Source organism: Meriones unguiculatus, chromosome 12 (assembly GCF_030254825.1).
Source record: "Meriones unguiculatus strain TT.TT164.6M chromosome 12, Bangor_MerUng_6.1, whole genome shotgun sequence".
NCBI lineage: Eukaryota > Metazoa > Chordata > Mammalia > Rodentia > Muridae > Meriones > Meriones unguiculatus.
The window spans coordinates 64,572,767-64,861,124 of record NC_083360.1 but is presented as its reverse complement, the minus strand read 5'-3'; the positions used below and the strand labels follow the sequence as shown (position 1 = coordinate 64,861,124).

The window sequence follows — 288,358 nt, the reverse complement described above, 5'->3', positions numbered from 1 at the left end:
TGCTATCTTCTTGCTGGAACCAGTGGCCAATGACCCCTGGAGCAAGAAAGAGCCACAAAACTAGCCACGTAATACTCATAGATTCAAAGGACATAAACTATCCAGAATAGTCAAATTCATAGAAATGAGCAGATTAGTGGTTATTCAAGCTTAGGAATAGGAGCAAATGGAAAAATGAATGCTGGTAGGTAGAGTTTCTTTCTGAAGTGATAAAAATGCTCTAAAATTATGGCATGGTTACATTCATATACCTTCCTAACACATTAAAATTTCTTTTTATTTATTTATTTTTTTACATTAAAATTTCTAAATAGTGCTCTTTGAAGAAGAAAATTAACAATATGTAAATTCTATCTCTGTGAAATACTTTGCTGTAATGATAGTTTCACCTAATGATTCAATTACATTTTAATTTTATACTTAATTTTATTATTTATTTAGTTTTCCAACAAGCACTAAGAGCCTGCTTTTCATAGGAAATATGCTACTTCCTGAGTGTATAACGATCAAAAGGAATGAGCAGCCCTTAAGAATTAATAGACCAAAGGGACTAATAGAAACGTTAGCATACAGTTTGAATAATATATGATGTGTCATAAACCAGGATAATGATGCATAGAGAGTTAAAATCTTCCACACACTGAAAAGTGTGTGACATAATCTGACATAATTCCTTTTGCCTTGCCTTTCTTGCCATTGGAGATGGCCAAGTTAAGAGACTACAGGAAAGGAAAAGCAGCAGAGGTTTAGTTTACCTGTAATGTAACTGTGGCCTGCATCACCATGGATGGATGGCCACAAGGATCTCAAGCAAACTTTCATTTTTCAGCCAGATAAGTGTGCTGGTGCATTCTGCCTGTGGGAGCATAGCTCTTCAAGCATGATCTCTCTCTCTCTCTCTTTCTCTCTCTCTTTCTCTCTCTCTCTCTCGATCTCTCTCTTTCTCTCCAGGTTCTTATGTGGCTCATGTTTGCCTCCATCTCCCTATGTATCTGAGAATGTCCAGAGAATGTCCATGAACTCTTGCTGCTCCTGTTTTCACTTCCCAAGTACTGGGTTTAGAGCTGTTTCATCACGTCCAGAGGTCCAGAGACTGCAGCCTATGGGGAAGGCTGGCCCAGAATGCCTCAGTTGTGTATATTTTTAAAGGAACACTGACAGTAAGAAAATCTGCCAGCAAAAATGACTCTGAAGTGGTTGGCAACCTTAACGATAGTCATTTCCCCATTTATTTAACCTTAAAAACATTTCCAATGATTTAAGCTATTTCCTGTGCTTCATGGTATGGCTTCCCACAGCCGAAAAACTTTACATCATCACATGAGAATGCACAGTGGGGAATGGTCAGACTAATGAAGAACGGTTTCATCCCAGCACGCTTGTACCAGTAGCTATTTGTCTCCCTTCTCTTTTTATTTCGCGTGCTTGAAGCCCAAGTCGTAGATGGCCGTGGTCCAGGCAGGTGGACTCTGAAAAGAACAGCAAATACAGGTGTCTTCACGACCTCCCTTGGTATACGTTTTCCCCTACTCTTCTCACTATATGTTGGTTGTATTCCAGCAACACCAGAGGGTGTATTTGGGTTGAAAACACTGGGAAGACTGAGGGTGTGGAACTGCGTCGTCATTCATAAAGGGTGTTGCTAATTTTTGTGGTCTGTACGCCTGGTCCGTGAGGGTCTTACTGGAACTACAGTACTGAATTCATCTTGTCTAAGGGTATATCTCCTTGGCTCATTTTGCCTTTAACCTCCCCATCTTCAATTCTTATGTCATGGAGAGCACCAGCTAACTTTTCCTCGCCACCGCCCAGATCAAGGATTCTCTTAAGAAGAAAATAGAACTGTCACTCTTTTCTAAAATCCACATCCAAAGACAAACTACTTGGCCCAGGGGGAGCGCAAAGAGCATCGCCTCCTGCAGAAAAAGGCATATTAAAGTCATTTCGGGCAGGACAAGGAAAGAAGGCTTCCCGCTCCACTGCAGAGGCACCTGTAAGCCAGCTGCCTTGTGCTGAGTCGCTGCAGCTCACGTGGTCTCGCAGAGTGCCGCAGACAGTTCCAATCCCTCCGCCCTCCAGGGAAAACAGAAAGAGCTGTGCTGCCAAGGCTCCATCCCCAAACGCTAATCTTCATTACAGAATCGCGGGTACCATCTGTGTTGTAGGGACACTTGGGGGCTTTTTAATTTTGCTTGTTGTTTTAACATGCTTTGCGGATGTGTTCCTGTTCAAACACAAAAATCACTGAATAAAAGTTTTAAGAACCATGCTAAGAACTATCTACCCTTTGGGCGAAGCTGCAGATTCTACAGATGGGGGTAGATTATAAATTGTATATCAGGTCTAAAATTTTATCTAATAAATTGCTTCGCCATTTGGTATATAACAATATAAGATCTCTATCAGTAATTATTAAAAACAACTCCATTCAGCTTTGGGCTAGAGCAAGATTAAGCCCTTTTCCCAGTTTTGTTTCCAGTTAGAAACAAGGCCCTCCAACTTTGTGGACACTCACTTGTGCCATTCTTACCTTTAATTTATTTGCTGTATAAGCTCGTAGCTTCAGTTTTATTCTCCCTACTCAAAGGAAGGTCAAGTCTCGGGTAACTGGTCACCTCTTCCCTCTCTTGGATAAACCACAGAACCCCTGAGCAGTCACTAAGGCATAATGGTTGTATATTAACACAGTAAACATATTTCCAACTCTTCATGCTGCTAACCCAGACCGAAGGATGGCTTTGGAGTCCAAATTATATTACCACTTAAGACAGTCTAAGCTAAAGCAAGTGCAGAGGCAATAAAAAAAAAAAAAAAGCACTTTGGGGGGAAAAAAGTCACCTCTCGTAACAAAGCAACGAATTCTTTAGTATTTCCATTGTGAACTGGACAGATCTAAGAGAGGACATCCATGAAGTTGTTTAATTTAGACATCCTTCTTTCAAACCAGAAACATGGACAAGAGCATCGTGACCCACTTGGCAAAGTGGGTCTGTCAGCTTCACCTATCCTGCACTTGCTGGTAAAGATCAACTCTATGTTTAAAGTCTCACATTTAAACAAGTGTGCCTCGGTTTAACACGTGGGGTTCACATTTTTCATATACATGATGAGCGACCAAGTGTTAGGAGACGGTGGACTCTGAGAGCTTTGTCCTCACCATGGTCACTGCAGGCATCCGATGAAGGGACTGGGAGCTGCTGTCGTGGAAGTGGAAGAAATGCCTTAGAGGACATAACAAACAAAGGCCTCGGTGACGCTCTGTACATGCGTTGAGTGAATAATCAGGGGACTAGATGCCAATGGCGTCGTGAGGCATCTAAGCAAGCCTCAGGGGACCCACCTGTGCTCTCCAGTCCTTGGCCTCTGACCTTAGCTTGCTGAGTGAATGATAAAAAAAATGATATAATCCAGGACAAATAGGATTGATCTCAAGTTTAAAAAAGACTCTCTGAGTCTCAAAGAAAAACAATTGAAATGAAAAAGAAAAAAAAAAAAAACGCAGAACAGTCTGGCAGAGGCAAGTTTATGAATGGCAGAGATTGGTGGGTGACTGTTGACTCCAAAGACAAGAAGGATGAATTAGTCTGAGGGATGTGGGAGAGATGCCACCCAGCCTAAAGACAAGAGAGGGGTCACTTAGTTTCCTGGCAGCTTTCAAGGTCTCCAGTTGGCCAGGCTACTGCTCTACCTCAGGTGCTTGCATACACATGAGCTCGTTCATGGGGATGTCTGTTGCTGACTTCAGAAATAGCCCTGCATGAGGCAACATGTTTTTCACTTCAGAATAAGCAAGGATATGACTGACAGTCTAAAGCTCACCCATAATTTTAAAAAGTCAGCGATTGTCTCTAAGAGGTACCAGTCTTAGCATAGGGAGTGGACTCAGGAGCCCTCTCTGTTGTGAGGCCCTTGATTAACACTTGATAGACAAAAATGAAGACCAAGGCAGCACCCAGATATTTTGTAACTATTTGTATAAAGACAGGCAAAGCTAAACTAAATTCTTTATTGTGTATTCGCTATTACATTCATTTTTCTTCACATTTTAAGAAATCAAAATGTTATGAGATTCTGGATGGATATTGGGTCCTAGATACTGTGCCACGTGTACCTAATGGATAAGTCAGCAAGAGAATGATAAAAAGTATTCACCATGTGATGCTTCAGCTGAAATTCTATGGCAGTATTTCAGCTATATACATGGCCACACCTCTGGGTACCAGCTGAATATCAACCCTGCAACACACCTCAATGTGTATTGTCAGACGAAGGACTTGATATACACAACTAAAATTATGTGTGTTATTATATGAAGAAAACACAGCAATTATTAACACTTTCTATTGGTACAGGTGAATGCATACAATAGAGCTAGGAGAGTCAGTCCTCAAATGTGGTGTAACAGTTATCCCAGGAGGAGAGACAAACAGTTGGGGCTATAATGGTCAAAGGAGACTTTTATTTTATTTGATTGAATTAATTGCTTTGGGGGAACTTTATTCCATGTGTTCCTTATGCAAAAAGAATAATAAACATTTAATTAAAGGCTATGCGTACCATCTGGTCTAGGGAACGCTGATCATAAACCCAGAAGGTCTGCTTTAGAGGAGTTTAGTTTATAGCTAAGCAGCTCAGCACAGTGTGCCTAAGCCAGATCTGCACAGGCTTGTGTCCCAGCTCTCTCGCTGTCAAGTGACTCAGTCCCTCCTTTTCCTCAGCTATAAAACAGAAGAAATAATTATAACCTATATTAGCAGGCTATTGTAAGAATTAAATAAACTAATACATGCTAAACTTAGAACATGCCTGCTCCATGCTGTACAAGCTGTTTAGTGCACATTATGAGGATTATCATTAATTATATTTATTCATCTATATTAAAGTCACCTAAATGCACTCTGCCCAAAGTTTGGCTGTGAGTCTCAGCATCTGCTTTGATCCTCTGTTGGGTGGAGCCTTTCAAAGGACCCTCTATAGTAGGCTCTCATCCTGTTTCCTCTCTTCCACCACTTCTGGTGTCTATCCTGTTTGTCATTCTGAATGAGATTTAAGCATCTTCCCTAGGGTCCTACTTGTTATTTAGCTTCTTCAGCTTTGTAGAGTTTAGTATGATTATCCTATAGTACATGTCTAATTTTTGCTCATAAGTGAGTATATACCATGCCTCTCTTTCTGGTTCTGGGTTAACCTCACTCAGAACGATCTTTTCTAGTTCCCACCATTTGCCTGCAAATTTCATGATTTCCTTGTTTTTAATAGCTGAGTAGTATCTCATTGTGTAAATGGACCACAATTTCTGTATCCATTGTTTGTTTGAGGGACATCTAGGTTGTTTCCAGACTCTGGTTATTTTGAATAAAGCTGCTATGAACTTCACCCAGCAGGGGATCAAAGCAGATGTAGAGATCCACAGCCAAGCTGTGGGCAGAGTGCAGGGAATATTATAGAAGAAGGGGAGACGAGAAGGACACGGAGAGGACAGAAGCTCCACAAGGAGACCAACAAAGCCGAAAATATCTGGGATGGGGAGGGTCTTCAAAGACTGATGCCACCAACCAGGGACCATGCATGGAGAGGACCTAGACCCCCTGCTCATGTGTAGCCCATAGGCCGCTCAGTTTCCATGTGTTCCCCAAGGAAGGGGAGCAGGGGCTGCCTCTGACATGAACTCTCTGTTGCCTGGTTGCCTGCTTTTTGATCACTTCACTCTGGCAGTGTGGCTTTACCAGGCCACAGAAAAAGCAGATGCAGGCAGTTCTAATGAGACTTGATAAGCTAAGGTCTGAGGGCAGGAGGCAGGGTGAGGACTCCCCCTTTCAGTGGGCTAAGGGAAGGGGATGGGGGAGAGAAGGAGGGAGGGTGAGACTGGGAGGAGATGAGGAAGGAGACTACAATTGGGATATAAAATGAACGAACTATTAATAATAATAATAAGTGGGATGTGATGATAGATGCAAACATTACCATAGCAAAACTGCCAGCTGGAGCTCATGAGCCATGAAACAGGGTGGCCAATAAAGCAAAAGACCAATGAAACCAATTTTAGACTTCTGACCTCTAGGACTATAAGATAATAAATATGTTGTTTTAAGCAGCAAAGTTTGGTTAATTTGTAAAAGCAGCAAAAGGAAATCAATATGGGCATTTCACACATATAATGGAATACTATGCAAGCATTTAAAATAATAAAGACCAATGTAAATATCAATGTTTTTAAGTGTAAAAAAACAAAAAACAAAAAAACAACCAATCACCTAAATGTTCACTTCAGTAAGTAGTATAGACAATAGTAAGTCCCTATTGTCTATGCACAGACCCACAGGGCATTTTTACAAACCAGCATGGTGGCAAGGAAGAGGAAGAGGAATGGAGTGTGGAGTTACTGAAGCAATCAGTCAGGCTAACATGAAGGATGTGCTCTCCTGAACCAAGATACAGCCATATTGGTGCTGGGCATCCTTTATAGAAAATGGACGTGTCATTTTGTCCAAAGCAGAACATGCCAAGAGCTGGCTATGTGAACTTCCAATGTGCCAACTTCTGGCTTCTTCCTCACAGATCTTGTAGGTAAAGAATAGACTCACAAAGTATTAAAACTCTTGCCCGATTTCATATAGTATATGGCTAAGCTAAACATATGATCTAAGTTTCATGGCTCATCATCTTTCTGAATATGCCAAGAGGGATAGAAGGGATCAGATGATATGTCCCACTGTAGAGTTAGGGATAAGGAAGAGAAAAGCTCTGAGGCCATGACATAAGACTGTAAGAGTGTAAGCAGTTCAAAGATTCCCAAGAATGAACACCTTCTTCCTGTGTTGTGGGAAGGGGCACAGGGCACAGCCCTCAAGTACAGGCCAAATTATGGCTGAGCAGCTGTGTGACTGCTGACACATTATTTAGCCTCCAGATGTTGCTCCAACTCATTCCTGAGACCATAGGTTTACAGAGAATGTGATCATGTGCTCAGATAAGCTGAGTCGTCCCCAGTCTCTAGTGGATTATTTGATTTAGGTTAAAAAAGAAGTTAGCGAGTTTATGTAAATTGACCAAATTACAGGAGTTAAGATGCTGACATAAAATCAGTTTTTTTAAAAAGTGAATCTTCCACCCCTACTCCAATTCTTCATTCAACAGAAGTATTAGCCTGGATTGACTGGAGAGGCTGTGGGTGGGATGGGGTGTTTAAAACAGTTCAAAGCACTGTGCTCATCTTCCAAATTACGTATATCTCTAAGCTCTTGGGAGAACTGATTAAATACTGATGCTTAATAGCATCACGGCCCAGCCAGGGTCCAAGTTCCTGTCATCTTCTCAGTACTGTCGTGCTGGTTAGCAATCACACCAGTTAACCCATACCACACCGCAGCGAGCCGAAGTCTCCATCATAAAGCTCCATGCCACAAAACCACTGCTAGTGCAGAGCAGAGTGTGGCTGGATTACTACACACACACACACACACACACACACAGGACAAATATCACAGATAAAATAAAAAGAAGGTTAACTTTGGCAAACATGGTCATATTTTAATGCACACTCAAAAGGAATAACCTTTTCCAATCTGGTGAGTTTTGTAGATATATATATATTTCTTAGGGAGAGGCATAGCCCTGTAGCAATCCTACTGACACTGACTCCAAAAGCTGCAGGAATAGTAGCAGGTGACATGGAGACAGCGAAGGAAAAGCAGTCACAGTGGAAGGAACCGGCGCCTGGAAATTTAGGAGCATCAAGAACACTGAATTGAGGATGGTCAACACAGGCCCATTGGGATAGTGTCTTTGGAACAGAGGCTACATTCTCTTAAAACTTTATTAATTTTCTTTTGCTACTGTAACAAAAACCTCACAAATCTAATAGTATAAAAATACAAATTAATCAATTTGTATTTACTTATAGATTTACTTACAGATCTTGAGGTTAAAACTCTACAGGTTGCTTGACAGGGGCAAAGTCTCAGTGTTGACAAGCTGTGGCTCTGGAGCCTCCAGCAAAGAACTGTCCTTTGCCTCTTCCAGCTTCCAGAGGCTGTAGAAAATCCCCTTCTCAGGAAGGTGCACTCCGCTGTCTGCTGCTGTCATCACATCTCCCCAGCCCCCTGTTTTCATTTGTACAGGATTTCTGTCATTATATTGGGTCCTAAGGGAGGATCACACTAGATCCTCCCTTAGACCATTATTGTGAGCCTGTCAATCTATGGAACCCATCGTTATGGAAGATGTCACACATACTTTAAATAAGCTGTCTGTCAAGCCTGGACTTCATTGCAGTTGCAAAGCCATATACAGGAAGCCAGATTTCATTTCCCTGCCACAAACAAATAACTAGAAAACCAGGGAGGAAAGTAAACAGCTTTCATCCACTGGCCAAGAGGCACATCTGAATGCTGACTGCCGAAAGAGGGAAATAAGAGACATGTCCTTACAGTCCCTTGTTCTCTGCCTAAATGCTGTGCTGATACATTGTGCTTAGGGAGACAGAAATCAACATACACTCACTCCTGATAAGGAAGTGATGACACCAAAGTGAGGGTTCAACCCATGTTTGAAACCTGCATAACGGTCTCCCTGAGTCATGCTAAGAGGTGTTCACTACTGGAGAGAGTGACCACTATCCAGCCAGAGTCGTGATCACTTCCAGAATTTAGTAGACACTTCACAAAGGATAGCCAACTATCACTCAAGTAAGGGTATTGAAGCATCATCTGAGTAAATGCTTCTGAAGGTCCCAGAAAGATAAATATGGACAACTGAGCTGAATTCAGGACATGAGGCAAGAGACCAATGCTTTTTAAAGAATGACAGTAGAATCTAGAGTTGTTGAAATATTAGTGTCTAGCATGTGACAAAAATTTCTTAGAAATACCACATAGGAAAGTCCAGCCCATAGTCAAGATAAAAATCTTAACAGAAACTCTACCAATTGGTTTCCCATAGTAAGGGGAGCAAGGACTATTTCTGACAGGAACTCAATGGCAGGCTCTTTGACTCCCCCCGCCCCAAGGGAGGAGCAGTTATGCTAGGCCACAGAGGAGGACTTTGCAGCCAGTCCTGAAGATACCTGATAAAACAGGGTCAGATGAAAGGGGAGGAGGTCCTCCTTGGAAAGGGGCAGGGAGGAGATGAGAGAGGGACAGTGGGATTGGGAGGAAATGAGGGAGTGAGATACAGCTGGGATACAGAGTTAATAAAATGTAACTAATAATAAAAATTAAATTTTTTAAATGAAAAAAAGAAAGTCTAGCAAATAATAAAGATGATGAAATTATAATTGAAGACACTGAAGTGGTTACTATACTACATCCATTTCTCTAACAAAGTGTACACAGTAAGCTTAAAAATGAAAACAGAAACCAAAAGGTGCATCTACAAAATAACAATTAAAAGATCCTTCCATGATGGGAAAAAATAGACAACCAAAAGAAATAAAATCATGAAATTGAAGTTATAGTAATAGAAATTATCCAAATGAGGCAGGAATGTGGAAAATGATTTAAAATCAATATATGTTGTTGTCAATTACTTTTGCTGCAAAAAATTAATATTCCAACATTTTAAACTATAAAGTGAAAAGTTTAAAAGGAAAGTCATGTATTTAGGAAAAAAGACTGAAAACTAAATCAATAAAATCAAGCTAAGAAGCTTTTCAGCCAATGGTAGCCATGCAAAAATAATCATGAACAATTCAAGGTTAATCTGAAAGAAGGGAAAAAATATGGAAGAGGAAGGCAGGGTTGTTTAGATAGATTATAAACAAGCAAGAAGACAGTTGACATGGGTTTAAGCAATCAGATCAACAATCATCTCCTTAATTGTCATTGTTAAAAGACAATAAGATGGATATTTCTATAATAAAAGAGAAAAACAAGGTCAACTGCATGTTTTGAAGAAAAAGATAAATCTTAAAGATAAATGGGTTACAAGTAAAATTATGGGAAAAATCTGTCAGAGAAATGTTCATGGTAGCAAAAAACTGTCTTATTGTTCTTTTTGTTTTTGTTTTTATGTGTGAGGCCATATTAAAAATAATAAATAATAAACCCAAAGTCAAATGTTCTAATGAATGTGCATGGACACCTTTCCCAGTTAAGAACCCAAAGGGTCAGTATCTGGCTGAGGGTACACAAGAGAGACAGACAAACATTTGCATTATATTGAGTATGTCTGTTAGATCCTTCTTTCAGTGCTGTGACAAAATGCCTGGCATAAACAGTTTGGAGGAAGATTTCTTTTAGGTCACAGTTTCAGAAGCTTCATTTCATCATGGTGGCAAGAGTTTGATGGAACCGGGTTATTCAAGTGATAGCAACAGGAAGTAGAATGGAACGAGGAAGGAAGCTGGGGGCTAGAAATAGCAATGATCTTCCCTGCACAACACATATCCTCTGTTCTACTTCTAACTCTGCCCTGCCTCCTAATATTTCCAAAGCTTCCCAAATGTTACCATCAACTGGTGACCAATCACTCAATCATGAGACTATGGGGGCATTTCATATTCAAATAAAGCAATGTGGAATTAAAGTGAAGTGGGGGCAGTTTGCTGACGTTCTAAGCCAGAGGCCCTCATCCTCCTTAACACTGCCACCCTAAGTACAGTTCCTCATGTTGTGGTGACCCACCCCACCATAAAATTACTTTTGTCGCTGCTTTGTAAGTGCAATTCTGCTGTTGTTATGAATTGTGATGCAAATAGATGTGCTTTCCAGTGGTCTTTTTTTTTTCAGTATTTTATGGAATTTATTAATTTGATTTATATAAATATTATACTTTGAGTAATAACATTAGAACAAAGTAACACTATTAAAAACAAATCACTTCATTTAAACACAATATGGTTGTTTACATTAAATACACCTTTTATTCACGAAATATCATTGTGATTAGAGTAAAATCAATAACTTTTTTTCATTTTTAACTTTCAATTCAGCTTGAATTTGCTTATTTCAACAGCAGAGAAAACCTATTAGTATGGACTTTTTTAAATTAATTACACTTTATTCACTTTGTATCCTCCCATAAACCTCTCCCTCCTCCCCTCCTCCCCTCCTAATCCCTCCCTCTCTTCCCCTTCCTCATGCATGCCCCTCCCCAAGTCCACCGACAGGGGAGGTCCCCCTCTCCTTCCCTCGATCCTAGTTCATCAGATCTCCTCAGGAGTGGCTGCACCGCCATCCTCTGCGGCCTGGCAAGGCTACTCCCAGCTCAGGGGGATGTGATCAAAGAGCAGGCCAATCAGATTATGCCAGAGGCAGTCCCTCCTCCCACTACCATGCAACCCACTCGGACACTGAACTGCCATGGGTTACATCCAGTGGTCTTAAGAGATCCCTGTGAAAGGGACATTGACTCCCCTAAGAGGTTGCAACCCACAGGTTGAGAACCACTGTCCTAAGCAGAGATAGATGACTGTGAAATTGCGTTCTCCCTGAAACAGTTTGGCTTCCTATCTGTTCGGGAAACTCATGCCATTTTAGACCTCCTCCTCAGTGACAGAGAGCTTGTCCAAAAACAGTATTAATGAAGAAGTAGGAAGAGCAGGCCAGGGACATTCTAAACAATGATTTCATGCTCTGGGTTTATCTTGGGTTTCCCCACATTTCCAAGGTAACCATTTATTATAAAGACTTAGCATCTTTGGGGTTAAGCTAGAGGGCCAAGTCTTACAAAATTAGTAGAATTTTATGTTAGGATGCTTTTTGGGGTCCAAATATGCAGCATAGAGCCCAAGCTGAGAGCTGATCACATGTCCAGCCCCTCTGCTTCCATTCTCTCTGTGAATGCCCTGGGCTGCAAGGACAGTGGAAAAATAGAGTTTTTACTGGATCATATCGTCTATTTTACTACGGGGCCTGGATGATCTAAAGAGAAAAGGAGGAAAAACTTTTTGAGTAATAAGGTAATTCTTACCATACTAACAAGGATCATGACCAGGAATTTGGTATGGAATTTTTTTTTTTTTTTGAATGTGGGCCAACAAGAAAGTAACATTCACAAGGGCACCTAAGCCTTCAGAAAGAGAGTGAAAAGAACTTTAGCAGAAATGTAGATGATGTGCACCCCAGCTCCCTCCCCTTCTCCACTGAGGCACAAAGACATCTGCACAAAGACTGGCAGGACAAAATTATTACCAGCACTTGGGAATAAGATGCCTTGGAAAGAAACTGGCTGCCCTCACACATAGGATTACACATGAGTACACATTACACATGAATTCATCTTGGAACAGAAAGTCAATTAGGAGTGCTAATTATGAATCACAGGCTGGCATAGCACAATGACTCAGACTCCAGTGAGCCTAGCAAGAGCAACTCAATTTCACGACAAAAATACAGGAATCTACCTACCAACTTTTAGCATAAATATTTTCAAAATTATAAGCCAAGTGAAATACCCAAAGCAAGATACTGTTTCCTTCTAGCCGAGCTTCTGTTGTAGATGTCTTAGACACAACCATCCTCAATTTGTTACCTACAAGGTGATGCTTTTATTAATTATCAGTGCTTCATGTTTTGATCAGTCTAAAGCAAGATATTTGAAAGGGATGTTTTAGAAGGTTAAAAAGGCAATGAAAAATTTCATGAATGAAAAAAACTTGAAAGTGACACACAGAAAAAGATGACAGATGTCCATAGACTGCTGGGATGTAGGCATTCATCAAGAAGATCAATTTTGAAGGACAAAGAGCAATCACACAATAGGAAAGTCTCTGAGTCTATGCCAAGGACAGCAAGAGACACAGCCATTGTTGATATAGAATACATATCCTTAATATGAGAACTCTACTGGCCCAATGTTAATTCAAGAGAGGGCCCTGGGGACATTTTAGAACTGTATGGGAGAATTTCAAAAGTGGCCAAGAAAACAAATAGCAGCAAGAAGGAAAATTGCATGGCCAGGTTTAAGGTTAAAGCCCCAATCATGAAAGACCTGAGAATAGAAAGACCTAGAGCAGGAGTCAAGGTCCTCTCCATGAATGGTCCTCCATTGGTGCATCAGTTTCTGCAGGACCCCCTGGGCTCAGATCTTTTAGTTTTGTTGGTCTCCTTGTGGGGCTCCTGTCCCCACCATGTCCCTGTAATCCCACCCCTCTCTTCCTCCATAAGACTCCCTGTGCTCTGCCTGAAATTTGGCTCTGAGTCTCAACATCTGTTTCGATTCCCTGTTGGGTGAATCCTTTCAGTAGATCTTTTATAGTAGACTCCCAATCTGTTTCCTCTCTTCCACCTAAATCTTAAAGGGCCAAGAAATCCAAGCAAATAGAGATCTCAGGTCCACCCAGGAGCTGAAACCTGGGGTTCCTCCCTAAATGACATTCAGAGTCCTCACATCATTCTAACTACAGCATAGCTCAAAATCCTAGAATTCCTTCCAGTCTCCTATGGACTTCCAGAGCATTTCTCAGAGATGGAATAAACCTGTCAGAAGACAATCAGGTAGCATGCAGGTCTGTTAGCAGCCAACCTCCCTGTATTGAAAAGATCCCTGGCATTTCTCAGGTCCCAGGGAGGAAGGGCTCCATGGTGCCTGATCTTCCAGCAGACCCTGTGTTTGCAGTTGTATTTACTCCTTGTTTTCCCCTCTCATGGAGGTAGACATGGAAATCTTCAACTACAACAGCTGATACTTGAAGCTTCTGAAAAGACAACTTAAAATACGTGAAAGTCAAGGTAAGGGAGTAAGGGGTGTCTCGGAGATATCAAAGTGCAGAGAATGGGAAAGAGATAAATTATTTTTCTAGAATGGTTCTGATACTCCTCAGGACTTGTAATTACTTGCTTGCTTGCTTGTTTTTACAGTTATGAAATATAGAAATTAGAAATCTAGCCACAACCTGCAGCTTTAGTATCCCCTGCCTTTTCTGTTCACTTTAGTATCCCCTGCATTTTCTCTTCAAGATGCGTGGAAAGATTATTTCCATTCTTAAGACATGGATACACTACTTGTGCCTGCCGGACACTACACTGATGACTCAGATGCACGGGTCTGTTTCAAGACAACCTGTAATCCCTACTGCATTCGTAACCTGTGGCCAAGAACTTCATCTGTCTCTTAACTATTGCTCAACATAGCATGTTTCTGCTCCAATAAATCTGCAAAGTGGTGACTGGTTTTCCCAGTAAGTTGGTTTCTGAGGCAACTCAAATCTATACTAAATGTAACCGGATGCCTCACCCTTTATGGAAAGGCTAACAACAACATCAAAATGTCTATGACACAAGTAATATTCGCTGGCTCACTTCTTCTTCAAGGTTGGATGTGAGCAGGCTCAGTGATATCAAACTGCTTTTAAAAATGTGATTATTTTTGTCACTAAATAGCTATTTAACAACAATCTCCTTTTATTTCTTTAAGCCTACAATTCTATAGCATATTTCAGCTGCACTCAAGACCTATTGGCAATTCCTTTCTTTATGGAATGACTTTCTAATTGGCTTAAACGTAGAACAATTGTGTCACAGAAGAAAAATGCCCATCAGCATTAAGCTCAGCACTCTGCACTATTAACATTTTCAAAGAAGGAAGACGGTCTAGGGAAGACCTAGGACTCTAAAGCCCTGGTCTAGGATTAAATGTGTGCTAATCTATCATTGTATCATACTATAAAAGTGCTCCACTGCCGCCTCAGCCTTCACACTGCACAGCATCAGTTCATATATATTTCCCATTTGGGGTTTTGGGCAATGTTCCACTGAGATCTCGTCCAGGAAAACTCCCTTAGGGCTTCCAGGGTCATAAGTCCTGCAGGTTTATGATGGTTTGATTTTAACTTCTGACTACATTGGGCAAGATTTTACATACCTGATGATAGCAGGCCTCACAGTAAGCCAAGGAGTTCTGCAATCCAATTGGTGGTAAGTCCTGCTGATTCCCTAAAGCCTAGCAAGGAAGTTGAGGAGGAGGATAAAACACACAAAAAAATAGAATTGTTGCTAGGCACACAGAGTCTGGCCTTCCAAAGTGTTAGGAGATTGAGTTGAGAATATGTGTGCTTGTGAATTTTTATATAAAAAATGTGTCCTGAATTCTATGGTTTTGCTGCATCTGACAACGATGTCCCTACAATCACTTGGAAATCCTGAGGGACTCAAGAGTCTTGAAATCCAAAGTCATTAAGACAGAACCACAGACCCAGCTTTTGAGGAAATGCTGACATCTTCCACCACCTGCTTCCTGATCACTCTTTCTCCTCTAAGTCTTCCCAATACATCTAATAAGGTAGCAATCCTTTCATATTTCAAGATTTGTTTTCCAATAAAAAATATCCTTCTAAAAAGTTTAGTATTCTGTTTCATAGTATTTATTTGTTTTCCTTCCATGACAAGCAAGAAAAAGCATAATTTTTACTCATGTTCATTTTTCTTCTTTTAATCCCTTTTTTGTATTGTTATATTTGAATCAAAACACCTTGTTTAGAAAATGTGTTCCTATCATGAGGAAATGGGTGTAGTGGCTTGCTTGTTTTGTCAACTGGGAAGAGAGAACTTAAATTGAGGGACTACTTTCATCAGATTACCTATAGGCAAGTCAAGTCTACAGACATTTTCTAAATTAATGATTAATGTGGGATAGCCCAACCCACTATTGGCAGTGCTGGCTCTGGGCAAGTAGTTCCGTTTGGTACAAGAAAACAAGCTGAGCAAATCAAGGGAAGCAAGCCAAATCCATGCTCCACCATGGTCAGTTCCTGCTTCCAGGCTCTGCCTTGAGCTCCTACCCTAGCCTTCCGGGATAATAGATAGTGATCAGGACCTGTAAGTCAAATAAACCCTTTCCTTCCTCAGTTGCTTTTGGTCAGGACACTTACCAAAACTATAGAAATCAGACTAATAAAATGGGGTAATAACTAAGAAAATGCATGACGTGATATTTAGCACTCAAGGAGGCAAATGACAAGGATCTTGCTCTCCAGGTATCTATGATCTAACATATAGCATTATGTAATAGTGTACTGGGTCCTACAACACTTTGATATCCTGAAAAGAAGACTACGTGGTCTCTCCCAAAAGGATACATGTGATTCATACAATATTGACATTTGTTCAACAGCAGATTTTGAGATTGGTTGTTGCCACACAAAAGCTTAACTTGTGATAGTTGGTTGGGAATCACCCGGAGATTTTAATTCCAACCAAGAGAGCTTCTCACCAGAGAAACGCAGATGGCACCAGGAAACGTTCACAAAACAACATAAAGGAAGCTAGTCACCTCAAGTCAGAGCCAAGATGTTTGGCCTTAATTGTTTGGCATCTTGTCATCATAGGCTCAGCCTTTGGGGAGATGGTGGGGAAGTTAATTGACATTTCAAAATTATGCTTTTGCTTAAATGGTGATTGCAAAACTAAATTCAAGAATTTCATTCGAGCAGCACAGCTGGTTTACACAGTTTGCAGATTTTACTTTTTTTTTTGCTTTTTTTTTTTCTTTCTCCACCCTTCTTGCTTTTCATATAAACATGGAGGGCAAAAATGGGTAAAATACAAGAAAATAAAAACACATAAAGTTGACAAGCTAAATGAGCAACCAAGAATATGCTATATTTTTAGAATCCACATACACATACAGGTTCCATTTTACATTTTCTTGTGATTAAAAACAATTTCTGTGGTATTCTTCTTTCAGTTATTGGCCACAATATCAACGCCAAGGGGTAATTAGCATTATCTCATAAGAGGGAGTTGCAAAGTGATGGTACCCCAGTAAGCAGATCGACAGTCCCAGGCCCTTGTTGTGCAATCCGGTTACCTAAGAGTACCTAATGACTTTAATGCATTACCAGTCACTTTGAGGCTATAGGAAAAAGGGAAGTGGGCAGAGAAAAGAAGAGAAAAAGAAAAAGAAATTAAGATTCTCCAAAAGGTTTATTTGGCCCTGTCTCTCAACAATACTGGCCTACTGAAATTATGGAGAACCAGGGTCAGATCTCTGAGTAATACGGAATGTGAGGCAGAACAATGGAGGCAAATGCATAAGTACATGTCACGCATGCACACACATGAACACAGGTGCACACGCAGTACACACATACTTAAACTACACTCTGCCACACTCACTGTGAAGCCCTGCCAGGAAATCACCAGCATGCAGGGCAGCCCAGCAGACTCAATATAGACTGATGCTGTGTTAAATTTGGGCTTTTTAAAGCAGCTTTGAGGGCTCTGACTCTGTGGTTTTGGCTGAAAAACTTTCCTGAGCTTCGGCAGCTGAACTGTTGGAGTCCAAGCCCTGTTCCAGTGCCAAGCATGTGTCCACACACCATTCCCTTGCAGTGAAGACTCAGCTCTGTCAACATCCTTGTGACTAGAGAAAGGCCCTCCTCCTCCCATCCCACATGTGAGGACTGTCCCCTGGTAATGAAGTCATAGTGGGCTGAATGCACAGGCTTGAAATGAGCTGCTTCACCAGTCCTCAGGAAGAACAGGGAAGCTGATGAGCATCCCACGGCACCTGACCTCCTGGCCCAGAAAACACAACCAGCTTTCAGGGTTGTATGGCTTTTCCATTCAGGTGTTCCCAAGCTCTGCTATTAGATCATTATAATTTACAGGACCTCTCTGCATAAGGTGGATGGGTTAAAAGATCAGACGGTTTCATCAATGTGGCCTTTCTGTCAATGCAGGCTTGCCAGACAACGAGGGACTTTGTTGTATGAAACCTAGTCCTCATTAGACGTCTCTCTGCTTTGGAAAACCAGTCCCTGCTGAATAGGCCTTTTTTTCCCATCATGTACATGACGTGTTATCTACAAGGTTATCAACATATCCATATTTTGAAATAATGGGCTCTCTCTGCATTTAAGAAATGAAGACTGGGGTAAAGTTGGATTTCAAATATCTCATGCTTGAGAGTCCCCTTTTCAGCTTCTCCCAGCAACTCAACAAAATACATATAAACACACACACATACAAAGGAAAATTTATAACACTAGCAAAAGTGTAAATAAATAACTTATTTTTAAAATGAGAGCACTCAATAAAGGAAAGAAAGAAAGAAAGAAAGAAAGAAAGGAAGGAAGGAAGGAAGGAAGGAAGGAAGGAAGGAAGGAAGGAAGGAAGAAAGAAAGAGAAAGAAAGAGTGAATGAAGGCACTCAAGCACTTGCCATGTATATCTTAGTGAACTTCTACCTAATTAGAATGGGACACTCTGAAACCACAGGACTTTGCTTACAGATTTACACTTTCACTCATTTGAATGGCTTCCTTAAACTAACTACGTGATAATTTTGTGTGTTCATTTGAAATAAAGTGACTTTATTTTTTTTAATTTATATAGGATCAATTTCCTTTATCTGCAAAATTAGGGAAATAAGACTGAACACAGAGTCCCTGATTCTTTTGTTCCAAATCATGAGTAGAGTTAGCAATCCACAGCAATCCCAAAATGGGTAGTGGGCAGATTGGTCTCCCTCTAGCCTCCCTGCAAGTGATGTAGTTCAAGAACTGCTGCCATCTTTTGTACTATTTCCCTCTGTGCCTCCTCTTTTCTCTATATGCAGTCAAAGACAGGAAGTCCCAAACAGGAAATACAAAATACAGACTGCCAAAATAAATCACAATATGCAGAGCTGCCCTTGAAGGATCAGCACATACTAGGTTTGTGACCTCCTAGCATTTCCAATGGTACCAAAATGTCAAAGGTGTGGATGATGTCTAACAAGCTTAAAATTTTTCAGCCTAGAGTTAAAGAGTAAATCTAGATTCTATGCATAGTAATGCACTGTTCAGATTCTCATTTAAAGAGTTAGTTTGTGGTAGTTTCTTTTAAAATATATTTCTATTGATTTGTGTACCCAATGGTCCCTTTTATATCAACTTATCACAAGCTAGGGTAATTTGATGATGAATGAACCTCAACTAACAAAATGCCAGCTTGGCCTGTGGACAAGACTAGGGTGTATTTTCTTGATTAATTATTGACATGTGAGGTCCCAGCTCACTGTGGGTGGTACCAGCCCTGAGTTGGTGGTCCCAGGTGCTATAAGAAGGTAAAATGAGCAAGCCATGACATGCAAGCCAGCAACCAGTGATCCTCTGCGGTCTCTCCATCAGTTCCTGCCCTCAGCGATGGACTGCAATATGGAACTTAAAGCTGAAATAAATCCTTTCTCCCCAAGTTGCCTTTGCTTTGATGTTTTATCACAGAACTAGAAAACCTAACTAACACATGGGCAAATAAATAAATAAATAAATAAATAAATAAATAAATAAATAAATGGTTTTGAAAAGTACTGTGTAAGTCTATAAAATTAAATGTTTGAGGGTGGGTATCATCATCGGAACAATGAAAATGTCCAAGTGGGAGGTGGTAGGGGGAATCCTAATACCAAAATACTTATAGAATGAACCAGATGGAAATTTTAGAAGGCTATGTCTCATCCTCACTGGCAGGAGAGACTGACTTAATAAAGAAATCTGAGGGGAAATACATGAGTAGCTATGACAGAACCTGCTAAAGTATGAAACACTGGAAAGCAGAATTTTAATCTACAGTACAAACAAGATTGACACTGACAAAGATTAAATTCTTTAATGGCATGTCACATGCTAGGTAGTCAATAGTGAGCTCTAAAAAGAATGCTGGAAGAGCCAGGTTTGGTGCAAAAGCCCATAAGATCAGCTATTTAGGAGGCTCAGGCAGGATGGTCTCATATTTATGTCCTGTGTGGACTTCAGAGTGAATGCAAGATGAGCCTGAGCAACTTCATGAGATATTGTCTCAAAATACAACTGTTTCGAAGGGAGAAAAGAGGATAAAGTTTAGGGTGGAGGGCTTTCCATCATCCACCCAAGACCCTAGGTCAGTCCCCAGTGCTGTAACACTGGAAGACTAGACATCATGTCTAGTCATAATTCATTACCTAAAATAGGCAACCATTGAGAAGGTATCTTAACAAGTACAGAATGTGGGAGAAATTGAATTGAAGAAAGTACAAAAATATTAGTGCCATGTTTTCCATGAAGAATCAGTTTATTCCTTAAAGTCAAATGTGTTATGAGTGAGATGTGATGACTTCAATCTCTGAATATTTCTTCCCCTTAAAGTTCTAGGGATCTTATATAAACTACTACTTTTGGAGGTAAACAATTACAAGTTAGCCATGATGGCTCACATCTGTAAACCAACACGCAGGAGGCTGAGGCAGGAAGAGTGACAAGAGATTAAGGTAAAGCAGAGCCACATAGTGAATCCAAAGCCACTTTGGGATACAGAGTGAGACTGTGCCAAAAAACAAAAACAAATATACAATGACATAACAATTCTATTGTTTGCTCCACTATTGTTCTCCTATATTAAGTCAAGTAAAATTAAATATAATCCTTTTACCTAAATATAAACCCATCATTTTTCCATTTTAATAAATGGAATACCCTTTTCCTTTCTTTTGTCTTTGATTACACACAAATATATGTCTAGAATAAGTCTCACCACTATTAACACAGATGAGTTATTCAGTCTTCCCTAAGTGTGAAAAAAATAACTGACGTATTTTATTTAAAAAAGAAAAAAAGTGAGTCCAGCCTGGTCTACAAAGTGAGTATAGGACAGCCAAGGCTACAAAAAAAAAATCCTTTCCAGAAAAATTATTATTATTATTATTATTATTATTATTATTATTATTATTGAGAAAAGGTTTTGGTTATGGTTTCCATACCTGTTTCCCTTGCCTTGTTGCTCTGGGTTTATGGGGACATGCCACCTGGGAAGTAAAGAGTCAAATGGAAAGGAACCAACATCCCTGTGTCAGCTTTGAGAGTATTCTCACGGTTGCTCAGTTTCCTCTCACTAGAACTTGCATTCCAGCCTTTCCCAATAGTGGCTGCTAAGGACAAGTCAACATATAGGCCTTTGGAAGATATCCCAGGTCCAAACAGGTTACTGTAACAGGTTACTGCTAAAATGATGGTATTTGGCATGATACATTGTTCGCTTCTGTTGTTATTTGTATTTATTGTTGTTGTTGCTGCTTTTTACTATAAAAAATCGCTGTTACAATATTTTTATAAAAGTGCCAGTTATAAGTGGGCATATATCTCATTAGAAGAGGTCTCATGGAATGGCTACCCTTGTTTCTATCATTCGGCCATGTGATGACACAGCAACAAGGTATAATTCTGAAGTAGAGCCTGCATGAGAAACTAAACCTGGCACATTGATCTTTTCCTTCCCAGCCATCATCACTGTGAAAAATAAACTTCTCTTCTTCATAAATTACATAGATACTTGAACTTCATTATACCTAAGCACAAGCCATATCTGTTAATTAACTCAGTAGAGTCACATTGATCTGGTGGTTTTTTTCTTTTTGCATTCCTTATTTGAGGCACACAGCTCCCAATGAGACTGACTATTGCCTACTCTCACTAAACATAGCAGGAAGCAGTTCTCCTTTGGTAGCTTCATGGTTCTGTCAAAGTCTTCTGCAGGCTATATCAGCCCATGGGCAATCCCCAGAATGGCATGTAGCCATGGGTTAGCTGATTACTAGACAACAACAATGGGACAACACCCGTGTCTTCCCTTGCTTCCAGCCTTGACCATCCATCAGGAAAATGCCACATCTCTGGTATGATATCGTCTCCTGTACCATCCCAATTCTTAGGGATATATTCCAGCCTACAGATACTAAGAGAAAGGAAGCCACTTTGTCTTAAAGACATGAGGGAAGTTACCAACCAAGGCTTCTAAGGTATGCCTTTTCTTTCACCAAATTTCCTTAAGGGCACACAGAATAATCTTGTTAGTGTGTTTAGGTTTGAGAGTCTGCAAACATCTAGGTTAGTTTTCCCATTGTTGTGACATTTAATACAAAAGAAGGAACAGTTATTTGGCTTGTGTTTCATACACTTCATCCCACGGGCACCCATATCCATTACTTTGGACCTAAGTTAAGGCAGATACATCACGATAGAGTGTATAGCATATGTGGTTCACCTCATATGAAACATGACAACATGAAAGCAGGGAGAGAATGAACAGGTCAAGGACACATGTACTTTCGCAGGTACACTCCAGTGACATAGTTCTTCCAACTAGACCCCACTTCTCAGTTTCCATCAGCTCACAACAATGTTATCACATGGCTCCATTACAGATTCCATCCGTTAATTAAGATACAGACTTCACAGGCTTTTCACTCCCCAGAAATTTATCAGCTAGCAACAAAACTCCCTAACCATGAGCCCTTGGGAAACACTGAAGTTAAGCCATTACCCAGAGCCAGGAAAGTCTGTTTGTTGAATGAAAATGAGGAAAAAGAATACGAAAAAAGGCACGCTCACATACACAATGACTAAAGGGAGGTTGAAGGAAAGCCACTGACTGACAACTCAAAAGTACTGTTTTACCACATCAACACCGAATTTAAAAGCTGAAAACTCATCTTAGAAGAGCTTGTGCCTGTGATTTAGAGACAATTGGGTTCTTTTTTCTTGTTGTTTGTTTGTTTTTTGCTTTGTTTTGTTTGTTTTGGAAAGGTCCTGGTTTGGGGTTGGTCTGATGCTTGTATTTTGATGCTAATTACTGGCCCTCAAGATCTGGTTTATCCTTGTTGGGTAAAACTGCCTAAGACATTATTTCTGATTGGTTGTTAAAAAGCCTAAAACATGGGCAGGGCAGAGTGGGGTAGGCAGGCTAAGGTTCAGGAGAATCACAGGAAACAGAGACAGACTGGAAGAGAAGAGGAAGGGGGAATACCACAATGGGTTAGCATGATGAAGGAAACATGTGGGCCAGGAGGAAGGACTCTGAGGATGGTGTGGATGGTGAAAACATCAAGACAAGGAATATAAGCAAGTATTTATAAGATTATATGTGGAAGGTAGTCCAGATAGGAATGGTTAAGGCAGACAGCATGGGATTCAGGCTATTGAGATAACATAGGTGAAAATATCTACACCTAGCCCAAGGTAAATAAGGCAATTATAACATCTAACAGGTGTCTGTGTCTTATTAATTATAATAGTGGGTTAAATAATATCCTTGTAATAATTATAGGGTTAATAATAAATGATATTTAGCACAATGCCATTTTATTTTCAACAACAGATCCTCAGCAGATGATGAAGAACTTGAGAGTGAGTTATTTGCTGGAAGACTGCTCTCAGTTTACCTCCAAAATAGAGCAATATCTTCTCCAACATGCCAAGTCTTTGGCAGAAAACAAGAATGCTGAGGAAGGGTCTGAAATATTGGAGAAGGGAGTAAGCAGGATGTCCAAGCGGCCAACTAGAGGATTTATGACCAGTGGGATTTTATAACCAGACAGATTCTCATTTAGACAGAAGCTGAAGGGGGTCAAAAAGCAGGAGAAACTTAGAGAAAAGAAAGAAAGAAAACATGTGAATAAAGAGGTAGAAACTTTAAAAGCCAGTTACAGATCTGAACCTGAGAAAGTCTTTCTGACCCACAGGAGTTGACACAGCAGGAAGTCAAACAACTTCTAGGTCTGTCTAGAGACCTACAAAATACAAAATGGCTGGTCCAATGTGCACACAAATCTGAAAGCACTTTTCTTTACTGTACATTAGCCACAGGGCCATTTAAAGAGGGCATCTTTTACACAAATGAAATGTAAATTGTTCACAGAAAGCTTATGCCCCAGATGGTGCAGCTTCTGGCTTAAATGCTGGGGGCCTTCTCTGTGTTCCTATACCACAGAATATCACAATTCCCAAACAAGTGCTGATGTTAGTTCAACTCAAAAAGGAGACACTTTTTTTTTTTTTACCAATCTCACAAAGTAAACAAAGCCTTAAAGTAAGCAGAAATTACAAACACCATCAGAGAGGGATATGCCGCTAGTCAATTTCACATGCATTAAACAAACAAAATCTTTGCTCACTGATGCTTGGCAATTTATTAGGCTACATGTTTGCTCCATGTCATTCCAAAAGAATCTAATATATGTGCAATACACAGTGTGTATAGTTGTGACATAAGCATTGGCAAGAGTCCAAACTACAGATCTCACTGTTATTCACAAGAAGGTCAAGTTGCCAAAGTGTATCATTCTCAAGAACTGAAAGAATTGCTGTGAGTGGTGGCAATGGTGAAATGTATCTTTCTGTTGATATTAAGCCTTGTCTGAACATCAGTATCAAAGTGTCTCAGTTAAGTGTTAAGAATCACGAGTTAGTTCCAAAGCCTTTGAAAAAGTTATTACATTGGCAGCTCCTTTATTTTATCTCTGATCATTTTCCTCTCCCAACTCAGAGCTGGACATCTAGACACTCCTCCTCTTCACCCCCTGTCTTCAGCTTGTCAGTAGCTTTCAGCATGTGGATCTTATTCTGTCACTTAGACTCAGCGTCCATCTAAAGAAGTTGAAAAAGTCATCAAATGCTAACTTGCTGAGATGTGTTTGACCTTGAATAGGAGCCTACATGTTTTATCTAATAAATTATCATCTCTTTACCTACAGGTCCGACTACTCACCATCTCTACCAAAAGAAGCCAAGGGACACATTGGTGAAGCTGATAGCTTTAGTCAAGTGATATTAACACTATCCATCTTTTTTTTTCTTCTACTGAAAGTAGATTTTTCCTCATTCAAATATATTCTGATATTTGTAAATTATGGTTTCCTTTCTCTTCATTTCTCCCAGTCCCCCCCACCTCCCTTCCCATCTCCCTTACCTTTCTGTCTCTCTAAAAACAAGCAGTCATCTAAAGGATAATATAATGTAATATAATTTAAAAAGAAAAAATTAAAATAGGAAAAAATACAAATAGAAGAAGAGAAGCCCAAGAAACAGATATAGACACAGAGATGCACATGTTTCCATACCCAGGAATCACAAAAAATAAAAAACTGGAAGCCATAATATATCCCCAAAATGTGTAGGGTTAAAAAAATAAGTAAATAAAATAAAAGTAAAAAGTAAAAATTCCTTAAAAAGAAAAAGTTCTGGTATGACAAAAGAAACCTCCAATGTTGTGGTTGAGCTCATGGTCTGCTGGCCATCTATTGCTGGACATGGGCCTATGCTTAGGAGTAGTTTGTTTCCCCAGTGACATTCCCTAGGGCAGTTGTTCTCAACCTTCCTAAAGCAGAGTGCTTTTAATACACTTCCTCATGTTGTGGTGGTCCTCAACCATGGAATCATTCTTGTTGCTACTTCATAACTGTAATTTTGCTACTGTTAAGAACTGTACCCAACCCCTGTGGGATTGTGACCACCGGTTGAAAACCTCTGCCCTAGGAGAAAACCAAGTTTTCATTTGCAAGTATTTCTCAACTGAAACTATCTTCTGGGTTAGGGCTGACTGAATGTGTCCCCTTCTTTCAGGTCAAGAGCCCCATCTGGTACAGATCTGTGCGGGCCCTGTGTGTGCTGCCTTGGTCTCTGTGAGGTCATATGTGCCTCAGTCCTGTTGTGTTTAGAAGGGTTTGGTTCATTAGTGTCCTCCATCTCCTCCGGCTCTCACATGCTTTCTTCCTCTTCTTCTGCAGTGTTCCCTGAGTTCTGAGGGGCAAGGTTTGATGGAGACATCCCTTTTAGGGAAGAATGTTTCAAAGTTTCTTACTCTCTGCATATTTCCTGGCTATGAATCTCTGTATGTGTTCTCATCTGCTGCAGGAAGGAGCTTCTCCGATGACAGCTGAGCAAGATTCTGATGGATGAGTATAGCAGAATATTATTAGAAGTTAGGAGTTATTGTACTGCTCTGCTCCTTTTGTATAACAGTAGTATTTAGTTTTCCAGTAGGTCCCCTGGCTATGTAATCCACATACACAGTGTCTGATGTCCGTTACATCTCAGGGAGTGGGCCTTAAATCAAGCCAGATATCGGCTGTTTTTCTCACCAGCTTTGTACCACAGTTGATCTAGAGTATCTTCCTAGCAGGACACCATTGTAGTCAAAAGGTTTTGTAGCTGGGTTGGTGTTTACATTTCTCCTTTGGTAGTACAAAGAGCGCCTTCCTGTACCAAAGGTGCTAGCACGTGTGAGTGAAGGCGCTATGTAGGCACCACGAGTAGAGGTGTTGTCTTCAGAAATAGTACGTTGCTATCACTTTGTAGAGAACAATCTATCCTCAGCAACAGTCTAGGTCGTTTTGGAATTCCCATGAGACATACCCTTTTGGCCAGCAACTCGATTCTGAGAACTGAAGCTTCATTTGAAGATGAAAGATATCTAGTTGGGGCTCTCTCCCCTCTTCCCATTATTTAGGAATTTTATTTAGATTGACTTCACATATGTATATATTATAGGAAGCTTCTACTGTGTTTGGTTTCCATACAACCCCTCAAATGGTTCTTAACTTTAGCTGTCCCTCATCCCATATTCACTTCTTCATCCCTCTCTTGCCTCTCTCCCCCACTGTATCCTCCCACTTCAGTTCCTACCCCATCCATCCATCCATAACTGTCTATTCCATTTCCCCTTCCTAAGGAGATCTGCCCTCCTCCCAGACCATTACTCTGTATGTATCCTCTGTTGTTCTGTGGATTGTAGATTGCTCATCTTTGGCATAACAGCTAACATTTACATACAAGTGAATACATACCATATTTGTCTTTCTGAGTTCAGGTTACCTCACTCAGGATGCTTTGTTTTGTTTTTTTTCTAGTTTCATCTATTTGTATGTGAATTTCATGATTTCACTTTTTTTTTAAACAATGGAGAAATATTCTATTGTGTAAATATACCAAACCTTTGTCTATTCATCCATAGATAGACAACTTGTTTCAGATTTCTGACTATTATTAACAGAACAGTGATGAATGTGACTGAGCAAGCATCTGTGTGGTAGGACCCACCTTCTTTGGGTGGGTCCCAAGAATGGTATAGCTGGATCTTGAGATAGGTCAATTCCCAACTTTCTAAGGAACCACCACACTCATTGCCACAGTGGCTGCACAGTTTTGCACACTTACCAACAAGGGATGGGTGTTCCTCTTACTCCACATCCTCACTAGCATGAGTTGTCACTTGTTTATTTTATTGATCTTAGCCATTCTGACAGTTGTAAGATAAAACCTCAAAGTAGTTTTGATTTGCAGTTCCCTGATGACTGGAGATGCTGAACATTTCTTCACCTGAGAAGTGCTTCTCAGCCATTTGATTTCCTCTTTTGAGAACACTCTGTTTAGGTCTGTCATTTAACCCCATTGTTCAATGGGGTTATTTATTTTCTTGACATACAGTTTTTGAGTTCTTTGTGATTTTGTATATTAGTACTTTATTGGATGGGTAACGGTGACACCTTTTCCCATTCTGTAGGCTGCCTCTTTGTCTGAATTATACTGTCCTTTGCCTTACAGAAGCTTCTCAGTTTCATGTGGTCCCATTTATTAATTGTTGATCTTAGTGCCCATGCTAATGGTGTTCTGTTCAGAAAGGCATCTCCTGTGCTAATGAGCTCAAGGCTACTTCCCACTTTCTTTTATATTAGATTTATTGTATGTGGCCTTATGTTCAGGTCCCTCACCCATTTGGAGTTGAGTTTTATACAGTGCTGTAAGTATGGATCTATTTTGGACTCAACTACATACAGCCATCCAGTTTGACAAGCACCATTTGTTGAGGATGCTGTCTTTTCCCCCCAGCAACACTGTCTTAAAGAAAAGCCTTCCTAGTTTTCAAAAGGAGAAAAAAAGGTTTGCTGTGCTGGGTGGCAAAATTCTCTGTCCTGGGACATATTCATTGTCTGGTAGGTCTTTAGGACAGAGACTTGTTTTAGGACCCACCTACAGTGTGGCCATTAATTTTTCAAGTGAAAAACAGTGACTTGTAAAGAAAGAATTGCCAGGAAGCTCTAGAATTTAGCATAGCAAGTAGGGGGTGGTAAGTTAGACAAAAGGGGGAAGCTAGAGGGAACAGACTTTGTTACTTACATAGGAGGCCCTTGGAGGGAAAGTTATTCCTCCCGGTAAAGCATAGTTCATTTTTATTCTTTCTTATTTACTATCAGAATTGGCTCCGTTTTTGTCCCACCGTTTAGTCTGAGTACTTAGATCCCTCTAAGATTGATACTGCAACCTAATTCTCATGGTGACAATATTAAGAAATGACTAGCTGTAAGGGAGCAGCCATTGTTCATAGATGGGTCCCTTATAAAGAGTGTTGTTCAGCCATTTAGTCTCTTCTGGGAGGGAACAGTCCCTCTCTTCTAAACAATGCAGGCGGCAGTCTGGGCTAACCTTGAAAGGACAAATGGAGCCTTTGTCTGGCATGGATTTGCTAACTCCTTCGTCACAGATATCCCAGGTTCCAAAACTGTGAGAAACAAACTGCCATTACCCATTCGTTGCCAAGCTGTGGTCTTGTGGAATGGCAGCAAGAATAGACTAAGTCAAGCCTTATCTCTAAAAGGAAAGATCTTTTATAGACATGGCCATTGCTGCTTTACAGTTCATATTATACTGCATTCTCAAGATCAAGAATTACCTTCTTGGAGGCATACAATGATCTTAGAGAGTTTTAGAAAATGCGGTGCCCAAACTAAGCACAAATAAAAGAATATAAGAATGTGGTTTATATTGCTCCTTGATAGTAATATGAGAAACGTTCTCTTTTTAAGCTCTAAAGTGGATATGGCCTATAAAGTTATCTCAGCATTTATTAAAGATCAGTGCCTGGGTACTGTGATCTTGTAAATGTATTGATTTTTGAGTTAGACATGTGCTACAATTAAAGCATGTTCCCTGTTTCCATTTGAAAATAACTCATATCCCATGTTACTGGATTCTGTATTTCTTAATCAACCCAAAATTGCTCACTGGCTTTACACTCTGAAAGAATGAGAGTACGTTTCTTGGTACACAGCCGTCCAAACTCCTGAACACATTTTCTAATCAAATCCTCATGTTCTCCTCATAGATTTTTCTTTATATCTGGGTGGGGACAATCTCCCCAAAGTTCAAGTCTGAGGTCATAGGCCTCCGTTTAAACCACGGGGACTGGGGGTCTGGCAAAAGAAGGGAGGGAAACGAAGTGAGCCACAGGCACTTAGAGAGTTGGGGCTGCCTTCTTGCCCCCACAAATTTTGTATTACATCTGGTACTACAGGGAGCTTTAGAATGAATAAAGTTAGTCCTCCATACATACATCAGCTGCTGAGAATTTGCCATGATTCTTGGTTGAGAATGAAAACATGGATCCACAAGTCTGTATAACTAATAGTAAAATTGGTTTTCCCAGGGGCTGGCAAAAGGAACTCTGTAATTGGGAACATTTCAAGGGTGTATAAGATGAGCATTCAATGCTGGAAAGCATTAAACAGAGGGTTTTACAGTACGTGAAACTCAGCACGGGCTTGCTTTATGCTCCTTCTTTGGGAAAGAAACTGTTACATCATTCTCCCTGGGGACAAATCACCCATTTGGGCAAAAAGAACCACATCATGAATAAAGGGCAAGGCCAGCTTCATCAACACAGATGTCTTTTTTGAACAAATGGAGAGGGAAAAAAAAAACTTTTTACAATAGAAGTAAGCTTTGAGATCCAATCCCTCAAAGGGTCATTTCTTAACGTGTTTCTTGCAGTCTGAACAGTGCTGAATCTTTTCATTGTGGAAGGACCATCACCAAATGCATTCTTGATTCTCAAGATGTGGGACACTGGAATAAAACACATGAGCCGAGTTCCCGTCCCAGATTCGAGGCAGGTGATACTGTTGGAGCATTTGAAAGCAGGTGTGAGCCAACCTCCCAACAGGAACAGTCCCCATCAGAGACCTCAGCATCACACCCGGAACTAATCGGGCTCCTTTTTGGCAAATTCAGTAACCAGGACAAAGATTAAACAGGCCTTGGAGTCTGCACAACCTCCATGTCTGACTGTGATCAACCTCAGTCCAGGAAGTAGAGATTCTGAGAAGGTACCCTGGACAGACCACTGCCTACCAGGCCCCACACCTGCACCAGGACACACTTCAACTTTCAAAGGCCCCAAATGAAATGCACGATGGGATAATCTTTCAAGTTATAATCTCCTGTTTGCTGTAGTTTTAAAGACAAGTTAGCACACAAACACAAAATAACACTTTCAAAGCCCCACACTTGGAGAAAGTTATAAACTTTAAAATGTTTTATTAGGAAAGTAGATCATTTTAAAGTTACTGAGGTTCTTCTCTCATTTATACTATTCTTGACGTTTTCTTTTAATTTATGTGAATGAAATGGATGTGTTTGTGAAGATTATATGCACTTGTGTCTTAAAGCAGCATTGTCTCTCTTCCTAACACATGCTAGTCTTCCAATTCATATGGTCCCCTCAATCATCCACAGAAGCTCCCAGTCTAATGGGTGAGAGGGACTAATAAACAGATAATTACAATGAAGTGCTCTAATTACATATTGGCAAAGGGAGATGTGGGCCCCTGTGCAAATACAGAAGGGAGCCAGAGAGGAAGAACCAAGGGCTGTGTGCTTTGTTTGCCAGAATGCCCTGCTAGTCCAAGTTTCTCTGTGTGCCTGCAATGTCCTGGGTTTTGAAGCACCTGAAGGGATTTGCAGGGGTGGAATCTTAGTTGAAGGAAAAAGCTACTAAAGGTGAGGAAACAGGCTTAAGTGGGAGCCGGCTAGTTCTCAACAGGTCGCCATGCAAAAGAGGTCTTGCTGATTCTGGGGTAATGGCTTTGAGTGCAAGAGTGGGATGGATGAGTGGAAACTGAGGAAGCAGTTAAAGAAGATTAGCATGAAGGTGGAGCTGCATCTTGTGAAATAGAAGGTGGATCTGAAGTGGGAGTGAGGCAGAGAAGGACTACGTTCAGAGATACTGAAGAGGTAGTACTGAGTGACACTGGATGGTGGGAAAAGAGTCTAGGGTGAATCCAGGGCCTAGGCCTTGGCTTGTCTAGGACAGTTTAAAATCCATGGCCCTCAGTGGCCCAGGGGAAGGTGTAGCACTCGTTTGTTTAATTCATTCATTCATTTATCCATTCCCCTAATGCATGTTAAGGAATCCAGGCCCTGTCTGAGGCAGTTGGAGATAGCAGTGAGCAGAGAAGCATCTATGTTCACCTTTCTTGGACTTAATTCCTATGAAGAACCACAAGTCCACTAACATATTACATGATGGCATGATAGCCAGAGCCATCAAAAGAACCCCAACATACATTACAGGCAATTGAATAAATTTTCCATAGGGTGAATGGTCATAAATGCTAGCAGGAATGGGGTAAGGGATGGAGAGCAAAGCAAGAGTTCTCAGTAATAAAGAGCATCAGATAAGAAGACATTTGTGCAGAGATAGGCAGAAAGTAAGGAGGGAAGTAGAAGTGTGCCAGAAAGCAGGAGCAAGGTGATGTCCCACACAGGGGTGACCACCATCCAGACGCAGCCTGTTTCCCGATGTGTCTCCTGAAAGGCCTAATGGAGGCAGTGCCCCACACTTCCCCACTCCCGGCAAAACACTACAGTTCCCTCTGAAAGAAATTTCTTTTGTTTGTTTTTTAACCTAAAATAGAGTCTTCGCTCATACAATACATTCCAAGCACATTTCTCTTCCACTCCTCTGTGGGCACCCTGACCTACTGCCATCTGTGAAATGCCCCACTCAAGAATCCCTGCCTGCTCAAATAAACCCCCGAAATGCTGTGTGCACAAGTTTATCCGTCAACATCCCTTCACAAAATACCTTCACATTGTTAGATAGCAAAGCTCTCAGTTGCTTCAGGGGGCAGGATTGCTACCACCAAGGAGCTAAGGACAGGATAATCAAAGAGCCCTTCCCACAAGAACCACTGGCTTGAGAAAGGTGTGATTAGGACAATACTAGCACCCTCCTCCAGGGTGCAGGTAATAGCCTGCAAACAGGACCAGTGTTTAAAAGCAAAGAGAATGTATGGATACTGCCCAGCAAGGAGTCTTATTGCCTGCCGCACACCACCAGCAAGCTCACCTGTGATCAGGAAGCAAAGGACTCCTGTGTGTAAGAGGTGGCTCTATGAAAGAAGAAATTCTAGCGTGTTGGGAGAAGGACAGCATGGGAACTCTGGGGGTCTCTTAGTCATAGCGGGTGGGGAGAGACATTTAAAGGTGAAAGCAAGTAAGAAAGACAGCCACAGGCATACCCCCAGACAACTGGAGCAGGGGGAGGCAGCGGTACTCCCTGGGGTGACTGAAAACTGACCAGAGGACTCAGAGTACACCAGGGGAGGAAAGACTCACAAAACCTGCCTCTAGGTCAAACTAGATGAGGCTAGAAACCCTAGTGGAAGAGAGTAAGGCATAGCAGTGGATGATATATTCTTTCAGGAAATTCATTGAGAGCATTCATTCATTCATAGCACACACCTATAATCCCAGCACTCTGGCAGAGGCAGAGGCAGGAGGATCTCTGTAAGTTTGAGGCCAAGTCTGGTCTACAAAGTGAGTCTAGGACAGCCCAGGCTACACAGCAAAACCTCTCAAGAACAAACAAACCAACACAAAAAGCCATCTGCTAGGCTCCTGTCTACCTCTGAGAGGCAGATGCAGAGATCCACAAGCAAACATTAGACAGAGCTCAGGGCGTCACATAAAAGAGTTTGAATGACTGAGGGAGTCGGAGGGGTCAAGGCCTCCAAAGAAAACCCACAGAGTCAACTAGCCTGGTCCCATGGAGGCTCACAGAGACTGAACCACAAGCAAAGAACATACATGGACTGGTCCTAGGCCCCCTGCACACATGTAGCAGGCACAGAGCTTGGTCTCCTTGTGGATGTACCAGCAGCTGGAGCAGGACCCTCTCTGACTCTGAGGCCTACCATTGAATCCACTCCCCTACCTGGGCTGCCTTGTCTGGCCTCAGTGGGAGAGGATATGCCTAGTCCTGTAGGGACTTAAATGTGGCAGGGTGGGTTGATTGTATGGGGGCCATGGGGGACCTCCCCATGCTCTGAGGAGAAGGAGAGGGGAGACTGGGGGAGGGGTGTGTGAGCATGTGACTGAGAGGAGTGGAGAGGAGCTGTGATCAGGATGTAAAGTGAACAAATAAAATAAAAATTTTAAATACCACTCTAAGCAGTCTGATTGTCTATTATCATTCAACAAACTTCCTGGCACATAGCGGCTAAGAGAAACCTTCATTTTATGTTACATTAGCTGGAATTTGTGGGCTCAGTGTTTTCAGGGTGTCTTAGGTGGCTGTAGTCAGATGGTAAGCTGAGATAATACAAATGTTAGGTGGGCTGCTAATTCCAACAACATGACCAGATGCCAACTGAATGATTTTGTTTCCTAACATCTATCCTTTCCTAAGAAAGTGTTAGGACTATTTGTAAAAGTCTGGAATCTGTTTCATTAGCGATGATGGGAGAAGCTTTGGGATGGGCATGGTGGGTCAGGGCAGGAGATAGACAAGGACCTGAGATGGCCTAAAGAGTTCCAAAGTAAAGGGCACACGTTTTTACAGAGGGGGGCCCTAGGCTCCACTGTCCCCCATGTCACTTTCTTTGTTCTGTTCAAGTGCTGTGGACTGGATCAGCAACCCTGTCCTGTCTAGCTTCATTTTCCCCCTCTCCCAAGGGAAGCTAACAGTGCTTATGTCGTAGGGTATTTGTGAAAGCTAGTGTCAATGTGCTTTGTGCTTGTTAAGAATTTGAAGGTAGCACAAGGTTTCTTACCCAATGCTGAGCCCAGATACAGCCCAACAAATGAGATAACCCAGTATTAAGAAACTTAAGTCCTTGGATCTCTGATGTAGCTGAAGTCAAACATTCCTTGCACTAATTTAAGCTCAAACTGGAAAATGTTTTCTGATGAACAAACTTGTTCCGTTGATACTTGTCTTTACCTGTGTTAAGTGTCTTTGTAGGGTGTCCCTGACATAAAACCATGGCCGAGGCTTAAGCTGATAACTTGTTGGCTTTTATTACAGTGGTTAAGACACCGTTCCATTCTGGCTCTGGGGAAAGCTGAGCTCAGAACACAACATGCTTTAAGTGGGCGTGTGCCGGAAATGCTCACTGCTCGTCCTTCGTACACAGCACCCCTCCCATAAACTGTCACATCTCCTGGTGACAGCTAAACATGTGCTTTAGATGTGTGCTAAAATTCAGGCATACCAGGCAGGCTCGGATTTCATCTTGCTGAATCACCTTCTGCGTGGGTCCTGGAGAGGAGGGCAATAACCCCGGCTCAGATTAAGTTGCTATCAGGGAGAATTACAGGAGAAGAGTCTGGCTGGGGAAATGGTCTCAGGATTTAAGGGCACTGCAGCATTCTTACTGCCTGAGTGCTTTAAAAAAAATTTAGAAGAGGGCATTTTTCTGCCTTAAAAGATTTTGTGAGGCTTTAAAACCCAACTTTACAAGCTAGCTGAAAATGGACCAGCAGGAACAATTTATACTTCCATCAATATTGACGCTTGAACAAGCTTTCTGCTCAAGGGGCAGTGAAACATCCAGAGCTAATTTGAGTCCCCAAGAAGATTTTAGTTTTTCTCCTTTTTATTTTTATTTTACAATTTATTCATTATATATTCTGAATGGAGCCCCCCTCCCTCAACTCCTCCCAGTTCCACTCTTCTTCCCTCTTCCCACCTATCCCATTCCCCTAGTCTACAGAAAAGGGGAGTTCTCCTCCTTTGTCATCTGCCCATAGTTCCTCAAGTCTCATCAGGATTACCTGGATCCTCTTTTTCTGTGGCCTGGCAAGGCTGCAACATCAGGGTCAAGTGATTGAAAAGCAGGCAACCAAGTTCATGACAGAGCCCCTGCCCCTCTTATTTGGGAATCCACATGGAGACTGAGCTGCCAAGTGGCTACATATGAGCCAGGGTTCTAAGTCTTCTCCATGCATAGTACTTGGTTGGTACATCAGCCTTTGCAGGAAGATCTTGGCTCAGATTGTTTAGCTTTGTTAGTCTCCTCTTGGGGCTCCAGTACCCTCTGTGTCCTTCTGTCCCCCCTTCTTCCAAAAGTCTTCCTTCACTCTATCCACAATTTGGCTGTGAGTGTCATCATTTGCTTCAATATCTTGTTGGGCAGAGCCTTTCAGAGGACCTTCTATAGTAGGTTCCCATCCTGTTTCCACTCTTCCACTGCTTCTGGTGTCTATGCTGTTTGCCATTCTGAATGAGATTTAATCATCCTCCCTAGGGTCCTCCTTGTTGTTTAGCTTCTTTAGGTCTGTAGATTTTGGTATATTAGTCATACAATATAGGAGAAAATTTTAAATTCATGATGCCTCCATGTTGGAGTGGGGACAGAGCCAAACAATCTGCTTTTGACGCACTTTGGAAGATGATATTTCTACCACAAATAAACAACTGATGGGAATAACAGGCCATGGAGAGGTGTAAAGAGAACCTGACTAGGAAATTTGTCATTAACACAAATCAATGGCTACATTTGGAGTGATCAAGTTCCTCACCATCTTCCCTGGTCAAATGTGAAGCTTGGTGAGGAGTAAGAAGAGGGTTGAGCACAGCTCTGATCCCTTTAGCATACAAGGCCAACCCATATCTCACTCGGATGGTCTATCTCCTACCTCTAAGGAAAATTATGTTTTTATGAGAATCAGCAAAAATCTTTTACCAGTTTTAGATTTGAGGCCAAGGAATAAAATCATTATCAAACTTAAGTGGAAATAGACATGGAAGAAATCAGGGATTCTAGGGTTAGATATATATAGCTATGTTTCCAAAGTCAATTTTATCTAACAACAGAATATTTCTTAAGTGATATCCCAAGGAAAATATCCAAATAACACAGCTAAGCATTAGCTAAAGAAAGTTTAGGTGCCATTAGTGAAACAGTGAAGATGCTACTACATTCCAATGTGCCATGAGTTCCAAATGCCACATTTGAGGAGGATAGCAGTGATAGTTTGGGACATCAACAAAGCACAGAGAGCAGAGCAGGAGGAACATGGAAACATGGAACACAGATAATATTCAAAAGCAGGGACGCTTAAGTGAAAGAGAGGGAGCAAGAGGAAAGGAATATGGTGCCTTTTCATTTAAACAGTTCTGTGATTTTTTTTAACTCGTTTCCAGGATTGTGCCAGGGCTAGGTATAAGGTGCATGAGCCACTCAGGTATGAATGGGTCCCTCAGTGGCAGGGAGTCCCCTGCCCCACAGTGAAGCTGCAAGGCCCTTCAGCGGTGGCACAGTAGAGAGATGGTCCCACGAAAAAGATGGATGGTGAGGGATGAAGGTATGATGGTTACATAAGAGTTCAGCTAAGCGAGTGGACCCTCTCTGGTTCTTGCTCAATTATTTTATACGCCCTTGAACTCTTATCTTCTGAGTTTCAGTTGCTTCATTAGGATATGGAGGTGACAGTATCTGTTTGATAACATCTTGATAAGACACAAACACTAATGGCTAGAGAGTAATGAATAGTTCTGCTTAACTAGGAGCACCTGCTCCTATCTTTCATCAGTGTTAGGGGCTTTATTGCCTTGGTTGTCAAACAAAAACTCTCCAAACCATCTTGCATCAGGAAATTTTGGCTACAATACTTCAGTTTTAACCACAGCATATGGCCAGGTTGTCACTTTGGTATATCTATCTGTTGGGAGCCAGTCTGAAGAAAAGCATCAGGAAAAGAACAGTAAGTTGGGAAGAGAGGAAGAGAACTTGATCTTGGTCCTATGTACCCAGAGCCAGAAACACAGGCCAGGGATTAGCAGGGAGATTACTGTGTTTTGGCTTTTATATGAATACTGTTTTTATTTGGCTTTCATAGAATAAAATATCCATCAGATGCATGGCAGACTCCCTGAGAGCTGACACTGATGTTGACATTACTCCGTGACAGACAAGTGAGGAATGTGGTGTCTGTTAAGTGTGTTTATAGGCATGCCAGCTACATCCTGGACATGCATGTGGCAACACCCTTCTCACCCAAGCACACTTACCTCTGGCTAATGCTTGTATCTATGCCCAAGAAGATATAACTCACACACACTGTCATTAATAAAAGCCCTTTTTTGCCTACATGTCTTCCAACTTGATCATCTCCAAGTTCCTTCTGAAATAAACACAAAAGTACAACTTTTCCCCCAAGAAAAGGGCACTGACATGGGGACGAAAGAGGCAGCCAGACTCATCTCAGCTATTTTAGTACCTCAGTTCAGCTTTAGATCAAGCCAGGACCAGGACCCAAGCCTTCATAAATTCTCACCAAACACACACATATGTGTATTTCACATTCATAGTCACACACACACACACACACACACACACACACACACCACTTTTTAAAGGAGCTTTCTTGAATGCAATTAAATACCATAAAAACTCATATTAGTTCCACAATTCAATAATTTATGCTAAATGTATAGAAATATATTTGAAATCATCACCACATGAGGTCGGAGCCTCCTCTCTGCCTGTCTGTTGCAGTCTGTTCTTTATTCCCATACCATCACAGACGTGAGTGCGCACTCGGCTTTTATAGATTTACTTCCAAGGGCATGTTATCTAAATGATAAAATAAAATATATGCTTTAATGTATCAATATAAAAAATATATAAAATAATTTTAAAGAAGACAACAGTCCTTTGGCCAGAAAAAATAATAAATTTAATAAATTTAATGAATTTAATACATTTAAAAAAAAAAACCTGATGCCACCTGCAGATTATTTATAGGGTACCTTCATTAAGCTGAGGAAATTTTTTTTTCTGTTTTAGTTTACTGGGAGATTGTTTCCATCACAAATACTATATTTTGTAAGATGAGTTTTATGTATTCATTAATATGGCCATGTGTTTTTGTTTTTATTTATATTACCATATTAGCTTAGCCTTCATCACACTGACTAAATTTTAGATAGTAAATTAACCTTATTACTGGGGAAAATCCTACTTTGAGAGAGTGCACAATTCTTTTCTTCTACTGTTATGCTAAAAGCATCCAGAGTCTGAGCCTAGGTTAATTGGTTTGAAGTATTCTTGTGGTACCTTTATTTGTTTTAGGTACTATTGGCTTCATGGGTGTTCGCGTGCTATTTCCATGCTGTGGAAGACTGTGTTAGCTTTTCTTACTTTGACCAAACACCTGAGAGAACAACTGGAAAGGAAGGATTTCTGTGGCTTGGCATCTCCACACCTGGGTGGAGTGCCACCAGCTGGAAACCAAGCCTTCAACACAGGAGCTTGTGGGAGATATTTCATAATTTGAGCCCAGCTGGGTGTGTTCTGAAAACTCAGCTCGTCCGTGAGGGAATACTTACCAGCATTCAAACGCTTTACTTACTACTGTTCAATGCATATTTTCTATTTCTTCTTCAGATAGTTTCATTCTGTGACTCTCCCTGTGTCAAGTAATTTGTCAAACTGATTAGTATTAACCTGTTTATAGCATCTTCATAATCCTCTTCCTGCATGGAGGACTGTTAGCTATGTTTCTCTTACATTTCTGATTGTGATAGCTATGTCTTCTGATTTCTATTTTGTTTAATCAGAGAACATGTTTCTCATCTTCAACACTTAGATACAATCATTGTATTATCAAAGATGGTCTCATATTATAGCGCGCTTAGCAGCATCCTTGGGCTCTACCGTCATAAGCTTCAGTAAATTATAAACCATGTAGGCTCATTTGGCTTAGAGTTCATTCTTCCCGTATTATAACACGGTGAAGGTAACATATGGCAAAAGAGACAGGAGAAGGAGGCCAGCCCCTTATGTCAATTATCTATACGCATAGATAGTTTTAATAATTGATGTGATGACCTTCCAAGACCTAACCAGCTTCAGAGTCTCCACTTCGTGGTGCTGCTACACTGGATATTACGTTTTCAACACATGGATCTCAGAGTGAACATTCAAACCATTGCACGACCTCTCAAAGAACTGGCTTCTGTTTTCATTTATTTTATCTATTTTTCGTTTTTAATTCTATGAGTATCAGTTCTAATTTGTATTATGATTTCCTACCCTTTGCTTTCTTTAGGTCAGATGCCCCCACCCTGATACTTTCTTAAAATGTAAACTAGACTATGACAGGGTGATTCTAACGTGAGTTGTATTTTAGACATTTGGATTCTGGATTTTCTTTCCTTTCATGTGTTATATCAGGTGTGGTGCTGGGACTGAATTTAGCTTTGCACAAGAAGATGCTCTACAACCACGTTACGCCCACAGCACTGACATTTGGAATTGAGAAAAACTGCAATCATGTCAGAAGATAATTTTACAGAAAGTGATAATAAAGAGCATAGGTCTCCAGTAACCTTGCCACCATAAGCACAAAGGAAGATACGGGATTCCAATATAGAGCAGAATGACCCCAAAGATTGCTCTCAGCATTCCTTATTGTCTACATAATTCTTTCCGCAGAGTTGAAGCCTGCTGAGCATTCCCCACCCACCTCAGCACATCCATTACTGTTGTCATCCTTGTTCAGCTCCTATATAAGCAGTCATATTCATGAGACTGTACTGGTATAACTTCTGAAATTCCTACAAGGTAAAACCTCATAGAAACTCTGATGCTTACATAGATTCTCTGAGTCTTACAATCTTCCTGCCCTCTCTTCCAAGGCTCTCTTCCCTTGAGCCTTAGTTTCCAGAGCTGTGTTTTAGATTTATTCATTGGGACTGGGCTCTACAACTCTCCATTTTGATTGAGTGTGGTTTTCTTTAATGCTCTGCATCTCTTACAAAGAGAAGTTTCCCTGAGGAGGTTTGAGGACTCCACCTATCTGCAGGTATAAGGGCAACTATTTGTAATGTAATTAGGGACTGTGCTGGTTTAGCATATTAGTGGTTGTAGGTTCTTCTCCAAAACCCCTGACTTTACTGAGCCTGGGTAGCTGGCTGGGTTTTTTGTACTAAACATGACTTCTCTCTTGTTGATTAGTTTTTAGATGAATTAGAGATCTGTTAGTTACTTCTTGGTATGTGTTCCACTACTGCACTCTTACTATTATTGTTACTGTGCCATGTCCTTGTTCTGATTCATAGGTTCAAACCTTGGTAGGACTTGCTTTCAGTCAATTCCGTCTCAAAAACATCTAGGCCCTGCATCTAAAATGTATAATGTCTTTAGCAACAGGACCTTACCTTCTGCCTCCAAGAGGCAACCAAGGGCAATAGTAGTAGCTTGTAATGTCAAGGAAGTCTCCTGGACAACTGTGATCACCTTTACATGGCGATTTATGCCAGAGATCAAGTTCAGGTCAGCAGGCCCGCACAGACAATTTTATACATGGAACCACCTTACCTATTCCTTTAATTTCTTTAACTTGTGTCTTTAACTGCTCAGGCTTATTGCTGTGATGAAACACTATGACCAAAGTAAGTTGAGGAGAAGAGAAAGGAGTTGATTCAGCTGACTCTTCCACATCACAGTTCATCATCAAAAGATGTCAGGACAGGAACTCAAACAGGATAGGAGCCTGGAGGCAGGAGCTGACGCAGAGGACACGGAGGGGTGCTGAGTGCTGGCTTGCTTAGACTGCTTTTTTATAGCACCCAGGACCACCACCCACAAAAGGCTTGTCACCCTCACATCAATCACCAATTAAGAAAATGCCCCCTAGAAAGACAAATATGATCAGTGCCTCGTTTAGCCATCATCAGAGAAGCTTCCTCCTACAGCAGATGGAAACAAATATAGAAACCCATACCCAGACATTATGCAGAGAAGTGAGAGACTTTGGACGACTCAGTGCTAAATGAGATATCTTTACATGGATATTAAAAATATACTGTGCAATTATTATTTATATAAAGAAAAAATAGAGTAGCGATGAGAAAATATAAAACTGTGCTTCAACTGCAGTACCAGACACAAAGAGGGACCGTGAAAGGTCTACTTCATGAGGAAACATGAAAATCTAAATGTGAATTTGCAGGACAGCATAATTTAAGTACATTAAAGCAATTTTTCACAAAACTAGGCTGCTTCCTCTGAGCCTTTAAAAACATAATGCCTTTGTTTCTTTACTCACTAGTGTGCAAAAACAGGCTATAGGACAGGGTAGGGACCATGGTTTCCCAACTCTGAGCTAAAAGATTACATGTATAATTTTGTAAAACAAAAGTGGGTCCTTGTTTTCTCATTCCTCATGAAAGGAGGCAAACTCATCAAATATCAACAGCAGAAATTTGCCAAAGTTAGGGAAAATTCTATTAGAGTCGGATATTTTCAGATTCATGATAGAGCAGTAGTCAAAAATATTCAGTTAAGTTATAGAACACAGGTTCTCAGAAAAATGGTCTCACTGTCAGTATGTTCCCAGGATTTATCCATAATTGTAAAGTCAAAATACAGTGATACTGAATGGACCTAGGCCATTTCTGCCTTTGCTCCATGCTGGAGTAGAGCAGGAAAGAGCATCTTCACAATCAGGTGTATTCAAAGTACTAAGCCCATAAGGAAATTTATATAGATTTCACTTCATCCAAACTGTAAATGCTCCAGTTCACCTCGTGACAATCTTTAAGGTTGAAAGGGCAAATCATAGGCTGAAAGAAAGTCTCTGCAGTAAGTACAACTACAGCAAGATCTCACAAGCTGGAAGCAAATGCAACCAACACTTGCTAATATGAGACAGGGCCTCATGTAGCCAGGATCAGAACTGAGCTCCTGATCCGTGTGTTTCTGCCTCCCACATGCTGAGATTTCACATGTGCTTCACCATAGCTGTAATCGACCAACCTTTCCCCAATAAACTCAACACTTAAAATCCGTTCCCAAAGGAGACAAATGAACGTCTATTTCATATATGAAGGGTACTCATCATCATTAGTCATCAGAGAAAAAAAATTAACTCCTCAAAATATCTCGTCATTAGTGACAACATCAAATATTGATGAGATCTGAAGCAACTTAGAGTTTGATATGCCACTGCCTGGGAGTAGAAAATGGCACAAGTGCACTGGAAAATGACTTGGCGATACCTCGGAAGCCAAGCATGCATGAGCTCACACATTCCAAGCAGACCATGTGAACAAACAAAGCAGGACTGTTGCGACAGCTTACTCAATAACCTGCTGATCTTGCAAACTTGGGGGCCTACATTTGATATCCCCAAACAACACAGAGAAGCCATGTGTGTCTGGGTTCACCTGTAATCCTGCACTGAGGAGGCAGAGACAGGTGGATCCTTCTCACTCACCGTCAGGCAGCCGGTCCTAACCAGATCACTCCCAGCTAATGAGTGGAATGACACCCAATGTCCTCTGGCCTCCAGATGTGCGTGTATGTGTGTAAGTGCACACATTTATGTATATATACACATATATGTGTGTGTGTGTGTGTGTATACAGTATACATATATCAGAGAAGATAATATTCTGTTTTATTCCATCAGCATAAAAGTTAGGAGAAATTGTATAAAAGGTAAAACTGATCAATGTTTACTTTGAGTTTAAAAGTCTTTTTTTTTTTTTTAAAGCAAAAGAAAGGCCAGGGAGATAGGCTGTTTTCTCACCTGAATATGTGTGTCTTGGCGTGCACTCCCCCAAATAAATGAATGCATTGTAAGTTGGTAATGTAAAGAAAAAAAATCATCACAATGTAGCCTCACCAGTTTCTTTCCCCTCAAGAGCCTAAAGAAGCACAGAGAATGTTTTGTAACTTCATGTACACAGACACCCTGGAACTGCACTGCTAATTCTCCTCTCAGGACCCCTCTTGCAAGCGGTTGAGTTGCCCTCCTGCGGTAGAAGGGCTGAGTAACACACCAGGAGATAACTGTATTAACTATAATTGCATTACATTTCATGTGACTGTCTTGATGTTCTCTTCCTCCCTTAATAAGAAGTTCTAATGGTTTGCTCTTGGGCACGCTCTAGCTGCGAGTCTGCCAGTTTGGATCTTGCTGGTTTCAGGCCTTCACATTGGGGTTCTCTGCCACCTTCAGTGTAAAATAGCTTCGTGGATAAGGCCTGGCATGGAGGAAGGGGCCATATTAGGAAGATAATTCTAACTCACGCTAAGGCAAGGAGATTTTATCCCATCTAAACTGATAGGCCTGTGACATATTTTAGGCAAATAAGAAAACTATCAAACATCTCTGTGTGGAAGACTAGGGGCATGCAGTCAGGGTGAAGTCTCTGAAAGGACATAGCCTGAATTAAAATGTGGGTGCCAGCGTTGAGAGAAGATGAAATTCACAGGCATGCAAGCAACGGCATCCAAATATTCTCAGACAAAAGACTGACCTTGAGAGTGGATGAGATGTGGGAAATGATGTAGAACAGTGTCATAACCACCCCAGATTTCTGCTCAGGCTTCTGGGTATGTGGTGGTGTAAGGAGGAAGTCCAGAAGTGGGGAGGGCAATGGTGAATTCAACTGTGGGGCATTGCAGGCTGGAGGTGTTCAGAAGGTGTCTGCCAGGCAGGTGGGAATACAGAGTTGGTGCATAGCCCTGAATCTCAGCTTGCCTCGGTGTTTCAGCCCATGCTAAGCATGAGATTGTGCTAGGTGAAGCCCAGCCTCTTCTCCCTGATGGCTGATGCTTTCCTTCTGATCGTTATGCTTGAGGAAGACTGAACACACAGCCAGTCCTCTCCTCTTGGTGGTTTTTAGGAAGAGGAACCTATTCACCCTTAAGGCTAATAGGCCTGATGGTTTAAACCACATTCTTTTCATCACAAATATAAAACTGTATTCATTTGACACTTATTAAGCTTTTGTCTTACATCAGCTTCTGACCTAGAACCAGATATGCATTGATGCGTAAACAAACTCATAGTGAAAACACATAACAGAGCTGTAACATGATGCAATCACTGGGGTCACAAGGGAGTAGCTGAACTTCAGTGAGATTTGGAGGGTCAGACTGAATTTTAAAAAAGTAACAAATGCAAGGGAAGAGGTAGTTTTAAGCTAGACAGTGAAGAAGGCCTAAGAGTCAGCTAGGCAAAGCAAGACATAGCCAACAGGAGAGGTCTAATGAAAAGACAATGTAAAGACTGAAGGCTGTGGTGTGAGGGAGCCTGGTGTGTTGATAGTACATGGTTGCGGACTATTTGGTGTGTTTGATGTAATGTGCGAGGACAGAAGTGTATGAGTTAAGTCTGGAGGGAGAGGCAGTGGTTTGTTTATAGAGAGAGTGCTAAGCCTTGCATGAAGTTTAATGTTCCACAGGCAAGAAAAGCCAGTCTCTCATTTGTATGTTTCTACTAGAAGTGCATTAACCACTTGGAAATGGAGAGGCAGCGGTCCCAGCAGCATCCTGGGTATTCAGGAAAGGACTCTGCTGGATAGTGATAATATTTGCACTGGGTATAAATAAGGCTGTGTCATCAGGGACTGAGATTTCAGGGATAGCTGAGCCAACTGTAGCTGACATTGGGCTCAAGTTCCAGCCCCAACAGCCAGGGGTCCCAACACAGGACAGTTCCATGGCTAAAGATGAAAGTTGATAGGGTTTGAGCCCTGCATACTGGCCTAGCTACAGTTCTTGCTTGAAATAGATAATTTACTCTCCTGGGTGGAACACGTTAGTTCTACGGGATGTGGACATGACCAAGCTCTTGGGAAAATAGTCACCATGGCTGGAGCTACAGGGACTACCAGTACTCAAACATAGATAAAAACTTTGGGCTCAGAGGGACACAGATGAAAGAGAGAGGTATTAAGGCAGTAATGGACATAACACCCCTAGCACGGACACAACACACACACACACACACACACACACATACACACACACACACACGCCATGGTATGAATTCCTGTAAGGATACACTGAGCTTTGGGTTCATTTATGGACTCTGTTTTTATGACAGTTGACTTTGATTTTTCAGTACTTGACAAAGAAAGGAACCCAGACACGATTCTGAAACTTCTCATAAAAACTACCAGATTTCACAGCATCTAGGAAGCCACCTACGGCAAGAATTCTTATTTTACATACCACTAAAACAATAAAGTACCACTGTTCCTAAGAGTCAGGCAACTATAAGACATTTGACTTGGCATCAGTCATGCTGGCCAATGTTTCCTGCGCTCCCTGCATGCTGGGAACTTACTCAGGTGCACTTGCTAACCACTTTGTAGTTTCCTACAGTCATGTGACTAATTCAGAATAATGAATCATGAATGAAAATGACCAACCAACTACTTAAAAGTTTGCACCATCTAGGCACCTCCTTCCAGTTCACGCAGCCATTATATGGGCTGGTGGCAGCAGTAGAAACAGTATAGGAGACAGAGAACTAGCATGGCAGGACCCCTCAAGCCCTGTATCGGCTCTGATGAGCCTTCTTTGTGCTCTTGCAAGTGGCTGAGATTCTAGAACAAGCCGTGAATACTCATGCAAACTTGGAAACAGTAGGATCGACTCACATCTATCAGTCTCATTTCTCCATTTCTGCACCCTTCTCTTAAAAAGAAGATGGTGCTTAGCTGCTGTTGATATCTAGAGTGTTTGGGACTACCTTAATTTTATAGACCTTATTCCATTCCATCCCTAAGTATATTCAAGGACGCACCATGCTTAATCTTCATTGTTGACTTGACCATATTTGAAATCATCATGAAAATAAATCTCCTGGTAGGAGGCAGGATAGAGAGACAAGGGAAACTTGGGCATCCTAGTAATGGAGAGGAGACCCTCATCCAGGAATGCAGTTGAAGCCTCTTGCCAGCAGAGAAGCAGAAGTTCCAGCGTAATTAACAGCTGCATTAGACTTTCTTCTCCCTCAGCTGTAAGCCTGTGATTTTTTTTTTTAGGAGTGTCAGAGAAGCCCAACTCCAGGCTCACAGGTGTGTACTTATTCACTTCTTCTCCTCCTCCTCCTCCTCCTCCTCCTCCTCCTCCTCCTCCTCCTCCTCCTCCTTCTTTTTCTTCTCTTCTTTTTGAGACAAGATTCTCTGTGTTTCCTTCGCTGTCCTGGACTCACTTTGTAGACCAGGCTGGTCTTGAATTCACATCCATCTGCCCACCTCTGCCTCTCCGAGTGCTGGGATTACAGGTGTGTGCCACTGTGCCAGCTTATTCAGTTCGTGAATGCCTCACTTCCTTCAGCCTTGTGCTCAGGACTATATTAAGCTATCTTTGATAAAATCTCTAATTCTGCTTCATTATACTGGCTAGAATTGAACTTCTCTTCAACATTAAAGTTAAAAGTCCCAGTTTGTCTTCACTGAAAGTCATGAAAGACGAGGGGTGCTCTTCACCTCATGAGGGTTACAGTGTAAGCTGTCTCTCTCTCCTCACTGTTGACATGTTTGTCCATTAGGATGTTTCCAGGAAGGTTTCCAGGAAGGGAAGACATGACTCTGGGTGCCGCAGTCACATGGGTAGAATCTGGGACTGGATAAAAAGAAGTTGATCTGAGCACGGGCATTTATATCCCTTTGCTTCCAGATGATGGACAGGAAGTAATCAGTTGCCGCCTGCCCCTGTCACCTACCTCCTTGGCCATGATGGGGTGTGCCCGTGAACTGTGAGCTATAATAAATCCTTCTTCTCTTAATCTGCTTTTGTCAGCAACAACTTGCTAATATTGGAGTCCACGGGTTTTAACTTCCTATTTGGATTTCAAATGTTATGGTTGGGATGAGTGCCGGTACAAAGGCAGACAGTGGAAAGCTCACATGTGTTTGCAGCCACTGGGAAAAGAGATGATACCATGAAAACAGGAAAAAAGGATGAAGATGTTTTTCATAAAGACAGGAGGTGCACAAGACTGGACGAAGGTTGGGAAAGTTCATAGAAAGCTCACAGAAAGGCCCAGAAGTTTTCCTTGAATGAAATTTAAAGGGCAGTGCTTCTAAACCTGGAGATTTTTAACACAAACAAAACCCCTAGTACCCACATTCTGGATTTTAACCACTAAAGAAAATTCTCCACTAAAGAAAATCAGGGTTCTTATGAGAACTGGCTGATGCCAGCGGTGGAGCTGGCAAAGTGCAGGGTGAGCCAGGAACAATTTGCTGGCCCAGAAGGTAGACATTTGCTAACAGAATGTGGGGACCTGCTAGAGAAAGCAGTGGGTGTTAACTGTCAGCAGCTCAATCTGAGACACGTGGGCCTGAAAAGTAAGTTTGGATCCTAGAGACTACAGCCCTTAGAATTCAACAAGAAGCCATCAGTCTAAATCTGTATATGGACATCACACAAGTGACAAAAAAATATAACTAATGGATATAGAAGTAAGCCAGGCAAATGTAAAAATATGGACTAAGGAAAAAGTCACCTTGACACTGACTATAGTAATAACTGTTCTAGGCAGAGCCTCCAATCAATGCAAAACTAAGAGGCAAGGTTTGATGACAAACAGGATTTCTAGAAGTATCTTTCATAAGATACTTCTAGACTATCTAAACTTCTTTCATAAGAAGAAGAGACACAGTTAGCTGCTATGCTGGACTCTAATCTGTACCAGGAAAGCACTTAAAGCACATTAGTGTGACAATTGGCAAGATCTGAATTGGCCTGTGGACTGGAACAGAATAATAACTGTATGAATACTAATGTTTTAGCTTTGATAACACTGTAACCATTATATGATAGCATGCCTTTATTTCATGAAATACATTCTGAAGGAATTGGGCATAAGGAGGCCTTACAGCAAGTATAAAGAAGCAGCTCTTCACTGGGAAAAGTCAGAGGAATGTTAACATCTCAGGAGTCTCAGTTAAAAGCACATGGAGATTCTTAAATATATTTGAAACTTTAATATAAGTTTAAAGGTATTTCAAAATATTTTTTTTTTAAATGAGAAATGGAAATTTCTCAGGGGATATCTACTTGAAAAAAAATCCATGTTATCCCATACAAGAGGAAGGCTTCAGGTTAGGAGCTTTTGTTTTTCTACTTATACTAAGTATGGGGCCAGGGTCTCTTTCCCAAAGTATATACCCTGTAAATTAATGTTTTCTAGTATAATTCCATAATAATGCCTATGGCCAGTAGTAGCTGGTTATCTGTGTATGCCCACATATGCATTTAGATATAGAATGCTTGCAATAGCCTAGGATGATCTCTGAGCGTCTCCTTACATCATACCACCAAAGAAAGCCCAACCCCTGTCTCCAGTAAAGACTGATTATTTAGCTGAGCAGATCCCCTCTCCAGCTATCCCAATTGCTAAGACAACACCAGTTTCACAAGGCTTCAGCTGGGTCATTCTATACTGTAGCTTTTAACCATGTTTGTCTCATGTTTGGTCAGTATCTAATAGAAAAAGAAACCTAGCGTAATAGAATCCACACACTCTAGTGGGAAAATGCACTGAACTGGGCATCATATATGCCCCAAATAGCTGTGTAAGGTTAGGCACCCACTTATGTCATTCTCATTCATAAAATCAGGAATTTGAGCAAAATCTGAGAATGTTGATAATGGTTCATTTTACCTTCAAAATTCATTGTTATTAAAGATAGCATCCTTCTTACCTCAGAAAAGTTGTATAGCCATGGAAGTGTACTATTTTCTGCTAACTAAAATCATTAGATATTTCACTTGATTCCCAAAGTTGACCTTGGTTTGAGTTCATAGCATTGACACTGCTTTAGCCAAGAGAAGGATTATAGCTGAGAGGCAGCATTCCCACACCCAAATTCTATTTTATAGCAACGCCTGCCAGCTTTGCTATGTTTAGCTTAAACTATTTCTGGAGGTGTAACAGTTAATCACCTCTTCCAGTGAAAAATTTAAGGAGAAGAAAATGCTAGAACAAAACAAAAAAACAACGAAATTTAAAAGGCCTGTAAACACTTCTTGGTGCCCCTGAATCCTCCTGGATGCTTCTCCTCTTCTGCTTTCCCCTGGATCTCTCTGCTGTCACTGCAGCAGCCATCTTATAAGATGTCTCTGTGTCTGGAGGCTCAGGAGCCCATCACTCTCAGTCCTGGCATGGCTTCAATAGCTCCAAGTTGTCAAGTTGTTGGGAGAGCTGTGCCCAGGTTTGCATGAAAAACAGCATTTGAGGATATACATCTTAGAATATTTTCCAGGCTCTGTGTTTCCCTTTGGGCTATTCATCTATGCTAGTCTTTGGCTCTTTTCACCTATATCCAAATGTCTAAAACATCATCTCTTCTCTCCATGATTGTTAAGAGAAAACTCTGTTTATTTTTTTATAGATTTTACTTTGATATCATTGTTACTTTCTCAGAGAAAAAAAAATCTAAGTAAGAAAATTATGCTGGCTTCCCTCATGAGGCCAGAGAAGGGCCTACAATGGGAATCTCATATCCTAGAGGAATGCAAGGAATCCCAAAGATGGGTACAGGTTTTTAAGAATGCTTTATATAACAGAAAACAAGGACAGTGAAAATGGGCTACGTCCATTGGTTTAAGCAATGGACCTGAGTCCTAGAAGACTCCTAAGGACTTGAGGTTTCTGTAAAAGCAGTCTAATCCTTCTAATTGTTAGATGTGAGAAATACTCTCTAATTCTAATGTGTTACGGCATTACATAGTTTTTAAATTGGACGAGTAACAATATGAAAATGAGAAACATACAAACTGAGATTATAATGAAAACCTGAAGCATTGTTTCATATTTGCTTTTTTAAAATTTTCTCATCTCTTCTGAATTTGGTGAGGTGTGTGTGTGTGTGTGTGTGTGTGTGTGTATGACTACAGCATTGATCTTTTCCTGATGATCTATTTATCTCACTGTTTCTCTTTACCTTGGAGATTGGATCTCAAAGCTTACAATACAGATACATCTTTAAGACTTTTGAGAAGACTCTTCATATGTGATTTTATATTGTTTATGCTGTAACGTACAGGGAGGCACCTGATGCCTGGTTATACTGCCAAGAGCACATGTTTTTTTTGACATTATTTTTTCATACAATATACTGTGATCATGTTTTCCCCTCTTCCCAGATACTCCCTCCTCCACACTCTCCCAAATCCTGCCATTTCCTTCTCTCTCTTTCTTTAGAAAACAAACAGGCAAACAAAAGAAGAAAGGACAAGAAACTATCACACACACATACACAAAAATTACATAAAATTAGAGAACATAATATGAAAGAAAAAGATCGATAAAATTGACAAACACAACAATAAGAGACAGAAAGTCTACCAAAGCATCATTGAGTTTGTTTTTCATTGGCCAGCTACTGCTGGTCATGGGTCCTACCCTTAAGTAAGACTCCATTGGAGAAAACCCATTTTTCTTTGCAAGTTTATGTCAATTGCAGATAGCTTCTTGGTTAGGGTAGGAACTTAGGTTTGGCTTCCCCTCTCAGCATGTGGACCTTGTGTGGCTTGGATCTTTGCAGGCCTTGTGCATGCTTCCACAGTCCCTGTGATTCATATGTGTGTCAGTCGTGTTCTGTGTGGAGGACATTCTTTCCTTGGAGTCCTCCATTCCCTCTGACTCTTACAATCTTTTCTGCCTCCTCTTTCACATAGCTCCCTGAGCCCTGAGGGGAGGAGTTCAATGAAGACAATAACATTTAGGACTGAGTGTTTCAAAGTCTCTCATTCTCTGCATATTGTGAGTCTCTGTATTTGTCCCCATCTACTGCAAGAAGAAACTTCTCTGATGATGGATGAGTAAGACATTAATATTTGGATATAGCAGAATGTTAACAAAAGTCATTTTATTGCTATGTTCCTTTAGCAGAATGGAAGTATTTGGTTTTCCTAGTCCCATGGCCTATATAATCAGTCTCAGGTCCTTGGTCACCCCAGCAGTGCCAGACATGGGAGGAACACAAATTTGACTACCTAGAAAAGTATAGTAAGTCTGCTTTTATACCTTGCTGAATATATATTCTTTACAATCACAGTCTCTGTAAAATTGTGCAAAATAAACCACAAACCTTAGATAAGAAATAGAGTTACAAGTACAAAGTAAAAAAAAAAAAAATTGTGACTTATGTATATTCAAAAACATCTTATATGTGATAAATGGCAAAGATATAAACAAAAACTACAACAAATGTGACATTCAGCCTTGAAAAGGGCCCAGGAGAGCCAGCACTTGCACCTTACTGGGAGGCTATTGAAACAGGGTCAGCTGAGACAAAGTGGAAAAGTTTAACACCAGACATCGATGGGATTAGCTTGCACAACCAATGGCAAGGGGCAGTAGAGAGACATTAGAGGGGTGTGTGTGTGTGTGTGTGTGTGTGTGTGTGTGTGTGTGAGCACTTTCTATACCCTACATAGAGTTGGCTCACTGGGGTACTGGGGTTTGCTCTGTACACAATCATACATGAGCGTGTATACCGGTATGTTTTGAAGGTGTTCCTCTCTATAGCCATTGCACTGAAAGCATGTGCCTTTCAAGACAAATACTTTTTCAATTTAATCTCAATTGACCAATTTGGTACTTTGCTCCATCTGTCCATTTTCCTCTGTTTTCTATTGTTGTATTATTTGTTTGCATACATGTATGTGTGCATGTGCATTTAGAGGGCAGATGTCAAGTGTCTTTTCCTGTCACTCTCTATCATACGTTTGGAAATAGGTCTCTCTCACTGGTCTGGAACTCACTGCATAGGCCAGCAACTCTCAGAGTCCTCCTGCCTTTTTCTCCCTAAAGCTGGGATTATAAGTACACACCTTCACACCTGGTTTCCTTTGTGGATAAAAGGGTTCTGAACTCAGGTTGTCAGGCAAGCACCATCTATCCAGGCCTTGTCCATGTTTCATGATCACCCTAGTTTAATATTACTCAATTTTGTTGTTCTTGCCAAAGGATAAGCTGTTGCTTTCACTGAAGTTTTCTGTTTTGTTTTATTGTTGTTGTTCTGTGGTTTGTTTATTGTGTGGTTTGTTTATTGTTCATGTTCCATTGTTCCCTTCTTTCTACTTCATTTGCATTTAATTTGTTCATATATATATTTCATATATATATGTTAGGTAGAAAGCAAAGGAAAAAGTAACAACTATAAAGATACACAGCATAGAACAATGATATCCTTCATTTCAGAAGAGGCAGAGTGGAGATCCTGACCTTTGACCTCAGCTATTAATAATGAAGAGGAACACCAAAGCCATGTTGATGTCCAAGATACAAGCTCCCATGGGAAACCTATAAGTCTATGATCAATGTTGCCACTGGCTGTTATGAGTGAGCAAGAAAACTTCTTTTGCAGTGGTATTGATGACTGCAGACTCATAATTGAAAATGAGAGACATGGAAGGCTTGTGACAACCTCCTTGCACTGCCCCTCCCTCCAAAAAGAAAGTACAGAAATGAAACCATTGAAGAGAGTCCTTAAAAACTTTGATAAAGATATTGAAGTGAAGCTCTTCATCGTTGGTGGCTTCTGACAAGGGCTTGGGAAAGGACTCAGTTTTCTTCAAGGGTTGGCCACTGAGAGTTTGACCATGCTCCAGTGAGTATATGGTTAACACAAATAAGACTTGTTTTTTGTTTTGAGTTTTTGTTGTTGTTTTGTTTTTTGTTTGTTAGGTTTTTTTTGGGGGGGGCAAATGAGTGGAAGGGTAGATCTGGGATCAAAGGGAAGGGAGTATAATTAGGGTGCATTCTTTGGAATTCACAAATAATTAATAAAAATACTATGTTGGAAGAAAAAAGAGATGAGAAAGAAGGTCAGGGTGAAAAAATAACAGTAAAAAATAACAGCAAAAACTCTGCCAGAGTTGGCAAAAGGTACACAAGCACAGACCCAAGAAACTGAGTGAGTTTCAAACACAGTGACCCCACACAATCCCATGCCAGCACAGGATTGTAGTCAGAGCTCCAGAAGGTAAAGGCAAAGAAAACGCCTCGAAACCAGGGCAAGAAAAACTCCACTGATCCACTGTACAAAATTAGTTCAATGACAATAGATTTCCAGTCAAAACTGTGGAAACCAGACAGAAGTGATCTGTGCTTTCCTACTGCTGAAAGAAAGTAGTTGTCTGCCACTAGTACTGTCTCCAGAAAGAAAATATCTCCCAGGGATGAAGAAAAAAGTACAGACGCTGTTGATTGAAGGAAAAATAAGAGACTGCCACTAGCAGGCCTACATTAAAAGAACGGCCTGAAGGATTTCTCTAAACAGAAAGGAACAGTAAAAGAATTGTTGAGATGAGAAAGGACAATTGAAAGAATGGGTATGGATAAAGGATGGATTGCTTTCCTGCTTTCCTCTTCAGTTTTCCAAGTCATGTTTGATAGTTGAAGCAGAATTATAATATTCTCTGATGTGGTTCTCAATGATTGTTTAAATTCTACTATTTGTTTATGTCAACTAAATTTGGAGAAGGTAAATGGCTGTGGCATGAGACAATGTGTTATTGATGACTAAAAACAGCAAGCATGGTTAAATGTATAATGCTCTTCAGCCACAGGTGAGCTGCTAAGTAGAACCAAGATAGAACAACAGGGTTAGACTTTGGCTTCTTGGGGCATTTTTTTTCCATTTCAAAGAAGTAAATGTGTAGGAATGAAAATAGAAGGATCTATGTTGTGGTAGTTTAAATGAAAATGGCCTCCATAGGCCCATAGGGAATGGTACTGTTGGGAGGTGTGGCCTTCTGGAGGAAGGGTGTCTCTAGGAGTAGCCTTTAGGGCTTCAGAAACTCAAGCCAGTCCCAGTCTCTCTCTCTCTCTCTCTCTCTCTCTCTCTCTCTCTCTCTCTCTCTCTCCCTCTCTCTTTCTCATATTTTCCCCTCTCTCTCCTGTCTGCTCATGTAGATGTAGAACTCTCAGCTCCTTCTCCAGCACCATGTCTGTCTGTTAGCCACCATGCTTCCCACCATGACAATAATGGACTAAACATCTAATCTGACAAGTCCCAAATAAATGTTTTCCTTCATAAGAGTTGCTATTATCATGGTGTCCCTTCGCAGCAGCAGAAACCCTTAGACACATGTAGAGAGAGAAAGAGATCTAAAGGCAAGGATAATAGTATAATAAGGGAGCAAAAGAAAGGCATTGCATGTTGTTTTCTTTGATAGGAAGAATCTGTACCCAGAAGGGAAACTGTGGAGAAGCTGAAGGAGAACAGTGGAAACAGAGGAGGCCCAGAATGAGCAATGGGGGTAAGAATATGTTTGAAAATGTCATAATAAAACTCATTCCTTTTCTTGTATATTAAAAAAAATCAATTAAAAAATTAAAGGCATAAATACAGACTGTGCAGCTTTTTATAAGAACATTGAGCACTTAAAGCCATAAGGAATCTGTTCCAGACCTGTACCTCAAAAGATGCCTAAGAATGAGAGATGGTCTCTCTCTCTCTCTCTCTCTCTCTCTCTCTCTCTCTCTCTGTCTGTCTGTCTGTCTCTCTCTCTTCCCATGTTCTGGTAGCCATAGAAATGAGCCATATGTAACGCATGGTTTCTGCTTCAATAACTGTGGAAGAACATTTGGCCATCTACATATTTTATGTCCTTAGTCTTTAACTGAAAATGTCCCTGGTCTTGCACTTGGCTGGAAGCCAGAAATGCCAGAATGCCAGAAGTGTTTAGGCACTCCAATCCCCAGCCTGGATCCTCCGTGATTTTAAGGTTACACTTTTGGCGGTTACGGAGTGGTGGCACAGTAGCTTTAAAGGCCCCTAATGGAAAGCTGCTGCCTCCTGGCCTATCTCTAAGTGGAGATCTATCATTGCCTCCTCCTGAAGGGTTAATCCAGTCTGGCTAGACAAATACCTAACCAAGGAACCAGGTCACCATCCCCAGCCCCACACCCTGTCAAGACAGGTTCACCTTACGCCATACTAAAGATAAGAGGAATAATTAACTGTTTAATGAGACAACATACTTTTCCTCGCATACTTCCAATCCCTAACACAGTCCCCTTGACTGTGGAGAAGTTTGCCTGGGATCAAAACTCACAAATGTTTAACTTTTCCTTTTCATTTTTCTTCTGTCTTCTTCAGTTGCTGGCCAGAGTCTAAGTTTGTTTTTCCATCACTTTGGCCTTTCTTACTCTTATTCTTCCCCCACCATGTGAATGCTTGTCCACCTTGTGGGTGACCAAGCTGGTTTGACTCAAATAGCCTTCTCTCTTTTCTACCTCCCTTCTCTAGGCAACTGCTGAGGTCTACAACTTGTCTGCTTCGGAGTTTTTCTTTTAAACTATAATAAAATTGACCTTGAACTTCAGTAAAATGTATTACTATGAGTGTATTTACTCAAAAACTAAAAAGTCTTACGAACATAGAATTTACTATGGAAACAACTGATTAGATGATATGAATCATTTCTTCCAATTACATAAAAGTCATTACAAGGGCAATGCCATGTTTGTGAAAAGTCTCATACAAAGTCACAGTGGGGACTGGTTTTGGTGAGAGCTTTTCCCTCATTAGCCTCTGCTGTTCTGGCAGATCTGGGGATTTCCTGGATTGCAGCCTGCCTCACTAGGCTTTTTCACAGGAAGGAGGACCTCTTGCTTGAAAGCTTCCTCCATCTTATTTGGGACATGTCTTCTCAGAATATTTGGCTTGGACATTCTCCTTGCCCTTAAGGATAAGCTTCCTGTGTCTGAGATTCAGGGAACCCCAGGGAGTCTCCACTCATTAGGACAAGGACCTGCCTTAGGCCCAGTCTAAAGTCTGAACCTTCAAGAGCTGGCCCAGCTTGACAGCAGCACAGCACAGCACAGCACAGACCCTGTACCTGTCTTCTTCCGTCCTTCCAAGGCTAGGCCCAGATAAAATCTACAATGTGTGAGTCATGTAAACACCTAGAAAGTTCCTTCTGCTAATAGAAGTTCTACACAGAATTTCTTATAGAAGCTTGGATGTTGAAGTCCTGCAGACCTCAGAGAAACCTTAATGACCACAATCAAACCATCTGAATCTAGTTATTTTTAAAGCAGTTTAGCATGCTGGGGTGCTGAGAAAAAGCTATGGACCCAAAGAATCCCATCCTAACACAGGCTAACATGGCTAAAGCATGTTAATGAGTTCTCATTCGGGACCAGAAAAGGCTGTGGACTAATTTCTAATTATCATAGAAATGAGAGTGGTTTTTTTTTTTTTTCTTTCTGTTGATTGTCGCAATCAGAGGTCCTATATAGAAATTCTCCACAGCCTACCAGTAACGGTAAATCACCCAGAACATACTCAGGAGAAACACAAGTTGCTGTATGTTATGTAGATTTCGCCCAAATCCTCTTTCTTTAGTTTTTATTTACATGAATGAACACTGAGGCTGAGCGTGTAAACTAACTCCACCTTTCTGTTTGTGAACACACACATGTTTTCTGCACTTGGGCCAATCTAGAATATATTGCCTCTTGCAACAATTTCATTGATTATGATATGGAAAAGGGGTGGGACTGAGGAGCTTAAAATAAAACAAAGCAAAACAGCAACGCCCAAACCACAGATAACTTAATCTGTACAAACATCATGGGGACATACTTGGTTGCACACAAGGGGCTGCCCAGCTCTTCATATTCCTTAAGGCACACCTCTTTCTGGAGCCTGACAACATAGAAACTGTGATGCAGGAAAGTTGATTTGGGGTGTACAGTGGGAGGCTGGGCTGTAGCCCATCATGTAGCAAAGCTTTGAATGCAATAATTAAAAGATAAAATGGTCCTGATCTCATGCCCACTGAAAGGGCCTGTCACTCATGCATCAGTTCTTACCTGCCCCACCTGCTTAGATAATCAACTATTTGAATCCTGCAGCTCAAAAGTGGATTAGGCTGCTGGAAGGCTTGCGGGCATTCCTGACAACCTTTGTAGAGGCAGCATGTAGGGTCGGGCTTCAGTGGCACAAGGAGGGCCAAGTTCTTCCTGGTCCACTTACCCACTGCTTCATTCCTAAAGTCATTCATTCATTCACCAGTCCAGGACCACGGCACCTCCAGAAGAACGAGCAATGTGTTGTTTCTCCATATAGCTCACAGTCTGGCCAGAAAGTCAAGCATATAAATAGCAAAGCATAGCATAGCCTGGTAATGACCATAAAGGGAACTTCGGCTTTTCCTGTTCTGTATTTCCTGCGTTTCCTACACCTCCATAACCCTCAGATAGGAAGTGAAAGGTCAGCTTTCCTTACACCCTCAATAATATGAGGAGAACCTCAACTGGCCCAGCTCTGGCCCATCCCAGGTGTGCTGACTTTCAGTGCCACAAAGAGGCCACCAACGTGCCCCTCGTGTCCTTAATACTCTGCTTTGCCCACCCAGAGGCTGCCTTGGAGACCTGCTGAAGACCTTCTACTGTTGCTCTGCGGGAGTGTAAGGAAAAGCCTCCTTCCTTTCATGTGATGTCTTCATTAGGCTCCAAGACAGGGATACCTCCCTACTTGTCTTTCAGCTTTCTGTCTTGAAGAATTTAGGTCCCGGTTCTCTGGGGTTTGTTTGGAATACATCTGACTGTTGCTACTTAGTTTTGTGTTAAGAATTACTCTCCCCCAGATCCAGTCCCTCAGCCTGGTTCCCAGCAGGATGCTTCTGCCTCTTCTGAGTGCTCAGTGAGGAGGCAGGCATTATTTTAGATCTTCTGACACCATTTGTGCTGGAATCCAGGAACTGGAGTGTGTGTTTCCTTTTTGGAGACCTGTAAAATACAATACCCACCTGACAATCTACACTTTTTGCCCTGTCATTCTCTTATGACAAGAATATTTCTTGACACCCAGAGCTCCCCGGAAGCATTGGGTTAGTCTCTTTCTCATGCAGATACTGGACTATGCAGCTGTCTTCAGACATTCCGTCCTTCAGAGTCCAGAGCAGGAGTGAGCAGAAAGCAGGATCCACACAGTTCCCTATGGCTGCAATGCTCCCCACTACGAAAGTGTGCTGAAACTCAAGCACTCCTTGAAACCTCTCAGAGCAAATGTTTCTCGTGCGCTCTGTTTTCATACCGGAACTAGTAACTATTTTAAATTGCACAAGGGAGATGAGGAAGGGAAGACAATAACTGAGCTATTTATTTAGCACATATGTAAGTAAAACTTTATAGCACATGTGTAATTTAATTATGTTTCTCCTCGCCATCCAAAACATGTTAAACCAACAGTTAATGCCAGGAAGTCAGATATGCCATTGATGGGAGATGGGTGATTTGGTTTACCATCTGGGGGAAACTGCAGGGTTTGTAAAATGAAGCATTCCTCAAAACATTATCAGTTGTATCTTCTCAGAATTCTTACAGGAACTCTCACAGAACCTTACAGGTTTTTTACTGGCAACACTTGAGTTCTGTCACAAAATTATAGGACAGAAGTAAAAATTAACCCTTAAGTGGTTGCGCATAGTATTATATGCATAACTTATGAATGTTATTTTGGGTATGATTTATACATATTATTTTAAATGGAAAAGGATTACAAAAGTCACTGACACATAATCCCCTAACAAATAGCACCCAGGTTTCCAGTGTCTGTGTCATATAGGCTTGAACTGACAGGTCACTATAGTAGCATTGGAACAGAGTAGCATGGATGACATATAAGCTTTCAGAAGCATGTACTCTGAACCTAAAAGGGGCACCCCAGGCAACAGGGCATGACAGAGCTAACTAAGCAAAGCTGCATCCTTGCTAAAGCAACCCACACACCTCCAAGGTCATCAGAAAAGTGCAGCTGAGGCGCAGGTAATACCGGGGGTGGGGGTGGGGATGAAGGTGTTTGTGTGGGGAAAGTTCCCAAGGCATTGAAGTGCAGACTTTATTCTCTAAACAATGGGGTGGATGAGTTTGAAAGGGAGAACCATAAAAACCGTGCCGTCGAAAGATTACTGAGGGACAGTGGAACAAAGGGACTGGGAAAGAAGGAAAAGGCAGGCCTGGGATGAGGAGGATCTTGGAGAAACAGTGTGTCAGGAGGTGGGGCAAAGCAGGAAAGCCTTGAGCAGCAGAGGTGACTCGGCTGAAGGTAGAAAGACTGGAGTTTTCAGGGTGAATCCCTCTGCAAATATCCTCTCCAAGCTGCTGGGTATAATTCTTAGAAGAGGTTCATGTCTGTAAATGGCAAGAGGCTTTGGATGTTGCCTTGTGTTCCTTTTTTTTTTTTTTTTTTTTTCCTGGGATTCACCTGAGAAAGCCTCACATCAGATTCAGACCTGTGGGCGCTGCTTGTTGGCATTACAGGTTTGGGACAGAGTTTTCTTTGCCATAGTTAGGGCGGGGGATGTTGTTAACTTGTCTGAAAGTGACTCCTGCCACCCTGGAGTTTTGTTGGATTCTTCAGAAGAACACGAAAGTGTTGTTTCTTTTCCTTAGGTTACACAAATAGATTTTTAAAGTGGCTTATCTCTGCTGACATAATAAAACTGTCATTCCAGTAGAAACAGTCAGGGGTGAGGCCAGCCCGTCCCTCTCCCTGGAATTTGTGCAGCGCCTTGTAGATCACACAAACCTAACAACGCTGTCAGTTATGGCACGCTGCAGAAAACCCCACTATGTAGATGTCCACTGTTTTGTAAGATCGAAGTTGACAATAGCTGCTTGTTGCTAGTTAGCTTTGGGGTACAAACGGCGCTGAGGCTGATGACTGTTTTACCTTTGTTTAGGCTACACCCTCAAAATAGAAGGAGTGGCCCACCCTGGTGGCACACACCTATAACTCCAGCCCTAGGGAGATGGAGGTAGGGGAAGGAGAAGTTCAAGGTCATCCACCTATGTCAGATAGTGAGTTCCTGGACAGCCCTCACTATGCAAAATTGTCTCAGAAAACAAAAATCAGAAAGAAAGAAGGGGAGGAGTGAGAAGAGAGAAAGTAGAAAGAGATTGGAAATAAAATAAAGCAAAAAAAGAAAGAAAAGAAATGGGACTCTTGATTTAACAACCCCCTTTCTCCCATGTCCTTAGAACATCCATCCATCAATCACTTCAATCGCCCTTTAAACCTCCCAAATACAACCTGTGTGCCACCTCCAACTGCCACTCTGAGCCCACCAGCCGCACCACTCACAGGACTCAGAAGTAGCCTCCTGACTGGCACTGCTTCCCCACCCTTCCAGGCAGTTACTTCTTAAAAAATAAGTCAGATATGGCCACTCCCCTGCTCAATACCGTGCCTTATTTTTTTTTTTCATAAAATTTTTTTTCCTCACATTATGTGGTCATACGCTTCTTAATTTGTGTGTCTCACGACCTGGAATGCAAAGCCCATGAAGGCAAGGATTGTATGTGCTCCCTTTAACTGTTAGTCTCAGCGCCTAGAACAACATCAGGTACATACTAAGTCAGCAAATACTAATTAGAGAATGGATACACTATCTCCATTTCCTAACCCAGACCTACTGACACAACACACCTACCCTCACAGCATTCCTGATTAACCTGTAATTTCTCACCCAATGAGGAAATGGAGCTTGTACTGAGTTAGTCCATTTTTAGAACGTCACCTCATCCTCCTTACACCACTTGAGCTGCTCTCAGGAACTCAGTGTCTGTACCTAAGGAGGGGGATTTGGTTTAGGCCATTTAGCAGTAAATTTTAGAAGGCAAGTACAGGCGAGCCTGTCTTCACTCTGTCTGACCTCCATATAGTGCATGGTACACTAACCTGAAAAAAACCTGGTGTCAAATAAACAATGCAGGATTCTAGATGGCTGGTTAAGAAACTCCAAATTGCTCCTTTCATGGAAAACAAAAAGTAAAGGATCTTTAATGCTACAGACACCAAATTATCTCTAAAGGACGCTCTAGCCAATGACCACGGTGCCCTCTGCTGGCCATGGTACCTAACGAAGCCAGGGAGGGGAAAAAGACGCCACCATTTCTTCTCACTGCTAGCGAAACTGCTATAATGTATTTCTATTTGTATTAGCTGGAATTCTCAAGGGGAACAGAACTGACAGGAGGAGTATACACACAGAATTTACTACATCAGCTTACTCTACAATAGCAACAACAGCTGCCTCCTACCTGAGAGGCCGAGATCCCCGTAGTCACTGTCCTTGAGGCTGATGCCTCAGGAACTGGAGTAGTCCCACAATGGCCGTCTCTAGCAGGCTGACAATGTGAGGGAGCTGCTGGGTCCAGGAGGCTGTGTGCCTCCACATTTCAACCTGGCACCGAGCATCTAGCAAGTTCCTGGAGAGCTGCTTGAACGTGTCAACAAGGAAGCCTGGAAACACTGTTCCTGATGCCACAAAAGGAAGCAGTGGCAGCAGCAGGGAAGGAACGAAGGACAAGAGCAAAAGATCGGTCATTGTCCTACAGTGCTGGACCTTGTATCTGGGCTGCCACCAGGAGCTGTTGGCCACACTCAGCGTGGTCTTCCCACGTCACTTACGGCAAACAGAATAGTTCTTCAGGTGAGGCTCCCAGCTCAGGTGGTTCTAATCTGTGCCAAGTCAACATTAACTATCGCACAATTCCTCCAAAGAAGCTTGGCCACAGCTGCAACAGCGGTGAATATCCAGCCTGTTTCCGAGGGGTTAGTGTGAGGAAGAGAAGTGTGGAAATACACAGAACAGCATAAATGATGTAATCTAGAACACAAGATGGACACTGACTCACATGTCCAGGGCTGAGGTGATGTCCGAGCTGACATTTGAAAGGCAACACAGTGTGGTCATGAGAAGGGAACAGTGAGCACCTGTGAGTCACATTCCAAGAGGTGAAGCCAGAGATGAAGAGGTATAGGGAGAAAGAGGTATAGGGCTAAAGCAGACTTGAAATTTGGGACAATTATTTTAGGTTGCCTACTCAAGAGCCAATCTCCAAATTGTTTTTTCCTAATTATTTCTCTTCCTCTCAGTGGCTGAAAGCACCAAATATTCATTTTTCAAATGACTTTATGGCTACAGACAGTTATGTGACTCAGTCCTGACCAGTGGTTTACATGTAAAGGGATTTGCCAAAATGGCTGAGATAAGGTTTCTCCCAGGAGGCAGACAAAAACGAGGCGCCCATGAAGAGAGCGTACCACCTTCAATCTGTTTGTTTAACTTGTGTGAAGATGTAACCTTGATTGTCGCGGTGACTGTGAATGAACACATCACCAATGCTGTGGGGACGGAAGCCCTGGGTGACACTACAAGGCTGTTGAACTACGAAAGTCCACCCATCTTTGGATTTCTTGTTATGGAAGAAAATACAAACCTTGTGGCCTACACATTACTCTTCACTAGGTATTCTGTTATTTATAGCCATTCCTTCAGCCCCGTGTGTGTGTGTGTGTGTGTGTGTGTGTGTGTGTGTGTGTGTATACTGGCACATTCTTATTCTAGGGAGTACTGGTTAATTTCTGTTGGCTTGACATAAACCTATACTATCTTGGAAAATGAACCACCTTTGAGGAACAACCTCCATCAGATTGGTCTGTGGAGCATTTCTCCATTGCTCATGGATGAGGAAGGACTATATAAGAGAGGTAGCTGAGCAGCCAGAGGGAGCAAGCCAGTAAGAGCATTCCTGTGGGCTCTGCTTTACCTTCTGACTTTACATTCTTGCTTTGAGCTCCTGCCCTGACCTCCTTCAGTGATGGACTTTTAGCTAGAAATATTAGATGAAATAAACCCTTTCCTTCCAATTTCCTTTTGATCAGTGTTTTGTCACACCAACTTAGAAGCAAACTAGTGTAAATGATATGAGGAGCCAGTGGACAGTTTTTAGGAAAGTAAACACACACTCACACATCCATGCAATTAAAAAATGCTCGGTTTCAAGGGCTGGAGTGATGGTTCAGTGGTTCTTCCTAGAGGACCCAGGGTCAGTTCCCAGCATCCACATGGCAGCTCACAACTGTCTGTAATTCCAGTTCCAGGGGATCCGACACCCTGACATAGACATTCATGCAGGAAAAACACCAATGCACACAAAATAAATATAAATGAATATTTTTAAATGCTCAGTTTCAAATAAACAGAGAATGACTTGTTTAAAGATTTATTTATTTATTTATTTATTATGTATTCAGTGTTCTGTCTGCATGTATGCCTGCATGCGAGAAGAGGGCACCAGAAATCACTATAAATGGTTGTGGTTGCTGGGACCTGAACTCAGGACCTTTGGAAGAGCAGCCAGTGCTCTTGACCTTTGAGCCATCTCTCCAGCCCGAGAATGATTTGAAAGACACACAAACAATTAGGAATATTTTCAGTGGTGCAAATGGAGATAGGGAAAAAGGCAGAAATTTGGGTTTACCTTCTTAACTACTATGAACAAAATGAATGGACATATATATATATATACATCTTGATAAAAATTAGAAAGCAAAATACACATGCATCTTCACTCACAGGGGAAGCTACGATATGAAATGAAGCTATGAAATGAAGTGAGAGATCAGAATGGAATCTCAAACGGGGTTGGTTAATGAGGTAAGTCGATGGGTCATTTTCTGATAGGCAGATTCTAGGAACCAGATAAAGGATGGCTTGGAAATTAGGGATTCAGATTGGGAGACAGTGGGTATGATGGGGTGCCAAGATGTGATGTCCAGCAGACAACTGGATGTCTATTGGAACTCAGATAGATCTTCACTTAAGGTACAGCAGGGAACTGAAACTAAGAAGGACATTTTTACGAAGCACATCTATAGACAGAAAGACAAAAGAGGGAGAGAGCAGAGCATTCTGATGAGCATCCCTCAAAGGCAGATGGGAAGAAAAGCCAGAGTTGGCACATCAAGGGAACAGAATAATTGACAGTGGCAAAGTGAAGCTTCCAGAAGGAAAGAAAAAGGCTTATACTATCAGAAGAGTTAAATAAACAGTAAGAAAAGGACACTGCAGTTACCTTTGTCATTGTCATTCTAGGGGGTGCTGAGTGCCCACACTAACGACAGAAGTCAGAATTAAGCCGAAGGGATGAAATAAATATGACTTAACTTTTCTGGCATGAAGATGCCCATGAAAGGAAGGAGAAAAACAGACAATTAGGGAATGCATGGAACCCACAGGTGGGTGTTTTTTCAAAATTTGTACAGTATAATCTTATATACATATTGAAGAGAAAGACTTGGACGTAAGAGAAGAAGTCAGGTGATGGGACTTCTTGATGGGACCAGGTCTCTGAGGGTTCTCTGGGAACCTTGCAGACAAATTCAAATCACAGTTCCTTCTAACGCAATGTAAATCCAAATCTCTAAAGGGAAATTTAATCCCAGTCAATATCAGAGTACTTCATTTCTAGTGGGTTATATGAAATGTCTACCACAGCAACAAAATATCTGAAGGACCCTTCAGCTGTCAGCTACAGAGCTGCAACAGAAACCCTCAACCTTTAGGAAAGACTGGAAGCCTTTTAGCCTGGGAAGTCAGCTGATACTGTTTTATCACACAGACAACTTGGCATCCAGTGGAATACTGCCCGGTCCCCTTACTGGGTGGAATTCTCTTCTTCTGTCCACCATCATCTTCCCCTTCATACCCATAAAATCATTCTTTTCTACAGATGGTGGCCAAGTTGTATCATTTTTCACCCAAATATGCTCACATGACTAAAGGTGGAAGTTACATGTGCCTGTGTTTCTCCATAGGTAAATGTTCACAGACAATGTCTTCAGTAAAAATGTAGGGGCATGGCATGCTTTCTCATGATTGTTCCAGCTAGAAAGCCTTCAGAACATGACATTAGCACTTAAGATCCATTTTGCTTTTATATTAGCTGACAATAACTCAGTGCTCTACACTCTCATGGCCTGAGATTTGGGCCATCATTTGGACTGGTTTTTCCATATCCATGGTCTCCTCTGATGATAGACCTAAAATGCATTTGTCTTTTTACACTCTCATCTAGCAGTGAGAATCTCTGCAAATCAGATGCTCTTTCTGAAGATCTGCTTCACTTTTCAAGAAAAAAGTGACTCAACCCTGGAAGTCAATGGTCTTCAGATGTGTGGGCTGTGGCCAATACCGAACGTGAGGCCTAGGTGTCTTCCTGATGATACTTCCTGTGCTGCTTGTGGTGTTGACCTACTCTACAAGATGAAGTCTTTTAGAGAAGTCTTTTAGGTGGTTTGTGTTAAGCCATGTTGAAAGAGGTTTGGTACTCTCTCGGAATAACCAGGGAGGAAGACCTGGGAGTATGGCAGAGTATGCCAGACCTGGGAAATCCCCACAGTGAAAATAATTGCATCAGGAAATCGGGGCACAGTGAAGCTGAACACAATGGTTAACAACTAGCTGCAATTAGGTCAGACACACTGAGACTAAAGTGTACGTTTCTCCACAGCGCACCTCTGCAGAAGGCACACAGACTAGATGATAGTGCCTTCTTGGCCCATGAGATATGCCTTCCCACCAACTGGCATCCCACATCGCTTTAATGAATGTTTAACCATCATTAAATAAATAAATCCTTGCTCCACATCCTCCCGAGGCCCATTGACACGTGTCTGCCCATGTGAGAAACAGCTTGTCCCCACAAAACCATGCCTGAAAGCTGAAGCATCTGGCCCAGTGACTTCAGTCTCAGCTTCATGTTTGAAAGCACAGCTTGATTTTGCTGTTCACTGGCATAGCTCATGGGATCAATACCCCCACGGGCCTTTCCTCAGAGCTCAGCCTCAGAGCCTCTGGAGAAGAAGAGGCTAGATCTGTGAGAAGCTCCCAGAAACCTCCAAGGGTAATGGAGGGAGGGGACATTCCACAAAACAACCTAAGCATGAACGTATTGTCAAAAAGACTTGACATTTTCTAAAAATCTATATATTTTTTTCCTATGGGGTTGGTAATAGTCAGAGTGTGTATGTTCTACAAACTATAATGAAATAATTTAGCATTCTTAATTTAGAAAAAAATAAAACCATGCCCCTAGCACTTAGTCTATGGCCTTAGGACTCCTTCATGCTCAAACGTACCAGGGCTATTTTGAAGAAGTGTTTAGAAACATTAGTTCATAATAATTTTAGAAGGTATTTTGATCATTGTTGAAAAGGCTAATTAATAACTATTTTGAAAATGGAAAAATGGAAAGACGTATCAAGCTGGGAGGATAGGGTAGAGGGTGGGCGGGGAGAGGAATAGCTACTCACTAGGGATGTTTTACAAAGCCACTATACACGGGTTAAAAACCTACCACCTGGGGATAATACTCTTCCAAGAAGACACAGGTTACCAAGTGAGGAGTCCGGTGCCAGGTGTGGGATACCTCTTAAGTTTGTTGTGGGCAACCCCAAAACAAAACAGGCTATTGTCAGTTCTACTGTCTGCTCCCCAGAGCTTGACAGGAAGACCCCGTTGCTGAAGACACCACACAGTTTGGTCACAGGAAATGGAGAAATCCAGTTGGTATTGGCCAGGAAGTTTCCCTACTTATGGATAGCTTTCGTAGTACTAGAAGGCGCTGTGTAGGTTGCTGGGGGTTGGGGAAGTGGAGAAGCAGCAACAGCCTTGCCCAGCTGAGAACCATGTAAGCTACAATAATGACCGGCATGAAAAGATACAGGTGCGGTAACGGCAGAAAGGCAATAGGTGTAACCACTTTTTCATTGGATTTAAGGCCCTTTCTACAGGTGGACACTCATTTCTGGTGATAAAAATCTGGCTGAGAACCCATGATTAGGGAGTTCGTGAGCCCCAGAGGTAAACCTTCTACTATTATTTTGCTAAAAGGAAATAGTATTAAAATGTTCTCTAAATGTGTATTGTTAGAACTACAGATCAGTGCAATGATCAGCTCTTATCAGAAAAGTTGTGTGTGTGTGTGTGTGTGTGTGTGTGTGTGTGTCTGTGTCTGTGTGTGTGTGCAGTAGATGATGGTTAACAAAGAAACTCAAAACTCGTTGAATTTTTGAGACTTTCTCATTGACTGCTTCTTGTGGCTGTGATAAAACACTGGCCAAAAACAACTCTGGGGAGGAAAGGGTTTACTGCATCTTAGAGGTTATCGTTTATCACTGAGGGAAGCCAAGACAGAATCCCAATCTCAGTCTCCTCACTGAAAGAGAGCTCAAGACATGAATCTGGATGCAGGAACCAAAGCAGAGACCACGAGAGAATGCTGCTCACGGCTTTGTTTTCCACGGATTGCCCATTTTGCTTTCTTATACAACCCATGACCACAAGGGGCCTTGTCCACAGTTGGCTGGACCCTCCCACTCCAATCAGCAGTGAGGAAAATGCCCTGTAGACGTGCCCATAGGACAGTCTGATGGAGGCAATTCCTCAGTTAAGGCTTCCTCTTCCCAGGTCACCCTAATCCCTGTCAAGTTGATAAAAACTAGCCAGCACTATGAAGCTGGAGCTCACTGTTTGTCTAGGCTGGCTGGCCAGTGGATCCTCCTCCTGTCTCCAACTCCCTGCTATTGGGGTTTTGTGCACCAGTGCCTCTGAGGTTTGTATGAATGCTGGGGATCTACACTAAGATCTCTGTGCTTGTGCAATAAGAACTTTAGCCTATCCATGCATGTAACTTTTTCAGTGTCATAACATATCAGACATGGAATGAAGAATAAGTGACTGTGCTTGAATTATTCTGTGGTTTTTCATTTCCAAATAACCAAAGACTCAAATTGTCCCCTTCCAATGTCATATACACTGAAAATAGGTACAAAAAGAAGATTTTGGAAAATGAATGTGGTTTTCCAATAAAGTTAAGTTCCTGTTTTAGAGATGGGTCATGAAGGAAAACCCCGAAGCGTGGGTTAGAAGACCTACCAACTCTGGTCCTGGAACCTGTGACCCTTGGTTTTACATTGTGGGATGAGATCATGTTATTCTGTGTCTTTCACATTTTAAAATACTTCATATATGCTAAACCACTTAACCCTTAGAGCCTCATTTAATAGTTCAAGAACCTGAGGCGCAGAGGAAGTTTGCCCCTATAACAGTGTAAGTAGAGGTGAGGCGGGAACATTTGTATATTCTGAACTTGAATTGTTTGTTCCTCATCAGGGAAATATGCGTCAATTGATGTGCTGTCTCCTGTTTATCAAGAAGAGTATAGGTTTTGGAGTCAGAAAAAAACGTGCTGGGATTGAGAGCCTAAATTTATTCATAGTGAGATTGACATCTTTCTCTTGAGTCTGTTGCACGGGTTAAATGAGACAGTAAAGTAGCTATGAAAACTCTTGGGAAAGAGTCCACTCTCATGTATACATAAGCGCTCTCCACAGGTGCAGTCATCACTGAGAGCTATGCCAGCCCCTGGGACTAGACTGTGAACATAAGCATAGAACACAATAGCCAAAGTTACCACCTGAATAGCGATTAGACATACACAGATGTGGTCCTCTTGACTGGCCTCTCATTCATGGGCCAGACATGTCTCTCTTACTGGGACTTAAAAGTCTCTAAAAATTAATAACATGGTTAAAATGAAAGTGCTGTTTTAATCAGAGTAGGAAGTCTGGTTTCGATTTGGCATTGAAAGGCAGTAATTCCCCGCATCTCCACGACACTATACAAAATGAAATGAATGGAAACAAAGCAGATTGGCAGGGAAAACAACTTTGATCAAGGCCTTGAAGAGGAATATAACCCTCAGGATCGAGAGAACATCTCTGGTCTTTCCAAAGTACACAGCGTGGATGCAGCAGGTGCGCAGGAAGGAAGTGCGTGGAGACTCTGGGAGAGAGGGTGCAGAGGATGCTGTGAGAGAGCGGGCTTCTTCTGGATAAGTGCCTTTCCCCTGTGGCTCCAGATAAACGGCTCTAAACAGAACAAGCATCACTAAGGCTGGTGCAAGGAGGACAGAGTTGGACTGGGCGGAATCTGTCTGGCGTGGTGGGGAGGGTGTAAGGAAATGACTTCAAACTCCTCTCGGACCATCCGCTGGGTTGCGCAGACGCAAATGCCTTGTCGTTGGCTAAGGCTGCTTACCTCACTTCCGCCCAGCGTGAGGAATTCACAAGTGGAGATACAGGAACCAGGAGCTGCTGTTTCGCTTTCATTTCCACGTGAAGAGCTCTCAGGGGACACCAGTAGGAGAACACCTGGCTGATTTGCCTTTGGATTGGCTGCTCCCCTGTACCAATGATCTGTTTTCTGGAGTCACCGTCTCAGAATAATCCGCCTATATGCAAGGCCTCGCATTGTGCTGCTGCCTTTTCGAGTAACAGGCTACAAAAACTAGAAATGAGCCTGAAAAGCATAGGCTTGACACAGAACTTGATCCAGACTAACCCCAGCCCCAATTAGGTGAAAGTAAGGCTATCATTCATGTGATCACTGAGGGGCAAAGAATTCATAATTAGCAACTTTTTCCATGGGGCTGGGGTTAGGGGCTGTTAGAAGGTGAATAACTAGGCATGGGACTCAGCAGCGACAGTTATAAAGACTGTGGCACTGCCTAAGTGGAGGAATAGGTTTGAACCCAGTAAAAACAAAATTGTGACTATAGGTCAGCACACAATAAGCTGTGAAACCAGGGAGCCTCCAGGAAAGCCTTTATGAGCCTCGGAAGCTGCCAAGAAGACAAAGCTGTAAAATAAATCGACTTCTCATACAATAAAACACGGGAGATCAGGACGGAGCTGTCTCCATGGACAAGCCTCGGAAGTCTGCAGTCTTGGGCTCTTCTGAATCAAGCTATCCAGTAGGGGCAAAGCCTTTCCCAAGTTCTCTGAGAGAACCCACCCCCCCACCTTGGTCGAAGACACTGTCCAGCAGGTAAGCCCTCCCTGCCCCCACGGTGATGAAGGGCTGTGCGTTGTCAGCCAGAGCAGAGAGATGCAGAGAGCGCTCTGGGAGAAAGATTTCGCCCTGGCTTCATACCAGCAGAAACTGGGGGAAGATGGGTGACAGGGGCCTCAAATGCACCGAACTGAGGCTGAGTGTAAGACATAGCCGGTTTGAACTGGAAAACAGGTGAATACGGGGAGAGCAGTCTTGTGACTTACATTCAAGAGCCCGGAGACTGCCCTCCATACTGCAGGGCGAGCCTGCCGTGGACAGTGGAAGAAGATGCACAGAGTCCACAGGGAAAACACGATTCCTGGAGGGGAACACAGCAGCACATTTCTCCAGATGGGGGTGTGGTTGTGACAGCACCATTTATTTGCTTAACTAAAATGTCTCAGAATTTGCACTTTAAAGCATTACTCTCTGGTCTGAGGTCTCTGGAAGATGGAGGCAGCAGGAAGGACCAACCCTACATGCACATAAACTCCTTGTGTATGAATTACACCTCAATCAAATGCGTTTCAAATGATTCATGAGAATGCCTCCCATGTGTTTGAATACTCTGTCCCAAGGCAGTGAAACGGCTTTGAAAAGAACAGGAGACAGGACCCTGGAGAAGATGCATCACTGGGATTGGGCTTTGGGGTGTCAAAAGTCCATGACCCTTCCCAGTTAGGTCTGTCCCCTACTTGCTGATCAGGATGTAAGCTCTCTGCTGCTACTCCAGCACTGTGCCTGCCTGCCGGCCGCCATGTTCCCCACCATGATGGTCCCGGATGCAGCCTCCAGAACTGTAAGTTACAATGGACTTTCTTCTCTACGTTACCTTGGCCATATTGCTCTGTCACAGAAGTAGGAAAGTAACCGAGACGTGTGATGAATGTAACTTTTATGATTGTCCCCAGAGACGGAAGCTACTAGTCGAGGTTAGCTGCTTTTCATCTGAGGGCCAGCGAACAAAGGGCACAGGGCACGCGGCAGTCCAAAGGCAGTCAGCATGCAGTCACTGTGAATGGCTGGATAATTACACCAACCGCTCCAGAAGGCCGGTTCTCTATTCGAAGAGCAGAGACTTGGCTTTCTTTCTGAAGATTATGTTTCGGCGTAACACTGAGACCTACTAAGAACAACCGATTGAAGGAATAATATCTTGCGCGCTACACCGAAGAGAAGGGAGAGCTGAAGCTCTTGCTGCTACAGCAAACCAACATTATTCCAGGTATTTCTCAAGCTTTTTAATGGATTAATGCACATGCGTGTTTTGGCCACCAGAGGGCAATGTAGGTCCCATGAAACTACTCGGGGAAAATCAGATGAGTGTGGGAGGAAAGGTAAAGGCCAAACGACCATCAGGGGGCGCTGCAGTTCTGGTGCCAGGGTCTAACGTGTCAGTCTGCCCCAGGTTTCATCAAATTCATGAGCTACCTTCCTCATGCCCTTGCTGGTTCCTACACAAATTCAGGTTTCTGATGCTCCTACAGGAGACGCCGCTGTCACGTCTGGTGTCAAGAACAGAGCTGTATACACTGCAAGGCTTCTCTCTGTCCCCCCACGGGAAACACTGGCAAGGCAGGGTGACAGGAAACTAATTCCTTCTTTCCCCCTCGGTTGCCAACTTTTCTTCTCTCACCAACCAATTTCCCAGGATAAACTAGGTTCACCTAGGTGTAGCCTCGTAGACCACCGGTATATGAGTGTCGAACGGGACAGTGTATGTGTATAACATGCAGATCCTGGCCTGCCTGTAGTTGACAGTATGAAGTCCCTGTTGTCAGGATGCAAGAAGATTAATAGGGCTTACGATCTTTGTTCCCTGGTAGCCTGCACCCTTGAGACTCTAATATGAACTGTGCGATGCATCTGTCCAAATGAAACAGCTAAGAGTCCGGACAGGAGCTCTCCGTTGGAAGTACGCCCCCTAATGCACCCATTCTTTTCTCTGGTTCCTTCACAAGACCTGGAGTGACCAGGAAAGCATCCACAGAGGACTGCAAGATGGGAATCCAGATAGGCAGACGCTCAGTGGTATCATTTTGGGTGAGGGTGGAAATACATGTGTAAAAGTCTGTAGTATCATTTTGGGTAAGGGTGGAAGTACATGTGTAAAATAATGCTGAATCCATCTATAGACATACTGTTTGTGAGAAGGCAAAGCAAGATGCTAAGAAAGTGCCTACGAATAGCAGTCTGCTAATTTATATAGTTGTAGACACCCTCATGCTTCCCAACCTTTCCTGAAGCTGGGAGTCTCTTGGGAAACTGCTACAATGTTTGTCTTAGTTATGTTTTCTGTTGCTGTGATGTAACCCAACCAAAACCAACCTGGAGAGGAGAGAGTTTATTCAATCTTAGAGCCTGTTGTTCACCATGCCGGGAAATCAGGGCAGGAACTCAAGGCAGGGGCTGATGCCGAAGTCATGGGGGACTGCTGTTTACTGACTTGCTCAGCTTGCTTTCTTGTGTACCTCAAAACCACCTGTTAGGAGAGTCAATGCCTACCGTGGGCTGGGCCTTCTTCCCACATCTATCAATAATTAAGAAAATGCCTCACAAACTGGCCCACAGGTCTGTCTTACAGAGGCACTTTTTTTCAGTTGATGTTTCCTCTTCCCAAAGAACTCTAGCCTGCATCTAGATGACATAAAAACTGGGCAGGACAACGACTGAGTGACTCAGGCTCCCCTGGGCAAACCGAGGCAGCTGCCAGAGTGGGGCTAAGTGTGGTTCCCATATCTGCAAAACACACCTGCACTTCTCACAGCCTTCTGAAAGCTTTAGTTGATGTGTAGGGCCCAAAGGGGAAAAAATGTAATTGGAAAATAACAAAATAATGTGTTTTGTTTTCTCATCATATGAACCAGTTCACTTGACATTGACTCACAGTGAGATTACTATTTGATGCAGTCTTGCTATTAGTTCCCCTTTGGGTTACAAATATAGTAAATGGGTACTTTCTTAAGAATGCATCTCTTAAGTCTAGAGGGATGCTTTGTTGGCTAAAACATGGCTGGGAATGCACCTGGCTCTTTCTACTTCTGTTGTGTGTAGGCCTTGCAATGTCCCCTGTTGACCTCTGGCTTCTGATAGCTCTTTGCTTCTGGTGGACATTTTCATGACTTCATGTATGAAAAATTGTCAAGAGCTTATAAGATGCAGCGAAGTTAATTAATGACATGCAAAATTACACTTTTTGATTATATGTTTTGATCAATTTATAATCAGTGAAATCCCAAATGAAAAACCTGGGTTATTTTGTTCTGTGATTCGAATTATTTACTTTCTCTTCTTCTGTGTGTGGTAACTAGTATTTTTATGTTATTAGCGTCACCACAAATTATTTTCAAAGGTTCACTGCAAAAAGAATTGATACTTCTCTGGCAGTAGTTGGGCATATGATGTGCTTCACACTAATCTGCTGTAAAATTAGGACGGTACTTAACCTCTTTGCATCCCTGTTGTCTCCAGGCCCCGCCTCTTATTGAGGAGAGGATAGCAGTGGATAGTTACTTAGCAGTGGATAGTTTGGTGGGGGCGAGGGGAGGGGGAAGAATCCTTCTTATTTGAAGATGTGGCCACTGGTAGTTTCCCATGTTCTGGTGCACGGTCCCACACCCAAGGAACCATGGGTAACACTGGACTTAAAGACTTGAAGTTGGCTGAAGGGTCTGTTGTGGGGACATTGGAGGAGTTGAAGGAGGAAACAGGAGGCAGATATAAAATTTCACTATATAGATGTATAAAATTAAAAATAGAGAAAAATTAAAAACAAAAACTGAAAAAGTCTGGCCAACGTATTTTATTTGCTTTTTTAAACACGGTGTTTCTCCATTTGTTAAATCACAAAGCTTCAAGGAGCTGCTTCTACTTAGTCTCCCCAAGTTCTTTCGCTTCCTGGAATTACTGATGTCCATGCCTAAACTAGCTCACCTCTTGTTTCTGGAATGTCCCCTGTATGTCATAAGCTGGGGAGGAGGCTGGGAGCAGGTCTGGTTTGGGCTGCATCCAAAAGGCAACAGGGATGGAAAGAGCCTTAGTCCATCCACTCACCGCCAGACCAAAGAACCGAGAAAAAGGAAGAGGCAGAACCCTGTGTTTCATCTTCAGCAATATTTATTGGAAACAGCAAAGCTTCCCATGGTGAGTCTGTACACGAAGCAGGAAGAGTTGCCTTTCACCCCACGTGATCCACTACGACAGTGGCACACCGGAAGCAGCGCGTTAAACCTCTGGAGAAGTCTGTACAGCTAGATAAATAGAACTCTGGGGGCCTACCGGGCCTTCCGTGACTGAAGGAGAACAAAACAAAACAAAAGCCCCGACACTGATCAGCTCACACAGCACTGTGCACAGGAAATGAAGATGGGATGGAAGGGAGAGGTGTGAAAGTAAGGGCTGGAGTGGGAAAGGGTTTTGCATACGCAGCCACATACCTTAAACCACTAAGCACAAAAATCATCTTTATTTGGTCCTCATTGAGGGCAGAATATGCACAAATGATGTTCAAGGAACACAAACAAGGTAAAAGTGGGAAGGAGTGATGTCACTATGTCCTGTTCTATGAAGAAGTGGGAGTGCGTACTAGTGTTTCTCTCCTATGTGCTTGTGGCAAAGGGAATCAGGAAAGGGAATCAGATTCCTGGGTAAATAAACAGAGAAGGGAAGACAGCTGTCTCCACTTCCTGTACCCTTCAGAAATGGGCTACGTATATACACAGCTTCTGTACAGCGAGGAATCTGAGCCTGGAGACCAGATTTCTTCCCAACTCATCTTGGGGAATTTTCTCTCTTCAGGCAACATACGGATTGCTCACCATCTCACTTAGAAATAAATGTTGACTCCCCCACCCCCGTGCTTTAACAACAGGGAGGGAAGAAAACCGGCCGTGTCTCAGAAGTAGGAGATAGACAGATAGAAGTAGGAGAACAAAGGTGCTTTGGGCAAGTAATACTTCTGCTCATGGCATCAAGAGACTAAGTTGCTTAGACCAGCAGACACTTTGCTGGTGGGGGGTGCTCTCACCAACAGTCCTGGGACTCGCAGATTTAGGAAGGGAAAGTGCAACAGAAAGGACTTTCTCCTCTGTGAATGGAGAACTGGAGGGCTTGAGATGCCCCTGGGTGAGAGACAATATCTTCAGTGAGGAGAGGTTTTCTGTGATGTGGCTCACAGATAGATTACCAGGAACCACAGCCTCCTGAGAACGGTGTAAAGAGCAGTTCTGCGACCACTGGCTAGTCTCAGATGGTGTTTAAAGCATGTGCCAGGCCCACGGGCCTTGGAAGATACCATCTATCACCGTGCCTCCGGTAGGAGCACACAGGTCAACCCAGGGCAGGTGTGGGCTTGATGACTGATCCACTGCGGCCTGCATTCATGATGTGTAGGAAGCAGCATTACCAAAGCAGTGGTTAAACGTAACTATCCGGGTCAGAAGGAGGTGAGCCAGCCAGCATAAGATCTTAATGGGGCAGAGCAACCAGAATTTCTACATAGTTGATGGGGAAGAAGCCGGACTGGCCATGAAGCATCCCCTCATACCAGTTCTCATCAATCTGATTAGTGAGTGTGATGATATCTCCCTCTTTAAAACCCAGTTCCCCTTCATTTTCAGGTTCAAAGTCATACAGGGCTCGGCAGCAGGGCTGATCCATTTGCACACCTGAGAATCAGAGGCAGAGAGAACATAAGAAGTCAAAAAGTATCTAACCATTGACACTGCCTGCTCCACCCACTGGGCTTTCTGCTCATCTTCCTCTGCCTCCAGCATCCACTAGGAGGGCACCTTCGTCTCCCAGCAGTTTTCCTATGTTCCCTTAGAGAACTACGGGACTTTGAACATTCCTGCTTGCTATTTCCAGTAGGAAGAATGGTTACATGTATTTCGGTAATTGTAACAGAGTCCATCAGGCTTATCCTCCTGACAATGCTGGGAGATGGGAAAGCAATGGCTTAAAAGTTTATATTAAGGTTAATTATAGACATGGCCAAATCCATTCATGTTAGTATTTTTACATGTCAAACACATTCAAAATAGTATAATTAGTTAGATAGACAAAACACTTTAAAACCTCAGAATTATAGGTCAGTTATCATTCTTCAAAATTAATAATTCCAGATTCTTGAAAACTGCTGTAGCATGGAGAAAACAAAACAATGCAAAGCACCAGGCCCAAGATTTTTATTCTGTGTGTACTGGCTCAGAGCCTTCTATTTGCTTCTTCATCCAAAATTAGAGTTAACAGTATAATTTGCTTTAAAAGATTGTGCCTATTCAATGATAAAAGTTTTAAAAAGTCATAATCTCTACTTGATAAATTGGTGTGTAATATACACAGTGAGTACTGTGTAAGAACCACAGCATAGGAATAATGCAATGTACATTGCATAACTTAATAAAGAATAGACTGTTTTTTAAAGATCTGTTTTAAATGAGCAGACATATTAATACAGCATGCACATAAATATGAACGTATAAAAGTGCCAACGGGCCCCACGCTAAGTAGATTTCTAAAAGAAAACAGTATAATTCATCTTTCAATTTAGAGAAGCCACCAAACTAAAAATAGAATAGATGTCTTGTTTCTGGGCGAGGAGAAGTACACTCATTTTCATAATGAGTCCTAACTTCAGGGCCTTTGCTGCTAGGGCCCACACTGGGCAACAATCAGCACTCTGACCTGTGGACAGAGACTCAGTCTTCCTTTTCTTCTTCATTCCATTACAGCATCTTATAAAACGTTTTCTCCTGCTATAAACCAATCATGGGAGATACAGGAGAAATGGGACAAAGCTGCATACCCTTAAAATCCACATTCAGTGTCAGATGAATTCCCACTATTTTTAAAATATTTATTTATTTATCTATTTATTTATTTATTATGTCTACAGTGCTCTGCCTGCGGGCCAGCAGAGGGTACCAGATCTCATTATAGATGGTTGTGAGCCACCATGTGGTTGCTGGGAATTGAACTCAGGACCTCTGGAAGAGCAACCAGTGCTCTTAATCTTCGAGCCATCTCTCCAGCCTAGATTCCCACTTATTAAACCAAGACACTTTCACAGTTGGAAATGCCTGAGGAGAAAACTTGGGTCTTTTTGAGAATGATCATGGCAATGGAGAGGCTGAGTTAGTAGGTGCACACTAATATTCCTCAGGGGAAAATTAGATTTTATCTTGTGGACCATGGTTCACAAAATGATGAACAGGTCTACAGTAGAGAGTAAACAGAAACCCCAGCAGGTGTTGAGGTTTGAAATATCTCCGTCTGTAGATAGAATCAAATACCTGCCTCCTGGAGCCGCTGGCTGTGGGTGATAGGGGATGTGTGTGTGCACACAGTGCCCAGGGGCACTCAGGACCACTGACAGAAAGACTGACAGGAGGGAAAAGGCAGATGAAATGATGGTGTGATTTACAGCCACCAGGGGAGGCGAAGAACAGCTTCGTGTTTGTAGGGTAGTGGTAGCACATGTCCGTATAAACCCAGAACTCAGGAGGCAGAGGCAGGCGGATCGCTGTGAATTTGTGGCCAGCCTGATCTACAGAGTGAGTTATAGGACAGCCAAGGATACATAGAGAAACTGTCTCAACAAAACAAAACAAACAAAAGCAACTAAATAGGAAGTTCTTGTGCGCTGGATAGTAAGAGAAAACATGAAGCAGAAAACATTTCAAAGAGAAGGAAAAGAACATGGGACAGTAGGGCAAGCACAAAGTGCCCGTAAACAGAACTCCTGCCTGACAAGGCCTCCCATGAGGAAAATGCTGTGCCATTTTTGTGCAGGGGAAGGGGAATTCTCTGAAAGTTTTTCAACATTAACTACAGGCGTTCCCAAGGTCCAGGGGATGGGATCTGCAGCCTTCAGCTCCTTACCTGGAGGTTTGGGTGTGCCTGTGTGGGAGAGACCACCATTGGGCTGAGTACTGTCTCCAGTGGCAAACTCTAGGCTCATTCGTGGTTTGGGCTGATACTCCCTTCTTGGCTGAGATGAAGCTTGTCTTATTCTGTATTACAAAGAAAAATAAAAAAAGGTGATGGAGAATTATATAGCTATTTAAAACGTGAAGAGAAAAGCAGCAAAATCCAGGAACTGCTTGGCTCACTTAGAAATCTACCATGACCTAAGTAGAAAATGTCCTATGTAATCTTGGTCTCCTGTGTTCCTGTGCATGACCTGTGTTCCTGGGGAAGTTTCTCTTTCATCCTGTCCTCACTGTCTTCATTGAGGAAGGTCTCTCTATCTCCGACTCCAATATTCTGAGTGACTGATGCTAATATGTACCACTTTAGGGGTCAGGAACATAAAGGTATGTAAGACACAGTTGTTGCCCCAAAGCAGTTTGTACAGGGAAGAGCAGACATCACTGACCACAGATTTCTACAAAGAGCTCAAAGTACATGGGACAAAGGGTAGAGGTGTGGAGAGTTTACTTCTCCATAAAGAAACTGAGAAATGGTTTAAGGAAAGAGATCATCACAGGTCTATGAAAGAACGTGTGAACCAAAAGCTAGTCCATGCAAACAGGCCCATAATGTTGCTGTAGTGTTCTGATACATTGGCTTTCAAGCTTTTCTAGTACAGAAGCGTCATTGTTAGGCACACTTCCACAAGTGAGCATTGAAAATTTATACAAAAAAAGCACCAAACAAAGAAGGGGGATTCAAAGGTTAAGGAAAGAGCAGCTGTGGGCAAAAGAGTGCAGCATATGACTGGAGGCTTCACTGAACACCCTGCCGCTAACTGCCCAAGAGAGTTTATTCTGGACATTGTCATAAAAATGAAGGCTGCTACGTAATTCTTTAGGATTAAAAACAACAACAAAAAAAAAAAAAAAAAAAAACACCCTCCTTTATCTAGCTAAATAAAGTGAGAATAACAAGGTACCTGATTAATAATAAGGTAACCTGGCTAAATAAAGCAAAATTAATAAGGCCCTGCCTTATAATGGTTCACTTCAATATTCTTTTGATATTATAATGACGTGAAACAGATTCCTATGATACAGAAACCACACTCCAAATTTTGTGATTTTCTTATGTTAGCAACATGTAGTGTAATGTACTCTCACAGGCCTGGGGACCACAAATCCTACTTAGACATGTGATCACAGCACAGACCACTCAATGCTAAGCTATGTTGTTCTGTAGGCGAGGGGTAGTAACCCACCCTTTATGAGGATATAATTCAGTCTAATGTTGGTCAGGGCACATCTGTGTTATAGTTCAGGGTCACAGCACATACACATTCAAGCTATATCTCAAAGAGCTCTGCTCACATAGAACATTCCTGCAGCTCACCGTGAGGCAGATTTGAGAAGACCAAGCAGGCACATGGAAGCAGTCATCGTTGAGAGTGGACAGACACGAATGAAAAGACACAGGCTTCCAAACAGGTTGTGCTTGACCGTATGCATCACTTCAATCGCTGTGTGAGACCCTTGGTCCTTCCTTTACCCCCCGCCCCCAGAGCCTCACAGTACTGCTGATGTGTTAGGTCCACGGGGCTCTTTTAAAGTGATAGTGTGCAGAGCAGCCACACAGAATACTGCTCGGCACATCACAGCCACAGTCATCAACAGAATTCTGCTGTACCGTCTAAGGCGGCAAACATACAATTTCTACGTCAGCATCTCATCAACACAGGAGCAGATTCAGGATAAAGTAAAACAAGGCCCAGTGCAAAATAAGTTCAAGCAGTCACACATCATGTTATAGCAGGCGGGGAAGGCAGGGAAGCGTAACTTACCTCTCCTCCAGCCTGACAGTGACTTGCTGCAGGATCTGCACTGCCTGCTTGTGGTACTCCAGCTGGGCTTGCACAAGCGCAGAGAGCTGGCTCACCTGCTCGATCTGTGGAAGGATGGGGAGACCACGCCTCAGTTATCAGGGCACTGTCCTGGAACTGGACACAGCGTGCAGCCCTGCTGTTGGGGATGCCAACGACTGTGCTGCCCATCACGATAACACACAGTGTTCTACAGGGTCTAAGCTGATGAAGGCGAGGAGAGCATCTTTATGCTCACAACTCTGCATGAGCACCATAAGGAGAGGCAACAGTTGTTAGCATCCTTGGAAAGGGTCTTACTGGTTTCATTAAACAGTCAAGCTTAATGCTAAACTGTCTGGTTAGGATGCAGATTCTTCCACTGAAGTCCTATTGGAGAAAGATACAGTGACTACAGGGCTCTGCTTCCTGCCTGCAGCAGCCAACATGAAATCTAAGCATCATTTTATGTGCTAATAATGAAAAAGAGGAAAATTGATTTCTCACTTCAGGTACCATGGGATAGAATAAATCTTTTGACCTCTTAGCCTGATCCAAGTGGGATTTAAAGTGCTGTGACCTAGCTGAGTTGTGGCCTTCAAGTCAGGAAGGGCAATAAACACTTTCCTATGAGCTTGAGGATGTGGGTGGAGGGCGCAGGGTGCAAGGACACAACAGTGATTCAGAATCCCTACAGTTTTGCACTTGAGTGCTTAGAAGGACAGAAGTTATCTGTAGACAAACCCACACTGTGGTTGGATGAAGAGCACTCCACATGTTTAACATGCCTCCTCGGCCACTCAGGAGGAAAGCCGATTAAATAATGTGACAGCTAACTTTGGATGACAACATGGCTACTGTAAAGGATATTCAAAAAGCCAGCAAAGCCTGACCCTTGGGCCTGTTTGAGGAGGTGTGTCCAGACTAGATTTGCATTTGAATCAGAGAACATATCTAACATGGTACACACTGCCCAGTCCATTGACAGTCCAAATAAAGCAAATGAGAAAAGAAAGAGTCCTTCTCCTCTGTCCTGGGGCTGCACATTAAGATCCTCTTGCCTTTACACACCAGGACATTCAGGTCCTCTTGCCTTTCTTTATACACCTGAGCTGGACATTCAGATCCTCTTGCCTTTACACACTGGAACTTCCAGTGCTCTATCCTTGAGACTTGTGGTTCTCAGCCTCTGATTGGTTCTCTAGCCTCTGGTCACAGCACGACATAGCCCATTACCACCATCCATTCTTGGGCTTTTAGAATCAGCCTGAGCCATGTTTCCAGCTTTCCTGGCTCTCCAGCTTTCAGGAGGTATAAGAGAGACTTAAGAGCCTCGGTCATCTCCCTCATAAGCAATCCCCCCTTTCTACCTTGATCTCCAGCTATGCACACTGCATCTACAACCATGTAGTTTTGTTTCCCTGAAGATTTCTGACTAATACAAATGATGGGTACATAAAATCCTACAAGCATCTCAGCTGAATCTATGGGTTCGAAGGTAGAGATGAAACAGGACAGGAAATCTAGCTTTTCAGATCACTACATGTGTGAAATAAGGAAAAATGGACTGCTCATATGGCTTTAGAGCTGAAAGAAGTCAACATAATTTAATGTCCAAAGGCATGAGTAAAATTTATTACTTGGAGATACAGGGACAACTTCTAAACCACCTAAACCAGATCCTGAATGTAGTAGCACCAATGCTATAATCATCTATTCTAATTTATATATATTTTTATTCAATGAAAATATCAACCTCACTTCCACATATTGACCATCTTTTTAATTTTGGATACTCAATTCTGAATGTACTTTAGTTGTCATTCTTAAGTGCAGGTCAGTATGCTCTATATTTAAATCGTTTGCAAGATACTGGGCTTATAGATGGGTTATCACAGGCATTCTCTATCTCTGCACTATTGACAATACTTTAAAATGCATTACTAAAAAGTTCAGGTTATATCAAACTAGAAGGATAAAGAAAGAATTTACCATTTCTATGTCTACTTTATGACAAAATATTTGAAAGAAGTGGCCATCTATGTGTTCTCATCACATAGTGTAACCAGACAGTAGCATGTTACATGACATGTCTTTAAACACATCGGTGCCATGACTTGATGGTACAATTACATGAAAACCCAAAGAAGAGTAGCTTACATCCATCTCCAAGAGATTGAACATGCTCGACTCAGCGATTTCTTTAGATTCATCAAATTTCTCCAGAGCTTGACGAAGCTCTTCATCTGGAATCTTGCCTTGTCGTTTCTTCTTATAATCAAAGTCTAGGCGTCGGCCTTCCAACTTTTTCAGGTGATGCTGAAAAATCCAAGATCAGGAATATGCTTTGAAAGAACATATTATGGAAAAGGCCTGCTTGTACATCATTTCTCTTACGTTCCTTTAAGCCTCCATAATGAGACTGGCTGTGTTTGAAATTGCATGTCACCAGAGAAATAAAGACACATGCATCAGCGAGGCAAACGCTTCTAATCGCTCACTGTGGAGGGACACCTTTACAAATAATTCAGAGTGAGAAATAAACCACGGAAAGACTGGTGTCCTTTTGATTAAAACGTCCAGGCCAAAGCCAAGTTAAATTATGCCTCTCCCTCCAAATGATAAGAAGGGAATGGGCTGAGGATCCCCACACCTTCCTCCTCAAGGAAAGGCTACACACAAGAGTCTACAAGTCATCTTCCTCAAGAGAGTAGAATTTCGGGAGAAAAGGCCCTTTCTGTAAAGTATAGAAGAAATAAAATTTATTGACTAATTTAGTTTACCAGAACCATCTAAGAATTAAGAAAAAAGAATATAGATTCCTCATTGCCTGAATCAGAATATCCAGGGTTGAGCCTAGGAATTTCTGTCTCAACACTTGTCCATTTGACAGAGGTGGCTTTTAGGGTCCAGATGATTTAGCTTTAAGCCTTCTCCATGGACAGGTGACACAACTCAGTCACAAATCCAAACTGCAAGAGACCTTGGAAGAGATTTCATCCAAGGCCTCTGCCCCTGTCTCTAGCTTCATTTCACACCCTTCCTCCCCACCCACCCCTACCCCCCAAGCTGGGCATATTTTCTGCGTGGAGTAAAGTTCAAACCTCTCTGGGGATGAGGTTAAGGAGTTTTAGAGGGTTTTGTTTTATTATTGTTTTTTCCCCTAAAGATCAATACTAGTTTACTTTCTTAAAAGCTCTAGTAATCATGACTAACAGGCAAGAGAAAAGAATGATTTTCCTTTATTCTTTACTGTGTATGGACAAGAGAGGAAGAAGATAAAAATAGTCAGTAGTAGAGGACCCGGAAATCAACAGATGGGTGATGCTCCACAGCCTTCCCCTCTCCTTGTGTCTCCTACCCCCGACTCAGGCTCTTACCCAAACTAAGTGTGCTTTCTTTTGATGGGGATGTGCTTAAGAAACTTGTGACCTCACAGCCAGTCAGAGGCGAGGCCAGCTGAATTTATCAGAGATAGCTCAGCTGTTCTCTTTGTTCTTGAAAGTGGGGATTGTTTCTTCTCAATCCCCTAAACAATCATGGAAGTACAAAAATGTGTGTAAGAGCGATACCGTAACTATGTATTTAAGCTAACAAAAAGTATAGCTAATAGTTCGGGATCACATCAGCCTAGGCCATCATTCATTTTAAGAAATGTACAAATTCCTGGATAAAGAAAATCCCTTCTGGATAGGTCTCACACCACCTTTAATCCCAGCACTAGAGAGGCAAAGGCAGGCATATCTCTGCAAGTTCAAGGCCAGCCTTGTCTGTAAAGCAAAATCCATGACAGCCTGGGCTACCCAGAGAAACCTTCTACCCCTCCTCAAATTAAGGGACATCCTTCTGATGAAAATATGGTGCAAAGACTGTTTAACAATGATGTTAAACAGAAGAATCAACGCAATGCTCAGGGGTGGCAGGGTGCAGCGGTGATGGTGGTCTGGAAGGCCTTCTTGTGTGCAGCCCTGTGTGAGTACTGTGCTGTGCCAGGACCACCCAGAGGGTGAGTCTGCACAAGTCTAAGAAGGCAGATCGCACAGACCTGAATCTCCCTCAGGTCTTTGTCGTGGAGATTCTGAAGGGGGTCGATGAAGTTCTGCTTCACTTCCATGTCCAAAGAGTCCTTCACCTCCGAGAGCTCCCTCATGGCTTCTCCCACCTCACCGAGAGCAGGACCTGAGAGGGGCAAAATGAAGACCTCACCCCCTGAAGAACAAAGGCGGTGGTTGTGCAACAGCAGCCTTCAAGATGACAATGTGGGGCTTGGCAGCCCATAGTGCTCTCAAGACAAGAGTAGCTTTTTACTTTACCGCGGGCCATCCTGAGAACCAGGTTCCACAGCCCTCCACAAGGAGGACTATTTCTCCTTACCAGGAATTTTACTCTGGACAGTATTTTGCAAGACTCCCTGTCCTCTGTAAGAAGTACTAATTCTCATTTAGTATGAGGCCATTTGCAACTCGGTGCTTTTAGCAGAGGCAGATACCAAAAATGGAGAATGAGGGTCTAGAAAGTTCCCATATCAATAGGGGTGAAGGCAGAAGGTAAGTAGGGTCCTGAGAACCAGAGGAAAGGGGAAATGGAATAAATTATATTTTGCCTGAGGCAGTAGAATCAGGGACCACTAACAAATGAGTAGTGGATTAATCAGAGAAAGCCCAGGTGGCAGGGTGGCAAATCATGCTGATTGTGACTGCTCACTCTGCCTTAATAAACAGCTCAATGCCAGATATGCCCAGAAAAGTGCCAGGGCATCTGGGCATCGCTGCCAAAACTGTTGTCAAGGCTGGGGTCCTAATTACAGAAAAGGGACAAAAGCCCTTAGACAAACCACTTTAAATACTAGCAACACTAAAATCACATTTCAGCCCCAATGTATAACACCTACAACTGAGAATTAGAATAGAAGATAGCAGACAGCTGACTAACAAGCTCTAGATTTTTTTTTTTTTTGAACCAGCATTGTCACCTCCATGGATAAGTAAGGCAAAGGCTATTTACCAAAGTTGCAATCATCACCCAGCTCCCTGCCAAACTTGAGCATGGCCTCTGCCAACAGTGCTTCCGCCTGGGGGTAGCCTGGCCCCTTCTCTTGGCCTCGGATTTTCGACATGGTGTTGATCATGCTGAGCTTAGCCCTGGAAGCTAGAGACATAGAAAGAACAGCCTTTAGAAGAAAGAACAGCACTGATGGGAACAGGGCAGGCTGGAGGACAAACCTCCAACCAGCCTACACACCCACTCTCCTCCTTCACTGTCCCACAGTCCTTGCGGACAATACCTGGGCAACTGACCGAATGTATATGGACTCTAGACTTTCTCGTAGAATTACCCAGCAGGGCACACGGGTCTTGATGAGGAGGTTTTCCACCTCCTCCCACAGTACTCCTTTCGGTGACTCTGGGGGTCTGGCTGGCTATAGGCAGCCTTCTAGAAATACCTGGACTATGTGCTGATCTCCAAGTTTTATTCCTGTTTCATATCTCAACCCTAGGAGTCTGTGGATTAAAATAAGGAATGATAGTGAACCCGTGGATCTGGGCTTTGTTTCGTTTACAAGTTAAATAAAACTATTTTCAAAGTCATTTTTCAACTAAGAATAAAGTACTATATTCATTAAAATACCTAAATATGTCTCTTAGACATTTCAACTGGAGGTTGATTTTGTTTCTCACACTTTATCTCAATTCTTCTTCATTTATATATATATATATATGAAGGTGTCTAAGAAGTAGTCCTCATTTTAGCAGAGGAAGTCATTTCAGTAGCATTTTACAAAGACTATAATTTGGCTGATTCTAGGTGTCCCAGATTCATTATCAGGGTTGATTACACATTAACCTAGGACTGAGTCCATTACGCTAGGTGAGTGAGATTTTCCTTGAGGAAATCTCCGCTGAAAGTAAAAGTACTTCTAACATGTGGGGACTAATAGTTGATCTAAACACACAGTTCAAATAGGCTTTTATTTAAACTTTGGGCCTCCGAGGCCTAGCGTGGAAGTGAGACAAGCTATCCCTACTCACAAAGTTTATGATGAACAAAAGGCAGAGTCTGTTATAGGAGCAATTAGGGTGGAGTGTCTATATCAAATGCCAGGATGGGAGACTACAGTGAGCCACAGAAACAAGGCCGACAGGGTCGGGTACTGCAAAGGAAACCGCCCTTAGGAAAGCATCACTGAGCTTTGAACCACATAGCACGCAGCAGCAAGTGGCACTAATATCACACACAAAGTTGCTGGTAATCACATGAGTGCACACACACACACACACACACACACAACCCCCACAAAATTCGCCTTTTAATCACTTCAAGTTATTATAGAAAATCATATCATACATGCTAGATTTGAGGGAGTTGACGTGCTCCATAACCACCTATTCATTGGAGTAGACCTGCACAGCCTTTCCTGCAGGCAGCCACAGCTGAGATCGAGGAGAGGGTTCCTGCCACACAGTGCTCACACTGAATAAGGGTTTAGACCGTTGCAACTGGTGAGCACTACGTCAACGATGGGACAAGATACTGGACAGCAGGACAGGGAGCAGCCGCAGCAACAGCGTATGCAAAAGGAAAACATGTGGACACCAGAAAACAAGTACAGGATGACCAGAAGAAAAGAAGAGAAGCAGACACCACAGAACCACAGTAATAACACCCTAAGAGGCGGTCACACCCCTGCAATCCTGCCTTGCCCATGATGAATGCCTTTTATGAACATTGGTTATTGATTTATGATTATGCTTTGGTTTTATTAAGATCTACTTTCTGAGGCAGCTCTGGAATGAGCCAGAAACCTAGGACAAGGAAAACTTCCAGGAATCAATGCGAATAAGGAACCTGAAATGGTCAACTCTTGTAACCAGGCAAGACTTCCAATGAAAGGATGGGGACAACAACCTGCCCACAAAACCTTCCACCCAAAATATGTCCTGCCCACAAGATGTACAGGGATAAAGATGGAGCAGAAATTAAGGGAATGCCAACCAATGACTGGCCCAAACTGAGACCCATGCCATGAGGGAAAGTCAACCACTGACACTACTAATGATATTCTGCTATGTTTGCAGACAGGACACTAGCACAACTGTCCTATGGAAGGCTTCATCCAACAGCTGATGTCAACAGATGCAGGGACCTACAACCAAACAGGCGAAGTTCAGGGAATCTCGAGGAACAGGAGGAGGGAAGATGGAAGGAGACAGAGAGGTCAGGACACCAAAAGAAAATCTACAAAATCAACTAACCTGGACTGAGAGGGGCTCACAGTAGTTGACCCACCATCCAAAGAGCATGCATAGCATGGACTTAGGCCCTCTACAACATATGTTACAGATGTGTAGCTTGGTTTTCATATGGGTCCCCTAACAACTAAAGCAGGGGCTGTCTCTGACTCTGTTGCCTGCCTTTGGATTCCTTTCTCCTAACTGGGATGCCGTGTCTAGCCCCAATAGAAGAAGATATACCTAGTCCCATGACAACTTGATATACCATGGCTGGTAGATGTCCATGGGAAGCCTCCCCTTTTATGAGAAGAAAGAGGGGGAAGAAGAAGGGACCAGGAGAAGAGGAGGAAGGAGAAGCTGTGATCAGGATGTAAAGTAAATGAATTAATTGAGGAAAAAAGACCTCCTTTTCATAAGTGATGTTAAGCAACCTGATATACTGTGGCTGACTTTCAAATTCTTTTTGAGTATTGTTAAGTTATATTGAGCCTTAATGTTTTACTCATTACTTAAGAACATATTCTACATCTTCAGGAAAAGAAATGAAGTCATAAGTCATTTCTTCAAACAATCAAAACATTTATACATCCACATGTTTGAAGAGACTGTCTTTTATATTCACTTGTGAGCACATTACATTTTTAATAACCTTGGATTGATAAAACGCCTGTTTCCTTGAAAGATATCGATTGCTAAACTACCAACCTCAAATGTTAGCATAATTGCTTCAAAATGATTTTCTGAAACAGTTATTTTTAAAAACTGACATTGAGCTTAGGAAAGACAAATAGAAGACACTCAAAGTCCTATAATGTTATCTTTGTTAGATTGTTGCACCAAATTGTGTGGAGTCTAGAGTCCTAACTCCTTTTTTTCCCTAAACAGACTTGACTCCTCTCCCTCAAACTATTTCCTGTCCCAACTCTCCTACCATCTTCTTCCTAGTTCACTTGCTTAGTGAGTAAACAGACTCCAAGTATCATTCTCTCCCCTGAACTACGAAAGCAAGCAAGACCTGCCGAGTGGTCTGTGTGACCCCCAGCAAAGGCCAGCATGAAGCAGTGGGTACAGGAAGTGTTAACACCTCCGTGGCAGGCATGACACAATGGGCAGCCATCAGGGAAAAGACAAAGCATGGCAACTGTTTGCCAAGACAGGCTGCCCACCGGCTCTGGTTCCTATGAAGGAGAGATTTTTAAGGTGTAAAGAGAATGGAAACTAGAGTCTTGTTTTTCTCTAGATAGAAGAAAAAAAGATGAGGGAGTCCAGTAGATTTATTTCAAGAAAATAGCAGCTGACCATGCTGAAGGTAAGATTCCATAACAGTCACCACCAGCTGTTATGGTTTGAATACGGGTTGTGTCCATCAAATGTTAAGAGTCTCATCCCAAAAATGTTACTATTAACTCACTTGCTCTCCTTATCTAGCTGGTTATGGCCATTTGTTCCAGTACACCATCTAAACATGATGTGCTGCCTTCTCTGCTGTCTTCAGAGGCCAGTCTAATCAAGCCCATGTGTTCATGGACTCTGGCCTAAACAAATCTCTGTATGCTTTACAGGTGGCCAGTGTCTCCTATATCATGCAAAGATCTCTAATATACCAGCCCATGAGCTCCATTTTTTTTTTTTACCAAAGAATCTGGCAAGCAGGTTTGTAGCTTCTGAATGGAGGTGTGTGTGTGTGTGTGTGTGTGTGTGTGTGTGTGTATGTGTCTGTGTCGTGTGTCTCTCTCTGTATGTGTGTGTGTAGAAATTCTTCTCTGGAGAAAACAAAGAGGAAGACAACTACAGAGGTATCTAATCATACTACATGCATTTGATGCTTCAAACACAGGTTGACTTTTGAAGAGGGCCGCTAGAGATGACTCCTATCATTGACACCCCCATAGCCTTGAACTGTATACCGAAACAGCAGAGATGGTCACTATCACCACTTTCTGAGTAAAGACCTTTAAAGGAGCAATAGAACTAAGAAACAAAATGACAAAGCAAAACCAAAGTAATTGCAGCAAACAAAATTCAGGGAGTGAAAAATAATTTATCATTAATACTTTCAGTTGTCTAACATATTTTATTGGTAAAATACAAAGAAAGGAACTCTTGGAGATATTCTAATCTGAAATTAAATATAGAAACTTAAAAGTGACAAAATCATAGAGGTTCATGTCCCCCTAGTAGAAAAAGAAAAACAAAGATGAGAATAAGGAAATAAAATAGAGAATAATTGTTAACATAGAGGATGAAGCCGCTGAATACGTTGAATATTATAAAAATGAAAGACAGATAAAAATTATTTTCTAAGTTCAAGAGAATTTTCCAGACCAAATGTTTACATGTCTCCATAATAAAATGTTCACTGAAAACCAAGCACAAGGACTAAGGACCACACAAGGGCCACCAGAGGAAACTAGAGGACCCCAAATTCAGACAAAAAGATGAGTTACTCACCACATAAGAAAAGAGACATTTATTGGAAAAAAGGAGCAATTAATTGAAATTTATTACAGAAAAAAATAACCTATAAGGGTATGTTCAATTATCAATGACATAAAAAGGTCTAATAGTGACATTTCCAAATGACATCGTCAAGGTTTCAGTTCTTCTTTTCTTCTTGTTCTGCTGAAGGAAAGTAGAAATCAAGAAAATGTATAGGAAAGAAATCTAGAAAATAGGAATACAATGCAAACAAACAAAACATGAGAGCAAAGAGGTCTCAAGAAGGCCTTGGGTCCTGGCCATCAGGAACCACTACAGCTGAATCCAGGCAGCACAGGCTAATGCAGATGTGGGCACTGTACCCTTTGCTACCCACTGGGATCTAACAAACTATGACATAGAGATACCAGGGAAACCTTAGGGACAGTCAGAAAAGGGCAGGTGAGGGACAGGCAGTTTTCATCTTCCGAAATGGGAGTCAGCAAAAGGGGAAAGGAAACATGCTCGATGCAGGACAATTGATGCATGACTGGGTGCAAAAACCAAAGAAACAGCCAACAGCCTTTAAAATGCTGCTTTCCAGAAGCAGAAATAGGGGAAAGGGTTTTAAGCCTGGGTAAGATGGAGTTTTATTTATACAGCACTTTGTGTATAACTTTAAATAACATAAATTACTTCCCTTATGGCAAAGGAAATTAATTAAAAATACTTCCCAAACACCCCCTTTAGGAGAAGAGGTCAGACATTATTTAGCAGATGTGGTAGATAAACAGAGATCTGACAAGCTAGCCACGTCTAACCTTAAGGACCTTCCAACCAAAAAGTGTGACTAAAACATATGTTCGCTCCATGCATTATCCTTGCAGGGCCCCCAGGGCCCAGTTTTTATGGCTCTGTTGTTCTCTTTGTGGAGCCCCTGTCCCCTCCAGGTCTTTCTAGCTCCCCCTTCTTTCATAAGATTCCCTGCACTCTGCCCAAAGTTTGGCTATGAGTCTCAGCCTCTGCTTTGAAACTGGCTGATCACCTCCCCCTGTGTGTGTTGGGGGGAGACTGTGCAGCCTTCCCAGGCCACAGAAGAAGACAATGCAACCAGTCCTGATGAGACCTGACAGATTAGGGTCAAATAGAATAGGAGGAGGACCTCACCTATCACTGGACTCTAGGAGGGGCAGAGGGGGAGAAGAGGGAGGGAGGGGGGCACTGGGAGGAGACACTGGGAGGAGACCACAGCTGGGATACAAACTGAATAAATTGTAATAAATGATAATTAAAAAAAAAAGAAAAAGAAAAACGTGTTCGCTAGCTTGAAAGGCAATCGGCCAGGGAGAGAAAAGTTAATAAGGTTTGACAAAATGGGATCAGAAATCATCAAAGGAAAAGACCTTTGTGAGGATCCATGTCAGGTGATTATCTGGAAAGCCATTTATTGGGTTAACTCCTAGAGCAGAACATAAAATCAGGATGACCACAAATGGTTGACTCAACCCCCAAAACGGCTTCCGCTGCTGTGTCTCCAGGTCAGAGAACAGCTTTTGTATCTCAAGATCTCTCTACCTTTTAAAGAATACAAATGGGGGCAGCCAAGTCTGGATGGTTACCAGCTCCCAGGGTGAGCTCCACACAGTCCATGGCATCCCTGCCGGGCTGTCTAATCTGGGCACAGCTGAAGGGAAACCAAGGCTCTGTACTGGACAATTCATCAGCTAGGCAGCCTCTGCCTGCAGGTCTCTGATCCAAACAAGTGTCCCTGTGAGTCACTGCTCAGCCACCCTAAAGCTGCCTGCCCACAGAGGCAGAAACCAGCCTGGAGTGTTCAACAGTCATAACGTCTATACTCTTAAATCTAATTTTTATTTCTTAATCCAAACGAGCAAACAGGAAGTCAAATCATTATCAGGTCTTGCCTTCCTTGATGCGAAGTAGTCTATTTGTTTTGAGCTCTTGCAGCCGTAGGTGGAAGGCCAGGCTATACATCTGTCTAGCCGCGTATCCCTGCATAATCTTACTCAGAAGGTTTTCATCCATATTCACCGATAGCAAAAATAAACACAGACCACAAGCCTGTACGAGACAACGGAGCTCCCTCCCCTCCTCTCCTCTCTGTCCAGGCCCTTTCTGATGAGAGTGGGCTGGGGCGCTCTAAGGACACACCTTGATCTTGCAGGGAACTGTATTTCATAGAGTCCCCTCCCTGAACATTTCCATGTTTCAAGTGAAGAGTGGACCAAAGCAAGGCTTCGCAAAATTTGGGAGGTGAAGTCAAAGTGGCCCCAGGACACCAGGAAAGCAGTCGCTGGTTGGAGAGTGAGAGGCAGGGGCAAAGGTGTCTTCTTCCCACTGTGGGGTGGACCATTTCGCGGAAAAGGTTTATAAGTTTCTTGGACGGCTCCATTTAGCAGAGGCTTCTCTTTCGAAGTGCACTCTAGCGCCCCCTTGAAATGGAGCACGAGGTTGACAGACCCACCAGTGCTTGGTATTAAGGCCAGCCGACTGGAGACCAGGGGCACTGTAGGTGGCCTTTCCCTCATGTACATTAAGGTGTACAGCTGCTAAGACTTCCGAACCGTGGCAGGGTAAAGTCCCACCTCCTTTGCTACTTCATCTATAAAGCAGTCACTTCACACTTCCCCTAGGAAGCAGCATTTTTGAGCCATGCCATGAAAATTGATAAATGACAAAAACTGGACAGTCTTTATGAATCAGAAAACAGATTCCCATTTCCCCCACCAAATATGACAGCCCCAAGGGTAAGCTATGAGACCTAGATAAACAGAACCAAAACCACAAATTTAACTTAATTTACAGTCATAGCTCAGTTAGACACTCATGGCAGCGGTTCTCAACCTGTGGATTGTGACCTCTTTGACAAATCTCTGTCTCCTAAAATATTTATATTACCATTTATAACAGTAGCAAAATTACAGTTATGAAGTAGCAACAAAAGTAATTTTATGGTTGGGAGTCACCATAACATAAGGAACTGTATTAAAATGTCACCAGCTGACTACACAGAAATCTAGGGCAGCCTGGGCACAGAGCAACACCTTACCACACACACAGATACACACACACACACACACACACACACACACACACAAAATCAGCAAATGATTATAGAGGTCACATAAGAAAGAATTATGTCTCTCTTGTACAGTAAATTTTGGAATTTCACTGCAGGGTTAGTTATTTACAAAAATAAAATGCTTTAGAGGACTTCCCCTGTAATGAAAAATAATACAAAGATTTGTTAAGCTCCTGCTCCATGACTGCCACTGTGCTCAGCGAGAGCTGCTTTCCACGAGCTTGTCACCAACTCAGACAGCTCCTCACTCACAGATAGGAGCCAGCAAGTGGACCACACTGTTGGATACTTACACCACGTAGAAGAGCACAATTCCCCCTAAAACAGCAAGGCTGGCAGGTTCATGAAACAGCTGGTACCTGAAATGGTTATCTAGAAAATGAACTTAAGTGACAGAAAATCCATTCTGAGGATCTGCAGAAATGAACAATGTCATGAAACAGACATGCTGGCCCTCAGGGTGGGCAGCCAGAACTCTCAGGTGCTGCTCTGGGGGAGAGATGAATTTGGATACTAATATGGCATTATTAGCTCTGTCTGAACTAGCTGCTCTTAAACGTCACCTCTTCGTATGTTTCCACGAGGACAACATAAATGTACACAGATGTGCTAGTCACTCTTTCTGAAGAGCCGCCGCAAAAAAATAAATTTGGAGGCTTTCTCAAAAAATTGAAAATGGAACCACTGTACAACCCAGCTGTTTAACTCCTGCTCATCCACCCAAACAACGCCACATCCTACTTCAGAGATATGCGTATGCCATGCTTTTCACTGCTCCCTTCACTACAGCTAGGAAACACAAACAATCTAGTGGATCATCTACAGATGAATGAATAATGAAAACCTAGTACAGATACAAAATAGAGCGCTATTTAGCTCTAAGGGAAAATTAAATCACAAAACTTTCAGGAAAATGAATATACTTATGTATAATATAAATTGAGGCCACCCAATCTCAGGTAGGAAAAAGCATGCTGCCTCCCATATGTGGATCCTAGCCTAGAACATATACATGTATATAACTATAGACATGTATGTGTGGGTATAGCAGAACATTTAGAAAGGTGATCAGGAAAAGATAAATAAAAAGACAAAATGCCTACAAGTGAGTTCACATTTCTGTCTCTGTCTGCCGAACACTCCCTCAATGGACAACACATTTTTAATACAAATGTAGTCAGGGAATTCCTGTGATATCATGAGGGGCTGGTCCCTACTAGGAGAGTCACTTTTAAATTGTTGTTCATTAGAATATTCCTGTGGAATGTAGTTCGTTATAAGCACTACTAAATTTAAAGCATTTTATCCTTATAAAATACCCAATAATTTATAGAATTTGAAGATTGTTAGATGTATGTTTGAAATACCACAATTTTGAAAATTCTGAAAATACTTTGGAATATATTTTATAAAATGAATAAACAAAAATTAAAATAGAGATGGTCCCTGTTCCTATTATTTGAGAACCTTCTTGGACGCTGAGCTGCCATGGGTTACTTCCGTGCAGGGGTTCTAAGTTATCTCCACGCATGGTCCTTGGTTGGAGTATCAGTCTCAGAAAAGACCCCTGTACCCAGATTTTTTGGTTCTGTTGCTCTCCTTGTGGAGCTCCTGTCCCCTCCAGGTCTTTCATCTCCCCCTTCTTTCATAAGATTCCCTGCACTCTGCCCAAAGTTTAGCTCTGAGTCTCAGCATATGTTTTGATACCCTGCAGGGTACAGTCTCTGAGAGACCCTCTGCGGTAGGCTCCTGTCGTGTTCCCTGTTTTCTCCCTCTTCTGTGAACTCATGGGCTGGCTCTATGATCACTTCCACCTGAAGGGGGAGCAGCCTTACCAGTCCACAGAGGAAGGCCAAGAAGCCAGTCCTGATGAGACCTGATAGACTAGGGTCAGATGGCCCTACCCTATCATTAGATTGGGGGAGGGGCATAGGAGAAGAAGAGGGAGGGAGGGTGGGATTGGGAAGAGATGGGGAAGGGACTACAGCTGGAATACAAAGTGAATTAAACTGTAATTAATAAAATAAAATAAAAATTAAAAAAATTTAAAATAGAAATAAAATAAGTAATAACAAGATGTTTAAAAGTTATAGCCAGGTTTCTATTTGTTCTTAAGGTTAACTTCCTTTCTTCTACTGTGATACCAAGAGTAAATATATTGACAAGACATCCATCACAGCAAGGACAAACAGCCCTTGCCTTTGCCCCATGTTTATGAGCGTAAGAGACATGCTGGAGCACAGCAGGTGGTCACATCATTTCCTGAGAGACATCCTCACAGTCTGATTGTTAGGAGAAACAGGATAGACTTAGCCATCTATTAGGCAAGAAGAAGGGGTGGGACACATTTTCTAGAAGTTTCCATAGCTTGTAGGGACTTGTTTATTCTGCAGCTGTACCTTAGGAAAGCCAAGCATAGTTGCTAAAAGAGGAGAGATCTTTAGCAAGGTGATACTGAAAGCCTGTGGGGGTATCTATCAATGCTACTTTCTCGTCTACAGAGCCAAAAAGATCTTTAAAGTATCTTTTAAAAGCTGAATATCAAAAAGACATTTCATTCTATGGCTATCATTTCAGAAGTATCTACTGGACATAGTTCACATATAGCAACTCTTAATCCTTGCAATAGCCCATCAGACAGTTTTCTTTCTCCATTTTTCAGATAAGCAGAAAAACATGGTGGGTTCTTGAAGACGTCACCTCTAAAGAAATGACAGCAATCCACCAGAAACGTTTCTACAAACCTAAAGAGGCAAAAGTGCTACTTAATTCATGCTGAGGATACAGAACCCAAACAAACACAAGAATGCTACGGATCACTATTCCTCATGGAATCCAATATAAGAATTATCAACAAAATCCTTGAAGGCCCAACCCAGAAGCTATCCAAAGGATTGTATACCAGGACCAACTAGAATCTACTCCTAGAACACAAACATTTTCTATATACAGTGGAATATTATCCAACCTTAGAAAGGCAGAGAATCTTACTATAGCATGAACAAGTCTGAATTTTGAATTACTGAATTTTGAATTACTATTATTAAAGGTTTATTCCTCTTCATTGTACTGTGGATGAGCATTTTATATGCACTGCATCTATGCAGGACATGTGTGCCTGGTGCCCTTGGCTGCCAGAAGAGAGTGCAGGATGCTCTGAGAGCCGGACTCGGACTCATGTCTTTTGCAACAGCAGTATGTACTCCTAGCCACTGAACCATCTCTTCAGCCACCCCACACTTTTGAATTATTTTAATTAAATTTGTAAAGTCCAGTGCAAAGATTACAAAGGAAACATAAGTATAAATCCCCAAATCGTACAACTACATCTAAGTTTCATATTTGCAATCCAATATAAGTAATAAATCATATGTTTGTCCATGTTTCATAATAGTAACATGCAACAAGTATATGGCAGAATCACAGCACACCCATGACTCTGAATATCTGCCTTCTGATGCTCCTGGAACTGTGAACATGGTACCCCCCCCCAAAAAAAAAAAACACTTGGTTTGCACACTAATGATGACTGAACAGCCACATAGATGCAGACAGCAACCAACACTTAGTTAAAGCTCCTGGGATATAGACAGTTTCTTTAGTGGTTAAATATTCTGAAGAACTGAGGAAAGGGAAGATGAAGGTCTTGCTGGATTGTATAAGCAGGCACCTCAAGTACTGGAACACGCTACTTTCAACCCCCCAAAAAACTGTATTTATGTAACACAGCTCTCTGAGGTGACAGTGTTCTTCTAGACCCTGAGTGGGATGCAGCGGGGTGGTATTTTAAGACATTGTGCCATGGTACACTCAGCGGCTGTAAGAACTCGTGACATGGACAGCAAATATTTCCCACCTCAGGATGGGATGCTGCAAGGAGCCAATAAAGATCTCACAGCATGCCCTGGGAAAGCAAGTAAGTGCGCCCTAAGAGTATAAAATAGTTTGTGCAATTTGAAAAGCACGCAGCCACACTTTACAGACATCGGAAGCTTCTGCTTATGTGGGTTTCAGAGGGTTGAGGGAGTGGCATTTGGTGCTATGACACTGGTTGGGGAGAGAGGTCTGGGACTGAACTTTCCTGCAGACCCTGTCTCAGGAGAGGTGGGGTTTTGCACTGGACATGATCTCAGGAAGAACTGCAAGGCCCAGGGAGGGAAGGTGAGCGACAAGTCCTGAATGCCCAAGAAGTGACAGGCATGCTGACAAGTGTCTTTCCCAACTGTGCTTCCAAACACACTCCAGTCTTTGCATAGGATGGGCTTTCTTTTATCCTGCCCGTGTTAAGGAAACTTCACTGTAAGCTGAAAATAGTAACCAATCCACCTTTGCTGTATTGTACTATAAGACAACTGGGAGCTGAAATCAAGAGGAGCAAATGGTCCCACAAGCCACAGGAGTGCTGGTTGGGAAACACCATACAGGCCACGCTTACTACATCAAGGCTTCTGTAAGTAACAGGCCCTCTGCTCTGGGTCTCAGGAGGCTGCACGTCAGCTGTCACGGTAGGCATATACCATCTGGAAGTGGAGTGGTCACTATGCTCTTCCCAGTTCTCCTGGGCTGTTGAGACTTCCTTATGTCAAAGACAGTGGGCCCTAGCTTCTTTTTTATTTACTTAAAATATAATTGCATCATTTCCATCTTCCCTCTTACCCTTCTCGTGTTCCCCTACCCTGATGCCTATGCAGAATTCTACAAACACCTCTTTCATTCTAAGAGACTGGAACATTTGCTGGACCTCATAGCCGATGTTAATAATACATCTTGAGGTCACTTAAGATGGCTATCTGACTGTGTATCCAAGCTTTAAGAGGACAGTGCAACAACCTACTTGCCTTGGATTTTCTATGTGATCAACTTCTACAGCCTTTCCATGCCCTTGACCCAGAGCAATGCGTGTGAATCATACAGTACAAATGTTGAAAGCAACTTCCTAAAAATCTATCATAAAGGTTGAAAGCAACCATTTATGGACATTAGTTGATTAAAAAAATGATGTATCTTATCTGGGTCAGTTGAGGTCAGTTTGAGTTAGCAGAAAGCCTGAGTAGATAATTAGGAACTTATTAACTTTCAATATTTTCCCCAAAGACTCTGTAAAATTAGTAAAGTCCCCTAGTCTTTTTGATAAGTATAATATACTTTCTGTCCCTCTCCAGACATGGTTTCTTCTGACAAAACCCTTTCCCTCTGAAACTCAGTGTCTCCTCATAATTGTACAAGGGAATCTTATCCTTTATAGGTTTTGATCACTTCTCAACGTCAAGATTTGGAAAAATAAAGTCTGTCTCACTCTTTAAATGAAGGCTAGAAGCTGCATAGTCCTTCACACACATATACAGACATATAGAAGATAAGGATGTGCCCCAAAAGGTACATGATGACGACAGATCAGGTATTCTTGACCACCAGGAAATAAGTGTGTTATCAACCACGTATTTGGTTAAACTGAATGACAAGTTATATATAATTAATACTCAGTTCCACTACCAACAAATACCTTATCATCAGCATATATATATATATATATATATATATATATTCACATTTAGAAGGAGATGACTAAAAAGAACAACCCAAGGGAAGAAATAAAATTTCTATATAAAATTATTCCAGGGACTAATGAAGCACTTAAAAATTGATGCAACACACTTTTGCTTCCACAGGTAATATTCCATACCTAAGAAACAAAATTATTAAAAAAAAAAAAAAAAAACTCTGAGCAGAAATCCAGCACCCCCATTTATCAGCTCGGATTTCAAGCATGCTGCATAAACAGCTTACCCATCAGGGAAAGCTCCTCTGTAGAGCAGCAAGTGCCTGCTGTGCATAATAACTCTCATGGATGAACTGCCTTCTCCTCTGAGTAGCCTGGAAATTTATATTGTATTATAACGTTTCGGTCAGAACAATGGCTCAGTGAGAACGGAAAAAGTCTCTGGTACGAAAAACATGGCAAGCCTTAAAAGCCCTTATAGTCTGTCCACTTCCTAGATGGAAACCTCCACTGTCTCATTAGGAAGTGAATTTTCAGGAGATTAAGATAATTAAAGCTATCTCAATGGAAATCTGTTTGTTCATTTCTGTATTGAAAGAAAAAAACCTGTAATACACAAACTAAGGAGCTAAATATCAAATCTTTATTAACTTTTTGTTTTCTCCACACATATTCTAGACCTGGTGCTGACATGAAAAGAAATTGCGCTCGATACATGCTGTGTGCACGTGTGGAGCTGATAACCCGAGGAAAATGAAGACTTCTTCCTCCTGCCCTCTGCGTAGCAGCTGTGGTACATTAGCCAACAGTGCTGGGCAACTGTGGCTGCCACTGCCGAGAGGCGCAACTGACTACCTCTAACTGAGGTAGAGCCCAGGCGATGGAGCAAAAGTGGGAAGGGCGTGGGACCTTGAAAGAGCTGTCAGCTGGACATGATGGAGAGGAATGGGTAGGTTAGCCAGGCAGGGAGGCCTTAGGAGCCAGCTTAATCCTGAAAACATGAAAAACAATTTAACGTTTTATGTAATGTAATACGATCAAATTTGCCGTTTTAAAAATACCACTCTGGAAGATGAAGACAGACCTTCACAGGGCCGGCTCTTGAATTCCTGAAAATCAAACAAAATCTCCCTCACAGCTTGTTAGGTAAGAACTGACATTAAAGAACACAAAAGCTTTGAGATTCTCTAACTATAAGGCGTGCAGCCAGCGCCCAGGCTGGTACTCTAGCAGAGGGTACTCTTTAGATACCTTCCAAGTGTCACATCCCATGGCTTCCATTATCCTATCTACACGAATCTGCTCGTTGGCCCCCGTCACGATCCTCACCTAACTCAAGCCAGATCTTGCTTATTCAGAACCAACATTCAGCATCCAGACTTGTGAATCCAGCTTTAGCTCCCCTGTGGCAGAAGAGGGCAGAGATGTGGACAAGTTTGGTGATTCTCTCGTTCTGCTCTGCCCAAGCACTTCCCAAGGACAACAAACTGTCTCTGAGTAACCAGCATGTTAACTAGTGACCTTCTAACAACTCCATGTGACCCCTGTTCCCAGGACAAGGAATTCAGAGAGAAAATGAACCACGTCATAAGTCACTATATATGAAGTATTTAAATTATATATAATTATTATAGAAAATTTTGTTTGGTTCCAAGTTCTTTGATGTGATATTTATTTGGATTTTTCTGTGACCTACCCATAAATAACTGCTTTTCTGGAGCAAAAGATGAATTTTTCTGATGATGGCCCTAAGTTTTTTCCTAGGTGGCATCTGTCCATTCAGTTCTCAGAGTTATAAAATAATTACAACAACAAGTAATCAACACAGTTAACACTCTATTATTATGTGTTATTTCTAAAACTGCCTATTTCTTCCAATTATCTCTTTTGATCTATCACCAAGACAGCAGTAAATCTCAGTCCCACAATCTGTTTCTTTTCTGAATTCCCAAGGTACACACACTGAAAGCAAAGGACCTCCTACACCCAAATGAAGTTAAGCATCCTTCCCAGAGGCAACATCATGCATAAACAGCCATGAGCTTGGAAGGCAATCAGACCTAGGTTCTGATTCTGGCTTTATCTCTTACGGATGTAACTTGGGGTGGTGGTTTGACTAAGAAGGACCCCTACAGGCTCATATATTTATATGCTCAATTACCAGGAGGTGGAACTGTTTGAGAAGGATGAGAAGGATTAGGAGGTGTGGTCTTATTGCAGGAAGTGTATCTCTGGGCTTTGAGGCTTCAAAAGCCCAAGCCATACCTAGTCTCAGTCTCTTTCAGTCAGTCACCCCACCCCCTATCCCCCACGCCCTGTCTCTCACTGCCTGCTGTCTTTACATCAGGACATAAAGCCCTTAGCTACTGCTCCAGTGCCATGCCTGTCTGCTTCATTCCATGATTACCATGAACTAACTCTCTAAAACTGTAAGCAAGCCTCTAATTATATGCTGTGAGTTGCCTTGGTCATGGTGTCTCTTCATATAAATAAACAGTGGCAAAGACACCTGGTCTTTTCTTAAACACCCTGGCCTAGTCTTTGCTGTATTTTTCTGGAAGGAATGAGATTACCTAGCAATATCACTTTCTGGAGCTACCATTTCAATTTACCACAACACTGACTGGCTTCAACAGTGAGATTTGGTTTTCTGTCACAACAGGATGCCAAAAATCTGAAATCAAACTGTTGAGAAGGTTGGTTCCATGTGGAAGCTCTGTGGGAGACTCTTCCCCCTTCTGCATGCTGCGGGCCATGCTCCTACTTTTCCTATGCCCCCTTCTCTTCTGATAAGGAGACTAGCACAGGGTTCAGGGCCCACTCTTAAATCCAGAGTGAATTCATGTAAAAAAAAAAATCCCTCCAAAACCAATATTTCCAAGTAATCTCACAGTATAAGGTCTGGGTAAATCTAAATTTGTGTGGAAAAAATATTCACCTCAACATACCTACCTGTGACATAGAATAATTTCATTAAAATTAGGAAAAAATGGTTAGTGATGGGTCTCTACTGAGGATCAGCACTATAGTGTGCATGTGCTTGCCTGTGTGTGTGAGAGAGACAGAGAGAGAGGGAGGGGTGGTCTATGTACAAGGTGTGTGACACCTACCTAAAGTTGTCCTCTGCCCACCACATACATCCTGTGGCACACCTGTGTCCACATTCTTATACTCACAAAGAACATTTATTTCATGACAATGGAAGCTAAAAGAAATATGTGAATTTCTTAACACACATGACCTACCAAAGTTAAATCAAGATGAGATCAATAACTTCAACAGATGCCTAGTAGTATAACAAACAACGAAGAAGCAATAATGATAAAAAATCTCCAACTATATAAAAGGTCCAGGCCTAGATGGATACAATGGTCTAGTTAACAAGGAAAAGTACCACAGTGCTTCTTCAATTACCCCATAAAACAAAAAAAGACGCAACACTATCTACTGTTATTTATTTTTATAAGCCAGTAAAAAGTCAGTATTTTCCTGATACTACAACGAGATAAACACACACACACACACACACACACACACACACCATGGAGGTGGTATAATACTTGAAAACTTAATCACTGAATTCAAGAACTCACAAAAGTATCATTACTATGATCAATTCAAAATGTAAAAAAAAATCAATAAATGAAATAACATAAAAACAGACTTAAGGACAGAAATCACACGATCATTTCAATAGATACAGAAAATGCTTTTGACAAGATCCAATATTATTTCATGATAAAAATTATAAAGAAACCAGAAACAGAAAAAACATATCTATACGTAATAAAGATAATATATGACAAAACTATAGCCAAAATTATACTGAATAGAAAAAAATCTCAAAACATTTCCACTAAAATCAGGAACAAGAAAAGTCTGTCCACTCTCTCTACACTCACTCAATATGGTACTGGAAACCTTAGCCAGAGCAATAAGAAAAGAGAAGCAAATTAAAATAGACCATACAGGAAAGGCAGAAATAAAATATCTTTATTTGTAGATGATGTTAGCCTATACAATACCCTATAGACCCCACTAGAAAAGTCTTAGGACTGACCAGCAATTTTAGCCAAGTATCAGGGTATAAAATTAACATTCAAAAATCAGTAGCCTTGTCAGATACCAATATCAAACATGCTGAGGAAGTAATCAAGGAGATCATCTGCTTGACAAATGCCCCCCCCAAAAAAATAAAATGAGTCTAACCGAAGAAGAAGACCTCTTAAATATTAAAATACTGGAAAGAAACTGAAGGAGACACTTCACTATGCAAAGATATCCCCCACACATAGACTAGAAGAATCCACATTAGAATAGGGCTCTCTTTCCAGATACAATCTACATATTTGAAAAAATCCCCATCAAAATTCTAATGCCATTCCTCACAGAAACAGAAAACAAAACAACAACAATAAATTAGAATTCACTCAGAAGCACAGACATCCAAAGTAATCCTGAGCAAAAACCAGTAAGGCTGGAGGTATCACTATACCTTGTATCAAGTTATAATATAGATCCATGGGTAAAAAACAAGAGGGTGCTGGCATAAATTCCCTCAATAGAATACACAGAACATTTAGCAATGAACCCAAAGTATTATTACTACTTGTTTTTTGTTTGTTTTGTTTTGGTTTTTACAAAGACACCAAAAATACTCATTGGAGAAAAGCCAGCCTCTGTAACAAATGAAGAAACTGGCTACCTATACATAGAAAAACCATCTAGATCCTTTCACCTCTCACAAAAAATCAACTCCAAGTAGATGGAAGACTGTAAGGTAATATTGAAAAACCCCTAAAAAGGCTAGATCATCATACTGAGATAAGAAAGGTCTCTGAATAGCACCTAAGTGCTCAGGAAATAAAGCCATCAACTGATAAACAGTACCTTATAAATTAACAATTTCTGTACAACAGAGGAAACTGTTAATACAGTGAAGACATGGCCTACAGAATGGTACACAATCTTTGATAGTTATCTATACATTTTAACAGAGGATTAATATCCAGACTTCAAAGAATTCAGAAAACTAATAAGAAAACAAACCCTCCAATTGAAAATAAAAATCAAACAACAAACAACACACAGAAGCCCAGCTGTGGAAATGAATGAAGAACTCTCAGAAGAAATTACCAATAAGAAATAAATATTTTAAAAGTGTTCAAGGTCTACAGAAAAAAGTGTTAGTCATCAGAAAAATGCAAAACAAAACTCCTTTGAAATTCCTTCTCACTCCAGTCAGAACAACCATCATCATGTTGAAACAAATAACAAAAAAATCCTGAGCAGAATGTGGAGAAGGGAACTGGAGCCCGTCTTCATTGACAGTAGGAGTGTAAACCAGTGCAGGTACTATGGACACAAGGGTGGAGATTTCTCAAACACTCAAAAATGAAACTTCCATACAACTCGTCAGTACCCCACTCCTGAGCATGAATCCAAAGGGCTCTGTACGCTGCCAGACACACCTGCCATCATGTTCACTGCTGCTCCAGTCACAACAGCAAGGAAACAGAATGAACCTAGACATGCTTCAAATGAAAATGTTGTGCACAGTGAAACTTTCTTCAGCTGTGAAACAAGGAAATTGTGTAATTTATAGGAAAATGGTAACTATAGAACAAATTAAGCATGCCAACCCAGATTCGGAAAGTCAAACAATGCCTGTTCTGTCTCATCTGTGGATCTTAGCTTTGAACTTCATCTGTGTGTTTATGTGGGAATTCATTTCTGTACAGGGCAGGAAGCTGGTAATATGAAATTAAAGGAGCAAATTATAAAGGTATAAAACACCTAAGGAGGGATGGGGTTAGAGTGATGGGTGATAGTAGGGGGTCAGAGGGTAGAAACTAAAGATGGACAGAAAGAAAGAAAGAAAGAAAGAAAGAAAGAAAGAAAGAAAGAAAGAAAGAAAGAAAGAAAGAAAGAAAGAAAGAAAGAACAGAAAAGAAAAAAGAAAAAAAGCCATAAGGAGACTTGCTCCTACTATATTTGCTAATTAAAAACGTAATTTAAAAAAGAAAACAAAAATTTGCAGAAGTAGCACCCTTTACCAGTAAGTAGATAAAGCTGTTCCCAGAAGTCATAGGTTATTAAAGAATAATTCCAGTGCCAGAGGTCAGATATTTCTCTACGAGTTGTTGGTCCTTGGGGCTCCTGAAGCACCCCTCAATAATACAGGCAATTGCCACTTCTGTTGGTTGTCTGCCAGAACTACATGGTAAGAGCATTTTTGTTGAGGATACCACACACTCTGATAGGAGGACAGAGAGAAATCAAACTGAACTGATCTGAAAGCTTCCTCCCTGCTAGCTAGCCCTCAGATTACCAGAAGGTGTTCTTCAGGTGCTCAAGAGAAAAAAGTCAACTGTCTTAGTTGGTTGTGTAGCCTGCATTTTACAGTGGCAATAGCCAAGCAGGGTCTGTTCCTTGGTGTAACAGAGGCACAGCTCTTATGGGCACACCCAACCCCTTCCTGATTACATCTGAGGTTTACTCCATGGTAGAGAACTCACACCTACTTCCAATTTACTCCAAAGATCTCATGGCTAGGAAGGTCTCAGGCCGTAGTACCTAAGGCAGTTACTTTGCTCAATAGACATGCTGTCCCTCATGCTTCTTTGAGAGAATCAGATATTCTTGAGTGCTCAGCACTACAGGAGACATCTACCCACAGCTTCCAAGGCTTAGGGACCACTGTGGTGGAGAGAGGAGAAAGTATGTGTATAAGACTTGGAGGAAGAAAGGAGTGTTGTGGAAGGTCTTGTTCTGGGCATGACATATCTCCGTCACTCAACACACAGCAGGCGCAGTTAGCTGAACAAGGCTAGGTCTGTCCACATTACATCACAGATGGGGAAGAATTCATCAGGCTCCACCTCCCCCTGGGGATTCAGAGGCAGTTAATGGCTACTGGAAAGAGGGCAGCATCTTCCATGGTGTAGGCCCCTCACAAATTGTCCATACTGCTGCAAATAACCTTCACCCAAGTGTGAAAGCAGCCCCAATGACATTCACTGGGTCACAGACACAAAAAGACTTAGAAGTAGAAGAGAAGGCTAGTTGGAAAGTGGAAGAGGGAAAGGAGAGAGAAACTGGACGAATGTAATCAAAATATAAAATATGATTTGTGAAAAAATAAAATCAGCTATGCCTAAAGATGAGAGGGTATGTTACTGGTACAGTATGGAAGCTGTAGTAGGACTTATCAAATACTTTATTTCTCCTCTGACTCCTGATACTAGGCCCCACAAGAGTTAGTTACCAGTATAATTCGCACATGAATACGTAGGAATGGGGTAATTTAAGGGTCTTTGCAAAGATACTAGCAATATTTCTACTTCTTTAAAACCACTGCTGTGGTACAGAGGGGTGAGGTTAGCTGTCCTCTCTCAAGACTTGACCTACTACAGTTGTCTGAATAAATGACTATCTACTAGACCTCTGTATCTCTGTGGAATGTAAACACTAGGGAGAAAGTAGGCAATGATATGAAACGTGGCTCTTGCTATTCATTACATGACTTACATATCAGTTTGAAAGCTTACCTGGTGTACCATCAGTTAACCTCATTTTTGCACTGTATGATATTTTCTTCTATATAATTCCACTCTCAGATTATCTCATCTCTAATACAGTAAAATAGAAGAGAACATAGTTTTCTTTTTTTTTTTTACTCTTTGTCATTACTTTATTTTTTCTTTTTCATTTAAATCCAGATCTGCATTCTTTTTTATTAAATTTTTATATTAATTACACTTTATTTACTTTGTATCCCAGCTCTAGCCCCCTCCCATATTCCCTCCCAATTCCACCCTCCCTCCCGCATCTCCTCCCTGCCCCTCTCTAAGTCCACTGTTAGGAGAGGTCCTCCTCCCCTTCCATCTGACCTTAGCTTATCAGGTCTTTTCAGGACTGGCTGCAACGTCCTCCTCTGTGGCCTAGCAAGGTTGCTCCTCCCTCAGGGGTGGAGAGGTCAAAGAGCCAGCCACTGAGTTCATGTCAGAGACAGTCCCTGTTCCCCTTACTAGGGAACCTACAGGACAGGAGCCTACCACAGAGGGCCTCTGAAAGACTCTACCTAGCACTGTATCAAAGCAGATGTTAGACTCATAACCAAACCTTGAGCAGAGTACAGGGAATCCTATGAAAGAAGGGGGAGATAGTAAGATCTAGAGAGGACAGGAGCTCCACAAGGACCAAACATATCTTGGCACAGGGATCTTTTCTGAGACTGATTCTCCAACCGAGAATATACTTTTCATATCACCGATTCACCTTTGAAACAGCACCTGGGCTGCCATAGTAAATAAAGATACAGAGAGAGCGGCAGCTGGCAGCAGCACTCAGGGGAGAGCCCGCTCGCCTCAGCACCACTGCTCTTCTCTACTTCATCCTGTCACCCTCTTTCTTTTTGCCCTTTGTCATTTAGGCCCTACATCTGAACCTACTGGGACTGAAATAGTGGCTTGAATCTCAAGGATTCCCAGGGACCTAGCATCTTAAGTGAAACTCCCAAATAAACTAGACTCAGGGGCCTCCAGCTTTCCAAATACTCATATTTCACCTGAGTAGCACAGTTAGCCTTGCTTCAAGATGTAGCTGGAATCAGGAACTGAAGCCCATACAATGCAAGAAGGCCCAAGATGGAGGCTGGTCTGCTCAGCTCCGCCTAGATGGATAACAGAGACAGCAGCCACCATTCCTGGTTCTCTCTTCTGGGAACACCCTGTTACCTCTACTACAACTCCTGTCTGAGATCTAGTGAAAGAGCTTAGCAGGAACAAATGCTGGCCTGTGATGTGCCTAGAGAAGAGTAAGAAGGGACAACTCTCTATGCTCTATGGGCAAAATCACTTGTATTTCATAAAAATTATATGCCTTTCTCTTTTTCTTATCTTTTAGAAATTTTCACACTAATTTCAAAATCATCTCAATGTTCTTTCTTACCATATCTTGAAAGTTAAAGATCAGCTGAAAATAACTTTTTAGCTACCCTGACATGATATGTCACGTAAGCTGTACACACTCATGGTTAAGTACATCACAGTTGGATAAAATACCACACACATATCTTGCAGGCATTTCGAAGTGAACTTTAAATTGGCCCCTCCCTCACAGGGAGGGAGAAACCCACAGAATCAGTGACAAGCTGACCTGAGGGGAACCCCGACTGTACAAGACAACACTTACCTGGATTGGGCTGAAGGTATTCAATTGTCTTAGTCATTATTTCTATCACAGCCCTGCTGGTGACATCCACTTTCTGAAACATAAATAAATAATTGAATGAATAAATAAATAAATAAGTAAATATGATAAATGGCACAATCATTTACTTTAAAGCCTTAGGGTTTTCCCGAGCCTACATAGGACCCCAGAGGGTCAACCAAGCAGTGACACTCTGAGGAACAGCCAGCAGGAAAGATGACTTTGTATTCAGCACTGTCTATTGGAAAGCCTGTACATCCAATTTCCCAAACTTTGTTTCAAAGTGTACTTCATTACATTTCAGCAAAATTAATACAGAGTTTGTCAGTAACAGTTTTGCCCCCAAGCTTCTTCTAGATGCCATGAATGGGCCAAACTTGGTGGCAGGTTTCTCTTCCATAAAGAATAATGCAGAGACACCCAAGTGGCTCAGCACAAAAAGGTTATCACTAGCCTGGAGGCCTGAGTTTAATTCCTGCAATCCATGTAAAGGTGGAAGGAGAGAACCTACTCCACAAAGCTCTCCTCTGACCTCTCTCCTTATGCTATGGCATAATCCTCCCACATATATATGTATATCAGGCTCATAAGGGTTGGCAGTGTTAATAAGTAAAATATCAACAATGATTTTAAAAGACTATGTGTTCAGTTCTGCTTATACTGTCTATGTACATTCTGACATCCTCTTCAGGATATGAAAGTCCAAGGTAAACACATGTAGTTCGTCCTGAACACTTGGCTAATTATAAATAGCAAGTAAAAACAGTAAAGCTCCTGTCTATGAACGTTGCAAAAGGCTAGCAGTTCCTCCTGCAGCCCACCTGGCCCTAGCCATAAAGCCAGGTTAGGAAACAGAAGTCAGAGCCATTTACTTTTCTCCACGGAAATCTTTTCTTATCAGACTGTGCAGGGCTTCGGTTCATACCACACAGCTGACTGCCTAACAGGTATAAGTCAGTCCCCCTGCCACTGATAATGTTGTTTCTTCACTTTTCACAGCACCTCAAGAGTTCCCAACCAACCAGTACAACTGACTGCTTTGTATAGAGTAAGCCTCCATGTCTTCCATAAAATACCTATTGAAATATCTCATCTTGTTTGGTTTCTCAACAGTTTGAAATTCCTTATCCACCAAAGTTGTAATACAGTGAGCAGTGAGCAGTTGTGACTATGAGGATTGTTGTATGCACTATTGTCCTTGTGACATTATAATGTTATAAAATAACTTTTACAAGTACCCTCTTTAGGATACATTAGCCCGCCCATGAACCCTGCACCACTGACCTTTTGACTGATTTGAGATTTAAAATGCTCAAGGCTTGGATGATTAATTCTAAAGGAGCAGAAGCTCCCTGGAGTGGCATACTGCAAAAGGAGGTCCTTGGCTGTGTTATCAAAATGCCAGAGAACCTTAGAACTCAAGACAAAAAATGCTTGCTTGATACCAGTGGGTGAAGTTCAATGTTGTGTACAAAATAAACATGCTGCAAGTGCAGAGGACTTGAGATAACAAACACACATCTCCTATTGATGATAAGGCAGACAGGGATTGCATAATTAGACACCAAATGTAGCCAGGTGTCCTCTGTGGCCATGATGGGAAGGTCAAGGTTTCTAAGAAGGAAAGAAAGAATCAGAAGACTTGAGACTTGTACTACTTGAAACTATGGCATCACCTGCTGCTAGAAGGCTGGCTTTTTTCTAAGTTTCCCCATCTTTTTCTCAATAATCCAATAGATTTAAGCATCTTTACATGAAGGAGAAAACATACAGGAAGATTCAGAAGCTCGTTCCAGACTGTACTGTTTTCTTTGAAAGTGAAAGGCCCCCACAGGAAGACAGGTAGTGATATTTATTTCCAGTTCCAGAAGATACAACACCAGATCCAGAAGACACTTCATACCATCCCCAAGTGGGCTTAGAGACCTGACAGTAGCTACCCAATAGGGTCATGAGCAAAAAACTGCCACCATATCCTCTAGTTAGTTATGAAAGTCCTCAACATTTACGGAAATTTCATCCATATTCAATATCTGGACCTGACCCTACAGAAGTGCCACTGCCATGCTGACTTGCTGGGTCAGTTATCCTCAACCCTTCTGCCTTCTCAACAGAGGCCTCTGCAATGATGCTTGCTGCACCCTGTCCATAGATGGGTTAGCAAGAAAGATACGGGAAGCAGTTCATGGGAATCAAGCCAGGAGTCCCAGCTCTCCAGAGACCTTAGAGATGACAATATACCCTTGTATTCTGTTTGGTCCCCAGAGTAGAATTCAACCTTAAAATGGAGTGGGGACCAAAAAAAAAATCTCAATGTTCCCTGTGGTTTGACCAAAGTCTCCTAGAAGTTGACAGCACTTAGACTTTCTGCACGCTGTGCTCATTGATGCAGACACCTCTAGTACTTCTGCTAAAAGTACAAGAAAAGCTCCTTCGAACTATTTGATCAGACTATAATAGAACCCTCACTTAAAATTCAAGTCCTTTAATTTTGTAAACTTTCTTATAAAAATGTGCATAGAACATTACGCACCAAAATTAACCAGATCTAGAATTTCTACAACTCACTGAACTCCTATAGAGTTAGAAAAGACATTTAGATCTGACGCTGTAAGTGCTTCACCGTAAACTTTACATTTTTGATATTGAATATATTTTAGGCACTTGCCACTCTTGAAAAGAATTTCATACAATATGGTTATTTCTGTGGTTTCTTTTTAGGGCATCGGCACAACAGTGACTAACCTTTTGCAAAATCTTTCAGAGGCCTTGCCTGATAGAGTTAATGGACACAAGGGCAAGAAATCAGTAATACAGTAATCCAAGCCTTGGCCTAAAATGCTCAAGCTCCCATAACTAGTGACGTGATTATGAAAGAAAAGTCCTTCCCCAAAGCCATAGATGGAGGTTCCAAGAAAGAGAACCAGAAGTGAGATATCTAATGACCACTCGCCATTTTAAAAACACCCCCCCAGAAGAAGGGTAATTTCTAACTTCTACTTCTTATCTTCAGGATTCTAGTTAAGTGGACTGTATCAGACATAGACAAATCAACAGCTCAAGTGGTGACAGTCCTTAATAAGCCTTGTTAGGTCTCTGCTAGGAAGGCCATGCATATACCAAAATAGGCAATATCCAGCCATATATTCTCACACATTCTGTGTTACATCTGGTAACACAGGCATAAAGATTCATCATTTATTAAAACTAACAAGAGCTTGATCCCATGTAGGAACAGTACAATTTAACTTGGAGCTGATGATGTTGTGGTGGCTTGACTAGGAATGGTCCCCATAGACTCATGTGCTTGAATGCATGGCCCATAAGGAGTGGCACTATTGGGGAGTGTGGCCTTGTTGGAGAAAGTGTTTCACCTTGGAAGTGGGCTTTGAGGTCTCTTATGCTCAAGCTATGCCCAGTGTGGTCCACAGTCTCCTTCTGCTGCCTACAGATCAAGATGTAGAACTCTCAGCTCCTTCTCCAGCACCACGTCTGCATACTGTCATGCTCTCTGCCATGATGATAATGGACTAACCCTCTGAAACTATAAAACAGCCCCAATTAAATGTTTTCCTTTGTTAGAGTTGCCTTGGGTCATGGCTTCTCTTCACAGCAATAAAACCCTGACTAAAAACACATATATAGTTGGTTTTGCAGTGTTCAAATCTCCTAATCTGAAAATGACTCTTGGTGTATTCTTAATTACAATATCTTCTATTTCTGAGATCTCCTAGGACTCTATTAACATTAGTTTTGCTTGGGATTAGAAAAGTACAGTATTTTGCTTCGGATATGAAGAGAACCATGTTCTGGTAATGAAGACAAGCAAGTGGATCCACTCAGTATGAGATGACTGAAGCATGAGCTCTGATATGATTGATGGATTAATTCACTGATGAGTTCAGAACTGACTATTGAGAGCTGTTTAAAACAATGGAAGGTGGGGCCTGCTTTGAAAAAAAAAGTCGCTAAGGGCATACTTTTGAAGGTTGTATTTGTCTCTGGCTTCTTCCTTTCTCATCTCTGCCTCCCAAACTGTCAAGCACTAACCAGCTGCCTTGGCCACATTCTACTGTTGTCGTGATGTTCTGGATTTCCTGAAGCCAAAAGCATGAACCCAGATAACCATGGACTGAACCTTCAGAGAGACAGTGAATACAGATAATTAAATTGTTTCTTTCAATGATTTTTTTTTTTTTTGCTTGTTTACTTTTTTCCGTTTGTTTCTAGCACAGGAACTTCTGGGAAGGTTATTGAAAGGAAGTGAACTGTGAATTTATACAACATAGGCAAGTATTTAGGGACTGTAAACCCACATCTAAAATATAACTTTCTTTTTAAGGTAGAATCATAGGCACATTTTCTTCACAGATTCTAGTCTCTTTACTTCCATCTTCTTAGATTTTACCTTCTCTTAATACTCTAGATTCTTTCAAGACTTATTATAAAGTCTTAATATGTATAACTCTGAGTTGAGAGAAACAAATAAAGAAATGACTCTTGGGACCAAGAGATCGCACAGTGGCTAGTGTGTGCCAGAAAATCCTGAAGGCCTTAGTTTGGTTCTCCACAACCTAGCCACAGAACAAGCCAGATGCATTAGCACAAGCATCTTGATTCCAGTGTTCCCTACTGGCAGATGGGAGCTGGAGACAGGAGATGCGGGTTCACAGACCAGCTAGATTGGCACTCACAGCTGTAAAGAAGAGACACTGTCTCAAACAGTGTGGAAGGTGAGGCCAGACACTGGAGCTTGTGCCTTGAGCTTCGTGCGCATGCTGTGGCATTGAAATGCCTGTTCCTATACTCCCTACGCAGAGAAAACAGCATTCCCAAGATGAATAAGGGATTGCCAAACTAGGGCCAATGGTCAAAACTACGGCAACAAGCCACAAGGAGGTATGAGCTTCAAAGACATCCTTCTGTGAGGCCTGAGAGTTAACAGCCTTTCTCCAAAACGCCGTGCTTTAACGTGGACATCATATGTGGACTGACAAATTGTATTTCAAAAAAATGAGGATGGAATTAGGCTCTGATTACTGATCCATTTATTCTAATTTTGCTAAGCTCCTTAGACACCCCTTTACTGTGTATAAGTTTGGAAATACACCCTAAATATACCTGCACACCTTAAAGGATTAAAAAATAAGTTAAGATTTCTATTTAGTTGTACATAATAACCATAAAAATTTCAATTTCAATGTTTTCTAAGTGTTGCTTTGTTTATTTTAATGTAGCTATGCTAATTGACATGGGCATAGTCAATAGACTCTTTTTGTACTTCAACAACCCTAGAGAGGAATTACAACACAGATGGCCCAAAAGTTTAAAGAATTTTTAAAACCTTACGGCCCCAAAAGTTTAAAAGATTTACCAAAAGAATGAGCTGATCCCTGAGCTAATAAGGTGTGAGCTTTATTGAGCATGAAGTACTTAATCTATGAATCAGGTTGTTATTTCCAGTCTTGAGACATCAGATAGCAAAACTCTAAAAGACACTGAATTGGCATAATGGGATTACTGTCTCATATACAACTCAATACTACCATTCTCCCATAAAAACAAACCAGTGTTTTCTGAACTTGAAAAAAATAATCTGTCTGTTGCTGTCGTTGTGGAACTCCTGTCCTCTCCAGGTCTTACTATCTCCCACTTCTTTCATAAGATTCCATGTACTCTGCCCAAAGTTTGGCTATGAGTCTCAGCATCTGCCTCAATACCCTGCAGGGTAGAGTCCTTCAGAGGCCCTCCTTGGTAGGCTCCTGTCCTGTTCCCTCCTTCAATGTCCACCCTCTTTGCCTTTCTAAATGGGGATTGAGCATCTTAGCCATAGTACTCCTTCCTGATTAGCTTCCTTAGGTGTACAGATTTTATTATGTTTATCGTATATTATATGGACAGCGACAGATCCTAAAAGTCTGGGCACAGGGGTCTTTTCTGAAACTGATACTACAGCCAAGGACCACTCATGGAGTAGGCCTGGAACCCCTGCACAGAGGTAGCCTATGGCAGTTCAGTATCCAAGTGGCCTCCATAGTAATGGGGATAGGAACTGCCTCTGACATGAACTGATTGGCCTGCTCTTTGATCACTTTCCCCTGAAGGGTGAGCAGCCTTACCAGGCCACAGAAGAAGACAATGCAGCCTGATTGTCTTGATGAGACCTGATAGACTAGGATTAGAGGGAAGGGGAGGAGGACCTCCCTTTTCAGTGGACTGGGAGAGGGACATGGGTGGGGAAGAGGGAGGGAGGCAGAGGGGGGATACAAAGTGAATAAACTATAATTAATAAAAATAAAAATAATTAAAAAATCTGAAAACTATGGAATCTTTTACAGAACAATGGAAGTATGAAGGACATTATTTCATATTGTCAGACATCAGAAGCAGAAAACCTTATATGCTGCACAGGTAGTCTGAGGGTTTGGCAAACAATAATAATGTCATGAATTAAATGCCCACTTGGATATGGAATAATTCACAGTGGTTATGTCAAAGAAGTTAAAAAGCCATACAAAACACCAACATCTCTTCAAATTTTATTTTTATTATTTTATTTTTTATAATTTATTCCTTTTATATCCTGATTATAGCCCCCTCCCTCAACTTCTCCAGGTCCCGCTCTTCCTCCCTCTTCCCCCCATCCCCTTCAGCTGGTCCACTGAAAGGGGACTTCTCCTCCCCTGCCATCTGTCCCTAGCTTATTAAGTCTCATCAGGACTACCTGGACCCTCTTCCTCTGTGGCCTAGCAAGGTGGCCACACCAGGGGGAAGTGATCAAAAAGCAGGCAACCAAGTTCATGACAGAGGCAACACCTGCTCCCCTTACTCGGGAAGCCACATGGAGACTGAACACCCTATCAGCTACATCTGAGCAAGGGGTCTAGATCCTCTCTGTGCATGGTCCTTGGTAGGTGCATCAGTCTCTGCAGGATCCACTGGGCTCAGATTATTTAACTTTGTTAGTCTCCTTGTGGAGCTCTTATCTCTCTGTGTCCTACTACTCCCCCTTCTTCCATAAGACACCCTGAGCTCTGCCCAAAGTTTGGCTGTGAGTCTCAGCATCTGCTTTGATCCCCTGTTGGGTGGAGCCTTTCAAAGTACCCTCTATAGTAGGTTCCCATCCTGTTTCCTCTCTTCCACAGCTTCTGGTGTCTCTCCTGTTTGCCATTCTGAATGAGAGTTAAGCATCCTCCCTAGTATCCTCCTTGTTGTTTAGCTTCTTTAGGTTCAAGTTTTTAATTTTAATATTACTGGACTGTCAAAGCAGATGCTGAGCCTGATGGGCAACTGTTGGGCAGAGTGAATGGAATTTTATGTAAGAACTGGGAAATAGTAAGAGCTGGAGAGGACAGGGTCTCCACAAAGAGAGCAACAGAACAAGAAAATTTGAACACAGGGAACTTCCCAGAGACTCATACTCCAACCAAGGATTATTCATGGAGATAACCCAGAACCCCTGCACAGATGTAGTCCAGGACAGTTCAGAGTCCAAGTGGGTTACATAGTAATGGGAAGAGGGACTGCCTCTGACATAATCTGATTGGCCTGCTCTTTGATCACCTCCCCTTCGGGGGGAGCAGCCTGACCAGGCCATAGCAGAGGACAATGCAGCCACTTTTGATGTGAACTGATGGACTAAGATCAGAAAGGAGAGGAGAACCTCCCCTATCAGTGGACTTGGGGAGTGGCATGCATGCAGAGGGAAGAGGGAGGGTGGGATTGGGAGGGGAGGAGGGAGGGGCTTATGGGGGGATGCAGAATGAATAAAGTGTAATTGATGAAAATTAAAAAAAAAGGAAAAAAAAGATAATTTAAGAACCTTAAATGACTTTCAAAAGTGGAGGAAAACATGGAGTTAGTCAATTTACATGGAGCACGTCTTGCCCCTGGGGGCAATGGTCTCCTGAACCTACTCAGACCTTGGACACCACCACTGCTAGTTCTAGAACTGATGCAGGATGTTCCAACGAGGGGGCTAAGGCTTCTCATAATATTTCCTATAAGCCCACACCTGTTTGTTTATATCCCCCATTTTTATTCATTATTAGCCAGATAGAGCCAAGTAATTGTGGTAATGATACTTGCTTTTTTGCCCAATGTTGGAATGCTAGTGAATTTAGGTATGCCCTGGTTACTCGCATGCCTCACTGGGTGCCTGTGCCCATTGATGCCCCTCACGCTATGACTCTCTTCAGACAGAAAAGGGATCTTGGAATTACAGCCGCCATTGTTACTGCCATCTCATTGGCGGCTGTTGGAGCTACCACCGTGGCATTAGCCATGAGTCATACTGTGCAGACTGCTCAGACCCTGAATAATCTTTTAGCCAATGTAGCTCATGCCTTAGATGTACAAAAAGAAATTAATGCTCAACTAAAAGGAGGCTTGATGATGTTCAATCAGAGGATTGACCTCATGCAGGAGCAAATTGATACCCTATGGAAAATCGCTCAACTTGGCTGTCAATGGAAGTATGCTGGACTTTGAGTCACTAGCATACAATATGAGAATTTTTCCTGTGCTGCAAATCTGTCTAAACAATTGTCTAGCTATATTTTAGGTAATTGGACTAAAGAATTCGATACTACGATGGAGCAGCTGAGAGTGGCCATTGTCACAGTAAATTCTACCAGAGTGGACGCAGGACTAGCCACAGGATTATCATCATGGATTGCTGCAGCCATGAATCATCTGAAGGAATGGGCGGGCATGGGAGCATTAGCAGGCCTTCTGGTGTTGGTCTCCTTGGTTTGCCTGTGGTATATATGCAAGATTAGCGTCTCACAACAGCGTAATGTAGCCATGACCATTCAGGCCTTTACAGCCATTGAACCAGGACAGTCTCCCCAAGCATGGGAGCTAAAATGTTACGCTCAGGAAGCAAGGCTAAGCACTGCACTCAGGGTCAGCTGCTTTCGACCCAGAGAAGAGCATGTCTGATTGCATGCGGGTTGATGCCCCAGGTCCTGCCTCTGAGAAATAGGCATTGGACGGGTCTGATGCTCTTTGGGTGGATGACACCTAAATGAACATCTGTACAAAGTCCCAATTTATTTCTAATATCAGAGATCAGACCTCTACTCTTGCTTGATGTGTCTAAAACAAAAACAGGGAACTGTAGAGAGCTGTGTAATGCCGTGCCTTAAAGATGGAGCTGGTTTCCGCCTTCCACCTTCCCGATGGTGAGTGCTCTCTGTCACAAACAACTCCATATTTGGCTAAGGCTGAGGATCTGGCTTGCTTCCGTGTATGTGGACCTATCTGCATTGCCCACATGGCATGCTGGGGTTGGCTACCCAGAGGCTATTTAAGCTGTGGGCTGGCTTTCCCCAGGGTCAGATGATTGTTCAAGGTTCCTGAATAAACTGCATTGAAAAAAAAATAATAAGAATGTGCGCACACAAACTTCAAGTGCTGAAAGAGAACAGCTAACTAAATAGGACACAGGGACATGATAAAAGCAGCATCCTGGGGAAGCCTGTCTGGCAGAGAGACACAGGTTGATCCAACAGTGGTATTTTTAATTGCTCCCTGCTGACTCTGGGAGAGTGAACAGCCATCTCCAAACTGCCTGCTTTAAAGCAGAAATCATGTATTCAGAAAGGTTGACTGACAAATTGCATTTTGAAGATGAAGAACGGTTTAGGCTCTGATTACTGTAATATATTAATTTTAATGTTGCTCGTCTTCTTTTGCATTCCCCTGTTCCAAGTACAGCTTGGAAACACACTCTACGCATGTAACTGAGAGGAAGCCTTTCTCCATGGAAGTTCCAACAGAGCAGAAGGATATTTAAAGCTCAGGTTGTTTGTGACTGAAGCCCTTTATCTAGCTTACACCAGCAAGAGAGTGTCTTAGGCCAGTGACCTATGTATCCTTCAATACTGCTCTAAGAAAGAGACACCCTCAGTATCATGGTGGACCGGAAGCCTACTCAGAGAAGGCATTCTGAGCAAACTGGCTGCAATGTTCCTCTCTTCTCTCCCATGTGAGACATATCACTGGAATCCAATAGTGGTGTCTCTTAAACAGGGACATAATTAGTAGAGAATTACTGCCACAAAACTCGAGCAATGAGCAGCATGCCTCACAGGAAGGCCGGGGGCTGCGGATTTAACCTTTAACAGGTCTGTGGCATTTTCAAAGGGACAACTTTGCTAAACAGAAGTTCTCTCTTAAAGTGAGCCAGGTGGTTTCTACTCACGAATCCTAGAGCTCCCACTAGAGATGGGACGAGATAAATGGGGTTAATGACCACGGACACCACACCGTACTCTGAGACAATCCATGCCCTCTTACACTCAATTGGAATGGCAACTTTTTTTTTCTCAACATCTTGCCTTTCCACCTTAGGAATTCTATTTTTATTTAAAGAGCTTATTTCCATGTTTCTAGCCCCAGAGCCTTCTGTGACTTAAACAAAGAACTTCCCAAGATGCTTTTCAGGTAGCAGAAAGGTGCCATCCCCCTTGACTGAAAGCTCTGCATGTTACTCATATGCAGCAAAAGAGAAGATTTGAAGATTCAGCTCGGTAGTTTCTCTTCTAAAGGTTTCCACTGCTCTAAGAACCCAGTGTTTAGCCCTCTCTGGTGTCTTCCAAAGAAATCCTCTCAGGGCACTTAGCACTATGTCTTATTTGGTATCTATTTATATTCCTGTTTTTACCCAACCTAAATTGAAATCTCTTTGAGGGCCTGGGCCTCACGTACAATGTCTGACACATGGATGTATTTACATATTTCCAAGTGAATTAATGAATACGGCTATATACCAACTCATCAAAACTGTCCCCCAATCAGTATAACTGTAACAACTGATGGAAATTTAAGAAGGAACCAGAAGTTCCCCAGATTCCAGAATCTTCTATTAACAGTAAGAATAGCAAAAACCTGCAGCTTTATATAAAAAATAAAATAAAATAAAAATTGCCCAGAATCTGGATCACAGAAAGGAGTTTAGGCTATATTCAATGAAATTGATAAGCAATGGAAATATTTACAGTTAAAATGAAAACAATTCTATGGAAGGCACTTAAAAGAAAGAGAATTATCATCAAGGGGAAGGGTCCTGTGGTGACAACTCAGCCAAAGGCCTCAAGCCATCAGCTAGGGGAGTGGAGGCTGTGAAAGCCAGACAGGCTGGGACGGCACAGCCTCTCAGGGGCAGACCAGATAGGCCGAGCCTAGGGAGAACTTCCAGCAACAGCCACCTCTCTCCCCGGAGGGCTGCTTGCTGCAGACATTTAATGTATTTCATATTGTTGTCTAATTGCACCTCTGAGGGTACAGCTAAATAAAGCTTTCTCCACCTCAAACATCTGAAAAGCAGAAAACCACTGGCGAAAAGGTAACACAGTGGCTTGGAGACACTGAGTTGAAATAGTTTTTATGAGTACCTGGCTTATTAACAGGAACATGGAGGGCTTGAGGTTCTGAAACCACAGCAAGCACTCTTCAGTGACTGTGGAAACAGTCTCCCTCCTAACACACTCAATAAAACAAAAGACGTTCGCAATACATTCAAATGGAACAATTCCCACACTGTACTGAAATCTAAATATCTGAATGTACTTAGAGAAAAACCCAAATGCAGGAACACAGGGAGGTTCTTCAGTCAGAAGTTTGCTTTATTACAAGGGTATCTAGAATTGAAATATATACTCCAGAGACTTTTGATGAAGTAAGGAACATAAATCTTGTCTTCTGACCAGAGGGAAGTCTTTTGATATTTGCCTAAAGTAAAATCTTGGCAAGATACTCTCATTTTAATTAGTTTGTAAGACTGGTGCGATTTCACAGAAAAATAAAAGTCTCCAAAGATCTAATTAGTTGCTCAGTGACGAAACTCCATTCTCCACATTTCCTTGTAGTTGCTTTTTCATGTCATTTAAGACACAAAGAGCTGGCTTGTCTCAGCCTGACAGTCAGGTACCTTATTTATCAGCTTTAGTCTGGGTAGATTCGGGATGCAGGACTAACTCCCTGACACCTGTCCACCTCAACTACTTGCCTCCACAGTGATGTGGCTCTTAGGCATGCAGCACACGACATATGCTATCAAGAGCAGTGAAAGAACAGGTAAGTCCAGGAGGACTGAGCAAGTAGCCACAGGTTGATGCAAATGAATAGATCCCTAAGTTCTCCCGAGGAAGTGAAGCTTTTGTCCTGAGGATGTGTGTTTGTCTGGAGAAATGGACTTGACAAGGAATGGGCAGGCTCCTCTTTCTACCACCATGAAAGCTGGTGTTTACCAGCTTCGATTAAAGATCAAGAGGTATTTACAACCCTCTGGAGATGGGGAATAAAGACAAACTTTGACTTCAATTGGGGAAAGTAGCTGCCAGGTATTGAGTATGTGAGGTTCCATTTCAGGGCTTCTGGACAAGACTCAGAACTCTATTGTAGAATATCAGCAATGGCAGCCATTAGTCAAGCCAAGGTAAGGAACTGAGGTAGAACAATGGACAGGCCCAAACTGTCCAGTAGCACTTCACAACAGCTGGGCATTTGGGCCTCATCTTTTAAGGAGCTCCACTCTTCTCCCTGTTTGCTGCTATGGTCTTTCCATTACTAGAATCAGACTAGGTTCCCCACTCTTGTTCACGCTCCCTGGTTTCACCGGAAAGTCGGTAAAGCCTTTGCTGGCTACCCTGTATGAATGTGCTTCCTCTATGCCTGGAGCCTCTAGTACCAAGCTTGTTAGCCTTATAAGGGCACATTATATACCTCCTTTGTCCTCCCCTTTAGACTGTGAATATTACACACCTTATCTATAATGCTATACCACAGATACCCGAAGCAAGTAATTTTTAGTTTATCCATGAACTCTTTAGGAGGAAACCTGAAAAGATAGGAAGCACCAAAAGGCATCCTGTTTACTCATCAGAAATGTAGTAAAGCAGCCCACAGGAAATGAGATAGACCAGTAAAAATATTGGGCCCAGAAAAATCTTCTGAGAGTCACAACTTGAATATAAAGAAAAATATTTTGTTATAATAGTGCGCAGAGGCAAAATGCTTTAACAATGCTTAAATGAAATGTGTTTTTGTGTGTCACAGGCTTACAACACTCTGACTTGCTTCTGACAGGGACCATCCTAATAGGAAAGTCCACTGTGATCAGAGAGATACTCCAAATATCCCACAAGGTTTGAGAAATCATTCTCCATTTTCTCCTTTTTTGTTTCCTCCTCACTCAAATTCAGCCCCAGCCCTATATCACCCTGGTTAGGAAAAGTGACGACAAAACCTATCAGAAAAAGGGCCCTGTACCATTTTTCTTCACAGTGGTTCTATCCTCTGGATGGACACGGTGCCTTCCGTTTTCTCTTTCAAAATACGCAGCGAAAGCAGCGTGGTTTTTTTTGAGAAACAGAATGGCTGGAGACTCTAGAACAGCACAGCCTCACATTCCCCTCTTAGAGGGGACAAGCCCATACTAACAGGAAGCCAAGAAGTGCAGACTCACCCTTTCCATCTCTTTGAAGTCATCATCCAGCTTGGTGCCTTCAGCTCCTCCAACCTTCTCACTCACTTTCTGTAGATGATAAGCACAAGAGACAATCATTAGAAATAGTTTCTTTCCTTTACAAAAACATGTCAAAAGTTTCCAACACCTTTAGAACCATTCCCTGATATGGTAGGCGGTTCCATTCTCATAGCAGCTCAGTGTAGATTAGAGTGCCTAAGAAACTTCCCAGAGGCCATGCAGCTGGTGGGTGCTGAAGCAGAAATTCAAACCCGCGTCTTCTGATTTCAACCCCAGTGCTCTTTCTATTACACAAATCACATTACAGCTACCTAATTGCTAGCATTTTCCTTTGTACATCCTGAGGAACAGCAGCATCACTCAGTAATGATTTCCCTCTCATAATGGATCTAAAATACTCCTAGGTAGAAAATTGCTACTTGTTCAACCTGTTTCTCAATGGGCTATTGAACAGATAATCACAAGCATCCATTTAACTATTAAAGAAGAAATGAGCCCAGATGACTCCAGATAAAAGGACTTGCTTTCCACAATCCCTCTTCATATCCTCACAGGCAGGCGATAAGCTATATAGAATTATGTTGTGGGGATTTCCTTGCTACTCAATCATTACCAAACATATTTATCAGTTAGCATATGCAAATTATCAGATTTCACATGCAAAATTCACATTAATAAAATAGATATTCTAGTCTTTTCTGAAATAATGATTCAAATTAAGGATAATAATTAAAATGTATGATTAAGATCGCAGGAAAAAAATCACCAATTTCATCAAACAGGGATATTGATTTTTTTTTTCAAACATCCTAGTTGTAAAGATGGATTGATGTTTTCCTCTAAGACATCACTGAATTATACAAATGCCACACGTACAGATAATGAAGTATGAATTTTTACTTCCTTAAAGAGTTGCTTGGCTTAGAGTGTTTACAAAGGATCCCACTGTGCTCTTTTTGTAGCTATCTTGACAACAATGTCAGCGAGCTTGGCTCATGTTTCTTATAGTGAGAATTCTGGAATTTTGATTTCTTTTAAAAAAAAAAAACGTAAGAATTTGCTTTCATTTTAATCCCAGGTGCAGGGATGTGGGGCTGCTTCGGACTGTCCGCAGTAGCTGACTATGATTTGCCTCGTGCTCTAGCAGAAGTATGGTTTTGCCAGCTGTAGAGAATTTCTGCAACTGTGTGACATTTGGAATGCCTGGAACTTTTCAGAGGGTACATAGATGAATGGGGCCCGAAAGGTGGGGTTGTTCAGGAAGGTTGGCTGCAGTTTGGTACTAGCTGAGGTCAAAGAAAAAAAGAAAAAGAAAAAAAAATCAGATTCAGGGATTTTCCTATTTCTTCTCTCCTTTCTAGTCTTGTTCCTCTCTTGTCTAACCTTAGGAGGTTAAATGGGGAGTGGGGCAGAAATAAAGGGTGAGAAAAAGAACCCACAAGTAGCAAAGCAAAGACTGGCTACAGTTTCTTGCAGGGACTTCTGGAGACGTAGTTCCAAATCCTGGCCCTGAAAGTGCTGGCAATTTCTTCTTGGTCCCTGAGCTGTATTTCTTACCCTTTCTTTCTCTCTTTCTGCCAAGAGGAAAATATTCAGAAGAGGTGACCTTATTACACGTGCTATGCTACTGTTTACTGCACCCACCGGCAGTGACATATGCAACACAGTGCTGACTAGAACATGACACAGATAAGGTCCATGGAGGTGTCATAAAAATCACGTAGTACAATAAGAACCTACACCTGAACCTGCAATTTATGCGGAGAACTCCACCTCCCAGCAAAGTGCACATCTGCCCCCGGCAGTCTTGTTTCTCACAACAGTTTATTTACCTTTCAACACTTCAAAAGGCCAGAATTTTCATCAATACAACTGTAGTCAGATTGAAAGGTTAATGAAAATAATATCGATAAATTTGCATCACTGCCTTTGCTCGGTGACAGTAATTTAGCTCACATTTCAGCCCTGCTCAAAATATAGAGCTGACCACTAAATTTGGGCAAGCAAACTCTAGTCTACTTTAAGACCAAAACAACAGGGAAATGTTTGCTGGGCAACTATAAATTTCCATCTCCATTCTATACAACTCCAGGGTTAGAACAACCCGCCATATCCAACATGTCATTTTTGTCAGGGATCATCATATATGACCCATGTGACCAATAACTGAGCTCACAGATCCTCATTTGTTTACAAAATGGACACCAAAAGCTCGTAGCCAAGAAAAAAAACAAAAACTCTCTCGTGTTTCAGAGAATTCTGAAACCTCAGAGATACTCTGACTTTGACTATCTCAAAAAAGAAAGAAAGAAAGAAAGAAAAACATGATCTTCATCCAAATCACAAGAATTTACATCAAGCTTTCAATAACATATTGTGCAACTAAGAATTGTTTTAATTTCCCTTTTTTCTGTATCCATCAATCACTAAGTACCACAGTGGTCAACTCTAGATATCAAGTGAGATTTTAGGAGTGTGCTAGTGATGAGTAACTCATACTGAAGCCAACTCACTCGTTCCCCCATCAGCTATTTTGTTTACAAAGCATGACCAAAAATGGGTGGAGAAAAAAGGGGAACATAACTAGACTAGACTAGCTCAGGAAAAATTATTACTCTTTTTTTCCCCCAAACCTGCTACATTTAAGCGTCTATAAATGGTTCACCATGTGCAGTGAATGAAATTAGCACTTCCATACTGATGCTGGCCTAAATGGATGGCTGATACACAACTTTATTTTTTACTTTTACATTTTATTTCCTCTTCTCTCATACATGACATCCTGACAGCAGTTTCCCCTCTCTGTACTGCTCAGCTCCTGCTTCCCTCTCCCCCAGATCCACTCTGCCTCCTTTCTCCCTCAAAAAAAGATCAGGCCACCCAGAGATATCAACCAAACACAGCATTACAGGTTACAGTAAGACCAGGCACATACCCTCATATCAAGGCCGGACAAGGCAACCCAGTAGGAGAAAATGGGTCCCAAGTGTAGGCAAAAGAGTCAGGTACAGCCCCATTCTACCTGGTCCCACAAGAACACCATGCCACAGAACCATATATGGAGAGGACCCAGGTCAGAGCCATTCAGGTTCCATGATTGTCATTTAAGTCTCTGTGAGCCCCTATGTGCCCTGCTTAGCTGATTCTGTAGGCTGTGTTCTGGGGGTGGGTGTCCTTGACCCTTCTGGCTCCTAAAATCCTTCCTCCCCATCTTCCACAATGCTCCCTGAGTTCTGCCTGACATTTGACTGTGGGTCTCCGCATCTTCTCCCATCACTTGCTGCCTGAAGTCTCTCTGATAGCAACTGGGCTAGGCACCAACCTATGAGCATCTACAACTTTCTAATCAATTAATATTCCTGAGAGGAAAAAGCTACTCAAAATAACTTCCATGTATTCTCTGTGATATTTTTCCAGGTCACTGTGTGTGTGTGTGTGTGTGTGTGTGTGTGTGTGTGTGTGAGAGAGAGAGAGAGAGAGAGAGAGAGAGAGAAAGAGAGAGAGAGAGAGACAGCACAGAAGTAAATAATAGGCTACTTAATTAATAGTTAACTCATTCTGTAGGATTATGGCAAATATCTCCTTTCATTTGAATAAGTGCTATTCAAATGTAATGTTTCATGAAAAAGGCTCAAAGCGAGGGAAATGTGACTCTTGAGCCCACATGGCCAATGATGAAGGCCTCTGATTTGCTTATTATGGGGTAACTACTTATTTTGTGCTATCACTTTTCACTGAAGTGGATCTTAAAACTGAGATAACACAATAGTAATATATTTAGTGTTTCTGATGCTATTTAACATTCTGGTTATTTGAAAACTTGCTCAATTATTTAAACAAAATTTAAGAAAAAGTTATTAATTCAAACAGATGAGTATAAGATCACCAATATTTCTATTTTTAACACCTACAAACATAAAACAACACCCAAATACAACTCCCCAAACCATCTAAAAATCAAAACATTAAGGGTTCATGATGGTCAATGCCACCCCTTTAGTGTAGCAGGAAGCTTGTACTTCTGTCTCTGCCTCTACACTTCCCTTATACACTGTGTTCCAGACAAACTAATAATCTTATAAATTAAAAAAAGTCTAGACCAATTATCTTAACCTCCTCTCTCTTGATTGTATTCCCTAAGAAGACCTCGGTGAAGATTTGCTAAAGTGAACTGCAATGTGAATTCTGCAGTGAACGTGAGAGAGATGAGTAAGACTGATCACTCTTGATTAGTAACAACAATTAGTTCTATATCACATTCTTAGTTATGAGTCTACAGAGTTTCAGGCTATTCTCTATCAGCTAAATAAACATGATGTAAAGGGGAATCAGCTACAAGAGACACCTTCAATAAATAACTGTTGTCCCTTGCCCAAACGATGATGACCTGCTTTGCAGCAATGACTCATCAGCCCTCCAGCCACCTGTCACCTCCAGGCTTCATCCTCTCTATGCAGCTGTGATCCTGGCCAACACTACATCTCATTTACCAAAGACATAACCAAGAAAAATCACATCAGTCTATATACTCTTATTTAGGTTCTAACTTCTGTCTAATTCTGGTTTTGCTCAGCTTTATCTCCCACTGTCTACCATACAAAGCCAAGTTTCTTTGTCATATACCATGCTGTGCTTATTTCCTGTGCTTTATAATTGTACCTATTCCCCTTTCTGCCCTTCAAATCCTATATATTGTTTAAAATGTCCTCTTACACAGCTATCTTCTCTATCATTGGTGACTGTTCAATCTAGCAGTATATTTTCAGACTTCTTTGATATAAGTACAGTTTTTATTTCCTCAGAGTAGGGGACAATATGAGAGCCATGCCCAAGCTTTATGAATACAAGGCTGAATGTTTTTATATAAATATCCCTAGGCCTAGGCCTAAAAGTTTCTAGTCTCCAAACAATCTAATCTTCTGCAGCTCAGACCTTAAGGTTTCAGCTTCCAGCCTCTGCCTGCTAACCTAGGCCTCGACTGTTTTCAGCCTCTGAGACTTACTGTGGAATAAGCTCATTCTTTCTAGTTCTTTCTGAATTCTGGCTGGCTGGCTCGTTTGGCTCCTTTCAACTCCTCTCTAAGTTGACTGATCCAAACTGGCTTCTCTCAGCTTCTCACCGAATTGCTCTCCTTGGAAAAATTACCTCTGAACTCCACCAACTGAACTGTACAGTCTCAGCTGCGCTCAAATGAACTGCACTGAACTGCCCTGTACGCTCAAACTCTATTGTACTGTCTCCATGAATTCCCCTGATCTCTCCCTGCACTGTTCTTACAGAACTTCTTTTTCCTGTCTGTTCTCATGAAAGGTGAGCATATCCTGTTTCTGAAGCATTCTGTCAAATCTTACTCTGATTAGCCACTTTGTGTGATCTTCATTTTGATGGCATTATTTGGGATTAGAGGTGTGTATTGAAGGCATGTCTGTATCCCAGTTGGGATTAAAGTTGTATACTAAGTGTTTCTCTATTCCAGCTGGATCACACAGACCTAGGGTTTTGGATGTGATCCCTTGCCAGAGTAGCCATGTTGCCAGATTAAAATTCCTTTACATGTTGGGACTCTGAATGAGACTCATCATCCCTAAGAATAACTAGATCTATTTCACTGGCAAAATTGTAAAGGACTTTAGCCCATTGAACTGTAATATAGAAAATGTAGAACTCCTAGTGTGTGTGTTTTACTTAAAAATGTCTGACACAGTAATTAACAGAGTGAACAGAGGCAAGAGAAAGAAAACACAAGCAAGAATTACTTAAGGGAAGACATTTACATGTAAGTTAGCATTGGCTCTGAAACTCTGTGAGTTAGAGATACCTTCTAAATATATTTTGTTTCTATAAGGAATAGATTCTGAAAATTAGAAAATGCAAACAACTAATATGCATGGTATTTTTATTGAATACTGACTGTATGTTTTATATTTTAATCAAAATATAATTACATTATTTCTCCCTTTTTTCCTTCCTTTCAGCCATTTGAGAAAATTATTTTCAAAGTATCTGAGACATAAATTTCAGTCCTTGCAAAGTGACCTCTCAGCTGCAAAAATGGCAAATGTATAACATTTCTGCCCCTAAATTTCTTTACCTGAGAGGGAGGACCAACATCACTTGGCACTAGCCTACTTTAAAATTAAACCAGAGTTTATGTGGAAGAGAATACTGAAAGTTAAGAAAAATAATGATTTAAAGAATGAATCTTCTTTAGCAGGCTGAACCAAACCCTGACCTAAGAACACATGCTGGAGAAGCCGCTCTCTCCTGCAGTTACGGTTGTTTAAGGGTTATGATGAGTTAACAAAAACCTCACACACACAAGAGGTGGAACTTTCAGCTCTTATTTGCATTTTAATAAAATGTAAATATCATTAAAATATGTCACCAAACAAATAACACTATTTAAGGCACAAGCTCTTCACAAAGAAGCTGTTGTAGCTATCACATAGCATGCCGTCCTGTTTCACTTTCCGTACAGTGTCATTCCAGAGGCTGGAAGCAGGTCCTCTAAGCCCCCTGAACGTCTTTAAGGACACTCGCTCCAATTAGTACAAACTCTGAATACAACAGCATGTCAGAAAGGTCAACCTGCAGCAGCACTTTCCTCACTCCAGGCTTCCTATATGCAGATCTGAGCTGTTCCAGACTGTGGTGGGAAACAGGGGAGATTCCGTTTATGGAATGGGAGTCTCACACCAGCTTTCCACAGTCCTTAAACTGGAATGCTATGATGTTTCAAAAAAAAAAAAAAAAAAAAGTCAGTGTCTAAGTGGGTTCCATAGTAATGTGAAGAGGGACTGTCTCTGACATAATCTGATTGGCCTGCTCTTGGATCACTGCCCCTTGAGGGGGGAGCAGCCTTACCAGGCCACAGAAGATGACAATGCAGCCACTCCTGATGAGATCTGATAGACTAAGATCAGAAGGAAGGAGAGGGGGATCGTCCCCTATCAGTGAACTTGGGGAGGGGCATGCATGAAGAAGGGGGAGGGAGGATGGGATTGGGAGGGGAGGAGGGAGGGGCTTATGGGGGGATACAAAGTGAATAAAGTGTAACTAATAAAAGTTAAAAAAGCCATGCAGACATTTAAATTCTTCTTATTTATAAGTAAAAGTATTTTTATGTATCTTCTAGCTTAAGCAAATTCTGTTTCTGAGTACAAAGTAGAAGAACACTGCAACACTTTCATAAACGAACAGAATTTTTGTTTGTCTGAAGAAATTCAACAGGATAAAGACTGGTTTTCTTTGAATCTCTACAGCTAAAACCTTTGAGAGAAGTGTGGATGAGGCTAAGTATTTGGTCTCTTCCCCCCACCCCCCGTACCCATTCTCACTTCTTCCCTGTCAAATTCTATGCAGAAAACATAAGCATCAATCCATATCTGTGGTTCTCAGCCTTCCTAATGCTTTGACCCCTTAGTAGAATTCCTCAGATTGTGGTACCATAAAATTATAAAATTATTTTCATTGCTATTCATAACTGTAATTTTGCTACCCTTATGAATCATAATGTAAATATTTGCATTTTCCTATGGTCTTAGTTTACCCATGAGGGGGTTGTTCAACTGGGAAAGGGATCATGATCTACAGGTTGAGAGCAACTGAGTATGATGTTCTCTTTCTACCATGGTCACTGGGGTGAAGAGTAATAACCTTCTAATCCCCCCAAGTGGAAATTCTTCATCGATGATAGAGCTAATTACTCATATATGAACCCTTTTATGGAATCCAGTGAACTTACTTCTTGTGCTTTATGTAGAGTGAGCTTCTCACAGGAAGGTGCATAAATATTACTTCTGAAGATTTGTTTGCATGTAGCCTTTTTTTTTTTTTTTTTACATTCCCACGAGCAATGGAGGAGAGTTCCCCTTTCTCCATATCCTCTCCAGCATGTGTTGTCACTTAAGTTTTTGATCTTAGCCATTTTGATGGGTGTGAGGTGAAATCTCACGGTCTTTTTGATTTGCATTTCCCTGAAGACTAAGGACATTGAACATTTCTTTGAGTGTTTCTCTGCCATTTGACGTTCCACTATAGAGAATTCTCTGTTTAGATCTGTGTACCCCATTTGATCATTGGATTACTTGGTGGTAATATAAACTTTGTACAACCACTTTGTAAATCAATCTGGTGCTTTCTTAGAAAATTAGGAATAGTGCTACCTCAAGATCCAGCTATACCACTCCTAGGCATATATCCAAAAGATGCTCAAGTATACAACAAGGGCATTTGCTCTAATCATGTTTGCAGCAGTTCTATTCGTAATGGCCAGAATCTGGAAACAACCCAGATATCCCTCAATGGAGGAATGGATACAGAAATTGTGGTACTTTTACACAATGGAATACTATTCAGCTATTAAACCCAAGGAAACTATGAAATTTGCAGGCAAATGGTGGGAACTAGAAAAGATTATCCTGGGTGAGGTATCCCAGAAATAGAAAGACACACATGGAATATACTCACTCACTCATAAGTGGTTATTACACATATAATATAGGATAAACATACTAAACTCTAGAGTCCTAAAGAAGCTAAACAACAAGGAGAGCCCTAGGGTAGATGTTCAATCCTCATTCAGAAGGACAAACATGATAGACATCAGAAGCAGGAGAAGACAGGAAGCAGGACAGGACCCAACCACATATAGCTTCTCAAAGACTCTACTGATTGAGGAGGGCCTCCCCTCTCAGTGGTCTAGGGGAGGAGCCTAGGAGGAGAAGAGGGAGGGAGGGTGGGACTGGGAGGAAATGAGGGAGGGGGACACAGCCAGGATACAAATTGAATAAATTGTAATAAATGATAATAATAATAATAAATTCTCTTACAAAAAAAGAAAACTGTCAAGGAGGTATAATATGAGAATATTTTTAAGAGCACTTTTTCAGCCTCCCTACAAACTTCATAATGAAGTTCTTCATTAGATAAAGAGTAACTCAAGAAGACAGTTTTCCAGAGAAAGTGTCTCCTATTCTGCCGGCAGAAGTGTTTTAGTCTTTTCTATCATCTACCACAGCACAGTTCTACCAAAAATAGTCTCATAAGACTTTCAGCAAAATTAGGTACTGTAGGGCTTGTTTCAACTCTGTTGAAACCTGCATCACAAATTCATTTGAGAAAAAAAAATATAGAACTCACAAAGTGAAAAGGCACACTGATGTTTTACATCTGCCTAACAAATGAAATGACATAGAACACAATGCCTGACCCACAAGGCAAGAAGGGTGTCCATCTGAGCTTTCATTTGTTAAGGGACAGTAGCCTTTCTGTGAATTAGTTTTTAAAATAAAAAATTCCCAGAAACTTTCTCTTCATCTATAAAATGCGGCCAGAGTATGTGGGCTTGGAAAAGACAGGATTCTATCACAACTTACAAGTAAAGCTACGATGTCCATCTCTGAGCTAATGAGCTGGGTTATACATAGCGCCTAGCTATTCAATCAGTCACTAAGGATGGGCTGCTAGGAACCTACAATTACAGGTGTTCAGTAAAGGAAATTATCCTTAACAACATGGGCAGGTTTCATCCAACCACATGAAAAGCTTTTAGAACAAAGTCAGTTACTATAGCAAAGAAAATCTTCCTCAAGACTGTTGTCATAGCATCTCCCAGAGTCCCTGTCTGCCCACACCTCAGACAGCACCCATGATCATATGAGCAAAGTGACTGAACTAGAACTCCCTCCCCACCACCTCTGTATATCCACCTGGATCTGTTTCTGTAAAGAAAGGCAGGGGACATGGTTCTCTATACTGCAGTGCTTTTTACAGTACAGCTGAGGTAGACCAAGGATGAGAAAGGGAGGAAAGGAAATAATACTATATGAGGGGTCTGAAGGGGAAATGATGTGTTGCCTTTCTTTCAACAAGGCATCACCAATACATCTCTAGCCAGCATGGAGCTAATAGAGCAGGCTGGCTTTGGACGCTTATAATTCTCCTGCCTCTGCTTCCCAAGTGCTAGAATAAAAGTCAGGTTACATCCCAGACTCCATTGCTTCTTTCAGATTAAGGTTATTTTTGGTACAAATAACATAAATAGATAGATAGACAGACAGACAGATACACACACACACACACACACACACACACACATTGCCTTTAGATTAAACCTACCAAATAGAAAAACTCAGGTCGAATTAATACCCTCAAAGTGCCAGGAACTTTGCTAGCTCAGAAGTCCAGGTCCTCTGACCTCCTTCTCAAAAAACTTCTTTCTGGTAAAGAGTCTATCTGCTTTGCTAAAGCCATATGCAAATTTTATGTGAAATTATGTAAAAAAAAATTTAACTTGTCTTCCAGATTCACTTGTATTGAAATTTTACTTGTAAACATTTTCGTGGTTACCAACAAGAACTGACTGATGATACTTCCACGATGGTGACCTTCAATAGCAAATACCTGAGTCCATCTGTGTACATGCTACCTGAATGGCAAGTCACTGGTTCATCTGTGCCTCCCTAAGTGCAGCTATAGCCTGGCTTCAGTAGTTGTTAGACTGTTTATTTTTTAACACAATGGTTTATTCAAATGTGCCTTTGGTGCTCCTGAAAGGCACTGATGATCTTGCTCACTGGGTTCTCAGAGTCTAGGAAAGAAAGCCTGGGTATGAAGCTAGTTTGCAAAGTATCAAAAGATTGCAAGGCAGTCATGTTAAAAATAATGATAATAATAATAATAATGACGAGCCCAAATTCAGTCTGCTGTTTCTTCCTTCATCTTCTTGTTTCTATTTAGCTCATCCTGATATCATTGCCTCACAACGAACCACTGAATTTGCTTTCTCTTTCCCCTTAAATCCTGTCTACTTGTGACAAAGCTTGAGGACCAGAGGTTGTTACAGAAAACAGGGTAATTTTAACCAGTGGCTGCACTGGTCACATGCTCTAACAGTAAGACCTTAATAAGAGGATTGAGGGTGTCCAAGAAGGTGGAGCCAACAAGGGGACCAGCGGAAGGGGCCTGGATGAAAACGAGGTACAACAGCACATACGTTTGAAAGTGCCATAAAAAAACTCATTATTCTGCATCCTAACATGGTAAATACAACGTGCAACACCACAGGCGTAAGTGTATGGGGGAAAAAAAAGAGGCATGAGGATGGAATAAAATCCAAGAAATCAGGGGAAAAGCTGGACTTAGCCCACTTAAAGTGACTTAAAGTAGTGATTCGTTAGAGCAGTTAGCACCTTGTCTTTTTTATATGCATCTCAAGACACCTTTTCTCCTCCTTAATCATCTCTACCACTAACGGCTCCCATGCATTCATTTGAGAATGTTCACTGATATCCTTAAGTGTCAGGTACTGAAGATGCTGAAAAGAAGGCATGTGAAAACAGATGGCGGAAGTGTGCTTCTTCTAAGGCGCTGGACCGGTAGAAGACGAGAGAAAAAAAAAGGGGGGGACGCCATGAAAGTGAAGCTGGAGAGGCTGCTGGAGCCAGGTCCAGCAAGCTCTTGTGATCTGAATCAAGGCCTTCCTCTTGTGAGTACTGAGAGAGTATAACAGTTTTGTTATTAGTCAAAATAAAATAGCATACTCTAAGCCTAACTCTAAGCCTAACTCCCAGCCAAAGACATCACCTCAAAGCAAGCAAAGTCACCCCCGTTAAATACTGGTGAGAACTTAGCCTACAGCAGGGGAAAACACAAGTGAAAGTATAGTGCTGACAGTAGCACTCCAGACAGTCTTAAGGCAAAGCTACTGGGCCACATCAGAGCCCCGCATCCCAGAAACAGTCTACATCAGGGAGAGGGCTCACTGCTGCTCTCCTCTGAAGGCTGCACAAGGCGTTTTGCTGTGATTGGTGAGACCACAGTCGTGACTGTCACAAGGCTGGCATGCAGAAAAGAACATACGGCTTCTCCCTGGAAGCAGTCCTACATGCCTCAAGCCCTGAGATTGTTAATAAAAACATCCTGTTCTCCCAGGAAGCTTGGGGAAAACACGCTCTAAAAGTATTCTGTTGCTTTTTCTTCTTCCATGTTATCTTTGTCAGTTCTGGTTCCTCTCTTTTCAGAGCACATAAAGCCCCTGAGTGGTGGGATTTCAATTTCTGGAAACTGAAGAAAATTTCCAGATAAATTGTTTTAAAGTTTCCTTCAAATTGTGCTCTTTTAAAAAAAATAGATGGCCACCCACTCTTAATGATATTTTCTAACTCAAATATCATGTTCAATCTGTCATCAAATTCAAGAAAATCTTTAGTGCAGCAAAAGGTTTTAGGTGCCCAGCCACTGAAGGAAAGACAGTTCCACTCAGGAACAAACAGAAAGAGGAGGAAGGTCTCCTTTGATGACTGCTGTGGGTACCATCTTTTCCTATCTATGTCCAGAAATGCTCCAGCATATTATTCTTACAGCATATTGATTTTATTCAAGAGCAGATGAGCACAGCTTTTCTGCATGACCAGTATCAGGTTTCCAAAAGAAAATGAAGGGACAAGAGTAGTTTCTCACAGAAATCCAGCGTGTTATTTCAGGCTTAGAAATGTATACCTCGCTATCAACAACATTAACAGTCAGCCACACTTGCTGCAGATGTCTCTAAGTAAAAGAATAAAATGTTCAAGTATTCCCTCTTCCTTGCTGTCCTGTGATGTCGGTGGTGGTTCTTATTCTGGCGTTCTCCAGTGCAAAGCCTGAGACATGGATGGAGTGCGTCAGTTTCCTGGGTGGCTGTACTGGCAAGCAGAGTGAGGAGCAGAAGGAGAGGAGCAGAGGTAGGGCGAAGGCACAGAGGGTGTGTTCTTGAGCTGGTTACCTTCTTAGGCAGTGACACCCATCCTACGAGGTTCCTGTGGGGAGCCAAGTAGAGAAGTGCTCCACACAGCTCCTTGAATGCGCTCAAAGCTACGCAGCCATCTGCCTGGTTGATGTTCTCTTTGGTTGAAGGTCACCTTGAGGTGTTCTAACTCTCAAGAATTAAGAATGAACCCATGAAGTGCATAGGAGAAGCTGGCACACCTGGAATGCTGGGGCTTCCTGGGAGACCCTGGCTGAGGGTATGTGCAATCAAACACCCACAATTTGTTTGTTTGCTTTTTTCTGTTGGTTTGTTTTTTTAATGTAAAACAAAACACTTACTTATAGAAGCAGAAAACTATTGATAGACCACAAATAATAGTGGTCTATATTTGGGACCTCTCTTCAGAAATTTTTACAAATATTTGAAATACAGCAAACCAAGAAAGGATGTAAGAAAAATGCAAAGATAAAAACAACACAAAAAACACACTTGCACACTTTGGAATTTTACCCCAGTCTTCAGCCACACCACTCCATGCACCTGGTTGCTCTGAACCCCTGAAACCCAGTAAGCTTTCTTCCCCTATGGATCTGACGATTTCAGTTACCTTAAATTACATAGACCCACACAGTATTTGGGTTTGGGCAGCGGAATCATTCCACTTGGAATAATGTCCTCAACATCATCCACATTTTGACATATGTCAGAACTCCCACATCTTTAATGCAGCTACTACTTCACTGTGTACACAGAATACATGCAAGCACATTCACATGTGCTTTACCCAATCATCTCTCATTGAATTCCTTTTCCAAAACGATCCTGTACAACAACAGATCATCTGGAGGTATCCCCATCCCTGATCTCAAGCTGTACTACAGAGCAATAGTAATAAAAACTGCATGGTATTGGCACAGAAACAGAATAGTGGATCAATGGAACCAAATAGAAGACCCAGAAATAAACCCACACACCTATGGAAACTTGATTTTTGATAAAGGAGCCAAAACCATTCAATGGAAAAAAAGACATCATCTTCAACACATGGTGCTGGTCCAACTGTTTGTTTTTGTTTTTTGATTTTCGAGACAGGGTTTCTATGTGTAGTCTTGGCTGTTCTGGACTCTCTTTGTAGACCAGGCTGGCCTATAACTCAGAGATCCACCTGCCTCTGCCTCCCTGAGTGCTGGGCTTACAGGTGTGTACCACTGCACCACGTGACCCACAGTTTTTAAGTAAAGAGAAAAAAGAAATATTTTAAGACAAAAGATCAGGTATATTGTGTGTCACGTGTTATGCTTTGGTTTTTGGACAACCGTTTTAACAACACAACCATTTTCTTGTGGCATTTTAAAAACAGCCATGAATTAAACTTGGCCCATACCCATAGTCTTCTGATCCCCATATTGCCAATGGAAAACTTACTTTTGTTTGTTAACCAACCCAAATGGTATCATACAGTAAGTATCTTCAGTAACCTGTACACATCAAACTTATACATGTTAATTTGCACACGTCATTCATTTTACCTGCTACACAGCAAAATGTGCTTCTCTGTCTCCTTACCAGAGTATAGGAGGTTGCCTCTATATTTTCCATGATGATAACGTCTCTGCAATAAACATCCCTCTGTGTAACAGTTCCATCTGAGTGACTTTCCTCTAGAATATTTGACCTGAAATAAAATTCCCATCACAGGTATGTCCATATAAGGTGGCTAATTTCAGTTGTCAACATGTAGAATCATATGGGGAGGGAATCTCCATGACGGACGCTCTAAATTAGGTGGGCCTACAGAACTGCTGATAAGGGATTCTCTTCTTAACTTTTAATTAATTGGCCAATTAATTAGTCTGCCTATCTGCTTATTAGTTTGGAGGATGTATGCCACAGTGGCTCATGTGTGGAGATCAGAGGACAAATTGTAGTTTCTGCCATCTACCCCATGAAATTCAGGACAAATGCCTTTGACTTGCTGGAATATCCTCCTGCCCCAGGGATTTCCTTTATTGGGCTAACTGAAGTGGGGAGACCCACCCTAAATATGAGTGTTCCATTTTATGGCTAAGTCTTGGCATAAGTAGAGGGAGAGCAGGTGCTAAGCTTGAGTGTTTATTGCTAGGATGGAGTATGTACTGCTTGTTTATTGGCTATGGATGTGTTGTGATTGCTGTCTCAAGCTCTTGCTACTGTAACTTCCTCCCAGTGATAGGGTGCAACCTAGAAAAACAGGTGAACCAGAAAAAGTTCCTTCCCTACATTGTTTTGTCATAGTATTTAATCACAGCAACCAAGAAAAAAATTAAGACAGTATATACTATTCAACCTACCTAGTTTTGCCACACAACCATGCAAAGTAGTCCTAGCATTTACAGATTCACCTGAATGTTAGAAAAAAAAATTTCTGATTCCCCATACTTTCTCCAATCTTAGTTCTATCAGAAATCCAACTATTTAGAAGCACAATAATCATGATTGTATCTTATATCATCACACTGAATTCCTCATAAATACCAAGGTCTGGAATACAATTTTGGAAGGGTGGGTATCACTTCGAGAACTGGATATAAGAAAGATGGTATCTGATTCACAGTTCACCAGGCCTGATAGAACTGTTTCCACAGAGTTAAGAAAGATACTGAATAGGGTATTCAACCCTTACACACAACTTTAATCTCGGCCCTCAGGAGCCAATCAGTCATACCCTCAGACTGTGCAGTGTATGTTTCTCACCCATAAGAAGGTGGAGACTGAACCCAGCCACAGACCAGCAGCCAAGTGTGGCTACTGGAATGGTAAAGACTACAGTGCTGTCAGAACTGATTGCTGCCTCCCTCCAGCAACAGGTAAGCCAGACTAGAATACAGCCCTTGACCCTCAGCCAATCAAGCAACATAAGGCAGCAAAGCAGCCCCATATTATCAGTATATTAGTATAAAGCAAGTTCATGGGAGTGCCTGACTATTATAAAGGGCTAGATGGGGCATATAAGGAATATAAGTCACTGTACCCATTATATCCCTTTTCGTGAAAACGTAATGAAAGTAATGAAATTTTTCCACACTGTATGAACCTTGCTAACATTTCAGTTGTAGCATCCTTCTAGCTGCATAAAACCAGCTGGTACTTAGGTGGAGTACCCAGTGGTGGGCTTTCTGAAATACTGCTTACCCTCCATAGGAAAGTTTCTTTATGAAATGCTAAACCTTCAATGTCTTATAGATTTTTATTTTTTAAAGGATGAAATCCAGAAAAGGTACTAACTAAAGAGCTTAAAGGAAGACATATGGCATGAGTAGGAAATGGTACTTCTAGGAGTCACAAGTTTGCTGGGTGCAAATTCCAGGATTATGGATATGTTGCCACCCTTTTAGTGTGTTGGCCAGGAAGGTTTCCAAGTTTCCCCAAATCATAAAGGTTATTGTCACTGCTGCTGTCTTCATGTCAGAACTAAATAGTAAAATCATCTTGATGAAGATACTGGATGCTTCAGCTATAAGGCATGGAGAAATCAGACTAGGGCAAAACTAGAAGCTTTCTTGCTGCTGGTTAATTTCTTAAGGCCAGAGGTGACATGTAGGCCACTAAGCGAGAACTGTTTCCAAGAGTCCTACTCATCTATGGATGCTGTACACTGTAGTATCAACACTCTAGGCAAAATGTGTCTACTAGGCCAATAATGGCACAACTATTATAGGTCCAACCAACTGATTTCTGATTAGATTTAAGCCTCATTCCACAGAAAGAAACCCACATGTGGTACTATAAGACAAAGCAAAAGATAACAGCTGGAAAGGTCAAAGTTCCCAGTAGCAATGCTAGTATCATAGTTTTGTTCAGTTAATGTCCTATCAACTTGCCTTCTAAATGTTTATTTAGGCTATGTCCATAGATCACTGTTGCTGTCAGCCTCAATTGGTCATGAAGGAAAACATTCTTTTTGTAATGGATATTGTACTTGAGGGACTTATATCCCATTATGCTCTTGAGAATAAGTTACTTCTGCTGTAGAATAGTGGCCCAATACACAGACATAGATGAAGAAAACTAATCAGACATCTGCATTATTCCCTCTAAGCCTCAGAGAACATTCCGGGGGCAGGGAGTATAATAACCAGAGAAATGAATGGAATGCTATATAGACATTTCCCTGAATTCAAACACTCCATCTTTAAGGGAGGCTCATTACACCTCAGGAACTAAACAACTTAAAAGTCTCAGGAAGTTCCTGAAACTAACAGGATTCATAAGTCCATCCCCAACATTATAGAGACTCACTCTGGTCACAATCCTGGCAAGTTGTTAAGGAAGATCCAGGAATGCAGCCTGTGTGCTTTGTCACTCATGCTGGGGTTGGATTTCCTATGATGTGAGTCATGTGTTTCCTTAAGCAATACCTCACTACTGTAAGTAACTCCAATATACTCGGGAACAATAATTATTTTTTTTTGTAATTGGTACTTTATCTGGGATAAATTGACTTTGTTCACATCTCTCTAGGAAACACAACAGTAGCAAATGGAGATGAAAAATTTTCAAGCCATAGTGACTCATCAGTAAAAAGAGAAACTTTGCTATCCCAGGGATAGAGTTTTAACTTCTTCTGACCAAATACTGGCTGAGCACCAAGCTACTCTAACCCAGAGGTGCTCCCTAGAGGGATTAAGTAAAATCATATTTCTTTTAGTATGAAAGACCCTAGTGTATCTTCACTGGATCTGCCAAGAAAGGCTGGAGAGAAAAATCTCTGAGCCACTAGAGCTTTGCCAACTGAATTCCCCAAACTGTGAAGTGCATGTGCAGGTGAACACACACACATGCACACATACACACACACACACACACACACACACACACACACACACACACTTTCCTAGGTAAGCTTAAGCACCAATTTGACTAAAAAAATAAAAATTGGTGTAGGCAGACCTGGAGACGATTCCTAATAAATAAGACTAGAGAAAAGACAGAACAAAATAACATCACATGCTACATACTGTTTGGAAAATAGAGTTCATCTAGCCAAGTAGCTATATATACGTACAAATGATCAAACAAAAAACATCAATAAACTTCCAGATGAGAAAATCAGTATCTAGAGATGTATCTATATGCTAGGGTTTTCTTTAAAGAGACTTCTTGTTTTTCTTAATAATAGTTTTATGTTTTCCATTAAGAATTTCATACATAAACATTACATTGCCCTTACTCCTGCCCTGCCCTTCCCCTGCTCTGATTTCTCCTACCCACCCCAATCAATGATCTCTTCCTTTATCATTATTATTACATATATAAACAAGCATACAAGTGTGGGTGTAAAGGGTTTTTTTCCCAGCCCAAACTTATATGTACCTTGCATAAAAAAACCAACAGATATGATCAAAACAAAATCAAACAATGAATAATCATTAGACAGCAAGCACTTCCCTCGAAGGGCCCAAACGGTAGATAAAGACTTAAAAGGCTGCCAATAAAAATAAATTCAAGGAAATAATGAATGATGACAATGTTTTATTAATAAGAGGCCATGAATAAAACATTGCAAAACTTGTAGAAACCAAATGGAAATTCTTAAATTAAAAAGGTACAATAACAAAAACAAAACAGAACAAAAAAACCTCACAAGAGGACTAAGTGATGATTCACAGTAGCAGAAATGAGATCTGGCATAGCTTATGATAGATTGATGATTAAGTAATCCAAATAAAATAGAAGAAAAAAAAAACTAAAAAAACATGAGCCTTAGAAACATGAAATTATTAAATATATGAATATGTTTATTCTGCAAATCCAAGAGCTAAGAAAAAAGAAAGGAGCACAAAGAATAGGAGAAGAAATAAAGGTGACAACTTTCAACTTGGCAAAAACATTTCCAGATATTTGATATACACAAGTCTGAGAGTGTCAAGAACCACACCAAACATGTAAAAAAGGTGAAAACAAAGATCATTATTTATTTATTTATCTATTTATTTATTTATTACAATTTATTCACTTTGTATCCCAGAAGTAGCCTCCTTCCTCATCCCCTCCTAATCCCAACCTCTCTCCCTCTTCTTATCCCATGACCCTCCCTCAGTCCACTGATAAGGTAGGGCCTCCTCCTCTTCCATCTGATCCTAGCCTATCAGGTGTCATCAAGAATGGCTGCATTGTCTTCCTCTGTGGCTTGACAAGGCTGCTCCCCCCTCAGGGGGAGTTGATCAAAGAGCCAGCCACTAAGTTCATGTCAGAGCTTGTTCCTGTTCCCTTTACTAGGGTACCCACTTGGAGACTGAGCTCCCATGGGCTACATCTGTGCAGGGGTTCTAGGTTATCTCCATGCATGGTCCTTGGTTGGAGTATCAGTCTCAGAAAAGAGCCCTGTGCCTAGTTTTTGTTGTTGTTGTTGTTGTGTTGTTTTGTTTTGATTTTGTTCTGTTGCTCTCCTTGTGGAACTTCTGTCCCCTCCAGGTTTATCTCCCCCTTCTTTCACAAGATTCCCTGCACTCTGCCCAAAGTTTGGCTATGAGTCTCAGCATCTGCTTTGATACTCTGCTGGGTAGAGACTTTTAGAGGCCCTCTGTGGTTAGGCTCCTCTCTTGTTCCTTGTTTTCTCCCTTTTCCAATGTCTATACCATTTGTCTTTTTGAATGAGGATTAAGCATCTTACCCAGGGTCCTCCCTCTTGCTTAGCTTCTTTAGGTATACAGAGTTTAGTATGTTTATTCTATATTATATGTCTGATATCCACTTATAATTGAGTATATACTGTGTGTGTATTGCTGTTTCTGGCATACCCCACTCAGAATGATCTTTTCTAGTTCCCACCATTTGCCTGCAAATTTCATGATTTCCTTGTTTCTAATGGCTGAGTAGTATTCCATTGTGTAAATGTACCACAGTTTCTGTATCCATTCCTCAGTTCAGGAACATCTAGGTTGTTTCCAGTTTCTGGCTATTATGAATAAAGCTGCTACGAACGTGGTTGAGCATATATCCTTGTTGTATAGTTGAGTTTATTTTGGATATATGCCTAGGAGTGGTATAGCTGGATCTTGAAGTAGGACTACTCCTTGTCTGAGAAAGCGCCAGATTGATTTCCAAAAGATCAGTTCTTGAAATCAATAATGTAATATGTATTCACTTTTGCAATGAAAACACAGAAAGATTAGCAGCTGGATTCTCATCAAAACTTGTGGAAGCCAAAAGGCAGCAGAGTACCATGTTCAAGGTGCTAAGTCAGGAAGACGTGCATTTTTATGTGGGGAGAGACTAAAATCCAGAAAAAAAAATATCTGAGAATTGCTTTTGTGAGTAAAAGGAATCTGGAAACAAATGCAGAGTGAACGGGGGAAGTGACAGCTAGATTAGGATGGGCAAGATAAACAAACAAACAAACAGGTCGTAATTATGTCATATGTCCAAAGATTTGTGCCAGAAGCCTGCTATTTATTAAGAGGCCAATACTGACACCACCTGTTTACAATGTTTGGAACTTTATGAGGAATTCAGATCCCTTTCCTCTCCGCAGGACACTGAGGTACACTCCTCAACTCCTCTACCAGATCTGCCAGTGAGTCACTTTGTACCTAAAGCTGATTTATAGAAATCATTTATTCATCAAAATTTCTCACTAAATTATTAATAACAATTTACACACACATGCTTTGTAGGTAATGTTAAAGACAAAGGCAATGCCCCCAGAGAAGTCACTCATTCAAACGTTTTTCTGAATATGCAGGAGAAAAAGTGTTGTCGTTTTGTTTAGTTACTGTTGTTGTTTTAAGTAGTGAACATAAAAAAATGCTAAAAAAAAAAGATTAAATCTTCAAATTCTGAGCTTCAAATTCCTTCTACTGAAAAAATACAGCTTCCTCACTGATGGCTCTGTATATTTGTTCTTACCAACTTTATAAACTCAACAAAAGATAAGGATCTCTGTAACTACAAAATAGAAATTAGAAAAGGACTCTTTATCAAAATAAGATGCCTATAAGATGGAGTGAAACCTCAAGCCATGTCTCTTAAAGATGCATAATCTTGTCATTTAAACTCAGAATAAATAATCCAATGTGGAAAGGAATCGTCACCTTCACAAGGCACTGCACTTTAAATATGAACAACCACAAGGGCATTGGAACATCCAGATGTACAGTTAAAGTTATGACGCTTCTTCTTCATATTTATGAGCTGCCTTGACCTTGGCAGATCACAAAAACATTGATTAGAATTAGGCCTGGAAAGAGTTTCTAGGAAAAATCTAGAAATAGTTGATTTATACACATGGGGATTTACGTTTCAGAAGTTACAGTTTCATTTATTTTAGCCAAGTTAGAAAGAAGTAATATTTGGGGCTGTGGAGAGATGATAAAGTGAAAATTTTTGACTGTGGGAAGGAGGCATTTCATTTTCATGACTCTAGTGACGAGACTGATTGTATTGTTCCCGGTATATTCAATGAACTTAAAAGTCATCCTCAAGGTACGTATGTGTGCTTACTAAATCAAACAGCTAGAATGAAGATTCTTTAAGATAAGAACAGTATATCTCATCCTTCTGACACCCCCATTTAATTCTTAGTATAAAGCTGACCCATCAAAGCTAGTGGAAGGGAAGCTAGAAGGATGGAAGGAATGATATGCAGGGTCATGGACGGAAAAGATGCTGCTTACTTTCCACAACAGTGTTTCTCAAAGCAGAGCAGCCTAAGCCTGTCGCAGAAACTAATTAAAACCTCACTATTCTAGGTGAGACTGTTTGGAAATGGGGCTTTTGGAAATGGGGCTTACTTTCACACAGTACATCATCCCAGCCCAGGCCTCGGTAGCATGTCAGATCAATAAACAGCATCTACTCTTTATTTCCATCCTCCTCCTGCTGGCGACGCGAAGGGATGCCTCTAAACCACAGGAGGAAGCTCCAACACTCTGTGAGTGGGCAACAGCATGATCCAGTCCTGCAGAAGCACGGCTCTAGACTTTTGCCTCTGCTTTCTGCTGAAAGTGTTTACTGCTTCTCCATATGGCAAATGCTAAAGTCTTATCATGGCCATCTGGAATTGCAAAGTATTCAGCAATGAAAATATCAGTAGAGACTTAAGAGTGCCCTGCTTAGAAGACTTGAGTTCCCGTAGAAATTCAGTTGTCTTTTGCAAGAGCCATGTCGAAGCAGTAGCAGGAAAATACAGGAAGGGTGAACTTAATGCACAGCTCCACACCTGCGCTCTCCACCAGGCGCGGAAGCTCATTAAATATGTAGGATTCAGAGGTTTTAGACAGAACCTTAAAATCGAGATGATCCAAGGCATAACATCATTCAGAATAAAGGAATGGATCAAATATTAGTTGCTGCTTCTCCGGGCAGCACTACTAAAGGTACAAACCCATTTACAGCTCATTATTGCTTACTAAGTTTGCTTCACATGCACTCATTGATGTCACCATCTCAGAAATAGGTGGTTATCCAGCAATCACTGCAAGCTTCCCTCAGTGCTGATATCTCCATTCTATATCCTGGCAGTTTCCAGAAGAGATGGGGCACGCTCTTCTGAATTCTTAGCAAACAGACTTCTACTAATTGGCACAGGCTGGAAATGAGACAGTGGAGGCTCACAGAGATCTGGAGAGGAGACCTTGGAAGGAAGGGGAGCAATGTGTACTCAGAACTGGGTAGGGCTGCATGTGAGTAGGAATTGGACTCTTCTCAGACTGCACTAGAGAAACTTGGATGGAGATTAATGGGGCACTGACTTCAGCTAAAATAAGAACTTTGTAACTACACCCAAAACTGTCCAAGCAAAAAATATATTCTCTGGAGAGGAGACGTAGATTTGAAGGGTTTTGTGTAGAAACTTGGAGACTTAGTCACATGAACTGTATGGTTCCTTCTCTTGCACTTATAATCCTGCCTCCACCTTTTTTTTTTTCTGCCTTCACCTTTTAAGTGTTGGAACTTGGCTTATTCCTCTGAGGAGCCAAAGTATTTTGTGCACACAACACATCTAACAATCCTTCATTCTACTGTCAATGCTTTGTACTTCAATCTACCTCATGAGTCAGTAAGCCACTTGAAAACAAGACACAATCTCATTCCTCTTTGTCTGTCAGAGCCCTTTCATAGTACCTAGAACATACTGGAAGCTCAATGAATATTTGTTAAAATAATGAATGCCAGTTCAGCTGTTCAAAAAATAAAAAAGAAACACTTCCATAATACACATGTATATGTGTGTGTACACATATATATAGTTTGTTACAGTTTATAAAGTATCTCCTGAAAGAACTGCATTAGAGCCTGGTCTTTAGTTCATGGATCCAACCATTGCAAATTTACTCATGGATGACTCTGAATGATTAATCAGTTAATTAATCTATTGGTAGGCTCTGAATTTGGTGCTATTATTGGAGAATAATGGAAACTTCTAGAGGTGGACCCTAGTTGAAAGAAGTAGGCCACAGAGGGTTGTGCCTTTGAGGGGAACATCTTGCCCTTGGGGACTCTCTTTGCTCTCCAGATACCATGAGGTGAGTAGTTCTGCACCCAGGGCCTCACTCTCTGCTGAGAAGTATCACCTATTTGTGTTTGTACAGATCACACATCTGTGGTTTCATGAACATGCCACATGAGAAACAAGTTCTTACAGCTGGAATTAGGAAGCTGGCAAAACATCCTCACTGAAGGCTTTAATAATGGTGTCATGTCTGATAACTCAGTGCTGAATGCGCAGCCAAACCTGGTGAAAGATCACAGAGGATGGCTTTCTGAAGCGACAGTTTGAACTAAAATAAATGTTGCCTTCTAACTGTGCATATGAGATGAATGACAACCCATCCTTTTTCAACTTTGTCAGTATACCTGCTAAAGAAAAATGTCCATCTTCTTTGCCTTTCTGGATAGGAATTGAGCATTTTAGCAAGGGTCCTCTCTCTTGATTAGTTTCTTTAGGTGCACAGATTTTATTAGGTTTATCCTATATTATATGTCTAAATGAGTGAGTATATACCGTGTGCATCTTTCTGCTTCTGGGATAGCTCACCCGGGATGATCTTTTTCAGATCCCACCATTTACCTGCAAATTTCATGATTTCATTGTTTTTTATTGCTGAGTAATATTCCATTGTGTAGATATACCACAATTTGTGCATCCATTCCTCCACTGAGGGGCATCTGGGCTGTTTCCAGCTTCTGGCTATTACAAATAAGGCTGCTACAAACATGGTTCAGCAAATGTCCTTATTGTGTACTTGAGACTCTTTGGGGTATATGCCTGGGAGTGGTATAGCTGTATCTTGAGGAAGCGCTCTTCCTAGTTGTCTGAGAAAGTGCCAGATTGCTTTCCAGAGTGGTTGTACAAGTTTACATTTCCACCAGCAGTGGAGGAGGGTTCCCCTTTCTCCACAACCTCTCCAGAATGTGTTGTCTCTTGAGTTTTTTACCTTAGCCATTCTGATGGGTGTAAGGTGAAATCTTAGGGTAGTTTTGATTTGCATTTCCCTGATGGCTTAATGAGTTTGAGCATTTCTTTAAGTGTTTCTCTGCCATTTGATATTCCTCTATTGAGAATTCTGTGTTTAGCTCTGTACTCCATTTTTTAATTGGATTACTTGATTTTTTGCTGTTTAAGTTCTTTATTTCTTTATATATACTGGATATTAGTCCTCTGTCAGATATAGGGTTGGTGAAGATCCTTTCTCAATCTCTAGGCAGTCGTTTTAAAGAGGGAACAAGTCAGGAGCCTGACACAGAGGACCTCTGAAAGGCTCTGCCCTGCAGACTATCAATGCAGATGCTGAGACTTATAGGCAACCTTTGGGCAGAGTGCAGGAAATCTTAGGAAAGAAGTGGGAAACAGTAAGGTCTGGAGAGGACAGGAACTCCACAAGGAGAGCAACAGAAACAAAAAAATCCGAGCACAGGGGTCTTTCCTGAGACTGATACTCCAACCAAGGACTATGCATGGAGATAACCTAAGACCCCTACACAGATGTAGCCCATGGCATTTCAGTATCCAAGTGGGTTCCATTGTAATAGGAACAGGGACTGTCTCTGACATGAACTGATTGGCCTGGTCTTTAATTACCTCCCCCTAAGGGGGAAGCAGCATTACCAGGCCACAGAGGAAGACAATGCAGCTACTCCTGATGAGACCTAATTGACTAGGATTAGAAGGAAGGAAAAGAAGACCTCCCCTATCAGTGGACTTGGGGAGGGGCATACATGCATAGGGTGGAGGAAGGGAGGGATTGGGATGGGAGGAGGGAGGGAACCACAAGGGGGATACAAAGTGAATAAAGTGTAATTAATAAGAATTAAAAAGAAAAAAGAAAAATGTCAAAATTTCCAAAATGGCACAGCTTCTCAGAGAGTGCTCCCTCCTCCCATCCCAATCCCTCCCTTCCTCCACCCTATGCATGCCCACAGATGACATTATCTGTTTTTCTATTCAACAGTTAGTTCATCTGGGCCATGGCTGAATGCACTGCAGTTTCTCCTTGTGAAACTCAAGGGAATAGAATAGCTCCTTCCAGGCTCCACATGTCCTTCTTGGGCCTCAGATAAACATTTCATTACACACCACCTGATCTTTCCTTTTTGTTTTTCTTTCCTTCGTTCTTTCTTTTTTTAAATTTTCATGAAAATACTTGGGAAAACATTTTATCCGAATTGGAAACAAAGAATTACAAAGAATTTCCAGTCTGATAGGTGAGTTAGTAGTGGAGTACATAACCAGTATACGGAAGGCCTTGGGTTTGGTTATCAGCACATATGCACAAGTATGTCACACACATACACACAAACACATACATAAATGCACATACATATACACATACACACATAACGGCAAGAAACAAACTCGTAAACAAAACTCCACAAAGGCAACAAAACCATCATGTATACATAAGGAAAAATAGCAGCCATAGCACAAGGGCATAAACATGAAAGAAAATATGACAGTACTTTGAATGGAATTCTTTTCATCTAAAACATGAAACCCCTAAAATTCAGGTTTTGCTTTTAGTTCCAGTAAGAACTAAGATCTGTGAGGACAAAGAACCTCAGATGCACTTCAAATTTCTTGAAAACTAAAGCTTGTAATCGGGTTGGATTTGCATAGCCTAATTTCTGAAATGGGGCCACGTAGTCTTTAAATAGCACACCGTAAGCATGTCTGAAGCATCCCTCCTTCACAGAGCAAGTGCAAAGCAAACTGAAAACTACCATCTCCACCACCCAGGGGTCAGCGGACTGCACAGCTGCCAGAGCCCTAAGCACACCTCATGGTGGAAACACAACCAGTTCAGGAGTCAACAAGCTCAGGCACATGTGTCTGGTTCCCATGTATTGACTGGACTTGGAAAATTAAGTCTCCTGGTTCAATCCTCCAAGTTGCTGTGCTTTAAGAGCCCAAGCTACAATATGCTCAAGCTGGAGTTATTCTACTTAGGGAGCTCCTGAATTATTTAAAGTTTAGTTTCTCAAAGAAGGAATCACTTGGCATGTTAAACCAAGAAGAGTTTAACACCATAAATACAAAGCACAAAACATGATAACTAGTTAGGATGTGGAAGTAGCCTGGAAGCCAACCTGAAACACAAGTGAAACATAGACAGAGGCAAAGGATCAGAGATAGCCTGGCTAGTGCTAACAGGTTGGTACAGAAGCCAGGGGGACCACAGGAGTCATAGAAGGAAAATCCAAGTCAATGAGAATGGCTCCAGCCTGGACAGCCTGCTCCCTTCCATGCCAGGGCAGTATTGGCACTCAGACCAGTCCTAACAGAGATTCAGAGAGAAAAGAGTTCACACAAACTTTGCCCACTCTGCTAAGAACATCATACACAAACTCTGAATGCTTCCAAGAAGTTAAGTACGAAAATGTGTCCTTCTTAGCACTTATGTCTGGATAGACTATGACAAGTGAGTACGAACAGCAGATGTATATGAGGTGATACACGCATAGGAAGTCACCTTAAGACCTGTTAGCTTGAAGACAGAATTTTGATTATCAGTACCAAGGACAATGCTGTTGATAAGTGTCATTCTGTGTTGCTGAAACCTAGGTATATGTCACAAGTTAGCTGGAGACCCAAGTGAGGCACTAGAAATTCATTTAGACTGTGTTCATGAGTACACCAAGGTCACAAGTTTACAAGGAGCCAAAAGTCTTGGTGAAGACGACAGAGCATCAGGATGCACATTTCTGCCAGATTCAAAGGTACATATTCCACCTGAGGTATCAGGCTATTCTTCTAAGTTTGTGGATCGTCAGTGTGTGCCACGCAGTGGTTTTTCAAGATTGCAGATAATAGGTAAATTGCTTAACACAGAGTAACACCTAAAACCTCCCTACACATATAAAGAATACCTGAGTACATGGTACCACACAGATAAATCTGGAGGAAGGAAAAAAAACCAACCATACAAGTCCTCCCTGTAAGGACACAGGCATGCGGGCCCAGACACCTGGAAACCATGACCTACTTGGTGGCCAAGGCACATCCTTTACCGCTGTCACTCCAGAATAAAGACAGGAAACTCTCATATGTTCCAGTTCTAAGTTTTTGATGAAATAGTACTTGAAATATCACTTTGATATTGCTCAGTATGCTCTGGTCAGTTTTTAGCTCTAGATCTCCAGAAACTTTTTATTAAATTATTTTCAAAAGAATCTTGGTAAACTACCTACCGTGTGTTAATCTGTTAATCTAACTGCAGGGTAATACTCATTTTAAAAATCAAATTAAAGAGTATAACATAAAAGTTTGAGCAACAATCTCCCAATTAATTGATCTCAGAAGAATTGCAAGTTCCCTTATAAAAAGTGTTTCATAGCTGAGTGGTGGTGCATGCCTTTAATCCCAGCACTTGGGAGGCTGAGGCAGGTGGATCTCTGATTTCTAGGCCACCCTGGTTTACAGAGCAAGTTCCAGGACAGCCAGGGCTACACAGAGAAACCCTGCCTTGGAAAAAACAAAAGCCAAACCAAGTCAAAATAAACCAAAAACAACAACAAAAAAATACTTCACCTAGGTGATTGTTAAAATTGTGTTTTTCTTTTCTTTTTTTTTCTCCTCTGTGCAATAGAAATCCCTCAGATAACTGTTCATTTTCATCACATGAAAGGTAACACAATGGAATATTATTCAGCAATGAAAAATAAGGAAATCAAGAAATTTGCAGGTAAATGGTGGGACTTGGAAAGGATCATCCTGAGTGAGCTATCCCAGAAGCAGAAAGACACACACAGTATATACTCACTCATATAGACATGTAATATATGATAAACCTACTAAAATCTGTACATCTAAAGAAACTAATCAAGAGACAGGACCCTGACTAAAATGCTCAAACCCCATCCAGAAAGGCAAAGAGGAAGGACATCAGAAGAAGAAAACAAGAAACAAGCTAGACACCTGCCACGGAGGGCCTCTGAAAGGCTTTGCCCTACAAACTCTCAAAGCAGATGCTGAGACTTATGGACAACTATTGGGCAGTGTGCATGGAATCTTAAGTAAGAAGTGGGAAATAGTAAGATCTGGAGAGGACAGGAACCCCACAAGGAGAGCAACAGAACCAGAAATTTGAACACAGGGGTCTTCCCAGAGACTCATACTCCAACCAAGTACCATACATGGAGATAACCTAGAACCCCTGCACAGATGTAACCCATGGCAGTTTAGTGTCTACGTGGGTTACATAGTAATGGGAAGAGGGACTGCCTCTGACATAATCTGATTGGCCTGTTCTTTGATCACCTCCCCCTGAGGGGGGAGCAGCCTTACCAGGCCACAGTAGAGGACAATGCAGCCACTCCTGGTGAGATCTGATAGACTAAGATCAGAAGGAAGGAGAGGAGGACCTCCCCTATCAGTGGACTTGGGGAGAGGCATGCGTGAGGAAGGGGGTGGTGGGAGGGTGGGATCGGGAGGGGAGGAGGGAGGGGCTTATGGGGAGATACAAAGTGAATAAAGTGTAATTAATAAAAATTAAAAAAAAATAAAAAAGAAAGGTAAGAAATCCTGGAGGCAGCAGCCTGTAACTTCCACATCTCCTTTGTCTTGAGTCTCCTTAAAGCTGTGGGGTCCCTACCAACTGCTGACATGGGCATACCTTGAAGGCTTCATGGGAGGCTGCTGGGCTGCCATCACTCACAGTCCTACAGAGAACACAAAGCAGTGAGATTTGTTCAGTCAGAGCAGGATCCAGGATTGAGAAAAATGACCAAGCGAGAAGCCCAGCTGAGAGTGAGGTACTAGAGGCAGAGTGTGTGGAAGGGAAGCACCTCTAAGTTTAGTTGAACTGGGACTTCGACAGCATCGCCTTCCAGCTTTAAGGAACTCAGAAACTACAGGTTGCATCGTGTCTACAGTTCTGTGTGTGCATCATATACCAGAAGATTCATTTTCATATACTTTAAAAAGGAGCTTGGATATTAGGGTAGCACTAATTTTAGAACTGTGATAACAGAATTTTAATGTGTGTATCCACACATACACAAAAATAGTCTTAGAGATAAGAGAGCATGGCAGCAAGGATAGCCTTCAAGATAAACACACCCAGGCTGGAGGTGGAAATGGGGACACATAAGCATTTGCTAGGTTTCTCCACCTGTTTTCCCATCTTTCAACTCCTCTAGGATCAATTTATTGTTGTTGGATTTGGGTGTTTGTTTGTTTGTGTTCTGCAGTGCAGTGCAATTTCATTTCAAAATACACACATAAGTTCTTTAATTTTTCACTTTGTAGACTTAGGGCCATAATTAGAAAAGCTTTCACTAAACCAATGTTATTTAACTTTTTCCACAGTTTTCTAGTGCCTTATGATTTCAAATAAATGTTGTGTATAAAGTATTATTGGATTCTGACTGAATCCAAAATATCCATACATACAAAGATAGAGAGAGAGAATAATTTATGAAACAATTTTCTAAAAACAACTAAAATCACTCCAAGTCTTTATATCAGAAATTACAGAGTCAAAGATAAGATGGGTAGCATACCATCAGGAAACATTTATATAGCCTGAGGCTTAGAAGATTCACTAACCAAACTGAAGAATTCTTTAAGACTATTGGCCTGGTCCCTTCAAAAAATCAGTGACAACCTGTATGGCCATGTGTACTCCCAGCATTTGTGAATCTGAGACAGGGTGAAATCACAAGTTCCAGGTTAACTTGGGCTACAGAAGAAAAACATATAACCTGATATGATAATCAACCTGAACCAATCCTAATTTTATCTTTTTAAAATGTTACTGCATATGAGATCTTTCCTTCTACTATTTCATCTGACTGCTGTCTGCATCTAAGTTATTTCTGAATGTTTATATACCTGTGTGTTAAAAATAAATGTGCTTATCATGGATTGTCACTGGAGTCTATAAAATTCTACAGATACAATCACAGCACGTAATAGCAGTGATTTATCATCTACTAGCTAGTTTCTATATGGCTACCTTTCCTGCTGGAGTGTTTTGATAACAAAGTACCTCAAAAAAAAGAGTTAAGGAATAACACAGAGAGTTTGGCATTATTGACCTCATGGGAACACTTCAGTGTTATGATCTTGTTTATGAGATTGAAAGAGATTAAGGAAGCATTGATTTATTGATAAGAGGGATTATAAGGAATGAACACTGAACTTGGGAGAACAATGGCAATTATGCTCTCTCCTTTGTGTGATATTTAGATTGACTGTAGAGCTTCATGCATGCTAGGAAAGTCCTCTACCACTGAAATTTATTCCAGTTCTCTGTAGAACAGTCTAATGAAACCTGACATAAACCAAGTCATTACAGAGTAGGGAACCTCGATCAAGAAAAATGCCTCCATTATACTGAGTTGTAGGCAAGCCTGTGGAGAATTTTCTTTATTAGTAATTGACAGATAAAGGACCAGCCCATTGTGGGTGGTGCCATCCCTGGGATGGTAGTTCTGGATTCTATAAGAAAGGAGGCTAAGGAGTTGGAGAGATGGCTCAGTGGTTAAGCGTGCTGTCTGCTCTTCCAGAGGACCTGAGTTCAATTCCCAGCAACCACATGGTGACTCGGAACCATCTGTACTGGCAACCATCTTATGCCCTCTCTGCAGCTGTACATGCAGAGAGAGCACTCATATACATAAAATAAATGGAAGGAAGGAAGGAAGGAAGGAAGGAAGGAAGGAAGGAAGGAAGGAAGGAAGGAAAAGGAAAAGGAAAAGGAAAAAGAAAGGAAGGAAGGAAAGGAAAGAAGTAGAAAGGAGTCTGAGCAAGCCACAAAGAGCAATCCAATAAGCAGCGCTGCTCCATGAACTCTGCATGAGCTCTTGCCTCCTGGTTCCTGCCCTGTTTGAGTTCCTATCCTGACTTTCTTCAACAATTAAGAGTCATGCGGAAGTATAAGCCAAACAAACCCTTTTCTCCCCAGGGTTTTGTTTTGGTTTTGTTTGTTTTGTTTTGGCTTGGTTTGGTTTGTTTTGTTTTTTTTGGTCATGGTGTTTCATCATAATCACAGCAATAGTAACCTTAACAAAGACAAGTCTCCATTAGAAGTTATGGAGATAATTGTACATATATACCTAAGTAATCATTACAGATCTGTAGCAAATACATCTTCAGGTATCACACTAATATTTGTTGTGAAAAATAATGAAGGAACAGTGCAAGGATTATCACTCACAGAACTATTATCTTGGCTTCCATATTGCTTTTATATATATATAGTTATACATAAGTCCTTCAAGCTGCACATTTGAAAGCAAATTACAACTTTGCAATACTTTATGCCCAAACATTTAAACAAATATCTCCCAAGAATAAGTGCACTGCCTCAACCATCTACTACCAGCACCTGTTCCAATACCCCACCTAAAATCAATAACAAAACATTATTATTATCTTTAATTATTATTATATATCTTTAATCTTGAAATGCACCACTCACTCCTGTTTTAGTTTTGTTTAAGAATGCTGATATTTTTCTAGTTGTATGTTTTTCTTCTGTAGCCCAAGTTAACCTGGAACTTGTGATCACCCCCCCCCATCTCAGATTCACAAATGCTGGGAGTACACATGGCCATATAGGTTGTCACTGACTTTTTGAAGGGACCAGGCCAATAATCTTAAAGAATTCTTCAGTTTGATTAGTGAATATTCTAAGCTTCAGGCTGTCTAGGTGTTTCCTGATGGAATGCCACCCTTCTTATCTTTGCCTCTGCAATTTCTGATATAAAAACTTGGGAGTGATTTTAGTTGTTTTTAGAAAATTGTTTCATAAATTATTCTCTCTATCTTTGTATGTATGTATGTGTATTATGTATGCATATCCATATATATATATATACATATATATATATTTCAGTCAGAATCCAATAAAACTTTATACACAACAAGGGTTGAAAAAATACACACACACACATACATATGATTAGATTACACTAGGAGGCACAAATGTGATTCTGTCACACTATTACTGATGTGTAGTCTCGGTTTGATCATTTGATTGAGGTGATGACCACGAGTTTTCTCTGTTATAAAAATGTATTTTACCTTGCATTTAGTAGTAATTTTGCAGAGCGACACTTTGACACTATGGAAATATGTTATAGGCTTTAGCGTTTTCTCATGTACCTTCACTAGAATCAATTTGTTATTATTGATTTGAGAATTATGATTTTTCTAAGTTTGTCTTTCCTTATATATATTCAATATCTTGCACTCTTATATCTTAAAAAGAGAGAGAGAAAAAACTCAATAGTATGTCTGGGGGTTCTTTTTGCCTCACAATCCTCTTTCTGGGTTACCTCACATATCTTTTGCTTCTGTATTATGGCTTCTGACATTTTTTGTGTGGGTTTTCTGTATGTGTGAACATGTGTGTCTCAGTATCTGTATGTGTTTCTTGCATTTTTTCCTTTGGCTCTTATTGTTTTGTTTGTTTCTTTTGTCCTATTCTGGTTTGTTTATTTTATCATATCTAATTTCATTATTATCATTATTTTAGATGCCTGTTTGTATTCTAAGGAGAGAGAGAAAGAAAGGGTATGGCCTTAACTGGGTAGGGAAGTGGAGAGGATCTAGAAGTTAGGGGAGATGATCAGAATATAATCAGAATATATCACATGAAAACATTTTTCAATAAATAATAAATCATAATGCTAAAAAGAGAAAGAGATAGAAAAGAAGAGACAGGCGTGGGTAGGGGCAGCTAAGTGGGTCAAGTGTTTTCAGTGCAACTGTGTCAGCCTCAGATCAGATTCCTAGAAATCATGCAAAGCTGGACATGGCTGCACATATCTGTAGCTCTACTGCTCCTGTGGTAAGATGGCTGGTGGAGATAGGTGAGTCCTCAGGAGCTCATGGGTCAGCAAGCCTGGTGTACCTAGCAACAAAGTGACTCCATTTCATACAAGATAAAGATAAAGACTTAAACCCAAGGTTGTCTTCTGTATTGCATGCCAGAACATGGACACAGAGACACACAGATACACACACAAAGAGACACATACACACAGAGAAACAATACAGAGAGACAGAGAGAGATGTACGCAGAAAAACAGAGCACACACACACGTACACAGACATTCATGTTTTTAGAAAGAAAAACATGATGATAAAAATTCACTTAATGCTTTCTACCCTCAACTTAAACTTATGTAACAGCTAGTTCAAAGCCATTATTTTTTTTTCTTTTTTTTTGCACAGAACACTGTTACTAATCCTTTATTTTTCAAGCCTTTAGAATCTCTCTGTTGTTAGGTGTGTCTCTTGCCTATAGTACAGGATTGCTCCTTGCTTTTTCGTCTCATAAGCCAATTTAACCAGTAATTTCATTGGTTATATACTGTTATGAGTCATTTCTAAAAACCCAGATTGAAGACATAACCTTTGAAACTGTGGATGTGACCTTATTTGGAGATATGATTACGTGTGGAATCCTGCACAGAAGTAATCAAGATGGCACAATCTTCTACATGGTGATTCCTTTAATAAATATGACAGCTGTGCTGATAAAAAGAGGAAGATGGGCAGGAACGATGGCGTGGCAGGTACGAGCACTTGTTCTTACAGAAGACCCAGGTTGGATTCCCAGCATCCACATGGTGGTTCATAACTGTCTGCAACTCCAGGAGCTCCAGGAGATTCAACACCCTCTTTGTACTTGGACCTCCATGGGTGCACACACTTGGTACACAGGCATGCATGCATGCGATACACTCACACACAAACATAAAGTAATTACATCTAAAAATAATTTCTCTTAGAAAGGACAACAGATATAAGGACAGAAAGCCTGGGGTGTGACAAAAGAGGCAAAGGCTGGGGTGATGTCACTAGAGGCCAAGGGCACGAAAAACAAGAGAAAGTCTGAACCGATCCACCCCTCTGAGCCACCAGCAAGCACAGCTGCTGTACTGTCATTCCACACTTCTAACCTAAAGAACTGTGAGAGAAGTTTGTAACTTTATTATTATTTTTATCTCTTATACACAGACGGTATTTATATCATTTCCCACCCTGTCCCCTCACATTCAGTAACCTCTCTTTCTTTATTACTATTATGTGTCTGTGGAGTCCTCTTGAGTTGAGTCCATCTAATGTTGCACATGAGTCTATGTGTTTAGAGCTGACCCCTTGGGACTGGATAACCAATTAAGGAGCTCACCCTGTGGGAGACTGATGTGTGTTCTCTTCATGGTCATTGACTACCAGTAGGTCTTCATCTAGATATGGGCCTTGTGAGATTTCTCTCATCCACATAGGCTTGTCAACTGTCAGTGGCTTATTTATGACTTTAAGACCCCCAGTTCACAGAAATTTGTTACAACAATACCAGGAAAACAATACCCATTTGTTTTGGTCTAAATCTTATTGAATTTCAGGTAGTAGTTTCTTTTTAAGTTGAAAATAATTATTATTTTAATATACATAATCTAGACATGTACCAATGTATTAAACGTTTTTCTTAGGGCTAAAGAAATGATTCAGGCAATGCAGCGTTTGCAAAAAGCAAGTAGCTTTCTTAGACCAGAAGGCACTATGCAATCTTTGGGAGGGAAAAGCCACGCCCAAGCTGAACCAGCTTTCTGTGAACACTGTGAGCTACCATGATGTTATGGCATGGTAAGAAATGCCCACAGTTGCAATAGTGACACAAATGTTATGGGAATTGAAAATAACAACAACAAAATATTCTCATTGGATTTAAGACCCAATATACAAAAGAAATGTATGCCTGGTAATGTAGTCTGGCCAATATATCCCACGGCTAGGGAACTTACAGGCCCCAGGAGTGAACCTACTATCATTTTGCTAAATAGACACTTTTATGGACATTTTGGTTTATGACATGTAAACGTGTTTTTGTTTTAATCCCATGTGTGGGATATGAGACTTATTCAGATTGTCCACAGCAGCAGACTATTTGCCTTTTGCTGGCTCTGAGAGGGGCTCTTTGCCAGCTGCAGATAGTTTAAATCTGAGGACTCTTGAGAGGGAATAAAAGACAGAGCCCCGTGAGTGTTGAGGGGGTTCCAAGAAAGAAGAATGCTGCTGCTGGTGCTCCACCCTCCTCCCACTCCTGGTGGCTGTTGATGCAATTTGACAAGAAGAACTTGGAGATATCCTGAAATAAAGATTGGACTTTCACAAAGAACCCAGTGACCCTAGCCTGCAGGAAGTAGCTCGAGAGAACTCTGCCTCCTATTGGGGTGTTGGAAGGGATTAGGGTGAAGAAGAAAGAAAAATGCATAAGAAACTACATAAAATAGTTCTGATAAGTAGCGCCAACACGACACAGTCTCACACTGCCCTCTAACTTTGTATCACACACACACAGATTAGTGCAGCTCTCAGATACCATCAGAGAAGTTTCTTTGTGTAGTGAGTAACACAGAAACTCACAACGGAAAGAAGTGCAAAGAATAAGTGTCTATGGAGTGCTTAGATGCAAATGGGACATCTGGGTATGATACTCCATCTCTGCAGGGCTCAGAGAACATCAAAGAAGAAAAGGCAGCAAGAGTAAGAACCAGAGGGCAGGTAGGACTGGAGAGAAAAAAAAGTCTTCTTGATGTGCCAGGACACTGCACACATGAGCTCACAGCAGCTGTGGGGCCTGCACATGCCCTGAACAATAGGAAGCCAGTCAACACTCGGGCACAGACGAGCCACCAAACCTACTGAGGAGCTAGTAAACACTGATGGCTTTTTGGAGAGGGACAGTTTTCTTTTAAGGGTACGGCCCTTGGTAGGTCGATCACATTCCAGCAGATCCTTCATATCAAGGAGGTTATAAGCGCCACAAATTTAATTCAGCAGCTCATTAAGTAAGTAAGTAAGTAAAATGAGGTTAGGAGAGGTGGATCTGAGATAAGCTAGGGGAAAGAATATGTTTAGAAAACACTGTGTGCCTGTATGAAATTCTCAAAAAGTTAACAAAAACAAATCACAAAGGAAAAAAGAGGAAGAAGCCAGTACAAAGGGTAGGCTTGCAATCCCAGTGAGTGGAGACAGGACCATCACTAGGGCTTGCTGGCCAGCTGGTCTATCAGGGTCAACAAGCTTCAGGACAGTGAGAGACTGTCTCAGAAAATAAGATGGAGAACAGCTGAGGAAGACACCAGGTGTCAGCCTCTGCCCTCTAGGTGAGCCAACACACACACACACACACACACACACACGCCTGCAAAGACATGTGCACACATATAGACAAACAGTTTTTATTCAAGTATCCTAACTCCATGAATGATTTACTTTCAGATTCTCCCATTAGAGAGACCCCAAGCCCTATATTGTAAATTCACCCTGTTCTGTCACACCCCCTATTTTTAAATTTAATTTTTATTAATTACAGTATATTCACTTTGTATCCCAGCTGTAGCCCTCTCTCATCCCCTCCCAATGCCACCTTCCTCTTCTTCTCCTATGACCCTCCCCATGTACAATGATAGGGGAGGTCCTCCTCCCCTTCCATCTGACCCTAGTCTACCAGGTCTCATCAGGACTGGCTGCATTGTCTTTCTCTGAGGACTGGTAAGCCTGCTCCCCCCTCAGGTAAAGGTGATCAAAGAGCCAACCTATGAGTTCATGTCAAAGTCAGTCCCTGTTCCTATTACTGGGGAACCCTCTTGGACACTGAGCTGCCATGGGCTATATCTGTGCAGGGGTTCTAGGTTATCCCCATGATCTTTGTTTGGAGTATCAGTCTCAGAAAAGACCCCTGTACCCAGATTTTTTGGTTCTGTTGCTCTCCTTGTGGAGCTCCTGTCCCCTCCAGGTCTTTCTATCTCCCCCTTCTTTCATAAGATTCCCTGAACTCTGCCCAAAGTTTGGCTCTGAGTCTCAGCATCTGCTTTGATACCCTGCAGGGTACAGTCTCTGAGAGGCCCTCTGTGATAGGCTCCTGGCCTGTTCCCTGTTTTCTTCCTCTTCCAATGTCTGTCCCACTTGCCTTTCTGAATGAAGATTGAACATCTTACTCAGGGTCTTCCTTCTTGATTAGCCTCCTTAGGTGTACAGATTTTAGTATGATTATCCTATATTATATGTCTAATATCCACTTATAAGTGAGAATATAGCATGTGTGTCTTTCTGCTTCTGGAATACCTCACTCAGGATGATCTTTTCTAGATCCCACCATTTGCCTGCAAATTTCATGATTTCCTTGTTTTTAATTGCTGAGTACTATTCCATTGTGTAAATGTACCACAATTTCTGTATCCATTTCTCAACTGAGGGCATTTCTTTTAAGTGTTTGCCATTCAATATTCCTCTACAGAGAATTATCTGTTTAGCTCTGTACCCCATTTTTTATTTGGCCTACTTGATTTGTTGCTTTTTAACTTCTTTAGTTCTTTATATATTCTGGATATTACCCCTCTGTCAGATATAGGGTTGGTGAAGATCCCTTCCCAATCTATAAGCTAACATTTAGTTCTGATGAAAGTGTCCTTTGCTTTACAGAAACTTTTCAGTTTCATGAGGTCCCAGTTATTGATTGTTGCTCTTAGAGCCTGTGCTGTTGGTGTTCTGTTCAGGAAGTTTTCTCCTGTACCAGTGAGTTCCAGGCTCTTCCCCACTTTTTCTTCTAACAGGTTTAGTGTGTCCACTTTATATTGAGGTCTTTGATCCACTTGGATTTTACTTTGGTGCAGGTTAGTAAGTATAGATCAGACACCTCTAGCTGTCACAGGTACCTTTGTAGTACATGAACTTATCCACACAGAGATACACAAACACATACATAAATACAAAATTTTAAATGAATATTTAAAAAACAAAAGATGAACAATAATTATCTTCAGAAAAATAACTCAAATGAGAAATTGGTACTGACTAAACTATGGCCATAAGGATCCAAAAAAGAGATCTCCCACAACCAGAATATATTAAAAAGAATGTTAATTTTATTATGAAAACATCCTAATGTGTTTTAGTTCAGAAATGGGTTTTAGAGAATTACTTTAGTAACTTATCTTGCTGAATTTGCACTTATGCTACAGTTAATGAAATGTACATGGAAAACACAATCAAAAGACTAGAATGCTTGAAAGGCTAAGAAAAATCTGACCATTACTTCTAGCATCATGGGAGAACATCAGCTAACCCTCACTTGTTCTGAACCCAAATGGGTCAATAAGACAAACTCAACACTGAGGTTCCAGAGATAAAACAAGAAAAATAATAGATCCCTGAAAGAGGGATCCCCAAAACTGAGGAGCTCAGTTTCTCTAGAGATAATTTTGCTAAACGTATGGCTATATGTTCCTTTCTGCAGTGTTGCCAAAGCTGTTTTATTATAGAGATCACCAGCAGAGACATGAAGAACATGACAATGCTCACTCAATATAGACGGGTAGCATTTATTCTAGAATATAATTTTCATTAGAATTTTAACAGATCGAGCTTTTGATACAGCAGCATGACTCCTGGGTCTGTAAAGAAATGACCAGACATCTAAAGGATATGCACAAAGACACCATGATGAATACTGAAAATGATCTAAATGTTTATCATTAGATGGCTGGCTAAATAAATAAGGGCACTGGTCATCAGGGACATATTACATGACACGGGAAATGTGAGGAATTGATCTAACTCAGCTGCCCATATTCAAACAGCCACCTGGTTTATGCTGGGTATCAGGTTCATGAAAAGTCACAGTCCCATGGAGGCACAGTGTGGGAAGACAACATCAGGAAATGGGAAGACGTGAGGCTCTTCCTTGCTTGAGAGCAGATCTTGGTAAAATTCTTTTTTTTTTTTTTTGGCTTTGTAGACTGGGTGGTAGTGGTTGGGGAGGGGAGCAGAAAAAGAGTAAAGACACAGGTATGACTGGAGGGCAGTACTGGAATTCCTGTCAATTTGGCAAGGATTTCAGATTGAGTATTTCAGTTGAGTTTAATTTAGTTGGAGGAAATGTAATGCTTATTTCCTTCACTTTGGATGTTATGAAACAGTTCATCCTGCTTATACAAAAATCTAATAGTAACTTTATCAATGACTGACAGTGACTCAATCATAGCTTCATATATATGGAAATAGTTCAGAATATTTTGACTTTTCCTTCCCACATCTTTCTGCATTTGACCTTTTTTTAGAATTTGCATAAACTATACTTTACAAAAAGAGAAAAGACTAAAAGAAAAAAATGACTAAAGAATAGTAAAAAAAAATAATAATAATAATAATAACTAAATGACCCTTCAATGTCAGAAGCATCTTCAATTGTCTTGTGACCTACATAGAATAGGATATAAAAGAGAATATAGTCCAACAATTTTGCATATGCCAAAACAAAACATATGTCTGTTATATGGCCTCTGTAGAAATATTCTATATATATTTTAATCTTATACTCCATGGTATTCTCTTGCTTATAACTCATCAGTTTCAGAAGATAAAATCTTATCTCTTGATATTTCCTTTCTTCTAAGTCTCTCTAAAGGCCGAAATCAAAACCCTTCCATCTAAACATCTCCACACAGATTGAAAAAATACTTTTTGAAGATTTTATCTGATTCTCTCCCATTCGCCAAAACATTCCAAATGTCTGCCCAGCCATTCTTCTATTTTTATATAGCCTAGCACTCACGAGTTTTTCTGGGAAGTTACCTATGCTCAGAGGTGATATTAAAAGGGGTAACCATTTTATACTTCTAGGACCTGGTCATAAAAAAAAAGGAAGGGCAGAAAGGAGGGAGGAAGGAAAGAAAAGGAAACACCACACAGAATAGCAGCAGTTTTTGGTCTGCTATTCTGTGTCTGCTATGGTCCGGGTTATTTTATGAATCAGAAATTCAAATAGAGACAGCACCATTCAGACAAAACAACAGAAGCCTGGGGAGGTTAAGATGTCAACCATAGTCACTAGCCATCACCTATATGTAGCTGGCAATCCAAGTCTGCAGCCTGCGTAGCCATAATTCCTTCTACCTAGGTACAGAATATTGGCCTTGGAATTCCTCCACAAATAATAAGATCTCTATGGAAGCACGCACTCAAGTATACCTTGGGTTGGTGTAATCTACGACAGCCAACTGCGGAACAAGACTGGGGTAAATCAGAACAGAGTAGGGTGGGTAGACACTAAGTATTCTGAACACCCAATCCTAGACTCAGGGATTTCTGCACTAACCCAATTTTAGTAACAGTTTGATGGGAATAGAGCAACACACACACACACACACACACACACACACACACACACTTCAGTCAAGGGCATAGGCCTGGGCTGCAGAACTGAAGGACAGATGAAATGACCACCGGGCCCATACTAAGCTCAGAGACCTATAAGGATGTTGGATATGGTTTCCTTGACTAAGCCTTCAACAGAAATGCTGCACTAGGAGATTTTGAAAGAGTAATCCTTAATTCAGATGACAAATCGTCACTACTCAGGTGATGTTCTGAACACAAGAGCCATGACCAACTACTTCTCTGACATAGAAATTCACCTTGGGCCCAAGGTAAGCACCATAAAGCCAGCTGTGAACATGGAGAACAGAAGGTGCACACAGCTGTTAGCACCAACTCTGACCAACGTAGGACCCAGGTCCTACATTTCACACAGCCTTGCAGGAACCACGATCCCAGAGACCTGATTTTCGAAGTGGAAATTTCACGTTGGAACATTCACGTCACCTTGCTCTTAAGTATACCCTCCCATCTGCAGGCAGCTTCTGTGTATTCAGTCTGCCCCAAATTCCTCTTTAAGAAGTACATGTCTGATGCAGCAAAGGAAGGTGAAAGGGCCAGCTACATAGAAGCTATGTCGAAGGCAATGTTAGCAGAGCACCTACATCAAAGGTGTGGGCTGAGAAAAGCTGCAAACAGGAGTGGCAAACGACACCCTACGGTAAAGTGGTTTGGTTTTTATTTTTATTTTTTTAACCAAAACATTCAAATATGCTTTCTGCTTGGTTTTATCCAACTGTTTTCATTACAGTAAATTTGCTTCAAGGCACAAACATAAATTTGAAACCATAATTACAAAATTTGAAAGTACTGATGTGTGTTGAAAATCCTTAGACTTTCATGCTATCTTTAAAGGATGTTTCTTAAAAATAGCTTTGTAATGCCATTAGTTTGGGATAGCCCTGAGTTTTAAACCACCGCTAATTTTCAAAACTGAAGGGACTCTGGGATTATAGAAGACCTTCAGTGGAGAAAAAAAAAGTAAGAAAGGAAGGAACCAAGGAAGGTACATAATTGGTACATGACCTCAGAAAACTTCAGATGACAGCCTGCAGGCCTATCTCTTCCTCTCTCCCTGGCTTACTGTTTGCCCCACATTACATCAAATATCTTTTGTCTTTAACTTATTTATCATTATTGTCTTCTCTCTATGTTCCTCTGTCTATCTGTCTGTCTGTCTGTCTGTCTCTCTGGGTGTCTGTGTGACAGGATAAGCATGCAAGTATTTCAGCACCCATGTAGAGGCTAGAGGCCCATTTTCAGGCCCAGGTCCTGTCCTTCCACCATGGATTTCAGGGTTCCTACTCAGCTTCTCAGACTTAGCCAATGAGCACCTCTACCTGATAAGCCTAACTCACCAAACGTTTTTTAAAACGCAACATCTATTGGCTTAAAAACAGCCTGTTTTTTTTTTTTTTTTTTTTTGGAGATAAATTCCTTCAGATAAAATACCATTCTTCTATTTCAGAAACACCATGAGTTTTTCCTGATGTTTTCAGTTAAAAAAATAAAATTGAAATAGATTTCCTTTGCTTATTCCTGCCAAGAAGAAATCCACCCGTAGCACTGCCTAAAGGCCACCCTGACAGAAAAAGAGGCTGCAATTATGTAACTGCCATTCGACCTACCACCAGCAAGCATCAATACAGAAAGAGCTTTTTATAGAGAAGGTCAGAAAGCCCCAGGCAAGCTTGCAGAGACTCCAATACCTCCCAGTTGCCTCCTGACGGTTGCCATCTGCAGGAGTGTACTGAGATCTAAGCAATGGCATTTGTTTCCCAGAGATTATATGACACCAAAAAGCTTTCACTTGGTGAAAATAATCCAATTGCTCCTTGTGTGCAGAGGATGGTAGCCTTTTGGAAATAAAAATCTCCAATATTTGTTGATGCCTCAGACATCTAATCTTCTGTGAATCAAGCAGAGCCCAGCTCCCGGGGGTCCCCAGTTCCCCCCATGTCCTCTGCCACGTGCCTGTCATCTGAAGGAACCAGAGGATTGTATTTCAGGCTGAGAAAATAAAAACATCTTGCTAGGACGTTGAGCTAAGAGATGCCATCAAACACTGAAATCTCATCGACTGGATAAAGCTACAAAAAACAGCAGGGGACCAGGCCAGAGGATCAGAAGACATGGCCTGAAGCTCTCTGCTCAACCATTCCCCTGCGCTCCCCACAGTCATCTTTCTGCTCCTATTTCCCTGTCACCACCCCTTGATACAGTCTATCCTTTCATAAATACTCATCTCACAGGACTTTCTGATAGGTGCTCTCTTTCTTCAATAGTCAAAGATGTGGTGGACATGAAAGAAGAAAACACCAAAGAATATGTCTGCCTCCCCCAACTCTCCAATAAAAACAGTCAGAGAGACTTCAGTAGGCTCCACGAATATGGGTTGTTGTGTTTAACCTACTGATTTTAACATTTCAGAGAAGTGCCTTAAAATAACTCCATTCCCACTTCACCGCCACACAGCAATGGTGGGCCATCTTTAGCTGCTGGTGGATAATTTCATTTCTAGTTGTCTATACTTGCAACAGTCATAGTCTCAATTGTGCTGTATTCTCCCTTGCCTCAGCTCTTCTATTTCAGCTAACAGGAAAGAAAAAGGATGGCAGGCAATCTTTCCCGCTACCTCAGGCATGCCATGCTTACTCTACAGCAGACCGAGGAAGCTCTGTGTTGGAAAGAATGCTCTCCTACTCTCATAAAGAGCACAGAGTGAACACCAGCCTGGGAATATTCCTAGCTCTGCTTTCATCTCCAGTTTCCTCACTAGGATTTTTTTTTAATCCTCAATGAATGAATGAGTGTTTCCAATCAGGAAAAAAATACTACTAATGAAAAATCAAATTATTAGGTACAGAAGAAAGAAAAATACCATCTAGCATGTATTTCATGTAAATTCAGACAATTCACAAGCTTATTTCCAGTACCCACATAGTCAAAGACTCTTCCAACTTCAGTTCAACTACTACCATGATGATTATGTGCAATATACAATTATTACTCAACGTATATTGACATTCAGTGTCAATGCTGAATGCAAATTGAGATGCCCTCCCCCAGCACTGCCTTTATCAAACATTTGACTCCCTGCTTGGTTCCTTAGCCCTACAGAGAACTAAAGTTCTCAGTTATCCCAACAGGGCTCTTACAAAATGATAATATCCAGACAGAAACTTACTAATTCCCAAGCGGCAATTGTACTGTCCTTTTATTTGCCTGTATAGCCTATTGTAAAAATAAATAAATATATAAATAAATGGTAGAATAAAAAGCCCACCCCCTCCCCCCCATTTTGTGTGTGTGGGGATGTCTACCTTTCAGTATGATTTACACAATTCACATTGTGGGGGAAAAAAAGAGAGAGTAAAACCAAAAACATTTTCTAATCTAAGTTCACACAGAGGAACTGACAACTCCCAGGAAGCAGAACCCTCCATTATAGTCCCTCTCTGTTTCCTCATTTACCCAGTGCATCCAGAAGAGCAGATTTCTCTGCCAGGGGGAAACAGGTGCTTGCTTAAGAAGAAAACAACAGAAGCAATCAAAAGACTCAAAAATGACTCAAAAGGAAGATCCCCAACCCATATAAACAAACATTACCTTTTCTTTACAAAAAGGTTACTATGCTAATTCCCAAACCTATCGTTGGTATCACCAGACAAGCAAATTTCTAACACTTCCTCATTTTTAATTTGTTTCAATAGGTGATAGAATGCCATAGCTCAAAAAAGCAAAAACAGCATTCACAAGTCTATAGTGAAAAATATTTCTAATCCATCCTTGCGTTCCAATACCTTTCCTTTCCCTATATAATACTTATAAGCAATACCATGTCTGAATTTTGTGGTTATACTTCCAAGGTTTTTTAGATATGTACCTACCTTACACACACTTACACACACACACACATACACACATACAGCAGTATTCACTAAAATTTTGAACAGTGTCTCACTTCATGAATGTGCCACCACTTAATATCTATTAATATATATACATATGTATATAGAGTTTGTCTCTTTCCAAATGTTTGCCATTTTAATATGCTATACCTAATTAAACATGGAGGTTACATAACAGCAAAGTCTGCCTTAGATACACTTCTTAGAAACATACTGCATTTTATTTTAATAGTTGCTGTCAAATTGGGTTCTATTCTTCTGATTCTTCTTAATTGCCAAAATGAGCAATTTTCCAGATGTATGCCTGAGGAATTTAAGCTGGGGCTGGTGAGATGTCTCACCTGGTAAGCAAGAGGACCTACAATATAATCTCCAAAAGCTGTGTGAAAAAGCCAGGCATGGTGATGCACATTTGTAATGCCAGTGCTGGAGAGGCAGAGACCTGTGGGTAACTCCAGGCCATAAAGAACCTGTCTCAAAAACAGGAAGAAGGCAATGGTATAGCACACTCATGGCTTTCCATATGCCTATACACACATGTGCGCACACACACCACGGATTTTAATAAGTAGACAAATAGGAGTATGGAGTATGTGGTACAACTGTAAAAAGCATATAAAACCATTTGTTTCAAAGGACAAATTATATTGATAAAAGAGCAAAACTTCAGGAAGAAATAAAGTTAGACAGTAAAAAATTAAATGTTATTATATTCCATACTATTATTAGAATACCTCAAGTTCTTATCATTAGTAAAATAAAAAAGCATGTTATTTTAAAGTCTGTAAGCATAAATTCCAACAATTTTTGTCATAAGCAAAGGCAATAAGTTAAAGTGAAAACTCAATTATTCTGTAGGTTTTTAAAAAATCAGTCACGTTCTATACGAACTTGTAAAGGGTTCATCATTTCACAGTTTCAGGGCCAAAGGGCAACAAGATGAAAAATGGACATAGACTGTGACAAACCCTGCCCAAAACGATCACAAACAGACTAACTTAGAATCGGTTCCTGAAGTAAAGGACACCAAACAATGTTATAAGTGCTTTTTTCCAAACAATAAGCTTGTGTCCCGTTGTCTGTCACCTGCCAGATTTCCAAAGTCGTGGTAATGCTTTCTGATTAATAAAATGTAAGTGAAGTTAGGGTTCAGACGATATATCAGGGAGGGTGATTTAGGCCTAAAAGGGAAGAGTCAAAACTCTGTGGAGGAAGGAATCAATGCTTGATGGGCATCTTAGAAGAGGAGGCAGAAAGGATGCACAAGCAAGATGGAGAAGCGTGCTGTGAAACACTGTCTTCTAGAGAGGACATGACCACTGCACTCGGGGACTCCCTGCAGCTACAGTTACTGACACTAGGCAAGGAGAACAGTCAGTACTCCCGCCTGAAGCGTTCATTAGACTCAGTTGGTTACCAAAAATGGAGAAGCATTTTGGGGAATGTCTTGGGGAAAAGGGGAGGGGTGAGCTGGAAGAGGGTTTGATCAAGATACTTTGTACACAGGAAGTTGTCCCAAATCTTCCTAGTCCATGTACTATATAAAAATAAACTTCATGGTGCTGAGGAGGAAAGAGCAGCAGGAGACTTGGGTCTATAGCACAATCCCTCCATTTAAGGTTCTGGGAACACAGCAGAAGATGGGGAAGAAGGTTATAAGAGCCAGATGACCAGGACACCTGCTCCAAGGCAGTTCATTCTACATATAACAGGGAAGCTGCTTGCAAAAATCTCAGCAATATGGTTACCCAAAAAAGGCCCGCATATGACAATACTAGTTCACCATGGGTGGGGAAATCTAACAAGCCCCTCTGCCTAGATGAAGAATTACAGGTAGTCACTCACCACTGAGAGAGGAAGAATCCATTTTACCCAGAAGGATCCTCCTGGTAGATTATCCAATACCAGTTTCTCAGACCTAAAACACATGTGTATAGGAGCAACCCGAAATGAAGTCCGTAGTGTGTGTATGTGTCCCAATATTGACACCTCAGTCATAAAAGTAGACTGAAAACACATAAATTACTTTATCTAGAGGTCTTGGTTCAAATGGCCACTTGTAGAAATACTCTCTAAGGCTTCTAGGTCTGCAATTATCAAAAACAAAAGACACAGCTTTAAGGCTACTGAACTCCTGGTCCTTAGAAGAAATTATCTAAAAGTAGAAAAGTAAATGAAAAAGAATCTAAATTATTCGGTCACTATGCCCTTAAAAACTCAAAGTAATAAGTAAACTGTTGGCATGATAAAGTGAAAGCAAATGCATGAATGTCAGTTGACAGAAAAGCTAGTATAGAGAACCTGCCAGGACATATATATCATTAATTTTAGGCAACTTTAAGTAAACATTCCAGGACTATGGTTGGTTACAAAAGGCTACCACTGTGCAAATCATGTTTCTTTCTCCACAGCATGAGCTTATATAAAACTGTATTTGTCAAGGCTTTGGGAATAAGGCTTAGAAGACCAGTGTCCAAAATGCAGACTTTTGTTACTCCTTTCTGATCTCCATGCATACAATTCACCCAGAAAAGACCTACTAGGTAACCAAAGGGCCATAGGATTGGCTTTATGAGTAAAGAATTCCCATTATATGAGGGATTGCAGTATGAATTCTTCAAAACCTTTGTATCTTACAGCTGGCATTTTGCCAGTTACTCCTGGATAGTGTGAGTGGTTGGAAAGGGCGTGGGAGGGTGTTGATTCCAGCTGAGCCAACTTCTCATGCATGCCGCAGTCTCTGCGCTGCTAACGCTGAGCTGGTGGGTAATGACTTCTGTCTTGGGCTTAGCCGCACACTGGAGTTCAGTGTCTCAGCAGCACAATCATCAGACTTGATAAAGGGGTATCTGCAAAACTGTCTAGGTTTTCATTCCAGAGGCTTGGAAGCACACACAACAGGGAAGCATTGGTTCTAAACAGGACATACGATACAGGGGGAACCAAGGTCAAAGCCAAACAGGACAAATTTGGAAGGAACTGCTGCATGGTGATGCTCAGACTGTGGCAGGGAAGGCAGGCTGGGAGGAGCCTGAAGCAAAGCCTCCCACACCTCGTTTTTCAATGCAGTGCCTGCAGTCTCTAAATGAAAAATCTGGAAGCAGTTCAAAGACAAATGTAAGCAGATACAAGTATGTGTCCCACAGTGCTACTAAGCAGTAACTTCCTACCAGGCGCTGAGCTGGATGCTGCAAGGAACAGAGATAAGTCAGCTGCACAGCTACTGCAGCGTCTGCAGCGAGACAAACAGCCATCTGTAACAGCGCCAGCAAGCAATGCGCCGCTGGCATTTGCAAAAAGGACTGAGGCATTCTTCTGATATTTCCCCAGCACTCACCTCCCATATGCCACAAATCTGTCTAGGGGCTACAAATATAGCAATAAACACAGCTGACAAAGTCCCTGGTCGCACATGAACTAGTGTATAGAAGGACAGAAATAAAAATAAATTATTATTTCAAGACACACTATTATATAGAAAAAGGTACAGGGGTTGATGGTAATAAAGTACAAGAGATATCAGAATAAAAACAATCATCAGGATAGATCTTTCTAATAAAGCACTGTAAAACAATCGAACGTAAGGTGAAATGAACAAGGGTCTGTGAGATCCTACTGGAAGAAACGAGAAATTAAAGGAAGGCACAATTCTGAAATGTTAAGCACAGTGGCAATGCCAGTGCTGAGGAGGAGGCGGCTGAGAAAGAAATGAAGAGACAAGGAAGCATATGAAGTGGATCTCCTAGGCCACCGAAGATAGCCTAAAACGGGGCTCACGTTACCTGGGCTTCAAAATATGTGTCTCCTAATTATAAACCTTTTTATTAATATGACATACACCATGTAACTCACAAAGCAAGATTGGTACAAGAGGTCTTCAGACTACTCACATCTCCTTCTCTATCTAGAGATTTCACATCTGCCCCAGGGTTCCGTACAAGGTACCACGGTATATTTACTGCTATCCTTGGTCTCCTTTCGGATGTGACTGCTTCCCAGACTTTGGTTGGTAGTGGCCTTCCTCTGAGGTGGAGTAGGACATTTTATAATCACATTGGGGTTGTAGGTTTGGAGAAGGAAGACCACCGGGTGATGTAAAGAACCACTTTCCTCACACCCTATCAGCACGCTTCGTCCCTGTTGACACTGACCGTGGGATTCGGGCATGTGTCGCATTCCCTGCCTGTGGAATTTCTCTCCCCCACCCCCTTCACCCCTCTACACTGTACTCTCAGATGCAAGTCCACAACTCACCTTTGGGAAAGGGCAACTGAAAATCCTCCATGCGTTGTTTATAATAATTCTACAGAAGAAGAAAGTAGTTCCTCCTTCGTCTCTGAACACATTTAAAAGTTTACTTAACATCAGTGTGGACTCACTGATATTAACTTAATACAACTATAAGCTTGTATTAAGTATTGTGTTATACTATATATGACAAAATGCTATCTTACATATGTTTCATTGCTCAAATTATTCTATCTCTGGCCAGTGAGAAGACTGTGAGATGACTCTTCTGAGCGCTGAGTCCACTTATGACCACTGCTACTTTCTGCTCTTGGCCCTTACCTTCCCCCTTCTACTGCGTGTGGCTCATGTCATGTTTCTCCCATTAAAGAACATGTTACTTGTCATATTATACCCAGGGATCTCCTTTGACCCAGTGTCTAACACAGTCTACACTGCTCTTCGACAGCTGATTAAAGCAGCACATATCCAATGTTCTCATAAAAGGAAATTACTATCTAAAAGACAATTCTAGTGGTTAAAATTGTCAGGCAAAATGTTTCTCTTTTGTATTTCTGAAAATCCCCTAAAACCGAGCTCCACAGGCAGAAATGGACACCGTTGGTCTCTGCTACTGAGGAGTGTTCCACAGACATTGGTGTTAAAGACTTAGTCCCCAGAGAAAGGCTAGGGAGCAGTGATGAAACCTTCCGAGGCTGGGCCCACTAGAATGTTCATATGGGATCTTTACACACATCTCCAAAGGAGATGTGTGTGTGTGTGTGTGTGTGTGTGTGTGTGTGTGTGTGGTGTGACTGTGTGAATGGGTATGTAAGAATGTATGTGAATGTGTCTGAGGGATTTGTGTGTGTATGACTGTGTCTGTGAGTGTATATATGAGAAGGTGTGTGAATGTGTTTGAAGGGTGTTTGTGGGACTTTACATGTGCGTGAATCTGTGTGCAAGTGTATATGTGAGAATTCTGAGAATGTGTTTGAGGGGTTTTTGTGTGTATATGTGTGTGTTTGTATGAATATGTGTATGAGCTTTGAGTGTGAATGAGTGTATATATGAGAATGTATGTGAATGTGTTTAAGGTGTGTGTGTGTGGTATGTGATGAGTATGTGTATGTGATGTGGGTTGTGTGTGTGTCTGAATGAATATATGTGTGAGGTGTGACTGTGTGAGAATGTGTATATGAGAATGTGTGTGAAAGTGTTTGAGGGGGGTGTGTGCACTTGTGTGTGTGTTTGTGTGTTTGTGTGTGTCTTCCTGGCTCATTAAATGAGCAGGTTTTCTCCAGCATTAAGTATCTCTTTTACCAGTTCCCAGGCCACTGAGCCACCTAAATACAGAACTGCATTCTCCAGAACCACTGACAAAAGAATGCTTTTCTCTTTGTAAGTCAACCATCTTAGGCAGTTCATCATAGCAATGCAACTAATACACAGGGCTTCACATTGGATGAATGTAAATAATGGAGATAACCTTGGTTCTACTGTAGGCACCCATCTCTAAATTTGTACAAATTCAAAGGTATTTGAAATTTCAAATGGACTAAGAAAAGAAACTAATACTACGAGCAAGCTACTGCTACCATGTTGAAGACCCATGTGTCTGGGCAGAGCTGTAGAATTATACGTATATGCTAGCAACCATATTTCAAATGAGTTCTCTATAGGACATGCTTGTCTTCAGGCAGAGATCTTCACCATAGTCACAAATAAGAAACCACATCCTAAATGCTAGGCCCTAGATAATATAAGTTGTCTTTGAGATCCTTTTTCCATATATCCTTAAGATTCGCATCATTATTCTGCTTTCAATAAGCATAATTATAATAATTATTATAGGTGCTATAATAATTATAATAGATATTGAATTTAATAGCAGTTATCAGGGGACAAATAAATATATATCTTAGTCTTAATATATCACCAGGATAGAAAAATATCACCAATTTCCATAGAAAACATTATTTCCTATTTAATTATATGCATGCTCCAGAGTGCTTTTTAACAATATTTTCATTGCAACATATGATCTTTTGTGAGGAACATACTCTTATAATTACTTTCTATGGCTACCATTCTGTTTATAATTTAAAATTATATTCTTTAAAAGTTTATTTTCTAAAATAAATATGCTATTATCATGCAAATTCAAATAAAGTCACAATTCACCATTGGTCTCAATTTCCTTCCAACACTTCAAAAAGACTGCAGTGCAATGACTTCCATGAAATCCCATAATAAAACTTCCTTTGAACATCAAGTCATAGTGAATTGTGAAATTTCAATGCCTTGTACTGACATGGTAAAAAAGACCATGCTAAACAAAAGGGCATGTTTAGACTGAAGAAACACAGAATATATGTAAGGAGTCCTTTACATGAAATGATTATAATAAAACCATAGCATATACTTGATATAGGAATGATACTTTAAAACCACTAGTTTCATTTTCAAGTATATTATCAGTTTATTCAATGTGCAATCTTCATGGTGGGTCCTTCTCACTGCTACTCCCAAATATAAACAATCATGAGGTAGCTCACTGCTGCACTTCTGTCATCTTGTAATGATTCCACTATCAATCTTTCCATATATCCATTAATAGATCCTATGATGGCTACTGTGTCAACTTAGCTTGTGCTCCACTATTCGGCTAGACACTAATGGAGGCATTGTTTTCATGAGACCATTTATACACAGCTGAAATCATTTCAGTAACGTGACTGTGTTTCTATACTGGTTTTTATTATTTTATTTCATTCATACTAATTTTTTATTTTAAAAATGTTTTTGTGCTTTGCTTTTTATCTTTGGTTTATATAATTCCTTACTGCCTTTGAAGTTGTTTTGGTTTCTTGAGTCTGATGTATGCAAGTAGTTTGAGTCTGATGTGTGCAAGTTTGTGTGTGAGTGTGTGTGTGTGTGTGTGTGTGTGTGCACCCACACCTAATATGTTTAACCTATATTTTATTATTGAGTTCTGCGGGCCTGTGATTTGGTGCCTGTCACATCTAAGTTTTTTTTTTTCCTCTCCTGTTTTCTTTTCTTTTTTTTTAATTAATTTTTTTTTTATTTTCTTTTTCTCATTAGTTACATTTTGTTAATTTTGTATCCCAGCTGTATCCCTCATTCCCTTCCCAATCCCACCCTCCCTCCCTGCCCCTTTCCAAGTCCACTGATAGGGGAGGACCTCCTCCCCTTTCATATGACTCCATTTTGTTAGGCATTTTCAGGACTGGCTGCAAAGTCCTCCTCTGTGGCCTAACAGTACTGCTCCTCCCTTGGGAGGTGGGGAGGTCAAAGAGCCAGTCATTGAGTTCCTGTTAGAAATAGTCCTTGTTCCCCTTACTATGGGAAACCAATTGATTACTGAGCTATCACGGGTCACATCCGAGCAGAGGTTCTAGGTTTTATCCTCTCATAGTCTTTGGTTGAGTGTCCATCTCAGAAAAGACCCTGTGCCCAGATATGTTTGGTCCTTGTGGAGCTCCTATCCTTTCCACATCAAACTCCCCTTCTTTCATATGATTCCCTGCACTCTGCCGAAGGTTTGGTTATGAGTCTTAGTATCTACTTTGGAACACTGCTAGGTAGAGTCTTTCAGATGCTTTCTGCGGTAGTCCCCTGTCATACGTTCAATGCATATCCCATTTGTATTTCTAAATGAGGATTGATCATCATATCCATGTCCGCTTTCTGAATTATCTTCTTTAGGTGTATAGATTTCATTATGTTTATCATATCTTATAGGTCTATGTAAGCGAATATATTCCATGTTTGTCTTTCTCCTTCTGGGATACTTCACTCAGAATGATCTTTTCTAGATCCCACCATTTGCCTGCAAATTTCATGATTTCCTCTTTTTTGATTGCTGAGTAGTATTCCATTGTGTAAAAATACCACAATTTCTGTATCCATTCCTCTGTTGATGGACATCTGGGTTGTTTCCAGGTTCTGGCTATTACAAATAAAGCTGCTACAAACATGGTTGAGCAAATGTCCTTGTTGTGTACTTGAGCAAATTTTGGGTATATGCCTAGCAGTGGTATAGCTGGGTCTTGTGGAAGCACTATTCCTAATTGTCTGAGAAAGCACCAGATTGACTTCCAAAGTGGTTGTACCAGTTTACATTCCCACCAGCAATGGAGGAGAGTTCCCCTTTCTCCACAACCTCTCCAGCATGTGTTGTCACTTGAATTTTTCATCTGGGCCATTCTGATGGGTGTAAGGTGAAATCTCAGGGTCCTTTTGATTTGCATTTCCCTAATGGCTAATGACGTTGAGCATTTCTTTAAGTGTTTCTCTGCCATTCTATATTCCTCTACAGAGAATTCTCTGTTTAGCTCTGTTCCTCATTTTTTAATTGGATTACTTGGTTTGTTGCTTTTCAGCTTCTTTGGTTCTTTATATATACTGGATATTAGCCCTCTGTCAGATAAAGGGTTGGTTAAGATTCTTTCCCAATCTGTAGGCAGTCGTTTTGTTTTGATGACGGTGTCCTTTGCTTTACAGAAGCTTTTCAGTTTCATGAGGTCCCATTTACTGATTGTTGCTCTTAAAGCCTGTGCTGTTGGAGTTCTGTTCAGGAAGTTGTCTCCTGTGCCAATGAGTTCTAGGCTGTTCCCCACTATTTCTTCCAACAGATTTAGAGTATCTGGTTTTATGTTGAGGTCTTTGATCCACTTAGACTTTAGTTTTGTGCAGGGTGATAAATGTGGATCTATTTTCATTTTTCTGCATGTAGACATCCAATTAGACCAGCACCATCTATTGAAGATGCTATCTTTTTTCCATTGAATGGTTTTGGCTGCTTTGTCAAAAATCGAGTATTCATAGGTACGTAGGTTTATTTCTGGGTCTTCTATTCGGTTCCATTGATCCTCCTTTCTGTTTCTATGCCAATACCATGCAGTTTTTATTACTATTGCTCTGTAGTACAGCTTGAGATTAGGGGATGGAGATACCTCCAGATGATCTCTTGTTGTACAGGTTGTTTTGGAGATTCTGGGTTTTTTGTTTCTCCATATGAAGCCGAGAATCTTTTTTTCAAGGTCTGAAAAGAACTGAGTTGGTATTTTGATGGGAATTGCGTTAAATCTGCAGATTGCTTTTGGCAGAATGGCCATTTTCACAATGTTAATCCTACCAATCCATGAGCACGGGAGATCTTTCCATCTTCTGAGATCTTCTTCAATTTCTTTCTTCAGAGACTTGAAGTTGTTCTCAAACAGGTCTTTCACTTGTTTGGTTAATGTCACCCCAAGGTACTTTATGATATTAGTGGCTATTGTGAAGGGTGTTATTTCCCTAATTTCTTTCTTGGCCCTTTTGTCCTTTGTGTACAGGAGGGCTTCTGATTTTTTTGAGATGATTTTGTATCCAGCCACTTTGCTGAAGGTGTTTATCAGCTGAAGGAGTTCTCTGGTTGAATTTTTGGGGTCACTCATGTATACTATCATATCATCTGCGAATAGTGACACTTTGACCTCTTCCTTTCCAAATTGTATGCCTTTGATCTCCTTTAGTTATCTTATTGCTCTGGCTAGGACTTCAAGTACTATGTTGAAGAGATATGGAGAGAGTGGCCAGCCTTGTCTTGTCCCTGATTTCAGTGGGATTGATTTAAGTTTCTCTCCATTGAGTTTGATGTTAGCTATATCATTGAGTTCTATATCGCCTTTACTATGTTTAAGTATGTGCCTTGTATCCCTGATCTCTCCAATACTTTAAACATGAATGGGTGTTGGACTTCGTCAAATGCTTTTTCGGCGTCCAAGGAGATGATCATGTGGTTTTTCTCCTTCTATTTGTTTATGTGATGGATTACATTGATGGATTTCCGTATGTTGAATCACCCTTGCATGCCTGGGATGAAGCCTACTTGGTCATGGTGGATGATATCTTTGATGTGTTCTTGGATTCGGTTTGCAACTATTTTATTGAGTATTTTTGCATCAATATTCATAAGAGAGATAGGTCTGAAGTTCTCTTTTTTTGTTGGGTCTTTGTGTGGTTTGGGTATCAAGGTGACTGTGGCTTCATAGAATGAGCTTGGTAATGTTCCTTCTGTTTCTATTTTGTGGAATAGTTTGAGGAGAATTGGTATTAGCACTTCTTTGAAGGTCTGGTAGAATTCTGCACTGAAATCATTGGGCCCAGGGCTTTTTTTTTGGAGGGGAGACTGTTAATGACTGCTTCAATTTCCTTGGGGGATATAGGGCTATTAACTCTTTTTACATGATCTTGACTTAATGTTGGTAGACGGAATCTATCAAGAAAATTGTCCATTTCATTTAGATTTTCAAATTTTGTGGCGTATAGGCTTTTGTAGTATGACCTAATGATTGTTTGGATTTCTTCAGTGTCTGTAGTTATGTCCCCCTTTTCATTTCTGATTTTGCTGATTTGGATAGATTATCTCTGCTTTTTAGTTAGCTTGGCTAAAGGTTTGTCTATCTTGTTGATTGTCTCAAAGAACCAGCTTTTTGTCCTCTCCTGTTTTCATTCTGGGATTTGAACTCTCCATGCATTGTAATTCCTGATGGTGCCTAATTTTTTAACCTGTCTTCAAACCACTGATTCTTTCATTTCCATTACAATGATTTTTTTTTCAGTCCAGCATTTTCATGTTATTCTTTGTAACGACAGTTAGTTCTCCACTAAAATTCCTTATGTGTTCATACATATTGTCTACTTTTTCCTCTAGAACCTTTGACACATCATAGATAGTTGCTCTGAATTCTCTAGTACCTGTAGTAGCTGGATACTATTCGAGGGTGCTCCTTACAGTTTCTTTTGCCTCTTGCGTGTGTACGCTTTTGTCTAACTTCTTTGGACCTCTTGGTCATCCACAGTTACAAGACAGCTTTGTAGACTTGCAGAGAGAGAGAGGTAAACAGTATTTTTGTGCCTGGAAGGGAGTGTGCCTTCTTCTTCGGTTAGCCTTAAAAGCAGAGTTGGTCCAGTTCTTTCGGTTTTACTGTTGCCATGGTTACCCTCTGCTCAGCACATGCTGGCAGTGACACTGTTACTTTGTGCTCAGGGCAGGACTGGCTTCTGGACCGTCTTCCTCAGTGTCACCTCTATCCTCTGCCTTTGGTCTTCCCTCTGTGCAAGCACCTCAGAGCCTGGCTCGCCATGTTCCTCCCAACTCCATAGCAGCAGAGAGCCTGGTGTCACTCCCATGCAGCGCCTGGTGTGTGTACAAAGGAGGAGGTAATCTCTTATGCACCAGCAGTCCTAAGTAGGGTCTGTGCAGCTGGGGACTGGGCTGGGGCCAACCCACTGATGTTGCTCCTACCCCAGTGGTAGTTCTCTCACAGTCATAGTGGAAACTCTTTCTCTCCCCTCCCCCAGATCATAGCTTCTTAAATGCTGGGTTACAGCCCCATATAGTTTTAACCGGAGTGTGGGGGCACTGACCATACTAAAACACTTCTGCATATGCAACATCCAAAATGTAATTCAGAATCAAAAATATAGAGATTTCAAGTGTTTCTAGCAGTGCTAGCACATGTTGCATCCTACCGCGGTTCTGAACATACAACATGTGTGACAATACTGCTCAGGCTTGCATCCATGCAGCTCTAATGAACATTTCATGAAATGTGTGGAGTCAGATGGAAGCCCATTCTATGCTCTGAATGTCAATGTTTTTCCTCTTATAGAAACATTATGGTTTAATTGTGGAAAACAAAACATTTTATTTTTTTTCTACCATCACTGTTCAACATTTAATTATCAAATTAGTACATTTTTTATCTGTATTGTATTGGAATGCTTGATTTTTTTTACATTTTATTTATTCATTTTCTTTTTTCTGATACTGTTTGTTATATGTAGTTTTTATTTTTATTTTTATCTATTTTTATCATTAGTTACATTTTACTAGTTATGTATCCCAGCTGTATCCGGCTCCCTCATTCCCTCCCAATCCCACTCTCCTTCCCTCATCTCCTCCCTGCCCCTTTCCAAGTCAACTGATTGGGGAGGTCTTCCTCTCCTGCCATCTGACACTAGCTTATCAGGTATCTTCAGGACTGACTGCAAAGTCCTCCTCTGTGAGCTAGCAGGACTGCTTCTCCCTTGGGGGGTGGGGAGGTCAAAGAGCCTGCCATTGAGTTCATGTCTGAAATAGTCCCTATTCCCCTTACTATGGGAAACCAATTGGTTACTGAGCTACCACGGGCTACATCTGAGCAGAGGTTCTAGGTTATATCCATACATGGTCCTTGGTGGAGTATCAGTATCATATAAAACCCCTGTGCCCAGATATATTTGGTCCTTGTGGAGCTCCTATCCTCTCTACATCATACTAACTCCCCCTTCTTTTCATATGATTTCCTGCACTCTGCCAAAGGTTTGGTTATAAATCAATAAATCAAGTAATCCAATTAAAAATGGGGTACGAGCTAAACGGAGAATTCTCTGTAGAGGAATACAGAATAGCAGAGAAACACTTAAAGAAATGCTCAACATCCTTAACCATCAGAGAGATGCAAATCAAAATGACCCTGAGATTTCACCTTACACCCATCAAAATGGCTAAAATCCAAAACTCAAATGACAACACATGCTGGAGAGGTTGTGGAGAAAGGGGAACCCTCCTCCATTGCTTGTGGAAATGTGAACTGGTACAACCACTTTTGAAGTCAATCTGGCACTTTTTCAGACAATTAGGAATACTGCTTCTTCAAGACGCAGCTATACCATTCCTAGGCATATACCCAAAATTTGCTCAAGTACACAACAAGGACATTAGCTCAACCATGTTTGTAGCAGCTTTATTTGTAATAGCCAGAACCTGGAAACAACCCAGATGTCCATCAATGGAGGAATGGATACAGAAATTGTGGTATTTTTACACAATGGGATACTACTCAGCAATCAAAAAAGAGGAAATCATGAAATTTTCAGGCAAATGGGGAAATCTAAAAAAGATCATTCTGCGTGAGGTATCCCAGAAGGAGAAAGACGCACATGGTATATACTCGCTTATATAGACCTATAAGATATGATAAACATAATGAAATCTGTATACCCAAAGAATATAAACTCAAGAAAGAAGACCCAGGGTAAGATGATCAATCCTCACTTAGAAAGACAAATGGGATGGGCACTGGACTTAGGAGAAAACAAGTAACAGTACAGGAGCCTACGGCAGAGGGCCTCTGAAAGACTCTACCTAGCAGTGCATCAAAGCAGATGCTGAGACTCATAACCAAATCTTGGGAATGCTTGATTTTTTTTAAATTGCTGTTTGAGTTGCTAACTTGTGTTTCACAGCAAAATTATGAAATGGCTGGCTTTTGCCCTGAGCTTAGAACAGGTTTTCCAACAATCCTAGAGTGAGCTTATGAACATGCTGCTCAGGTTATTGTGTTGTGTGTTTATGTGCAGCACTGTTCTCAGCACAGTGATTGTAGGGTCAAACTATCCATCTGCTCCGCAACACAGTGGTGATGCCAGATCCTGCAGTATCAAACACTCAGCCAAGTTTTAGTTCTTTATGTAAAAACAAACCAAAAGAATATCTAATATCCATGAAATTTGATTTTTCTTAGCCAATGGTCAAAAGTGTGTTTTAAATTTTTTTTAAAAAAAATAAAATTTTTATGTTTATCAGTAAGTATTTGATTTATAAATTTATTTTACATAACTATATGCCCAGAATTGTGTAAAAGCTTCTCAGGCAAAGAGCGACGGCAAGTGGACAATGTTTTATTGTTTGTTTGGTTTGGTTTTAACAGATATTGCCTTGTTTTATTTGTAGAAGCAGCATAGGACACTGGTCATCTGTAAAGGCTGTGTAAGTGTGTCACACCCGTTCATCTGTTTTCACATTGGCAGAAGCCTTTCCTAAGGGCCTTCACAGGCACATGGGCGCCTGTGGGAGTCTGAGCTGGGCTGAAGCCTGGGCCTTCTGCCATGGTTTGAACCTTGGGCTTTGGTTGGCAGAGCCTACAACCCTTGGTCATGTAGCTTCGAATCTGCTTCCCAAGCTTGGGATGAGCGATGAAAGCCAGAAGGCTGCTTTAGTGGCTCGGGTACTTGGGCATCTTGGGCTTAACAGCCATAGGCTTCACAAGGACCTTGGTGGTCTCTGCTCGTGCAGTCACTGCCTTTGGGCTGTTTGCCTGCTTCTTCTTCAGGCCTTTCCTGTTGTGCTTCTTGGCAAAACACATGTTCCTCAGGAACTTGGGGTCAACCCCCTTAAGAGAGTCCTATCTATGGTTCTCTGACTTGGCTATGCTGGCATGGCAACCGGCAGCTCCCATAGTGCCTGGGACTGGAAGAGTCAAGTTCTGTCCTGATGCAACTTGATGAGCTGGGGCAGATGGGAAAGGTTGCTCCCCTTTTCTGAGGAAAAGAGGAGGGGAAAGGAGAAAGAAGAGGGAAAGCAGGATTGGAAGGAGAAGAGGGATGGGGTTACAACAAGGATGTAAAGTGAATATTTTTTTTAAATCATCAAAGATATAGATAGATAGATAGATAGATAGATAGATAGATAGATAGATAGATAGATGATAGATAGATAGATAGATAGATAGATAGATAGATAGATAGATAGATAGATAGATGTCCTGCTCCAGATGGATGAGGACTTTTGTTTCCCCTGACATGAAGGTGGCTAGCCCTTCCAACTACTTAAGAATCAAAAAGGTGTTGCAAACAAACAGAACGGGGAGGCACTCAAGTGTCACTACTCTGACATCTGACTTAAGGAAACCTAAAAGTAAAACTAGTCACAGGAGATGAAGAAAGCCATGTGGTTCTTTGAGATGGAGCACCTCACTGACGTAAGCTAAGCTAGCTTACGAGCCCCAGGGGTCTGCCTGTGTCTGCATCCCTAGAGATAGCATGAAAGAGTGAGTCACCATATCGGACTGTTTTTACATGGGTTCTAGAGATCCAACTCCTGACCCCATGCTTGTGCACTTCACCAGCTGAATTATCTCGTCAGCCCCTAAAATGCTTCCATTTAGAAGTAATTCACACTCCATATTTTGTGTTGTATGGTGAGTTTCATATAATTGGTCGATTTGGACCCCCCGCTTTTTTTTTTGATTCTCACTATGTAGCTCAAGCTGACCCTGAAACCCCGAACTCACAATCTTCCTCCCTTCCTCCTAACTTGTCTGATTACAGGTGTCTGTCACTATTTCCAGCCCTTTTATCCACTTTGATTTCATGTCTTCTTTACTTAGTGAGCAGAGTTACTCATGACACACTGCTGCTCCGTAGAAACTCTAAATCAGACTTAGCAATTTATTTTTATTTTCAAATGCTGATCAAAGACAGAGGAAACCATGATGAGAACAAAGAAACACAGAAACACTAGCTGGCATTATTAAAAATTACTACTCATTATAGTCCAGGTTCCCTAACTCATGCTAAGTAAGCAAATGCACTTATTGCCACATACCTCTTCCTTCTCAGCTCTAGGCTTAAGGCTAAAACTCATTTATAACACTATCATAAGTATCTATCTGCTTTTGTACCAAGCAATCAATCTTAACAGTCTTTGGAAGCTTGCAGACATGTGAATGAACAAAAAGGCTGGTGTGAACTGTATAATATAATAACATATTCACTTACCACATTAAAGGAAACTTTGTAGAACCCCAAATGACCACTTAGTAGGAATTTTTAAATGCTAAGAGCAGCTGAGTGTGCAGGCACACTCCTTTAATTCCGGCACTCAGAACACAGAAGCAGGCAAATCTCTGTGAGTTGGGGCCAGCACGGTCTACATAGTGAGAGCCAGCACAGCCAGGGATACCTAAAGAAACCCTGTCTCAACCAAACAAACAAAAAGGTGCTACAGACTTCTGATTTAAAATATTTCAATGTATTCATTTTAAAACTAATACTGAACTTTAACCTTCATAATGCCAAGAACAATAACTGCACAAAAACCACACAATCCACCTAGGATTATAAAAGCCAAAGGCACATACAAATAAGATCATACGGTGAATAAGGACATGGAAAAGGACAGAGGGACAAAAACCATTGAGCAGGCCGCAGTGCATACACAAAGGGGCACAGGTCAGTCTGTGAGCGTAACAGACACACCATTCTTGTTTTAAGAGGACAAAACTAACCCAGGGAAACTACAGTGAGACTGTAGCAAGGCGTCCTTTATGAAGACACAAAATCATAATGCAAGGCAGATTATGCAACAATATTTGTCAGATTCTACTTGAAGTGTTGTAAATATAGCTCTTCCTCTTCCATTCTAGGTGCTCAAGATATTTGTAAAGTTAGAGAAGCAACAAAAGAAATTTAAAAATAGACCTATTAAGCTTAATAATGAAGGCTGACAATCAGCTGTACAGCATATGGTCAAAACTGAGGTGTTATGCACAGCTACTAAAGTTAAACACATTTCTCTCCATCATGGCCTTTTTACCGTTTCTCACTTCCCAGGCCCCTGAGGTAGACATACAGTTTGGAAGCACTGAGGAAAATAGCCCTCCATAAAACAAATGCAATCTACAAGTAAAATCATTAGAGTTTTCCTAAAAGCATTACTGAGAACAGATAACTGTACTAGACACAGCATGAATGTATTCTTAAAGCACCATTGTTTTCTCTTCCCTCCTTAACAGGCAAAGAATTTTGTAGTTTGGGGAAGGAGGGCTTCTAGGGAACGTAAATACCTTTCAGTAAATAAGTTTTGTTGTTGTTTCTCAGATGGATACTGACATTAACCAGATGCTTGTGATATTGGCATGCAGAGAAATTTCCTTAAGCGTTTAAAGGCAGTTCCCAAATTTGTACTCCATTGAAGTGCCAAAGCAAGGTGCCTGAGATGTAGAGTTCATTCTTCCATTGAAACAAGGTCATAAACCCTCAAGTCAGCCAACAATAGCTCACTAACACAAAGCAACTGAATGTAAACCTTACCTTAGCTATCAGCTCACACTATTTTTATCTCAGGAAAGATGTTCATAATAGTAGTTAAAATAAGTATATTATTTTCCCTTCTCTGTGAGCTGGAAGTGCTTCTGCTTAATTTAAAAAGATGACTCACTCCACAGGATCTCAGTGAAAATGTAACAAAATCTATTGTATACCACAGGGGCTTCGAATGTTTATGGTACTGTATCTGAATTCACTAGGTGCATACCCTTCTACAGAAGGAGCATGACGTCTAAAAGCAGGGAGTGCTCCATCCTGCACTAAATAAATAAATATTATTCAATTCAAGCCCCACCAAAATTCCAATGCAATCTTCCCTGAAATTTTAAAAATAATATTAATTCCGATGGCAAAATTTAAAAAGATAGAAAAACAACTCTCAACAGTAAAAATGACTGCTTGAGATATGGTCATTCCAACTTTCAAGTTATACCATAGAATTATATAATAAGTAAAAACAAACAAAACCATGGTACTAGCATAAAAAAACAAATTGATCAGCAAGAGAAAAGTAAGAACTAGGATGTAAATGCACATACCTACAGCCATCTGGTTTCTTACAAAAAGCCAAAAATACACACTAGAGAAAAGACAGCATCGTCAACAAATGGTGTCAAATTGGATAAATATAGGTAAAGAAATGAAACTAGATTCTTACCTTCCATCTCATAAAACATTCAGTTCCTAAAGGATGAAGGTCCTATATATAACAACTAATACTGTGACTCTAGTAGAGATATTATGGAATATTCTTGAATGTACAGGCATAGGGACGGCCTTTCTGAATAAGACTATCACAACTGACAAATAGGATGACATGAAACTAACAAACTCCTGTACAGCAAAGGATACAATCCTTCAGTTAAGGAGATAACCTATCCTGTAAAATAGGAAAGAAAATTTAACCAGTTATATATCTAATAGACGATTACCATCTAGAATATATATATATACAAAAAAACCCTAAGTACCAAGAAAACAAACAATCTAATTAAAAAATTGGATGTGGAACTAAATAGAGAATTCTCAAAAGATGAAATACAAATATCTTAGAAACTTTTTTCTTTTTAATGCTCAGTGGCCTTAGTGATCAGGGAAATGTAAATTAAAACTACCTTGACATTTATCTCGTCCTGGTCAGAATGGCCTAGTTTAAGAAAAGCAAATGACAGCACATCATGCAGTAGCTTTAGGGAAGGGAAAACACTCACTCACTGCTGGTGCCACTATTGATGCAACTGATGCAGCCAATATGGACTAATGTGAAGGTTCAGCTAAAGGCTGGAAAGAGGACTAGCACAAAAAAATCCATGATCCCAATCCTGGGTGGGTGTGTGTGTGTGTGTGTGTGTACATGGACATATATCTCTGTGTGCACACACAGAGAACTCTGTATCTTATGACAGCGATAGGTGCTCACCTAGGTCCACTGCTGCTCTATATTCACGATAGCTAGGAAATGGACACAGCGTAGCTGCCCATCAACTGATAAACAGCAAAAATAGTATTCGGTTATACAGCAAAATATTATTCTGCTGTTAAGCAAAAAAAAAAAAAAAAAAAAAAAGTAAATAAATGGAACTGCAACAATTATGCTGAATGAGGCACCCAGACCGAGAAAGACAGGCACTGTGGGTTTTCTTTCATGTGTGGATGTTAGCTTTGCTATGTGAGATAACTAGTAAGGGGCAATGGAGAAGAAAGGATCTCCCAGGAAAGGGAGGTAGAACATAGTGATACGAGAGAGGAAAGGGGAACGTGTAAGGATTAAATGCAGAGCGAATGGGAGGGCAGAGGGGGACTATGGGAAGGCATAACTAACAACAGAGGTCTTTTGAAAGGACTGTAGAGTTTCCTAAAACATACACATACATTATTACTCTGTAATGGGGGACAACATTCCAACTGGGACACACCATTAACCAAATCCCCAGTGTCAGGAAAGGGGCCAAGAACCTGTGGCCTGATAGATAATAGGCATATGGGGAGAAACTACTACTAAAACAACTACTAGAGCTGGGATAGAAAGACATAATATTAAAATGACTCCTGATGAAGTGTTGCTATACCATGTATCGGAGAATACCCCGGCCCTCACCAGAGAAGCTGCCTTTTACAGTAGTTGGCAGTTAGCAAGACCTTCAGGTGTCAATGTGCAGAGAATAAGGCACTATGACATGACCCTAAAGTGAACACCTGTATCACAGCCCTCCCTCAAGGCTCAAGAACCTTTGTGGATGACTCCACACCTCTGAGTACACGGGCATCGCAACCTGGACTTGGTGTGTAATTTTAAATGCAATTAAGAAAAAAAGAAAAAAAAAAGGACAAGAGTTTTCAAGAAAGGTAGGGTAGGGGTGGATCTGTGAGGAGTTCTGGGGAGAAAATACATTGCATGAAATTCTCAAAGAATTAACAAAAATATAGGTTTTGGTTTTTTTTGTTGATTTCTGTTTGTTTGTTTGTTTGTTTGTTTTTAGGAAGGGAGACATACAAAACTTACAATGCATAAAAAGACTACCACTAATATAAGACAGTGTACAAAAAGATGCTAACAGTAGAGTTCTAACAAGGCGTACCATGCTAGTGGCAAAAAGCAGTCACAGATGCCTCCTACTTTTGCATGTGACTTAGCTGCTCTTTCCATCCAGATAAAAATTGTTCTCCTAACTTGTACTGACCAATCAACACAACGGAAGTGCCACAGTTGCCCTCGGGGGCCTGGGTCTGGGTCTGGGCACCTAGCATTCTGACCCACATGTCTTGCTTCTCCTAGACCATCCCATAAAGAAGCAGAGGGCAGCCCTGTGAAGCCAACAGTGAACTTACAGACATGCGTGTGAGGTCACATGAACCACAGGATACACAAAAGCTCATGAGTGGCCCAAAAAGACCAAAGGAAGATATATTCAGCTGAAATCAACCTAATCATAAAGTTGGCAACAAATAAAATGCTTATTTTTTTAAGCCACTGTGTTTTGAGGTGGCATGTAACCAAGAGCATGTCAATCATTCTCATGGGCACAATGTGGGTGGGAGCCAAAGTACCCTTGCTACTTTAACAGTTAGTACTGTGTGAGCAAATGTAAGGTCAATTCCTAACGCCTTAAGCCACCACACTAGGTAAGAAGGATACAAAAGGAAATACAATACAGACATCTTCCAATCCAAAAACTCACAGGAAGTTCAGGGAAATAAGCACACATGTATCACAGAGGCTTACACAAGGCTCTGTACAGAGACCTTGCAGAAAGACCAACTGCCATAAACTGGGATGGAATAGCAGGGGGAGCAACAAGAGTTAAACAGCAGCAGAGCAGAGTCTCAGAAGGAGAAGAGTTTAGACAGTGATTATGAAGAAGAGATGGTAAAAACACGGGTAAGAATAGGTAAAGTATCAGGGCAACTTCAAACTAAAGGCTGTTCTTCATGGCTGTGTTCCAAAGGGAGCATGAAGAGTGAAAAGAAACAACTGGGGTCGTGGCAAGCTGTTAGGCCAAGCAAAGTTTATTTGACCTTGTTTGTGATCTAGTATCACACGTAAAAAGGTAAATTATGGTCAGAATTGTGTTCTCTAAAACATCCTTGTTGTAATTTAGAAGATTGACTCAGAGGGTCAGCACAAGGTGCAGAAGGATAAGTCAAGGTCAAGGTGAGAAAAGAAACAAACAACAGCAACAGAAAAAGAATTATTGGACAGAATTGTCAAGGCAGAACTGGGGAACATGACCCAGCAACTGGCTGCATGTAATGGTAACAAGGCAAGAAGGATAATGGCTCAGTGATGGTTTCAGGTGTCAACCAAGCCAGTGCAGAGCAGAAGAGGCACATTAATCTTTTCTGACATACAGACAAGAGAGTAATTCCTTGTAGGACACTTTGAATTTGACCTATTAATAAAATGTCCAGGGGCTAGAGAGATGGCTCAGCAGATAAAAACACCAAAGGCCTTTCCAGAGGACAGGAGTTCAATTCCCAGGACCCAGGTGGTGATTCGCAAGCACCTGTAACTCCAGTCCCAGACAATGCAACATCCTCTTCCAGCATCATCTGGCATCTTCTGGCACCAGGCACACATGCGGTACACAGAGAAATGAACATGCAAGCAAAACACCCATATACATGAAATAAATAAACAAGGTTTTTAAATGTCCAGTATATGCAATTCTAAGTCTTTGAGAACAAGAATGAGGCTAGATGTACACGGTTGGAAATAATTTCTATCAGAGTTCAATCCATGAGCTTAGCTCATCCATAGAAAGCTGATACCTACCTCAGGGAAAGCTGTAAGGGAATGACCTGATGTAGGGTATGTACTCATGTATCATTTATAAAAGCAGACAGTCATTACTTGGATATCCCAGACCGAGGCTGAGGAGACATACCGTTCAAGACAGCGACTTCAGCTCATAAGTATACAACCTGGTGAGTTAAGGTTAAAGTCCCTACATTCACTAAACTAAATATCTAAGGTCTACAGCCATACCATATGTATCTGAGCCCCTTTTCTGAGTGATTGTATTTCCTAATTCACTAACCTTGCCAAAAATGAGCTCCAGGTCAAAGAGCTCAGAAGTCAGCTGACTATAGTGGCTGATTGAGTCTTTGCTCAATCGATTATTTATACCTTTAGTCTTAGAATAAAGCAAGTGGTACACACGTCTGCTAATAGGTGTTTGGTTGCTTGGAAACCAAGACTTTTTAAATTTTCCTCCTCTGATCTCAATTTTAACTACTGCCAAAACACAAACTTTAATACCTGTATCAACCCAATTAACCAAGAAATAAAAAAATTTACCACCTACATTTTCAATACATACAAATAAATGCATGTACCTCATATGCTAGAACAGATTTAGGTCAAAATGAAACATCAGATTGCAGAGGTCAATTTCTAGTTAAGCTCCATGGGATTTACTCAGCTTTGACATTAGCCACTAGGCAGCAGCTAGTTGATTCTATTGACCAGGAGGATTCTACTGAAGTGGGATTAATTAGCTGAGGCATTTCATTTCAGTGAAGAAATGCTCACAGTCTTTGATGAAGAAACACAGCTGCTAAATACCTACAGAAATGCTGAGTCAACTAAAGGTCTTAAGAAATCAAGGTTACCAACATGTCATTACCAAGCGCTTCTAATGCCATTATCAATTCTATGAAATTTGCAGCTTTGGCTCTTAGTTTTCCTCCAGTTAATTTTTTTTTTTAACACAAGATCCTAAAATTTCTCAGTAAACATGTTGAGTTATGGCCTAGCAGTGGGGCTAGAGGCCTAAGTCATAACATATATTCCACGTGATTCTGTCATCAGTTGGAGCTTGGGATCCACTTACACATAATCTGACTGTTTCAAAGAGCAAAGAGGAGGAAAAGGAAAAACAAACCTGATTCTGCAACCTCACTCCCTCACAGCTTATGACTGGAAAGGTACAGACTGCACCAAAGTAAGACAATTTTCCTGCCTTGGTTGTTGAAACAACAAAAGAAATACTACTTGATGGTCTGTCTGAAATGTCATAAGCAGGATAAATCACACCACGATATATAAGTCATCTAATATGGCATTCTTTTTGGAGTATGGAAAACACATTAAAAAGGAAAGCTGCCAAATGATATTAACCTCCAAAATATGAAAGCATACTAAAAAGCTTCTGTAATTGAAAAGTTTAGCAGTATTCAATGAAAATAAACATAGTTATCACATGACCCAGAAATTGCCCTAACAAGAACTTATCCCAAAGAAATGAAGCTTATGTTCACATAGAAAACTGTATATGGATGGCAGTGCCTGGGGACATATCTGCTGTCCTTCATGAGGGAATGGTTTAAGAAAGCTGTGTGCATCCATACCTCTGTGATTATTCACTAATAAACAGGTACTGTACCACAGCTTGAATGAATTTCCAGGAAAGTATGCTGATAAAAGCAAGGAAAACCCAGCGCCCACACATTACATATTGAGATGGTACCAGATTCAAAGAAATAAAGAGAAAAGACAATTAAATGCAACACATACAGATGAATCCTGGACAAAGCAGAGGAAAAATTCCATACAAAAGTCATTATTGGCCACCCTTGCACTGTGGCAGGTGGGAGAGCTGGCCCTGGGTCATGAGAGCAGGAGAGCAGGCCCTGCCCCTCCCCTGCTGCAGCACTCAGGAGAACAGGCCCTGCACCTCACCTGGGCAGCAGGATGTAGCTCGTACTTGTACCAGGAGTTGTTGGCAAGCCAGCCCTAAGGGCATGAGAGTGAGAGAGTCAGCAGGCTGGCCAGCTCAGATACCTCTCAGGCTTTGAATTGGACCACCCAAACATATACCTATAAATGAACCGCTGGAGAGCATGAAGGGACCTGTCCTACAGATCCAAAACTACAGAATCTCCATGACACAGGGCAACAACAAAATACCAACAGAGTCCCAGTGAAGTTCTAGTACTGACTCAGTAGCAGAAGCCAGAGGCCTTGTACCAGACCAATGAGTTTCCAAGTAAAGAAATGTGGACAAGAGGAGATACTGTGATACACACAGTAACACACTACAACTTCCACAATAAGATTTTTTTTTTGATAGGGAGAGGGTTGCAAGGGTGGAAGGCAGGTATGAGGGGAGGGAAGATGAGTGGGATTGGAGTGTATGATGTGAAATTCACAATGAACCAATAAAAAGGTAAAACAACACAACAAAAGTCATTATTGCGACTACTGACGAAATTAAAATTTTGGTTGTGAACTTGCTAAAATTTGTTCTAACCATATTTACATTATATAAGAAAATATTGGGGTTTTTCTTACTAGTTGAGCACTTGCCTAACAAGGGCAGAAGCCTGTGTTCAGTCCACAGCTCTAGGAGGAAAGGAGGGGGCAGGAATGTTCTAGTTTTCAGAGATACTCACTGAAATATTTGTGGGGCAGCCTTCACTGATTTTCAAGGGGGTGGGAAAGGACAGGGTGCATGCAGAGGGGAGGGAGGAGTAACAGCCAGTCAGGCAGCAGGGAAAGTATCTTGAACCTGATGCAGTATTCCTGCAGGCCTTTTTTCTGACTCCTCAAATTTCCCTCTCACTGCATTTAAAACTAAAAGTTGCTTAATTAAACATTTCTCTCAAGAAGTAAAAAAAAATTAATGTTTCCCAAATGTCTTGAACAATTTCCTCTTCAAAATATCACTGTTGTCCATGAAAGTTGAGGAAATCAAGGAGAAAAAGACAGCACTGGAAGGATAGGTCATTTGTATTCGCAGTTGAGCGACATTTTAAATCCTTCCAAGACAGTACTCCTAAATTTCCTACACAACACATATTTATAGCTATAAAATTCAACATTGTCTTTTTTTGAATATTAATCTGTTTTAATATAGTATTCTTAAATGTAAACCTTCTCCTTTCCAAAATCCTTGGCTGTGTAAAGATGTTGTAAACCCACAATTGATTCACTTTCATTTTTAAAGACTGACAACACACGGAGGCAAGGAAGCAAAGCTGCAGGTGCATGTCGGGTGAACAAGGCAAAGGAAGCCATGGTCTTACAGCACTGGAAGCTGGATCCTGCTTTCTGCTGCAATCACCTTGGCCTGATCTTACTTTGCATCACATGCTATGGATATATGCACAGTCAGAGAAATAGCAACAGCAAGCTCGCTCTGCCAGCACTTTCACGGTAATACATTTTACCCAAAGGGCATTAGGAACACAGTTCTCATATTTTAATTAGACCTTTTAGCTAAATAAAACTCTTGACATGTCCCTTAGCAGCTAGCAACTATGTTTGGTCACACTCAGTGAAAGCTTGGTATGTAAACATGGTTAGAATAAAACTAAAGACCATTTCCAAAGGACAAAAAGGAAAAGAAAAGGAAAAGCAAGCATTCTTCTATTTCAGTGTTTTCTCTTTTAGTATTCTTTTATTTAAAACTTCCACTGGTGGTGACAACAACCAAGAACTGGAGACTGGAGAAGTGTCTCTCTCCACACTGAGTAGTCATAATAACAACAATTTCACTAATGAAGCACCAAGACATGTATGCTAACGGTCTTGATTTAACTTTAAGAGAGTTTACTTTGTTTTGCTTATTTTTTTAAGCTGTGCTTTACTTTAGCTTCTACCTCAAGCTGAGCTACAGGCACAAGCTTCACGTTAATCACGGATCCATTGCAGTCAGTCTGCAAGACCTGGGCTATGCTAACCATGGTACATTTTTATCAGCCTTGACATCTCTGTGATGGATCTTTCCCCAGAACCATTAATAACCATGTAATTAGTAAGTAACTATGAAATGTCAGACCTGAATTACAACAGACCCAAACAACATCAAATCCACATTTCAAAGACCAGAGTGGTCATGTATTTTGATCCCAGAATAAATTCCTAGCTGTTAGATTTGCCTTTTATAATTTATCAGGGTATATGTATTAAAATTTTGATCTAGTGAAGAACTAGAATGTTTAATAACTAAAACAATAAAAAAAAACAACAATGAAAAGATAGCAAATGGGGAAAGAGAGGAGCAAATGTACAAGGGACCAAACCCAGGGTGTTAGGACCACAGTCTAAAGTTCCTCCTACTGAGCTCCATGCCCAGCCCCTCCTTGTTATGTTGTTAAGGCATTAATTCTGCTAGTAAACGGACTTGGAAAACAGAGACACCAAGACAGACCAGGAGGGCCCACCTCTCTTGGCACTTGGCAGACATAAACCATTGTTAAAGCACTTTAAAGTTGTGTTAAAACTGTCAACATTAATGATCCATTTTGTTTGTTTGTTTTCAAATATTCCTCTTGATGTTCTGTTTCCCAAAATAAGTAAGAACACTAGAAATGTAGGAAGCTGATTGCCTATTAAAGAGCTTCTGGTCTGCATGGACCAAAGAGTTCTCAGTCAAATAGCTGGTCAGAGCCATTGTTGGGCCTATAGACACCTTGAAACAACTCTAAAAATGGCCACAGTCAATCATCCTAACTCTGTGTGTGTGTGTGTGTGTGTGTGTGTGTGTGTCTAATTCTTTTTTTTGGGGGGGGGGATGTTTTTTTATATTTTACTTTTAATTATACTTTATTTACTTTGTATACCCCCTCTAGTGCCCTCCCTTCTCCCCTCCCAATCCCTCCCTTCTTCCCCCTTCTCCACATACTCTCCTCCCCAAGTTCACTGGTAGGGGAGGGTTTCTTTTTCTTCCTTCTGATCCTAGTCTGTTAGGTCTCATCAGGAGTGGCTGCATTGTCTTCCTCTGTAGCCCGGTAAGGCTGCTCCCCCCTCAGGGGGAGGTGATCAAAGAGCAAGCCAATCAGTTCATGTCAGAGACAGTCCCTGTTCCCATTACTATGGAACCCACTTGGACACTGAACTGCCATGGGCTACATCTGTGCAGGGGTTCTAGGTTATCTCCATGCATGGTACTTGGCTGGAGTATGAGTCTCAGGAAAGACTCCTGTGCTCCACTCCGAAAGCCAAAGAGAATGAACACCAGAAGAAGAAGAAAACAGGAAACAAGTTAGGAACCTCCCACAGAGGGCCTCTGAAAGGCTCTGCCCTGCAGACTACCAAAGAAGATGTTGAGACTTATGGCCAAACTTTGGGCAGAATGCAGGGAATCTTATGAAAGAAGTGGGACATAATAGTAAGAGCTGGAGAGGCCAGGAGGTCCACAAGGAGAGCAACAGAACCAAAAAAACATCCTACCTCTTAAAACCACAGTGCCAGCTGTTTAGCTTTTTGCAGTGACGGGTCTTAGCAAACCCTATTTTCAGCTTGGCCAGAGAGGGCATTACTTTTTCTGGTAAAGGGATTTCTGTGAGCAGGGCTAGTCAAATTGCAAGCCCTGATGGCCATGTTGGGTACTGGAGGCAGGGCTAAATAAACAGTTCCCCAAGCTATCCAAGCAGGATGCTGAGGCTTACCTGGAGAGAAGACTAGGAGACACCCTCTGTGCTACTCTCCCCTGATGCTGCAACATCAGGTCCAATGCAGACTACTGAGGAGTGCCTGTTCCTAGTCATTCTTGCTGAACCAGAAACATTAAAGAAGCAGCAGACATAGCATAAGTTAGTAGCAATGAGGAGAGTCACCTCCAGCAGGAATCACGTGCAAACTCTGCCCACAGGCTCCAACCAGTGGCTTCACGGTTGAGGATTCCACTAGCCCCACAGCAATCCATTGTCTCGGGAATCCACTCCTAACTCACTGTCACAATCTACAGTCTTCCTCCGCCGGGAACCCTGTGAGCTACAATAAGAACTAGTGTGGTAAGATACACCCACGGGAGCAACAGTGGCATGAATACCAGTTATAGGGTAAGCAACCACTTTCTGTTCAATGACAGTCACATTCTGATTAGATTTAAAGCCTTTTCCACGGGAGGAAACACCTACCCAGTACTGTAAATCTAAGAATTTAGGATGTAAGAAGAATGGTTAAGGGGCTCACGAGTTCCCAGCATAAGCCAAATTCTATTACTTACTAAACAGACATACAATCAAATTTGACTAAATTCATATCTTTCTACCCATAGATCAGTTCAGCTCTCAGACCTCATAGAGGTCATTTCTCTTTGGAGTATATTGCATTAACTGGTCAAAGTGTAGAGGCTAAGCGTCAGGAGAGTGCTCAGATACAAATGAGACACCTGTATCATGACCTCTTCCCATCAACTCTCGGGGAGCATCCTGGAAGAAGAGACAGAGCAACTGTAAGAGCCAGAGGTAGGGGAGGACTGTGGTGCCTTCGGGACCTGACAGGACCACTGCACTCATGAACTCAAAACAGCTGTGGTTGTCTATATGATATCTAGGCAGCCAATATTCCAGCATGGAGTAGGAGGGGCTCATGAGCCCCTGCCCTTAACTGAGAAGCTATTAACATTTGATAACTTCTGGGGAAAAGAAAGTCATTTTTCTTTAGTGCTGTGGCCCCAGTAGGCTGACTATGCTCCAATGGATGGCCCCACACCTGTAAGTTGATAGCAGCAGAAACTGGACTGGGTGGATTACATACATAGCTTTCAAAGGGACCTTAGGGAGGGGACAAGGGAAATTTTGGAGAATTTAGAGAAGAGTGGGTGATGAATGAAATCAGAATACATTGCATATGTGTGTAAAATTTTCAGAGAATTAAAATGGAGACAGATGCTGAGATTCATAGCCAAACTTTGGGCAGAGTGCAGGGAATCTTATGAAAGAAGGGGGAGATAGGAAGACCTGGAGAGGACAGGAACTCTAGAAGGGCAGCAACAGATCCAAAAAGTCTGGGCCCAGGGGTCTTTTCTGAGACTGATACTCCAGCCAAGGGCCACTCATGGTGATGGCCTGGAACCCCTGCACAGACGTAGCCCATGTCAGTTCAGTGTCCATGTGGGTTCTATAGTAATGGGGACAGGGACTGTCTCTGACATGAACTGATTGGCCTGCTCTTTGATCACCTTCCCCTGAGTGGGGAGCAGCCTTACCAGGCCACAGAGGAAGACAATGCAGCCACTCCTGATGAGACCTGACAGACTTGGATCAGAGGGAAGGGGAGGGGAACCTCCCTTATCTGGAGGGAGAGGGACATGGGTGGGGAAGAGGAAGGGTGGGATTGAGAGGGAAGGAGGGAGGGAGGTACAGGAGGGATACAAAGTGAATAAGCTGTAATTAATAAAAAATAAAAATAATTATTAAAAATAAAAAATAATATAAAAAAACAATGTCTATGAAAAGCAAGGCAAAAGTCATCTTGCATAGAGCTGAAGTCACCACCTGCATTTAAGCTCTCTCTTTACTCCATCATGAGTGGTCTAATAGAGAAAAATATTCTGTAATGTGCCCATATCACAGCCAGCACTACACACTCCTTGTCAAAAATCTTCATGTACAGGTAAAGCAACACTGGCCAGCCTGCAGCAGGAATGGGCCGAATGTCCCACAGCAGGAAAGTGGCAATATGTGGATGAGTGGGGGATACAGCCCACCCAGATGAGCTTACAGGCACGCAGACTGTAAGGTACAGTTAGCCAGAAGTTCAAACGCAAAGCAGCCCCAGCTTTCCACTGCTAGGTGCAAGAAAGTATGGTGAGATCTCCTCCTGCTTACCAATTAGCAACTGTTTCAACTTTACTACAGTCCTGACTAGGCAAACCACATCGAACTAGGGAGCCCACCGACTTACTTGCCAGTCCTTTTGCATACTGTCTTGACACATTCTTACCACATCAGTCACTGTCAGAGATGAGGGAACGGCCCTTCAGAAAGATGGTCTACACAGCCAGCAGGTGCTGGCATTGTGATGCAGGTGTGTCTGCTCGACAGGCCCACTGTGGAGTTGACTACACCTTCCTTTATACAAAAAGGGGGCGGTAAGCCTGGGATACCAGTAGGTCCTGACATTAAGTCCTGGCAAGAACATGGCATTATGAAAACTTATCTTTTTTTTTTTTTTAATTCTGTAATGTTGACAAGATAAGTCGTGGTATCTCTAGGAAAAGTGTGGAGGACTTCAACATATGCACAACCCCATTATTTCAAACAACTGATGCATCAATTAATAAATCTGCTTTAACAACCACTTTGAGCTAATTTTAAAGAAGTATTCAATTCAAGTAAAAGATCACTGTGGGGAAAATACACAACTTGACACCCAGTGTAAGTCCGACTGAACACACAGCACTGTGGCTGGCATATGGAGTGGGCATTTAAAAGCAGCCTTATTTGTTCTATTTTACTAATCGCTACTCTAAAGCTATTTTTCACACATTCGGTGCAATGACTTAGTAAACCCAGATGAAACAAAGTTTTTTTCCTAAGTATCCCAAAGAGAGGGGAAAAGAAAATGTCATGAAAATACCTCCAACAAAAAGCAAGGATCATAATTCACTGTAAAATCACAATCAGAAAAGGCCACTCAGCTTTTTGTGCAACAAGAGCAAAACAGGCCTGCATTCACTCCTTCCTACGAAAGGCAAGCTACTTTAGAAGAGGCTGGCAAGGTTTCTCTTAGGAGCAGCGTCTCATTCTTGTGAACAGTGGCAGAGACAGATTGAGGTTCAATTAACAATTTCAGTGACTGTCAAAAATACAGCATCTTACTGTTCCTTAAACTGCAAGCAGAGAGGAGACTGTAACCAGGAGGAAGCTGGTTATATGTGGGCTAAAGGAGGGCCATTGACTCTGCACTTCCTTAATACTTGAGATGCTTATCTACAACAGTCATCTGAAACAGCTGATACTTATCAAGCCAGCAAAATTACACGGACTCTTAATGTTCATTGCACTCCAAAATGAGGTCCAGGAAAATCTACTAAGATAACAAACAGATGATAAGGGTTGAGAGTTTCTGCAGCAAGAATAATGGTCAAAATAAAGGGATAAGCTGGGGAAAAGAAAGCATCTTCAACAAACGGTTCAAGGAAAACTGGATGTTCACATGCAGAAGAATAAAATTAGACCCAGTCAATCAAATTGTATGAAAACTAATCCAAATGGATCAAAGACCTAAACCTGAAGCCTGAAACAATGAAACTGTTTCATGAAAACACAGGTGGTACCCTACAAGATATAGGTGTAAAAAAGGACTTTCTGAGTAGGACTCCATTTGCCCAGTAACACCAAAAGTTGACAATCAGGACTTTATAAAACTAAAAAGCTACTTAAGGGGAAAACAAACTGTAATGCATGTAAGCTTGTATATAAATATACATATATAGTTTAAGTGAAATTTTCTTATCTATATTGACAATGTTCCCTCTTTCCAAGTGCCAAAGATCATCTCACAAAAGCCCCATTACCAGGCATGATAAATGTGATCTTGAGTTGTTAGTCAGGGCTGTCCAAGAGACTACCAAAACATTACAAAATATCGTTATTTCCTTTGGTTGCCCACTAGATATGAAAGGTGAGTTCCTATCACAGAAGACGCCGTGCACTTCCGGATCAGGACCCAGAGCCGCATCCTGCCCCCTACACCCAGATCTGGAACTGGCCTAAATGTCTCCTCCTTGCTGTCAAGGCAACAGAAAGAACTACGCAAGCTTCCAAAGGAAGGGATCAAGCAGCAGGCCTACCAAACTACCATGGCCATTATCCACAAAAATTATTAGCATGGTATAATAATCCTAAAGGTGCAGTCTCAGCAAACATACCTTGGTGCTTATCAGCAGTCCTTTAATTGGCTTAAGATCCACTCAACAAGAAGGAGGCCATGCCTGGCACTGGAAACCTATCCAACTACCCAGTACTAGCAAAGTTATGGATCTTGAAAAACCTCCAAACACTACTTCACTAAACCAGCACAATCCCTAACTACATTCTAAATATCTGACTTTATGCTCAAAGATACAAACAGTCTTCAGCCCTCACCAAGGAAACTTCTCTTTGCAGCAGACTGAGACCATTACAGAAAACCTCAGCCAATTAAAATACAGAGTTGTGGGGCCCAGGCCCAATGTATACATATACAAAACAACTCCCACACCTAATTCTCAGGAAACACTGAAGAAGAGACTAAGACTGAGAGGGAGTTCGATCTGAGACTTCGACTCAGAGCTACACCCATACCTAAAGGCTCACCAACATCACTGCCAAACATGGGCTGATCAAGGAACAAGGACCACAACAGCATACATGCCAAAGTGGATGAGGGAAAGCCCAGGAGGCCCCAACCCTACACAAAGAACTTACAAGCAACTAGGAATGCAGAGAATGGGGAAAAAGCCTTCTCCAGGGAGAACACACCAATTGCTTATCTAATACCAAATTCTCAACTCTGAAAACAGGTAATATTATACAGACTGAGATGGTTATATTTAGGAATATGTTTATATACATACACATATATACATAACAACAATTAAAAAACAGAGGCCATAAATTTGAAAGAGAGCAAGGAGGGCTTTAGAGGGAAGAAATGGAAAAGGAAATTATGCAATTAAATTATAATCTCAAAAATAAAGGAAATATGTTTTTAAAAAAATAAAGGGCTGAATATATCTTAGCTTAATCCTCACAATTACTCAAGGTAAAGGCAACGAGTATCATTTATTGTATACAGATGATGAATCCAAAGCACTGCAAGATGAAGGAACCACAAGAAGAAGAGTGTCAATTATGTTAAGCAAATGGGCTATGCATACTGTTTCTCTGTTTATAAAGCTCATTCACGAAAATTATCCCAACTGGTCTTCAGGACTGCCTTGGGAGGCAGGTGTTTTCCGCTACTGCCCCTAATTCATAGATGAGAAAACAGACATGCAGAGGTGACCGACCCACAAAGCAGCCATCAGAATCCAAGTCATTTCCAGCAGACTACACACACTGTACAGCCATGATCCTGCCAAGAAAGCAGCTCTTGTCTGAGCATCGTTGTTTGAAAGCAGGAAGATAATCCCACCTCCACATCCACCGGTGTCCCCGTTTGTTTAGACAAGCTGTGTATACACACCTCTAGGCAGTGTCTACAACAGTACACTAAAATGGCCCTTCCCACACTCCTCATAGAAAACTCCTGGAATGTGCGTTAGCCATCATTAAATACAGTGTTTGGCAGAAGCGAGCGCTAAAAGAAATTTAAAACTAAAATATTAAGTCAGTGGGACTGTTTATCAGACCACATTTCTCAGAGAGGTAGCATTTCATGACCAGTCAGGAAGAGTGTCATTTTATTTATACTTTAACAATCTTTCTATTTCTCAGTTCCAGAATGTATCTTTGTTATACTGAACCTCAAATAGTTATGTGCTACCCAATACATTATTTTATGGAAGCTATTGATGAGCTCATTGCTTCAATCTCCCCTATAGAAATTTAGAATACAGGCACTTTTCATAAAATCATATTTTCCAAACTAAATTATGTTTCGCTTGTTTCTTTAACTTGTCAAGTAATTATATTTCTTTTTTAAGCAAGTAATAGAATATGCAGTAAAAAGTCTTTTTGATAAGGATAAATGATGTTCAGGTATATTCAAAAGACCTGAATGTAATGTAAACACTTGCTCTAACAGCATGAAAATGTATGATAAAGGTACCAATCACTGACATATACTTCAGCAATTTGTTGTTGTTACTGATTGCTTATGATAGCGACATTGCAAATATAATAATTTTCAGTAATGTGCGTGGCCAAGGTTATCCATATTACTTGCAATCTGCATAGCAATGACACAGTATTTTATCACGAAATTCTCATTATCTACACTCAGTGTAAACTACTGGCTTTCAATATACTGGCTTTTACCAAAGGCCAATGAGATAACTCTCCAGACTGTATGATCTATTGGTATGATGGCTCGTCCTATCAACATGGATGTATCAGGAATCTCCTGGGAGCCTCTCTGAATGTTTCTGAGGACACTACATTAACTGAGCAGGAAAGACACACCTTGACTATGGCAGCATCATTCCATGGGCCGGGCACACAAAACGAGAACAAAGAAAAAAGTGAACTCAGGGCTGTCTCTCTCTCTCTCTCTCTCTCTCTCTCTCTCTCTCTCTCTCTCTCTCTGCCTTCTGAACAGACTCAATATAAGCAGCTGTCTCATGTGCCCTACATTGATGCCCTCAGACTATAAGCCAAAATAAATCCTTCTTTCCTTAAATTACTTTGCTAAGTATTATGTCCCAGAGACAAGAAAAGTTAAGTAATAACGTCAGTTTGCTCATTTTCTGAGTAATATTATTCATCAAAAAGATGAACAGACCTTCTAATCTAGTTATCACTGGATAATCATCAGAGCAAGCCGTTCATCAAAAAATTACAATAAAAAAGTTTTTAATAAAAATGATTTAATGAGATAATATTACATGAGTGAACATCAAAACATTTCATCTAGAAATCAAGAAACCCAAATACTAATTAATCGCTAATTTTTAGAAAGCCAACATAAGTCAGTGAATTCTAAATTTTTCTAGATCTTTTAAAAAAAAAAAGTGAAACCTCAGGCTGGATGGCACACACCTTTCCTTCCAGCACTCAGGTGGATCTCTGTGAGACCAAGACTAGCCTGGTCTATGTAGCAAGCCCCAGGCCAGCTAAAGCTACATAGTGAGACCCTGTTTCAAAAAGAAGAAGAAGAGGAGGAGGAAGAGGACGAGAAGGAGAGGGGGATAAAAGGAGGAGGAAGATAAGGAGGAGGAAGAGCCTGTTTCCTAGTAAACAGCCCTTCATAATTTTGTTCATGATCAGAAGGAAATGGACAGAAAGCATTGTCCTTTAATTATCACACCTTTCAAGCAACCTATGTTTGAGCAAAGAATGGGTCCGGTGGCTCCAGTAACAATCACATTTTATCACCAGCAGACACTAACATTTCTTATGAGAAAATAAGATTAATGACCACAAAAGCTATACTGATGAAACTATTTATCCAAAGACCAGAAACTTAATTTTATTCTTTAATACTAAACAAATATGAAAGTACATTTTGTTTACAAACTTTCTCTAATACATTTTCTCCCATGAAGGCATGGTATGAGCATGACAGCAACAACAAAATGCAATAAGATAAAATAAAATGAACCTCTGCACAGATGTAGCCCATGGCAGTTTAGTGTCCAGGTGGGTTCCATAGTAATGGGAAGAGGGACTGCCTCTGACATAATCTGATTGGCCTGCTCTTTGATCACCTCCCCCTGAGGGGGGAGCAGCCTTGCCAGGCCACAGAAGATGACAATGCAGCCACTCCTGATGTGATCTGATAGACTAAGATCAGAAGGAAGGAGAGGAGGACCTCACTTCTCAGTGGACTTGAGGAGGGGCATGCTGAAGAAGGGGGAAGGAGGGTAGGATTAGGAGGGGAGGAGGGGGGGCCTTATGGGGGATACAAAGTGGATAAAGTGTAATTAATAAAAAAATTTAAAAAAAATAATAAAGTTAAAATTAAAAATGAAAAAAGACAAAATAAAATAAAATTGACTTTATTAGAATCGAATTCTTTAGTACTGACCAGATTATTTGCCCATGAAATCAAGGTCAATTAACCTTAAAAGCCACCATGGTGCTGCAAATCACTGCTGTAATTTTTTATTGTTTCTGTAATTAAGCTGAGCTTTAAACCAAAGCACTGCCTTTAAAACATCCCTGTGAAGCAAAACCACAGCTCTCGCTTCAAACATCGTAAGACATAGATAGTTCATTCTGAAGCCAAATGTAAGTGTCATGGCCAAGGAACACAGGTTTGAGGTTCCCCTAAACACTACACTTCAAAGTTGTAACAGTTCTGTGAAGTTTTATAGACGTTGTGCACAAAAAGCCTTTTATGCAGGTACTTTAGAAACCATTTGTGAGAACATCAACTAGGTAGATAATGCAAAGCAAGGACATCTCTGCTCTGATGACATTCTCGGCCTTTTATTTGTAGAAGCTAGGTACCCTCTTTCTATATTCTGAAAAGAATTATACCTAAGAGGCACACAAGGGTATTAGGTCAAATACACAAGTTGGAATAAACAGCTATTCAAGAGGCAAAAGATAGCCCAAAATAACCGGACTGTGGACTGCTAGCATTCCAGCCGTCCATAGCCACGCTTCTGTCAGTCAGCCTTTTAGAACCTTTAACTCATGTGTGGCTTTTCACCATTGGGAGGAGGTATTTGGTTCACAACCCCAAACAAGATTAAGGATTTGTATGGCGAATGCATACACTTTCAGCTCTGGTCAGGCCACATGATTTCTTTTTCTAATGTAGCACCTAAACTACAACTGACCAGAAATACAAAGCACATCACTATAAACCAACCTGGAGAGATGATGGGGAGGGTGGAAGGGCCTGTTTCCATAAACGCTTCTTTCCAAAAATGACTTCAGGACACCCAGGGAGCTTAAGAGATGAATCAACCAATGAAGTTCTGACCTTGATGGAAACTATGCCAGGCTAGGATTAAAGAACATACTCCCTTTGGGTCAAGAAATGTGGATTCCTGTGCAAAATGGCCTGAGCCCACCTCCAGTCTCCCAAGACACAGCAGGCTGGGCTGGGCCTACAGAGATGAGTATAGTAACTCAAAGCAAACATCAAATGGCTCGGCTTTGGGCAGTGTGCCCAAGCTGTATCTCAAGAAGGGAAAGCCAAAGCATGCAGTTCTTTTCACAGCAACTACTAGTTAACACAGTGAGATTAACTTTTACCTACAACTTCATTTTCATAATTTATTTTTTATAAATTTCCTCCTATGAGAGCCATAGACACTGACCATTCTGGGTTCTAATCTATGCTTTTGCATTAGTCTTACTGACAGCCATGATGATGTCAGCAACAAGGCCCTACCAAGAACTCAAAACCTTGGCTGCCTAGACAAAAGACAGGAGATGTTCTAGGGCTGAATTTTGAGACCGCTTGTCCATTCATTCTATAAACAAAGCCTTACTGAACACAGGAAAAAAATGCCTGCACGCACTGACTCAAGGGCAACAACACAGAAAACCCTCTGAGCATGATGCAATTGCCACCAGAGCAGAGAATGTATAAAAAATTCATGATCAGACAGAGACAGGCAGGGCAACAGTGGTTTGCAAGTAGAAAGGGTATCCATCCCCCAAAGTATTAACACTTCCAACCCCGTTGTCTTCCGCCTTGGAAGAAGTTTCTCATTTGACTTTACACCCCTTGCCCATCATGGCATGCTGCCTTCTCCATGGCAGGACACCTAAGAGGCTGTTAATTGGTGCAGGGGTAAATTCCAATCATAAAAGCCAGAAAAAAATGGTGGCAGGGGGCCTGACATCTAAATAGCACAGTCCAGCTACCTGCTCTCCTTTTTAAAAACATCTTTTAGTCGTTTTCTTTTGTCAGAAACTGAGTAATTTCTACCTATCCAAAGCCAGGTTATCACAAGCCCGCATGTTAGCATCCTGACATTTTTTTTTCTATGAATATTCACCAAGAAAGCTACCTTCTTGTTTAAGAATGGCTTGGTTCAACCACTCAAAATTCACTGCTTTCATCTTCCGGGCTCTGTCTGAAAACTAGGTTCCCTTGAGGACTGTGTCATACCAGCACTGGCCTTTTCTGCCCCATTCCACGCATCCTCACAGGGTGAGTGACAGCATGAGTCCATGTGACTCTCTCACCCCTGTGGCCCCATGGCCTCCTGGAGCTGGCGAAGCTGCTGCCCACTCACCCTCAACACTTCAACACGTTCAGTCAAGGACTCTCTAGAGGCCTGCATGGAAAATAGCAGAAAAATCTATTTACTACTCAGCTTTAACTGTCAGAGTCAGGGAGGATGCTGAAACAGTGCTCAGAGGAACGACAGGATGGCCTCAATAAGGATTCCTTTACTTCTTTAGCTCCTGCTGGAAACATCTAACTTTAAAAATGCCCTCCTGCAGTTACATGAGCCTTGCTTCGGAGGTGCTGCTGACTCTCAGAGGAAAGACTGGATCTCAGCCTAACATAATGTGAAAATTTAACATGAGAACCTGTTGTTACCAGTGTTGGGGCCAGTGGAAACTCCAGTCCCCCAGACTCCAAAAGGCGGTCCAAATATCTCAGCCTAGACCATAGGAGTACTTCTGGAGGTTAAATAAGAGCAAGCAGTCCTCAGGAACTTGTGAAATCAGTTCCCATCTGCCAAAAGGAGTCATTTCCCTTACCTCTGGCAGAAGGGACATATGGCTACCTTGGCACCTATCAACATATCAAATTCCATGCTGGCCTCCAGGCTCCCTCAGTACCCCAAGTACCTGTTACACAATATAAAGTCCATGCTAGCACCCTAGGTCTTTTCTTCTTCTCTCCTACCCTAAACTCCCTCCAGCTTCCCTCCCATCAGCTACTCATCCTTCTTATAACCCTGCTGGTTTTGCTCTTTTCTCTATCCCCTGCCATCCTGCAGATAGCCCTGGTGAGGAGCACTCTGCCGGCCATGTTCAGTCTACTTCTTTCTCTCGCTGCTCTGGAATCTCTCAGAGGCCCCTGGTTATTCTATGCCATGGCGCAGTCATGTTTGTACAGACAGCACACCTAGTAATCCACATGATCAAGAGATGGCATTATTTTCATTGCTTATAAAACATCTAGATTGTGTTAGTTAATATCTGTGTAGCTTTTTTTTAATATATATCTGCCTGTTGGCCTTATCGATCAGATTTTTGTAGAAAACCCTTTTGCTCATCTAAATTTTCTAGAGCTGGGTAGGTATCATCACTTCAAAACATACTTGTGATGCAACAACAGGGTATCAGAGACTACGAATTGCAATAGTAATTTGGACAGAGATGTATTTTTCACAGTTACAGCCGAGTAAAAAGCCCAATCACAACACTAGCAGACAATAAACCACCACGTGGGGAGTTTAGAAAGCAAATAATTTAGAATAGCCTCAGGCAAGAGAACTAGGGTACTTTCAGCAATAGGGCTGGACTACAATGCCCAGATACAAAGGCCTCACACCTGCAGGAAAACAAACTCTACGTGGTTTGAAGTCAAGGGTGGGGGAGTAGGAGCATTGGATTAGCACAACTACTAAGAGGTGGGGAGACAGGAAGAACTGAGACTCAGTGAGATGATAGAGATAGTACTGGAGATAGAAAACCAAAAGGAAATGAAAAGTTATCGCCCTAAAATCTACTACATGCCAATAACTACCTCTCAAAACCACAAACTTTTAGCTAGGGAATGCCTGAAGGAATTCACCACCAAGAGACAGTAAAAATAATGTAGCTCTAGCATGGTGAGATCTTGGCAAGATTGCCCACAGAAAAGTTTCCCTGTACCACAAAGATCAGTTAGGAAAAAAGAAACCACAGCACAAATTATCAGGGCAACAGAAACAATCTATCCATAACTCTATCCTAACAAAAGTTATTGAAGAAAAATGTTGAACTATTAAAAGGATGTTTTATAAAATCACTGAGAAGGCAGAAAGGGAAGAGAGTTAATGGTTTAGCGTTGTCAAAGCTACCTATAATTATTTTGTAACTTCAGAGTATTTCCTTTAAAATCTCTCAGAAATTTGCCAGGGTTTAAAGGTTATGTGTAAAAACATAAATGGTGGTACAAAAGTAAATTAACAGCTTAGAGACTTGGATATTATTTGAAGAAAATAAAGCAAAAAGCCAGAAAAGGGTTTCTCCTTCCATATATTATAATTAGTCACAGTAATTAAGAAATGTTAAAAACATTCCATGAAAAATAATCAGAGAGAAAAAATTTTAAAGGCTATTCTACTATTCTCTCTCCTCTCTTTCTCCTCTCTCTCTCTCTCTCTCTCACACACACACGTGCCTGCTTCTGAGCGAGCACACACACACACACAGTATATGCTCACACAGACAAATGGGTGAAAAGGGAAGATTCCAAAGTTACGGTAGTAACAGGAGACAGAATTTCAGCCTCTGGAAATTCTTAAGGTTCTGTAATTAAAGCACCAGGGTGACCGGGGAAGGGGAGAAAAACAGACAATCCTTCGTCGGTGAATTGGCCATGAAAACGTAACATGGACGTCATCTCCTTCCTCTAAAACCAAACTCTAAAAATTACATGATTATTTAATTTCAGGAACACAAGAACACATGTTTTGTGTTCTTCAAATTGTTTCATGAACTTCATTTATTTTTAGTTTCAAAAAAATCCTAAAAGTTATCAATTTTACTTATTTTATGCCCATACACAATATAAGCAATACTGTATTCCATAACTAAGTTGAGGATATGAATGAAAATAACATCTCCTCAACTGTTAATTAAGTTCTTACTTTGTTTGTGTGCACACATACATACCCACCCATGCATGTACATGCCACAGTGATGTGTGTGACTCGGGACAATTTTCAGAGCAGTTCATCAGGTTCAGAGAGACAGAGGCCTTTAACCACTACTGGGCCATATTAGTCACCTCTCAGCTGCTGGTTTTAGAGTTCTAATCAGCATTGAAACCATCTCTGGGGAAATGTCTTTGTCACTGCACTAGAAATGTGGCACACACACACAGACACACACACACACACACACACACACACACACAAAACTAGAGGACTCAAAGGATTTTCTTTTAGAATAACTTAAAGCATGAATAATCTCCTGGGGTTTTTTTGTTTTTTGTTTGTTTGTTTGTTTGTTTGTTTCCCTATATCGAACATCTAAACATATTAAATACTATTTGGTACAAAAATCTGTCAAAACTATTAACTGTGGGTTTTCTTCCTTATTGCTCTCTGTTAATCCAGATGTATAACAAATTTGCCTAATGTGATTATATTTGTCAAAAATTTAAGCATAGCAAGTATTAGACTTTTTGGAGAAAAAGAATACTGCATACTTTTTTACTGAAAATACTGAACATGTTATTTTTCTCATGCCTGAAATAAGCCTTTTTTTTTTTACTTTACTTTTTTTTTTTTAAAGAAAGCAGTGTTGCCTTGTTTCAAGCTAATAAAACAAATTTATTTGTGTGAGTTAAATGTTACATCATACATTAATTAAATTCTTCATTTCAAGTAGAAAGAAGAGTTACAAATATCAAACATTTTTGAGACTTACAGGTTTATCCTTATCATACCATTAGTCTTTGACTTAAGTCATTTTGAAAATGGGAATATTTTGACCAAATAAAAATATATTTCTTTATTAGAAAACAAGAACTGAAGGCAGACGTGAGCAGATCTGACCTAACACAGATTTAACTAGCACAGATTGCCCCTTCCCTATCAAGCAAGCATTCACAGGAGATAAAATGGTGGGTGAGTTTAATTTCCAAGGGCCTGGAAGGCTAGAAAAGCTATACACTTGGGGACATGTGGAGAAGAAGGCTTAAATACAACACTGACCTCAAGCACAGATCTTATAATACTAGGAAACCACCGTACCAAAAAACAAACAAACAAACAAAAAACTCCCAAATGTTATGGTGGGTTTTTTTCTCCCAGCCCCAAGCTCCCAGAATGATGGCTCATGGGACTCAAAATATTTACTTACAAGTACCTAAACCATATAGCTAAGCTCTTTTCTCACTAGCTCATAACTTAAAATAACCTATCCTGCCCGTACCCGGCTACCATCTGTCCTCCTCACATCATCACAGGTGACCCTTGCACGGCTGGCTCTATCCTGGAATCCATTCTGCCCGCTGGATGTCCCACCTTCTATTTCCTGCCTCAGCTACAGGCTGTTAGCTCTTTAGTGACTGATGAGGATTCCATACAGACACAAGAGACTCCTTCTACACCTTCATAATCTCACAGTTTAATGTATTTTAATTATCTCAATCAGGTAAAACAAAAAAAATATTTTAACTTCTTTTTTTTTCCCCTTTCTAATTCCCTCCTGAATCTTTCCCAAATTGTGAATTCTTACTCCTTAATCATTATCAGTGCTAGGAAGCAAGGGGATAAGACTCAAGCCATGCTTGTGTGTGCTGGGGGAATGTTGGTTCTGATTCCTTGTCTGTGAATTTTTTTCCATGAATTTACTTATTCAAATATGCCATAGTAGTTTCAGATTTGAGGAGCTCTTTATTTGGGTGAAAATTGACACGTCCACAGAGAGTAAACAGAACAAGTGTCCCAAGAAAGCTAGAATAGAGGCTTATGGGTGCTCAGAAAAAGTCTCAAGAATGCCAAAGCAACTTTCAGTTAAGACTCCTTTGCTGGGAGCCTATTGTCAGATTGACAGAAGCTACGGTCATCTGGAAAGAACTTCAATTGAGAAAATACCTTCCTTAGATTGGCCCGTAGGCATATCTGGGGTACATTTCCTGGATTAATGCTGATGTGGGAGGCACCAGCCCACTGGGGACAGTATTCCTCCCCCACCCCCACAGCAAAGTCCTCAGTTTGTATAAGCACACAGACTGAACAGGGCATAAGAAGAAAGCCAGTAGGAAGCATTCCTCTGTAGCCTCTGCATCTTTCCTGCCTCCAGGTTTCCGTCTTGAGTTCCTTCCCTTGAGTTCACTTCATGATAAGATGAAATAAACACTTCCCATTCCAAGTTGATTTGTTGATTTTGTTCATGCTGTCATGTGAAATATATATATATATATATATATATATATATATATATATATATCCAAACTAAGATTACTGAGAACTTGTATAGATCTTTTGGGGCTTGAATCTGAGGTCACAGCCCAGCCAGTGTCCACCCACCAGGAACACTGGAACACTGCTCAGCTAGTAAGCTTCATTCACAAGGTAATGAATGTGATGTGATCTTAATTGCAGAGCGGAACTGAGGTGGAAGTTTCTGGTTTCTCTGAAGACTCGGTTTTGTCATGTGATGTTTTGCTGGAGGCTGGCTTGTGAGAGGGCATGTGATGTTTTGTTGTGAACTCTCTCATGTGAGGGGCCTGACTTTGGCCAGCTGAGAGCATCTGTTGTGGACACTGACGAGAGGAGATCTATAGAGGCCCACGCACAGTGAGGCATAGCTTTTAGGATCAACATCACTGCACTGATCTTTGTGCTTCGACACTTGAAAAATGGTCCAGAGAACTTCTCGGAGAAATTCAACTGAGTCTCCTGGCTTGAGCTGACTTGTCACGTTGACTCATGTTGCTGCTTGCTGTTGGCCTCTGGACTGGACTGCTGGTATTATGATGACTGAGTTTGGTAATCCTCTAAAGACCCACAGACCCTAATCAGCAGGAAGTAAATAAAAGAGGTCTATATTTTTTCCCTACTTCCTCTCCTCTAACTCTTCCTCTCCTGGCTGGCAGGAAGTCCAGCCCTATTCTCTCCCCTGCTCAGTGATTGGCTATAAGCTTCTTTATTAACATATCAGGGGACCATTGGGGAAAAGAGTTCATACAACATTAAGATAGGAGAATCTCAGAACAAAGCTTGCAACCAAATATTGGGGTACAGAAATCAGCATTTGAATTACACAAGAACCTTATGCCTACATGGAACTATATTATGAGCTGACTTAAAATTGGTCTTGGAATGTTTAAGTGGAAAAGTTCTCAAACTAAAGCATACAATTTACTCCAGGCTCCACCCAACTTCAGCTCTCAGACAAGGAGCCTAATACAGAGGATAACCATTACAGCAACAAAGACTCCATTCACTAAGCTGACACGGATGATTCTGTTCCCTTCCAGGTGATGACTGTTACAGCAGGCATTCAGCTGCAAGCAAAATGAGAAGATAAACAACAGTACACATATACACATGAAGGAATTTAAAATTTCCATTCTATTCTAGTGTCTGATAGGGCAATATATGTATTATAAAATTAAAATCATAAGTAAAATCATCCAGGAAAAGAAGTATAGGTAACAGTCGAGGGAAAAAAAATAGACAAATGGCCTTCATTGGCTCTGAAAGTAGATAGTACTAATTCAATAGACTCCAGAGAAAGTTTGAATGAAATGTCAATTACTTCCCAGCATAAACTAAATATTCGGTTTTAACTGGGATAAGGGTTATTAACTCCATGGCTAGTAATGGGAAAATAACATTCCTGAACCAAAAGAGAGTGTTTAATTTCCTTTACCATTATCAAAACAGCTCAACTATTGGCAGTTATACCGAGGTATCATTGTCCACAGTTAAAATCAGCACAGTGAATAGAGTGATGATTCCGGTTACATCATGCTGCTGTGGCCGAATGATGTGCCATAAGGTTTCCTCGTGCTCAAAAGTCAGCACGGTGTTACTTGCACTGTGAGAATGTGGGAATGAGCATGGAAAAACATGCTGGGGATTTCAGAGGATCAGGCAAACTGTTCATCACGCAGAGCGTCCATCTGGGACTGACCACCCCCATGCTGTCACAGTGACAAGTGCTCTGCACAGATCCAGAAATAGAGTTCAGGCTTCCAAGCCCAAGGGTTGCTCGTGCTAACGACTTTTTTAAAGAATATTATTTTTAAACAACATACATAAAATTTGTACATGCACGTACATACACAAAATCCACACCCAACCCCAAGTAAAAGTCTATGAAAAGCATGTAAAGGAGATGAGATAAGGTAACAAAACCTTCTGCCAAAGAAGCAAAGCATCCATTTGCTTCGTCTGCTCTGGCGTACTTTGGCCATACAGAGTTTTGACACTACATTAATAACCTCTTGCTGCCACTACTTGACTGACAAGTGGCAATTACAAAAAAATAGAAATTGTTACCATGTTTCTTTCAACCTTTTGAGACATTCAGTAATAATCCCTACCTTGAGGCGTTAAGACAAGCCCAGGAGTAGTTTAGCAATCTAAAACTCCAGTTTGCATGGGCTGTGAACACACCCCTCTCCTACAATGTACCAAGCTACCCGCGCCCCCGTCAGCATGGAGCTGTACATACACCCCTCTTCAAACAATGGAATATGCCTTGGTGGGTCCACCTGCAGTGAGTTTACATTCAAACACAATCATAACATAGTCAGAAACTGAAGGAAAGAGTCTAATACAATCTAAACTAGTCTTGAACATTTACACGGTAGAAAATATAATCTTCTGTCTACATGGATACACATATTATTAAAAACTAGACATATTGTAAGGAAGGGCATGCACAATAAAGAAAGGCTGATATAACTCAGCCTGTCAATCAAAAGAGAAAACCATCACACCCTTCCTCTAGCAACCAAACTCATGCTCTTCCTGGACCCCAAAAGGAGTCCCCAAACAAAAGACAGTGCCCTTGGGAGATGATAGCACCAGTAGCATGGTATCTGATCTATGCTATTCCTTTGCTTCTGAATCAGGATTGAGACTTTGTGATCTATGTGTACTTCTTCAATTCTTTGAAAAACAGATGTGAAGAACCTGAAAACACCCAGTCCAAACCATGACCACCCTCCTAATACTTTAATCCAGCCACCAATATTCCCTGAAAAGTCTAAAGAGCTGATGTGATCATTCAGGGTCATTGGGTTTTACTTCAGAACAGAAACAACTTTCTGTTGTCCTATGCCTATGTCTGTATTTTCTGTCTACCGGCCTGTTTTGTTTGGTAGATTTATATTACAATAAAACCCAAGAAAGTCAGTGGCAAGGACTGTTAGGATGACCATTCCTCACTAAGTACATGCCATGCAAAAATGATCATGAGAGAATCAGAACAGTAACTATACACATCCCTCAGCTAGGGGGTGCCTTCTTGACATCCACTCTTCCTGCAGGGGTCCCAGGAACAAAGAAAGGCCTGCTGAGCTGGACAAACCCATCCAGCTTCTGTGTGTCATCCTCTTTCACAAGGAAAGGAAGGGCTCCTGTTGACTAGAAATCTGAAACTAGAAGGTCCTAATTAAAAAATTACTTGGAGAGAAAAAAGTCCCTATTTCTCTAACTCTGAATATAAACTCAGTCAGAAAACAAACAAACAAAACTAGCATATAGGCCTGCATTATATATTTATTTGTGAACTTACATGTCTTCTTATATGAATTCACAACTGAACATTTAAAAGTTTAAGCAAATAAATAAATGTAATATGCTAACATTTTTTTATTTCCACATACCTAATCTTGCATACTCAATGTGGAACTATTAAACTACCCCATTCCACAATTGGATTAGAAATCCATACTTAATTAGATTAGAGGTTGCATTGTGATCAACTACTGTAACCTATATTCCTTTGTTAATTTTAATGACCCATAGCACTTATATATTAATATTTCCCTAAAATAATACTCTCCTTGGTGAGTTAATGTCAATAGACAGCCTGGTGTCGCCCTCACACCCACCTGGTCACACCAGTACTCATAAGAAGACCTGTAATGAACTATGCCTTCAGTTCAGAGGCCATGTGCGTCATGGACTCTAGCTTCTGTCCATTCTCCTCAACAGGCACAGATTTGTATTATGAGTATTAGTCACTTCTTTCTCTGTGTGACAATATGCCTATGTAAATCAACTTTAAACATGAAAGGTCTATTTCTCTTCATCAGGAAAAACATTTAAGGGGAGGGAGAGTTACTCCCTAGAGGACGGGAGGGTAGAGCAGAGAGGGGAGGAATAACTAATGCTAAAGATGTTTGGAAAAGCCATACAGAAGTGATCTACTTCCTCCAGCAAGGCCCCAATTCCTAATAGTCTATTGATATATAATGTACTAGATAAATTATCAATATATCAATAAAGTTAGCAACCTCATGATCTAATCACCTCAGTAACTGGGACACAAACCTTCAATACGGGAACATTTTTATCGGATAACTCATAGCCAAACCGTAACACTGTGGCCATCACTACTGCTGTAAAACCTGAGAGGAACAAAGTTCACAGACACAGAAATTTCCACAGGCAGTCATCACCACAGCCAAGAAAGTATACTTAGCCCAACTTCAGATACAAATAACTTACCTAGGATCCAGGTTGCACCACTTACTTGCAGAACCTTTCTAGAGCATTTCAAAATGCAAAGTACATTGCCAATACATGTATGAAAGAAGATGAAGGTAAGAAAATTAATTTCAAAAGGAGAAATTAGGAATCGATTATAGACACAATGAAGCCGAAACAGTAAAATTAAAATGTGGTTTTAATTGAATTGATTATTTACTTGGGGGGAAAAAGCCTGTTACTAGTTTCTATTAAAGCTAAAAGAAGCCTCCAAGGTCAACTTACATTTGAAACTCCATCAGAAATGAAAGACCAGACAAATCAGGTTAGGAAGCCCATAAATACTGACTGTGTGGATTCTAGTGAATTCTAGGCTAACACACCTGAAACATATCCATCCTCACCTCTGAAGAATTAATTACCAATATCACATTCTTTCTTTCTTCCTTCCTTCCTTCCTTTCCTTTTTTTTTTTTTTTAAACAAAATGTACTGCCCAAACCTGTACTGCTTAGAAGAGACACAGATCAGGGAAGGGAAGGATCTGCTACAGTCACACCACACAGCTTAGAACATGTGCAGCTCACATTGTAAGGCTGGTTTTATTGGCCGAGCAGTTTCTAAAGGTGAAGGCCAGAGACGGCTCCACTCTTCATCTAACACAGAATCATCATCATCTCCAAGTCAGAGCTCCAACTGAAGCCAAAGCGTCAAGCGGCAGGCGTAGACTCTAGACATGTTCTTCTACTCTCAAAGGTCACATGTGAATTCATTGGCTACTTATCCTTCCTCATCATCTTTCTGACTGGATCCATGTGCTGAACAGGCAAGATCCTAAACAATTGGAGCGTGCTGATCCTTTAGTCAATACAGAAGAAACAGTCATTGATAAAGAAGTCTTCACTGGCCTGGCACCACCATACAGAGACTGGGCCTCAAAAACCCCACATGGCTATAGATGGGAATCGGAGTCTCCTAAGGCTACATCCTTATTGCACAGGGGTTGCTGGCCTTTTATATGCTTTGTATCACAACTGCAATGGGCTGAAAAGAAGAAGGAAAGGGAGTCAGGGGTGTCTTTTGCTTTCTATCTACTTACCTCGTTCTGCCTTTTCTAACCAGACCTTATGATACCCCGTGTCTATGCTGTGAGCTTTTCACAGAGAAGAAGCGTATTCGAACACAAAGCCAAAATACCCATGAACAGTGAGTGCTACATTCAGAAATGCTCAGTACAAAGTCAGGAACAGTCTAACACAGGATGAAGACAGCTTGGTAGGACAGTGGCCTAGCAGGCACAAGTCCTGCTCCTAACACAGATGCATCATTTTGGAAGTGTCTGGAAGGGAAAGGAAGAAATCTGAGAAGAAACAATAATCATGAACAGCACAGCTATCAGCACTACCCATTCACGGATTAAATAGTCTGAGCCTTTACTACAATTAGGCTGCAAAGATGATGTCATGGCATTCCAGCTTCTACCACAAACCCAACCACTTACTTGTTACTGCATTTGTTCAAAAATTCTTATTATGTCCCAGTTACACATTAGACCCTCAGAATGTGAACAAAGCTATGCACCTAATTCGAATGTAAAGACATTGGTTCTTAATCTCCACACTTGGGAAGAACAGAGAGGCAGTATGCAAGTTTGAGGCTATCTTGGGAAGCATAGCGCTATCCTGACTCAAAAATAAATAAATAAATAAATAAATAAATAAATAAATAAATAACAAATTAACCAAAGAAGAAGAAGAAAAAGAAGATGAAGAAGATTTTTATGTGTCACTTGAGAGACTTGGCTACAAGAAATTTGTTCTTTTCTTGTCTCCATGAGACTCCATAGTAGATGACTTGAAATCACACTTTAAACAGTAGTTTAAGAGAATTCAGAAAATATGTAGAAAGAAATACTCAAAAAAGCACCTGAAAGCCAGATTTTACATGAACAAGTTTCTACTAGACTGAGACACCTTGAGCAAAAGTGAATGAAAAAAATGAATGTGAGAGATGACCACGAATAAAAGGATGATCATGGAAGAAACACGTTCATGGCTTAAGGTGAGCCAGGCACTCTCTGAATATAAAGCAAGAGATTCCCCAGAAGCTGGCGAGGACTCAGCACAAGACTGACAAAGCCAGCATCTTGGTCTCCGGACTTCACTTTTCCCTGCAGAACTTCCCACACTACAGAACTCTAACGCTGGAGTTTCAGGAGAGAGACTCACAGCCACATTGAGACTCACTTCACATCATGAAGCTATAACACTACTGAAACTAAAACTCAATGTGACGTCAAATTCATGCAACCCCATTGCTTAATATCTCACAACCAAGGCCCAGCAGCACTTTATGAATAGGCTTAGATCAGATATCTCATGCCAACCCAGGCTTCCTGGTCCCCAGCTACCCAAATGCCATATAGTTCCAAAGGCCAACATCCAAGCTTGTCCCTGAACCCTCCTTGAGGACCATATCCTGAACCCTGATGCAGCTCCATACAGCTTGATGGACAGGAAAAAATGCAATTTAATTTTCTAGAAGTTAATTAAAACTTTTTTTCTTCTCCACAGCATTACATATCACCATATGCTGTGTTAGGGTGAGTGTTACTTCTAAAAATACTAAAGCTTCTCTGATGGAATTGGATCTGAGATCAATTCCTAGCTGGCAACCTACACACAGCCTTATTTCCCTCTGGAGATACATGAAAGGGCAGCTGGAAGGGCTGCGCCCACTAATGGACTGTGCCCAAGACGCAATCTACCCAGAATTTTTCACTTCAAACTAAGCTAGCCATTAAAAACAAAAGGAGGAAAAGAAATAAAGACGCAACCCAGAAAGAGTAAAACGCTGAGCCCGCTGGTAAGGCCTCCAGCAGAACCAGGCTAGGCTTTAATGTTGCTCATCTTAACATCATTACAGCAGCCCAAACGTTTGAAGTCACCACAGCAAGCTGAGGACCACTAGGGGAGACCCAGGGTTATACAAATTTAACTCAAGCCGCCGGTGTGCGTCCAGCCCATACAAGTGATCTGGCCAGCTTTAAAAGGACAATCCCCTGTAAGTGGCGCCATGTACAAGGAACTCATTCACATTCCTTTTTTTGAGCGGTTCCTGACTGCTCAAAAGGTTCCATTTAGACTGGAGCATTTAAGGAACTGAGGGAGAAAGATTATTTGTATTTCCAAAATGCCTATGTACTGGTGACAATGACAAACGTGATTCCACTTGAGGAAGCACGTTAAATACAACCTATTATTTTGAACAATAAGATCAGGCTTGAAATAAGTAACTGCATTTCTGAGGAGTAGAACTTCGCCACGATCAACTGGTTACTTATGTCTCAGATATTCGATGATTTTGGCAAAATGCTGCCTTGTAACTATAGCGGACCACTTGATGCTCCTCAGTTCTTGCACATTCATCTTCATAGCCAGCCTGAGCAGCGGCAGGAAAAGCATAGGGAACTCAAGATGTGAAGAGTATTAAACACAGAAGGAGGTTCGTGCCAACCCTTCCGAGACTCTGGTTACATTACTAAGTCTCCAGGGCACTGACTCCCTGATACACAGTCCCTATCCTCACACAAGCCACAGAGCCACTATGGCCAGCAGTGTCTTCTGCTTTCCCCATCTGGGATGCCTATCTCAGGAGGTCTACCTGGGCTTCATTCTTTGTTTATATACTTACCACAGAGGAAGGGAGGGCCACAGAAGGATAATAAATACCTTTTCAAAATGTCAGCACAGCGCAGATTTATTTATTTTTTATTTTTTAATTGATGACATTAACACTGTGACATATAAATTATACGCTCAGAATTAAAAGTAAAATGTTCATGCCAATATGACTACATCTAAAACACTCTGCAATTACAATGACTCTAGTTAGTTCTCATTTGGAGCACTCCTGCTAGCACTTCACTTGTGCTACTCTTTCTTTGTCCCACTGGGTGAACGTTGAGAACGTCACAGTTGCAGGCCCTCGTTAACAAGAGCTCTGAGCTGGGCCAGAAGAACGTGGAGATGTAGCTGGCTCTGCCGTTACCGCAGAGCTCAAGCTGGTTCTCTTCCCCGCACTCTGATTTCTCGGTGAGTCTTAAAACTGAGACTGGGGAGACGGCTCAGAGGGTAGAAGCCATCGTAATTGTGAATACTTGATTTCAAATCTCAGAACCCATGTAGAGCCTGATGTGGCACAGTACGAAATGCAGTCTTCCTACAGGGAAATGGATGGCAGAGACAGGAATGCTGGGACGCTGCCAGGACAGCTAGCCTGGCATGAGAAGCAGTACCAATGGTAAAGAGATGCTCCACCGAACAAGGCAGAAAGGAGGGAAGGAGGGAGAGAGGGAGAAACGTTATCATACAAGAAAAGAAATGGGAAAAATAAAGACTGAGAATTGATGTTTTTGTTACTTGAGGGCATGGAGAAAATGCTGGCTATGAGTCTGGCAGACATGGAGTTCCTGCTTTTCTGTTTAGTAGCTGAAACGTGCTATTTAGTCATTAGTACCTAAACTGCAGGTTATCCTTGGGAGTCAGCTGAGGTAAAGTACCTCCAGTGCACAACTCAAGGGCTGACATGAAGCGAAAGCCTGAGCAGTCACAGTGCCTTGTACAGGTTGAGGGTAAGGGATTCCAAAGTGTTACATTAAAAAAGACCTCAAGGCCTTTCTTCTCCCTTCACTCTTCTACAGATTAAAAGGCTCAGAAATCTTGACAATTCCGGGAGACAAAGACAATCAACCAGAGGATGGTGAGGAAGACAGTGGAGGCCATGCCCTAGCAAAAATATTGCCAAACATCTGGGGACGAACTTGTAGAAGTCAAAGAATCCTTCCCCATGGAATGCACTCCTGCAGAACCTTAACACTTGGTACTTCTTCCCAAGGTGTCCATGAGCTTCTTAAGAAGTCCCTTCATGAATCAGGAGTCCTGACTGGAGAGGTAAGCTGGGATGTGCCATGTCTTAGCTACCCTAGATTCCTACTGCTTTACTACAAGTTTTTCTCTTCTTCATCTACCTCCTCCTGCTAAGCACTGAGGTTCAATCTACAGGCCTGGGTAGCACTCCATTGCTGAGCTACACCTCTGCCTGAGAGAGAGAGTAGGAGGAAGAAGGAGAAGAGGAAAGGGAGAGAGGGGAAGGGAGGGGGAAGAGAGGAAAGGGAAGATCAATCATTACTGCCATGTGAAAAGTCCATAAGCATAAAGCCTTTAATAATATAGCAAAAACAAACCTGACACAGGAAATATGCAAAAGAGAACACCCCAACTAGGCCTTGTTTGAAGCCATAACAGGCCCACTGAGGCCTCTTCAGGGATAAGTGTGGCTCTCTAATTTTAGGACATCTTCACTGCCCACAAAGCCACCACCTCCCTTCACATCACTGTAGTCATTCCTAAACATGACCTGAGGCCACAGAAAATTGAAAATACTGACATGGACTGAGAGTCCCTTGACATACTGGGGCAGAAAAGGAACAGGTGTCAGGCAGGGATCGGAACCCAGTCCAGACCTGCACCTGCTGAGCACACAGACAGGGTCCTGCAGGAGCCATCTGCTGTATGTATTCCATGGCCGGAACTCCCTTGTAGGAAGCACCACCAGATTCAAGATGAGATTTCTCCATCAGCAGACAGACCCATCAGCTCAAGCCTAGGAGCTCAAAGAAGAAGCCCAGAACAACAGGCAGGAGGCAGGAGTTCTCTGCATGGCTGGTGATCACAGGCACAGAGATAGAGGCTTTCTACAGTTTTCTCTCCTTGCCTGGGGATGATCCTAGGGTCTAAGACAGACTTCCTGGGAGGAGCTCCCCAGAGTAACCTGGGACTCCCTTTCAATTTGAAAGAACTATCCCTTGATACTTCTGTGAAACCACAAATAGGAAGCCAAGTCAGAAGCCTCCCTCCCTTCCCACCCCCACCCATTTCCCTACTGCAAGATAAGTTCCAGAGCCCCACCTATGTTTCTCTGTCTCCTAGGGTCCTGGACCACAGTGAAGGATCACCAAGCTGAGAGAGGAGGTGCAAATGAAGTGCTGTGTTAGGGTAATCTTTTTGTGTGCTGTGCAAAGATTGTCTTTCAAATGCTGATTTCTTTATCAGCAGAGAGCTGAATAGTGAGAACTAGGAGCTCAGGAATCCATATTAGCAATAAACTAAGAAACAGGAATGGAGGGAGGCTGCTTCCGGAGTGCAAGAAAGGCTAGCTGTTGAACATGGAGGGTGCTTATGTCGAAAACTGGATCCCACAAAAATCGCGAGCAGAGCTAACTAACTCTTGTCTAACTTTGATACAACACATTATCCTAAAGTGTCTCTCCACAGATTTTTACAAAAGACAAAAAAGTAATCAGTCAAATGTAGAGGTGACTTCTGAAAAGGACAGAAATCACCCATGCAATATGCCAACAGAGATTTCACAGCCCACATCAAATGGGGACGATTTGGCAAACAACCCCAAAACCAAAGAACCGATTTAAAAAAAAAAAAAACCTTAAAAATTTTCAAATATAAGAAAAGATAAAGCAAATCTGACAGTTGCTGTGTCAAAAAAAAAAACTTATCAATAAAATAGAATGAAATGCCACAAAAAATGTATTAAAGATATAATTCACTAAGTTAACTGCCCAATTTGGAAGATGAATGCTAGAGTTGAGTTTTAAAGTTTTATCAATGTAATTACTTGCCTTCACAACACAACTTGTATGTGTATCAATTCTTAGGGATATTTAGGTATTTAGAGATTTCCACAGTGTATTAACATATCTTCAAAATGCTTCAGAACACGTTACACATGTGAGCACATGTTAGAAAAATAAGTTAAACATCAGATAAATGTAAGTTGCCAGGCAGTGGTGGAGCAGGCCTGTAATCCCAGCACTTGGGAGGCAGAGGCAGGTGGATCTCTGTGAATCTGAGGTCAGCCTGGTCTAAAAAGCAAGTCCAGGATAGCCAAGGCTACTCAGAGAAACCCTGAATCAAAACACTAGATAGATAGATAGATAGATAGATAGATAGATAGATAGATAGATAGATAGATAGATAGATAGATAGATAGATAAAAGCAGTGTTTGTGTATTTTTCTGAAAATTTGAAATTATCTGCAAATAAAAGAGGGGTTTTGTTTGTTTGCTTGTTTGTTTGATTTTGTTGCTGTTTTGTTGTTGTTGTTGTTGTTGTTTAAGCCACTTTGTTTCTCATCCTCTGATTACATTGTTACTGGACTAGGGTCCTATCTTAACCTGTAGATCACCAGTGTCTCCTGATTTTTACTGGCTTTCTGGCATCTCTTTCCTCCATTTATTTTCTATGGTTAGAAGCTCTCTCTCTCTCTCAGTCCACTCTCTATCCAGTACAGAATCTCACTCATATCCAAGTTTTCCCTGAAAGATCACAGTTTATAGCTCTGGGGTGATGCAGACACGCTAGGACCTGACAAAACTCACCACAGACCAACAACATCACCTTGTCCTTACTGCTGAGGCCCACTCAGAGGAACAGAAGGGAAAGCACAAACCCAGTGTTGACAGTACACTTGCAAGAAGCAAGCCGAAATGGGCGATTGCTTAAATGTGAGAGAAAAGGAAGAACTGAGGAAGATCAAGTTTACTTTCACTCCACTACACCATAGCAAGTGTATCCATCATTTATAAAACACTGCAAATAATGTCCTTGTTTCATCCCAACTATACCCTGTTGTCTACAAGATCAGGAGGTCAGGCTTGGATTCATCATCCTCTTCTTTTCTAAAACCTCACCTTCCTGTTTCAAAATCCAGGACACTGAGAGTACCTGGCAGCACTCTCTACAGGAATAAGACCAATCCTAGGCTGCATCAGAAAACCACAGGTATATTAAATCCCCAATAAGATTTCTCTAAACTGTCTATTTGGTTTCACTTTTTTTTTTTTTTTTTTTTTTTCTGGCAGGATTGGAAGAGTCAAGGGAGACATCACAGACGGAACATGGGAGGGGCAGAATATGGAAACAGATTTGGTACTCTTAAGTGTCTTGGGTATCCAATTCAAATATCCCTTTTACCATAGGGAAATTTTCAGTCCAGTTACTTCTCAAGAGTTCCTCCCCTTTTAGAAAATCTGCTGGAATTACTACCAGCCCCTGACAGATTTCTGCCTTAAACTGGAAGATATCCCCCCATTTGGAGACTACAGATGGCTTATTTGCATATTACAATTCTCCTACTTGATGACTGTTTTGGGGCATTATGGGAAGAAGCAGATGGAGAACAAACTCTGTGTTAATGTGTCACTCATTCTGGCAAGTAACCAGGCTAATAATGAATCTCTAAACAACACAATTCATAAAACATATTCATTAAAAGGTTATCAGGAACTGAACATGAGTGCAGATAATGCCAAAATGTATTTTGGCCAGTTGTGGTTTTCTGTAATGGTCTCCTTTTGCAAAGAGAAGTTTTTTTGATAAGGTGTGAAAGCTAACTTATTTACAGCATTAAGGATCAATATTTAGGAATCACGCAAACTTAGCAAAGTGGAGATAGAAGGTTCTCCTCTAAGATACGTGACCTTACTTGTCACCATAAAGTTTTAAGGAAAATTGTTTTCATGTGAACTACTCAACTCACGGCTTTAATTCTTGACAATCTAACACACATAAGTATATTTGAGAAACAGGAATATTTGTCCCAGAGTCCCTGTACTGTGTCCTGTTCTAGGTAGAACTTTCAGGCAGAGTTAAGAAGCAGTGACCATGTTCTTCCCTTCCCTATCTGATTACAGCCTTAAGACTTCTTGGCAATATTCTGTGTGCAACAGGTACAGAGTGCAATTAAATAAAAGCACAGTACACAAAGGCATCATGTAGCTGCAGCTCTGGAGTGTTACAAAAAATAGGACATGGATGAAAGTTCTACAAAGATCACCAGAACGACATTCAAACTACTGTGGAATGGGAGCCAAGCGTTGTACACATTTCAGAAACATAAATTACGAGAAGCTCCCAAAGCAATTTTATAATATGTGAGCAGTTATTCTTGTCCTCAATTAGAAAAAAAATGTTTTATGAATAAAGACATTCACTGTAAAATTATCAATAAAAAAACGAAACTGGTTACAGTTACCCTCTTACAGATTATTAATTATATAACCAAGTATGCAAATGTGCGATAAAGTTATCTATAGATATTAAAGTGTTTAAAGTCATTACTCTTTTGTTTTGTTTTGTTGTTGTTGTTGTTGTTTATTGAATGTGTGGATGGTGCACATAGAGTGAAATGCCTGTGGGTCTCCTGGAGTAGAGACACAGGCAGTTGTGAGCTGCTTGGCATGAGAACCCAGCGTGGCTCCTTTTCAGGAGTAGTACATGCTCTTGACCCTTGAACCATCTTTCCAGTCCCATCTTTTGGGTTTTCTTCCCTCCAGCACCTCCCATCTATCCTCCTCCAACCTGTCCTAGTTGAAACTTTGCTGACATCTTTAAAAGTTGTATAAATTTTCCATAAATTACATTGTAAATATTTTTTCAAGAGTGGTAAAAAAAAAAAAAAAAAAAAAAAAAAAAAACAACTAGGGAACAGAAATCTGTGAGTTTCAAGCTATTGAGTAAATATTTGAAATAGCCCTGACCTTCAACCCTGACAGTTTCCTGCTCGTCCATCCAGTCAGCATGTATGACAGTCTTTCTTGAGAAGTCCTTTTCACCCTTCCATTTCTCTCCAGCCCCAGGACTGGCTTCGTAACTGAATTCACCAGTTCCCTCCCACATCCAGACTTCTACATCCAACCCCTGAATGTTTACCCTTCAAACTCACAGTGAGCCTTTGCTTAAAGAGCAGTTCCTGGGTCTGCCCTGAGGCTCCCTTTACCCACGTTTTTAAACTTTTTTTTCTTCACAATTTATTCATTATATATCCCAATTGAAGCCCCCTCCCTCAACTCCCCCAGTCCCACCCTCCCTCCACCTTTCCCTCATCCCCTTCCCCTAATCCACTCAAAGGGGGAGTTCTCCACTATTTCCATCTGCCCATACCTTGTTAAGTCTCCTCAGGACTGCTTGGATCCCCTTCCTCTGTGGCCTGGCAAGGCAGCATCATCAGGGGTGAATGATCAGAGAGCAGTCAACTGAGTTCATGATAGAGGCAGCCCCTGCTCCCCTCACTCAGAGATCCACATGGAGACTGAGCTGCCAATAGGCCACATCTGAGCAGGGGGGTCAAGGTCTTCTCCATGCATGGTCCTTGGCTGGGGCATCAGTCTCTGAAGGACGCCCTCGGCTCAGATCTTTTAGTTTTGTTGGTCTCCTTGTGGGGCTCCTGTCCCCTCCATGTCCTTCTATCCGCCCCCTCCCTTCCTCCATAAGACTCCCTGCACTCTGCCCAAAGTTTGGCCCTGAGTCTCAGCATCTGCTTTGATCCTCTGTTGGGTGGAGCCTTTCAGAGGATCCTCCATAGTAGACTCTCATCCTGTTTCCTCTCTTCCACTGCTTATGATGTCTATCCTATTTGCCATTCTGGATGAGATTTAAGCATCCTCCCTTGGGTCCTCCTTAGTGTTTAGCTTCTTTAGGTCTGTAGATGGCTATATTATACAGCTAATATCCATTTGTAAGTGAGTGTATACCATGCCTTTCTTTCTGCTTCTGAGTTATCTCATTCAGGATTATCTCTTAAACTTTAAAACTTTGGTTTCATAACCAAATTTTAAAAAATCATACTAAATTTCAAACCACCTGTCCTATCTTTTCAGAAAACCTCAGGATATTGTACTCACAGAATCAGACACCAGAGGGAGGAAAACTTAAAACTTCTATGCTAGGCTCATGATGGAGAAGTGCAGCAAAATGAACCAGGGTGTTATACACTGCAGGGGAAAAGGGATAAAAGTAAATAAATAAAAGCTCAACAGCCCAAGTGAGCGTATTTAATTGAGTTAGTCCATTAATATCAAGCCTTGCCTTTTCAATTATGCTATTATACATTCAGAAATAAAATTAAGGTTAAAAATAAGTTCACAAACTAATTGTAAACAATCAAAAATTGAAGACATTAAGAAGCAATGATCTACTTAGATAGCAACTGGGCTAGTAGTAAAGGAGTCAAAAAAGTAACTTACTATAATCATGAATGTGATTGTCAACACACAGTTTTGTGAGGGTTTTTTCTTAATAAAAGAGAAGTACTTTTGATAAAACAGTAGCAGTATTTTTCCCCTCATGACTTCATGAAGATTTATAAACTGGCAATCCTTTGTGTCAAATCATGTATAATATAATATCCTCCAACCCAGATCTATAGTTTTTCTTTTATCTCCCCTACAAAAATAAAAATAAAATACTATCTAAACACACACACACACACCTACTTCTTGTAAGTGTAGTGCATATAGAATTTAACATATTTCTCCTTGTTGATTCTAATTTTTAAAACAATTTCCATATGACCAAGTAGGAGTTGTAATTATACCTCTAAACTGGGACAAAATGTACTTGTTGACTTTCTGGAGGGAAAAAATGTGTCACACACTCTGCCTTTTTCTCTGAGTCTTATTCCCTTGGTGCTGACGTTGCTGTTGTCATGATCCTGGGAATTAAACACAGGGCCTTGGCCTGCTAAGCACATGGGTATACACAGCTTAGCTTGGTAAGCATGTTTTCTTCAAAATGTTAAGTCTATTGTGGGATAAACAAATGATGGCTAACTAGTACGGATCACGAGCCTAAGTAGGAAGACCTGGAGAAAGCAGGTCCTCCAGTTCATGGCTCCCAACAATACTCTCTAGAATCCAGCTACTGAGCCCTAATTTTAACTTTCTTATTTACGGAACTACAATCGTCCAAGTGATAAGGAAAATAAAGGGTGCAAGATAATTGTTAAGTTACTAGTGGAAGTTGTCTACGTATTTATGTTGCTATCCGAGTTCTACAGGATAAACATTACATTTTCTAGAGCAAAGAATTGTAGAATTGTATTAATGAAGATCTCTTTGTTATGGAAAGGTGTTTGCTTGGTTTTCCATTTAATCATTATATTTTTCACAATGAATATGTTTTAATTATGGAAAATAAAAATATGGGGGAAACTGACAAATAGTACTACATTTTAAAAACTCACTTTATACATAAAAACAGAGATCAACTAGATAGTTACTCTGTGGTTTTAAGAAGTAATAAAAGCTTTCAGTAAAGCACTTCTTGCAAACAGATTTAGGGCAGGCGCATTGCCTAATCCCGAGGAGGGTCCTTACCTGGTAAATGCTCAGCAATGGCTGGGATGCTTTACTCACTTAGCAGCTGAGCAGGCAACACTCAGCCAAAGTGTCCAAGCAACTTGAAAGGGCCATGGACAGAGAAAGCGGACAGCAGTACGGGCAGTTGGGGAGCACTAATTCTACTTGCAAGGGTCACTGGCAGCTCAGCACCTCTATGTGTCCCTGGAGGTCAGAAAAGTTCCTAGGTAGAAATGCTATAATAGCATCTTCTGAGTTTGGGCAAAGGTGTCTCCTAAGAGACCTTGTATTCTCATCTACATGTGCTTCATCAGTTACATAACCACTGTAACAACTGCCTCCTTTAAAGAATGGACAACGACAGATAGCACAGACTCCACTGGTGGGAAGGAACCACCGCTGAGCACAGCAGCCTCCGTAGTCCCTTTTCCAAGACAAAGAAGCTCTGACTTCCTCCACTTGCAAAGCAGTAGTGGTAATGGCAGAAGTAACAGTGAAACATGGCTCACAAGGGGAAAGCGCTGCATGAGAGTGCACACTGAATTTATCAAGCCTCCGACACACGACACCTTGCTGGATGCTGGCCCTTTTCCCGAGTCTGCCCTACTAAAGAAAATAACCACCTTGTCCCAATTCCAGTGTCCTCAAAGACTCTGACACAGATCTTTAGTCGGCCAGCCCCTCCTACTCCCTGAAGCCAAGCCAAGTCAATCTCCTTGACACTGGGGCTCAATCAAGCTTTCTCATTTCCACCAACAGAGAGATCTGGCTAGACCAGTCAAATTTCCCAATCTAAGAGAGAAAGAGATTTTTTTTTCTTTCTCTTGTCAGAAAAGATGTATTTTCTCCCAGAAATTTTGTCTAGGCTTTTAAAAACAAAAACAAAATATTTAAGAATTTGCTAAAAAGTATTTTTTTTAAAAATGGCAACCAAGTTAAAGGACCTTCCTTTGCAAACAAATCTGTTAAGGAAGCATGTCTCCTAAAGTTGAAAAGTTAGATAAATGGCATTTTTCCCAGAGCCTTCTTAAAAAGAGCCAAATAATTGAGTGTAACCAGCAATAGGGAAAGGGACAGAAGAGCATAGAGCAAGCACAAAGCCCTTTACAAAGTGGCCACACAGATCCCCAGGACTGTGGCCATTCATCTGTTTTACCAGGCAGCTTGCCAAATAAGGCATAGGCAATAAAGATGCGCTTAGGCTTGGTCTGGAGGTAGGGAAGGGTCTTTCATATTGCTAAAAGAAAAGTTAGCACTTCAAAATGACCATGTAATTTTCCTGGTCACTTCATTATGAAACGACTATCTCTAAGCTCAATACACAGACCTGCAAGGTATTCTGTTGGACAGAGAGCTTTAAAAGTCCTTAAATACCAAGGAGGACTAAGACTCCGTCTTTATCTTACTAATGAGGATCTTTAGAGGTAAGCACAGACAGCATGGGAGTGATTGCTGCTTCCCTCTGTGGCTCTTCAAATTACTAAATGTTGCCAACTATGGGGATCCAACTGCGTGGCAGAAAGACAATTGTGCGGTTCCTTGTCAAAAACCCAGTCATTGTGATTTATCTGAACACAATATTTTCTCTTTTCCTTTCCAGCAATATCAGCTGGAGCTTTTGAAATAAAAAGCAGAATTTTCAGGAAGAAACCATGTCCTTTCCCTAACCTGTTTTCCTGCCACTAGTTTTGAGGGGAAAGTAAGTGGAAGGTAAGTAATCTAAACTTCATAAAGAATAAAAAATGGAAATTACTATTATTTCATTTCTTCCACTGAATGAATTTAATATTGTCCTTTCTACCTCGTGCAATTCTCAGAGTATGCTTTAGAAAAGCATTCACATGTTTAAAGCACTCTTGAATATGAAAATAATGACACAACAGTCTCAACTCTACAGAGGCTCTGCTCCATACACAGCACAGGTGAACCCTGAACACACAGGGCAAGCATACAGCTCCTCTCACAAAGGACTGTGTATTATACGAATGCATCCATATACAAAATATCCAGAAAAGGAACAGGAGAGGTGGCTCAGCGGTTAAAAGCACATAATGTGCTTCCAGAGGATCTGAGTTCAATTCTCAACACCCAAGTCAGGAAGCTTACAACCAGCTGTGACTCTAACTCCAGCAGATCCGATGGCTTTCTCTGGCATCCGCAGGTACTTGAATCCATGTCCCTACCCACACACAGGTGGACACATACTTATGTAACTAAAATCAATCTAGTAAGTCCAGTTCACAAGAAGGCAGACATTCCATGTTACCGGTTGGTGGTCCGGGGCTTCCAGGACTCCAGAGGGTGTTAAGGCCAAATAGGGTGACTACTAACTGATAAATTGTTTCTATTCAAGTAATGGAACTGTTCTACAGCTGAAGGCAGTGCTGCGTGAAAAAGTCTGAATATACTTAGAACCCTTAAATTGTTCATTTTAAACCAAGTGCTTCAAGTGGTAGACTGCATTTTATATTGTTATCTTAAAACTTGGATGTTTGTAAGTAAAATGAGAATGTACTCATACTTAACATACCCCCAAAGGATATACATTCTTCTCACTACTCTACACCCACCCAGCTCCCTTCCTCTCCCTACATAATTCACCTATAAGATCTCTTGTCCTCTACACTCAGAGCTGCACTTTGCAAATTTAATATGCATAGGAACATCTTTGGAACTTATTAAAGCATCAACTACCAACTACGACTCCTGACATCAGAAGTGGACAAGGAGAGTGTAGATTTCTATCAGCCCCAGGCATGACAAGGTAAGATGGTCCAGCAGCAGAAGGCTAAATAATACACATGAATTCATAACCTAACCTAGGCGCTAGGCACTGAGCAGAGCTGCCACCAATCCAGCTGCAGACCACACCAGGGGCACTCCTGAGAAGAGTTTTTCCTTCTTGTTGGCCTGAGAAAAAAAATCAGACAGAGACAATGTTGCCACTGGGCAGCCAGGGTTTCTCTACACTGATGGGTCACTAACCTGACTTTCTCTTCCAGCTTTGCTGGAGAGAGACCTACCACCAGACACCTTGACCTTGAGATAGAGCTAAACCAAATACTATTATACACTAACTTCTTCCCATGGCTGCTTCCATTGTAGAAAGAACAGTTCATGGGAAGAGCTTAAATAACCACCAATAAATTACTGGGGGAGGGGTAAAAGAACTGAGTTGTCACTTTAATTCCCCAGCAGATAGAGAGAGGGGAGCAGCTTGGTAATAATTCTGGAAACCCTGATGCCTCCTTGCATGGTGTCAAACACCCAGGCCAAGGGTATGACCGCCTGGCCTCTTCCTAATGGCCGTGAGGGAGCAAAGCCAGTCCTGAAGCAATTCTTCAGCGACCAAAGTTAACAAAACACACTTTGTAAGTCAGTGAAAGGCTTTTTAATTCCGTGTCATAGGGATCCACCAGCTTCTGTGTCAATGCCACCAAGAGATGATGAATTTAATAATAAGGAGCTTTGCCAGCACTGACTTCCCCAAAGCCCCTCACAGACACTCACATCTCGACTGTATAGCACTTCAAGTACAGGAGAGCCGCGGTGTCTGTGGGTGCTGTAGCCAGAAGGAAGAGAAGCTGATGAAGTTCTAAGTGGCCTTCCGTTTCCATTAACTTGTAGTGCTCTGAGAATGAGGGCAAGCATAGTTCAATGAAAGATACATTTCAATTTCCAGGAACAATTTCAACCAAGAGCAAAAATGATAAAAGAATCAAAATATTCCAATTTTCTATTGTGTACACATTTATCCTGAAAGGAAGCTACTCCTATAATCATGAAATTATTCAAGAAATAAAGAATTTGGGATATATTTCTCTTTTATAAAAAAGTCCAAAAAATGAGTTTAAAAGGTTTCAGAAAGCTAATGATCCACTCAGTATCACCAAGTAGTCTTAAAATCAGATATCCTGTGGGTCCATTTCCCTACACCAAAATAATAGTTACATTTTATGAGACTAAAAGACTGCTAACAGATTATGTTTTCCATGCACGGCAATAGTTCAGTAGGTGAAATATTTCCCACAATCATGAAGGCCTGGGTGCAGATCCCAGCATCCAGCATCCATGTAAAAGCTGGGTGTTGTTGCATATGTCTAACTACAGCACTGAGTGGGACAAGTGAATCTCTCTCAGGTACCTAGCCAATACAGAAAGTTCCAGGTTCATTAAGCGATCCTGTCTCAAAATAAGTTGGGGAGTAATAGACAACCCCCAGCTTCAACTTCTAGCCCTAACACACACACACACACACACACACACACAGAGAGAGAGAGAGAGAGAGAGAGAGAGAGAGAGAGAGAGAGAAAGATTTCTAATTTGCAAGATTAGTATATGATACCTATTCTAAAAACATTAAAACTTGAATTTAATAATAAATGAGGGAAACTATCATTTGCTATACACAGACTTTGGGTGAATTTTGATATTTAATCTGTGACATTTCCCAAAGATGATGAATTGTGAAAAGATGGTACTTGCCCACAGTTACATACGCTGGATCTCAATTCAAATCCTACACAGAGTAAAGACTGTGCAATTGATCAACTTAGGGAAACAACTTGGAGGGACCAAGAACTCCACCCTTAACCTAGCAGTTTAGCAACATAACTACCTTCAGGAATGCCTTCTTCAGTGGCCAGTTTTGCTGGATAATTCTAGGTCAGCTTGACATAAGTTAAAGTCATCTGAGAGGCGAGAACCTCAAGAAAATCTCATAAGATCAGCCTGTAGACAACCCTGTGGGACATTTTCTTTATTGATGATTAATGGCAGAGGGCTCAGACCATTGTGGGTGGTGCCATTGCTGGGCTGGTGGTCCTTGCAGGCTGAGCAAGCCATGTGGAACAAGCCAGTAAGTGGCACCTTTCACGGCCTGTGCATCGGCTCCTGCCTCCAGGGTTGCAGTGCTGTCCTGACTTCCCTGGATGATGAACAGTGATATGGAAGTGTAAGCCAAGTAAACCTCCCTAAGATTCCTTCCTGAGTTGTTTTGGTCACAGTGTTTTATCACAGCAAAGTAACCCTAACTGAGGCCAATCTTGTATCTGGAGCTTCCAGGGGTTAAAAAGCGATTCTTTGAGAGTAAAATTGTGCTATATCATGCTGAGCCTTTCATGATGATCCAAGTTACTTCGCTGATGAATCCTAACCAGGTAAGCAGGGATCCTTGTTCCTCTCCAAGGCCACCTACTCTCTAGATGTCACTCTTTAACAGAACCTCCAACTTTCAGAACCCACATTTTTAGTTATTGTTTTTGCAGTAAGTATCATGCAGAGGCTGCATATTAGGAATTCACATATCTGATATGGCCCCTATCTCATTCTTGACTCACAGGTATTTTTAAGCCTTTTCTAAAGATTAGCCACCCTAGGCTCTCCCTCCCTCCCACTCAAGGTGACAAAGGCTTCCCCACAGACAGAACTGTCAGTTTAACAGGCCCTTCTGGCAAACTCTAAGCATTTGAAATTCTTGTGCTTGTCAAGAGGTTAATGGGGACAAAGATTGTGACCCAAAAGGCCCTTGATGGATCTGCTTAAACAAGCTGGGCATCTTTGCTTTTCCCTTCAGTCTCAAATGCCCTTTTGCAAAATCTCCAAGGGAACCTTTTGCCTTTGTTTACCTATGGGTGTACAGAGTATGTGATCCAGAAACCTGGGTTCAAAATAACACTTCCTTATAAACTTTGATCTCAAGAATGCTGTCACACCCTTCCATTTCTCCAATAAATTGGGGATGCTTTAAACAACCAATTCATTCCATCATGCAAATTCATGAAGTGCCCAAGATTCAGAGTGTGGGGTGAGATGGCTCAGCAGATTGAGACACTTGTCAAACAAGCCTGGGGACCTGAGTTTGATGTTCAGAAACCATGTAGAAGTGAGAGGAGAGAATCAATTCATTAAGGTTACCTTGTGACCACTGCATACGAACTATGGCACACACACACCCACGCACACACACTCACACACACATCATACATGTCACACAGTAAATAATATTAAAAAAATAATGATAATAAACCCACTAAAGCCTGAAAACGAGGATTGCATCTCAATTAGGACAGTCTCTCTCTAAAACACAAAACTAGCAGACTGAAATCAGTGACCACTATGCATAAGGACAATGAAGGAACCACATAATGAGATTCCTTGGATCTCCACCCTCTAAAACAGTCACACATAAATACACACACACACACACACACACACACACACTTACGCAATCATTTTCAAAGCAAAGCTGCCATCTCCATCAAGTGTCAGGTGCACCCTTGAGGAGACTGAGAAACATGAAGGGTCAAAGGTGGCTCAGCAAGTAAAGATACTTGCCAAACAAGCCCGGCAATCTGAATTTCACCCCCCAAATTCCCATAAAGACAGAAGAAACAGTCGCTGCTGCATCTCCTGCCTGTAGCCACGGCCGCCTACAAGCCTGTGCTAACCCCACATGGCTGGAGAGCCTGGAAGCTAGAGCAGGGCTGGCACGATGCGGTGTGAGCCAGGCAGGCCGCAAGGAGGTAAAGTGCAGCAGGCAGATGTTGTGGAATAGGTTTGACACCTGCTTCACCTCCGTGAAGAAGAGAGCAATCTGGCCCTCTGCAATGTCCTGGGTGACACTGACCAGGTGTGGCTGCCAAAAAGCGACACAGTGGGGTCTGACTGGTCTCAATAAAGCAAAAACTGCTGCTAAGCATCGAGACGCCCAGGATAAGATCTTAAGATCTGGGAGCGATCTTATGATTGTCCCCCTACATTTAATGGAGTCCTATCATCCCTTCTACAGCAACATCAGTACAGATATATGCAGAACTGGCTGAGGACCAGATAGCCTCCTGTGAGAGTCTGAAGGATACTATTGCCAGAGTTCTGCCCTTCTAGAATAAAGACATTGTCCCCCAGATCAAGGAGGGGGAAAGGGTCCTGACTGCAGCCCATGGCAACGGCCTTTGGGGCATTGTCATGCCTCTGAAGGGTCTCACAAGAAGCCATCTTAGAGCTGAACCTGCCAACTGGCATTCCCATCGTCTGTGAATTGGACAAGAGCTTGAAGCCCATCAAGCTCATGCGGTTCCTGGGGATGAGGAGACGGTGCGAAAAGCCATGGGAGGTGTGTCTGCTCAGGGCAAGGCCAGGAAGTGAAGGAAGTGGCAGACTATGGTCCCAAGAACACCCTCTGTGCCTGTCCATGCCTCCCTCACCCTTCCCCAGCACCTGTCACACTGACTACATCTTTAGGATGTTAAGTTTAAGTTGTAGCCTCAGATGGGGACCTGTGGCTCCCATTTTCATTGTAACATTTTATCCCCTACCCCCACTCCATTCATAGAATCCAGTCAGAGCAATACCTCTGGGAGTGCAGGCCCTTGGTCCATACCCAGGCATGGCTCCTCTTTACCAGTAGAGTTGAGAGTTGGCAATTACAGTTTTTCTTAGTCCTTTGTTTATTGAAGGTTTGCTGAGGAAGAGGTCAGGAAGGAACCCTGCTGTGGTATGAGCAGTGGGGAGGAGTTGCAGCCCAATTTTGTCCCTGGACCCTGTCCGGTGCTCTTCTACAGTTAGGTAACTGAGCGCTGTAGTTATTCCAGGAAGTAACCTGCATGGTGATTTAAGAGAGATGCCCTCTCTACCCTAAAGGAGCTGGTGGCTCCAGAAGCTTGGGATCAATCCTGTCAAGTCCATAGGTTGGAATCAATCCTGTCAAGTCTATGTGTTAAATTTCCTTTTACAAAAATAAAATAAAATAAAATAAGGTTGCTAGTGGCAGTTGAGCTAGTGCCATGTGACCACCACAAAATAAGCTATGCCTCACATCAGCTGGGATAAACTCATTGTTCTCAAGAGGCAGGCGTACCTCCTGCTGTGTGTTAGGATGCCTCTGCTTTGTTTTACAGAGGTGAAGGAACACTTGATCATGGCCAAGTTTTATCTTTCACTGTTTGACCCTTGTTCCAGCTGCTTGACCATACGATGTGGGTTCAGAACTGGTTTTGGGCATAACTACTAAATCTCTTTCCAAATTAGTATAATAAAGGAGTGGTATGCAATAATAAAAAAAAAAGGGTATAAGAAACAAAGTTGTCTTCAGGCCTACACACACACACACACACACAGAGAGAGAGAGAGAGAGAGAGAGAGAGAGGCGGGGGAATATTCTTCAATTTGAACATTAAAACCATTTATTAAATTATGCTTCCTGTTCTTAAAGAAACAATCCTTCTCTTCCTACCTACTTCAGCTCCACTCCCTTTACTTCGTGCCTCGGGGAATAATTTCATTTGCCTTTGAAACATCTCCGCCAGGGAGAGTGAAGGCTCACAAAAGCATCTGCGAGTCTCTCAGACTCCAGGTCTCATTCTCACGATCCTCTGCCTAGAGAATGTCAAAGCAGCTTAAAATAACATCTCATCCCTCTCGAGTTATCACTTCACATGAGAAGCATGAGTCAGAATCAAAACACTTGTTGCTTCCAAAGTAGGTGAGGAAGAACCCAATCTGTTAATTCTGTTCATTAGTTTCCATTGATAGATGGCTACCATAAAATGTGAACATGATGAGGGTCCCTTAAAAAAATTCCAATTTCAAAAAGCAAAACCTTAATTTCTAAACATCTTTCTCACCGTTTATACATGAATCGCCTTCCAAACACATTGCCATTTCAATTTCAGCAAAAGAGCTAATGGGAAAGAAGCATCTTAATGTTCTTCAAGATAATAAACTGTCCATCATTACCTGCCCAAGTATTTGGGAAAGAAAAGATTTGACAAACCACGACGACATGCACTGCATTTAATCCATGAATTTGAATGAGTCACTTGTGACGGATTCACCAAGTTATTTTCATTTATTCTCAAAAAACAAAAAATGCAATTCTTTATGCACAAAGGAAACACAAGCCTAAAAGAAAAGCTGTGGGAGCCTTGTTGAAGTTTTAGTCATTCAAAATTCCAATAAAGAAATAAATAAGGTGAGATTCAACAGTACATGACAAGTACATACATGTGCAATGTGGACAGGGAGCCTCCATAAAAAAGCAAAGCCCAGTTCCAGCTCAGAGGCCTCTGGAGTCTGTATCTAAAGCACATGGTGTCTACAGCAATAGGTCTCTTGGGGGTAATCAATTAATTAGCAATAGCCTGTATGTTCAGGCCTCTGGTGGACAACCCTGGCCAAAAAAATCAAAAGGAGGCTTCTTGTAGCTAGCATGGGGGGCCTTATTAGATAGTCTTTGGCTCTTAAAAGGGCTATGGTCAGCCAAGATGGGAAAAGTTCATTTAAACTAACATATGAATACCTATAGATAGACTTACATTATTATAGGATTTTTTTAGGCAGATAGTTAATAGTGTGACTGTGAATTTTTTTTACATCCTTGGTGTTAAAGCCTCCTCTCTGAGAAGTAGGCATTGTACCAGAAGGCAGCATGTAAGCTTCCAAAGGAGGGAAGTAACCAAAAGTCTTACCCATCTGTGGACCACAGCAGTGACCAGCATCACTCCATAAGCCAAAGAATGCAGCAATGGCATGCATACTCAGCGGTGGCCGTCAGCTCTGCCACTGGACTGAAGCATAGAATTGTAGAGATAAGAATGCACTGACGCCTTTGGAATTTAGCCCAGTTCTTGCCTGTGCCTAATAGAGAAAGGCATTCATGCCCAGATGGAAAGATATGTGTACCGCCCACTCTGACACTAAAGTTTTGAACCTTCCCTGGCTTCATCTGTTTTGGTAAATGTTAAATGTCTCCATCTGCATTGCTATACCAGGATACCTGAAGCTGAGTGACACAAAGAGCGCTCTCTCTCTCTCTCTCTCTCTCTCTCTCTCTCTCTCTCTCTCTCTTCCCCAACCCCTGCTGATCAAGCTTCCAGTCCACAAACCCTCAGAGGGCACACTCACTCACACTAAAACCAAACCACAGCAGGTGCCCATAATGCCAAAGGCTTCCTTAACTAGAAATGGCAAGGAGGACGTCAACGTTCACACAATGAGTCTCATGATATGTAATCTACACTGGCCCATTACGTAAAAACATGTGCGTGAACATGAAATATGCCCAAGCATTTAAGTCATAGGTAGGGTGACTGCGGTGCAGGCACCAGTGCTCCTCGGGGAGGAGCTGTGTACAAACACCAATTCCTGGTTCTTTCCCGTTCCCAGGTACCTTCATACTGTACAGTGCTCAGTCTCTGCAGGCCGAGCCCATTTCAGTGCCCGGTTACATGACCATTTTACCCCTCTCCGTATCACTGGCCCTGCTGTGGCACACTGTTTTTGATACATGCTTCTTAGATGAACTGAGATGACCTTCCTGATGATATCACTGTTGGATAGAGTTTCTTCCAGAAGCTGATGAACTTGAGCAAGTACAATGGGGACAGCAAGATGATGAGTCAGCAGAGAGGGGGCGTGTTCATCAGCTGGAATCGGAAGCAGATGTCCTTGGGGAATGACACTAATGCCCCGTGCCTCCCTCAAATGGCGCTGATCTCTTCCCACACTTGTCGATTTAACTGAGTGTCATCTCCCTGTGGCGCATCCACACTGTAGCATGTGACAAGATCCCAGTCCTTCCCTGTGTGCCACCAGGCATTTGCATATTCACCTGTGGACACACCTGAGCTGCTTCCCTTTCAACCACAGCATCTCAGGACAAATGTCTCGGGCAAAGATGCGGCAAAATCGACTCCACTCATGTTAAAAGGACGGTTGTTATGAAATATGGGAGTGCTCGTAAACACATTAAAATTCCTTCTCCATCCTGCATGAAGCTGAGCTGTCTAGACCCAAGCCGGGCTTCTGCAGCACGTACCCGGAGTGAGTCATACCCAGCATGTATACTCCAGTGCTCTGCTGCTAGGTCCCAGCTCCTGGCACAAGAGCATCCTCTGCCTGTGACTAAAGAATAAACAAACACACTCCCTAAAGGAAATAATCTCCTGAAAAAGATCCTCATGGGAAATACAGATACAGAGGACTAAATACGGACTTTTCTTGACAGTGCATCGATTGTAGGATGTCTTTTAACGACCCTGAGGTTAGTTCAAGCTTTAAAAATTCCTTGTTAATGGAAGTCTGCTGTTTCTTCATGAACACTACCCTCTGTGTCCCACTTTCCAAATGGAAAAATTAACACTCAACTGCCTCAATACCATCTGCTTGAAATCCTTTCCCAAAAGGAGAAAAGTGAAACCATTTGCATGCTGCTGGCTACAGGGGACCTGGCTACCCCTCCAGCTGGAGGCCCTCTGACCTTGGGGTGTGAATCCTGATAGTCTTCTAGAGATGAGTGCAAAGAGCAAAGTAGTTGACAGCCTCTATACTGGAATATGTTTCTAAATGCTTGGAAAGAAAGTTAAACTGGTCTTTAAAAATGTGCTGGGCAAAATGTACTAAACAAGAAATTGTTCTGAAAGTTTCATGATAGCACAAAAATATAGGGTAATGACTTCAGCAATGATCTGATGGTGACTTCACAGGTAAATCCAGAGTTAGGGAGCAGCAGTTATACTTATTCTCTATTTATTTATTTATTTATTTATTTATTTATTTATTATGTATTTATTTTGAAGTATTGGACAAACTCAAAACAAACCAAGCAAACAAACAAAAACACACCTATATATGTGATATAATCCTTAGAAAAAAAAGGAAAAGTTCTGCGTCTGGAGTGGACCAAGGCAGCAGCGTATGCAGAAAACACTGATTGGCAGGGAAGGAGGAGCCAGGTCCGTCCTGATTAGACCCAGCACTGAGCCTAAAGCAAAGATTATTGCGAGACACAGAGAAGGAAGACAAGTGGCGCCATGCTTATACCCGCCTGTCAGGTATCAGGGCACCAGTGGCATCCTGCCTGCAGTCCACCCAGAGCATCAAGGATGAGGATAAGTCTTTTGTCTCTTACGCCACACCACCCCATACTGCGAGGGGAGGTCCTCCTCCCCTTCCATCTGATCTTAGTCTATCAGGTCTCTCCATGACTATCTACATTGTCTTCCTCTGTGGCCTAGTAAGGCTGCTCCCCACTCAGGGGAAGGTGATCAAAGAACCAGCCACTGAGTTCATGTCAGAGACAGCCCTGTTCCCCTTACTGGTGAACCCACTTCCACACTGAGCCTACGGGCTACATCTCTGCAGGGGTTCAATATTATCTCCATGCAGTCTCAGAAAAGATCCCTGGGCCCAGAATTTTTGGTTCTGTTGCTCTCCTTGTGGAGCTCCTGAACCCTCCAGGTCTTTCTATCTCTCCCTTTTTTTTTTTTTTTCATAAGATAACCTGCACTCTGCCCAAAGTTTGGCTATGAGTCTCAGCATACCTGCTGGGTAGAGTCTTTCAGAGGCCCTCTGTGATAGGCTCCTGTCCTCTCCTAAACAAGGAAATCATGAAATTTGCAGGCAAATGATGGTAACTAGGAAAGATCTTCCCGAGTAAGGTATCCCAGAAGCAGAAAGACACACTTAGTATATACTCATTTATAAGTGAATATTAGACACATAATATCAGATAAACATACTAAAATCTGTAACCTAAAGAAGCTAAGTAAGAAGTAGGACCCTGGGTAAGCTGATCAATCCTCACTCAGAAAAGCAAACTAGATAGACATCAGAAGAGGAAAAAATAGTTTGGAGTTTTTATGAGGACTAACCATGTGTTTTTCAAGTGTGGGAGAGGCAGTCAAGAAAGAAAATGTGTCATATGCTAAACTGGAAGGCTTTTGCCAACACTGAAAGCAGTAAGGCTGAGGGTTAGCAATGTGAATGCAGCAGCGTTCACATGCTGTGATGCTTAAAAGGCTGTATTTCTATTAAACGACTATTGTTTCCAGCCTAAAGATGAGATTCTTGGCTCTCAAGTGTGATTAATTCTCTGCTATGACTAGGAGGACTGTGGTGGTTTTTACTGAATCCACACTGGAGGAAGTTGGGTTAAATGATCTGCCACTCAGATTTTCTTAAGGATAGCCTCCTTCCAGGCTAGACAGGTTTAGCAAGTCCTCTTGTCAACTGCATTGGCTCAAAGTGACTAAAAACAAAAGTCTGACTCCACTCAAGAACTCAACAGGACTTGAAATTGTCCTATGCCATTTATTGGTGGCTTCACCCTCCATTCCCAAAAATAAAAAAATTAAATTACTGTCATGCTTTGCTTTAGTAAATAGCTTCATCATGCTTTGAAGCTTACTGTGGAAGATTATCAGATTTCTATAATGACTAAAGAAGATACTTTCTATGAGATGAATGGAAACACTTAGACTCTTAACAAACACACTCTCATTAACTTTGAGACATGTGAGGGCAAGTATACAGACACACACATACACAAACACACAGATAAACAGACACACGCATACAAAGAGAGAGAGACAGAGAAAGGACGAGAGGGAGACAAGCACCAGTAGTTTGTCCTTAAAAGAAAAAGCACCAGAAAGAGAAATGTGAGTCATTAATTACACTCAGTGATTTCATGGAAAGCAGCAGGCTGCTTCTACATCTAAAAATATCCCCTGAACATCAAGCCCCATGCTTGTTTTTCCACCTTCCCCCATTTGTTGCATATCCATTTGCAACTGAATAATACCAATTAATGAATAGGATCTTTCAAGATAATGTGAGCTTCAGCAAGCAAAGAGAAATGAGCCTGTGCATGGCAAGTGCTCCCACCCACTAACAGGACCAGAGCTTCTGCTGAAGATGCTGAGCAGCTCAGTGTTGGAAGAAAATCGCACAGCTAGTCACAGAACTACAAGGGGATTTGAAAGAGCTCGTATTTTGAAAAGCACTTCCTGCACATTACCCTTTCAAGTTTTTTACGACTATCATACACTAAACCTTATCTAAAATCACGTAATACTTTATCTATACAAACAATGTGTCCCTCTGTCTTCTGCTCTGCTTTCGACTATGTCTAAAGCAGCAGCGCCCTTGCACTGAGCCACTGAGGCTGATGCATATTAAATAGTGTTGGCAGTTCTACAATCCTCATACCCCTAGCTATAAGAAGCAAACAGATACCTTTTATCAGAACCAAAATAGCCTTCCACAGACATATCAGTAGCAAAATTTTGCAGCTAGGTCTTCCCTCTATGCAGGGAGGGAATGAATCATCCCCATCTCCAGGGGAGGAGGTGCTGCATGATGAATGCTTTACTAAGCTGGTCTCTGAAGAGCTGTCTGAGGAAAGACCACACTCTGGAGAAGCTGCGTTCATTAGTGCTTTCTCCAAGGGAGATGTGTGTGGAGGTGGGTTGTCTGAATGTCACCAATATCTCTTCAGCATCGCTGCTGGATTCCCCCTCTGTCTTGTTCCTCTCTCTTTTAGGCTGGAGATCACGGGATGTTTAATAAAAACAGAAAAAAATTTAAAACAGTGATGCTTAAAAGGCTGTGTTTCTATTAAACATTGATCCACTTCACCGAGGAAGGCCTGGCTGGTTGTGCAGCTCTGTGGCACAGTGCCTGCCTTGCAAATCACGTGATCCCCAACACCAGAAAAGGAAAGAGGTGGTAATGGTGAGGAGGAGGGGGAGGAAAAGGAACAGAAAGAGGAATCAGGGAAAATAATTTATTATTATTATTATTATTATTAAAGCATGGAATCGTAGTACATGCCTGTAAGCCCAACACTTCAGAGGCTGAGGCAGGAGGATTACTGCAAGCTCAAGGCCAGACTTGTTAACATGTTAGTTCCAGACCAGCCACAGGTAACTCCTCAGAGCTTGTCTCACAAGCAACAAAAATTAAGGAAAATAAAGCTTTCAAAAACCAAAACACTATAAACGTTGTTCCAAACTGTCTTCCACCAAAAAGTACGTCCAGAAAAGGCTTCCTCGTGAATATGGATTATTTCACTTTAATAGTCTCAGAAAACTCCAGTTAGTGAATGAACTAGTATTTACATACAAAAAATAATACTGCAGTGGATTCTGAACATATTTCTTCTTCACACATCTTCAGTTATTCCACCAAATCTAAAATGTATCTGTACTCTGCACACAGTGCCCGAGTGGCCCCAGGAAGAAAGGCACCTACAGTCACGGGACACCCTATAACCCAAATTCTCTGTTCAATTTTGTGTGGCCAATCTTAAACCCCCTTTATTCATTCTAATTTTTCTCTGCAGGAAAAAAAAATTACCTACCTTATTCTCCAATATCTGTGTGCCTTAGCTCACATCCAGAAAGCATTTCTCTCCAGCTCAAAAGGACATACAGTTTTGCTACTTCTGCTACTTTATAATCTTTCATATTTGCAGTGAGCAACTTAAAACAGTAACATTGGCTTTAGGGTAAGGGAATGATAAATGGGTCCAGTTTTTACACACGAACGGAGAGCTAGCTGTCCACACATCACTCACTAAGCAACCCATCCTTCTGGGTGTGTCCTGAAATACTGCTTTGCAGCTTACCAATGCGTGCCTGGACTACTTAGTACTATATTTGCAATTTTTTTCCACTGACTGGGAAATGATTTAGGAAATGATTTACTTAGAGTGTCCTCTGCCAGTGTCAACTTCTGCCTCCACATCAATGGATAGCTATGTTGCTTGGGATGGGTGCTTAACTTCTCTGTGCCTTTATTTCCTTATCAGTGCAGTGGGTACAGTGGTGCCTCCTCCAGGGATTACTGTGAGGGCTGGTCTGCACTGGATGGTGTTATGTATACTTCTTGTCATCGTGATGCTCAAGGGAAGGCACAGACCTGATCCCCTGCCATCAGGATTTAGAAAGTAGAGAGACAACTACTCAATGGCTACAAATTTCAAATATATTCACAGCCACAAAGTGTCAAGAGAACTAAAGGAATCCAGCTGGATAAAGAAGAGATCTCCAAGAAATAACATCTGAACCAGGCCAAAGCATGGGTTTGCATGAACCAGCCCCCAAGCTGACAGGAAGGGGCAGGCAGCAAGCTAGACTCAGGCCCACCTCACCTGACAACCCCATATTGTTTAATCCACGAGAGTTTGGCCATACATGTCTCCTTGACCACAGTTCACCAAGGTCTGGATTCTGCACACTCTTGTCTTCTCCGTTTAAAGTCACATCCTCAGGGAGAAAAATACCTCATGAACACTCACTGCTTAGGGCCTTTGGCAAGAAATCACATAGATGCTGCTCCTTCTACAGAAGCCCTCACTTCCTAAGACACAAAAGCACTCTATACCCACAAGACCACCTGCTCCGATCAGAAAGATGCAGCTGCCCGTCAAACTGCCTTCTTCTCTTAGATCAACAGGAACAAAAGTGTCATGCCAATATCCGCAGTGCCTTCAGCTAGTAAGAATTTCCCGGGTAGATGAGATAAATAACCTTTAACCTTTAGCTTTTCTACATACCAAAACATTGAGAATTTCTCCACAGCCGGGTGAAGGATGGCCTCCATGGGGAGTCCTCAGCATTGCTCTTTGTTGTGCTTGTGGCCAACTTTCCTTCCACGTTTGCATGACTGGCGGACTTGGTCAGTCTCTGCATGGTCACTTCCACAATGGCAGGGGACGAACATTTTACTCACATTTCCACAAATAGGACATAGCACACAGTCGGGCATGTAACACTTCCCTACCAACTGCTTGCAAGATAAGATGTCTAGAGCGCAGACATGGAGAAACATGTTGTCAGTTGGGAGGTGGAAAGAGAAGGGTAGGGGACCTGTCGGGTCAAGAAGGCCCTGGTAGCCCCCTATTTGCGATTTTGGTCTTTGATGTCTGAATGCCTTGGAAGACTTTAAGCACAGAAGTGGCAATGGCAGGTTTAAGTGTGGTCACTCGTGGTCACCATAGAGGACAGGAAGTCCTGAGGATGCACCAGGGTGGGGAGGGTGAGCAGTGAACTCTGCCAGGCACTGACAGTGTTCTGGACACTGGACACTGACATTGTGACAAGTGTCAGTGTTTCACAAGCAGAGCTCTGGCGTCAGCAAAGAAAATGCTACATGACTAGTAAGCTCACAGAAAGGTTGCTCCCCCCTCCGCCCCCCCAAAAAAAACCTGTGAGCCCACAACCCAAAGGGGGATTTTAGGTCTCAGATATTTCACGCATCCAATGGTCATTAATTACCAACCCTGTTTGAAAAGGCATTTCCTGTGTGTGGCAAGTATACTAAATAAGCTAATCTATCAACCACAAGCATAGAGACTACAGATCTTTGTACCACGCTATTGGTAAATCAATTCCCCCTCCTTCTATTGCTCCCAAGAAATTATCAAGTAAAAAAAAAATATATTGTAAAGCTTCTCTTCCACAATGTTATGGAGGAAAGGTTCCCTGAATTCTTAGCCCTCAAAACTCCTAACATTCCTGAAACAGTCTACTGCTGCCCATAAAATTCTTTCTAATGATGCAGGCATGAGTTTCTATGTCTGTGACAAGGAGGAGCAACCTCCAGCCTTTGCCATGTTGGGTGGCATCAATATCCATAGGTGCCCCTCTCCCTTCCTACCCTTCCCAGCCACGTGAGCATAGAGTCATGGGAAGCCTGTGCCTCCACACAAGGAATCTACAAGATGTCTACAGTTGCTCACAATTATGTCACTTTTTGTGGAAACTGGACAAGTCACTCAGCCTGTATCCTCACAACAATGGTTCAGTGCCAAGATGCTTTCTCTGTGGACAGGTGCTACAAGAGAAAATTAACCACAGGCACACCATAAGATGCTACGATGTCACATGATGTTCCCTCCATAGAGTTAACCTGACTCTCCATTCGTGCCTAATGATGGATAAATCGAGACAGACATCATATAGAGTCCTCACTTCTTAAAGAATAAAACCATGATGGCTGAATTATTTGACATACTAAATAAGAAACTTTTATTTAGCAAGAAAGATTTAAAAAAAGCCTCAGCAATGAAGCTGTTGTTTTAGGTCAAAGGCACAGTGCATGCTCAGCACAGTGGGTCCAATCCCCGGGACTCCCTCAGCACAACCCCCCACACACCAAGAAAATGGAAGAGGAGAAGAAAGCAGTAACACTTACAAAATTCCCAAACCGATTTTCAAAATATAGGCAATATTCCCACTTAAAGAAATGCAAACATGACTGGGGATAGTCCTATGAGTAGGACCGCATTTGCCTACCATGGACAGAGCTGGATTCAGGCCCCAGCACCACAGAAATAATTCTGTATTTGTGTGCGCGCACACACGTTTGAGTGTGCATGTGTGTGTGTGTGTGTGTGTGTGTGTGTGTGTGTGTGTCACAGCCCTGACCCCATACACACGCTTTAAGGACTTTTGGAAGAAAAACACCATCATGTGAGACAGAGGCAATCTGTAACAAATTTTTTAAAATGAGTTTTAAAGGATGGATAAAGGAGGGAAAATGAAAGAGAGGAATGGAAGGAAACAGGCGGGGCATGGAGGATTTAACGATCAAGTTTGTGTAACTACGTCCTGCTTCAAAAATGTGGAAATTTTTTTTTTCATGTTTGGACTCTAGGGGTTCTGACATAAAGACGCTTCGTTAACATTGGCTGCTCCAGTTATTTCCCAAACTCACCTGGCCTCGGTGCACATACTACCCCATATTCCATTTATTTACAGAAGACTCTAGAAAAAAGGCAGAGGAGCTGGGATATGGGAGGGAGCTGCTGAGTGCCAAGGCCCTCTCCACAGCCTTGTGCGTGGCAGAAGCCAGGTGTGATCACAGGCAGGCTGGAGAGCCACTGCAGCAGTCCCCATGGTTGTAAGCAACCAGCACAGGGGCTGGGCTGGGGTGGAAACACCCATCAAGAGATGCCGGAAGCAAAGACAAAACACCTGAAATCACAGTGGAGAGCAAGTGAAGGAGCGACACCCCAGAGAAAGCTGCTGCTGCTGGTGTTGTGTGTGTAAATCCAAATGTGCACGATACATCATGGAACTATGAACCCAGCATTTTACTCACAGGAAAGGAGACTAAAAAGGTACCAAAAGAATCAGGAATCCATTGTCCTGAAGGAGTTCTAAAATCAAAGTCATTTATAAAGCAGCTTATTAAGATGCACCTTAACAGCCTTCCAGAAAACCTTGGATGCCATACTGCAACCTGCCTGTACCAGCAATGCCAGCTGTGGGTGGAGAATGCTGCACAGCATCTGCTTTTAAGGAGCCAGCTAAGGAGCACATCACAGAATCTTCGGATGTCAGTGCTCTGCGCTGCTACTTCTGCCTTCCTTCAAAAGCCACTGGGTAAAGTGGACACACCAAAAGCATGAAGACCTGGGTTCTATCCCCAGGATCCACATAAAGGTGGAGGGAGAGAAATAGCACAAGCACATCCACATAGATACATCCTACATCATCCATTCACGCATGCACACACATCACATGGACCTATCAGGAATCACACTCTTAAAGCGAACTGACTCTTCCTGTCTAGCTACTAGTAACAGTTCCTCAGTTAGGAGTGGGGGGTTGATTGTGAGGACCCTCCATGCTGGATTTTCATTTTTTTAGAAGTGTCAAATAAACAAAAAATAAGAGTATGCATCAAATAAAAGCATTAAAAAAAGTTCAGCGTAAACAAATATCACTGCTCAAGACACTTAATGGGATTCTGCACAGGTTGGAAAAGTAAGCTAGACTCGCCAATGATGTTCCTCAGAGATTGATGATGAGATCCAGGGCCCACCAAAAGGTGAGCAATCCATGGAGACACACTTGTCCCAGCCTGTGGCATCCTTGGGACTGCAGGTCATCTTGTTAGACTTGCTCTCTCTAGGTAGACCTTCATTTCTGAGACTATTCATGATAGTGCCTTTTTCTGTCTGTTCTACTTTGTCTGAGATACACTAACAGGATATTATGCTTCCATTATGGCTTCCTATACTTTGCACTTTTCTGTCCATAAAATTGAACTCCCACACCAACACGCCATTCCCATGGTTACTAATGCTGTTATCTTATTTCAAAGAGCATCACACACACACACACACACACACACACACACACACACACAATGTCCTCTCTCTACTTATGGCCTATCTCCACTCTACCTCATTCTTTTTTGCTAGAATGCCACTGCATTCAAGTCAGTCTTCTGTGGTGCAGCTACAAGCACAGGGTGACCCGGAGGTCCTGGTTAAGGGGCGGGAGGAGGGTCAGCTCCCATCTAGCACCAGGCACATCCTTCTGTACCACACAGTCCAGCTACCCCCTTCCCAACATGCAAAACAGTCAATGCTTGGTATGGATTTCCCAAGGACAGGAGGAGGGTTCTGGACACAAAAATCTACATTTAGAGAAACGCCAGCCACTGCTAGCCGCCTGCTTATGGTATGCCTCCACTTCCCTCTGCAGAGAAAAGAAAGGTGGCCATACATTCAGAAGAAACTCCAGCAGCAAAATTCAACCCTGGGCTCAACAGAGGGAAGCCAAGTAAGTGCTCTTAAGCTACAGGACAAAGAAGACAGGTTTTCTCGAAACTGAGTTTGCTCTTAGTTCCTATCCTGGCTCCGAGCATTCTTCCAGTCCTTGTCTTCAGCTCAACATGGGAAAGTAGGAGTAGGGATGGTGAAGCGAAAAGGAAATTCAGTGATAGGTCTAATAGCAAAGAAAGGAAGAAAAGCAGCAACACAGTCTGCTCATCCATAATTCCACGGTTTAGAAGCAATCATTTAAATGTTCACATGAAATATAATTATTCAAGCAATAGAACCAGCATATAAATTATCCATGTATTTTAGCTATTCCCATTATAATTAGGCTTACTAATATCACATGTTTTATGGGAGTTAGTTTGCAATAATCACAAATACTTTCTAAGACCAATAAATATTGTCCTATGGATTAAACAGCCACGAACATTTTTTATCAGAGACACACTAGGACTTAATTCTGTTTGATATTTGGGTTGTCTCAATTTTCATGGTTAACTACTAAAGTGAATAATCTTGTTCCCAGTCTTCTTTGTCTACACACTGATTTTCTGTGGAAAGGTTCTAAATCAGAACTACAAAAGAGACCCACTGATGTGAAGGAGTAAACAGTGTGTACTCTTAGCATCATCAGGACCAAGGTCCTTTAGCTCATGGGGGAACACCAGCACTCTAGAGGCAGAAACAGAATGACTAAAAGATTGAGGCCAGCCTTAGCTATATAACTCTCAACTCCCACCCCAAAACAAACAAAATGAGAGAGACAGGCACATTCAGAGAGTCTTCCGAACTCGCCATGTTGTCATGTTTTTCATTTCTGCCCATCTAAACAACAACAACAACAAATGGTATATGGTTTCCAGGACTTTCACATTTTCACCTTGGTCACTAGTAGTGCTCATTTCCTGCCTTTTCACATCGGTCTACTTTTTATACCAAAAGGTTGGCCTTTCCATACTGATTATTAACAGTTGCTTGGATTGACATCAGGCTACAACATGACTCATGACAGATCTAGCAGGTCTGACTTCAAAACCTAACTCTACTGCTGAAGCCACGTAACCTTGAGTGTCTTGGCCTCTCTGAACTTCATGTTTTCCTCAGCTATAAAAGGGGGGTTAATAATGCTCTAACATCATGGGTATTTATGGGTATTAAAGGAGCTTAAACACTGCCTAACTAATTAGCTATTTTTACAACTAAGAAAGGTTGTTTTACAGTTGAAGATTTACAGCTGTATTAGGGTATGCTTTAACATCTAAGTAAAAAGTTACAGTCTTACAATATACAAGTAAAAATAAAAATTAAAAATATATACCTAGACACAACTTTAAATCATAATATTATAGAAAAGAAACCAGAAATGCAGATTCACTCAGCAAACATCAGTTGGATGTCTACTAAGGCAGAGGCACTGGGAATATAATGAAGAACAGAGAGATGAGCTCCCTGAAGGATACTAGCAAGGAAAATGGTGACTGCAGACAAATGTGCTGAGTGATCTACTTGAAGAACTACCATAGCAATTTCCATTGCATATTAAAAGGCATTTGATCCACACTAAAGGTATGATGGGTGAGTATTCCTGAGAATACATTAACTAATTACTTTAACGATAAATAGTGATTAGTTGATCGTAACATAAAATGTAGGAAGGAAATGTCCAAAGGAAGAGCATAGAAGAAAGGCTGCAAATCTAGAACACCAGCTCTGCAGGGCAAAACATCAAAGACTCAGTAACATTAGCATAGTGAGACATATATAAAGAGCTAAGAGAGAGGAGACAATCAGCCAAGCTGGCTCCAAACTTCTTAATGGGGTTTTATAGAGGCCCAGTGCTGGGAGCCACAAGGAGCCGCTGAAGAGCTTGATGCAGAAGCACAATTTTGGATTTGTTCTTTAGATCACTACAGGTCGGGAGTGTGGTCCAGTAGCAGAACAACTGCCTAGAAAGCAGATGACAAAGTTCCACACAGAAGAAACAAGCAAACAAACAAAGCTCGATTCTAAATGACCGAGAAGTAAGATCGGAAGTCTAAGGTGCAACTCTATAACCGTACCCCCAAACTATATTACCCCAACTACAGAACTGAGCAATGAGGGGAGGAGGTTTGGGAGAGGAGCATTTACAGTGAGTGACTAGTGACAGCTCTGGGTTGCAAGGATATTCAGAGTGGGAACACTAAGAGGAAGTCTGACCCATGGCTTGAGCTTCTACACTGGGCTCCTACTGACCATATTTTATACCTCTTGGTGACTGGTGGCCTCAGTTTCTCACCATCCACTTCACTTCTGAACATGAGATGCATGCTGCTCTAAATAGCCTTTTTTATATAAAAGATAATAAAATCTCCTAACTGATACAAATAAAAACCCTATGACAGCCGGAGGACAGTGGGTCATGTATAACCGCCAACCGTGTGGGGGGGAGGGGCATGTTGTGAGTGATACAAAGCAGACTAGTACCCTTAGAAGGACAGAGTAAGAGCGGGGATTTTCTCTTCCTGTATTCTCCCTACACTTGACACAGAATCTCTGTGACCTCATCTTGGGAAATATGTAAAACATTCTTACCACAAGCAGCCAGTTCTGCAGATGTTTCTATATCAGATCCTCTCACTCAATGCACTTTGACACTTTCTGAAAAGACCATCAGTTCCCGCTGCCCCTGCCTGCACAGGTTATATCCTGTGCTTCTAACCAACCAGTTACAAATCAGAGCTGTCCTAAATGGAGAGAAACTCATAAGAACAAAACAAATGTGCCCATTCTCTCCAATACTTCTTCAATGCAGCATTTGAAGTCTTACCTAAAGCAATAAAGACACCTTAAGGAGATCAGGAGATACAAACTGTAAAGAAAGAAGTAAAGATCTTTCTTTGCAGATGATATCATAATGTGACCCTAAACTTCCACCTGGGAATACCTACAGCTGATAAACACTTTCAGAAAAATAGCTGGATACAAAATTAACCCACACAAATTAGTAGCCATCCTATATACAAATGACAAATGAACTGAGAAAGAAATCAGGGAAACACCACCTTTTATAATAACCTCAAATGATATAAAATATGTTCCGGTAACTCCAACTGAGCAAGTGAAAGACTTATATGATAAAAATACTGTAAGACATTGAAGAAAGAAATTGAAGAAGACACAAGAAGATTGAAAGGTCTCCCATGCTCAAGGATTGGCAGGATTAATATAGTAAAAATGACCGTCCGACCAGAAGCAATCTACAGATGCAATGCAATGCCCATCAACTTTTCAACACAGGTCTTCACAGATCTTGAAATGACTATTTTCAGTTTCATATGAAAACACATACACACACAATAGCATAGCTAAAACGATCCTGAGCAATGAAAGAGCTGCTGGATGCTGCATGACAGAGACATAGTATGTAAAACGGCATGGTATTGGCATAAAACAGGTATGTCAATCAATGCAATCAAATTGAGGACCCAAATGTAAATAGACACACCTATGGAAACCCAATTCTTGATCAGGAAGTAATAAATACACACTGGAAAAATAAAGCATCTTCAACAAATGGTGATAGTCAAAATGGGCAACTACATGCAGAAGAATCCAAATAGATTCACACTTAGCACTCTGCACACAACTCAACTCCAAACGGATCAAAGACCTCAACATAAAACCAGATACACTGAACCTGACAGGAGAGAAAGTGGGAAATAGCCTCGAACTCACTGGCAGAGAAAAAAGACTCTCTGGACAAAACACTATTAGTACAGGGATTAAGATCAACAATTAATAAGTGGAAGCTAATGAAACTGAAAGCCTCTGCACAAGAAAAGATATCATCATTTGGACAAAGTGACAGCCTACAGAATAGGAAAAGATTTTTATCAACTACACATCTGATAGAGAGTTAATCATCAAAATATATAAAGAACTCAAAAATCTAGACACCAAGAAAACAGATAACCCAATTATAAAATGTACATATCTAAACAGAGGATTTTTAAAAGAGTAAACTCAAATGTCCAGGAAATATTTAAAGAAATGCTCAACATCGTTAGTCATCAAAGAAATGCAAATGGAAACTACTTTGAGATTTCATCTCATACTCATCAGAATGGCAAAGATCAATTAAACAAGTGAGAGGTCACGCTGGTGAGAATGTGGAGCAAGGGAAACACTGGTCCATTGATGGCAGAACTGTAAACTTGTCCAGCCGCTATGGAAATCAGCATGACGGTTCCTCAAGAAGATGGAATCAATCTACCTCAAGATCCAGGTATACTATTTTTGGGCATATACCCAAAGGTCACGTCATCAAATCATATAGACACTTGCTCAGCCATGTTCACATTTGTTCTATATATAATAGCCAGAAACTGCAAATAACCATATGTCCCTCAACAGAAGAACAAATTTTTAAATGTAGTACATTTACACAAAGAATATTACTCATCAAAATGAAAAAAAAATGATATAATGAAATCAATAGGTAAATGAATGCAACTAGAAAAAAAAATGAGTAAGGTGAGTAAGGTAGCCCAGATCCAGAAAGACAAATACGACAGGAATTCACTTATATTGGATATTATTTATTAAGTCACTGACAACCAAGTTACAATCCATAGAAACACAAAGGTTAGGCATAGAGTAATGGACTAAGAGGGACCGATAGATCTCTCCACAAAAGGTAAGTCTGGCAGTGACTAAGGATGGGTGGGGAAGACTAGAAACTGGAGAAGCAAGTGGAGAGAGGGAAGGCAGAGGAATCAAGGGAGGGAACACAGGGAGAGACAGCTAAAACTAAGGGCCATTGTAGGGGTAGTATAGAGACCTAATACTGGAGCAGCTCCTAAATATATGCACATATAAAGGGAATCTAAATGAAATCATCAAATAATGGAACAGTCTCAACTGGCTATCTCCTGTCACCAAACCGGAATAGGGTTACATCAAATTGAGTTGTTGGCCTACAGGCCTCAGGGGAATCCCCAAACAATCCATCCTGTTGCCTAAACTGTAGGATGCTCTCCAGAAACTGACAGCAAGGCTCAACTGCTGAAGATAGACACTCACTGAACATGAATAAATCAAGCTGGTGCCTACAGTGAGCCTTCACTCCTACTGGCTAGTGCTCTTGGTACCAGAAGGTATTCTGTATGCTAACAAAGGAGAGACATAGACAACGACCCAGCCACAATGCTGTCTTGCCTGTAAGATGGGCTAGCACAGCAGTGGCACAAATTTTGTGGGAGTAGCCAACGAATATCTAATTTGACTGGAGGCCCACTCCACAAGATAGAACCCAGGCCTGCTCGGGTGACTAAGAACCTTAGACTAGATAACCTAGGAACATTGGGTAAAACCAAATACTACTATTCTTTTAAATAAAGAAAAGAAAAGCATAAAAACAACACAACAAAAACAAAACAAACGAAAATGGGAGCAATAAAATGGCTTCCTAATGAGACTCTGCTAGATGCATAGTTCAGTGCCTTACTCAGCCACCATCAGAAAAGCTTTCTTCTTCAGTAGATGAGAGCAAATACAGAAACTTACAGCCAGATGTTTTTTTTTCAGAGTGCCAAAGTTTGGAACACTCAATCCTAAAAGGGATGTCTCCTTCACATCCATCCTCTAAGGGTTTAGGGAACCTGCAGAAGGGCTGGAAAGAATGTGGAAGCAGCCAGAGGGGCTGGAGGACACCAAGAAAAGGAGGCCCTCTAAACCGACATGACTGAAGCACACATATACCCACAGAGACTGGGGCAGCATGCATGAGGCCTGCATGGATATTCACCTGATAGAGTCCTAGAGCTGAAAAGAAAAGTGGACACAAGCTCCCATCCCTAACCCTGAAGCAATCTCCAACCCATAGCCACTTGCAAATGAAAATTTAGTTTCCTCCAATGGAGTCTCAATGTGAAATCAAACTTCTCTTAAGGATAGGCTACATGCCCAACAGCAGATGGCCAAAAATAAATAAATAAATAACTCAATGGCTATGGGACCATGATGGCCCAGGGCTACTGAGAAGGGGTCAAGGAAGCTTCAGCTCCTGAAACTTCTAAAGCGAAGACAGCAGGAGTTCTCTGCCTCCCCCTCCCAATCTGGCGCCAAAAAGCAGGCTCTCCCACCATCCAGAATTTATTACTCTGACAGTTATAATGCTATACTACTTGTTTGACCTTATAATTGCCCCCACCTCGACCCTATAATCCCTGAGTATGCATATGAAACATCTTTCAACACCTCTGCCTTGGCCAACTTACACAGCCACACAAACCTTCCCTCAGAGACCCTGGCCACCTCCCCAGGGGCATCAATACCCCCTTTCTCCCCAATAAACCAAACCAACTCTCTGACGCTGTTTCGGAGTGTGTTCTTGGCTGCACACTGAGCGCCGACGGAGACCCTGCACTGCACTGACACATGCTGGGCTAACCTTTACCCCCTCCGGATCGGCCCCATGTGCAAAGGGCCCGGCTACCCTGATGGAGAAGCAGATATGGACAGGGAGGGGCAAATGGCATTAGTGGAGGTTCCTTGTCTCATAATGTCATGTCAAGGTTTTGCCTTTTCCTAAACTTTATTTTGTTATTTTTTTTTAATTTTTGTTTTATTTTACATTGTTTCCTTCTCTTTCTTTATCCTGTAGGTACTTTGTTTATATAACTGCTTTCCAGCTTAACGTTTTAATGGGATTCCCGAGTGTGTAAATGAGTAGGTCTCAGTTCTTGTGCCTTCTCTTGGGTTCTTTTTGTTCTGTTTGTGTCATCCAACTCTGATGTGTTAGTTTTTATTTTATCTTATGTTATTATTATCCATTAGAAGTCTGTTCTCTAATAAGAAACAGAAAGGGGTTAAGTCTGGATGAGAGGGAAGGTAGGGAGGAACTGGAAGGAGTAAAGAAAGAAGAAACTAATCCTGATACTTTACGTGAAAAAAAAATCCATTTTCAATGACGGGAAAAATAATTACATAAACCACGGTTGCCACTGCCCTTTGCCTGGGTTCCAGAAATTTGGTAGACTGTCTAAAAGAAACACGAAAAATGCTTTCCTTACAGTTATTCACTTCAAAGAATAATACTAAGGCTACAGGCAGACAGAAGAGGTGCACCGAGTGAGATGAGGGAAAAGGGCAGAGCTGTGGGGTCTCTCCCACCTCAACACCCAGCGAGCTCCTCGGGGCCCCACATCAGGACTCCTCCCATACACTACGACAACAGAATGTTGTGAAGGCTTTTTTACATAGGCATGGCTGACTGAATGTTTGGCCACTGCTTATCAGCTTAACCTTCAGCCCTTTTCCCCTCCCTAAAGGTTAGGGTGGGGCTTAAATGCGCCACCTCGAATTACCCCTGCATCTCATACCAGCCCTATCCTGAAGCTGTAAAGGGGCCCCAGTTACCAGTCATTTCATTAGCATGAAAAGACTAACCTTCCAGAAAATTCCAAAGGTTCTTAAGAGTTATTTTGACAGAAAACTGGGAACAAGGCCAGCTATAAACTGCATAACACCACGTCCTCAATACACTCAATCCGTCAGAAAGGATGCATAACTGCAGTTCTCTATTCTGCTTTCTGCTTTTTACTTCTTGAAAGTCTCAGGATATTGCTCTTATATCCTTTGATAATCTTGTTTAACAAAGGCAGAATAAACCTCAACTACACATATTTACACAAGAAATACTATATTGATATATGTTATCATTTTAAAAAAATGATAACATGATTTTATAAATGAAAAGCATGATTTTCTTTTATGAAAATGATACTGTGGCTGGATTCATTGATATGCTTCAGTAGTTCCAACAATGCGGAAGTAGGTGAAGACAGGAGAATTATGAGTTTCAAGGTAGCTTGGGTAACATTCAGAAATCCCCTCACACTCCACAATAAAAAGATAGATAGGTAGGTAGATAGATAGATAGATAGATAGATAGATAGATAGATACATAGATACATAGATAGATACATAGATACATACATACATACATAGATACATAGATAGATACATAGATAGATATAAATAGATAGATGATAAAAGATGGAATGATTCATTTTTAAATTAAGTCAGAAGAATGGTTAATTTTACATGTCAAATCAGCAGAAGCTCACCTGATAAAACACTATTTGCTTCTGGGTATGTCTAAGGGGGGTTTTCTGGAACACATTTGAAGTTTAATCAAACTAAACTACATTCATCCAATCCCATAGGTACCTTGATAGAAGAAACAGACAGAAGACAATGAGTTTACCCTCTTCAAGCAACTGGACTTCCATCTTCCTCTGCCTTCACACACCAGAACTACAGGTTCAGGGGTCTTTTGATTCCAGAGCTTAAAAATAGCTCCAGGCTTAGTCTTCCACACCAGAATATGAATTACACCCTGAGCTATCATAGCCGTTGGGTCTCTATATGGACTGAACTATAAATTGTTTCCCTGGTCTCCTGTTCACTACCTAGAGGATTTCTGGGCCTTTATCGTTCAGTGAGCCACTGTCCATTGATAATGTGCTTCTTATAGCCATATCCAAGAGAACCTAGCTGAAGAATCCTGACTAATACAGTCAACAGTGTAAAACAATGGGCACAGACTTCATAATGTTTCTCTGTTTAACAAATATCCTTTTATGTAAGGCAGTTTATGATAAAAAATGATATAAGAGTTTCATGAGAAGTCATTTGGTCAACTTAAGTGGACCAAGGGATAGAACTCACGTGAAAGATTAGGTGTGCTATAAATACAACAGGAATCACAAAGAAAGAGACCACTCCGGCTGACGCATCTCCACAAGGCAAAACTGTACCCCCCATCAGGAAGGTGTGCTTGGAAGAGCAAGCACGGAGGCCAGGAAGTGCACTGGGTTTGTATCCTGACACAGGGGGTGGCTGGTTTTCCCCTGGGATTGACCCTATAGTCTCTTGTGACCAGTTAGTTTTACAAGAGTCAGCACAAAGGAAACGAAGGGAAGAAAGAAGGGGTCCTCCACTTAGTTCAAAGAACCTTCTTGTAGATAAAGGTTTTGCTTGTTGGTGGTTAAGTAAAACATTTGCATAAAAGTTTTACAAGGTTGGGGAGATAAAAAACATTTTAATTCCTTGTCATAAATACAAGTTTTACAACACTGGGAAGAGAAGACTAATGTTTAATTTTTCTTGGAGGTATAGGAGGAGAACGGGATCTCAGGATACCAGGATATTAACTTGCCCCAGGAAACACTTCATGTTGGGACTGACGATCGATCAAATCTCCATTTCACTGGTGTGCACATGGTGGATGGTATCTTCACTGAAAGCATGGAGGTTACATATCTCCCTTACTCACATGCAAGCCACACTGACAGTTACACAGCTAACACTTTAAAAATGACAAGTAAGCCACTGTTGCCAGCACTAGCCTCAATGGAAAGGAGTGTGCGAGGAGCACCTCAGTGAGCAGCATGGGCAGGCAAGTAATTCCCCTGCAGTCAGTTCACTGTCTTTAGGTTACTCATCCAAGCATCGAACCATCTATTTTCTTCAAGGCTCAACTTGACCCTGCCATGGGTTAGTAAGGCAGAGAGACCTCTCTGAATGTTCCTGGGCTCCTTAAAAAGAATTTGAAAATGGTCTCCGAAGGCAACTCATGGACTAAGTACTGGAGTTAAAGAGAGGGAAAGTGCCCTGAGCATTAGCATTAAGGTAATATATCTTGGGGCAGAGACGGAAGAGAAGGCACAGACAGTTACGCGTCTGATAGAGAATAAGAAAGCCACATGTGGCCGAGTAAGGAGGTCACAGTGGGAGGGACGGAGCACAGGGTTTCCAAGACCTTGGTTACTCTTAATTTTTGTTGAAAAGATGCAAAAGTGCTCCCCCCCTTCTTGGGCCCTTGGATAAAAAAGCAGCACACCATCCATTCCATTGGGCCAACCAGGAAAGCAGTATTTAACCTTGACATAATTGGTTTAGCAGGTAAGACCTGCTCCGCGTGGCCTGAGCTCTGAGGCAGGAAGGAATGGCTGTCGGTTTACCTTCAGTTCTTTGTGTTCCAGTCATTGATTCACCTTTAACCTTGCAATTAGTTGCAAGCAATGTGTGGATCCCTGCCGCACCCCTTACTAGAAGGCCAGGGTTCGGTTGCTCTAATCTAGCCAAGGAAGGAAGTGCTTGGGAAAGTGCTTCAAACCTCTAAGAGAGTTCCCACCGTAACACCTGAGATCTGCATCCTTGTGGAGGTTTTAGTTCCCTGACTATAGAGGGTTACCAACAATAATCCTGCCCCTTGTCCCAGAAGAAATGGACATATTGGTATTCCTGCTTATCGCATGGTACACTAAAGAGATGGCTGCAGAAAGCCCTTTAATTCTCTCTCTTCCTGCCTAGAATCCCGATCAACAGCAAACCCACTGGTAGCACACCCTTTCAGCACAGGACATCCCAGGACGTGAGACCTCAGCCTTTCTGAATTATGCCTGGTATACAAAAACACCAGCTGCCCTAGAAAACAGGCGGAACTATACAGATCCACACATCATTCCAAAGAGCCTGGGACTCACTGCACGCATGACAGCGCACATGTAGCAGAGTCCACGCCTGCAGTCAGCCCTGCCGCTTACATGACTCGTTGCCCACGTCCAAGTGTGCTCCATGGCTTTTGTCTTCAACAGGAGCTCCGTGGACAAGGTCAAGGTCTCATGCAGCTGTGCCATGTGCGGGAGGCAGAGAAAGTCCTTTCGTTGGGACGGTGTTAGCGTCAGTCTCCCACAGGCACAGAAGCAGATGTCAGATGAATGACAGACCACCCTGTTCTCCTTGGTAGAAATTCTAACTTCCTCTTGGAGATTAACAATTAAAAGCCTTCAGTGTTCAAAGGTACCTTATTCTAAAGCTAATAAAGCTGTCACCGTATTATCAGCCCACTCAACTCAGAGCCATTCGGAAAGCATTTAATAATGCCACTGCTTACAAATGACCAGAGAACCACAAAACTAACTTGAGTTTCGCCAAAGAAAACCATCAAAATCAAAACAAAGCACCTAGGCATTGTACTGGGGAAAGGATAAACAATAAAATGTATTAAGAAGAAAAATATAATAAGAAAATATGATTCTGAAAACTGTATTTAAATTTCATACATGTATACGTGGACATGCTGCATGTATGTAGATACATGTGAATTAATGCCACACACAAAGAGAGTAAAACTTATAGCTCTTCTTTTCGTAGAAGCTCAAACAACTTTTTATACTCTTAGACTTTTCATTGGGGTGGGGGGTGTTTGTCCTGAGGCAGGGTCTCACAGTGTGGCCTAGGCTAGCCTTGAAACTACAGCTGCTCCTGCCTCAGCCTCCAAAGTGCTGGGATTACAAGTGTGTGGTACTATATAGAGCAAACACCTGGCTTTTTAGCCAAAGCCTTGCTCTATTCTGGGTACATCATAGTATCTTGTCTTTTTCCTTTATACTTAGTATACAGTAAAACAGTGGCCATGTTGTAAGTTTCAGCTATTGGACCATTAACAGAAGTTTCCTTCCTTAGTTTTCTGATGTTGCACAACAAACTTTCATTTATTATTCTGACTTCCACAAGTCAGAAGTCTAGGCCAGCTCAAGCAGGCTCTAGTTGAAGAGCCAAGAAATTGCCAAGCCTGGGTCCTACCTGTAAGCTCAGGGAAGTATCATTTTCCATGTAGACTCTCGGTAGAAACCTATTTTTTAAAAGCTGTATATGGTCTCAACTTTCCTTGCTGGCATCATTAAAGATTTGTTCTCTGCCCTCTGGGCTGTCTGTATGCTATCTCACATGCCTCTCCCCTCCTCACCTTTAAGGCCAGGCCAGTCCTGATCATACTCCTGACTTCTATCTGCTATCAACAAGAGGCGATGCCCTGTCTTTTGATTGTTCTTTGAGAATTTCATACATGTATACAATGAAATGCAATTATGGGCCCTTTGCATTCCTCATTTTTCACCTCTGTTTCCCCCCAATTCTCCCCCCCCAGAACTCTCACTTCCTACTGTCACGGTTGTTTCCTTTTTCCTTTTGATCATCCACTAAGACCAATCAGTATTGCCCGTGTGTGAATGTGGATGCTGCCAACCACTGCAACATGGGAACCCTACCAGGCACTTCCTGTCTGGTAGATAGCTATTATAGTTCAACACTGGGTAAGAACATTCAGACCTTCTATCCATTGATGTCTGTTCTCCCCCAGGAGACTGCATAGCACCTCCAGCACCGTGAAAGGCGATGGCCTGTGTTTAAAACGCTCATATAATCCAATAATCTTCCTTTCCCTCAATAAAGTAACCATACTTGGAGTGATACCTTCTCCTACTGAAGGCTGTCCCACAGGAAAGGAAAGAGAGCTATCCAAGGGAGGAGAGCACACATAAATCCCTGGCATAGAAAGAGTTTCCACGCTTTCCAAAAATACTCTTTTCCTTTAGCAGCATTGTAAACTGTGTGATAATGACAGCAGACTTCATGCAGAATCACCCTGGCTCCCTGGAGCAAATAACAAAAAGTAAGGGAAGAGGATTTGATCAACAGAGTCAACTGGTTTAGTCAAATCATCTACATTAATACAATCAAAATGGGAAAAGTTTGGGTTACACACTCAATATACTGGTTGAAAATCAAGCCTAGATAAGAATTTTCTACAGTGGTAACGAATCATTGAACAGAGGAGAATAAAAGAGATCAGAGCTCTATGGAGCTCAATTTCTGTGTGTGTGATGTGATGTGATGTGATGTGATGTGATGTGATATGATGTAATGTGTAAGTCAGAGGACCTTCTTATTTGAGGCAGGGCCTCTCACTGGGACCTGATGCTCTTGCTAACTATAAAATAATCAGCAAGTTCCAGGGATCTGCATGTATCTGCCTTCCGAGCACTAGCTAGGATCACATGCCTTCCCCCCAGCCCCCCGTGCATGCTGGAATCAAACTCAGGTTCTCAGCCTTATAACAAATAGCACTTTACTTTCTGAGCCACTTCTCTAGTCCCCTAACCAAGTTTTGAAAGTATTGTTATCAGGTATTTCTTGGCACTATAAAATTGCCTGAACTACAATTCTTAGGGAATGCTCAGTTTTCATTATAATAAGTATGTATCTATCTGTTTTACATTTTGAAGTTTAAGTGAGACCTAAAAATCTTGTAAGAGGTCTTTTAGAAGCCTAAGCATTAAAGCAAACATCCTAGGAGCAAGGGCATTCTCCTGAAGTGTCACAGTCTACAGCCATGCTCCAAGCCTCTTCTGGCCACACCTGGCTGAACATCAAAAAGAACACAGAACAAGGCTGCAGAGTCAAAAGAACAAAAACAAAAGGGGGAGGGGAAGTCAAGGCAAGCCACTGAATTTTTTTTTTTTTATTCACACAGTTACCTGCCAATCTGGCCTTAAGTACAGAACTCGGCTCACCAGGTATACATTTTGAACATTAGAATGGTTCCAAACCTGTACCTTCTCACTCAGTTAAAGATGTCCAAGTCTCTTTACCACTTACTCAAATACACTCTAAACAAATCCTTGAGTCCTGGGAACCCTGGACCTTACCAGCAACACTAAAGAGGTGGCGGAGTAAAATATACTCTAGAAGACCCAGTTTCCTTCCCCTAACTCCTAGGCCCCCTTGCTTCACACAATACCTGCCTCCAAAGTGTAGTATTTTTAGATCAAGGCTTACTGTCTGCAATAATACTGCAATTAATTTGAAAGATGCTCAAAACTTTCCTAACTGGATTAAAACCAAAACACAGGAACTCAACAGAAAACATTAATGCAGAAAAAAGTTAAAAAAAAAAATCATCAAACTCCAGAACTCTTGTCAAGGAGAACCACAGCCTCAAGGGAAAGTACTTCATTACCATTTCACTGACACACCAAAGGCAGGTCCACTGTCAAGTGGATGGGTGAGTACCAGCTCATTAACGGCTTTTTAAAAGAGGAAAGAAAAAAGACAAAAACATGGTTCAAATCTTCCTTAAAGTGCAAGCACAGCACTCCACCAGCATCATTTCATCCAATCCTAACATCTCTTAGAAAACCTCTTATATTTGGCTGCCCCTAAATTTATTTCAGAGTCGGCTACATTTGGGTCGAGTACTGTCAAGTCCAGTTATCATCAAGTCCAGTCACAAGGAGATGGACGGATTCTCTTCTAAAAATGTGATCAGTTTTTCACCCTACATTTTTATTTTGTGGAGGAAGACAGGGATTAAGAATAGCTTTAGTAAGCTGGCGACCACTAAGCCCTGTTCCACCAGGAAAATGCACTCATACTGTTTGGTATATAATTTACAAAATACACAGAGCCACCCCAGCCTACTGACGTACTCATCAAAAGGAAACAGGCATAGGAGCTCTGGGCCAAGCAATAAGCCCAACTCATGATTTCAAAGCAGCAGTGAGTTTAATGTGTAAAGCAACCAACTAAGAAAGTAAAAATTTAATATATAAAATCATAACTGGGTGTTTAATTGAACACCTTAATAAGTTTAACATCTCCTAAATCAACAAATACATAAGCAGATTTATAGACAATATTGCATGGTAAATAACATGGAAGCATAAATAAATGAATTAAAATGGGAAGGCCCACAACACCAATGGGATCAACTTATATCGGGTGAAAAATCCTCGCATGACAGCCGGCACACACCAGACTGTGTCACACCCTCCCCAAATGAGTTTTATCATTAAAAACAAAACACAAAAACAGGAAGATGCAGGTAAGACACAGGTACTGTGGTTAGAGCACATGTCCGAAGAGGTCCCATGGGGCAACCTCAACACGGCAGCACTGAAAAGCGGGACTTAGGGGAAAGAAGTGGGTCAGGAGGCACAGTTCTCACAAACGCTTCCATATTTTCCCCTCGTGAATTCATTCTCTCTCCTGGGAAACTGGAGGTGTCCCTGGGAGATAGAGCTGTTAGAGAGAGAGGCTGCCGCTTCTACTTTGCTTTTTAATAGACCTACTTGTCCTCCTGCTTTCCAGCATGAGCTAAGCCCCACAATCCCTCAGCAGCTGCAGCCACATAATCTTGGATCTCCCAGCCTGCAGAATCATAAGCCAAAATAAGCCTCTTTCTAAATTACTCAGTCTCCGGTACTGTGACAGCAACAGAAAGTAGAGTAAGGTAGCAGGCACACGATTCTCTCAGTGCAGATGACTGCCCTGAGGACCAAAGCCTATAACTTACACATAGCAGGTACTTATTGCTCACAGTTTGTGAGTCTAAGAAAACCCACGATCAGGAAATCAGCAGATTTCCGTCTAATGGGGACTCATTTTGCCCTGGAAGATGGCATCATGTTGCTACACCCTCATGCGACAGACTGGAATGGGCATCCTCTTCAGCCTAGTAACTCCACGAATGAGGGTGGAGCCCTCACACTTAATCACCTTCTAAACCCTGACTCCTAATACTCTCTTATTAGCAAATTAATTTTCACCGAATAAATTTGAAGTGGGGACAACTCAGACTAAAGCATTATCCTAACAAACTGATTTTAAGGAATAAAGTGTATCTAGTCTCATGGAAAAAAAAATATATATATATATATATATCTCACTTTAGATAGAACTGTTCCTCTAAATGTTGAATCCTATGCAGTAGTAAGAACACTATAACAAATCCTTTTATGCACAATATGCTACTATTTAAAGTGTGTCCTCCAAAAATGTTTTTGTTGGAATTCCAGCTTCATCTGTGACCTTACATGAAAACAGGGCCACGCTGGAACAGAGGGGCTCCTAAGCCAACATGGCTGGTACCCCTGTAAAACTGAAACTTGAGCACAGATATACACCGATGATAACACCACGTGACTATGACGATAGCATCAGGGTGATGTATCTACAGACCACCAATAAAGCCCTAGAAGTTAGGAATGAGGCCAGGAGCAGCTCTTGCCTGGTGCTATCGAAGGAAGCACTGACCTCAGACCCCCCTACCTCAAGATGAGTGCCTGAGTACACTTCTGTTCTTGAGTCACTCGGTTTGCAGTACTCTGCTACATAAATTCTAGCAAACTAATGATGTGAGATGATCTAAAACAGTTCACCCTGTAAAAAGACCTGTGTAAAGAGCCACACAGTTTGAAGTGTGCACGGACACTGTGTAAGCACCACGTGGTGGTTTAAACAAAAATGGCTCCCATGGGCTCATAGGGAGTAGCACTATTAGGAGGTGTGGTCTTTCGGGAGTAGGTGTGGCCATGTTAGAGCAAGTGTGTCAATGAGGGGTTGGCTTTGAGGTGTCAGGTGCTCAAGCCAGGCCTAGTGGTTCAGTGTCTCTTCCTGCTGTCTATGGATTCAGATGTAGAACTCTCGACTCTGTCTCTAGCACAATGTCTGCCTGAGTGCCACTATGACAATAATGGATTATACCTGTGAACTGTAAGCCAGCCTCAATTAAACGTTTTCCTTTATAGAGTTGCCACATTCACGGTGTCTCTTCAGAGCAATAGAACCCTAACTAGGACACACCATATCAAATACATAATGGTGAGACTCAGGAAAAGAAGTATGGGTTTTCGGGTATTAACCGGAACCAAGACTATTTTTACCTAGACTGCTACAAATTCAAATGAGTTTTAAAAACTGACATTGCTGCTGAAAAAAAATGAAATCTCAATATAAATAAAACTGCCTGAAGGTAGGGTAATAATTGCTCATTTGTTCTACTTTATAATTAAAATTATTCAATTACGTAGTAAGCTATCAACAACAGAAATAACCAATTCTAATATGATAATCACGGGGAAACACCCTAATCAGGAATCCAAAACCAATGTGGTACTGACGTTAAAGGTATATTCTATTAACAAAATTCTAGCCACCCCTTGCTGACATAAGCGAGCAGCTCAGTTCCACAGAAAGGTGAAATGTTGCCTTCCACAGACCGGCTTGGCAGTTCTCAACAGGCGCTGTTCCAGGCAGGGTACTTCCTCTGCAGCTAAGATCAGACTCAGGAACCAGGGAGGGGAAATGGCTGCAAAAGCAGGACATGACTGCTTCCCTCACACCTCCCAGCGTTCAAACAACCAGGGCCTTACACACCGAATACACATCCACGCATGAGAGAGTAACCTTCGCCTTAAGGTTTTAAAGACGAGGCTCCAATATGCTATGCATAGAACCGTGCTGCCTCACCTTTAAAGAAAATGCTTTGTGGCAAAGGAAGAAACGGACAATGATAGTGAATCTGAGCATAGCGAGCTCGTCCGAGCTCCTCCAAGCCTGGAAAGAGGGCTTCCCTGCTGCAGCTCCATTTCCTTCTCATTTTCAGGTTGCATAAGACCCCGGGGGGTAACTGAACCGGAGTCAGATGGTTACTGTGTGTGTTAAGAAATCTAGAACTTCCAGCTCCGGCTGCTTCCTCAAGTCTCATAATTACCAGTGGAAGGGAAAGTGCCTGTCACTAATGAAATGATTCCTCACATCAATAGCTCTCACTTACTGAACGTCCTCCATGTGTGCGCTACAAATTCATTTATCCTTATGTTATTATCCCCGAGGAAGAAATATTAGCCTCATTTTTAGCAAGGGAAGATTTGAAAACTAGCTTGCTTAAATTCAGAGAGAGTAGAAGGGGAGGGGGGAGTAGATAGAATCTTAGCCTTTCCTTCCCCAAAGCCAACGCTCCTAAATGCCTTGTACTCGAAAGGAGGAAAGAGAGAGAGAGGCATTTGATAATGGTTTTTTTTTTTTAAATCAGTGTTTCATTCTAGTTTAGAAATGTGACAAGTACCAAAATTCAAGGGGTGAGGGCAGGGTGACATCAGGGAAGTCCTAGGTCATTCACTGGCAGAGACTGGTTCCATAAAACTGAAAAGCTTCCAGAATCAAGTCAACAATGTATTTAATTGTACATTTCTGGTGCGGAGATCACAATTCTACTGGGAAAACCGTGTGTGTGTGTGTGTGTGTGTGTGTGTTCCTACAATGGCTTTTTCCTGCTTTCCTGAACTTCCAGAACTACCTCGAAGAAGGTAAGGCTGTGCTGACAGCAGCGATGCTCGCGGCTGAAGCTTCCCTGGCATCTTAAGCAATCTTGAGGAACGCAGCCTCTCCTCTTCCCGGTGCGGGTTGCTACAGTACTGCTGGTGTGGCGCTCAAGAAGGAGAAATTACAGAGGCTGCACGATTCAGGCTAGTTTAGGATAAGGATCTTTCAGGCCAGATTATGCAAAAGGTATTTAACGGTTTTTTCAATGAAGTCTTCCGTTGCTAAATATATCTTAAAATTGGACCTGTTCCAAATGAATAAAAGGATTTTAATTCCACATATTATGTAAGAAATGGGTCGCCTCTTAAGTATTTACGCCTATTTTCTCTTTATGCGGGTCTGGATTGAATGCATTTTAACTCACCCCACACAGAAAATTTGATACATCGAGTAAATGAGTCGCTAAAAACAAACAGACGGTGATTTTCAAGTTTTTAACAAGTGAAGTTATGCCTTGGCAGTGAAACACGCGGACCACTGATCAAGCCATGACCACAAATATAATCTTCACCAAGGAGTTTCTCCAGGGAAAAGTTAATGCATGCGAGCGCCTTGAAGGAACCACATCCTCCCAGGCTGGGAGCTCGGGAGGCCTGGGAAGGAGGGGTTCGGAGAAGGCAGAGCAGCGCAGAGCCCAGAGCGCAAAGCGCCAGCACCCAGGCAGCCTGGATCGAGAACACCGCTCCAAGCAGCACACCGCCCCGGCTCCAAGAACACCTGCTCCAGGCAGGACAGCTCGGCACGCCACACCGCAAGGTCACCGCACCGAGGCCACTTTACATAATCCGCCGCCGCGCCACCAGGCACCTGCGCGGCGCCGTCCGAGCAGCTGCCCCGCGGGGTCCTACCGCCTGAGAACCCGGGTGGGGAGCTGGGACTGCGGGAGCCGTGGTGCCGGGGACAGGGAGCCGCGGTGCCGGGGACTGGGAGCTGGGCACCGGGAGCCAGGGTGGAGGGGGTGGCAGGGACTCGGAGCTGGAAGAGGAAGGAGGGATGCAGCAGCTAGGGCTCGGGCTCGGGGGTCGCCGACCCAGCGGAGCCAGGGAGCCGGGCCGCGGAGCCGAGCCGCCCCGGAGCAGCCCGCGGGGACCCGAGCCGGCCAGGGCAGGCGCGGGGGCCGCCCCTGGCACACCTGCACGCGCCCTACCTGAGTGGCTTTGTGGAACTGCTTCTTCAGCCCTGCCACCGACATGATGGGAGGCGGGAGGCGGCGCGCCGGGCACCTGCTGATGCGGAGAGGCGGCAGGGGTCGCCGGGCCGCCGCTGGTCGTGCGGCCGCGGGAGCTGCTGGCGCGGGGGCGCGGCGCGGGACGCGGGCTGGTGCGGAGAGACACCCTGACGTCAGGGCGGGTGATGCGGCCTCTTAAAGGGGACGCGGGAAGCCCCGCCCCGGGCCCCGGCGGGAGGCAGGTGAGGGAGAGGAGCCATCGGGTTGTGCAGGGGCGACGGCCCCTCCAGCATCAGAAGCCTGGATTGATCTGCAGCTGTGGGGATCGTTCGTGGCCCCGGCGGACGGGCCTCTGCCCTTTGGCAGTGCAGACTCAGGTGACCCAGCCTCCAGGTAGCCGCAGTGGTGCTGCCTGCATTCTACCCTTGCCCTTTGAGCTCCCTGCAGCTGAAGAGCAGGGTGGTGGCCTATCTGGATCATGAATAAGTCATTGCCCATTTCATGCCCTGCCTGCTCGCTTGGTTGGCCATCGAAAACATTTCTGTGCCTCGGTTTCAATATCCCTTAAGCTTGTATCACCTTGGGGAAATCCATCAACTTTTTCTTTTTCTGGTCTACTGCAATTTAACTAGTTAAGATTAAAAGAAGTCCTTATAGCTTGACTGGAATACTTTAATAGAGTTGACATGAGTTATTACTACTGTAATAGCATTTTGTCTATTTACAAAAGCGAAAAAGCCGACTGTGAGCTTGGCATTCACACAATTATCATGGAGACTTGGGGTTTTCACTCTAACCTTTTTATATAACGTGGAAAGGCAAGGGAGTAAATTCTACAAACACCGCATCCAAGTCAAGGGTGGACTCCGGTGAAGGGCGCAGAGCAGCACCAGACAGCTCCTGTGCTCTCACAAGCAGCCGCTTGGGCAAGTTTTTCTAGTACTGAAGAGCTTGTGGGAGAGACCTCAAACGCTGGCCACACCTGACCGCGGGGATCAAAGGGATGAGCAAGAGAGGCCAGAGTGATAGACGCCAGGAGGAGAGTAATTACCAAGGATGCTTGAAGAGTGGACATGGCTGAGATCCAGTTCCTAAAAAAAAAAAAAAAAAAAAAAAAATTTCGCCTACCCCCTCACCCCTACTGCCTGGTGTAAGGCACGCACAAAGGCTTCAAGCCACTGCAGCTTGAGTGAGGATGAACTGAAGGGCTGGTGCAAGTGAATTCTGGACAGTGTCTGGGTACCAGCCATCCTTGCTAATGTGAGTCACAGCACAGCAGAACACTGGATCAGTGAGCGCTGACCATCCCATGGTCTCCTCACCCAGTGTGCAAAGCAAAGCCAAAGGAAGGAGCAGGTCTGTGTTCCTCTGGTCCTTGCTGCTGCTGTTCATACACCCTCCAACCTATGACATCTTCTAAACTCCTTATAAGTGGTGGCGTTGGGACAAGCATTGGCTACTGGACTAAGGCAGAAAGGACCTGTTACTTTATGGGAAAGAATTCAGCTTTTGGTATAAAGGCCACAAGGTTCTTTTCTCTCCACCACAATTCTATGACATGGTCTGTCCACCATGACCCAGAGTGATAAGGTGGGCCAAAAGCTAATGTTTGGTTGACATTAGAACAGTGAGAAGTAAATCTAAGTAAATTTAACCCAGTGAGGCCGATGTCCTTAAATGTGAACTTTTTCTCTGTTTTCCTTGGTTTTAAAAACATTTGCTCAGCTATGTTCATAGCAGCTTTATTTGTAATAGCCAGAAACTGGAAACAACCTAGATGTTCCTCAATGCAGATATGGATACAGAAATTGTGGTACATTTACACAAAAGAATACTACTCAACTATTATACACAAGGAAATGATGAAATTTGCAGGCAAATGGTGGGAAGTAGAAAAGATCATCCTGAGTGAGGTAACCCAGACGCAGAAGGACATACATGGTATATACTCATTTATAAGCTGATATTACACTTATAGTACAGGACAACCATACTGCATCCTAGACCCAAAGAAGCTAAGTAACAAAGAGGGCCCAAGGAAGAGTGCAGAAATGTCACTCAGAAGAGGAAATAGAATAGAGCACAGATGTGGATAAAGAGAGGGACTTGGGCCAGAGATGGAATGGGGAGGCTCTGTCTTCTGGGAAGCTCTAGCCACTAGGGAATCGAGGCAGATGCTGGGACTTGCAGCCACACATGAGGCAGAGCTGCAGGGGTCCTGTGGATCCGATGTGGGGAGAAAAGAGGTGGGCAGTGAGAAGGCTGTGAACAAGAAGGGAAATGGAGGGGGGCATCTCTTTGTCAAGGTGGAGGCCTGAGACAGGGTTTGGGAGGGCATGGATGTGGCTCTAGCTGAGACTCCTAACAGGGAGGGACATGAAGACTGAAGTGACCACCTCCTAGCCAAACAGAACTAGTGGGAGGAGAGAAATAACAACCTAACAGCAAAGCCTTTGATCCAAAAAATTACCCTGCCTGTAAGAAGTGCAGGGATAAAGAGGGAACAGAGATTGAGAGAGTATCCAACCAATTGGCATAACCTGAACCCCGCCCTGTGGTAGAGAGCCAGGCCCTGACACTAATAATGACATCTGCTGTGCTTTCAGTCAGGAGCCTAACCTGACTGTCTTCTGGGAGGCTCCAGCCAGCAGGGAATTGAGACAGATGCTGAGACCTGGAGCCACGCATGAGGCAGAGCTGCAGGGGTCCTGTGGAAATGTTGGGGGGAAAGATGGAAGGACCTAGAGGGTACAGGATCCTCACAAGAAGACCAACAGAGACAACTAGCCAAGTCCCATGGGGCTTACAGAGACTGAGACATCAACTAAGGAGCTTGCATAGTCTGGACCTATGTCCCCTGCACATATATGGCTGATGGGTAACTTGGTCTTCACATTGGGGCATCTGCCAAGGGTGGGGGGCTGTTTCTAACAAGGACTCTATTGCCTGCTTTTGGATCACTTCCACCTGGCAGGGCTGCTTTGCCGGGCCTCGGGGGATGAGGATATGTTCAGTCCTGATGTGACTTGATGTGCTGGGGAGGGTGGATATAGGGGTGGGTTTGCTCCACTTTTCTGGCAGAAAGAGGGAAAGCAGGGGAACTTGGAGGAGAGGAGGGAGGGGGAACCCTTGGGATATAAAGTTAATAAACTGAAATAAAATAAAAGCATTTTTCACCTTATCTATAATGGGAAACTTGCATGATAATACTACACCATGGCCCTTTTCAATGTATTTATAATGGAAAAAAGCATTTCACAGTCATTTTTACTACTTGGTCCCTTAACTAGCAATGGAAGACATTGTCAGAGAGTGGACCTCAACCAAAGCTACCAAGAGACAGAGCAATTGATCTGCAAAATGAAGGGTCTGAAATTCATGTCTTTGGTCTCAAACATGAAAGAAGTGAATTGGGGACCTGAAAAGGCTCCTCAGAACTTTTGAGTACTTGACTTAACCTTAAATTAAGCAAAGCCAGTCCCTACCTTCTCCTGGTTCTTTGTCTACAGACATCAGAGGAACTACAGTGGGTTCTACTTAAGGACTTGAAAGCTCTTTGAACCTGCTGCTCTCACCTAAATCTTTTCGAAATCAGTGATTCTTTAAGCCTCAATTGTTGCTCATGAAAAACCTTGAGCTGTTGCCCAGGATGTGAGGTGCTGAGCATCTCCTTTTAGAGGGCAACTTAGAGATGGGTATCAGGGGATGGATGCCAAAACAAAATGATCCTCAAAGCCCAAGGTGGACTTCAATCTTCCTGATGCTATGACTTAACATACAGTTTCTCATTTGTGATGACCCCAACCATGAAATTATTATTGTTGCTACTTCATAACTGTAATTGTGCCACTGTGATGAACCATAATGTAAATATCTGTATTTTCCAACAGTCTTAGGTCTCAGCCAACACCTGTGAAAGGGCCATTTGACCCCCAACGTGGGGGCAGCCCACAGATTGAGAGTCGCTGCCCAAGGTATTTCCGGGCCACAGGTTGAAAACCACGTTTCAGGGGCATTTATCCTGACTTAAATGTGGAGGGGAAAATGCAGTTGGTGCTACGTATCCCTCACATAGGAGTTCTTCCTTTGTAAAGGATCTGTAACAAAGGTTCAAGGCACAGTGGTGCCTTCAGATGGTGGTGTTGGGGATCAAAGGTCAAAGAACTTTGACAAACTCAACATTTTACCCTCTAGTCTCCTGAGATAAAATCACTATAAAATGGTAAATAAACCCAGATCAGCTCAAGAAAGCCCCAATTAGGTGAATCTCCTACATAGTACCACCTCACTAATTGGACAATAAATTCATGGTCAGCAATAATTTCATCACATCATTTATGCACTACTTCTCTTTGCATTATGGCAAAGCTTCCAGAAAACATCAGGATGCTAGTTTGCACAGGATGCTAGTTTTCAAGGATGCTCATGCATCCTTGGTACCATCCATGGTGCCAGGAAGTAGATTGAAAGGAGCTGCTTCCGTCTTTCTCCTCATTGACCCTGTTCTCAGCCTCCGGCCAGCACGAGGGTAAAATGCTCCAGAATTCATGTGCAGCTCAGTGAGCACATGAATCACAACAAAGCGAAGACATTCAGTCCCAGCTTCAGATTTTACAGATGAGAAATCCGAGGGGACCCAGGGCAGTGACTCACTCATCTTTTTCTGCTGCAGCCTCTAGCTAAACACAGGACTGTTGCATAAATGTTAGAGGTAGTTGAGAATGACTGAGTGAGCATAGCACAGTGTCACTGATACTGCAATCTCACCGCGTTAAATCACACATTCAACAGCCTTCGCCACATCTCCCTCTGAGTGGCGTGTAACATTCCCTGTTTGTAGAAGCTATCCAGGAGCACTTGCCTGGAGTGGGCGGGGCTAGCAACACACCTTCCTAGAAATGAGAAATCAGGGGGAAGGCCACCTTCGTATCTCCGCTTCTGGGCTTTTCTCCAAATAGATACACAAGGAGGTACCTATGCTTGGTCTCTTTGAGGTAGAATGTGAAAGTCCTATTCCTGTAATGCAGCCCTCCTCCCTCCAGAGCACAGTGGGTGTCTCCCTACAAAAGCTTCCTCATGACCTACCTAAGCCCTCGGGACCTAATCACAGGAGAAAGAAGAGAAGGTGAGATCGCTGTGTGATGAACACCTGTCAGATTCTGCATCTTGTGGTAGTCATTGTTTACATGGCACTTTGAAATGTGCCCAGCGTTCCCAGCTCACTGCCGTCTCCAGCCCCAGGTCCTTGAAGCCTTTCCCCCTCCTCTGCCTTTCTTGTTCTTTCCTCATTTTCGGAGCCTCGGGAATCATACTGTGCACCTCTGCTATGAACTAAGCCTAGTGTGTCTTTGTACACATCCCTAATAAGTCTTAGGTTCTTACCTCTTTGACCTCAAGGACTTACCTTGTATATCACTTAGCAGACCATAGGAACACCCGCTAGTGAGAGCCTAACTGAATCCTAAAAGCCTGAGGAGATTTTTAAAACTAGACCATTTTAAAGGAAACAAGACATGTCTGCATACTGTTCAGTTGTTCTGGATGCCCCTTCCGTGTCAGCCACCCCTGCCCCTCGGGTCTCCATGGCATCTTTCCCTCAGCATCCACTGTTTCACGAGATAAAATACCCTTTCGTTGTTTGTAATCACTAGCTCTTCCCTATATCCTCCCGGCAATAACACTGAAAGTCCTGGCTAACAACTCAAACACGGAGATTTAGAAAGCTCTAGTTCTGCAAACAGGCTCTCTTTTCAGAGAAGAGTAGTCAGATTAACAAGAAACATAGTAGTTTAGCAAGTGTCCTTTCTCTCTGCAGGATATTGACATTCTGATTCACAATCAGACCTTTTGCTTGTTTGATTACTATGTGTCAGGCTACCAAGGCCAGAACCTCCCTCAGCCCCTGGGAATTGGCTGCTGCTTGCTTGTAAGTAAGTGTCAAACTAGACTGTGAGATGGCAGTGTCTACTCCTAGGATGAGAAGAGCTTCAATTAGGAACAAACTGTTAGAGCATCTTTACCATGGGCTTATCTGTTCCTGGGTAGATATTATTATTTTTTAAACGCTAGAGACATCTAATACAACCCTGAGCACAGGATCTGGCTGGTCAGCCTGCTAATGCATTGTGTTAAAGAGGTCATGTTCTGTTGCTATTTTAGTAGCTAGCCAGCTATGAAGAGAAAAGCTATTCCTTAGTCACAGAACACATTTTACTCATTAGCTGGAGGTTGCACTCCCCTGATTACAGAAATTCAGAAGGAGGAAAGCGAGCAGAAAGGGGGAGATAATTTGATTTAACACAAACCCACCAACAATGCTTTGAGCTTTACGTACTGTTTACATGTATGTTAGCATTTTTATATAAAAATACATAAAAAATAATGTATTGTTTATACTTTACTATGCACTTGAAAAGACAATTCTTCAAAGGAGATGGAACAGCTCATAATTTACACCTATTTTAATAGATCAAATATTTATAATTTCTGAGAACCTCCATTCTAACCTTATAAAATATTTTATGGATTGTCTGTTATTGAATGTGCTCATTTCTCATTTCTTCTCTGAACCAAACATATAAAATTGACTTCATTGACAATAAAGTAAGTATAAATCATCACTTAAAACATGCATTTCAAATATTTAAGTTAATATTGAAATTCCTTCCTCTCAGGAATACTCACTTTCTCCCAAGGTGTGGCAAGTATAGAATTTGTTAGAACAAAGATCCTGAAAACATTTTAGTTCCCTGTTGACGGTTGCCCTGGTGTGGGCAACTTTGGGCATCAATTCCTGAGCTGTGTGAGCTCTAAGGTATATGAGCTCTGAGATGTGTAAGCTCTGAAGTGTGTACTTCAGTGAGCAAGAGGAAAGATCTCACAACCTACAAGCATAAAACCAATGAACATATGAAACTGAAGCATTGTTGCTTTATGGAGGTAGGATTACCTGAACGAGGAGGCAGGGAGAAGAGATAGAGAGCAACTGGTGTAACTGGCTTAAAAAAAAAAAACTAGGAAATTCTGGGCATGTTAAGAGTATGTGGAAGGAGCCAGTTGCATGGCTGATGTGACTCTACTGGAAACCTGATGGCTTCTTAAGCCTTGTCACTAGAAGATACAAGATGGGGGTGGAGAGCAAATAGAGAGGTCACCTGATACAAGAGAGGAGATGCCTGCTACCCTGGGACAAGAGAGCGGTATAAAGCATGGAGAAATGGATCTCTGATTAATGGGAAGCACCTCGGGAGAGAGGTGGAAACAGTCAGCAAAATGGAGGAGATGTGCAATGGCCTATATCTTCTGGGACAAGAAACCCACACACAGAACTGATGACTTCATGCCAATGAGCACTTCTCCTGCCAGCCGAGGGCCCCTGTGCACCTGTGAACCCTGAGAGCTGTACCCAAAGGTCAGTCTCTGATAGGCTTGGAAAATCCTGTTCTCTCTATCTGTTTTCTGATTTATAGCTAGCCAACTTGCTGCATGTCCTCAACTGACTCCATTTAAAAGGCTTCCATGACCTCCCTAGCAGGGTCAGACTTTACCAATACAGTCTGTTAGAGCTAAATGCTGCTCTCCTTTGATGTTCTAGTCACAGCTGTAGTTTTGCACTAATTATTGTGATTTTTTCTGCATGTCTATCTTGCCTCTTCTCCCACTCCTCTGCAGATTCCACAGAGGCACGTACTGCTGATAGCTTATGACTACTACTCTGTATACAGCATATACTGCCAACAGCACAGGAATTGCTCAACAGGGAAGTATTCAGATAAGCAAACGAATTCATAAGTTCATAGGTGAGTTTCTGGGTAGAGAAGTTTTAGGGAATTTAAAATTTTTTAAATATAAGTTCAAGGTCCTCCTAAGCCTACCTAAACATGACTTGAGACACCCCCCCCCCACAAATGAACAAGTCACTCAGTGACCACTTCCTGATGAGTGTATGATCAAACCTTTATACATACTGTGAAAAAATATAAATATTAGGAACCCAGGGAAGAGCCTCAGGGTGAAAAGGCTTCAGGAGGAGCTGAGACAAAGTATTCTCAAATTTGCTTTTGAGCACATCCCAGATCACTCATTCAGGGGTGCCTACAAGACACACGTAGGCATCCAGATCTAAGCGCCGAACATACTGGAAAATAATGCCAAACTCAGAGCAAAGGTGGGAGAGAAACCTGTAGCAGGAAAACTGTTAGAGTGGAATCATCAAGACAGTGATTGAAGGGTTAACTTTACATGCTGCAAATCTCCCCTCCCTCCAAGCCTCCCGTTATCTAAACTCCCTAAAACATCTCCAAATGTCTAATTCTGCAGCGCTCAAAATGTGGCTGCTCGTGAACATTTTCAGCACTCAGACATCCTGTGAGGGACTAATTGTCAAGGCCCCACCCAACTAGCAGGATGCTGGAGCAGGCGACGCCCTCTAGCAGATTTTGATGGACAGCTGGAGTCAGAGCCCTGATCTCGCCTGCCTCTGTGGGGCTCCTAGTGTTGTGAGGGGTGAATAGAAGGTTAGGTGCCTTGGACACACAGCCACCAGCACATTCGCCACAGCTGGCGGCTCTCTCACATGCACTACTTCTATTATTTTTATTCCACAAACAAAGAGGTTGACATAAGCTTATCAGAAAGTTAGCTGGACGTTTGTGGACTGCGTAAGTTTACAGGAGCTATTGTTATGAAGTACGACTGTGCGCTTAAAGATACAGGAACTTATTATTCATTTTAAGGTGGGTTTTTAATTTTTAAATTACGTGTTCGGGAGGGTATGCGGGCATGTGGCTGTCATGGAGACATCAGATCCCATTGGAACTGGAGTTGTAGGCAATTGTGAGGCACCCATTGGGGTGCTGGGAACCAACCCCAGGTCCTCTACAGAAACAGCACATGATCTTAACGGCTGAGGCAGCTCTCGAGCCTCTCTTTTCATATATTTGAAAGTTGGAAGTCTGTGGTGGATTCCTTCTAAGGAAAAAAAAAATCTACCCGTGAGTTTCTGGGTGTAGTTACCAGTCTATGGCATTCCCTGAGGTACAGATGTAAACCGCGGAAGCGTCTTCTACGACCTTCTGTTTTTTGTATCTTTGTCTAAATTCTGTTAGGAGACTACTGGAGCTAGTAGTTAAAAGTACTTGTTACTTTTCCAGAGAAACAAAGTTCAGTTCCCAGCACCTATGTTTGACAGCTCACAAACATCTATAACTCCATAACTATACCTTCTGTGCTCTGTGGGTGCCTGCGCATACAGACACACATAAATAACTACTAAAAAAATCTTTTAAAAACAGGATTCTAGATGCTAGTTAAAAAGCCAACCTATTCCAATTATACCTTTTCTTAATTTAGCTGATTACACATGAAATGTCACCTTTTCCAAACAGGTCCCCTTTAGAGGTAGTAGGGAGTTTGGGACTTCCACATATCTTTCTGGTGGACACAATTCAACACACAATATAAGCCAAATTCATAACCTTTTTCGAGAATACAGTCAGTCCTTGAATGATGATGGTTATGTTAAAATAATCTGGCTTTGTGATGGTGTAAAAGTTATATGTGTTCATTAGGAACCATGTTTGAATTCAGCCTTTTCTGGTTAATTGCTACACAGTGGAATACTCTCCAGCCCGTGTGAGCACAAGGTGTTTTGAGTTTTTTTCAACCCAAAATGTATATAAAATATCTAAATGTCTCCTGTGTGCATACGGGCATTCTGTCGTATACTTCTAGGACAGTAATCAATAAATCAAAGGAGGTATTCAACACTTTATTATAATTTTGCCCACCTAAAAGGCCACTATGCTGGTTAGTTTTATGTCAACTTGACACGAGTTAGGGTCATCTGGGGAGGGGCAATCTCAATTGAGAAAATGTCTCCATCAGATTTACCTGTAGGAAAGCTCAGCCCACTAAGGGCAGAGGTCCTGGGTTGGATAAGACAGCAGGCCGAGAAGGCCATGGAGAGTAAGCAAGTAAGCAGCATTCCTCCATGGGTTATGCCCTGGCTACTGTTTAAGTCCCTGCCCTGACTTCGCTCAATGATAGATTCTAATCAGGATATGAAAGCCAAATAAACCTGTCCCTCTCCTAAGTTATTTTTGGCCATGATGCTTGTAACAGCAATAAGAAGCAAACTGGGAAATAAATACACATGTTCTGAACACATACATTTAAGGTAGGCTAGACTAAGCTAAGATGTATATTAAATTTAGGTATATTAAATTTTCTACCTGAGTCATTTCAGCTTCCCAGGGAATCCGATAGGGAGAAATTCTATCCTAAGGATTTTCTTCCCATTTTTCTGCATTCTTCAATCACATTTGCAAAGACAGCAATACAAGGACACTTGCTGATCTCCTCATTTCATACCACTGCTGAAAAACAGTCACAGGAAGGCTGTATCACTCCCACCTCACCATGCCCACCAAACACTGATGACTGCAGGCAATGACTTAGGGTTTTCTTCTCCAGGCCTGCACAGCTAAACATAAGACATTCCCCAACTCAAGGCCTTATTCAATAGCCAGCCTTTAAATGCATAGTTAACGAACATGTCTGCCACCCGTCACCCATTGTTCCGTTTGCCTTCTGGCTTTAGCCATATAAAACCCATTCTGGGTAGAAGGGAAGACTCATTAAACCCGAAGAGACAGAACACAAACCCAGGAAAGCTGTAAACTCGGAACTAATTTGGATAAGCCCTCTGGATTCCCAGATCTTCCTAAAGAAAAGCTGGAGATGAGTGCTATTAAATTAATAAGCAATTCTGACCTTTAAGTATCGAAGAGGAGAGAGTTAGCTGCAGCTGTTTGCAGTCCTCTGTCTCTCCCACTCAGCCTTCTGGAAGCTCTACCAGCTGAGAACCCATGAGCCACTACAGCAACTTTTACATGGGAATTCTGCAGAACAGAAGGCGATGGAGGGCTTAGACCCAGACTTCACCAGAAAAAGCCTTTAAATACAATCACTAAGAGGGTGGCACAGGTTATGTGAATAATAATAATAATAATAATAATAATAATAATAATAATAATAATAATTTTAAAATGTAGCAAGGATTTAAATATCTATTTGGTAATTTTATAGATTGAGTATCTTCCAGAAGAATAAACACTATGCAGTTTGGTGTTGTATATCACCTTTTAAAATTGTCACCCTAATTCAACAATCTTGTATCCAAAGTCTGTTCGCGTGTGGAGAGCTGGAAAACACATTACTGGCTTGGTGTCCTAGTTTGGTTTCTGTTCCTGTAATAAACGCCGTGAACAAAAGCATCTTGAGGAGAAAGGGTTTATTTCACTTTGCCCTTCTACATCACAGTTCACCACTAAATGAAGTCAAGGCAGTAGCTTTAGCAGGAATCTAGAGGCAGGAACTGGAGTGCAGAAAACTGGAGAGTGCTGCTTATTGGCTTGCTCCTCCAGCTCATGTTCTTCTGCTTTTCTTATACCTCCAAGGACCACCTGCTCAGGGGTGGCACCGCCCACAAGATGCTGGGCCCTCTCACCTCCGTAATAAAATGTGTCCCCATTAGCTTAAAGGCAAATCTCATAGTGGCATTTTCTCACTTGGGGTCCTCTATTCCCAAAGTGATCTACTGAAGAAGAAGAAGAAGAAGAAGAAGAAGAAGAAGAAAAAAGCCAATCAGTACACTTGGCCAGTGCTTAGACTTGGGATAAAGAATTGTGATTAGTGGCTAAAGAGAGTTCTAAAAAAAATAAAATAAAAAAAAAAGAGAGTTCTAAAATGGATTGTGGTGAAGGGCATGCATGCTGTTTGATGTCGTGAATTAAATGGGTAAATTTCATTCTATTTGGATTAGATCCCCCTAGAAATCAAAGATGATTATAATGGCAAGATAGTAATCACCACATTATACCCCAAACAGTATGAAATAGAGGGCCTGGAGGGGATGGATCAGCAATCAACAATGTTTGCTATATAATCACAAAGAATGCGGAGTTCAGATCCCAGGCCAAACATAACAAGACTATTTTTCTGTGTGCCTGTAATTATAGCTAACAGGGTTCTAGGGCTCTCTTCTGATTTATGTGTGCACAGGTAGATTACTACACACACACACACACACACACAAATAAATCTTTAAAAATCACCATGAGGAAGAATGAACAAGCAAGAGAGAACAGCATTTGTTTAATTGAAAACACATTTTCATATTATACACATATTTTTTATTAATTTATTCCTTTTACATCCCAATTATATCACCTTCCCTTGTCTCCTCCTGGTCCCATCCTCCCACCCTCTTTCCTCCTAGCCTAGTCCCCTAGTTCTCAGAAAGGGGGAGAGCCCTCCTCCGTTACCAACTGACCCCAGACTATCAAGTCTCTTTAGGACTGCCTGCATAAGCTTCCTCTGTGCCCTGGCAAGGCAGCCTTGCAGTGAGAAAGTGATGGAAAAGCAGGCAACAGAGTTTAGGTCAGAAACAGCTCCTGTTCCCCTTTACTAGATGATCCACATGGAGACTAAGCTGCCTATTAGCTATATCTGAGCAGGGGTCTGGATCCTTTCCATCATAGTCCTTGGTTGGCGCATCAGTCTCTGCAGGCACCCCTAGGCTCACATTTGTTGGCCCTGCTGGTCTTCTTGTGGAGTTTCTGTCCTCTCTGGTCCTTCTATCCCTCCTCCCCCCCGCCACCACCACCACACACACAGCCTTCTTCCATAAGGCTTCCTGCACTCTGCCCAAAGTTTGGCTGTGAGTCTCAGTATCTGCTTTGATCCTAGGCTGGGTGGAGTTTTTCGGAGGACCTCTATGGAAGGCTCCAGTCCTGTTCTCTCTCTTCAACCATGCCTGGTGTCTATTCTATTTGCCCTTCTGAATGAGAATCAGCATCCTCCCTAGAGTCCTCCTTGTTACTTAGCTTCTTTAGGTCTGTGGAGAGTAGTGTGGTTATCCTGTCACACAATATATTTTGCTGTAGCTTCCCACTCCACAATCCCTTCTTAGTTCTCCCCACCCACCCAAATACATTCTCCTCTCTCATTAGAAAACTACCAGACACTTGAAAAGAAAAGGAGAGAGAGAGAAAATACAAATAAAACAAAGAAACTAGAATAGGTTAAAAGAAACAAACAAAAGAAGCAAAAAAAAGCACAAGAAACACATGTAGAATCAAAGACACATTTGTTCACAGACACACACACACACAAAAAAAAAAAACCAACCATAAAACCACCAAACTAGACACCATAATATATAAGCAAAACACCTGTAAGGTTAAAAGAAAAAGCATCTAGACAAAGCATTATGAAACAAAGCAAAAACAAAAGGAAAAACAAAAGCAACAACAGAACCCTCCAAAAATACCATTGAGTTCATTCTAATTTAGCCATCTGCTACTGGGCATGGGGCCTGCCCTCCTGTGTGGCTTGGATGTTGGTGAGACTCCTCCACTGGAGAAAACTAGTTTTTCCTTTGCAAGCAGTTAACATTTGGAGATAGCTTCTGGTTAGGGATGGAGGTGTGGTTCTTCCTCTCAGCACTATGACCCTATTTGACTTTAATCCCTGCAGGCTCTAAGCACCACAGTCTCTGTGAGTTCACACATGCATCAGCCCTCTTATGTCTAGAAGACCTTGTTTCCTTGGCACTATCCATCCCCAATGGCTCTTAAGAGTCTTTCCACTTCCTCTTCTGCAGCGTTCCCTGAGGGGAGGGATTTGGTGATGACATCCCATTTAGGACTAAGTGTTTCAAGGTCCTTCTTCGCTCTGCACATTGTCCAGTTGTGCGACTCTGTATCTGCTTCCATCTCCTACAGGAGGAAGCTTCTCTGTTGATGGCTGAGACAAATAGAGATCCATGAGCACAGCAGAATGGGTTAGGAGTCATTCCATGGTTGAGCGTGTGTTTACAACATGTCCGCTCTCTTGATAACTAATCCACTCCCAGATAGTGACATTTATCTATGCATCAATGCAGAACAATCAGCTCTTAGCATGCCCACTTCCTAACGCTGCTGTGTATGGGATTAGGTTTTTAGCATATGAACTTTGGGGGACACATTAACTCCAGGAAAAAATTCTAGAGGTGATGGCGTGTTCCCCAGTGTGCAGATATTTTTCACTGCATAATCAGTTATAAACTATTAAAACACAATCTGGGCTGTAGCCTCTGGATTTTAAGATAGGTGTGATAACTTAATTGTTCTGTTCAAATTAGTTTTCTAATTTCTATTACAACCTCTGTTTTGATCTATGGGATATACAGATTAACTGCTTAAATTTTCAAGAATATGATTGTGTAAAACTCTCTGTAGTTTTCTAGCTTAATCGGTCTTTTACTCTGGCGATCTAGAATATACCGTTTGGTTAGGATCTTTTGACACTTGACTGAGACCAGCTTTAGGAATGAGAATATATGATAGATTTGGTAGGTCTTCCGTTCTATTACTGTCCTTTTGGCTAAACATTGCATTTCAGACATTAAGTTTTAGGTGTGCTTCTTATAAAGCTCACAAATTTTCTCTTAATTAAAGCAAAAAAAATTTACACATTTATAATAATGGCAAATGGCAAACCCTTCTTTTATTTTCTCCCAGCTCTACCTGTTCCCTTTACCTTATTTTCTTGACTGGTATTTAATTGACTCCGTGTTTGTTAATCTTTATTTATTACTATTAGTTTCAAAACCCCTTTTCTAGTCTTCAAAACGTTACCTTTGGGCTGTGGGAGGTGGCTCAGCAGTTAAAGTGTCTGTGGCACAAACTCCAGGACCAGAGCTTGGAGCTCCAGACCCCGTATAAAATGCCCAGTGGGCACGTGGTAGAAGCCGTATGTGACTCCAGTGCCCAGAAAATAGAGACAGTAGGGTTCTAGAGCAAGCTGGCTAGCCAGATACTTCATACTGGGTTTGAGAGACTCTACTTTAGTGAATAGGGTAGAGACAAGTAGAGAAAGACACCCAGTCCTCTTCCTCAGGTAAGTACACACACACACACACACACACACACACACACATTTATGATGGGAAAAAAATGACCTTTGGGATTCCAACATTACAAATTATAACCCTTTGTCAGGATGCAGTGTTTATTGAGACTCTTAGCCTTACAAAGCAATACAAAGATTCAACAATACTTTAACCCCCACCTTCGTGATGGCTGATTCCTGATTATGAGACTCTGTTACCTTGATTTTATACAACCAATATGCATTTAGACATGCTCATAAATGTCTTTCTATTGCTGTTTCTTTCTTCTTGCTTCTCCCACCTTCCATCTGGGAACATTCTTATTTTGCCTAAAAAATAACTTGGGATTTTTATAAGCATAGGTAGGTATCCTGTCTCTGTTCATTGGAATGTTTTCATCTTCACTACATTCTTTGAGAAGAAAAACAGAGTTTCAGACTGGCAGTTACTTTTCAGGACTTTTTCCATTTCCTTCAGTTCCTATTACTTTTCACTTAAAGTCAGATCACAGCAGCTAGGGTAACTAGGTACCTTGATTTAGGGTAACGAGTTTTCACTCTCCTTTACTATAATCCTACTCACTTTTAAGGGTTTTGTTTGTAAAAAACAGTCCCACATATCCCAATCTGGCCTCCAAACTAGCTAGACAGGGGAAGATGACCTTGAACTTTTGATCCTCCTCCTCCATCTGCAGGAAACATACTGCTAGGAAACATAATTTCTTTCCCCTGACTTTTAGGAGAATTTTCAGTGCTTTAATAGGTTTATTTTTGTTTGTTTGTTTAATAAGGTATGGTGTTTGAATCTTAGCCAGGCAGTGGTTCCACACACTTTTAATCCCAGCACTTAGGAGGCAGAGGCAGGTGGATCTCTATTAATTCAAAGCCAGCCTGGTCTACAGAGTGAGTTCCAGGACAGCCAAAGGTACCCAGCAAAACCCTGTGTTGACAAACTAAATAAAAAATGAATTTGTGTTATGGATATTTTCCTTTCTATTTGAGAGATAACCATCTATTACTAGTTTGCTAATAGTTTATCACAAAATTGCTGAATTCCATCATATATTTCTGCTCTATTTAATTTAAATAACTGTATTCTCTGTTATTCTGTGGTTGATTTTTTAAATATCCAAATAACCTTTCATTATTTGAAAAAAAATATTTGAAAAAAACACAATTTGGTCATATTGCATCTAACTTGCTCATAATTTTGCATATGTGCTTATAAGATGCATTGCCAATAAGGTTTCTTTATGACAATGTTTGACTATTTGTACAGGATTCATTTAACTATGTGTGAGAATTCTGGAGCCATCTCAGTTCAATGATAGGAGTACAGAAGGGTCTAACCTGCTCGGCTATCGCTGTGGACACCAATATAAATACAGAAAAGTATTAGGTTAACATTTATGTAGGCAAAATACACAATGGCAAGCTACTGAAAAGTAGGTTGTTCCATGGATAAAGCATGTACTATCTTTGCTCCTTCAGCAGTTGTGCAAACATGACCCACAAATGTCTGGACTGGCCTGGTGGACAGTGGCTCTGGACTCATCACTTTATAGGAAATGTAGCCAATATGTCAGATCAAGAGTAATATGGCAATGGCCTCATTCAACAAGTAGTTGTTTTCTTTTCATAGAACATCATCTAAAAGGAGAAAAGTAAGTGTTCATAAGCCATGAGGAGTGTGAAGACCCGCTGCCTGATGATCTACGATGCTGGCTGATTCTCCTTGGCTCCAAGGGAGACACGGAGACATGGTTCTGCTGAGTGATAAATATATTCACAGCAAACATCACGAAGTCCTTAAAACACAGGGAATGAACGATGAGGCCATAAAATTCATGAAGAATAACACAGGCGATAGTAAAGGAGAGCCGAACTTCTTGGAACAGGGGAAGCACAATGACTGAATTCCCTCTTACAGCATGCTGTTACAACAAAAATATTTATATTTCCACTGAGCACTAATGCTCTGGAATAAAATGATCTGTTCCAAGCTAAGACCAACACAGAAAACACATATCCCGAAGGTAACTGGAGAACATATGCGCTATGTGTTCTATTACCTGTGTCAAGGGCTATTTATTAGCTAGACAGCATTCAACCATGCCTGCAAACACTTGCTGTAAAAAGCATATATAAAACAGACCCAATCCTTTCCCCATGGGCATTCCATTCTAAAGAGCAAGATGTGTATTGCTTGTCTTTTCTCTATGGACACATACCACATGCCTTTCTTCAACAGGGGGATTCTTAGCGGCTTTATCCCACAACGAACATCAGATTGATGGGGTTTAAATGTGTCTATGAGGAAATGGAGAAGAAAGCAAGCTCAAAGGCCAGGCATAAAAATGTTGCTCCAGCTACAGGAACTGAAGGAATCATGGGTTGGGGGGGGGGGGGGAGGAAGGAGTTGATGCAGACAGGGATTATGAAAATCCTCCAGTGATGTTAGCTGTATTCTCTCCTACCCTTCCCTCCCCACATCTCCTCCCTGCCCCCATCACCGCCTATTTTCAGGCCCATTACAAAGAGTTCTGAGAAATAGTTCTCTATTTCAAATCTACTGGAAAATTACATGTTCAGCCTTGATGCAGGAGTTACACTGAGCAGAACGACAATGGAGAGTCTAAAACATACAGGACTTGGGAGTCCTTTAAAAAATAATCTCACATGATTACAAATACAAAATTAGGAGGCCCCCAGAAATGTAGATATTTGTGGCACCATCTACGTATTCTTAAATATTGGCAAAAAAAAAATGTGAATTTGGTGCTATGCAGACTTCTGGGGATGGGGGAGAAAAGACATTGGGAATCTTACCCAGCCTTGAACCCTGCAAACTACAATCCAGACCTTCTAAGCAATAGTTGCCTAGTGTAATAGGTGCATGATTATTATGGGGTAACCAATGCTTTCTGATTGGTTTTGAACTCTATTCCACTGGTTGGGAATTTCCCAAAGCGTCAAAAACCCCTGGCTGGGAGTTCATAGCCCATGGCTATAGAGGTCATAGCCTATGTCTGCAGTGGGTCCCAGGGTAGCACCTGTTATTGTTATTTTGCTAAATGGACATGCTGTCAATTGACTTGTAAATACTTATTTTTATATACATAGACCTGATTTTCACCCATTTTTTTGGTCAGAGAAGTTTCTGTTCTCTGTCTCTCTCTGTCTCTCTGTCTCTCTGTCTCTCTCTCTCTCTTTCTCTCTCTCTCAGTCAGAGAGTGTGACTGATGCAGAGACTCATAAATATATCTGACAGAAGGTTGATATCCAGAATGTATAAAGAACTAAAGAAGTCAAAAAGCAATAAATCAAGCAATCCAATTTAAAAAATGGGGTACAGAGCTAAACAGAGAATTTTCTGTAGAGGAATATAGAATGGCAGAGAAAAGAGATGCTCAACTTCCTTAGCCATCAGAGAGATGTAAATCAAAACAGCCCTGAGATTTCACCTCACACCCATCAGAATGGCTAACATAAAAAACTCAAGTGACAGCACATGCTGGAGAGGTTGTGGAGAAAGGGGAACCTTCCTCCATTGCTGGTGGGAATGTAAACTGGTACAACCACTTTGGAAATCAGTCTGGCACTTTCACAGACAATTAGGAATAGTGCTTCCTCAAGATCCAGCTATACCACTCCTAGGCATATATCCAAAAGATGCTCAAATACACAACAAGGACATTTGCTCAACCATGTTTGAAGCAGCTTTATTCATAATAGCCAGAACCTGGATACAGCCCAGATGTCCATCAATGGAGGAATAGATACAGAAATTGTGGTACTTTTACACAATGGAATACTACTCAGCAATTAAAAACAAGGAAATCATGAAATTTACAGGCAAATGGTGGGATCTAGAAAAGATCATTCTGAGTGAAATATCCCAGAAGGAGAAAGACACACATGGTATATACTCACTTATAAGTGAGTACTAGACCTATAAGATAGGATAAACATACTAAAATCTATACACTTAAAGAAGATAAACAAGAAAGAGGACCCTGGGTAAGATGATCAACCCTCACTTAGAAAGACAAATGAGATGGACCTTGGATGTAGGAGAAAACAAGTAACAGGAAAGGGCCTCAACAAGTACCACAAAGGGCCTCTGAAAGACTCTACCTAGCAGTGTATCAAAACAGATACTGAGACTCATAACCAAACCTTCAGCAGAGTGCAGGGAAGCATATGAAAGAAAGGGGAGTTAGTAAGACCTGGAGAGGACAGGAGCTCCACAAGGACCAAATATATTTGAGCACAGGGGTCTTTTGTGAGACTGTTTTTCCAACCAAGGACCATGTATGGATATAACCTAGAACCCCTGCTCAGATGTTGCTCATGGTAGCTCAGTATCCAAGTGAGTACCCTAATTAAGGGGACTATTTCTGACATGAACTCAATGGCTGGCTCTTTGACCTCTCCTCCCCATACACACATGAGGGAGGAGCAGCCCTACTAGGCCACAGAGGAGGACTCTGCAGCCAGGCCTGAAGATACCTGATAAGCTAGGGTCATATGAAAGGAGAGGAGGTCCTCCCCTATCATGGACTTGGAAAGGGGCAGGGAGGAGATGAGGGAGGGATGGTGGGATTGGGAGGACATGGGGGAGCGGGATACAGCTGAGATACAAAGTTAATAAATTGTAACTAATATTAAAAATATGAAAGTTAAAAAAATCATTGTAGTGCTAAAAAGTGACCAAGGGCTCAGCCTTAAATACTTAAATAAGACATCTTTGCCGACTGTTCCTACCGTAGCTTGTGTCAAAGCTCAGATAACATGGCAGAAGAGGAGGTGGAAAGATTGTAAAAGCTACATGGAGGGGAATGCTGCCCAGTGCTGACTTCTGGACATGGTATGACTCTCAATTAAGAATTGTCAGCAACTGTAGCTACCTTCACAAGATCTGTGTGAGATCAGTTTCAATATGAGGAGGTATTCTCAAAGCCCCACTCCTTACTGAAGAGCTATTGGCCTTAAGAGTTGCCAGGGAAAGGAGACTCATTTTTCTTTGAGGCTGTAGACATTGGTAGGTTACCCATGCTCCAGAATGGCCCCACACCACTCACACGTGGGAAGAATTAAATGGACTTAGTGACTTGTCTTTAAAAATAGGAAGGCTTCCATGTCTCCTGCATTTGAAATCCCCTTCTGCAGTTTTTCCCTATCAGTTGGACAGACGTGAAGACACTTCTGGAAGGATGGCTGTGGAGGAGGCTTTTCCACTAACTCATCAGGAGGTTCATTGAAGATCCCAACTTGGAGTTGGTTGCCATGCCTGCTCTTGCCCCACCTGAGGTGGACACGGACCCAGCTTTGGCAGCACAGAGCAAGCATGATTTAGAGGTTGCTTAAATGACAGCTCCCAGATTGAGACTGACGACCTGTGGAAAGTGAAGCTGTAGCCCCGCGCCAGAAGTCTAGTTTTAGAGGCAACTGTCCTGTTAGCTAAGCAGATTGTCTACTTCATCAGGATGCTGAAGGGGACAAATGGGCTTTGGAGTGAAGTGGCAGTTAAAACATCTTCAGGTTGTTGTTTTGTTTTTTTTTTCTGGGCTTGCATATTTAGCTGTTTGGAAGACAGTTGCTTCCTTCCTGAATTTCAGTGATAAAACTGCTACTTCAGTCGCGTCCCAACAGTCAGTGGTGAGATTTGTGTTTGTTCCTGTCGTTCCCGTTCTTTCCATGCACAGTCAGGATAAAGTTGTACCTCGAGGAATAAAGCAGAAGGCGTGAAGTCTTGCACACCCAAGCAGCCTCTGCTCTGGGGTCCTGTGGGTACCAAGCTGCAGTTCAGTCAACCTGCATGAAGGCTACAGCGGAAAATGATTCTGGCCCGTGGGCCTTTCAGCACCAGTCACTGATGTCACTCAGTTTGCCAGAGGCGCCAATGCGACAGAGGCCTGGTTTTACACACATCTTTTGACTTTTAAATTCTTTTCTGTTATTTTTAAAATGTGTTTTTGAGAACTCTATACATGTACCCGATGAAATACAATGGTATCGACTCTCCTACCTCCCTTCACCGCCCAGCACGGAGGACACTGTGGGTGTGCTTGAAGAGGGCATGGACGTGAAGAAAATGTTGCGGCAGAAGGAGACAACAGACTGACTGTGGGAGGAAAGCAGGGACTTCCAGACCCTTCTTCTGTAGAAATAGATTAAACCCTATCCCTTCACATGGAGTGGACACTTGGAGCACAGAGGAGACACTGAGACGGTCCTTCTGAAAGCATAGTCTATGCTATTTTACCCTTCTCTCTCCTCCTTCTGTGTTTATGTACCTCTTCCATCCCTAGCTACACTCTAGAAATTTGTCCTTATACCCACAGATAAAAGTAGCCATCACTGTTCATCAGGGAAACTTCTCTTTGCCGAAGACAGAGCTCACTTCAGAGAACCACAATCAACCAAAATACAGAGTTTGTGGGGCCATTCCCCATTTATATTCTCAAAACAACTCCAGCACCTAAAGCTCAAGGAACATTGAAGGAGATCCTAAGAGTCAGTGGCTTAGGGAGTTTGCTGTTAGACTGTGTCTCCTCACAATGTCAGGAGCTACACCCATGAAGTCCCACCAACACAACTGCCTAAACATGAGCTGAGCAAGGGCAACAGCAGCAGACATGCTGAAGTAGACAGGGGAAAGCCTGCGAGGCCTCGACCCCACGTAAATCACTATGTGCAACTGAGCAATGCTGAGAGTGAGAGAAACAGTCTTCTGCAGGGAAGAGAACATCAGTTGGTTACACCATACAAAATGGTCAATCCCCAAAGCACAGGCACACAAGTTACATTATGCAAACTGAGGAAGACATATTTAGAAATATACATGTATAGCCCCATATATACATATATGCATGTAATGAAAAAAAAAGGCCATATGTTTTGAAAGATAGCAAGAAGGAGTATAGGGGAGGGTTTGAAGGGACGAGAGGAAAGGGGGAGATGATGTAATATAATCTGAATAAATTAAAATCAGTAATAATTAAAAAAAGAAAACCATAGGTGATGATTTGAATGAGGATGAGCACCATAGGCTCATACGTTTGAATGCTTGGCTCCCCATTAGTGAAACTGTTTTGGAAAGATTGGGAGGTGTGGCCTTGTTGGAGGGGGTGTGGCCTTCCTGTAGGAAGTATGTCACTGAGGCTGGGCTTTGAGGTTTCCAGGTCCAGTGTCTTTCTCTCTGTTTGTAACTTGTATATCAGATGTGAGCTCAGCTACTTCTCCAGAATCATGTCTGCTCACGGGCCACTCTGTTCCCCACCATGATCATCATGAACTAACTCTCAAGAAAACTATAAGTAAGGCCTCAATTAATTGCCTCATTTTATAAGCCTGCTTGGTCATTGTGTCCCCCCAACAGCAATAGCACAATAACTAAGACACTATGTGAGACAAATGAGCTGAGTTCCAGCAGAACTGACTTTCTGACTGCTCTTGGGCATCCTTGCTGACACATTATCTCAGCTATACGATTTGACACTTGGAAGATAAAGTGTCCTAAAAACCCAAGGTTTCCATGAGACAAATGACAAATGCTTACCAAGGACAATGGAAACACTAGGGCCTTCTTAGTAACATCATCTTAATTAGACCAAATTTTCATCTAACTAGTGCATGAAAAAAGTTCTCTATGTGTTTCTGTGCTATGTTAAGGTTATGTCCAAAATGTTAACCTTGTTGGCATAGTCTCTGCCCTGAATTGAGCCTTGGGCCTATGTTTCCCATAAATAATATCAGTGATTGTGACAATTGTGTGTATACTTGCTTTCTCCCTCAGAAATTAGATTCCTTAAGATTATAGGCTACAATCTATGTAGTAAGAAGACATCTTAGTCAATTATGAAAAAGGAATAAATTGTGATTAAAGTTTAAGAAGAGAGAAAAGGCCCAGAAAGGCAGTGAAGCCAGCAGAGGTGAACCCAAGCCCCATTGTCCCCCATCCCGAGGAGGCCTGTGGGGCACCTGAAGAGCTCTCTGCTCAGAGAACTTTCTACCTGCTCCCCATCTGCTTAACCCACCGAGGTCAGAAACAACAAGCCCAGCAGGGGTGAGCTGTCCTGTGCTCACAGGAGCCTTTGCGATGCTGTGCCCTGCATCTAATATTCTGTATGCTCTAGACTACTTATTAGTTTCTTAAAATGGTGTCCACTGAAGCCTAGCTCTTCCTAGGAAGAGACAGATAGTGGCAGCCAATACTATTTTAACTTTCAGATCTGTTAGAAAAGCACTTCCTATCCTCTTTGCTAAAATAAGGACTCTACTGCACTATCCTCAGAGGTGAGACATACAGCCTAAAAAAAGATTAAGCTTAAAGTGACATCTTTTTCATTCTATTTTTTTTAAAAGTATGAAGGCAAGCCAGTGCAATTAAATCCCATCTATAGCCTTTATGTATTCAGTGTTACAAAAACTTATTTCATAAAAATGGATTTTTCTTTTTCTTCTTGAACCCTTACCCGGTCTGAGATAGATGCCTTATTCTTGATGTGTTCTCATTCGCCCCTCCCCCACTCTCTGTATGTACCCCTTCCTCTGTCTTCCCTCCCTTCTTCTGTTATTCTGTCATGTATTTCTCCAACACAGACAAAAGGATCTCCAAGCCTGGAAGTGTGAGGATTAGTGACGTCAAGGGCAAAGCCATGTACAATTCTCCCAACAGCTCTGCTGAGTTAGGCCGTTGCAAGTCTTAGAGTTCCTGAAAAGGAATAGGCTAGGTGCTGGAGGAAGATGCAGAAGTCTGGCTTACAAGCTATCTGTTTTATCTGTGTAAGCAGATAGACCACTTCTGTGATGAAGAGAGGAGAACCCGCCAAGATCTGCTGATGGTGACTTAGACGTGGTTTATGAGAACTGGAGCGTTGCTGCTGCATTTGCCTTCTCAAAGTCCTCGGCTCAACCCCTGGCACCACAGAACGTATCATATTGGGGATTACGATAAAACTGTGTTCTTTTGACATGTCCACATTCTAAGTCTATCATCACTTTTACCTTAAATGCCGTCCGCATTCTGACACCAAAAACTGTCTACCAAAAAAAATTTAAGTTTTTTTTGTCTGCTTTGGAAAATAGTTTGGAAGCTTGCTAAACAGTTTAACATATAATTTCCACACATCCCACTAATTAATAGGATTATGGAATACCATGCGTATCTACCCAAGAGAAATAAAAATATGACCATTTTACACTGGTACATCAACGTTTGTAGTAGTACAGTTGGCAGTAAAACTCCCAAATATCTATCACCAGTAATCTATCCACAGAAACAGGACTACTCAGCGATAAAAGAGAACAACAATAATACATGCCACAAAACGAATAAAGCTCTAAGATATTACACCAAAGTAAAGAAAGCCATTTCAGTCAACCACATATTATTAAATTCGTACTATGGCTGGAGTAGGCAGATGTGTGAAACAGAAAGGTTAGTCTTTTCCTGGAACTGAAGACAGAAGAAGATGAACAGAGCAGGAGAGAAGGGACGTGAGTGCTAATGCATAAGCCTTTACTGACAAGGTGTGCAGTTCATTAAAGGGTCAGAAATTGCCATGTGAAAAGTCTGCATTGTCTGTGTTAAATGAATGACTCAGATGGTATATGAATTTTATCTTGATAGAGATGATGATTTAAAAATGGTGGAAGTTGGCTTCTGACCAGATGGCTCAGCAGGTAGAGGTACTTGCCACCAAACCTGTCAACTTGAATTTGACTCCAGCTGCTATCCCCTGACCTCAACATGCAGGCTATTATGTGAGAATACATGCATACACATAAACAAAAAACAAACAATTGTAAAAAAGGGCGGGAGGGAAAAAGAATCTTTAATCCAGTATATAATTGTTGGTATTTGATTTGAAGATGCACTATCATTGTTTAACCCATGCGGGCAGGCCCCACCCTTTTGACATTTTGGCAGGGTATTAGCAAAACAAAGTTCATGCCTGAGAACTATCCATCAAGTTATCCAAAACAACAACAGCAACAAAAATTCGCAAAGAAGGTCTCCTAATATTTTAAGTTTAGAGATCTGTCCTAGCCCTCAAACATCACTAGCCTCCATTGTATCTGGCTACTGGCAGCTTAAGGTCACAGGATGGGCACACATTCTTGGGAATGTGAATTCTCAAATGTGCTACCGGCAATGGTTTCTTACCTCAAGGCCACACAGGCAGGGGACCTGAGACAGCAACTATCTTGACAACATCCAGCCCCATCTTTGGAGTGAGCTGTCAATTAAAGCAACACAGTGAGAGAAATGAGGAGTGACCACACTACAACCATTACAGATGGAAAAAGAAGTGAGCCTCTGTTTCTCTCCTTGTGGAGCTCCTGTCCCCTTCAGGTCTTTCTGTCTCCCACTTATTCCATAAGATTCTCTGCACTCTGCCCAAGGTTTGGCTATGAGTCTCAGCATCTGCTTGAATACACTCCTGGATAGATTCTTTCAGATGCCCTCTATGGTAGGCTTCTGACCTCTTCCCTGTCTTCTCCTGCTTCTGATGTCTATACTATTTGCCCTTCTGAATGAGGATTAAGCTTCTTCCCTAGTGTCCTCCTTCTTCTTAAAGACTATATCTGGGCCTAGGGGGCCTGCAGAGACCAATGTTCCAACCAAGGACCATGCCCTAGAGGACCTAGAGCCCCTGCTCAGATGTAGCCTATAGGCAGCTCAGTCTCAATGTGCTTTCCCTAGTAAGGAGAGCAGGGGCTGTCTCTGACATGGGCTCAGTAACGAGCTCTTTGATTACCTCCCCTTTGTGGTGGTGGTGGGGGCAGGCCAGGCCCCCTACAGAGAAAGAGGATGCAGCCAGTCCTGATGAGATCTGATAAACTAGGGTTAGATAGAAGAGGAGGAGGGCCTCCCCTATCAGTGGACTAGGGGAGGGACATGGAGGAGAAGAGAGAGGGAGGGTGGTACTGGGAGGAGATGAGGGAGGAAGCTACAGCTGGGATACAAAGTGAATAAACTGTAATAAATTAAGAGAGAGAGAAATGAATTTCAGA

General features: G+C 41.7%; 1 protein-coding gene across 1 annotated transcript; it reads right to left on the bottom strand.

Moving 5' to 3' along the window:
- Positions 1-73,355: 73,355 nt before the first annotated feature.
- On the bottom strand, positions 73,356-262,733 carry Sh3gl2 (SH3 domain containing GRB2 like 2, endophilin A1). Its single transcript, XM_060365804.1, has 9 exons — positions 262,376-262,733; positions 119,967-120,035; positions 106,478-106,550; positions 84,034-84,177; positions 83,075-83,208; positions 81,190-81,348; positions 79,012-79,115; positions 77,139-77,269; positions 73,356-74,923 (listed from the first exon to the last, which is right to left on the bottom strand). The coding sequence occupies exons 1-9, from the start codon at positions 262,418-262,420 to the stop codon at positions 74,724-74,726; spliced, it is 1,059 nt and encodes a 352-aa protein (XP_060221787.1). The 5' UTR covers positions 262,421-262,733; the 3' UTR covers positions 73,356-74,723.
- Positions 262,734-288,358: the final 25,625 nt, after the last annotated feature.

Excerpts from the sequence above, each read along its gene's own strand:
- Sh3gl2 (XM_060365804.1), bottom strand. The coding sequence starts at position 262,420 with ATGTCGGTGGCAGGGCTGAAGAAGCAGTTCCACAAAGCCACTCAG. Across the intron at positions 83,209-84,033 it reads GGGTGATGATTGCAACTTTG|GTCCTGCTCTCGGTGAGGTG; the intron begins GTAAATAGCCTT and ends TGCCCCTCTCAG. Across the intron at positions 79,116-81,189 it reads TCAATCTCTTGGAGATGGAT|ATCGAGCAGGTGAGCCAGCT; the intron begins GTAAGCTACTCT and ends ATCCTTCCACAG.